At 37.2% G+C, this 288,358-nt stretch overlaps 2 protein-coding genes across 2 annotated transcripts; one reads left to right on the forward strand and one right to left on the reverse strand.

The window, feature by feature from the left end:
• The first annotated feature begins 91,549 nt into the window (after positions 1-91,549).
• Positions 91,550-163,091, forward strand: LOC118849922 (ankyrin repeat domain-containing protein 26-like). The gene is made up of 27 exons (XM_036759023.1): positions 91,550-91,607; positions 91,705-91,907; positions 94,684-94,831; positions 95,462-95,520; positions 98,847-98,943; positions 101,537-101,635; positions 102,282-102,310; positions 102,402-102,483; positions 102,588-102,632; positions 107,246-107,322; positions 112,144-113,253; positions 115,754-115,986; positions 119,577-119,747; positions 121,774-121,807; positions 122,378-122,516; positions 124,754-124,967; positions 125,908-126,091; positions 127,905-128,048; positions 129,861-130,817; positions 133,133-133,285; positions 141,115-141,227; positions 143,174-143,300; positions 145,382-145,672; positions 146,447-146,664; positions 148,021-148,249; positions 161,219-161,264; positions 162,564-163,091. The coding sequence occupies exons 2-27, from the start codon at positions 91,785-91,787 to the stop codon at positions 162,668-162,670; spliced, it is 5,229 nt and encodes a 1,742-aa protein (XP_036614918.1). The 5' UTR covers positions 91,550-91,607; positions 91,705-91,784; the 3' UTR covers positions 162,671-163,091.
• Positions 163,092-184,511: 21,420 nt separating this feature from the next.
• Positions 184,512-193,983, reverse strand: LSM8 (LSM8 homolog, U6 small nuclear RNA associated). The gene is made up of 4 exons (XM_036758645.1): positions 193,822-193,983; positions 192,710-192,750; positions 188,073-188,200; positions 184,512-185,337 (listed from the first exon to the last, which is right to left on the reverse strand). Exons 1-4 carry the CDS (start codon positions 193,850-193,852, stop codon positions 185,247-185,249), a joined length of 291 nt encoding a protein of 96 aa, XP_036614540.1. The 5' UTR covers positions 193,853-193,983; the 3' UTR covers positions 184,512-185,246.
• Positions 193,984-288,358: the final 94,375 nt, after the last annotated feature.

A 288,358-nucleotide genomic window follows, 5' to 3' on the forward strand; every position in this document is an offset into this window, starting at 1 on the left:
CCTATACTATATTCCTTTTCCACTCTCTTTATATTCCTTCCTTAAGATGATCAAGATATAACAGAACTATTCTCAGGCCTTCTCTAATGAGACTCTTATGATCCCAGATAATGATAAGGTTCAGGGAGGACATGTGTTATCTCCCCATATTTGTATATAAATAGTTTATCTTTTAGTCCCTTATGAATGTTTATTTGTGTTTACCTTTTAATGTTCCTTTTAACACCTTTGTTTGAATATCAAAGTTTCTACACAGTTCTGCAAATCTTCTATTTCTCTATTCCCTGCCCCTCCCTTTAGAATTGTTTTTTTTCTTTCTTCTTATATTAAGATATTTTATTTTTAGTTTACAACACTCAGTTCTGCATGATTTTGAGTTCTAGATTTTCTTCCCTCCCTGCCCAACCTCCTCCCCAAGATGGCATGGAATCCGATATATCTTCTACATATAACTTTGCATTAAACTTATTTACGCAATAGTCAAGTTGTAAAGAAGAATTATGACCAGTGGAATGAATCATGAAAAAGAAAAAACAAAAACAAAAGAGAGAAAAAAGAGAGCAAATATTTTGCCTCAATCTGCATCAGATAGTTCTTTCTCTGGATATAGATAGCTCTTTTCATCATGAGTCCTTTGGAGTTGTCTTTGAACCTTGTATTGCTGAGAAGAGCCAAGTCTATCAAAGTCGGTCATCACAGAAACAATATATCTGTGGTTGTGTATATTGTTCTCCTGGTTCTGCTCTGCACACTTAGCATAATATCATGTAGGTTTTTCCAGGTTATTATGAAGTCCCCATTTCTTATAGCCCAATAGTATTCCATAACATTCATATACCACAACTTGTTCAGCCATTCCCCAATTGGTGGGCATCCCCTTGTTTTCCAGTTCTTTGCTACCACAAAAAGAGCCTCTATAAATATTTTTTTTTACATATAGGTCCCTTTGCCACTTGTGTGATCTCTTTGGGATACAGCTCTAGAAGTGGTATTGCTGGGTCAAAGGGTATGCACATTTTTATAGTCCTTTGGGCATAGTTCCAAATTGCTCTCCAGAATGGCTGGATCAGTTCACAATTCCACCAGCAATGTAACAGTGTTCTAATTTTCCTGCGTGCTCTGCAGCATTTATCATTTTCCTGTTTTGTCATGTTAGCCAATCTGACAGGAAAGATGTGGTACCTAAGAGTTGTTTTGATTTGCATTTCTCTAATCAATACTGTTCATATCCTTTGACCATTTCTCAATTGGAGAATGACGTGTATTCCTATAAATTTGGCTCAGTTCCATGTATATTTTAGAGATAAGCCTTAATCAGAGACACTAGTTGTGAAGATTTTCTCCTGATTTTCTGCTTCCCTCCTAATCTTTATTGCATTGGCTTTGTTTATACAAAACATTTTCAATTTAACATAAGCAAAATTATCCATTTTCCATTCTGTAATGATCTCTATCTCTTGTTGTGTCATGAATTCTTTCCTTTCCCATAAATCTGATAGGTAAACTATTCCTTGCTCTCCAAAATTTCTTATAGTATTAGTTTTTATTCTTAAATCATGGACTTATTTTGAGTTTATTTTGGTACCAGTGTAATATATTACTCTATGCCCAGTTTCTGCTATACCATTTTCCAATTTTCCCAGCAGTTTTTGTGAAATAGTGAATTCTTAGCCCAGAAGCTGATCCACTGATCCACCACTCTGTTTCTTAGCCAGTACCAAGCAGTTTTGATGACTGCTCCTTTATAGTACAGTTTAATATCTGGTATGGCTAGGCCACCTTCCCTACCACTTCTTTCATCAATCCCCTTGATATTCTGGACCTCTTGTTCTTCCAGGTGAATATCGTTATTGTTTTATCCAGCTCTGAAAAAAATATTTTTTGGTAGTTTGACTGGTATGGGACTGAATAAGTAAATTAATTTAGGTAAAATTGTCATTTTTATCATATTAGCTTGGCCTAACCTCAAGCAACTGATGTGTTTCCATTTATTTAGATCTGACTTTATTTTTGTGAAAATTGTTTTGTAATTATGTTCATATAAGCCTTGGCTTTGTCTTGGCAGGTAGGTTCCCAAATATTTTATAGTGTCTACAGTAACTTTAAATGGAATTTCTCTTTCTATCTCTTGCTGTTGGGCTTGGTTAGTAATGCATAGGAATGCCGAAGATTTATGTGGGTTTATTTTGTATCCTGCAACTTTATTAAAGTTGTTTATTATTTCAAGTAGTTTTTTACTTGATTCTCTAGGATTCTCTAAGTAAATCATCATATCATTTGCAAAAAGTGATAATTTAGTTTCTTCTTTGCCTATTCTAATTCCTTCAATTTCTTTTTTCTTCTCTTACTGCTACAGCTAACATTTCTAGTACCGAATTGAATAATAGGGGTGATGATGGACACCCTTGTTTCACCCCTTATCTTATTGGGAATACATCTGCCTTATCCCCATTACAAATAATACTTGTTGATGGTTTTAGGTAGATGCCATTTATAATCTTAAGGAAGACTCTGTTTATTTCTATGCTTTCCAGTGTTTTTAGTAGGAATAGGTGTTGTATTTTGTCAAAGGCATTTTCTGCTTCTATTGAGATAATCATATGGTTTCTGCTAGTTTTGTTGTTGATATGATCAATTATGCTGATAGTTTTCTTAATATGGAACCAGCCTTGCATTCCTGGAATAAATCTTGCCTAGTCGTAGTGTATTATTCTCCTGACAAGTTGCTGCAATCTTTTTGCTAATATTTTGTTTAAAATTTTTGCATCAATATTCATTAGGGAAATTGTTCTATAATTTTCTTTCTCTGTTTTGTCTCTTCCCGGTTTGGGTATTGGAGGGAAATACAGTTAGCAATAGTAAATGTGAAAAAAATTGAAGAAAGTTTTTCTGATAAAGGCCTCATTTCCCAAACATATAGAGAACCTAGTCAAATTTACAAAAATAAGAGCCATTCTCTAATTGATAAAAGAATAAAAGATATGATCAGTTTTCAGATGAAGTAATCAAAGCTATCTACAGCCATATGAGAAAATAGTCTAACTCACTATGTAGGAAGATGTACAAAATAATGATTTATATTTACTAATAGTGAATGCTTCGCATATAAATTTTCATATAAATCATATTGTCAAAGGGAACCGGACTCTTATCATGAAGAATGAGTGTGCTAGAGCCCTGGTCCTGGGACTTGGTCATCACTTTCACTTCCTGGAATGAACATCTTGCTTTCTTGCCATTATTTCTTGCATTCTTTTGTACACGTTAATTGTGAATAACCCCCAATTTTGTAACAAAAAAAGCAAAATTTATGTGTTTTGACAAATTATTATGTTCTGGGGTTAAGCACTCCCTAGTTATTTCTTCTGGTTACTTTGACATTTTAATTCGGGGTTATGGTAGAAAAGCCACAATTTATCCAAAACATTGGATTCCAAAGGTTTTTTTTTTTCCTGCTCTCTGAAAATTGATACTCAATTGACTTTTGTGTCACCACAATTTTAGTTGTGTAATGTCATCTTCCTGCATAAGTCATCATGGATAATACTATAAACCACTAAATGACAGATGCCAACAAGTAAAAGATATCCTTCTCAACTGAGACAGTGCTATAGTGTAGATAGATACGGCAGGCAGAATTTAGGACCACGTGGTCTAGTCCTCATTCGTCTACTAACTAGCTCCTTCGTCTCTTTGAATCTCAGTTTCCTTTTGTTTCTATTTACAAATATAACGTAAAGGGTTTGGAATGCCCTCTGAGATTCCATCTATTCTAAAACACTTTTCTGTGCTAATTCATTTTTAATAGAATTGATTTGAAGTAATTTTCATTCATATCCTGAATTATTCATCATCTGTTGTCCACCTCCCTCACAAAATATTTTATACCACATAAATACTAGTCTATAGCATGACAAACAAATCCCTCTTTAATTGTTCATTTTACCATCTCAAATACTTCTATGACTTGTCTCCATAAGTGCATTCAAAACATTAATTCGTAATTTGTAAATCCTTTTAGGTCATGAATGCCACTTTCATTCATTTGCAGAAAAATTGAAATTATGTCTAACCTACTTGAAATAATAATCCACGTAAGCTAAAGAGACATATTGTAATTTACAATAAAGTAGACTTTATCCTGACCTCAATTTTTCTGAAAAAAATAAGACATTTAGCTATACAATCAGTCCTCATATTTGTACCTTTTCCCCCTGTTAAACAGTAAGTTTTTAATAAACTTCTCATGATACATAGAATAAGATAATCTACATTTTAAGTCTAAAAGTGATATTGTGGTCCTGTCTTTTAGCCACAACTTAACTCTCATTTTACAGTTAAATTATTTCCTAATGAAATAAGACATAGACCAAATACATTTGTCAGTCCTGTTATACTCACTCCACATCCCTTCCCCACCAATGCTATCCTCTTACCAAGAGTTTCCAGGACTATTGAAACCCATCTGCATTATGTGATGAAGAAAGTTGTATTCCTTTTTGGCTTTTTGATGAATCCTTCAAATGGTTCTTCCCACACATTTAAAATCAGTCTAAGAAAAGAATCTAAAAGCTACTATCAAATCTGAGCCTTCACCTTCTAACCTAGAACTGAGAACTACATGGCCATTACTTTCCCAGTCTGTTTAGGGTAAGGCTGATGATAGAGTGCTACGTGTGTTGCAGTTGGAAAATATTCTATTATACTTAATCCTCTAAATTAAGAGAAGCAGGCACACTTTAATAGAAAGAACACAGATTGAAGTCAGAGAATCTGGGTTCAAGTCCCACCCCTCACACCCTCTGTATGAATGTGGACAAGTCTCTTGACATTCCTAAGCTGCATTTTCCTCAAATCTAAAGTAATGGGATTGGACTAGATGGCCTTTGAGATTCCTTCTAGCTCAAGCTTTATGATTCTAATATTTCATTGCCACAAAAAAGAATAGAATCAGCAATAATATGAAAAGTGGCATGTTTCAGCACCTACATACATGGTTGGAAGAGTTTTAAATTTGTTGAAATGAATAAAATATAGGCATTTTAGTTGTTTAATTCTTAATTCTTCTGTATTTTATCCTCTTGTTAATAACATTATTAACTCACATTCAAATGATGTTTTAATGTTTTATTTCTTTTCTGCCTTAGTAGTATTTTTTTCCAATTACATGCAAAGTTATTTCTCAATATTCCTTTTTGTAAAATTTTGTGTTCCAAATTTTCTCCATCCTTCATTTCCCTCCCCTCCCCCCAAGTCAGCAAGCAATCTAATATAGGTTATACATGTACAATCATGTTAAGCATATTTCCACATTAGTCATGTTGTGAAAGAAAAATCAGAAGAAAAAGGGAAAACCACAAGAAAGAAAAAACACAAAAAAGGTGAAAATAGAATGTGTCAATCTGTGTTCAGATTCCACAGTTCTTTCTCTAAATGTGGATAGCGTTTTTCATCATGAGTCTTTTGGAGTTATCTTGGATCATTGTATTGCTGAGAAGAGCTAAATCTATCATAGTTAGTCATCACAAAATGTTGCTGTTGCTGTGTACAATATTCTCCTGGTTCTGCTCTCTTCACTCAGCATCAGTTCATGTAAGTCTTTCTAAATTTTTCTGAAATCTGCTTGCTTATCTTTTCTTGTAGAGCAATAGCATTCCATTACATTTATACGCCACGACATTTTCAGTCATTTCTCAACTAATGGGCATCCCCTCGGTTTCCAGTTCTTTGCCACCACAAAAAGAACTGCTATAATTATTTTTGTACATGTGGGTACTTTTCTCTTTTTATGATCTCTTTGGGAAACACAACTATTAGTGGTATGGATCAAAGAGTATAGACAGCATTACAGCCCTTTGGAAATAGGTCCAAATTGCTCTCCTGAATGATTGGGTCAGTTCAAAACTCCACCAACAGTGTATTAGTGTCCCAATTTTCCCACATCTTCTCCAACATTTGTCATTTTCCTTTTCTGTCATATTAGCCAATCTGATATGTGTGAGGTGGTACCTCAGGGTTGTTTTAATTTGTGTTTCTCTAATCAAAAGTGATATAGAGCATTTTTGATGCAACTATAGACTTCTTCATCTGAAAACTGCCTGTTCATATCCTTTGACCATTTATCAACTGTGGAATGACATCTATTCTTATAATTTGACTCAGTTCTTTACATATTTTGGAAATGAGGCCTTTATCAGAAACACTGGCTATAAAAATTATATCTCAGCTTTCTGTTTTCCTTCTAATCTTGTTTGCACTGGTTTTGTTTGTGCAAAAGCCTTTTAATTTAATGTAATCAAAATTATCCATTTTGCATTACATAATGTTCTCTATCTCCTGTTTGGTCATAAATTCTTCCCTTCTCCATCGATCTGACAGGTAAACTATTCCTTGTGCTCCTAATTTGCTTATGGTATCATCCTTTATGTCAAAATCGTGTACCCGTTTCAACCTTACTTTGGGATAGAGAGTGAGATGTTGGTCTGCACCTAATTTCTACCATACTATTTTACAGTTTCCCCAACAGGTTTCATCAAATAGTGAGTTCGTATATAAGAAGCTGGAGTCATTGAGTTTCTCAAACACTAGATTACTGTTCTTTATTCTGCTCTCTCCTTCCTCTTCTCCCAGGATAACCCTTTATTTCAACCCTCAATTTTTTATATCATCACATCAAAATAACTTATGCCCATAAGCCTATGTATATACCATCTAACTGTCCTAATAGAGGTACAATTTTCTTTTTTTTTCTTTTTTAAATCATCATTTATTTACTTAATATTTTTAGTTTTCAGCATTAATTTTCACAAGAGTTTGAATTACAATTTTTCTGTCTATTTATACCCTCCCCCCACTCCAAGATGGCATATATTCTGACTGCCCCGTTCCCCAGTCAGCCCTCCCTTCTGTCACCCCACTTCTCCCCATCCCATTTTCCCTTACTTTCTTGTAGGGCAAGATAGATTTTTATGCCCCATTGCCTGTATATCTTATTTCCTAGTTGCATGCAAAACTTTTTTTGAACATCTGTTTTTAAAACTTTGAGTTTCAGATTCGCTCCCCTCTTCCCTCCCCACCCATCCTCCCTAAGAAGGAAAGCAATTCAACATAGACCACATGCATATCATTATGTAAAAACCCTTCCACAATAATCATGTTGTGAAAGACTAAGTATACTTTGCTCCTTCCTATCCTATCCCTCTTTATACAGTTTTCTCCCTTGACCTTGTCCCTTTTCAAAAGTGTTTGCTTTTTATTACCTCTTACCCCTATCTGCCCTCCCTTTTATCATCCCCTCTTTTTATCTCCTTCCTCCTTCTTTCCTGTGGGGAAAGATATCCAGTTGAGTGTGTATGTTATTTCCTCCTGAGGTCAAATACGATGAGAACAAGATTCACTCATTCTTCCTCACATGCCCCCTCTTCCCTCCCAACAGAACCGCTTTTTCTTGCCACTTTTATGTGAGATAATTTACCCCATTCTATCTCTCCCTTTCTCCCTCTCTCAATATATTCCTTTCTCATCCCTTAATTTGATTTTATTTTTTTAGATATCATCGCTTCATATTCAACTCAGCCTGTACCCTCTGTCTATATATATATATGTATATATATATATATATACATATATATACATATATATATATATATATTCCCTTCAGCTACTCTAATACTGAGGTCTCATGAATTACACACATCATCTTTCCACGGAGGAATGTAAACAAAACAGTTCAACTTTAGTAAGTCCCTTGTGATTTCTCTTTCTTGTTTACCTTTTCATGCTTCCATTCATTCTTGTGTTCTAAAGTCAAATTTTCTATTCAGCTCTGGTCTTTTCACTGAGAAAGCTTGAAAGTCCTCTATTTTATTGAAATCCCATGTTTTGCCTTGGAGCATGATACTCAGTTTTGCTGGGTAGGTGATTCTTGGTTTTAATCCTAGCTCCATTGACCTCTGGAATTATCATACTCTAAGCCCGTCGATCCCTTAATGTAGAAGCTGCTAGATCTTGTGCTATCCTGATTATGTTTCCACAGTACTCAAATTGTTTCTTTCTGGCTGCTTGCAGTATTTTCTCCTTGATCTTAGAGCTCTGGAATTTGGCAACAATACTCCTAGGAGTTTTCTTTTTGGGATCTTTTTTAGGAGGCAATTGTTAGATTCTTTCAATTTCTATTTTGCCCTGTGGCTCTAGAATATCAGGGCAGTTCTCCTGGATAATTTCTTGAAAGATGATATCTAGGCTCTTTTTATTGATCATGGCTTTCAGGTAGTCCAATAATTTTTAAATTATCTCTCCTGGATCTATTTTCCAGGTCAGTGTTTTTTCCAATGAGATAGTTCACATTGTCTTCCACTTTTTCATTCCTTTGGTTCTGTTTTATAGTATATTGATTTCTCATGAAGTCACTAGCTTCCACTTGATCTAATCTAATTTTTAAGGTAGTATTTTCTTCAGTGGTCTTTTGGACTTCCTTTTCCATTTGGCTAATTCTTCCTTTCAAGGCATTCTTCTCCTCATTGGCTTTTTGGAGTTCTGTTGCCATTTGAGTTAGTCTGTTTTTTAAGATGTTATTTTCTTCAGTATTTTTTGGGTCTCCTTTAGCAAGACATTGGCTTGTTTTTCATGGTTTTCTAGCATCACTCTCATTTCTCTTCCCAATTTTTCCTCTACTTCTCTAACTTGCTTTTCCTAATCCTTTTTGAGCTCTTCCATGGCCAGAGACCAGTTCATTTTTTTTCTTGGAGACTTTTGATGTAGGCCCTTTGACTTTGTTGACTTCTTCTGGTTGTATGTTTTGGTCTTCTTTGTCACCAAAGAAAGATTCCAAAGTCTGAGTCCGAACCTGAGTCCATTTTCGCTGCCTTGCCACATTCCCAGCCAACTACTTGACCCTTGAGTTTTTCGTCGGAGTATGACTGCTTGTAGAATAGAGAGTACTTTGCCCCAAGTTTGAGGGGCTGCACTGTTGTTTTCAGAGCTATTTCTACACAGCAAGTTCTGCCACACCAGCACTCCTCCTCCCCCAAGAACAGCCAAACCAGACTGTGACTCAGATCTTAAGCAGGCTTTGCACTCCAGTTCTGATCTGCCACTTAATTCCTCCCACCAGGTGGGCCTGGGGCAGGAAGCAACTGCAGCTGTAGTTCTGTCCTCAGAGCTGCACCACCTCCATTGCCCCAGGGTGGAAGCCGAACAGCTAACTCCTTTCACTCTGTCCCTGCAGCTTTTCCCACTAACCTTCTCTGTTATCTTTGGCGTTTGTGGGTTGAGAAGTCTGGTAACTGCCACAACTAACTGATTCACTGTGTTAGGGCCTGCTCCACCCGGCTCCTGGTCCAGTTGGTCTGGGTGCAGCCCATGCTGGGCTCTGCTCCACTCTGCTCCCAGCTCTATGCAATAGACCTTACCCAGCAACCATCCAGGCTGTCCTGGGCTGGAACCCTCTGCTATTTCGTGGGTTCTCCAGTTTTATAATTTGTTCAGAGCCATTTTTATAGGTGTTTGGAGGGTCCTGGGGGAGAGCTTTAGGCGAGTCCCTGGTTTCCACCCGCCATCTTGGCTCCCCCCACCCCCAAGCGGTACAATTTTCAAGAGTTGGTGGTATCACTTTCCCATGTAGGGAAAGCAGTTTAAACCTTTTTGAATAATGTATTTTTTTCTTTCCTGTTTACTTTTTTATATTTCTCTCGAGTCTTGTATTTGAAGATCAAATTTTCTGTTGAACTCTGTTCTTTTCATCAGGAATGTTGTAAAATCCCCTGTCATTGAATGTCCATCTTTTCCCCAGTATGATTATGCTCAGTTTTGCTGGATAGCTGATTCTTCATTGTAATCCAAGCTCCTTTCCCTTCTTGGATATAATATTCCAAGCTCTCCAATCCTTTATAAGCTGCTAAATCCTGTGTAATCCTGACTGTGGATCCCTGATGTTTGAATTGTTCTTTCTTGTCGCTTGCAGCATTTTTTCCTTGACTTGATAATTCTGGAATTTTGCTACAAAATTCTTTGGAGTTTTCATTTTGGGGTCTCTTTCAGGAGGTGATTGGCGGATTCTTTCAATGTCTAATTTACCCTCTGGGTCTAGGATATCAGGGCAGTTTTCCTTGATAATTTCTTGAAAGATGCTGTCCAGCCTCTTTTTTTTAATCGTGGCTTTCAGGTAGTCCAATTATTCTTACGCTATCTCTCCTGGATCTATTTTTCAGGTCACTTGTTTTTCCAGTGAGGTATTTTACATTGTCTTTTATTTTTTTTCATTCTTTTGATTTTGTCTGGCTGATTCTTAATGTCTCATAGATTCATTAGCTTCCACTTGCCCAATTCTGATTTTTAAGGAATTATTTTCTTCAGTTATCTTTTGTAGCTCCTTTTTCATTTGGCCAATTCTATTTTTTAAAGAGTTGCTCAGTCAATGTTTGTGCTTACTTTTCCAAACTGCAGACTTTTATTTCATAATTCTCCTATATAACTCTCATTTCTTTTACCAATTTTTCTTCTACCTCTTGATTTTTCAGCTCTTCCAAGAAGACTTTTTGAGCTTGAGACCAATTCATATTCCCCTTCAAGGATTCACATGTAGGCATTTTGATGTCCTTTTCTGAGTTTGTGTTTTGATCTTCCTTGTCACTAGAGTATCTTTCTGTGATCAGGGCTCTTTTCTGTTTCTTACTTAGTTTCTAGCCAATTTCATGACTTTTAAAGTTGAGCTCTGCTCCTGGATCACAGGGGAACTATCCCAAGCTTCTTATGCTAAAGGCCAGTGGCTTAGTCACTGGCTTTCCACGCTGGAGCCCCAGGTGCTTGCATCTTGCACAGGGCTCTGGGAGTGGCCTGGCCTAGTGAAGCCTATTGTATCAGTGTTCTGGGGCTCATAATTTGCCTTTTGCACTGGGGCTGCACTTTCTGTTGGCTTGATGAACCAGAACCGGGGGGAATTTGGTTACTGATTCATGCTGTGTCTAAAAGCCTCCTGCTAGATTGCGCAGACACTGTTGGTGCTGGGCTGTGCTCCCCTTTTGCCCATGTGAGACAGTCTTTCCTGAAGTCCTTCTAAATTATTTTAAGCTGGAAAATTGTTTTACTCTGTCTTTTGTGGGTTCAGTCACTTCAGAATCCATTTAGAGACTTGATTTAACATTGTTTCTGAGGAAACTGGGGAAAGCTGAATCAACTTCTTGACTTCTCTATGCCATCTTGGCTCCACCCCATGTTTTAATGTTTTCAAAGTGTTTTCCTCACATTACTTTTGTCCTTACTTACAACTTTTGAAATTTGTCTTCTAGGGGAAATGTCTAGAAACTTGATGTTTTTTTGAAAGTAACATTTTCCTTTTAAAAATGATTAGAGTGGGACAGCTAGGTGGTGCAGTGAGTAGAGCACAAGCCCTGGGGTCAGGAGGACCTGAGTTCAAATCTCGCCTCAGACACTTGACACACTTACTAGCTGTGTGACCTTGGGCAAGTCACTTAACCCCAATTGCCCTGCCTGCCCCCCTCCACAAAAAAAAATGATTAGAGTACAGTTATAGATACTTGGAATTGGAAATTACTTTAGAGGTAATCCAGTCCAGGTACATCATTTGGAAAAATTCTTTGTTTACAGTAGACTTACTTCATTCTTTGCAAAAGATATCTACTTCCAATAATTTTAAGCTTTTTTATTTTTTAAAAGAGACATTATTTTGCTGTGAGACAGAGACTAGCTTTATAGTTAGGACTTCCTGGAATTCCTTGGGAATATCATTTAATCTCAGAGCCTTTGTTTGTTCATCTCTACAATAAAGGAATACAATTAGATGACTTCTAAAACTTCTAGTTCTAAATTATATGATTCTATGAAATCATTCTTTAATTTGACAGGCAGCAATTGCTTATTATGTGATAGTTAATATTTTTAAATTTCATGTTTACATGTATTTTAAACTACATAACTTTTTTAAGATTTATGGGGATTTAAGCTAAGTGTTTTCTGCCAGAATTAAGTAGAGAACCCTGCATTTCTTCAGTGAATATGAAAAGGCTATACAACCAATTTTGGGTATTCAAGGCAATTCAAAGGAATGTCATTTAGGGGAGGTGGGGTAGAGGAGAAAATTTAAAAATGTTCTCAGTTGTCATCAAAGTTCATAGCCAGAACAATCTATATTTACCTGTACTGAGTAAAGCTGATTTTATATATTATAGATAATAGTAAATATAAAAAGATGATTTGTACCCACCTTAATTTTATATATATATAAATATATATATACATATTAATACACACAATATAATATATATATATACATATTACAATGATAATTTCTATCTGTGCTACTTTGGGGGGTTGGGGCAGGCTCTGTAAGGGAGAAGGCAGAACAATTAATTGGGGTTGAGTGACTTGCCCAAGGTCACACAGCTAGTAAGTATGTCAAGTGTCTGAGGCCGGATTTGAACTCAGGTCCTCCTGACTCCAGGGCTGATGCTCTACTCACTGCACCACCTAGTGGCCCTTCCATGGTATGTTTTAAAGGTGCTGATGGATGTTATAAGTTCCCTAGAAATTAAATTTTATTCAATATGGTTTTAGAGTGAAACGTATATTCTTTTAGTTTAGTCCTGTGGTAATTGGTAATTTATATGTGATATTTGTGGCACCTTATTATTTACATGTATTTAATTTAAAAGAACAGTTCATTCCTCATGGAATAGGAAAATCTAATTTGTTTTTCTAGCACAGATAAATTCTCTTAAAGTTATTAATATTCATATCCACAATGGTCATGGGAGGGAAGAGAAGCCATCTTAGTTGTTGTATTGGTTGGATAAATTGCCTTTTACTTTTTGCCCTGCTCTTTCTGTAGTAGCAAATAATGACTTTCTTTGTAGAACAGCATTTAATGAGTAAGCAGTGATTTTAGTATTGTGCTATTTGGTAAGGAGTAAGATTGAAAGTAAATAAAGAGAGTTAATTATATGAATGGTGATTATTTGTCTTTGAAGAGGCATCCCAGTTGGCAGATTGTCACATAAACTTTTGAAATGAGTAAGCAAAGCACAGTTAGTAAGAGAAAATCAATTGACTCTGTCTTATTTAGGTTTTAATTATATCTTTTTTTCTTTTTAAGTACTTTCATAATTAGCAAATCAAATAGACTGTACTAGCAGTTCCTACATTCCTTATAGAATAGAGCTGCTTGACTTCATATTTTTTTTTCTGATTTCATTATTTCATCTATCCCTTCCATGCCTATTCCCAAACAGGTATAGAAAAACAGGAATCTCCAGTGTACACATCAGGAACAAGAATTTCAGGAAAAGGTATTCTGTGAAATAACTAAATAAAAATGTTTACTCAAAAAACTATTAAACTAGTATAGTTGCTGCTGTAGTTCAATTTTTTTTTCCTGTGGCTTTTACTACTTTTGTTTAACCTAAGCATTACATAGAATAAAATAGGATAAAATCCATTATACTGATATTTTCTTTGTGGCATGTCATTAGAAAATAGTATACCATTTTTCAAGTTGATAAGCTCTGAACATTTTGTCAAGAATAATTAAGAGATTATTTTGGGAAAAAATGTAGTAGTAGAATCTGTTTAACATTTCTACTATTTTTGAATAATTATCTTGAGACTTAGCTCTTTATTTTAAACATAAAGATCTTTGAAATTCCCATTTAATTACTTTGTAATTGTAATTTTTGTAGTGCTAATTATTGGATTGAGTTAATTCTACTCATTTTTATATTGATATTATGTTGATCATATATATTACTTTTATAATTCCCCTCCATAGTATATATAAAATAATAAACTAATCAAATAGTTTTGAAAACCATCTTATTTTGTCTATGTTTCGAGTTCAAGTTAATTGCTTATGTGCCACAAAAAAGGGAAGGAATATCAATACCTGCTACTGCTCTGACCGTTATTCTGTTCTCAGTGTGACCATGTAATTGTTAACTGTACTGAGGTTTTGCTAAAATCATTATAAAGTGTAGTTTGGGTGTTTTCTAATTATTAAAAAAAAGTGAAGGAGAGTCTAAACCATGGGACTTAAGTTGCTTGAGATCCTGTCCCACAAGAGGCTTTGTCAAAGCCCACAAACCATGATTCTTCTTCTTTGCTTTATTATGTAAATTTCACCTTTCCCATAATATAAGTGCCTCTTCACATCATGTCTCTGGTGTGAAATGAGCCTGGAGACAATGTACCAGCTCTCCAGCTTTGAGGGGGTTAGAGCTTTTATTCTTTTCAAAATCACCATACTGACATTTTTCATGGCCATATCTAACTAGGGAGAACTAGACACTTTGTTCTGTATGACTTTAGCTTACTACTTCTGGCCCTCCACCTTTTGCAAACATCTTGGAATACAATTTTATCCTGCTAAATATGGCAGAACATTTTTATCTTAATTACATTTTAATGGGGAGAAAAATGTAAGAATCACAATAAAATAATGATTAGATACTCAGTATATATTATGCTGAGGTTTTATTCTAAAATTCACTCAGGGTGTAGCAGTACCCCAAATTCTCAAAGTTTGTGTAGACAAAGTGAACACCCTTGCAGTTCTTAGCAAGTTCAGAAAACTGGATAGAGAGCTGGCCTTTGCAGTAAGAACTCATGTTTTAAAAACCAATTCTGGTATCTACTGGCTGGTTGACTCTACACAGGTTGCTTAACCTTTCAGTGCCTCAACTTACTAACTCTCAAGCACTACGATTTGCAGAGAAATTGCACACCTATATCAGTGGACTAAATTTTTCTATGAGTTCCATACAGATGAAATCACATATCTGGTTGAACATAACTAGAAAAGAAATCTGGCAACATCTTGTTGTATGGGTTGCAGAAAGGACTGGATGTTCAAGAATGGTTATAAATCAAATAATAAAAGAATGCACCCAGTGAAATGGGCCAATGGTCACCTCTTAATTGCTTCCCTTAGATTAGTGTGATGGTTGAAAGAAAAAAGTGCTTATTTCACTGCCCATCTATCTTTAAACTATATTATGGGGAAGAAGGTCAGAAGAAATAACAGATGTACATTATACATCATAAGTTTGTTGTTTTTATTTTTAGCACTCCTCCCCAGGAAGGTTTGAAAAGAAAAAATATATTTACAACTCATCAGCCCCTTCTTTCTAGGGATTGTAGAGATCCATACAAGTTTATGAATCTCTTGCCCATGGAAAAGAGCTAGAAATATGCTATGTCATACTAAACAGAGCCATCTCTGGATCTGCCCTGACTTACAGAATGGAACAGGTCATGCCATGTCATGCTCAATGCAGCAGTACTATATCTCCAAACATTCCATCTATGAGGTGTGTGGTGAGAAAGGTGAAACAAATATGTCCTTTCTCAATCTATCTACATACAAATGTCCAGATCAATCCTGTAATGTCACCTTGTTCCTCCTATTTATGATATCTACTAGTGATGTTATGCTCTGTCAGTGTAAAAGAGCTCGCTGGTGAAATGGCTAATGTAAGAAAAATCACTGACAGATATGTGATGCTTGAAGAAGACCTCTTTCTGCCCTCAGAGTCTTGATACTTTTTCTTAATCTATTTTTTTTTATTTTCAGTTTACAATACTCAGTTCCACAAGGTCTTGGGTTCCAAATTTTCTTTCCCTCCCACTCCTCCCCCCAATACCCTGAGATAGCATGTAATCCGATGTAAGTTCTATATATACCTTCACATTGAACTTATTTGCATAACAGTCCAGTTGTAATGAAGAATTATAAGCAATGGAATGAATCATGAGAAAGGAGAAATGAAAACCAAAAAAAAGAAAAAGAAAAAAAAGAGAGAGAACAAAAAGTTTGCCTCAGTCTGCATGCAGACTCTATAATTCTTTCTCTGGATGTGCATAGCTTTTTCCATCATGAGTCTTTTAGAGCTGTCTTTGAACCTTGCATTGATGAGAGGAGTCAACCCTATCAAAGTTAGTCCTTACAGATACCGTGTGTCTGTAATCATGTATAATGATCTCCTGATTCTGCTCACCTCACTCAGCATAAGTTCGTATAAGTCATTCTAGGAGAGCAGAGATTCTTGAAAGTAAAGATCATATCAGTATCCTCTCCACGTTGTATGTTGCTAAGTGCCTAGTAAGTATTGCAAAATTACTTGTTTGAATGAATTTTAATAGTTATTTCAATACTTTATTTTTTAATTAATTAAGATTTTATTTTTCGTTTACAACACTCAGTTCTGCATGTTTTCGAGTTCCAAATTTTCTTCCCATCCCTCCCCTCCCCCCTCCCCACCAAGACAACATGGAATCCAATATATGTTCTACACATACCTTTGCATTAAACTTATTTACACAATAGTCAAGTTGTAAAAAAGAATTGTGATCAATGGAATGAATCATGAGAAAGAAAAAACAAGAGAGAGTGAGAGAGAGAGAGAGAGAGAGAGAGAGAGAGAAAGTAGTTTAACTCAATCTGCATTCAAGCTCCATAGTTCTTTCCCTGGATGTAGATAGCTCTTTCCATCATGAGTCTTTTGGAATTGTCTTTGAACCTTGTATTGCTGAGAAGAGCCATGTCTATCAAAGCTAGTCATCACAGAAGCACTATATCTGTGGTTGTGTAAAATATCCTCCTGGTTCTGCTCTGCGCACTCAGCATCATATCATGTAGGTCTTTCCAGGTTATTATGAAGTCTGTATTGTCCACATTTCTTACAGTACAATAGTATTCCATTACATTCATATACCACAACTTGTTTAGCCATTCCCCAATTGATAGGCATCCCCTTGATTTCCAATTCTTTGCGACCACAAAAAGAGCCTCTATAAATATTTTTATACATACAGGTCCCTTTGCCATTTGTGTAATCTCTTTAGGATACAACCCTAGAAGTGGTATTGCTGGGTCAAAGGGTATGAACATTTTTATAGCCCTTTGGGCATAGTTCCAAATTACTCTCCAGAATGGCTGAATCAGTTCACAACTCCACCAACAACATATTAATGTTCCAATTTTCCCGCATGCTCTCCAGCATTTATCATTTTCCTGTTTTGTCATGTTAGCCAATCTGACAGGAGAGATGTGGTACCTAAGAGTTGTTTTGATTTGCCTTTCTCTAATCAGTAGTGATTTAGAGCGTTTTTTCATATGCCTATTTAATTTCTTCCTCTGAAAACTGCCTTCATATCCTTTGACCATTTTTCAACTTGTATTCCTATAAATTTGGCTCACTTCCTTGTAGCCTTTATCAGAGACACTGGTGGTAAAGATTTTCTCCCAATTAAGACACTTATCTCCATCATAATTCCACTTGTATCACAGGTCTTTGTCATGTCCCTAAAAATACATTGTAGCAAAGCTTCATAAGTTATACTACTAATATTAATGTCATGTATTGGTATATATATATATATATATGTATATATATATATATATATATATATATATTTAATAGTATTTTACTTCTTTCTCCAGTAGTGGAAGAAAGTTCCCTAGAAGAATCTATAAGCAGGTAGGCTTCACAGCCGGTTAACATTTCTTTTAATTGATTAATCCACATGGTCCATTCTCCAATAGGCATTGCTATCTAAGGCAAAGCAGGCTCTCACACTCCAAAAAATAATGTATCTTCAATTTAACCAGTTCCCACTATCACAGTAACCCATGTTTTTACTTCATTATCTTGCATAGAATTATGTTCATTAAACACCTAGTATATTTATTTATTAAGCAGATGGGCAACTGTTGTGTGTGAGTTGCTTGGAAACACTAAGGGATTAAGTGACTTGCTTGGCCTCACAAAACCAGTATGTGACAAAGGCAGAGCTTGAGTCCAGTTGATTTGTATTCCCAGACTTAGTCCTTTTCCACAATTGCCTAAGAGAACTATTAATAAATAGTAATTAGTTGAATGAAGAATGAGCAAGTTATGTTCCTCCATATGGCCACACTATGTATTAGCTACCTGGGGTGGATTCCTAATAAGCCTTTTAAGGCACATCTATAGTGCAAATATGTATCTGCTTATAATTGCGGAGATGTACCTAAGTGCTCAGGGATTATCAAGTCAAGGAGTTATCAACATGGGGTGGGGATAGGTCACAGGGGACAGGGTCCTAAGTCAAAGCAGAAAATGGTATTGGAAATCTCTCAGCAAGGAGAGAAGCAATAGAAAGGAGTCACAAGTCCCTGGTAAGTTGTTTCTTCTTTCAAGTCTTGTGGACAAGAGTGGTAGAAAGCTGCTTCACAGATTGAGATTTTGGCAGGAATATTCTAATTCCCAGTTTGAGGCTTCCAGGCAAGCTGGCATTATATCTTGAGAAGAGGTGGCAAGCCTATCAAAAGGATGTCATTTCTCTGGAGCTGCTAGGGAGGCAAAGAGATGCGGCAATGTAAAGGTGTAAAGGTGTAAAAGCTGTAAAGGGCACTAACTGGAGTGACTAAGGACTAAATTATCTCACTTCCCATAAGCTCATATTTGCCACACAGGTTATTTTGCAGTAACCTACAGATTTTGTGCTTACATTGTGTTTTCCCCAGCAACAAGAGTTCGTCTTAATACAGAAGAAAAGGTTGGAGAAAAAGCCTTTCCACTCTCCAGATGATCAAGTAGAATGAAGTATTCCTAGAAATGATACAAAGTTTTTGAAAAAATAAAGAAAAAAGAGGACCTATAAGAGGCAAAGGGGAGGAGTGAGTGTGTCAGGAGGTGGGTGAGAAGAATCATGTGACACAGAGAAGTAAGTATTTGTGTTGAGGGGGAAAAACCCAGGGATTCAAGAACTCCAAAACTAAAGTTCCCAGGACTGGAGTTCCCATTGAGGGGGAGTGCTCCTCAAGGACCTGAGTACTGGAGAAGGTTGAGGCCATCAGGAATAAATTCATGATCTCAAGCATCCTTTAAGTCAAGTTGGCAAAGATTTATTACGCTTTACAGCAGGCAAGGTTTTTAGGGAACCTGAAACCTTGGAGAGGTGCAAGGAAAGCGTAAATACTAGATTTGGGGGTGACACATGTCAATTAGGTGTTTGGAGGTGGGATTATGGAGTGGTTAAGGGGTGGTCAGTTCTTAAATGAACATGCACTTTTTGTATCTACTGCACAGGTATATTACCCAGAGTTCTCTAGAAAACAGCCCAAGGGGGGGGTGACCTCGAGGTATGGTTTTGACACTGAAACATCACTAAGTTAACTAGCAGTCATGGCTGACTGGGAATATCTAAGTGGCTTTCATCAAATGTCTTCTTAGACAAAATAAATGTAAAAGAGTATACATTTGACTATACCTAGGATACATATCAGTAAGGTCAGTAAGTAGTGAATATTGTCATGACCCAGTGCACAGCCAATTATCAGTACACAGGGAGTGTATAGGCACAGCTGCCTACAGTATCAGGAGGAGAGATAAGTATTTTGCTAGGGCATGCTGCTCTGCTTTGCTAGAGAGAAACTGCTAGGGCCAATGTTTTGAAGCTAGGGAGAGATGTGATTTTAGAACTGGATGTGGTTTTGGAATTGGGGTTCAGGCAAAGGCACCCAAGCAGATGCTGTTAGAATTTGGGTCCAAGCACAAGCACCCCATCATTTGGAGCCTTTCTTTATTTCGTCCAAAGGAGATTGTGTGAAAAGAGGAACAGGAGCAGGACCTGAACTCAGGAAATAGAAGGAATTGTGAGGATGATTTGGAGTCCTATAGAAATTTGAAAAAGGTCAGAGATTGAAAGTTAATAATATAAAGAAATTCATGAGGCCTTAATAAATTGAAGTGACTTGAGCTGAAGGAGAAAGACTCCATCTAAAGGAGGAAAAGAAAGTGAGAAAAGGAGAAGGGTTTAAAGAGGTGGAGGAGGATATAAGGAAGAAGACAATGTGAAGGTTATGAGAATGAGGAGGAAATGGAATCAAACTGAAGGAGAGGCAGAAGGGGAAGAAGGATTTAAAAAGACAAGACCAAATAAGTAAAATAAATTGGCAAGTTGAAGGAGAAGGAAAATAATATTGGGAATTCCTATAAAAGAATTAAGAAAAGGTTAGAAAAAAGCTGTCTTGGTGTTAACAAACCCTATGGAACTGAGACAAGAAATGCCTTAGTGGTAGTGGATTGGGAGTAGGTCTGGGAGTGAGGATAACCTGGGTTCAAGTTTTCCCTTTGCCACATACTTGTTTTGGGACCCTAAGCAAGTCATTAAATCCTTCAGTGTTCCCAGACAACTCTCTGACACAGAACAGTTCCCAATATGCATTATTTCCTCTCTGGAAGTTCCCTGAACCAATGAAACCACAAATCATACACCCTATACTCCTTGAATCCATACCCCTCCCCAACCCCTGAAAAGGCAAATAGAGTGATAACCCTGGAGTTGAAACTCCCTGAAAGCAGATTACCACAGAAGTTGTACAGAAGTGCTACTAGCAAGAAAGATAAAGTTTAATAATTTTACTTTTTGTATGTATGGGGAACCAGGTAAGTTTTTTTAGTGACCTGGCTTGATTTTTCTGATTCTGTGATTCATGGATGCCTTCTGTAAGGAGATAACTCTTAAATTAGGTCCTGAAGGAAGTGATGCACATTGTTTGGTAATAGATAGGCAGATGGACATTCCAAACCAAAAAGACATCATGATTATTCTAATTTACTATTGTTTCAACAATTCAGCTACCAGCTGTTGCAGGGGTGAAAGACCCACACAAGCCCAACAACAAGAATGCTGCCAGCACAGGTTCTTTTGATCTCCTTTACTAAAGAAAGCAACATTAATGGATTAACAATCTTATTTCAATCTGACATACAAATATATCATTCACTTAGTTCAGGGGAAAAAGCCATCACTCTGAACTTCAGAGCAAATACAAACAAATTACAAAGATACATTATAAACAGACCAAATACTATTCATAATTACCAAGAAGGCATCAACATCTGGGATCACAAGCTGGAGGGCTCTTAACAGCAGCTGCCCAGAGTCTCCACATCAACATTCCTCCAAGAGTGAGAGCCCCCAGCAAATAGCTCTGTTCTCTCTTTTCATACAGTCTTTGGACATCATCAAACATCGTCTGAGCGACCAGAACTTAGGCTCCTACTATTGGCTCTGGTCTTAGCAACTTCCCTTAGGACACTGAGGGCTTCATGCCCACATAGGCTTAGTACCTAGTAATTAGGGGTTTGGACCTGGGGCTTTGTACCTAGTAGTAAAAGGGTGTGGGCCTGGGGTTTAGCACCTAGTAAATAAGACTCAATCAAAGAGGCTTAATTAATTTATCATTCTAAAACAGTAAGAAAGTCCCACCTTAATTACCAATGCAACTATGCAAATGGTTTTTATTCTATTCTATAACATTATCTGACAGGGTTCATCAGTGATTATATTACATCCAGGAATGGTTGCACTTGTAATACATACCTTTCTGAGATTGGAATATATGACCTACTCACATATCAACAGGGCAGCTAGGCAACACAGTGAATAGAACACTGGGCTTGGAATCAGGAAAACTCATCTTTTGGAGGTCAAGTCTGGCCACAGACTCTTAATAGCTGGGTAACCCTGGACAAGTCAGTTTCCTCATCTGTAAAATGACCCGGGGAAGAAAATGGCAAACCACTCCAGTACCTGTGCTAAGAAAACTCCAAATGGGGTCATGAAGAGTCAGACACAACTGAAACAACCAAAGAACAACAAATACATGTCATATGTAGAGTTGAAATCTGTGGAAGGTAATTTCAAGAAAAATGAGAGACTAACTATAACAGTGTTTCTCTGAAACTGGTAAGGAAGGCAGAGAGAGTAATGAGATGCTGCAAATACATTGCAAGTTTTCATTGATTGTGTGATTTATATTGTTCCTTTGTGTTCATTTGTCATCTTTAGAGTAGTCTAAAAATAGGAAGTAGGACTATTCTGGAGGATAAGCCCACTTATAGCTTCTACAACAATATTTTCTTCTCTGCCAAATTGAATCTTGGAGTAGGAATAGTTTATGTGGCCTTCTCTATTAAATTATCCTTTGTAATGTATCATTTTGTGGTAAAGCACCTGACAAGTAAAAAGCCTTTTCGATGATTCTCTTCTGGAAATAAAACTACTCATTTTTGCTTTCTTTTTAAAGGACTCTGACAAACCCAGGGCTGAAGATCCTGGCCAACCACAGATGAAGAAGAATTAGATTTTGGCACCAAAAGTTTCTTTATGGAATTTTTTTCCTAGTCTTAAATTTCAGTTTGGTGGGTGCTTTGATGTGTAAACAATTTTTATTGTAAACATAACCATCAACAAAAAGAAATAAAAGTAAGAGTTTTAACAATATCCTTAGTATTTAACACCAAATGAATTCAATACATTTGGAGCCAAATGAGTTAAAAGTAAAAAAAGCTTTTGTTCTCTATCAGGCTTTAAGTTTCTTTCAAGTTTCCCCACCTCTAGTTTTTGGTTTTTTTTTTTTTACTTAAAAACTAGGTAAAATCAATATGTGTACAGTTTACTTTCGGCTGTTATCTATCACTTTCCTTATTTCCTTGCAAGCTTTTTTGTGTATTGGAAAAAGAATTAGATTCGGAGTGAGAGGACCTGGGTTCATATTCCATGAATGCCACTCTTAAATATATGACCTTGGAAAAGTATTTGTTACTTGGATGATATTTAAGGTGCCTACTAGCTCTAAATCTATGATCCATTACATAATATGCTGTTCTCCAACTGTTGAGTTTAGAGATTGCTTCTACTTTTTTGCTATTATAAATAGAGCAGCTCTGAATATTTTTGTACAGCTAGGTCCTCTTTTTCCTTCCTATGCTCTTTTTATGATGAATTCATAGCAATGGAATCATTGCAATGAAATCAAAAGATAGGATCTGTTTTATGAGTCTTGTATGTTGTTCTCCAACATATGATGAAGTCCCACCCACGGTGTATTAGAATTTTCCACACCACCAATTTACAATTTTTGCATTTTTTGACATTCTAGTTGACATAATAAACTTGTGTTGATTTACATTTCTCTGATTATTGGGAAATTGGAACATTTTTCACCAAGTTATTAATATTTTTATTTAGTCATTGCTTCTTTTGGGAGGTATTTTACTGGATTTAGAGATATGTATCAGATACAGTCAATCCTCAGTTTTGTGGAGGTAACATTCATAGAAATGGCACAAAAGACAAAAGGTTGAATGTGTTGAACATATATATGGGAATGGGGATTAAGTTCCCATAACCAGCAGAAACTGTAATCTTTCACTAGAGATTGCTAAAATACCTTTTCTAACTCAGCTTAGCCTGCTACTATTTAGACTAATTTTCTGCCATGCCCCCCAAGTGGATACCTTCTCTTTGCCCTTTTTCCAGCTTCCTTTTATGTACTGTTTTCTCATTAAAATTTAAGCTTCTTGAGGGGAGGGGCTGCCTTTACTTTTGCTTGTATTTGCATTCTCAGCACTTAACACTGGGTCTGACATATACTAAGTGTTTAATAAGTATCTTTTCTAAGCTATATAACATTGTAATCCTAGTATTGATTATAATTTTATTGTAGTATGATTTGCAAATGTTGTGTTTAGAATTTCTGTCTCTAAAAAAATAATTTCTATGTGTCCTAATCTATGTGATAGTTCTATGTGATAATGCAATGTATTTATGTAATATTCCTGTTCAGAGGACCCCATGAGACTTGCACTGCATTTGAGGAGCATAATTGCAACACAAAACTTTAGTTTTAAAGGCAAACAATGAAACTATGTAAATGAATGCTTGGTGGCAATGACTTACAGCACTACAAAAGACAGAATGGAGATGATAGCAGGGATAGAAGGATTTAGTGAGGGTTTTTTCAGGATGTGGAAGACATGGATATGTTTGTAGGCAATAGGGAATAACTTAGTAGATGGCAGAGATTAAAAATATATGATATAGTTGGTATGAGAGAGGTGGTAATTCTGTTGGAGGAGATGGAATGGGACAGGATCACCTGAACAAGTAGAGGGCCCGGCCTTGGTAAGGAGTAAGGCCACTTCATGTGACATAGGGATGAAGAAGATAGTGGCAGGAGGCATCTGAGTGATAGGAAATGTGGAAGCAGTAAACGTCCAATTTAAGTTATATGATATAAATATGTAGTGGTCTCAGTCGGAATAGTTGCATGATTTTCCAATTTTAATTGGTTTCTTATTTAAACTTATGGATCTTATTTCATGCACTTAAACATATTTCTTTGAATAGTGGTCCATAGGTTTTACTAGACTGTCAAAGAGCCTAAACATAAACAAAAAAATGTAAAAAAAATGTAAAAATGTTTTGGGGGGTTTTGTCAGGTGTATGTAATACTTGATTCTTGGCATTAACTCAAAAGCAATAAACAGCACATAATAAAATATCGACTATTAGACTGCACCTTCACAGCTTAGTTTCTAGAGGCTAAATCCCAGTCTTTCCAAGTGCATACAGGCAACATGAAAAAAGTTCGAACAATACAAGACAGTTTGCAGTTGGTATTCAGTACATATTCAGGAGCTTTAGTCCTTAGATGAAGATATGAGACCTGAACTCAAGATCTCAGCTTTTTCTCAGTAGTACAATGAAGGCACTCAAGATCTTGTGTGAACTGAAGTTCTTATAGCCTGTATTTTTCAGTTTAGTGGCCTTCTGCTAGCAGGAACCTTTCATTTCTTCCTGCTCAAGGTTTCAAGCAGAATGAGTAAACCCAACAACCAGACCTAGAAGAAGTGAGTGTGACATCAACATTTCCCTAGTTTTCCCGAATCTTGAAACCTTTAGTCAGGTATCTCTTCCTTTAGTTTTAAAAAAGAATTAGTTCAGACTAATTTTTACTATTCCAAAACACATAAAGAAGCTAAAACTAATAACTAAGAGATTTTAACTTTGTTATAATTAGTGATTTGGATGATACATCAAAATTCTAATTTCTAAAACTTAGTATTTTTCAATCATATGACAAAGTATTGAAGAATAAAATTAAATTTCTTGGTCTATTGGCTTTGGTGAACTCTAAAAGATTTTATTTTCTATATATTAATCTGATTAAATACATTACAGTGGTAAACCTCAGAGAAATGTGGACTATTAAATGTATTTTATAGAAATCGAAACTCATTATTCTTACCTTTTTTTTTGCAAAACTTCCCAAGTTGAATTTAACCAAAATAATAAATGCTTCTCAGTAAATAAAGAAAAACTGTAAGCTACTTGAGGAATTTCCACTATAATAATTCTATTATTAGTTTTTGCCTTGAAATGATAGATTTGTTCATGTACACTTTGTTTTTAATATAGTAAATGAAAAATGTACCAATGTCAATACAGAACATAGAACATTTCTTGGGCGCAACCAATCAGATAGCAAAAAAGAAGATATGACAGATTCCGTTCCTAAGCCATCATCCCAAGCTCAGTGCTCCCCTCATCCTGTCCATCCCTCATCTGGCTCCTTTTTAAGGTCTTCCCAGATGATGTCATCTCTTCTGGGTATTGATAAGATAATTATATTGGCTATGATTCTTATCCTTCTTCTCATGTTTGTTCACCCTCGGTTCTTTCCTCCCATGCTCATCCCAGCTTCATGAGACAAGGATTCTAGAAATGGAAGTCCTCAATAGTCACATTAAAAGAAAACTGAGGGAAATGTATATTTTGAAGATAAAACATTGATAGGTCCAGGTAATTCATGAGTTAACTATCAGGAATAAGAAAGATTAGAAAGCAGCCAAGAGGAAGGACATTTAGAAGATTATGAAGATGAAGGGGCAGAGGAGGAAGAAAGTGAGGAAGAGGAGAAGGAGAAGAGGAGGGGGAATTCAGTCAAGATGGCCAGGATGCTATAAATGGAGAGAAAGGATCAGAACATGTAGATACAATGGTTGAAGAAGAAAGATGAGATGAAGATTTTGAAAATATGAAGGAAAAAGTGAGTTTGAGTAATCAACAGAATGTCTCTCTTCATACTATTAAATATGATAGAAATGAAGCCAAATGTAAAATAAGTGAAGAAAAGCAATTAATGAACATTCCTACAGAATTTCCTGTGTCAATTATAATGGATATTTATGGAAACTTAAGTCTTAACTTACAAACCACTTTTTTAAGGTAAAAAATAACAGAATATTTTGTTCCATTAAAAAACGGTTTTTCTTAGAAGTGCAAGATTTAGCTCTAAAATGAACCTTATGGCTTACCTAATGCATTTACCCCTTAATTTTAAAGTCCTAAAACTTAGTTGATCTGCTCTCACAGGTGAATTAGAACAAGAAGACTATAAGAAAAATATTTCAGGCCGTAATTAATTTCATTGACTCAAAAACTAAGCATCTACTACATATTTTACTTAAGTGTGCAAAATGAATGAAAATGGAATTTTTGGTTGACCATAATCTAAAAAAAGTTTCCAGTAATAACAGAATTACAAAAAGAGAAGGAACTTTGAAAAGTTTAAGTAGTTTGTATATTTGCTCTTATTTAGAATGCATATGTACTATCCCTAACATTCTATTTTTAAAACACTCAGAAAAAATTATTACAGAATATTTTCACCAGACCTTTGTAATTTTAACCTTAAGAGTTGTAAAATCCTGGAATGCAATATCCTTTTTATTTGTGACCAATTTTAAGCTTACCTCTCTTTGTTCTTCAGATGGACACTGATTCTTTAAGGTAATAACATACCACATCAGAATGTAAATCCAGATTTGAATAATAATCTTATTATAATTCTACATCTTCTAACTTCTTCTAATAGATCTAATTTCCAAAACTTTGATTTCTGTTCCATGCAGTATATATTATTAACTTACATTATATTGTGACCTCATATAGAACCAGGACCAAAAAAACCCCCTAATCTCAAATTCCAAAATTCCATTTCCAATTTATCTGATATATTTTAATAACAGTCATAATAATCCCAACTTCTAATAAAGTTCAACATTTTTTTGCACATTGATAAAATATGTATTTGTCGCAACAATTTGGCTAGCAGCTGCTGTGGGGGATGAAAGACCAACACAAGCCTAACAACAAAGACGCTGCCAGCACAGGTCTTTTGATCTGTTTTACTGAGGAAAGCAACATTAAAATGTTGACAAACTTATTTCAATCCAACATACAAATATATCATTCACTTAGTTCAGGGGAAAAAGCCAGCACCTGAACTTCAGAGCGAATACAAACAAATTACAAAAATACATTATAAACAGACCAAATACAATTCATAGTTACCAAGAAGGCATCAACATCTGGGTTCACAAGCTGGAGGGCTCTTAACTACAGCTGCCCAGAGTCTCCACATCAACATTCCTCTAAGAGTGAGAGCCCCCAGCAAATAGCTCTGTTCTCTCTTTTTACACACTCTTTAGCCAGAACTTAGGCAACCAGAACTTAGGCTCCTACTATTGGCTCTGGTGTTAGCAACTCCCCTTAAGACCCTGAGGGTTTCACACCCACGTAGGCTTAGCACCTAGTAGATAGCGATTTGAGCCTGGGGCTTTGCACCTAGTAAGGCTCAAAGACACTTAATTAATTTATCATTCTAAAACAGTAAAAAAAAAAAGTCCCAACCTAATTGATATTATAGTATAATATGCAAGGCATTTTGTTATATGTAATTCAGAAACAAAGAAGACTAAATCCCAGACATCATGTACTGTACAACTTTAATTGTGGATCTAAGGCATCCACAAATAACTTTAGTTTCTCATAGCTATTGAAAAAATCAGTTCAAACACTGGCAATGCTGATCAATCTACTTGAAGTGTTTGAAATATTCATATTTTAAATGAAATTAAAGTTAAATCTGTTTCCTTTTCATCTATCTCTGTCTCAGTTGAGCTAGATTACCCATCATTTCCTGAATATATCTTGATCTTTTCCTCCCTCAAGACTTTTCCTTAGACTATTCTCTATGTTTGAAATATCCTCCTTGCCCTCTTTTTTGATACCTGAAATTTTAGCTATATTTTAAGGCCCAAATCAAATGTTACCACTTATATAAAGCTTTCATGGGTCCTTCTGAAGTCTTATAGCTGTTTGTAATTCTCTAGCATATTTCACAGATTCTTCTTTCTCTCATATTTGAGAGAAACATTGATTATGTACCTACTATGTGCCAGGCAGTGTGCTAAGTGCCAGGGATATAAATATAAAAAAGACAGCCCCCTGCTCTCAAGGAGCTTACAATCTAATGGAGGAAGACAATGCATAACATCAAAGGAAGCCAATAATTTGGGGGTTGGTGGAAGCTACCTTATCCTGGGTCATGGGGAGGTTAGGTAACTCCCCAATAGTGTAGCAAAGTAAGAAATGAGACCTCTGTGCTAAGCCCCCTCCTTCAATGGAGGCTTTGAAGTTCCTGGCTCTTCCTCCAGTCATAGGGGCAGTGGGTAGGGATTAGGTGTATTGAATCCTGCAGGATGATGAGATTTTCCCAATTATAAGATTCCTAGGGCCTGGTGGAGAAGTCCCAAAGTCATGCTGAGAAATGAGATGTCTGTGTTGGGTTCTCTCTGCCAATGGAGGTTTTGGAGTTCATGGGTCTTCCCTCCAATCAGAGGGTAGCTTATTACTTGAGGATAAGAACTATATATTCTATCATTTTTCTCAGTTCCTAGTACTTGAATTTGTTGAATAATTAAAACATTCATCAGCATATGTAATGCTGTAAATTAATATTCCTACTTATGCATAAGTTTTCTATAAATCAAATGTCTAAAATACGTGGTTGGAAAAATGTAATTCTTTTCATGACTTGATTGATAGGGTCATCAACATCTGGCAATTATAGTGTGTTAGATAGGTTTGCATTATTTATGATAGCAATAGATTAAATAAAATTTTTGGAGGATGTTTTATATTTTATTTTCTTTAATCATAGGAAGAATCAACAGAATCAGAGAAGGAAGGAAAGGCAGATGGTGTACTAATTGACAATGATATTGATGTGGTTGAAGGGTGCTGGTACCCCCAAGATATAAGGGTACAGGGCAGTGTGGCCTGAAATGAATTCACATATTCAAACTATCTTCCAGTCAAGTGGCAAAGTTTTATTGTAATATTAATAAAGCCAGCATAGTTCTTAGGGAAACTGCAACCTAACAAGAGTGATGCTAAAACTTACATAGAAAGTGGATTGTGAATGGTGTGCCAAGCATGCTAATTAGGTGGTGGGAGGTAAGACAAAGGAGTCATCGGTACTCAAAGGAATAAGGAAGCCCAGGTACCTTGGGCACAGGCATCAGTGGTCTGGACTCCTTGAATGTATAGGAAAATTCAGGGAGTCAACAGAGTTAACTGTGTTAATGCCAAACACTGGGGGAAAATGGACAAGTTAGTTCTGTTTACACAAAGGCTTTCCAGAGGCATGGTCCTTGGAGATCAGATGCCAGAGACAAAATCCCTGTACCTGCACTGACAGTTTTACCTGAGCAATTACTGGGTCAGGTCTGTATGTGCTTGCAACAAAGAAAGAATTTCTCACAAGGACCCAATGAGACATTGGGTTGCTTGCAGAGACATGCTCTTTTCCTTTGGGGTCCAGGTCACATCACCCCATCAGTACTAGTGAACAAACAGTTAATGAAACTCCAAATCTTCCCAATGCAGTTCAGGATCACAGTACATCAGAGAATTGTGCTTTTAGAAAAGCTGCCATTGCTTTGATAGTACCCATGATTTCATCATTGTAGGAAATTCCCAATGAGGAAATTTCCACCAATGCAGATCAGCAACTGTTCTACAGCTCATAGTCTTACCCAGGAGCCTGGGACACTAATATAAATATTATCTCATTTGATCCTCACAACAACCCTGGAAGATTGTGGCTTGAGAATCAATGGGAATACAACATATATAGGCTCAATCTTATATAGACAAGATCTATATAGTCTCAAAAACAGATGGGGAAAAGGGCACGCATTACACATATGTGTCCTATAAAAAGGAAAACCAGTGAGAAACTTCCTCACACATGGCTTTATTAGATTTGTCATCCAAAGAACTGCGTTTAAATCTAGCCCCTGTCATTTATTAGGCTGTATCCCAAGCCATGAAATGTAGATAACTGTACTTAAACTGCCTATTTAACAGGATTTTGTTGTAAAAATGGAGATAAAATATATAAAGTGTTGGATGAACGACAAGATACGAGGCACATGGAAGCTATCAGTATCACCAATAACAATTCTAATAGGAATTATTTGTCCATTTTCATCTAGTCTATTTTCATTTGTCTTCATTAAAAACTCATGAAATATTTTTCAAATTCCCCAACTTTCATACTAGGTTTCTGTAAACTATGAGGTTTTAGTTAATGATTTGCCTCCATAGTAGAAGTATTAACAAACTTAATTTGCTAATTTATTCTTCCCCATAGATATCAGCTAGGGTTTTTTGCAACATATACATTGGCACTCTACCCAACAAGAATTATATATATTATTAAATACAGTATTAATACATTGCACTACTAATTTTCTGTCCACAAATTATACACAGTATAATATGTATGTAATAATGGAGTCTCTGTAACTTGCTAAATAGGACTTCTAACTAGCAGTCATAGCCCAATGTAGTCAGAGTACTAGATCATGGTGCTAGATGGTAGAAAATGTTATTGAACATCATATGCCATTTAGAGAGCATTGAGTTCTGTAGGATATCAGGTGTGGCAGATAGAATGGAAAGAGTCTATGCCTTGAAGAAATATTGACAGGTCATGGCACAAGTATACCCAACTACATACAAATCATCTGACTTACACAGTAGGCCACAAACAGTCCACTACTGAGACCAAAATACCTACAGGATGAGCTTACATTTTGGTTGTATGGATAGAAAAAAGCAAAAAGCAGCAGCAGTACTGGCTCACCAGGGTGGGAATGCATAATTTCTGTATTTTCAAGTCCAGTGGTCGGTCCTGGAACTGAATGAACAGTAAGAATGCTAACCATGCAGAGAATACACTTCACATCATGAATGCAAAGTAACAGAGGAAAAAGGGGGGAGGAAAGCCAAGGCCAGTTAGATAATAGCCTGTTTATTCCCCTTTGCAGCAATTTCCTTCTGCTTTGTGGGTCAATAAATAAAATACTTCTAGCTTCTCCTCTACGTTACATGTACCTTTAAAAAAAGCCAACTTTGATGATCTATTCTAATGGAAGCCTGCAGCAGGATGATATAAACTAATATAGAAAATCGAAATATCTGTGTTGGAAGAAACCTTAAAAATGATGGAGTCAAGCCTCGCAATCAGTGTAAGAATTATTTCTGCACCACAGTCAGACAGCTTCTACTTGAAGGGCACTGTCTCACAAGCAGTCCATTCTATTGCTATAAAGTTTATTTTTCTTTGTATAAGTCAAAACCAGGCTCCTCTCATCACTAGTCTGAGCAATCTATTCTAGAGATACCCAAATCTATGCAATAGCCCTTCTCATATTTGAAAACAGACATCACGCCTTCCCTTAGTGTTCTCTATCTTCAGCATTCTTAGTTCATCCATATCTCTCATCTCTGAATTTATCAATGTCCCTGTTAAGATGAAGCATCCATAATTAAACACAATACTCTGGACAGAGTCCCTTCAGCCCAGAGTTGAATGGAACTATTAGCCTCTGTGATTTAAACCCTATTATTCTATTACTAAAGCCTTAGGGTATGTTTAACTCTTTTAGCAGCTTATTATCAGCTAAAATTGACATATCTTTTCCCAATGAACTGCTGTAACCCCCTCCTTCCCACCATTACTAACATCATCAATAGGGCAATTGTAAATCTGCAGAGGCTGGGTTTGAACCCAGGGCTTCCTGGCTAAGGCCAGCTCCACCCTTCCTGTGCCAGGCTCCCTGTCCCGTACAAATCATTCTCCTCTCCTGAAGGCTATAAAAGGGAAGGGAGAATCAGAAGAAAGAGGAACCTAGACTACATTTGTCCTGGGGCAGCCGTCAGACCCCCACGGCGCTCGTTTTCAGTCTGGGCTTCACAAAATTATTAATGGCTGGAAGAGACTTGGGAGGTCATCTAGTACAACGTCTTCGTTTTACAGAGGAAGAAACTGAGGTTCGGAGAGGAAGTATTTTGCCCGTCTTCAGGAAAAGAAACAACTGACTAGCTCCAGGGATTCCACGTTAGAACCCGAGTCATCTGAATCCAGATCCAGCAGTCTGCTCATTGGGCCACACCTTGCTCCCATCTCCTCCCCGCCCCTATACCTCCCAATTCAGCGCGAGACTTGAAAGAACCTCTAGCAGGGGAAGCAGCCCGCCTTGGGCTCAGCCATCCTCCTGATCCCCAGCTTTGGACCCCTCCAAGCAGACAGCTAATGTACCCTGCCAGTGCGCACGGGCTCATTCGCGTGAGCAGAGCCTCTGACCAACGCATGCGTAGTTCAGTCTCCCTCGCAGTGTTGCCAGGCCAGGAAACGTTTCGTTTATAACAGTTGCCAGCTCCCGAGTCTCTTAACCGCTTGCTTCCAGCCATTGCCGTTTACTGCAGCGGAGGCGAAGTCCCCGGAGAAGGCTGAGAGGCCAAGGGAGAACCCCCTCACGAGTTTTCTCGCCCGGCTCTGAATCCCGGCTCCAGGATGAACATTTTCAGCTTCAGCATCAGGAGAGATATGTTCTCCGTCTCATGCCTCCTTCTCAGAGGGACAGCAGGGTCCGATCCTTCGGCCCTAATGCCGGATACCTCATCAGGGTCAAGGACCTCGAGAAGATCCAGAAAGCTGCCTCGATAGGGATGTGGCGAAGGTACAGCAGCTGCGGCTGCTCGGGAAGTCCGGCGTGAACGATCTGATGGGGTGCTTGGACCCCAACCCTGAGACCACATCTCTGGCAGTAACCCAATGAATGGGACCCAGTGAAGTAAACTATCACTCCCTGTTGCAAGAAGAAACTGACTTCTATAGAATTTTCCTTGTATAAACAGGGCTGTCTTGTACTGATTCCCTCAGTTACTGTATACATTCCAGACACTGTTAACACACAGGACATCAATAGTTGATTGGTGACAGCTGCAGGTGTAAAAACACACCCCTCCGTAGCTCCGCCCACCCCAGATTCTCGTAGTATATTCTGGGTAAGAGGCCTGCTCACTAAGTACAAAAATTGCATGTTCCTTTAAGAACTGACTACTCCCTAATCCCGCCCAGACCACCTAATTAGCATATTTCTGATTTGTTATCCAATACCCAGGAGGCAAACACTAACCCTGGCCCTGAAAGGCAGCGCTGTCCTGTCCCAGGTGCTGAGGTGAATAGCTTTTCCTAGAGTCAGCCGAGGCAGACGAACTCACGGGGGAGGAGGGTGGGGCGAAGGAGGGAGGATGGAGGGCCCTTGGCTGCTCCGGGGTGCGGGGGTGGGCCTTTTCTTCTGTCTTCCCTCATCGCCCTCTCACCGGTTCTCTTTATTCAGATCCTTCACACCGGACTTTCCGAACAGCAGCAGTTGCTACACCTTGTGGATCTTCCCAAGGTCCTTGATCCTGAGGAGGAATACAGCATCAGGGCCGAATGGTCGGACTCCGCTGTAGAGGGGAGGATGGCTTGAGACTGGGACAGCTCTCTCCTGCTGCCGAAGCTGAAAATCTTCATCCCGGCAGCGGGCTTCAGAGCTGGTCGGGAGAACTCGTGAGGGGTTCTCCCTTGGCTTCAGCCTTCTCCGGGCTCTAGTTAACAGCCCAGAATTAAAGTGGAAAATATCAATAGCTGCGCAACCTTTATAAACATTTAACCCTAGAGAAGGTTGCAGCCTTGGCAATTCCAGGAGGGGGAGTGAATTGCCCAGGCCTTTGTCAGATCCGCGGGTCGCGCTGATATCGTATTATATACTGTGTATAATTTGTGGATGGAATTTAGTGCGTTGTATAATTATTTGCTTTTATAGATATATATATATATATGTATATAAAATTCTTATTAGGTAGAGGGCCAATGTATATGTTACAAAAAAGCTTAGGTGATATCAATAGGAAAGAAAAAATTAGCAAATTAAATTTGTTAATACTTCAAATATAGAGGCAAATCATTAATTAAAACCTCATGACTTAATGACAATGTTTGGCTGAAACCTAGTATGAAATTTGTGGAAGTTGAAAAATATTTTCGTGAATTTTAATGAAGACAGATGACAATAGACTAGATGAAACCTAGATGAAAATGGGCAAATAATTCCTATTAAAATTGTTATTGGTGATACGAATAACTGCCACGTACCTAGTATCTTGTAGTTCATCTAGCACTTTACATACTTTTATCTCCATTTTTGCAACAATTCCGTGAAACAGGCAGTTGAAGTTATCTACATTTCATGGCTTAGGACAGAGCTAATAAATGACGGGCTAAATTTGAACCCAGTTCTTTGGATGCCAAATCTAACAAAGCCAGGTATTAGGAAGTTTCTCGTTGGTTTTCCCTTTTATAGGACACAAATGTGTAATGTGTGCCTTGTTCCCCATCTATTTTTGAGACTATACAGATTCTATCTATACAGGATTGAGTCTATATTTGTGAAGTCTTCCCTTGATTCTCAAGCCAGAACTTAGCTAGCTTCCAATTAATGCAAAAAATGAATCTTATCAATTAGTCACATTATCTGGATTTGCACTACATTTTTGAATTGGGCTGAAACCAACTGCCATATTTTACATAATTATAACTTCACATAGTGTGAATAGATGAGACAACTTCAGGGAAATTCATTATTTGTACTAATCAAGACTTATCCATACACCCATAGTTTTGGCGTAAGAACTAATGGGGACTCTCAAACCCTGTTGCGCCCCCCCCCAAAAAAATTCCTTTTCCTTTATGGCTTCCAATCAAGGACTCCTCAAAGCTTCTTGGGAGGGTAAAGGAATAGTGGAAGCTGCATATCTTCCAGATTCACTAAGTGGTTGAACTGCAACCTCAAGATGGATGAGCCCAGTTGACCTTGTAAGTTCCAGAAGGTCATGAGGTCCTGGGAGGCCATTAAAGTTGTGTTTGTAGTGTCTACTGAGGTGGTCAGTTGTGGCAGCAGCATAAGAGTGGGCTGGAACAAAAGAAAGAGCATTTGAGAAAAAGGAGCCACTGGAAAAGATCTGTCTTGGAGATATGTGTGTGCACAATGTAATTCCCTTATGCTCATCAATGCTTTCTATGTGGGGAGAAAACGACCTGTCCTACTATCTGATGCATGGGAAAGAATTTTTACTTTCTTTTGGGAAACCCTAGATTACAGTGAAAAGCAACAATATTGTAAATAGCAACTTTTCCTGTGAGGCAGAGGTGAAGTGGGAGAGCCAATGGATGTCTGTAGGGTCAGTGGAATATGAAGATCTTCCCTGTCCCATGTGACCGTACCCCACCAGTCATGGATGTTTACAACATTTTGTGCTGAGACTAGGCACATGGTCTCTCATGCCTTTGCACAAGTGGGTGAGCCAGCAGCCGAGCACAGACAGAGCTGGTAGTAGTGGCAAGATTCATGGAAGGGCAGAAACTTGCTGAGGGGCAGAGACCCAAAGCAGTGGTGAGAACTCTCTGAAAGGGAACTTGCTGGAGAGAAACTCCCTGGAAGGGAACCCTGACCACCAGAAGGACAATTAGCTTAAGACCTTTTAAGCAGCCGTTATCAAGGAGCCTCCAGGCTGTGAATTGAGATGGCAGTGGTGGTCTTGGGCTGGTAATGTGTAAATACTTTTGTTGCCCTGTTAAGTTTTGCTTTCCTGTATTTCCATAATGATATCTTGTCTGGTATTAGTGTACTGAATGTTATATGGGTTCAGTCTGGAGTAAGGAATGCCTATTATACCTTAGTGATTCAATCCTTAAAATACATTTGCATGCTCATAGTTGCTGCTCATATCACATTGGAGATACAATGTCCTAATAGCTTCCAATTTCATAGCTTTCTTCTGCTATTTGAAAGTTAGACTTCTCCCAGAACTGAATCCTGGGAAAAGGACAAAAATTTGTGCATGTTTTAAGTCTTTGTGGCTTTATCCAAGGGTGATCTAGCTAGCCATTGTACTTGATACGGAGACTTTGGCATAATTTTGGGAACTTTCGAATTTGCAGGGTAACTGGGGGCGAGGTAGATTGAATGCAGGACTGGGAGTCAGGAACATGTTAGTTCAAGTCCAGCCTCAGATACTTACTAGCTGTGTGACCCTGGAGAAGTCATTTAACTTCTATTCACGTTTCCTCATCTGTAAAATGAGGATGATAGCACCCACCTTCCAGGGTTATTGTTGGGGATCAAATGAGATATTTGATCAGTAGGAGGGGACAAATCCTTTTCCTAAATATTTCCTAATTGGCTCCCAGTGTGCATTAGAATGTGAAATTTTATTAAGTAAAGTAATTAGTGAACTTAGGCTCCAAGGAAATTGTTTAGAGGAGCTCACAGTTTTGTTTTGTTTTTTTTTAAGAATTATGGTCTTGACAAACAAACTTCAATTGCAGGCTTCTATTATGAAACATATTTATGAAATGTTAATATACTTTGCTTGCTGTCTTTGTTCATTAAATTTTTCCTGTATTACTATGTAGATGAAGTAATGTGTTTTTTTTTATTTTATGAAAGCCCAAGATTAAAATATTTCTTTCTTAATTTTAGCAAAATTAAAGGGAAAGTATTTTTGGGAGAAAATTTTACACACAAAGAACACATAGAGAACACATAAGTTTAAGTCTATCTTTGGAAATATGGTACATATTACTTGACACATCCAAAACATGCCTAAATGCTATTTTTAAAAAGTTATGCATGTCACCAATAGGCTCTTTTTTATTTGTGATAGTCAGTCGATATGAGAATTGGTTGCTAGTTAGGTTTTTTTTTTAAAGCACCATTTCTCCAAACCCTAGATTTACTTTTCTTCTTTTAGCATTTGCATTCTTTGGTTGTGCTATTCAGATGAGGAAAACTAAATATATAGAAAATTTTTAAAAAATTGAAACATTTAACAAGACCCACATAAATTTAAATTTCCTCAGAAATTCTGCCAACTCTTTTCTCTCATTTAAAATCTAGTTTATTCCATGAAACATTCTGTAACTAATTTCATCAGGCTCCAGTTATTTTATAAAATGAGAGTACTTTTTTCCTTTGAAAAATTATAATTAGTGCAGTCCCTTTTTTAAAGCTTGCTATTTCACATTTTTATCTGAATTCATTTGGCCACATTTAAAATGTAAATTCCTCAAATTTAGGGAGTTTTATTTTATCTTTATATCCCTAGCTACTCTTACTCCACAACATCTTGCACAGAGTAAATGCTTATTGAACTTAATGGAATATTAGTTCTTGAAAGACAGTGATGGTGTACCCTCTCGTAAACTCACAGTAACTGGCACAAAAATATTTTATATAGTACCTTACAACACATCATGTCTTTCTTCAGAGAGTTGGTACTCAAGTATTTTTTCCCCTAATTAAGAAAGGGTTTGAAAACTTGAAATAATGGCAATTACAGAGGATATTTTTTACTTTTGTTTTTGTTTTTTAGAGATGGAAAGTGGACTTTTTAATGAGTCTCATTTGCATCTGAGGGACTAGTTTTTTTTTTAGAATTACTATATAATATATTCTTGTAACAACAATGCTGCTTGCAGCTACTGTGGCTGTGTAAGGCCAATAGTACCAGCACACAGGAGGGCTGCTAGCACAGGTTCTTTGATTTACTTTTCCAAGAAAAGCAACTTTAGGGGGTTTACAATCTCACTGTAATTAAACATACATATATCATTCACTTAGTTCAGGGGAAAAAGTCAGCACCCTGAACTTCAGTGAAAACACAAACAGAAATTACAAAAAGAAATTATATAAACTGAGCAAATAACACAAATCAGCAGACAGGGTTCATGTCTGTCCATAGCAATACAAACATAGTTACCAAAGAGAGAGAAGCACCAATGTCTGGGTTTTCAAAACCGGGGTCCCCCAAAGCAAAATGCTAAGCTCAGGGTATATGTACACTTCTTCAGGGTCATCTTACATAGGGCATTACAACCATGTAACTCAAACCCATGTGACAGGCTTTCTTGTGACTTAAGCAGGTCATCAAATACTCTTGATTCAATCAAAGATTCTTAATTCAAACAAAAGCAAGACTCAATCAAAGGCACTGGATTGCCTTAGTGCTGAGAACTAGAACTCCAAAAGAAAAAAGAAGCAAAACAAAAAGACCCACTTTGCTTGACATTACAATTCTGAACTTATAAATTGAGAAAACTTAAAACATTCCATTATTATTTTCACAGGGAACACTAAAAGATTTTGATCAGACCATCAATTTGATTTTGGATGAAAGTCATGAATGAGTGTTCAGTTCTTCTCAGGGAGTAGAACAAGTGGTATTAGGATTATACATTGTAAGAGGTAATAATGTGTAAGTGTGTTTTTTTTAATCTGGGCAAACTCAAGCTATAAGTGCCTATCATACATAATTTAATAATAAATATTAACATAGAGGTTTTGTTTTGTTGTCCTCCCAGAATGGTAGTTCTCTATTACAAAGAATCCCATAGTGAACCTTTTGTAAAATGAATAATCACCTCCAATTCATTTTATAACTGTGGGTTTTCATACATTTTCCCTGTTTAAGATGAATTAGTGCTGGACTGGGTGGAGCAGTCCTGTAATCCTGCTACTGGAGAAGCACCTGAACTACAGTAGAGTATCTCCATTAAGTCCAATACTAACATGGGCTAAGGCCCTGAGAGTGACTGCCATCAGACTGCTTCCGGCACCTAGGTCACCCAGTGGAGACAGAACTGAGCCTAAGGTCATGAAGACTTGAGTTCAAATCTAGCCTTAGTGTCATACGGCCAGTAATTGATGCAGGATTCAGACTTCTATCCTAATCCAAATGCAGCACTGTGCACTAAGCCACTCAGCTGCCATTTTTTGAGGGATAAAACACATTTATCTTTTCCCTGTTTCTTTAGCACATTTCCCATTTTCCATGATCTTTCAGAATCAGGTTTAAGTGCTTTAGGTACCTTGCCATTTGGTATTCATTGTGTGGACCACTGCATACCTTTTTAATATCTCCTTGTTTGCCCTAGTTTTAAATTCTATTTTAACCACTTTGTTTTATCCTTCCCATTATTCTCCTTGCATGAATTTGATTGATTGGGTAAAAAAAGGGAAGCAAAATGAATTGAGTAGTTCAGCCTTCTCACTATAGTCTGCCAGCATGCCTTCCATGCCAAGCAGTGCCCTATGCTTCCTGTGATACTTTCCTCAAAAAAAAACATTTAAATCCCTTGTAGGCATCCTTAGTTTTAATTGCCAGCCTTACCTCTTTTTGGCCTTGCTAACACTATTCTCATACAATTATAGGAATTTTGTTCATTCTCAGTTAGCTTTCTTTGCTTCTATTTTCTTTACAAGTCTTTTAAATATCTGATTTCATTGATAATTTTCTTTTGTTCTTTAGACAACTCCCCTTATCTTTAATGGACAAATTCTTTCAGATAAATTTATAAGAAAGATGTAAGCAAACTACTATTTTAAGAAATTGCATGATGCTGGTCAAATGTTATACATTAATTAGGTGGGAGTGGGAGTGAGGTGTGAAAAGTTATCAAAGAATTACAAAAATGTAAACATTCAGAGTTTTTAGTAGCTAACCAATAATAGCACTACAGCAACTTCAGTCAATTTTCCTATCATTGGTAGTAGCAGGGAGTCTGCTCAAGGTAAGAATGTTTGGATCAGTTCACATCTCCACCATTAATGCATTAGTGTTCCAATTTAACCACATCTTCATTTATCATTTTCCTGTTTTTATCATGTTTGCCAACCTGATAGGTGTGATGTGGTACCTCATAGTTGTTTCAATTTGCATTTCTCTATTTATAGAGAAATTTATAGAAATATTTATAGAGAATTTAGATTCTGCCACTTTGCTAAAGTTGTTAATTATTTCAAGTAGTTTTTTAGTTGATTCTCTAGGACTCTCTAAGTATACCATCAAATCATCTGCAAATAGTGATATCTTTGTTTCTTTGCTGCCTCTTCTAGTTCCTTAAATTATTTTTTCTTCTTTTGTTGCTAAAGCTAACATTTCTAATACAATATTGAATAACAGTGGTGATAATGGACATCCTTGTTTCACTCCTGGTCTTGTTGGAAATGCTTCTTGCTTATCCCCATTACATATAATGCTTGCTGGTGGTTTTAGATAGATACTGCTTATCATTTGAAGGAAAGCACCATTTATTCCTATGCTCTTTAGTGTTTTTTAAGAGGAATGGGTGATGTATTTTGTCAAAAGCTTTTTCCACAACTATTGAGATAATTATATGATTTCTGTTAATTTTATTTTGTTATTGAGTTGGTCAATTATGTAGGCAGTTTTCCTAATATTGAACCAGCCCTGCATTCCTGGTATAAATCCCACCTGGTCATAGTGTATTATCCTCATGATAAGTTGCTGTAATCTCTTATCTACTATTTAAAATTTTTACTATATTCATTAGGGAAAATGGTCTATAATTTTCTTTCTCTGTTTTGGCTCTCCTGGGTTTAGCACTGTGTTTGTATCGTAAAAGGAATTTGGTAGGACTTCTTTTTCACCTATTTTTCCAAATAGTTTATATATTATTGGAATTCATTTATTTGGTAGAATTCACTTGTAAATCCACCTGGCCCTGGAGATGATTTCTTAGGGAGTTCATTGATGGCTTGTTCAATTTCTTTTTCTGAAGTGGGGTTATGTAAGTATTTTATTTCCTCTTCTGTTAATCTGGGCAATTTATATTTTTGTAAATATTCATCCATTTCACTAAAATTGTCAGACTTATTGGCATGTAGTTGGGCAAAATAGCTCCAAATTATTGTCTTAATTTCCTCTTCATTGGTGAATTCACTCTTCTTATTTTTGATACTGATAATTTGGTTTTCTTCTTTCACTATTTTAAATCAAGTTAATCAGTGATTTATCTATTTTATTGGTTTTTCATAAAACCAGCCTTTAGTTTTATTTATTACTTCAATAATTTTCTTAATTTCAATTTTATTAATCTCTCCTTTTATTTTAAGAATTTCTAAATTGGTATTTACTTGGGGATTTCTAATTTGTTCTTTTTCTAGCTTTTTTAGTTGCATGTCCAATTCACTGATCTCCTCTTTCTCTGTTTTATTCATTGCAAGCATTTAGAGATATAAAATTTCCCCTAATAATTGCTTTGGCTGCATCCCATAAGTTTTGATACGTTGTCTCATTACTGTCATCCTCTTGGATAAAGTTGTTTCTGATTTGTTTTTGATGCATTCATTCCTTAGGATTAGACTGTTTAGTTTCCAATTAGTTTTTAATCTATCTTTGCATGGCCCTTTGTTACATATAATTTTTATTATATCATGATCTGAAAAGGATACATTTAATATTTCTACCTTTCTGCATTGGATTGTGAGGTTTTCTGCCATAGTATATGGTCATTTTTTGTGTAGATAACTATACTGCTGAGAAAAAGGTACATTCCTTCCTATCTCCGTTCAGTTTTCTCCAGATGTGTACCATATCTAACTTTTCTAAAACTCTATTCCCTTCCTTAATTTCATTCTTGTTTATTTTGTGCTTAGATTTATCTAGTTCTGAGTGGGCGAGTTTAAGGTCTCTGACTAGTATAATTTTGCTTTCTATTTCTTCCTGTAACTCAGTTAACTTCTCCTTTAAAAATTTGGATGCTATACCACTTGGTGCATATGTTTAGTCTTAATATTACTTCATTGTCTATGGTACCTTTTAGCAAGATGTAATTTCCTTCCTTATTTCTTTTAATTAGATCTATTTTTCCTTCTGCTTTGTCCAAGATCAGGATTGCTACCCCTGCTTTTTTTTTATTTTAGCTGAAGCATAATATATTCTGCTTCAGCCTTTTACCTTTACTTTGTATATATCTCTCTGCTTCAAATGTGTTTCTTGTAAACAACATAGTATAGGAATATGGTTTTTAGTCCACTCTACTATGCTTTGGTTTTGTGGTAGAGCTCTTCCCATTCACATTCACAGTTATGATTACTAACTGTTGTCTTTGTCTCCATCCTATTTCCCCCCATTTATGCTTTTCTCTCTCTTTTCTCCCTTTCCCTCCTCACAAGTATTTTGCTTCTGACCACCTGTATTGTTAATGTAAATGGGAAGATCTTTCCCATTCATTAATAAACAATTAATTCCCATCCATGTGACCATGAGTGTGAGTCACATAGCCCCTGTGGTGGGAGGAGCTTATCAAATGGGTGAAGCAGGAAGGAGTGGAAAAGGAAGTTGGAGTGAGTCAGAGCTTGGACAGAGAGGAGGCAGGCAGAGAAAACAGAGCAGCTACCTTGAGTTAGAGAGGGAGTGATTTTGCTTAAGGGTATTTGTTTGTGGGAAGGTCATAACGGAGGAAAGGCTTGGGATTGGCAGTGCCCCCTACATTGATACTATGTGTAGATTTTTTTGTTGCTATGATGGATTTGGCTTTCTGGTGTGTGAATAAATGTTTTGGTTTTGTCTTCAATAAACAGAGTCTGTTATATCTTGCAGTTCAAACCTGGGAATTTGCCTACATATTCATTGCAGCTGCTGTGGATATCACATTGGTGATATACCACCACCTTCCTCAATTTGCCCTCCCTTCTGTCCTCCTCCTCCTTCTTTTCTTTCCCCTTTCCCTCCCTTCTTCCTGTAGAACAGGGCTGTCCAACCTAGGTTTTTATTGAAACAATAGACAATATATTTTGATTTGCCATTTTAGTGACAGCTCTGCAGTAGTTCGAGAACTTTTATTAAAGCATTTATGTAAATTTCTCTGCTTGTAGACGGGCCGCATAAATCCCACTGTGGGCCACATGCAGCCTGTGGGCTGCATTTTGGACAGCCCTGCTATAGAATAAGATAGATTTCTATACCCAATTCAGTATATATGTTATTCCCTCTTTGAGCCAAATTGGATGAGAGTAAGGTACAAACAATGCTCACCTCCTCCCTTCTTTCCCTCTAGTATAATATGTCTTTGTGCCTCTTCATGTGATGTAATTTACCCTTTTCTGCCTCCTCCTTTCCTCTTCTTTCAGTACAATCCTTTTTTAACCCCTTAATTTTTTTATCATCACATCAAAGTCAACTTATACACACACCCTCTATCTATGCATACCCCTTCAAATGTCATCATAAAGATACAGTTCTCAAGAGTTACAAGTATCATCTTCCCATGTAGGGATGGAAACAGTTTAACCTTACTGTTGGATTTTTTTCTTTCCTGTTTACCTTATGATTCTCTTGAGTCCTGTATTTGAATATCAAATTTTCTGTTCAGCTCTGGTCTTTTCCCCAAGAAAGTTTGGAAGTCCCCTATGTCATTGACTATCCATTTCCTTCTCTGGAAGATTATGCTCAATTTTGCTGGCTAGTTGATTCCTGATTGCAATCCAAGCTCCTTTGCCTTCTGGAACAGCATATTCCAAGCCCATACTAGTTTAGCTTGACTTTAGTCATTCAACAGAAAATCTATTGGTCTAATAATACCATTATGAACAGAATCAAGAGCTTATCACAATTAATTACATACAAAGAGACATGGAACTTTGTTAGCATAGTAGTCATGCCTCAGGTTTTGAAAATAGTTTTCTTCCACTCTAAGCAAATCTTACCTTTTTTATTTCTGTCTTAGCAATATAACATTTTTCTTTAAAAATAAAATCAATTTCACATCCTATACTTTAAAACAACTAATTTCAAATATTAATATTTTACTTCATTAAGTTACAGACAGTATAAACACAAAATGAACATCAAATTACAGGAAGCAAAATAGAAAGAAAATGCCTGGAAATTATTAAATACAATACAAAAATTCCAAGGATGGGCAAAGAGTATTAAATGAAAACAGCTCCTACATTTTCTGTTACAATTGAAATATTTCTTAATCCAGACAGAAATTGATCATTTGAGTTTCTAAATCCATGCTTTGTGGTTATGTAGATCTTAGTAACAAAGCTAGGAGAAATCCTGCTTCCTACTGTAACTTGTAAAGAAAGAAGGAAAGAGACTGGTGCCAGTCTTCTAGTTCTTATAACAACTTCCTAGAAGTGGGAAGGGAAGATGAAATGGGAGAGCACTCGATAACGATTAACATTGTATAGTGTCCTTTTCAGGAGACAGAAAACATAGGATAGTATACCTAGGAAGTAAATGTTACAATATACACATAAAGCATGTGGGGAAAGCATCACCAAAACATAGTATGCTTGTATATAATGTTCCTATTTAAATTTACACTCGAGTAAAGATATTTCTCACCAAATTTGTAATAGTAAATCCAAAAAAGAGAATTCAGCAAAGAACTGTGCATAGTATTGTTCATTAGAAACCTCTTTTTTTTTCATCTTAAAAAATCTTGTTTGTTTGTTAAATGATTTAGGAAAGATACAGGTCATTGGAATAAAGATTGAAAGGATATAAAAATATGTCAGGAAGAGAGGGACTTTAAAATAACTTTGAATCCTATTCAAAGCCAGACCTGGTATCAGTGATTTCCTTCTTTTGTGTAGTCAAGATTGTTCCATGTGCCCTGTGATCCTCTTGGTACTCTACATGAATATTACATTCCATAAGAAAAGGAAGAAAAGAAAAACCATAGCTTCCTTATACTTCTAGCTTAACATAGACAAATGCATTCTAGCATCTTGTAGCAGGAGGGCCGAGTTTATAATCTCAAAGAGGATCATAAACATGTCTGAAAGGTTCGGAACCGCCGGATATAAGAAACTCTCAAAGTAGAAGGCAGAAGAATCAAAACATTTATTTAGGCTCCACAGTAACCAACCCATGAACCAGCAACCCCATTTTGATATATTGATCAAAAGCTTCCAGGCCCAATAAGTACGCCTTGAAAGAGTAACCAGGAGGCTACAGAGAAGCATGATTGCATAAAGCAAAATCATGCTTCCCCCTCTATGGTAATAAGATTACCCACTGGCCTGAAGTCTTTGTTCAGCTTCCTCCCGTAGGTCAGCTCTGCTACTGGCAGCTCCTGCTTCAGCTGTGTCTGTGGCTGTAACTGTAACTGTAACTGTAGCTGTAACTGTCGCTGTAACTGTCGCTGTAACTGTCGCTGTAACTGTCTCTGGCTCCAACCGGAAAAGGAAAAGAAGATCTTCAAGCTGTCCTCTCCCCTCTTATAGAGTTTTTTTTGACATCATCAAGCACCGCCTGAACGACCAGGGCCGATTGGTTCTTGACTTGGCCCCTCCCCCTAGCGTAGCCGTTAACACCTCCCCTCAGCCAGCCCCATGACTCATCACACAGGAAGTTGTCTGCTTCCTGGAATGCTCTTTGGGCTTCCTGCCCCGGAAGAGCAAGCCACAGTGTCCAGAGGCTCAATGAGGTAAGCTGAGTCATTCAAAGAAAACAAAGGCCATTCTGGCTACACTCCACCCCTTGTTATAGGATACATAATCTAATCAGCCATGTATCCTAGAACATACATTGTGATCCAATTACAAAGGAAACTAAAACATATCATTCATTATAAAGCAAAACATATCATTTGGTGACATTCCTAAATATTGGTTTACGATTCAAATGTGATCCACCCCTAGGTCCCAGCAAGATAATCTTTTCAATCAATCCTCCCCAAAATAATTATTAATAATTCAAATGTCCACCCCTAAATCCTTGTATCCATTACATAGGATCAATAATATCATAACAATAAAACAACACAGCAAGGATAACACAAAATAAGTAAACAGAACACTATCATCATTTCCACCCCCCTTGAACGATTGGGGCTCAAAATCTTGGGGTGAGGGGTGAAGGTCTCATTTTCCATAGCTTCTTCATGCTGAAATTGGATGTAGAGATGGCCCTGCCCCCAAAAAGTCCCATTCCAGAGGTCATTTCTTTAACGAGCTGGCAGGAATTCCAAGAATGCTACATGCTTAGGCAGTCACCGGAAAGTGCAGGGTGCTTAAGCCTGAAGGAAACAAAACTAGCAACAAGGTTAGCCAAAACAAAGGACAAAAAGAATAGACAAGTATGGACTATAATTCTTCAAATAAAATCATCTCAAGTTTGGTTGAGATTTCAGTTATGCAAAGATCCAACATCAGAGCCAAACTCAGGTGGGAAATGTTTCTTTTCAAAAGGAACATAATGAGGAAGCCAAGAGGATCCCATCCTAGACAGAGACTAGGATTGTCCTCCCAGCCTTTCCCCAAATGTACAAGTTTTCATCCGTTAATCACACAAGGTCACCTTCAGTCTGAGTGGCTTGTGGGCTTGCAGGAGCAGTTCTTATTTCCCTATTTCTCATGTTATCAAGTCCTCTATACATTCTGTATAATTCATTGGTTGGAATTCCATCTATCATTTCAAAACCTACCCCTGCTCTCAATAAAGCAGTAAACATTTCTTTCCTTGTTACTCTCCTTTGGCGCCAAGTTTGCTGGTTATTCACCCTTCTCTCTCGAGGAGATCTATCCCTTCCCCAGTCACCTAAGTCATGTAACTGTAAAATCTTATTTATCACTGTTGTAAGACGGCTCCCTACTTCTCCAAGTAATAAATTCAAAATTAGTTGTTTATAAGCAGGGGGAGCTGTCCTAATTATTAAATTCCTATGAGGCAGTTCCATTGGATCATTGTAATATTTGTCTGCAGTTCCTATCATAATGGCAGTCTTCATCACCTCCTCCTTTAGTCTCATGATACAATCTCTAAGTGAATACCAGGGTCTGTGCTCAGTGGGCCACATAGAATCAGTAGCATATCTCTTATTGCATCCCACAGCGGCTAATGCCAACAGAGTAGTCCTGCTATCACCATCTCCTTGCTGATGATGTTCCCTAAAAGCTTGTTGAACTAGAGGATCATGGCTGATACCTATGAATCTCATGCAGTCTGTCCTATCTACTGATATTCCACTGGCCCCTTGATCACTGAGTCTTACCATCCAAGATATCAATGGTTCTCCTATTCTTTGGCTGAATCTACTCAAAATATCTGTGACCTCTTGCGGTGAGAAATCTTCCTGAATTTCCCTTGTAACTGAATCTTCACCTCGGGTTTCTGTCTTCCTCCTTTGTATGGGTCGAGCCCTTGTCTGATCATTTAACCATCTCCTATTCTCTGTGTGAGGCACATCCTGAACCCAAGTAGTGTTTTGTGCCTCAGCCCCTAACATTGTCTCATTCTCCCCCCACTCACTTCCTCTGCCACCATGGCTAGGACGAAGCAGGCAGTCAGGCTCTTTCTGGGCTGGGTTGAAATGCACTCTGGGCTTTTTTGGTCTCCTGTTGCTCTTAGCCACATTAATAGAAAAGTTCTCATTTGAGTCAGTTTGGTCTCCTGCTATCTGAGATTCCCCTTCTTCCTGTGGGGTAGGAGTGCCCCCATGTCTTTCACTTAATCTCAATCTTTCGTATACTAGCCGGTAGGCTGATAACACTATCCAGCTTTGCCTAGATAGTGATGCCCCTGACTGAATCCCAACTTCTCGTAAACACTTTTCCAAATCCCTAGGATCTCCTCTCCGTAGCCTTGGTTCCCAGTTTTCACAGGGTCCAGCTTTTTTAGCCAATTCTTTTGCTAGGGAGGAATAAAATGGATCCTCCCATCCTGGGATATTCATCTCTTCCTCTGGAATTGTTCTGCTTCTAAATAGAGATCTTATACCTAGCGGTCCCATCTGGGTCGCCAAATGTAATAGGAGGGCAGAGTTTATAATCTCAAAGAGGATCATAAACATGTCTGAAAGGTTCGGAACCGCCGGATATAAGAAACTCTCAAAGTAGAAGGCAGAAGAATCAAAACATTTATTTAGGCTCCACAGTAACCAACCCATGAACCAGCAACCCCATTTTGATATATTGATCAAAAGCTTCCAGGCCCAATAAGTACGCCTTGAAAGAGTAACCAGGAGGCTACAGAGAAGCATGATTGCGTAAAGCAAAATCATGCTTCCCCCTCTATGGTAATAAGATTACCCACTGGCCTGAAGTCTTTGTTCAGCTTCCTCCCGTAGGTCAGCTCTGCTACTGGCAGCTCCTGCTTCAGCTGTGTCTGTGGCTGTAACTGTAACTGTAACTGTAGCTGTAACTGTCGCTGTAACTGTCGCTGTAACTGTCTCTGGCTCCAACCGGAAAAGGAAAGGAAGATCTTCAAGCTGTCCTCTCCCCTCTTATAGAGTTTTTTTTTGACATCATCAAGCACCGCCTGAACGACCAGGGCCGATTGGTTCTTGACTTGGCCCCTCCCCCTAGCGTAGCCGTTAACACCTCCCCTCAGCCAGCCCCATGACTCATCACACAGGAAGTTGTCTGCTTCCTGGAATGCTCTTTGGGCTTCCTGCCCCGGAAGAGCAAGCCACAGTGTCCAGAGGCTCAATGAGGTAAGCTGAGTCATTCAAAGAAAACAAAAGGCCATTCTGGCTACACATCTGTATGTCTTATTTAAGGAAAAATGAAATTTAAGACTGAATAAAATATAAAGAAGTAGATTTAAACCTGTCAGAGTTTGGGAAATATTTATAATTTTGTATCCTATTATACTAAGAAATGACATAACATTTTCCTAATAATTTTACCACTGAAAATAACCTCTAATATTTCCCAGAAAATGTATTTTTGTTTTTCCTCAAGACTTGATGAGCTTATGCTATGAAGGAATATTCAACTTAAACAGAATATTTTCTCCTTAGCTGACAGCTGTGACTACTAATGTCATTTTCATTTTTTTTCTGCATGCAAAAAACTATTTTTTTTTTATTTTTTAAGCATCTGCTTTTAAAACTTTGAGTTCCAAATTCTCTCCCTTCTTCCACTCCCACCCATCCTCCCCAGGAAGGCAAGCAATTCAACATAGATCACACATGTGTCATTATGTAAAACACTTCCACAATGCTTATGTTGTGAACGGCTAACAATATTTCCTTCCATCCTATCCTGTCCCCCTTTATTCAATTTTCCCCCTTGACCATGTCCCTTTTCAAAGGTGTTTGCTTTTGATTACCTCCTTCCCCATCTGCCCTCCCTTCTATCATCCCCCCTTTTCTTCCCCTTACTTTCCTGTGGAATAAGATACCCAATTGAGTGTGTCTGTTATTCCCTCCTCAGGTCAAATCCAATGAGAGCAAGATTCACTCATTCCCCCTCACCTGCCCCCTCTTCCCTCCCAACAGAACTGCTTTTTCTTGCCACTTTTATGTGAGATAATTTATCCCATTCTATGTCTCCCTTTCTCTCTCTTTCAATATATTCCTCTCTCACTCCTTAAATTTATTTCATTTTTTTATATCATCCCTCCATATTCAACTCATCCTGTACCCTCTGTCTATATTCCCTTCAACTCCCCTAATACCGAGAAAGGTCTCATGAATTACACACATCATCTTTCCATGTAGGAATGTAAACAAAACAGTTCAACTTTAGTAAGTCCCTTATGATTTCTCTTTCTTGTTTACCTTTTCATTCATTTCTTTTCTTGTATTTGAAAGTCAAATTTTCTATTCAGCTCTGGTCTTTTCACTGAGAAAGCTTGAAAGTCCTATATTTTATTGAAAGCCCATATTTTGCCTTGGGGCATTATACTCAGTTTTTCTGGGTAGGTGATTCTTGGTTTTAAGCCTAGCTCCTTTGACCTCTTGAATGTCATATTCCAAGACCTGAGATCCCTTAATGTAGAAGCTGCTAGATCTTGTATTATCCTGATTGTGTTTCCACAGTACTCAAATTGTTTCTTTCTGGCTGCTTGCAGTATTTTCTCCTTGATCTTAGAGCTCTGGAATTTGGCAACAATACTCCTAGGAGTTTTCTTTTTGGGATCTTTTTTAGGAGGCAATCGTTGGATTGTTTCAATTTCTATTTTGCCCTGTGGCTCTAGAATATCAGGGCAGTTCTCCTTGATAATTTCTTGAAAGATGATATCTAGGCTCTTGTTTTGATCATGGCTTTCAGGTAGTCCAATAATTTTTAAATTATCTCTGCTGGATCTATTCCCCAGGTCAGTGGTTTTTCCAATGATATATTTCACATTATCTTCCATTTTTTTTCATTCCTTTGGTTCTGTTTTATAATATCTTGATTTCTCATAAAGTCACTAGCTTCCACTTGCTCCAATCTCATTTTTAAGGTAGTGTTTTCTTCAGTGGTCTTTTGGACTTCCTTTTCCATTTGGCTACTTCTGCCTTTCAAGGCATTCTTCTCCTCATTGGCTTTTTGGAGCTCTTCTGCCATTTGGGTTAGTCTATTTTTTAAGGTGTTATTTTCTTCAGTATTTTTTGAGTCTCCTTTATCAAGTTGTTGACTTGTTGTTCACGGTTTTCTTGCATCACTCATTTTTTGTCCCAATTTTTCCTCTACTTCTCTAACTTGCTTTTCCAAATGCTTTTTGAGCTCTTCCATGGGCTGGGCCCAATTCATATTTTTCTTGGAGGCTTTTGATGTAGGCTCTTTGACTTTGTTGACTTCTTCTGACTGTATGTTTTGATCTTCTTTGTCACCAAAAAAGGAATCTAGAGTTTGAGTTTGAGTCTGAGTTTTAGCCTGAGTTTGTTTTCGCTGCCTGTTCATGTTCCTAGCCAACTACTTGACTCTTGAGCTTTATGTCTGGATATCTCTGCTAGTAGAGTAGAGAATACTTTGTCCCAAGCTTTAGGGTCCAAGCACTGCTGTTTTCAGAGCTACTCCACTGTCACCCCAGGCTCTGTCCCAGCAGCACTCATCCTCCCCCAGGATCCACCAACCAGGACCACAATACAGATCCAAGCAGGGCATAGCAAGAGAACCTGCCTTTAGGCCCACAAAGCACTCCTTGCACTCCCGCTCTGATCTGCTGCTAGATTCCTCCCACCATGTGAGCCAGGGACTCGGGAAGCAGCTGACGCTGGAGTTCTGGAAGCAGCCTCAGGAGCTTCCTGCTGCTGCTATCGCCACTACTGTACCACCTCCTCCACCCCCACAGCTGGAGGCTGGATCCCTCTGAACTAGATCCCAGTTTCCCCCTAACCTGCTCTTTGGCGTTTGTGGGTTGAGAAGTCTGGTAACTGCTGCAGCTCACTGTTTCATGGCCCCAAGGCCTTTTCCAGTTGGCTGATTCCGGGTTTGGTCTGTCCTGGCGTGGCCCATACTGGGCTGCCCTCCACTCTCAACACTGTGCGATAGACCCTTCCCAGAGACCATCCAGGCTCTCCTGGGCTGAAGACCTGTTTCCCTCTGCTATTTCATGGGTTCTGCAGCTCTAGAATTTGTTCAGAGCCATTTTTACAGGTGTTTGGAGGGATTTGGGGGACAGCTTAAGCAAGTCTCTGCTTTCCAGCTGCCATCTTGGCTCCACCCCTACTCAGAAACTTCTTTTGTCCTGGCAGTAAACCTGGAGGTAAGAGAGGAGGAGAGTTTGGATATATTTCACAGGTTCTGAGTTACATCTTTCATAAACATTTCTTTGATTGTATAATTACTAGAAAAAGTCTTAGGTAATGAAAAACTTGACACAGGACAAAACCTTACCTAAAAGATTTTAAGTGGTACATTAATAAAGATATGCTTTGAAAAGAAATATTGATATTTATAGATTTTAAAGGAAAACAAATGTTTGATATCATTTACAAAAAGCTCTTTTCACATGTTTAACATAGCTATAAAAATATGTGCTTCTCTATATATGAAATATATAGACATGTATATTTATAATATGTAAGAGGTTGTGATCAAGAGGAACTTGATGTAGCAACAATGTGGCTAGCAGCTGTTGTGGAGGTGAAAGACCAACACAAGACCAACAACAAGAATGCTGCCAACACAGGTTCTTTGATCTGCTTTTATAAGAAAAGCAACTTCAAGGGGTTAACAATCTCAGTTTGATCAAACATACATATATCATACACTTAGTTCAAGGGGAAAAGATCAGCCCCCTGAACTTCCAGGCAAATACAAACAGAAATTACAAACATCAACAGACAGACCTTGTCTGATTCAAATCAAAATTCATAGTTACCAGAGAAGCACCAATATCTGTCTGGGTTATCAAAGCCAGGGGGCAGTTACGGCTTGCCCAAGTCTCAACACTCTCTCCATGAGTGAGCCCCAAAAGTCAAACACCAAGCTCCTCTGAATTATAACCTGTTCAGAGCTCTGAGGGCTCTGACCTCACCCAGGCTGGGTGTGTGAAAGTTCCCCATCCCCAGCATCACATCATATACAAGTCAATGACTCCTAATTGCCTCAATGCTGAGAAATAGCTGAGAAATACTCCAAAACAAAGAGAGCAAAAGGTTTCCCACCCATTCAAACAGTGGGGAGACTTGATAATCTTAGCATCCCAAAAGGGAAGAACAGCAAAAAGTCTGATAGCCCTAACATTTCCACCCCTCCAGGATCCTTGGTTTTAATATAATCTAAATAGTCATGGATCCTGGAACCATAGAGGCATTACACTTTGTGATCCCATCTCAGTACTAATGCATAACATTCACAACATATCCCATTTTGCTTGCCATTACATAATCCACCCTTCCAGGATCCTTGGCCTAACAAAATCTAGAAGGCCATGGATCCTGGAACAAATAGAAGCAAACATGGCTGAAAGATAAAGATTTTGTTCTAGATTTGAAGATCTCTAATATATATGGAGTGACCTTGCCCAATGAAACTATGTTTAGCATTTTGGTCACATCTTCTTGGTAGGGTATGGTATCTGCTTTAGGTGCCCACTGACACCATACTGAGGAAGCCCAATGTCTCTGCTGCCTTAAGTTCAGGGGCATAGCTCAGATTCACACCAGCCCGGTCTCAAGCAATCATTACTGCAATATCAATAGGCCACTAAGCAGACTGGAAAGACATTCCTTGCCTTCCAGATATAAGCAATATCCCAAATAAGGTGTGAGTGGGCATATTCACATTCTCTTTGGGGGCAAAGTCAGAACAATGGTCTAACTCTACCTCTATCAAGTAAATAAGGCTCTTTATTCTGGTGACCTCCCTCTCTCTCTCCATCTCCTTTGTCTGTGTACACAAACACATATGTGTATAACACATATGCAAAAAATTGTGTGTGTGTATGTTGAGGCACACTCAACAGTTGGCACACAAAGTGACATTTGAACTGAGGTCTTCTTGTCTTCAAATCTAGCAATAATATATTCTTTCTCCACTTTATATGCATATGTACATGTATATATTATATATTTACAATTCTAGATTTTATGTTGGTTTAATAAGAAAAAGACTTCAATTAAAGAATCTTATCAATAAAAGAAAATTGTATAATTGAAGGTTTTTATCATTTGATATTAGAAGTATAATGACAAGATTCCAATATGAGATCACTTAGGCTAAGGCCCATAAATTATATAGGCAAATACAGTCAAGGTTGTACTTCAAGACTTTTCCGATCCTGGATCAACAGTTGCTGCTCACAGTTTCCGATTGGAAAATACTCCTGGCCATGTGCAGCACTCTGATTTACTCCTTTCTTTTACTGCCTCAGTCAACTCAGACCTTCTCCCAATTTCTGGTCCCAACAAAGAAACTTCCCCTACCTCAGCCACATTCAAACTTGGTATCGATACATGACCCCATCCTCCTCCCACATTTGGCAGTGATTACCTCTTCTCCACCAAGACCATTTCGGGGGTATCTAACATTCCTCCTTGAGGCTCAGCTCTGACATTTCCCTCCCTTGTGATCTGGATGAGTTTCTTGCCCCCTTGGAGATGAACCTCTGTCTCCTTCTACGGCCACAGGTATTTGTGTGTGTGCTTTGTTTCCCCAGGCCTGCTGTGCTGCATAGTAATAAAGCTCCTGTTTATATCAGCTTCCTGACTCCCAATTTCCTGCAAAGAGTCAAACCGAGGTCTTCATTTTAATCCAAGCTGTGACGTCTAATAAAGCAAAACTTCAGCATATATAAACTGTTTGTAGATATTGCCATAGAAATACTTTTAAAAAGAAATAGGCACCGTTTTAAAACTCTATAAATAAAAAGGCATACTTTAATTATTACAAACACAATAAAGTGACTTTGCAACTTGATACCTGTATAACCTTGGGCAAGCCTAGTCCATGAGCCACAGTTTTCTCATATGCAAAATGGGAATAATACTTACGCTAATACCTTCCAAGGTACTATAAGGATAACACAAGATAATACATGTTAAACATTTTGCTAACTGTAAAGCACTACCTGTAAAAACTCTTGATTTCTGTAGACTCACCAAGACAATTCACATTTCAGTTTTAGACTTGAGAAGTTATCATATTGACAATCTGACCATTCTTAATCTATTATTATGATATTGCTTAATAAGGCTGGCAGTATGCAAGGGTGGAGTAGATCATAACCCATGTGTCTTATTTTGAGAAGGCTTTTTATTCCTGGAAAGAATTCCTATTCCCAAATAGCTTCCCTACTAGACTTAAACAATATCTGAAATTCTGTTTCAGATTCATTCCTCTGGGTTATGGTGAACATTAAATCAGCAGAAGCCTTGAACACTTAACATGAATTATTAAATAATTCACAATATGAAAGAGCTGAGAACATCTGTCTTGTGGGCATGATACACAGCAGATAATTCAAATAGGAGAAGCAATGTAGTATGGTAAAAAGAACAGGGGACCTGAATCAGGAGAGTCCTCGTTAAAACCGTGCAGCTGATCCTTCCTTCTCTCAAGTGGGTTCGGCTCTCCTTGCTCACAGCCTCTGTGTATCTGTAGCTATATCTGAGCTATATCTGTTCTAGTTAAAATTCCAGACAACAGCCATGAACAAGTCGCTTAGCCCTTCTCACCCTCAGTCTCCTCATCTGTTAAAAAATGTAACAACAGCACACTACAGAGTGGATGTGAGGATCAAATAAGATGACATATGTAAAGCATTTTGTAAACTTTAAATTGCTATATAATTGTCAGCTAAAAATAACAGCACTGTCATTGTCATTATTATTAGAATAAAGATAAAGGTCCAGGCAGGCATGTGTAGGGTATCTAACAGCGCAGCTGTGAGGGGCTAGCACCACTATGATGGTCCCTGGGTGTTCAGGGAAATGGGAGCATGCAAGAAAAGAGAAAGTGTAACAAAGGGAGATAGGAAGGTACCAGTTACAGACCAATTTGGCAAAGGGCTAGCCCTGTCTATTGGGGGAGGTTAGGACATAGTCTTTGTCTTAAATTCTACGACTTTTTGATCTGATTCTGACTTTCCACTAAGTCAAGATCTGTTACTAGGAAAGCTATTGTTATTATTCTTTTTCTTAGCACACTGAGACTAAGGTAAATCACTCAATTAACAAGAATTTATAAGTGCCTACTGTGTTCCAGGCACTATGCTAGGAGCGAGGAGTGTAAAAAACAAAACAAAAAATAACTGAAATGATCCCTGCTCACACGGTATCTAGTACATAGTAAGCTAAGCACTTGATAAATGTTTGCTGTCCAATTAGTTTGCACTGTAACAGGAAAAAAATAAATAGATATAAAAGGATAGATAGATAGATAATATAAAGAATAAATACAAACTACCGTTGTCCCTTCCACATCACAGGCATTAGGGGCATGGTGCCCCTGAGATCTGGAAAACGAATGTCAAATTTTTTGGCTTTCCCTTTGTACCAGAGAAGAAGCCTGAATTTTTTCTTTTTCTTCTATGGGATATGTTTACAGTACCTTATTATAAAATTTGGGTTAAGTATTTGGTCATAGACTCTGTGTCATCTGCTGGGCTTTACGTGTCCTCTGCAGCTTCCACAAAATTCCCCCAAAATTCCTATTTAATTTCTTATGCTAATCCTCAACATATGGAAATTGTGATGGGGAAAGTCACAATATAGATGGGATAACTGTAATTAAACTCAAGATATTAGTCCAAGGTTCCACAGTTAATAAGTAGCAGAGACCTAATTTGGATATGCTTTTAACATCAGGGAATGCCCTGGTCTGACTTGGTGAATTTTACAGATACTTAATGATTATACTTCCAGATACTCTCAAACCTGGGAAATTAATACTCTACATTCCCCAATTTGGTATCTCCCAGTGTAATGTTAATGGGATAGGAAGATCTTCCCTGACCATTAATAGGTCTATGTGACCTACTCTGAGCTCTGGCCCAGCTCACAGCTGTAATATATCCTGAATCACATAGAGCCTACTGGGGGAAGAACTTGCCTAAGAGAAACTTGCTTATGGGGAAACTTGCTTGCAGGAAGGCTTTCACACCCTTTGGCACTAAGCTAATTAGGTACTGAGTCCATTGAAAGGAACGATGATTATTACTGCTCCATATGCATATTTTTTAAACTTTATAAAATTTTTATAAGAATGAAATACACATATCACTGTATTCTTAATTGGGAGCTACTGCATCAGTGAAATCACAGATTCAAGTCTGTCTCATCAAAACTCTAATGCTTCTAAAGAGTTCAACTATTTCTGAAGACTTCCTCTCTTTTTTATGTCATTTATGGGATTTGTCATGAATGCGAATTCTCTTATATTCAGTAAGATATCTTCTCCAGTCAAAGTCTTTCTCACATTATTGTTTTTTCATAGTTTCTCTCCACTAAGGTCTCTCAGGACAGAAGCAAAGCATGACCCATGCCTTGAAGGTTTTTTTCCTTTCCATACATCCCAAGCCTTGCTCTACAGCATAAATTCCTGTGTGTGGATGCTTTCCTACATTCACTGCATTAAGAAAAGGGAATAAACTTTCACAAATAATTTGCTACAGCAGACTACATCTTTACAAAAACAGATGACTAAAAGATGTAGGTAATACAAAATTCCATGGCTTGTTGATTCAAAATAGCATTGGATTCAGTAGACAAGAGCCCCACCCTTACGGGAATCTTCCTCCAGTAAGGAGTCAGGCAGTCAATAAGTATTTATTAACTGCATACTCTATGCCAGGCACTGTGCTAAACACTGGAAAAACAGAGAAAGGCTAAAGGGAGTCTGTGCCCTCAAGAAACTCACAATCTAATAGTCTTTTATGCAAATGCTAAGATCAAGTTACATTTCTTGATAAATGCAAAAAAAGCTGTAATGTGCTTTCAATGATCATTAGCTGCCTTTCAGCATAAATGCTCATCTTCTAGTAACGTTGAGTACTTTATAAATCTTGGAACACCATAATCCATGAAAAATTAAAGTTACAGGTGACCGAAAAAGCAGTGGTCGGTGCCACTAGGCGCATGACATTTCCACTAAAGAATGATAAGGATAAGCTTTGCAATGTATATACCTGAGGAGTTATATGTTCAGAATAGGTGATGACTGGTCATAGAACAAGAACAAGGGAGAGTTAATGGCATACCTTAAGGTGGCAACTAGTACCCACAAAATGTCAGTTAGTTGGTTGGTTGTCCTTCATTCTCGAAGAGGACCAAAATGAAATCACTATGCTTGAGTCAAGATTCAATGTGTCTGACTGTGGCTGGTCAGACCAATATGAGCTCGGAATGCTTTACTACAGGTTGTGCACAAATAGTCTGTGAAAACATCTGGGATGGATACTCCATACTTGCACATCCTGCGTTTCCTTTGAGCTGTTTCAAATCTGCTTTGCTTATACAGCACAGCACCTTCTCTAATGTGGGCACTCCACGCTGAGTGGTCCTGTGCCACTGTCTCCCATGTCACAAATCAATTCCAAAGTTCTTGAGAGAGACCTTGAAAGTGTCCTTGTATCACTTCTTCTGATGACCATGTGAACGCTTGCCATGTGAGTTTTCCATAAAATAGTCTTTTTGGCAAGTGTATGTTTTGCATTCAAACAATGTGGCCAGCACATCAGAGTTGCACTCTCTGAAGCAGAGTTTGAATGCTTGGCAGTTGAGTTTGAGTAAGGACCTCAGTGTCTGGTATCTTATCCTGCAAGGTGATCTTCAGAATCTTTCTAAGACAATTCAAATGGAAGTGATTCAGTTTCCTGGCATGGCACTGGTAGACTATCCGGGTTTCACAGGCATACAACAATGAGGTCAGCACCACAACTCTGTAGACCTTCAGTTTGGCAACCAGTCTAATACCTCTTTTCTCCCTTCAGAGCCTCCCAAACGCAGAGCTAGCTCTGGCAATGCATGCGTCAATCTCATTATCAATGTGTATATCCCTGGAAAGTACACTACCAAGGTAAGTGAACTTATCCACAGCATCCAAAACTTCTCTATTTGCTGTAACTGAGGGTTCCACATATGAATGGTGTGGTGGTGGCTGATTGAGCACCTGTGTTTCCTTGGTGTTAATTGTTAGGCCAAAAGTAGCACAAGCAGTAGAGAATTGATCCATACTTTGTTGCATCTCAGCTTCAGAGGCTGCACAACCTCCTCTTGCCATATAACGTGGAAAATTTCAGTTAGCTTTTGTATGAGCAATGGACCCCCTACCTTGTAAATCTCAGATGGAATAGAATCAGCACCAGGTGCTTTGCCACATGAAAGGAACCTAATGGCATTCAAAACCTCTTCTTCAGTTGGAGCTTCAGCTAGGTAGGGATTGACTTCAACCTGAGGTAAACAGCTTCAGCATTGAATGATGATGGTCTATTGAGAACACTATGGAAGTGTTCAGTCCAACTCTCCAGGATCATGTCCTTATCACTAATCAATGTGGTTCCATCAGCACTGAGTAGTTGATATGCACCATAGATCTTTGGCCCATAAATAGCCTTCGAGGCATCATAAAAGCACTTTGGATTATTACTATCAGCATAAAACTGAATTTCTTCTGCCTTCTTACTGAGCCAAGAATCCCACATCTTAGTTTTGCTTGTACTTTACTTTTGATGGAATTAAATGCTGCTTTCTTAGAGGTGCATGTGCTATCCTGCTGGTGAACCATGTGGAGTTCTCATTTTTCATTTAGCAGCTTCTGAATTTGCCCATCACTTTCATCAAACCAGACTCGGTGTTTGCAAGTGTTCTGACCCACATGAGCAAATGCAGTGCTGTACACCGAATCTCTGAAAGCTGCCCACTCCTTTTCTGTGCCACTGTTGCCTACCGTGTTTTGGGTCAATTTTCCCTCCAAGTTAGCAACAAAGTGTTCCCACTCAGAGAAGAGCTCTAATTTGTTGACATTAATTCTTCTGGTAGTCATTTTCCCTTGGGGGTGTCACTTTTGCTGAATGCAAATATTTAGCTTGGAAAGGATAAGTCTACGATCAGTCTAGCACTCTGTACCACACATGGCCTTCGTCACTCTCACATCCTATCTCTTCTTTTTACAATCACATAGACTAGTGCAAGGGTGCATCCATGAAGTTTTATTGTGTTTAGGTAAACAGAAGACAGTGTTGGTGATGAGAAGGTCATGAGATGCACAAGTCTTCAGGAGTAAGTGACCATTGCTGTTGCTGTTTTCAACTCCATTCCTCCCTAGGACTCCCTGCCAAGTCTCGTAGTCTGAGCCTATTCTAGCATTAAAGTCACTCAGAATTATCAGCTTGTCCTCTTCTGGCACATTGATGATAAGGTTCTCCAGGTCTTCATAAAATTTTTCTTTTAACCTCATCAGGGGTCATCATGGTGGGAGCATAGGCACTAATGATGGTGGCATGACGTTTTCCTGCAAGTGGTAATCTCATTATCATAAGCCTTCTGTTCACTTCTTTCGGCAGGCATACAAGCTTGTTGCCTAGATTAGTTTTGATTGCAGAACCTACACCAGCTTCATGGTGCTCCCCTTCACTGTGGCCACTCCAGAAAAACGTGTATCCAGCTGTGACTTGAGTAAGCTGGCCTTCATTTGCCAGCCTTGTTTCACTCAGGGCTGCTATTTGGATATGATACCTACTGAGTTCTCTTGCAACAAGAGCTGTTCATCTTTCAGGTCCACTGGATTTTGTGTTATCAATAAGTGTGTGCACATTTGTTTGATTAAGCTAGGTTAGGTTCGGATTCGGATTTGCGCTGGCAATAAAACACACTCCCAACAGAATAAAGTTTTTATTGAAAGACAGGTGAAATACTCTATCAAACCCACACCCACATTAATCAACAATTTCTAACAAACACGGTTAACACAACAAAGACAAAGACACAGACGACATACATTCATCACCTCTCGGGGGAACTCCTGCACTTGATCCTCTCAAAGCTGTGGGGATCCCGGTTTACACAGCTCGATCAAGGCCCTGAAAGGGAAGGTGGTCCCAGGCAAAGTGCCCTCCCCATGGGTGAGATCCCAATGTGCCTGTCCCATGTGGTGACTTTTATAGGACCCCAAACAAAGTTTTTCCCGCCAGAGAGAGGAGCCCCCCCAAGCCCCCTCATACCTACAGCTCTTCAGGAATGCTTATGAGTTATTTACTATCCCTTTGTCTTAGGAGTTTCCTGTTATCAGTCTCCAAGCGGGAGAGTCTAAAGGTCTGCAAAGGGGGCAGGGAGCTTGACACATATGTGCTGGGCTTACACGTAATATGGAGGATCTTCTCTAATGATTTATCATTCAACATTCCATGTGCCAATGGTGAATAGAATCATCTTTGCAGACATTTTTGTACATTTCTTTGTGTTTCAACCGCAGAGTGGGATTCCCCACCTGCCAAGGTCATCAGGACAGGGTTGGGTAAGCAGACAATTTTTGGGGCACCATTTCTAGCCCCTTCTTCACACTAGGAGGTGAGCAGTGTGATCTTTAAAAGGCTGCTCAGGATTCTAGAACAGTAGAACCCACAAAATAGCAGATGGAAGCAGGGCTCCAGCGCAGGACAGCTTGGATGGTCACAGGGTAAGGTCTATTGCATGGAATTGGGAGCGGAGCGGACCAGAGCCCAGCGTGGCCCGCGAGGACCAACCAGACCAGGAGCTGGGAGGAACAGGATCCAGCGCCCTGAATCAGTGAGCTGTGGCAGTTACCAGACTTCTCAACCCACAAACACTAAAGGCAACAGAGAAGGTTAGTGGGAAAAGCTTCTGCAACAGAGTGAAAGGAGTTTGCAGTTAGGCCACCGTACCGGCGACAGCGGAGGTGATGCAGCTCTGAGGCTGTTTACAGAGCTACAGCTGCAGTTGCTTCTGGCCCCAGGCCCACCTGGTGGGAGGAATTAAGTGGCGGACCTGAGTGGGAGTGCAGAGCCTGCTTAGATCTGAGTCACAGTCCGGGTTGGGGGTTCTTGGGGGAGGAGGACCACTGCTGTAGCATAGCTTGCTGAGTAGAAATAACTCTGAAAACAACAGTGCAGCCCCTCAAGCTTGGGACAAAGTACTCTATACAAGTAGTTATACCCTGATGAAAAACTCAAGGGTCAAGTAAGTTGGCTGGGAACATGGCCAGGCAGCAAAAACGGACTCAGATTCAGACTCAGACTTTGGAATCTTTCTTTGGTGACAAAGAAGACCAAAACATACAACCAGAAGAAGTCAACAAAGTCAAAGAGCCTACATCAAAAACCTCCAAGAAAAACATGAAATGGTCTCAGGCCATGGAAGAGCTCAAAAAGGATTTGAAAAAGCAAGTAAGAGAAGTAGAGGAAGAATTGGGAAGAGAAATGAGAGTGATGTGAGAAAACCATGAAAAACAAGCCAATGACTTGCTAAAGGAGACTCAAAAAAATACTGAAGAAAACAATACCTTAAAAAATAGACTAACTCAAATGGCAAAAGAGCTCCAAAAAGCCAATGAGGAGAAGAATACCTAGAAAGGCAGAATTAGCCAAATGGAAAGTAGGTCCAAAAGACCACTGAAGAAAATACTACCTTAAAAATTAGATTGGAGCAAGTGGAAGCTCATTGGAAAAATCACTGACCTGGAAAATAGATCCAGGAGAGATAATTTAAAAATTATTGGAAGGGATGAGAGAGAAATATATTAAGAGAAGGAGAAAGGGAGAGATAGAATGGAGTAAATTTTCTCACATAAAAGTGGCAAGAAAAAGCGGTTTTGTAGGAAGGGAAGAGGGGGCAGGTGAGGGGAAATGAGTGAATCTTGCTCTCATTGGATTTGACCTGAGGAGGGAATAACATACACACTCAATTGCGTATCTTACCCCACAGGAAAGAAGGAGGAAGGAGATAAAAAGGGGGGACGATAGATGGGAGGGCAGATGGGAGAGGAGGCAATAAAAAACAAACTCTTTCAAAAGGGGGCAGGGTCAAGGGAGAAAATTGAATAAAGGGGGATAGGATAGGAAGGAGCAAAATATAGTTAGTCGTTCACAGCATGAGTACTGTGGAAGGGTTTTACATAATGATATGCATGTGGCCTACATTGAATTGCTTGACTTCTTAGGGAGGGTGGGTGGGGAGGGAAGAGAATTTGGAACTCAGTTTTAAAAACAGATGTTCAAAAAAAAGATTTTGCATGCGACTAGGAAATAAGATATACATGCAATGGGGCATAGAAATTTATCTTGCCCTACAAGAAAGTAAGGGAAAGGGAGATGGGGGGAGTGGGGTGACAGAAGGGAGGGCTGACTGGGGAATGGGGCAAGCAGAATATATGCCATTTTGGAGGGTGGGTAGAAATGGGGAGAAAATTTATAATTCAAACTCTTGTGAAAATCAATGCTGAAAACTAAAAATATTAAATAAATAAATTAAAGAAAATAATAAAAGCCTGCTCAGATACCCAGGGGCCTGCTGAATCCCACTGCTGCTTCCAGTGAGAAACGAACTTCTGGCCTGGGCCGCCTGTGTGCAGGATTGTGAACAAAGCTCCCAGTGTATCCGCACCTGCTGCTCCATCACTTGCCTGTCGCCACAGGACTTTGAGATAGGTATAATGGTAAAATGGTATGGGTGATGTCTTTTGATTCTTGCATAAATTGGATTTAAGTGAGGCAGAGTTGCACCAAGTCGTCGGCCTCACTCTCCCCTCCACAGTCATCACAGTCCAGTGGCAGGACAGAATCAAGATGATGGCTCAAGGGGCAGTGGATGACCTTGATGTCTTCAATGTATAACCAAGCTCCACAGCACCTGCTTCAGCTGCCTTCATGGCTACTGGAACAAATTGTTCTCATCTGCCCATTCCAGCAGGGGGAGTTGTCACATGCTTGGGGTAGAGACCCCCCCCAACTCACCAGTGGGTTTGTGACCCCTTGGCTACCCTCAACTTAGTTCAGCCCATCTGCTGAAACAGTTTACCGGGGTGTGGTCACTGCACATGCCACAGCTTCATGGAGCCACAGGTGAGAGCTGGGTGGAACAAGTGGACACCAAAGGTGGAAAGCAGCCCTGAAAAGGGCTCAGTAGCCATCACACCAGAGGTACCAGTCCTCCCTGAACACACCCTACCTCCCCCACAAGTTCTGTAAAATGCAAAAAGACCTCAAAGAAGGCCTCCAGTATGTGACATCGCTCCTCAGAAGAGGATCTAAGGTAGAACATGGGCAAGAATTACACAGAATGAGTAGGTGGGAATAAACCCATATTGATGAGATTGCAGATTTGCTGAAATATATTTTAAACATTCAATTCAAAAATTAACCATTTTGACAGAAATCTTTCTAAAATGTATAATATGATTTTTTGCCTTAGTAAAAGATCTTGAGCACAATTTAATGCTCCCTTGGTGATTATGAAGATTAATTAGTTTAATGCAATGCTATAATACATTTATACCTTCAGGACCTATTGAGGTATAGAGACCTATTTGCTTCCAACAGACTAAGCGGGCAACTATTGTGTTTTTTAAATGAGTATGTCTGCTGTCTCCACCTTTGCTGTCACTTCTAGCTTTTAGTCAATATGTTTTTCTTCCCAGTTCTACTATGTAATCTTCTTTAGTTTAGGAAAAATCAGATATTGGCAGGGGTACTAGTTAATCATAGAATCCCAAAATTACAGAACATCAGAGTTGAACAGCATCTCAGCAGTCTTTTAAGTCCAACCTATAAACTAAAAGGGATTTCTGTTACAAGATGTGGCAGCTGGGTGGCTCAATTTATAGAGTGTGGGGCCTGGAGTCAGGAAGGCTCATTTTCCTGAGATTAAATCTGGTTTCAGACATATATTAGCTGTGTGACCCTGGGCAAGTCACTTAACCCTGTTTGGCTCAATTTCCTCATCTGTAAAATGAGCTGGAAAAGGAAATGACAAGCCACTCCAGTATCTTTGCCAAGAAAACCCCAAATGGGGTCACAAAGAGTCGGACATGACTAAAAAATGAGTAAACAACAAAATTACAATATACCTAACATATAATTATCAAACCTTTGATAGAAGCCCTCAGATGAGGGTAAACACATTACGTCCTTAAGGCAGCTCATTCCACTTATGGATGGCTCTGATTGTGACAAAGTTTTTCATGACATCAAACCTAAGTCTACTTGTTTAAAATTTCCACTGCTCCAGGCTCTATACTAACAACTCTGATCCCTCTCCTACTTAGCAGTCCTTCAAATGTTTGACAACGGTTTCTTTAAGTGAAAAATAACCCAATTCCTTCAAATGATCCTTATGTGAATGGCCTCCAGAACCTCCACCATTCTCTTAAACAGTTAACAAATGATTGATCTTGAAGTTTTACCCTCAACTATTATATCCTCCCAGTTAACACCATCATTAAGTCTTGATTTCCAATGAGGAGTGAGCTAGGCACCCAAAGATTTTTCCATGGCTATTATACTCATATTCTGTTTTTAGGTATTTTCAGTAATTCTCTAATTGAAAATTAACTGAGTAGCAGCTTGACATGGTAGATAGAGAGCCTTTGAGTCAGGAAGCCCTGGATTCAAGTGCTGCCTCTGATACATACTGCCTCTCTAACTCTAGGCAAGACATTGCCTTGAAGTAACACCTCAAACAATGAAGAATGGGGAGGGTAGTAGAATAGGTTTTCTCATTAGGAGCTATGACAGGTGAAATCAGGTGAAATCACAGAACCAAGTCCATTTCATCAAATCACTGATGCTTCTAAAGAGTCCAACTATTGGTGAAGACCTTCCCCCTTGCGGGATTTGAACCAATGTAAATTCTCTGATGGTCAGTAAGATGTCTTCTCCAGCCAAAGTCTTTCCCACATTATTGGAGTTTCTAGCCCCTAATATCTCTCCAGAGAGGAGTAAAACAGGACTCATGCCTAAAGGCTTTCTCTCATTCCTAATACCTGAAGTTTACTCTCCAGGATAAATTTCTTTCTGTGGATGCTTTCCTACATTCCCTGTATTAATATGATTTCTCTCTAATATGAATTCTTTAATGCTAGCGATTGCTCACTGAAGCTTTCCTCACATGAAAACTGCTTCACTCCATTATAAATTCTCTCATTTGAATAGGTTATGAGACTGTTTTTTCCATATTTATGCTTTGAGTGTTCCCTGTAGGATGAATTCTCTGGTGTACAATAAGGTATTCTCTTTAGCTGGAGGATTCCCCCACAGTGCTGTTATAAGGAAAGCACTATACAAATGTGGACTGTTATTATTCACATCCTCCAGTAAGAATAAGTATTCCCAAAGTCAGGGTCAATATAAGTAATCCTTACAAACCTTTAAGATTAAAGTTAATTCTCATTTCTGCCAATGGAAACACCAGTTTAGGACAATGCTGATATCTATGAAAAACAGGAAGGAGTGGGAAAGAAATGAAGAAGCGAAGGTACCAGAACAAAAGATGCCTAACTTTGCTGAAATATTAAATGGATTTTCTCTTCGTAAATTGTCAAAAAATTTATCATTTTGATGGCTGGAAGAGAAGAAAAGTATGTAATGGATTATTAATCATTATATTAGGTTTCCCTCATATGTTTACCTTCTTTGAAAATACTAACATTGGAAGATGGCAGCCGGAAAGCAGGGACTTGTGTGAGCTTCCTGCCAAGTCCCTCCAAAAACCTACAAAAAATGGCTCTGAACAAATTCTAGAATTGCAGAACCCACAAAATAGCAGAGGGAAGAAGGGCTCCAGCCAAGGACAGCTTGGATGGTCACTGGATGAGGTCTACTGCGCATGGAGCTGGGAGCAGGAGGGGAGCGGAGCCCAGCGTGGCCCGCGAGGACCAACCAGACTGGGTGCTGGGTGGAGCGGCCCCTAGCGCCCTGAATCAGTGAGCTGTGGCAGTTACCAGACCTCTCAACCCACAAACACCAAAGACAACAGAGAAGAACTGCAGAACCCATGAAACAGCAGAGGGAAGCAGGGCTCTAGCCCAGGACAGGTTGGATGGTTGCTGGGTAAGGTCTACCGCGTATGGAGCTGGGAGCAGAGCAGAGCCCAGCATGGGTGGCGGCAGGACCAACCATACCAAGAGCCAGGTGGAGTGGGCCCTAGCACCCTGAATCAGTGAGCTGTGGCAGTTACCAGACGTCTCAACCCACAAACACCAAAGATAACAGAGAAGGTTAGCGGGAAAAGCTGCAGGGGAGAGAGTGGAAGGAGTTCCTGATTCGGCCACCACCCCAGGGACAGCAGAGGTGAGGCAGCTAAAGGAACTACTGCTGCAGTTGCTTCTGGCCCCAGGCCCACCTGGTGGGAGGAATTAAGTGGCAGATCAGAGCAGGAGTGCACAGCCTGCATAAGATCTGAGTCCAGTCTGGGTTGGGGGTTCTTGGGGAAGGAGGAGTGCTGGTGTGGCACAGCTGGCTGTAATAGCTCTGAAAACAACAGTGCATCCCCTCAAGCTTGGAACAAAGCACTCTTTACTCTACAAGCAGTCACACCCTGCTGAAAAACTCAAGGGTCAAGTAAGTTGGCTAGGAACATGGCCAGGCAGGGAAAACGCACTCAGATTCAGTCTCAGACTTTGGAATATTTCTTTGGTAATAAAGAAGACCAAAACATAGAGCCAGAAGAAGTCAACAAAGTCAAAAAGCCTACATCAAAAGCCTCCAAGAAAAACATGAACTGGGCTCAGGTCATGTAAGAGCTCAAAAAGGATTGGGAAAAGCAAGTTAGAGAAGTAGAGGAAAAATTGGGAAGAGAAATCAGAAGGATGCAAGAAAACCATGAAAACAAGTCAATGACTTGCTAAAGGAGATCCCAAAAAATACTGAAAAAAATACTGAAGAAAACAACACCTTAAAAAATAGACTAACTTAAATGGCAAAAGAGCTCCAAAAAGCCAATGAGGAGAAAAAGGCTTTGAAAGGCAGAATTAGTCAAATGGAAAAGGAGGTCCAAAAGACCACTAAAGAAAATACTACCTTAAAAATTAGATTGGAGCAAGTGGAAGCTAGTGATTTTATGAGAAATCAAGATATTATAAAACAGAACCAAAGGAATAAAAAAGTGGAAGACAATGTGAAATATCTCATTGGAAAAACCACTGACCTGTAAAATAGATACAGGAGAGATAATTTAAAAATTATTGGACTACCTGAAAGCCATGATCAAAAAAAGAGCCTAGATAACATCTTTCAAGAAATTATCAAGAACTGCCCTGATATTCTAGAAGCAGAGGGTAAAATAGAAATTGAAAGAATCCACAGATCACCTCCTCAAATAGATCCCCAAAAGAAAACTCCTAGGAATATTGTCACCAAATTCCAGAGCTCCCCGATCAAGGAGAAAATACTGCAAGAAGCCAGAAAGTGAGTATTGTGGAAACACAATCAGAATAACCCCAGATCTAGCAGCTTCTACATTAAGAGACTGAAGGGCTTGGAATACGATATTCTGGAGGTCAGTGGAGCTAGGATTAAAACCAAGAATCGCCTACCCAGCAAAACTGAGTATCATGCTCCAAGGCAAAATATGGACTTTCAATAAAATAGAGGACTTTCAAGCTTTCTCAGTGAAAAGACCAGAGCTGAATAGAAAATTTGACTTTCAAACACAAGAATCAAGAGAAGCATGAAAAGGTAATGAAGAAGAAGAACAAGAAAAAGAAATCGCAAGGGACTTACCAAAGTTGAACTGTTTTGTTTACATCCCTACATGGAGAGATGATGTGTATGATTCATGAGACCTCAGTATTAGGGTAGCTGAAGGGAACATGCATATATATGTATGTATGTGTATATATATGTGTGTGTGTGTGTGTATGTACGTATATGTGTGTGTGTGTGTGTGTGTATATATATATATATATATATATATATATATATAGAGAGAGAGAGAGAGAGAGAGAGAGAGAGAGAGAGAGAGACTGAGGGTACAGGGAGAGTTGAATATGAAGGGATAATATCTAAAAAAAAAATCAAATTAAGGGATGAGAGAGGAATATATTGAGAGAGGGAGAAAGGGAGAGATAGAATGGGGTAAATTATCTCACATAAAAGTGGCAAGAAAAAGCAGTTCTGTAGGAAGGGCAGAAGAGGCAGGTGAGGGGGAATGAGTGAATCTTGCTCTCATCGGATTTGTACTGAGGAGGGAATACCATACACACTCTGCAGGGTATCTTACCCCATAGGAAAGAAGGAGGAAGAAGATAAAAAAGGGGGGATGATAGAAGGGAGGGCAGATGGGGGAGGAGGTAATCAAAAACAAACACTTTTGAAAAGTGACAGGGCCAAGTGAGAAAATTCAATAAACAGGGATAGGTTAGGAAGGAGCAAAATATAGTTAGTCTTTCACAACATGAGTATTGTGGAAGGGTTTTACATAATGATACACATGTGGCCTATGTTAAATTCCTTGACTTCTTAGGGAGGGTGTATGGGAAGGGAAGAGTGGAGAGAATTTGGAACTAAAAGTTTTTAAAAACAGATATTCAAAAACAAAAAAAGAAAAGTTTTTGCATGCAACTGGGAAATAAGATACACAAGCAATGGGGCGTAGAAATTTATCTTGAAAGGAAGGGAAAAGGGGATGGGAGGGGAGTGGGGTGACAGAAGGGAGGGCTGATTGGCGAACAGGGCAACCAGAATATACGCCATCTTGGAGTGGGGGGGGGCGGTAGAAATGGGGAGAAAATTCATAATTCAAACTCTTGTGAAAATCAATCCTGAAAACTAAATATAATAAATAAATTAAATTTTATTTTAAAAAATTTTTAAAAAAGGTATAGGGAGAACAGTTCATTGGGAAAAATTGAAGATTGTACATTATATGAAACACATAATCTCCATTATACGGTTTTTCTTTTAAAAAATATAAAATAAATTCAGTGTACCAGGTTCAAAACTTTTCTGTATCTCCTTATAAGCCACATTCTATTCTGTACAATTTTCTAAAAGCTTCATCAATACTTTTATTTTTTATTTGGTGAGGGAACATTATTTTCACTAACACTTCTTTAGAAAATTCTTTGTAACAGATAAATATAAGCAAGGAAAATAAATCCATGTAATACTCATATCCAAAAAAAAAAAGAAAATACTAACATTGATTTGTAAAATTGTAGATTCTATATCTAATCTGTAACTTGTCGTCATGAAAAATTAATATTGGGATTCTTAAGTTAAGTTTGTTTTTCAGTATTCAACAGCCAGAATATAAGGAGGCAACAACTAATCAACAAAAGAGAGCAGAAGCAAGAGGGGCAAGAGGATAAGGAGGAGGAGAAAAAGAAGACGAGAAAAGAAGGAGGAGGAGGAGGAGGAGGCTTACAAGCAGGGGGACAGTCTGAGTCTTTATTTTTAATTTTTTTTTTCCTGAAATTGAGTGGCTTATTGGATAGACAGGGCCTCAGAATGGTGAAGGTTTCAATGCCATCTCTGACACATACTTGTTGATGAGGACTTATCTCTACATAAGTCATAGAAAACACTCTTTTCCATGGTCAACTACACGTTACAAAGCAGTTGCTGATCTGTACTGGTAGAGGAAGTTCCTAACTAGGAGCTCCCTCTACGGATGAAATCACAGGTCAGATCAGAAATAAAATAAATGCTAACATGGATGCATAAATAATTAAAAAAATAAATGCAGGCATCATGTAATATTGCAGAGTACTTCGATACAAATGCACTTTCATCCTTTCAATTGTCTAATTCAACTATAAAATTTTAAGTGGGTGCCTGCTAGGTAGAAAACATTGTGTACTATGCCCCAAGCAATGCAAGAAGGGGAGGAGAAACAGTCCTTGACTCCAAGGAGTTCACAATGTACTTTGAAGGGTACTGATTCTGGAAATACTGGGCTTAAAGGTAACAATGAATAGTAGGGTTTGAGAGTCAAGAGTACAAAACTGTGTCAAACCAGGTACGACTTTATCTGAGAAGTTAAGAGATTGGTATATATATGACAGTTGCAGATCTAAAAACACATTTAAAAACTCATTATCTGGCATTTTTAATTATGATTAAGTAAAAGGACCACCTTCATTTTAATAGATCACAAAAATCATTCAAAAATATTTAAGCAGGAAATTTCACTAAGATGAATATTATTTAAAACATATCTTTAACATAAAGGAAGAAAAAAAATTCTAGATGACTAACCTTTGCCAAATAGTCCTCACTCAGCTTTTTGAAGATGATATGTTTCCAGAGAATATGCTAAATTTCCTCTTGGAATAAGACTTCTACTGAGTACCATACTTGTATTAACATCCCCAGCATGTGGTTGCTCCAGAACTGGACTTGTAGAACTGGTGATTAAAATTTTATTCTTTTGTTTTTCATTCAGGAGTCGGGCATTCACCTCAGCTAGCCTCTCAGTAGTTCTGTGAACATTTCAAAACACAAAAATGGTTAAATGACTGGCGCTTTTATTAACGTTATCATAACTGACTTTTGAAAGAGTAGTTTCACAATTCTAAAAACAATTAAAGTATGTAGGTTATTAAAGTTTTTGCATAATTAAGTTACTTCCATTAAGGTCCTTTCCCAGTAAGTGATATAAAGAAATTGAGTGAATAAAAAGGTTTTCAGACTGTCCTGGGAAAAAAAAAAACAGGCCAAACCACAAAAGATGCTTGCAAATCTGGGGTTCTTGTCTTTCTCTGTGAGTGTAGTAGCAATTTAGATTTGAAGATCTTTCCCACCCATTAATAGGCCATGTGACCTGCTTATGTCACAGGAAGTCTAAATTACATGGTGGGAGGAGCTTCCTGACAGGAAAAGAAAGCTATGTCACAGGAAATGCTGAGAGAAAGAGAGAGAGAGAGAGAGAGAGAGAGAGAGAGAGAGACATATTATGGCTGCTAATGGCCACTGTCATGATTGTTAGAACTGAACAGGCTGACTTAGCTGTACCATGAGTTTGTTTTAGGGAAGACCCCAGCAGAGGGTCAGAGGGGTTTTGGGATGGCAAGGCTCCAGGTTGTTATATTGTGTGTGGAATGTTTTACTGCTCTGATAGATAAGAAAAATGGCTTGTGGGATACGCTTCTCTGGTGTTTGAATAAATGGTTTACTTCTACCTTCTATGTGGAGAGTCTTGTATACTTTGCAATGAAGAACCACATGGGCATTTTGACAATTATCATCTACATTGTTATTATTGCCTTTCTGATACATCAGGCATGAGTGACCAGACTGCCAAGTGCTTCAGCATATACCCAGGAAATGCAGAAACAGTCCACTGGCCTCAGCACATACCAGACACCAACTCTAGGACCTTGGCTCAGCACCAGGTAAGCTGCCAGGCCCCTACAACCTACAGCAGCACCAGCCACAACTCCCTCCCACCCAACCCCCTCAGCACAGCATCAGACACAAGGGACCCCCATGGGCCTCAGCAAAACATCAGTGCAGCACCAAGTAAACAGCTAGGGCCTGTAGCCACTGGCACAAGAAGCCTGAGACAATGCCCCTTCCAATCTGGGAGAAAAGTACACAATTAAAACAAAGAGAAAAGGCCAAAAAAGATGAGGAAAAGAAAAAAAAAAGAATCTGACCATAGAACATTATTATGGTGACAGGGAAGATCAAGACACAAACTCAGAAGAGGACAACAATGACAAAACAACATTTTACAAAACTCCAAAGAAAAAATGGGAAGTGGTCTCAAGCCAAGAAAGAACCCAAATAGGAGCTTAAAAATCATATAAGAGTGGTAGAAGGAAAATTGGGAAAAGAGAGTGATGCAAGATAATTATGAAACTGCTTAAAAAACAGAACTGGCCAAATGGAAAAGGAGATACAAAAATCTGCTGAAGAAAACAACTCCTTAAAAAAATACAATTGGCCAAATGGAAAAGGAAGTACAAAAGCTAATAGAGAAAAACAACTCCTGAAAAAGTTAGAATTGAGAAAGTGGAAATTAATGACTCTAGGAGACATCAAAAATCATTCAAACAAATTCAAAAGAAAGAAAAAAATAGAAGAAAATGAAAAATATCTCATGGGAAAACAACTGCCCTTTAAAACAGATCCAGGAGAGACAATGTCAGAATCATTGGACTACCTGAAAGTCATAATCAAAAGGAGGACCTGGACAGCATCTTTCAAGAAATTAACAAGGAAAACTGACCCGATATCCTGGAATCAGAGGGCAAAATGGGCATGGAAAGAGTCCACTGATCACCTCAGGAAAGAGATCCCAAAATAAAAACTCCAAGGAACATTATAATCAAAATTGAGAACTATCAGCTCAAGGAAAACTGCAAGTGGCCAGAAAGAAACAATTCAAATACTGGGGAGCCACAATCAGGATAACACATAACTTAGCATCTGCAACTTTAAAAGATCAGAGGTCATGGAACATGATATTCTGGAAAGCAAAGGAACTAGGACTACAACCAAAGATCACATACCTGGTGAAATTAAGCATAATACATCAAGGGAAAAATGGTCATTCAAAGAAACAGAAGGTCTCCAAGCATTAATAAGGAGAAGATCAGAATTAAACCAAAAATTTGATCTCCAATATCAAGACCCAATAGAAGCACAAACAGGTAAAAAGTGAAAAGAAAACATAAGGGATTCAATAGAGCTAAACTGTCTACATCCCTATATGGGAAGATGATACTTATTACTCTTAAAAATTGTATATCTAATACTACAGCTAGAAGGAAATACATAAACAGCAGTATGGATATGAGGTGAATGTGAGGGAGGGACATAAAAAAATAATTAAGGTATGAGAAAGAGGAGTAGATCAGGTGTAGAAGAAAGGGAGAGGCAGAATGGGGTAAATTATTTCACATGAAGAAATGGGAAAGACCTATTACAGTGGAGGGAAGATGGGAGAGTAGGTGATGGGCACTGCTTGAACTATCATCAATATTGGCTCAAAGAGGGAATAATATACACAATCAGTTGAATTCAAAAGTCTATCTTACTTGACAGGGAAGTCGGAGGGGAGGAGACTAAGTAAAGGCAGGAAGGGAACTGACAGAAAGGAGGGCAGATCAGGGGAGGTGGTAGACAGAAGCAAAATACTAGTGAGGAGGGAAAGGGTGAAAGGAGAGAGAGGACAAACAGGAGGAAAAATAGGATGGAGGAAATATACAGTTAATAATCATAACTGTGAATGTGAATGAGATGAACTCTCCCATAAAATGGAAGTAGATAGCAGAATGGATTAAAAACCAGAATCCTGTTGTTTACAAGAAACACACCTGAAGAAGACACACACATACACACACACACACATAGTAAAGGCAAGGAGTTGGAACAGAATCCATTATGTTTCAGGTAAAGTAAAAATAGGAGGGGTAGCAATCCTGATCTAAGAAAAATTAAAAGCAAAAACACCTAATTACAAGGGATAAAGAAGTAAACTACATCTTACTAAAAGATACTATAGGCAATGAAGCAATAGCAATACTAAACATATATGTACCAAATGATATAGCATTCAAATTCTTAAAGGAGAAATTATATAAGTTAGAAGAACAAATAGACAGCAAAATTATACTATTTGGGGACCTCTATTGTCCCCTCTCAGAACTCGATAAATCCAACCAAAAAATAAACACAAAAGAAACTAAAGAGGTAAACAGATTAATGGATGGGAACAGAAAGGAATATACCTTTTCTCAGCAGTACATGACACCTACACAAAAACGGACCATGTACCAGGGGAGAAAATCCTCAAAATTAACGGTACAAAGGCAGAAAAATGAAATGCATTCTTTTCTGACCATAATGCAATATAAATTATACTCAACACAGGGAAATGGAAAGATAAATTAAACATTAATTGGAAACAAAATAATCTAATCCTAGCAAATAAATAGGTCAAACAACAAATCATAGAAACAATAATTTCATTAAATAGAATGACAACAATGAGACAACATACCAAAATTTATGAGATGCAGCCAAAGCAGTACTTAAGAGAAAAGTTATTTCTCTAAACTTTTACATCTGCAAAATAGAAAAAGAACAATTCAATGAATTGGGCATGCAACTTTAAAAAAAAACAACTAGAAAAAGAACAAATTAAAAATCTCCAATTGAGCACCAAATCAGAAATCCTGAAAATCAAAAGTGAGATTAATAAGACTGAAACAAAAAAAAATACAGAGCAAATAAATAAATTTAGGGGCTGGTTTTATGCAAAAACCAATAAGACAGAAAAAAGAGAAGAAAACCAAATTATCAGTATCAAAAATGAAAAGGGTGAATCACCACCAATGAGGAAGAAATTAAAGCCATCATTAGGAAATATTATGCCCAATTATATGTGAATAAATCTGATAATCTGAGCTAAATTGACAAATAATTACAAAAATAAAAATTACCCAGATTAATAGATCAAGAAATAGAATACCTAAATAACCCCATATTAGAAAAGAAATTGAATAAGCCATTAATGAATTCCCTAAGAAAAAATCCCCAAGGCCAGATGGGTTCACAAGTAAAGTATACCAAACATTCAAAGAACAATTAATTCCAATACCATAGAAACTATTTGGAAAAATAGGTGAAGAAGGAGTCCTATCAAACTCCCTTTATGACACAAATATGGTATTGATACCTAAACCACGAAGAGCTAAAATAGAGAAAGAAAATTACAGACTAATTTCTCTAACGAATACCAATGCAAAAATATTGAACAAAACACTAGCAAGGCGATTTCAGCAGTATAGCACAAGGATTATATACTATGACTAGATGGGATTAATTATAGGAATGCAGTGTTGGTGCAATATTAGGAAAACTATCAACATAATTGATCAATTCAATAACAAAACCAACAGAAATCATATGATTATCTCAATAGATGGTGAAAAAGCTTTTGACAAAATACAGCACACATTCCTATTAAAATTAATGGAAAGCACAGGAATAAAAGGAGTGTTCTTTAAAATGATAAACAGTACCTATCTAAAACTATCAGCAAGCATTATCTGTACTGGGGATAAACTAGAAGCCTTGCCAATAAGATTGGGGTGAAGCAAGGCTGCCCATTACCCCCATTATTATTCAATAGTGGACTAGAAATGCTAGCTAAAGCAATAAGAGAAAAAAAATAAATAGAAGTAGAACAGGCAACGGGAAACAAATTTATCACTCTTTGCAGATGCTTTGATGGTATACTTAGAGAACCCTAGAGAATCAACTAAAAAAGCCAGCTTGAAATAATTAACAACTTTAGCAAAGTTGCAGGATATAAGATCAAACCACATAAATCATCAGCATTTCTTTATATGACCAAAAACGCCCAGCAGCAGGAGACAGAAAGATAAAATCTATTCAAAATAAGAGTAAACAACACAAAATATTTGTGAGTCTACCTGCCAAGACAAAACCATATGAACACAATTACAAAACATTTTTCACACAAATAAAGTCAGATCAAAACAACTAGAAAAATATCAATTGCTCATAGGTAGGCCAAGGTAATATAATAAAAATTATATTTCTCCCTTAAATAATTTACTTATTCAGGGCCATACAATCAAACTACCAAAAAATTATTTGACAGAACTAGAAAAAATAACCAAAAAATTCATCTGGAAGACAAAAGATCAAGAACATCACAGGAATTAATGAAAAAAAAATGCAAAGGAAGATGGCCTAGCAATACCAGATATAAAGCAGTAATCATTAAAACTATCTAGTATCTAAGAAATAGAGAGGTGGATAGGTCGAATAGATTAGGTAAACAAGACACAGTAGCTAATGACCATAGGAACCCAGTGTTTGATTAACCCAATGACCCCAGCTTTTGGGATAATAACTCACTATTTGACAAAAAGTGCTGGGAAAACTGGAAAACAATAGGACACAAATCAACATCTCACTGTATACCAAGATAAGATCAAAATGGATGCATTATTTAGACATAAAGGGTAACATCATAAGTCAATTAGAAGAGCAAGGAATAGTTACCTATCAGATCTATGGGGTAGGGAAGAATGTATGACTAAACAAGAGATAGAAAGTATTATGAAATGATGTAAAATATATAATTTTGATTATATTAAAATAAAAGGCTTTTGTACAAAGGAGATCAATGCAACCAAGATAAGAAGGAAAGCAGAAAGCTGGGAAACAATCTTTACAGCAAGTATCTCTGATAAAGGCCTCATTTCTCAAATATATTGGGAACTAAGGCAAATTTCTAAGAATATAAAACACTCCCCAATTGATAAACTATCAAAAGATATGAACAGGCAGTTTTAGATGAAGAAATCAAAGCTATCTACAGGCATATAAAGAAGTCCTCTAAATCACTTTGGATTAGAGAAATGCAAATTAAAACAACTCTGTAGTACCATTTCGAACCTATCAGATTGGCCAATATGACAAGAAAGGAAAATGATAAATGTTATAGAGGATGTGGGAAAATTGGGACACTGATGCACTGCTGTTAGAATTGTGAACTGACCTAAACATTCTGGAGAGCAATGTGGAACTATGCCCAAAGGGCAACCAATTTGTGCATACCCTTTGATCCAGTAATGCCACTACTAGGTCTGTATCTCAAAGACATTACAAAAAAGGGAAAAGGACCTGCATGTACAAAAATATTTACAGCAGCCCAATTCATGGTGGCAATATATTGGAAACTGAGGGGATGCCCATCAATTGGGGAATGGCTGAACAAGTTGTGGTATATGAATATAATGGAATACTATAAGAAATGATGAGCAAGGCAGATTTCAGAAAAACCTGGAAAGACTTGTTCAGACTGAAGCAAAGTTAAATGAGCAGAACCAGGAAAGCACTGTACACAGTATCAGCAATACTGTGTGATGATCAACTATCAATAACTCAGCACAATGATCTAAAACAAGAACAAAGGACTTACAAAGGAAAATGCTATCCACATCCAGATAAAGAACTGACAGACTCTGAATGCAGATTGAAGCATATTTTTTCATTTATTTTATTCTTTTTCACATTTTTCCCCTTATCATCTGTTCTTCTTTCAGAATTGTCACTAATATGGAAAAATATTTTACATGATAGCACACATATAATACACATCAAAATGCCTACCATTTTCAGAAGAGGGGAGGGGCTGGAAGGAGGGAGAGAGAGAAATTTGCAACTCAAAATCTTGTAAAAATGACTGCTAAAAACTGTCTTGCCATGTAAATGAGGAAAAAGTACTATTAAAAATTTAAGTTAACATTCAGAAGTGAAGGCTCAAAAAGATACCACACATATCTTTTGAAATCTCAGTTCAATGATAAACCTAATATATTACTCTTCAATATTTGTATATTTTTATTTCATTATGAAGTGATCTTTCCCATTCTTTTGGAATATTCCCTTCTTTCAAATAATTTTAAAAATGATTCTGAAGTGCCTTTATCATTACGCTTCATCTGTCATTCTGTAAGCATCTGGTCAGGTCTAGCCACACTTCCTGAAACAGACGTAAGTACCAGAAGGCTTCAATGTGTTTCTTGGATTCTCTATGAAGAATTTATGGAATGACAAGAACAAAAATCATGTAGGATAAGAAGGCATGGAAGGCTTAAAATCTGAACCAGTGGCACAAGTATCCACAACAATAAGATCATGGGTCTATCAAAGCATTTCATCATATTATTCTTGTATTGATTTGTATTTTTCAGTGTGCATATTCTTAAGGATAATCAAAGGAAGAAGCAGAAAACACATACTATAATTCTCATGGGTGACATGAAGACTATTTCAAAAAGACAATCAACTGAATCACTAGAGTACAAAATTTCTATGGGACAATCTTAACTAACTTAAAATCAAATAAAGAAAACTGCAAACACTAATCACCAAGCAACAGCGGTTGGCACGCCCACGTGAACTGCTTTGTCTGTTGCAGTCATAAATAATAGTTTTTCTTTTCATATTGGATGGTTGTGGACATTTTTCACCCTTTCGCAATGATAATCAATTTCACTTATTGTTGATCTCTAAGTGTTCCATGATTTAAGTTGTTCTTATTCCTCTAGAAACTTTTTCTTTTATTTCAAGCTTTAATTACTGTACCTTTTAAACTATCCGAGGTATTCACATTTCCTCCATTCTTTAAGAAAAAAATCTACCATATCTTGGTTACTTTCTGTAATTGCAAGCAAAAGTGGTGTATAGCCTTCCTGCAAAATAATATTAAGGATACTGTTACAGTATGAAACAATTCTATATATATTTCAATTCAGCTTAAGGCATTTTGTGAACATCCTGTGAACTTGCTAATGACATCATAAGGAAGTATGGTACAATGGAACTTTGGAATGAGAAGAATGGGCATAAACTCTGCTTCTGTTAGTTAATTCCTGTGTGATCACAAGTAAATTATTTCACTTCTCTGGGCCTTAGTTTCCCCATATGTAAAATGACACAATGAAACTAGATAGCCTCTGGGATTCCTTCTAGCTATTAATCTGTGATCAGGACATAGAAACCCAGGATTTGCAAGAGGCTCTTTCATATCATTTCAGTAGTATCTTCCTTTCTTACTATCTTCATGTTATGATCAATTATTGTCTGCATACAGCCAACCTTATTTGCTCAGAACTCTGCTAAGCTAAAGCTATACCCTGGTCATTTTTAAAGTTAACTAGTTCTCTTTACCCATTCCCCTCAAGTTCATATAACCATCTCAAAACTAGAAAATCTTGCCTAGAGGTGGTTAAACCTAGAAGAAAGTCATTCTCTCGGTACTTTCCCTCTTTTCCCAATCCTCCTAATGTGTACTTCATGTTCTTTTTCCCTCTCAAGTGGCAGTAACTAAGAGTTAAACCTTTTCTTAAAAATCAGGAGTTATTCAATAGTTCGCAAAAGGAAATGGTTTAGTCTTTAGGAAATAGAAAAAAAACCCACATACACTTAAGAATTTGTTCTTGTGAAAATTCTGTGTCTGTGTGTTTTATATTTAGTAGGAACAAATTTTTAAAATATTTTTTAAAAATTATGGCACTTCCACATGACAAATTACATAGTATTATCATAAGTAATCTATATGTAGAAAAGCATTGTAGGCAAATATTTGGTGGAATCTCTGCATTCTGAGGAGCAGATCTAATATGTCATGCAAAGAAAATTCTGGAGAGACAGCTGTGATGGAATGGATAGAGAGCTAGCCTCAAAGTCAATAAGACCTAGATTCAAGGCCTGCTGCTGACCCACCTATAATGGCCGAGTGACGCTGGGAAGTCACTTATCATTTCAGTACTCCAGAACTCTCCCTAAGGTAGGGTTTCTTAACTTTTTTTGTGTCATGGACCCCTGCCCAGAATAATGGTTTTAAATGCCTAAAATATATAGAATGCAAAGGGTGCCAATTACTTTGAAATAACTATAAAGTCACTTTTTTTTCAAGTCAATGGATCCCACATTAAGAATTCCTACTTTAAGATCAAATTGTAGAGCAGGCCCTGGTCTAACTCCCAGTAGAGGGAAGTCCCTCATTAGGAGTTCCAATGTGAATAAAATATCCTCTCTTGTTCCCCACCCCCACCCACCTCTACCATTAGAAAATTCCAAAGGCCAATGAACTTAGACTACAGAATTAAGTTCTTTTCATTAAAGAAAGGCTTCCATAAATACATAAATTATAAAACATGTGATTTGGACCCTACCTGTTTACACATTTTAAGCTCAAAATACTTTATTATACAAGAGGTGGGCTTCTACCTTGTTTTTTGCTTCAATATCCATTTTATGTCTAGGCAGCTCTGCTGCTATGGCTGTGTTCTATACAAAGGCAGCATACTGAAGTACAGTGCTGTTGTTGGTGTCCACAAGATTAGGGTCTGCACCATGTTCCAGCAGGATAGTTGCACTCTCCTCCTGCTGTCACTGTACTGCCTGTCAATATAAAGAGAAAGAGACAATAAATACTCTAAGGTAAAATTTAGTATACAAAGCCATCATTAATGATTTGTATACATTCGGTAAATTGCTTAAGCAGGAACTGAGTTATGAGTAGTGAAAGGAATCAGAGAAGAAGGAAGAAAAGCAGTATAAAATGCTCATATTAGGGGAAAAGAAGGTGAAAGAGAAAGATGTTGGGCCAGCAATCACTCTGGTTGAGTGGTACCACTGGGTGTAGAGCAATCTGGTTGCTCTACATTTTAGGGAAGAATATAACCACAAAGGTAGAAAGGAGAGAAGAGTATGTGACAGTTTTCAAAATGAGTTCACATGTAGCTGATGTTTGCAAATACAATAGTCATCACTCTGGGAGTATCTCTATATTAAGTACAGTTAATCTTAAAAATAGTAGAAAATTATCTAGTTGACACACCATTCAGGCCAACTGGCTAGGGTTGTCTTCTTTGATCACTACTGAATACATTTAAAAGTATCTTAACCTTGAAAAGGGACTAGAATTTTTTTAACTGTATAGTGACTCATCATAGGTTTTTGTTTTTCTTTGGTTTTAGATAACTGTTGTATTTTAAGGAAATGGTTGCCTATACTCATTTCCATTATCATTACTCTATTTAAATGATTTTTAATAATCATATCAAAAAACAAGATTAATAGTCTCCAATAAAATCTTGTTATACACTAGATTCTGTATTCTTGCTATTCAAATAAGGCTCAGGGCCTAAATTAAATATAAATGTGAGGGACAAAAGCTGTACCCTACAAATCACAGTACATCCATCAGAAGAAGGTCAGTGAGGATAGTCAGCCAACCTGAAGCCTTTGGCTTCAGGCTTTCAGTGAGCCAATACCTCAGCTGCTTTAACCTATGAGGCTATTCTCACTTACCTATTCCTACTTTGCATCTGTAAATGTTAAGTCTAGCACACTGACATGGACCTATGTGCAGAAGGAACATGCCAATGCCTGTATTTCTTGGCTTTTAGGACAAGTAAACATATTAAGAAAAATTCAAAATATAGCCCATCACTTTTAATTTGGAAAGCTAATGAATGACTGATATTGGAAATGACATGAAAAGAAATGGGGCAAGGACTGGCTTTTCATTGTTTCTAAGAACACATATAATTATTCATTTATTTTCACCAATTAAGAAACTATACAAAATTCATGAATAATGCACTTTGAACCATCAAATTTCCAGCCAGGATTCCACAGATTTTCAATATTTAACAAACAAAATAAAACATACATGTCCTTTAAAAATACATTCAGAACTTAGCTTCACTAGATATAATTTCAGTGACTCATGTTTAAAAATCTTTTTCTATTTACTGTTGCATAAACTCAAGTGAGGTACAGTGGCTTAAAGTTTGCAAGACCTGCTAGGTGTTCAAATCCTACCTCTGACGTACTGGTTTGCGACCCTGGGCAAGTCACTTAGCCTCTAAGATTCTAAGTTGCAAATAAAATACTGGCCTGCAGTGGGGTAAAAGGAGTTCCCTGTACCAATGAAACCACATATCCAGTCCATATCCCATGAGAAACTCTAATATAAACATTTAATTAGATAGCTATATTAGATATGCTGAGAGAGTAATGAAGCTAATTCTACAAACTATGCATGAAAAACCAGCCTCCTTAGATTACAGTCATACTTCACAGCTGTTCTTTACCTGTCTTTATAACTTATGAAAATTGTGTTCTAAATCTTTATTTTAAAATGAAAATACTGATAGAAAACCTCTTTTCCAGAACTTAGGATTTGTTTGGGGCAAGGGAGTTCTTATTAGGATTATTTCAAGAAAAATAAATAGAACAGATGATACCTTTTGGAATATGTCTTTTGGTAGGGCTGTAGACGTAAAAGACTTTGAACAAATTGTAAGATGAGTTGCATTTTCTATGATTACTAGAGTCTCCTCCTGCTCTATATTGGGTACTGCAGGGAGTTAGTGCTGACCCCGGGGCTGCCTGGACCCTAGTGCTTGGCCTGTTGCCTGGGTAATACCAGACAGGCTTAGTAGGAGTTGGAACAGTAGGCGCCCGGAGGAAAGACTTCCGTCCCTAGCAGCTCCCCTAACAGCAACCCCCTCCTGCTCTGATAGCCATCCTTTCTCATGCAGGCAGAGTCCATCCACCAAGGACTCACAAGCCCAGTAGGAGGAACCCAGCCGGCCATTACCGAATGCTCTTGAACCAGTGCCTAACACAAACATGCTTTAATTAATGGGAACTCCTTAGATACTTTACAAGGGCATCCTGCCCCGTGCCTCACATAGCTCATACAGTATTGATACCAGTTTGTATCCTGCCTGAGCCTTCCCATGCCTCTTTAGATACTGTAGAAACAGCACTCCCCTCCTGTTCCCAGCCTTCCCTGTTACTGTAGAACAGCACTCCCCTTCTGTTCCCATACTCCTATGGAAACCACCTTACCACAGCCCTAGTTTTTCCCATACGCTTGTAGGCAACATAGTTTACAATAATCCAGATTCTTCCCACCAGATATCGCTACTTACATCTAATCTAAGTGCAACAATACATTACTGAAGCACATCTCTTTTTTCCCATGCTCTCATCCCCTTGAACACCTGCTTCTGCTTATGTAGTGCAAAACCCTATAAAACTGGATAATGTCTGCCAATAAATCGGAGTTATATCCATCTTGGCTCCTGCCTCATCATTGCGTACTGAGATAGGGCAACTTGCTGGTCAAGACCCTAACAGGGTACAACAGATTGGCCTATTGTTTCCAGTAGTTTGGTGTGAGGGAGTAAGCATGGAGCAGACACTGACTCTTTACTGATCCTAGCACAGAGCATTCCCACCTCCTGACTCCAGGCATTTTCACTAGATATCCCTGCCACATACTGAGTTCTTTCCTTTCCTCTCCATCTCTTGTCCTACCTAGCCTTGCTCCAGTACCAGCCAGAATCCTACTTTCTACAAAAAGCTTTACCCAATCCCCCTTAGCGTTGCTGTCTTCCTTTGTTGATTATTTTGAGATTATCCTGAATGTAGTATCTTGATTTTACATAGCTGTTTTCATGTTGTCTCCTCCATCAGAACTTGAGTGCCTTGAGAGCAGGGACTGTCTTTGCTAGTTTTTGGATCCCCAGCTCTTAGCACAGTGTCACTTACATAGCAAACACTTGATAAATATCTGTTGACAGACTGTTCTTCACACATAGCACTCCATCTCCTAACACTAAGGGTTTCCACTAGCTGTCTTCATGACTAGAATGCTATTCCTCCTCACTTCCACCTCCTGGCTTCCTTCAAGTCTCAGATAAGTCTCTCCACCTACAAGAAGTCTTTCTCGATCTCTCTTAAAACTAGTGCCTTCCCTGTGGGACTACTCCCAATATATCTTGTAGGCATCTTGTTTATACATAGCTGTTTTCACCAATGTCATCTTACAATCTTTCTCTCCTCTCCAGTGCATAATATTTCAATATACATGCTAATATTCCCTCACTTCACAGTTCCTCTTTTCTTATGATCCTCTTCTTCATCCTATCTCAGCCACTTCCAAAGATGGTTACACCTTTGATCACCCGCAAATGCACCACTGCCATACTTGCACATTCTAAATTTCTCTTATCTAATCACAATCTATTGTCATTCCATCTCTTCCTCTGCCTTGTAAATCTAAACACTGTTTTTCACCTATACTAAGACATCTAATCTTAGGCCATAATTCTTGTAGCTACACTCTCCTTCCTCCATGTGGACTCCTTGGTGAATTCAATTCAATTCATTCAACATGTTTGTTCAAATCTACAGTCTTCCCTTGAGTCCCTTGCTCCCTTATCATCTAGTCAATTGTGTCCTACCAAGTCTCAACCTTGAATCACTCCTATCATCTACTGCCATTACTGCTAACCACATTCTACTCAATAAAGGTGGAGAAAACCATGGAACTGTGTTTATTAGGCCCACTACAAATATATGTTACATAAAATCAACTGGGCTCTCACTGCTCTAAGGCAGTCCTTTTATATTCTATCTCCCTAATTAATTCACTATGCCACTTACCACAGCAGCTCTTCCAAACCTTTTTATCCCTTCTCAAACCTCCTATGGTTCACTTTGTGCCTTCTGAGCTAAAACTCATGCCTCATATTTTATTGAAAAAATTGAGGCCATTACCTGAGACTTCCCTGTTCCCCTCTCCTTCTCATCTAACATCATCCAAATGCCTTCCGCCACTATCTCCTCCTTCACCCATCTCACATGAAGAGGTGACCTTCTCCTTGCCCATGAAAATGTCTCTACATGTACAAGTGATGCCATTCTATCTTATCTCCTCCAACAGATGGCCCCCTCTATCATTCTTATTCTCCCTTATCTCCAATCTTCCCCTGCCTACAGGTTAGTTCCCTGCTTGCCTACAAACATACCTATATCATCTCCTCCATTCCCAAAAACCTCCACTTGATCAATCTGTCCCCACTCTCACCATCCCACATCTCTTTTGCCTTTTGTGCCTAAATGCTATGAGAGGACCACTGACACCAAGTGTCTCCACTTCCTGTCCTGTCATTTTCTTTCAACACTCTACAGTCTGGCTTCCAAACTCTCCAAAGATACTAAAGCTCTCTTAAGTGTCAAATGGAATGGTCTTTTCTCAATTCTCATCCTACTTGACCTCTCTGAAGCCTTTCAAACTACAGCCCTCTTTTCCTTGATACTCTCTTTTCTCTGGGTTTTGCAACGCCACTCTTTCCTGGTCCTCCTAAGTATCAGATTCTCTCCTCAGTCTCCCGTGCAGATTACCTCCCCCATTAGACTGACCTTCTAGAATTAAGGGACAATCCCCCACTCCCCCATTTCTTTGTATCTGTTGTGGTTGGCTGGGTGCCTGACACATATAGAAAATGCTTAATAAAAGAAGAAATTAGTTTACTGCCTTGACACTTTTACACTCCACATATCGTGGCTACACTTCACCAGATGGGGCAGCTAGGGGGCACAGGGCATAGGAGCGCTGGGCCTGGAGTCAGGAAGACTCATCTTCCTGAATTCAGATCTGGTCTCAGACACTTATTAGTTATGTGGCCCTGGGCAAGTCACTTAACCCTGTTTGCTTCAATCTCCTCATCTGTAAAAGGAGCTGGAGAAGGAAACGGCACACCATTCCCGTACCTGTGCCAAGAAAATCCCCCAAATGCCGTCATGGATGGACGGACACAAGTGAAACGACTCAAAACGACATTTCACTAGAAGAGAGGAGTGTTTGCTCCCACGTCACCACTGAGAAAGAATAGGTTAGTAGGACGCGGGCTAAGAGTAAAATGAAGGCGTTTCCCATTCATTAGCAATGGGCAGGCAGGAGGCTGAGGGGACGCCAGCTTTCGGGGCTTGCCATCCAATCTCTGGGAGGCAAAGCCTGACCCTGATCCTGACCCTGACCTGCTGCCCTGTCCCAGGTGCTGAGGGGAGTAGCTTTTCCAAGGGTCAGCGGAGGCCCAGGGACACACGCGGAGGAACGGGCGGGGGGTGGGGGGTGGGGAGAGTGGTCTTAGGCTGCTTTAGGGGAGCCTTCCCTTCTCTCCCCCACCGTCCTCTCACCGGTTCTCTTTATCCAGATCGTTCACGCCGGACTTTCCGATTATCAGCAGCTGCTGCACCTTCGCCACATCTCCAATAGAGGCAGCTTTGTGGATCTTCCCAAGGTCTTTGACCCTGATGAGGTATCCGGCATTAGGGCCGGAGGGTTGGACCCCGCTGTCCCTCCGAGGCGGGAAGGAGGCGGGAAACGGGGACACTTCTCTCCTGCTGAGGAACCTAAAAATCATTTTCATCCCGGCGACCGGCTTCAGAGCCGGTCGGGAGAACTCGCCTCTTTACCTTCTCCGAGCTCTTGCCTCCACTGCGGGGAACTGCAATGGCAGGAGGCAGGAGATCAGGAAACTGGAACAGGAAACTTATATTCAACCCTAGAGGCGGTTGTAGCCCTGGCAACGCGGCGAGAGAAGCTAAAGTGCGCATGCGTTTGTCCGATCTGCGGGTCACGCGCATGGGCCCGGAGGTAGTCACGCACGGTGAGTGCGCATGTGCTAGGTCATTTAGCTTTCTGAGGAAAGGGTCCAAATACAGATCGCGACGGTGGGAGACTTCTAGGCTGGCTGGTAATTTTCTTGTATTTTTCATTATTGGATTGAGTTAATTCTGCTCGTGTTTATATTGATAATATATTGATTATATGACATATTACTATTATAATTCCACTCCGTAATATGTATTTTTATACTTAAAGTAATCAAATAGTTTTCCAACCGTCTTATTTTGTCTGTGTTTCTAGTTCACATTAATTGCCTGTGCCACAAAAAGGGAAGGAATATCAACCTGCTATTACTACTCTGATGTTTCTTCCCTTTTCAGCGTGACCATGTAATAGCTAACTATACTGAAGTTTTCATACAATCATTATGTAGTGTAGGTTGGGTGCTTTCTAATTTAAAAAAAAAAAAATGAATGGGTGTGTAACCATTGGACCTAAGTTGCTTGATATCCTGTCCCACGAGAGACTCTGGAGAAGTAGCGATGTCCAAGCCCACAAAGCATGCTTCTTCTGCTTTGCTTTATCGTGTCAGTTTCACCTTGCCCGTAACATAAATGCCTCTTCCAATCCTGTCCGTGATATGAGATGAGACTGGAGTGTGCCAGTTCTCCAGCTATGAGGGTATTAAAGCTTTGCGCTTTTTAAAACCACCGCAGTGAAATCTTTCCTCATCATCTCGAAGTAGGGAGGAGAACTAGAGACTTTGTTCTGTACAAATTTAGCCTAATTTTTCCGATCCTCCATTTTGGGAAAGTCTAGGACCATTTTATCTTTAGCAATATGTCATAACATTTTTACCTTAATTACATTTTAATGGGGAGAAACAATGTAAGAGTCATAATAAAATAGTTAATAAGTACTCAGTATGTATTATGCTCTGTACTGACATTTTATTCAAAAATTCATCAGAGTGTAGCAGTAACCCTAAGTTCCCAAAGTTTGTGTAGACAAAGTGAACACTCCTGCAGATCTTAGCAAGTTCGAAAGACTGGATAGAGGGCTGGCCTTTACAGCAAGAAGTCCTGGGTTTGAAACCCACTTCTGGTACCTACTGGCTGGTTGACTCTACACAGGTTGCTTAACCTTTCACTGCCTCAGGTTACTAACTCTCTAAAACTATAATTAGCAAAGAAATTGCCTGTCTGTATCAGTGGAAGTAATTTTTCTCACTAGGAGTTCCATACAGATGAAATCTCATATCTGGTTGAACATATCTAGTTCAAAAGAAATCTGGCAACATCTTGTTGGATGGATTGGAGGTCTCAGAATGGTTATATGAATCAAATAATAAAACCAGTGAAATGGGCAAGTGGTCACTTTTTAATTGCTTCCCTTAGACTACTGTGATGGTTGATAGAAAATAAAAAGTATTGATTTCACTGCCCATCTGATTATCTTTAGACTGTATTTTGGGGGAGAAGGTCAGAAGAAATAACACATGTACCTTGTACATCATAAGTTTTTGTTTTTAGCATCCCTCCCCAGGAAGGCTTGAAAAGAGAAAATATGTTGGTTTGCAACTCATCAGCCGCTTCCTTCTAGGGATTGTAGAGGTCTGTCTATGCAAGGTACATTATTTCTCAATCTCTTACCTATGGAGAAGAGCTAGAAATATATTATATCATACTAAACAGAGCAGTCTCAGGATCTCCCCCAACTTACAGAATGGACCAAACAGGTCATGCCGTGTCGTGCTCAATGTGGCAGTACTATTGCTCCAAACGTTCCATCTATGAGGTGTGTGGTGAGAAAGGTAAAACAAATGTGGTGTTTCTCAATCTGCCTACATAAAAAAGCCCAGATTAATCCCGTAATGTCCTGTAATTAAATCTGTAATGTCATAAACCTCTTGTTTATGATATCTGCTATGTGCTCTGTCAGTGTGGAAGAGTGTGCTTGTGAAATGGCTAATGTAAACAGATCACTGACAGATACATGCTACTTGAAGATCTCTTTTTACCCACAGAGCCTTGATACTTAAGACACTTATGTCTAGCATAATTCCATTTGTGTCACAGGTCTTTGTCACGTCCCCAAAAATAGCAAAGCTTCATAAATTATACTTTTAATATTAATGTCATGTATTGGTATTTATGTTTTAATGGTACTTTACTTTCTCCAGTAGTGGAAGAAAGTTCCCTAGAAGACTCTATAAGCAGGTAGGCTTCATAGCAGGTTAATATTTCTTTTAATTAATTAATTCACATGGTCCATTCTCCAATAGGTATTTCTGTCCCAGGGAAAGCTGATTCTCATGCCCCCCCCCAAAAAAAACATATTTTCAATTTAACCAATTCCCACCATCACATTAACCCATGTTTTTACTTCATTACCTTTCATAGAATTATGTTTATTAAACATTGTCCTAGTATATTTATTTATTAAGCAGATTGGCGACTTGTGTGTTAGAAAGTTGCCTGGGAACATGAGGGATTAAGTGACTTGCTTGGGCTCACAAAACCAGTATGTGACAAAGGGAGCGCTTGAATCCAGTATATTTGTATTCCCAGACCTACTTCTTATCCACAATTCCCTAAGAGAACTGTTAATAAATAGTAGTTAGATGAGTGAAGAATGAGCAAGGTATGTTCTTCAATATGGCCGCACTATATATTAGCCACCTGGGATGGATTCCTAATAAGCCTTTTAAGACACATCTATAGTACAAATACGCATCTTATAATTGTGGAGATGTATGTAAGTGCTCAGGGATTATCAAGTCAAGGAGTATGTACACAGAGTGGGGATTAGTCACAGGGGACAAGGTCCTAAGTCAAGACAGAAAGTGGTATTTGAAATTTCTCAACAAGAAGTCACAAGGGTCTGGTGAGTAGTTTCTGCTTAGAACTCTTGTAGACAACAGTGGTAGAAAGCTGCTTCTCACATTGAGATTTTGTCAGGAATCTTCTAGTTCCCAATTTGAGGCATCCAGGCAAACTGGCGTATCTTGAGAAGAGGTGGCAAGCCTGTTAAAAGGACATCACTTCTGTGGAGCTGCTAGGGAGACAAACAGACTTAAAGGCCACAACTGGAATGGCTAAAGGAATCCTAAGTGCTATAGAAATTTTACTACTCACTTTTCTCTGACTATGCCTTGTACTCTCCAACCTCCAAGACTTTCACTCATGTAGCTAGTTCCTTTCTTCTGAAATGTCTTTCTCTACCATTTGTCTTTTTACACTATAAATCATAAATTAATGTATAAATGAAGGCCTAGGTCAAATGCTACTTATTTCGTGAAATCTTTTTTGATACCATTTCTTTCTCCTTTCCTATTTGGAAATAAGCTCTCCCTCTTTTGATGTCCATTAATACCTTAAGTTGCATCACATTTCCCATATTTATCACACTGTTTTATATTATAGTTATTGGTCTAAATATCTTATAGCTCCTTAGGGATGGAACATCTCCTTTTATCTCCTATTGACTTTAGTAGAATAATTTACACATAAGAATATGAGTTAGATGAATTGACCTTTTTTGTGAGTGAATAGGCAGGATCAATAAGGGGCTAGACGCAAGTAATGATAATAGCTAATACTTATATAGCACTTACCACGTGTCAGGTGCTGTTCTAAGGACATTACAGTCATCATCTTGTTTGATCTAAACAACAACCCTGACAGGTATGTACTGTTATTATCCCCATTTTACAAATGAGGAAACTGAGGCAAACAGTGGTTAAGTGACTTGCCCCCAGGGCCACACAGCTAGTAATTGTCTAAGGGAGAAATTGAACTCAGATCTTCTCAACAGCAGGCTTGGTGCTCTGTACATTATATTTGTTCAAATATCCATCTCCCACTTTTGTAGAACGTACTTTTTATTTGGTAGATAATATTTTGACCCATATTTCTTTATTTTGTAAATATTGTGTTCCATTTTCATTTTGATTATGTCTGTTACTTGGTACATGATGTATACGCTTCTGGCAGCTTGTAGTAAGGAGGCAGTATGATGTGGTGACAATGAATTATGGCACTACAAAGGACAGAAGAGAGGTGATAACAGGGATAGGAAGATTTAGTGAGGGTTTTTTTTCAGAATGTGGGAGACATGGACATGTTTGTAGGCAATAGGGAATGACCTAGTAAATGGAAGAGATTAAAAATAAATTTTAGAGTCAGTATGAGAGAGGGGGCAACTCTGTTGTAGGAGATGGGATGAGATGGGATCAAGTAGAGGGCCCAGCCTTTGTAAGGAGCAAGGCCACTTCATCGTGTGACATAGGGACGAAGGAGATAGTGGCAGAAGGCATCTTAGTGATAAGAGATGTAGAAGAGGGGAGAAGAGGGAGCTCATGTCAGATGGTCTCAATTTTTTCTGTAAGATATGAAGCAAATTTCTCAGCTGAAAGTACGGGGGAAGAGGGAACCAAGGACAGTTTGAGAGGAGATGAAAAGGTATGGAAGAGTAGCTGTGGAGAGTGGGATAGTGAATTGATAAGGTATGCTAGGATTGTCTACAAGCGGTAAAGGTCCAATTGAGGTTATATAACATAACTGTGTAGTGGTCCTAGTCAGAATGGTTGCATGATTTTCTAATTTTTAATTGGTTTCCTGCTTAAAATTACATATTTTATTTCATGCACTTAAAAACAATTTTTTGAATAGTGGTCTAGGTTTCACTAGACTGCCAAAGAGGTCTATGACACAAACAAAAAATTTAATGAATTTTTTTTAGGGTTTTTGTCAGGTGTACATAATACTGATTCTTGGCATTGACTCAAAAGCAGTAAACAATACATAACAAAATATCCACCATCACCTTCATAGCTTTTCCTAGACCCAGATAGTTTCTAGAGGGTAAAGCCCAGTCCTTCCAAGTGCATACATACATATAACACAAAAAATTCAAGCAATACAACAATTTGCAGTGGATAGTCAGTATGTATTCAGGAGTTCTAGTCCTTAGATGAAGATATAAGACCTAAACTCAAGATCTCAGCTTTTTCTCAGTAGCACAATGAAGGCACTCAAGATCTTGTGTGAACTGCAGTTCTTATAGCCTATATTTTTCAGTTTAGTGGCCCCTTCCGAGCAGGAACCTTTGATTTCTTCCTGCTGAACGTGTCAAGCAGTAAACCCAGCAACCAGACCTAGAAAAAGCGAGTCTGACACCAACATTTCCCTAGTTTCCCCAATCTTGAGACCTTTAGCCAGGTGTCTCTTCCCTCCTTTAGTTTTAACAAAAGAAGTAACTCAATTTTTTTACTATTCCAAAATACATAAAGAAGCTAAAACTAATAACTAAGAGACTTTAACTTTCTTTTGTTATAATTAGTGATTTGGGTGATATATCGAAATACTAATTTCTAACCTAGTATTTTTCAATGATATGACAGATTGTTGAAGAATAAACTTATACTTGGTATATCGATTTTTGGTGAAAAAAATACCGCAGAAGATTTTATTTTCTATATAATGATCAGATTATATACAATACAATAGTAAACCTCAGAGAAATGTGAACCGTTAAATGCTAGCATTTTATGGAAATTGATACTCAATTATTATTATCACCTTTTTTTTTTTTTCGGCAGAACCTCCCAACGTGAACTTAACCAAAATAATAAGTGCTTCTCGGCAAATAAGGAAAAACTGTAAGCTATTTGAGGAATTTACACTCTCATATTATTATTATTCTTTGCCTTGAAATGATAAATTTGTTCATGTACTCTTTATTTCTTTTTAATATAGTAGATGGAAAGAGTAACACTGTCAGTACAGAACATAGAACTTTTCTTGGGCACAATCAATCACATAAGGAAAAAGAAGATATGACAAATTCCCTTCCTAAGCCTTCATCCCAAGCCCAGTGCTCCCCTCATCCTGTTCATCCTTCTCTGGGCTCCTTTTCAAAGTCTACCCAGGTGATGACTGCTCTTCTGGGCATTAACAAGGTAATTACATTGGCTATGGTTCCTGTCCTTCTTTCCATATGTGTTCACCCTCTGTCCTTTCCTCCCGTGCTCATCCCAACTTCATGAAGATGGCAAGGATTCTAGAAATGGAAGTCCTCAATAGGCACATCAAAAGAAAACTGAGGGAAATTTATATATTGAAGATAAAACATTGATAGATCCAGACAATTCATGTGTGAACCATCAGATGGAAGAAGAATTAGAAAACAGCCAAGAGGAAGGACAGTTAGAAGATTATGAAGATGAAGTGGTAGAGGAAGAAGAGTGAAGAAGAGGAGGAGGAAATCAGTCAAGATGATCAGGGTGCTAGAGATGGAGAGGAAGGATCAGAATATGTAGATACAGAGGATGAAGAAGAAAGTCAAGAGGAGGAAGATTTTGAAAATATGAAGGAAAAAGAGGGTTTGAGTAACCAACAGAATCTCTTCATGCTAGTAAATATGATAGAAATGAAGCTAAATGTAAAATAGCTGAAGAAAAGTAAGTAACGAACATTCCTACAGAATTTCCTGTCAATTATGATTATTTATGGAATCTTAGATGCAAACTTGTATGCCACTTCTCTTAAGGTAAAAAATAACAGAATATTTTGTTTAATCAACAAACTATTTTTCTTGGAAGTACTAGAGTAAGATCTAAAATGAACCTTATCGCTTACCTAGTGCATTCAACCCCTTAATTTTAAAGTTCTAAAACTTAGTCTTTCTGTTATCATAGGTAAAATAGAACAAGAATAGGTGAAAAAATATTTTAGGCCATAATTTATTTTCATTCATTCAAAAAATTGTTTTCTACCACATAATTTACTTAAATGTGTAAAATGAATGAAAATGGAATTCTTGGTTGATCATGAGCTAAAAAAAGTTTCCAGTAATAATAGAATTATAAAAAGAGAAGGAACTTTGAAAGATTCAAGTGCATATTTAGAATGCATATGTATCATCCCTAACATTCCATTTTTAAAACACTCAGAAAAAATGATTCCAGAATATTTTTATTAGACCTTCATCATTTTAACCTCAAGAGTTGTAAAATTCTGAAATGGAATATCCTTTTAATTGTGACCAATTTTAAGCTTACCTGTCTTTGTTCTTCAGATGGACACTGATTGTTTAAGGAAATAATTAACATAGAGGAATATGAATCAGAATTTGAATAATAATTTTATTATAATCCTACACTTTCCAACCTTTTTTAAAATAGATCTGATTTCCAAAACTTTCATTTCTCTTCCATATGTTATTAGCTCACTTTGTATTGTGACCTTATACAGAAGTGGGACAAAAAAAGTTGTAATTTCAAATTCCAACATTTCATTTCCAATTTCTCCTTTATATTTTAATAGCAGTCATAATAATTCCGAATTCTTATAATTCAACAATTTATCATACATTTATAAAATTTTATTATATGCAAGGCATTTTGTTATATGAAATTCAGAAACAAAGAAGACTCAGTCCCAGCCATCATGTACTGTACAATTTAATTGTGGATTTAAGGCATCCACAAATAACTTTAGTTTCTCATAGCTATTGAAAAAGTCAGTTTAAAACTGACAGTGTTATTAATCAATCTACTTGAAGTATTTGTAATACTTGTATTTTAAATGAAACTAAAGTTCAATCTATTTCCTCTTCATGTATCTTTGTTTCAGTCAAGCTAGATTACCCATCATTTCCTGAATGTACCTTGATCTTTTCCTCCTTCAGTACCTTTCCTTGCACTGTTCCCTGTTTCCTTGCCTCATTTTTTGCCACCGGAAATTCTAGCTATCTTTCAAGGCCCAAATCAAACGATACCAATTATATAAAGTTTTCACTGGTCCTTCTAAATTCCTATAGCCCTTCGTAATTCCTTAATACATTTCACAGATTCTTCTTTCTCTCATATTTTTATCTTAGTAAACGTTGATTAAGTACCTGCTGTGTGCCTGGCAGTGTGCTAAGGGCCAGGGAGATAAATATAAAAAACAGCAATCCCTGCCCTCAAGGAGCTTAAAGTCTAATCAAGAAGCTTAAAATCTAGTGGAGGAAGACAACCCACAACATCAAAGGAAACCTGTGATTTGGAGGTTGGGGGAAGCTACCTGGTGCTGGGATGTGGGGAAGAAGTTAGAGCACTCCCCAATAGTGTAGCAAAGTGTAAAATGAGGAGACATCTGTGCCATCTCCTCCTTCAATGGAAGCTTTGGAGTTCCTGGCTTTTCCTCCAGTCATGGGGGCATTGGGTGGGGATTCAGTAGAGTACCAAAGCTGATGGAATCTTGCAGGATGATGAGGTTTTCCCAGTCCTAAGATTCCTAGGACCTGGTGGAGAAATCCCAGAGTCATCTGGAGAAATGAGGAGATGTCTGTGCTGGGATCCCTTCTTCATTGGAGGTTTTGAAGTTCATGGCTCTTCCCTGCACTCAGAGGATATGTTATCTTTTCTACTACATTAATACTTGAGTATAAGAACCGTTTATTCTATTTATTTTTCTCAGTTCCTAGTACTTGAATGTGTTGAAGGAAGAATTAAAACATCAGCATATGTCATGCTGTAAATTAATATTTCTACTTATGGAGAAGAGTTTTTCCTTAAATTAAATGTCTAAAATAAGTGATTGGGAAAATCTAATTCTTTGCATGATTTGATCGTTAGGTTCGTCAACATCAGGCAATTATAGTAGGTTAGATAGATTTTCATTATTCATGCTAGCAATAGATTAAAGAAAAGTTTTGGGGGACATTTTGTATTTCATTCTTGTTAATTATAGGAAGAATCAACTGAATCAGAGGGGGAAGAAAAGGAAGATGGTATATTAATTGACAGTGGTACTAGAGAGCAAACATCTCCTGAAATTCCAAATCTTGCTAATGAAGTTCAGGCTCACAATACATCAGTGAATTGTGCTGTTAGAAAAGGTAAGTTATTGTTTTGATAGGACCCGTGATTTCATCATTGTAGGAAATTCCCAATGAGGAAATTTCTACCAATGCAGAAATGTTCTACAGCTTATAGCCTTACTGAGTAACCTGGGGCACTTAGAAGTTCAGTGTCTTGCCTCGGTCACACACCCAATATACCAGAAATGGGACTTGAACCCAGGTCTTCCTAATTCCAAAACTGGTCTCATATCCACTGTGTTGTGCTGCCCCTCAAATTGTAGAATATGCTTACAAAACTTTTTCTGTGAAATGCCATTATAAACCTACAAATTTAATGTGTATTGACCTAACTGAAGTATGTTAAATATAAACAGTCTTTCTCTTTCTCCTTTATTGTGTATTTCAAAAAAGAAGTTTGTTATACAGTCTTGTATAAAAGTATCTCTTTAGCCCCTAACTTCTTTCTTTGATGGATCCTCCTTTGCCCATTGTGCCTAAATCCAGATGTTGCTCTTATTCTGTTTTTGTCTCCCGGAATTTTCTTCTGTTGTCCTTTTTGTTAAATCTTTGCTGAAGCAATTATGACAAGATACTTCGACAGTTTTCATGTTCTTAGTAGCACATATTCTAATTATTAATGTGGGGTTTTTTGCCTATATTTTATAGATTTGATGTCAGCATTAGGATTGGAAGAAGAAGATGCAGAATCACCTTGGGATTCAGAGGTATCTTCTCTTAAGTTATTTTGAAACTTCATTATTAATTGTCACCTTTAAAATTACATTTCATATTTGCTTCTTTAGTAATCATTGCAATGGCCTAGGTAGAATTAGAATAAGAATTTTAGAGCTGGAAGGGAAGTTAGACATAATCTAGTCCAGAGAATTTTGGAGTCTGAATGCAGATGAAAGCGTACTATTTGCTCTCCTTTTCTTTTGTTGTTTTGCTTTGTTTCTTCTTTCTTGTGGTTCCTCCCATTAGTTTAATTCTCCTTTACAACATGACTCATGTGAAAATACATTTAATATGAACGTATAAGTAGAGCCTATACCAGATTGCATGCTGTCTTGGGGAAGGGGAGGAGGGGGAGGGGAGAAAATTTGAAACGCAAAATCTCATGGAAGTGAATGTTGAAAATGAAAAATAAATTAATTATTTAAAGAACAATAATCTACTCCAACTACTCATTTAACACATGAGGAAGCTGAACCCCAGAGAAGTCAGGTAACTTGCCTGTGGTCTCACAGCTGGTTAGTGAAGGAGCCAAGAATAGAATCCAATGGTCCTAACTTTGAGGCCGTGCACTTTCCACCCTTAATACCTTACTAATTTCAAACTGTCATTCATTCATTTTACTAATTTCAAACTGTCATTCATTCATTTAGTCAATCAGTCATTGAGTGAACAAGTGCCACAGTACTATATGCTCTTTTACGTATTAAGATATATTCCAGTAAAGTAAGAGACTTTAGACAAAGACTTAGTACACTTTAAGTGATTGGATAGATAGGACACAGGTACATATAAGGTGATTTTTATGGCCGACTTTTATCAAACTTCTCCACAACTTGTATACACAGCTACCGAGGGCAATACTAAGGGCAATGACAGAGTAAGTCGTGACTAATCAGGAAAAAGTCATGAAAAAGGTAATAATCAGGACTTAATCGTAAGGGCAAATTTTGATTGGCAGAGAGGAAGGAGAAAAATATTCCAAGAGAGGATAGATAGAAGGACATAAGGATGGTTGCAAAGAATGTAAGGAGTGAGGTTTGTCTGTAACAGATGGCCTGTAATAGGGAATATAAATTATTTTCTATAAATAAGATAGTGTGAGTTGAGGTCTTGAATACTAACTTTAGAATTTGGGGGGACGATAGAAGGGAGGGCAGATGGGGGAAGAGATAATCAAAAACAGACACTTTCGAAAAGGGACAGGGTCAAGGGAGAAAATTGAATAAAGGGGGGTAGGTTAGGAAGGAGCAAAATACAGTTAGTCTTTCACAACATGAGTGTTGTGGAAAGGTTTTACCTAATGATACGCATGTGGCCCATGTTAAATTGCTTGCCTTCCTAGGGAGGGTTAGTGGGGAGGGAAGAGGGGAGAGAGTTTGGAACTCAAAAGTTTTAAAAACAGATGTTCAAAAAAAAAGTTTTTGCATGCAACTAGGAAATAAGATACACAGGCAGTAGGGCATAGAAATTTATCTTGCCCTATAAGAAAGTAAGGGAAAAGGGGATGGGAGGGGAGTGGGGTGACAGAATGGAGGGCTGACTGGGGAATGGGACAGCCAGAATATATGCCATCTTGGAGTGGGTGGGAGGGTAGAAATGGGGAGAAAATTTGTAATTCAAACTCTTTTGAAAGTCAATGCTGAAAACTAAATATATTAAATTAAAGAGAATAGAAAAAGGAAAAAAAAAGAATTTGGGATTTGATTTGCATCAAGGAGTCACTGTCATTTCTTATGCAGTATAATAATATTTTGAAATTTTGTGTTTTAGGAAAGCTTTTTGTGATCAGTATGGAAGATTAACTGAAGCAGAGGTGTATTATAGGCAAAAAAATGTCATTTCAGTAGGTGTAAGGTGATGAAATATACTGGAGCGATTGTAGAAATAGGAAAAGTTAAATAATAACTTATTTATTTTAGAGAAAGATTCAACAGTATGTAGCAATTACTTGGCTACAGAGAGCAAAGGAGATAACTGAGTTTTTAAGCTGAGAACCTGGAAAAAGGTAGATATCACTGCTAGAGACAAGGAAGTTAGAAAGGTTTGGGGGCTTACAGGATGACAGGTTAAGGTAACTTTTTAATATATTAGTTCTCAGGAAACATTTAAATGGAGCTCTCTCATAGATTGCTAGAATTTTAGGAACTTGAGAGTAAAGTCAGATGGTTTTCCATGTCTTCTGGCAAAAGGGGGTCAGAAATCTGGGTCACATAAGAATCTCTCTTATAATTGAAATAGGCAGAGTTGAAGGGATTAACTCCCAGCTTTGTGTTGGAGATAATCAAAGGCAGAAGTATGAAGTGTGAAGACAAGAAAAGGGTAGTGAGTACGCTTCTGCTTTTTAGTGTATATAAAATGTTGAGTGGAGACTGTTATTACCAGGTACCAGAAAAATTAAAAAATCGTGATCCACAAGAAGTTTGGAGGCCATCATATGTGTTAGACATATGGGAAATTAAAATGAAGGAAATTAAATGAAGAGAAAAAAAGAATAATCCAAGTGTGGGAGACCCCTAGAGAAAGTGCGAGTTGTATTGAGTACTCTACAGTCAACAATGAATTGTTGAGTACAATAGATATGGTTGGTGTGATTAAGCTAACGTTTTCTGTCATTCTGTCATAAATGTCACAGATAGATAAACTAAGTCATTTTGCACTGTGCAAGGCACTGTTGTTGTTTCGTAGTTTCAGTCGAGTCTGACTTTTCATGACCCCATTTGGGGTTTTCCTGGCAAAGGTACTGGAGTGGTTTGTCAGTTTCCTTCTCCAGCTCATTTTATAGATAAGGAAACTGAGGCAAACAAGGTCACACAGCTAGTAAGTGTCTGATGCTAGATTTGAACTCATAAAAATGAATCTTCCTGACTTCAAGCCCAGGACTCTTATTGACTGCACCACCTTTTCTAAGGGGATTATATACTGTACATTTGGCCTCAAATGTTATTTTCTTCTCCCATATTGTTAGCGTGTGGAAAATAGTATTTTAATATAAAATATTATAATTGTCATAGCAATAATATCTTGACTTAAAATGTTAAAATTAGTTACAAGTAAGCCATTTCTGTATGAAAAAGTATACTCCAGCCTACATCACTAGATTTATCAGTGTTATCTAAAGACAAAAGGCAGAAGAGTGAACTTGAAAAGTGTAAGCATGAGATTGTTCTTTTGAAGAAAATGTTTTACAAACACATTTTATTGTAGAACTCTCATTCTTCTCTAAGTGGGAAGTTCTCAATTGACCAGCAGAGAGCACTCAGGACTGCTTTCTACAGTGAGCTTGCTAACTATGTTGTTGATCTTTTCATTTGATAAGTGTGCCACTGAAAGTCTCCCCAAAGGATCTGCCAGGCATAAACCTGCATCCACAAATCAGACAATAAAAGACAGTATTTCAATGGGACAACGTGAAGGTAAGATTACATTATATGTGTAGTTAGGTTTGTTTAAAAAAAAAAGTGGTATCTAGGAGGAGGGGAGGGGGCCAGAAAGTGACTCTATCATCAAATATATAGAAGGTAAGAAGGTACATGAAGTCTTAGTGCCACTAACAGGACTAAGCAGAGTCACTGAAGGCCTTCCTGAGCAAAATCAGAAAAAGAGGACACAAGGAAGGAATATAATAGGAGAAAAATGGAAGATAAGCATTAGAAGGAGAATGGAAGAGTTCAATGGAAAGAGACAGAAGAGAAATAGTTATGTTTGATATGGAGTGACAGATTGGCTCTAGTAATTGTCTCTGTTAATAGTTGTCCAGCCTTTGCATGGTGGTTAGTTTTAGGGAATGGAGTAAGTTTCATTTCACTTTAATGAGTTGGTTATACAGATGTTTTCCTTGTAATACAAGCCCACGTCACATAATTCTTTTTGATGATAGAAGCTAGACCTGTAATTCTATTGGTATGAGGAAACTTCCTCTACCAGTGCAGGTTAGCACCTTCTCTGAAACTTAGAGTCTCAGAGAATTGACTAGAGCACTGAAAGGGTAAGTGATTTCTTAATGGTCACACAGCCAATATCAAAGTCAGAGGTGGGACTCAAGCTCAGGCCTTCCCCATTCCAGGGCCAGCTGTCCATCCACACTGCCTCTCAAACTTCACTGCTGTCTCTCATCCCCTGGCTCTGAAACCTTCAGTTATTTATTCCCTGTGTCTGTGAGATAACATGCAAAGTGAAGAAATTGTGTTATAACCTTCATTGTTAACAATCTTAATTATCTGTTTACTAAAAGCTGTTTATGTTCAGACACTTGTAACTTTGGGCAAGAGATTCCATAGGCTGATGACAGTAAATAGTGACAGAAGAAATAAGAGTGGGCAACAAGAAGTCAGAAGTATAGAGAGTAGAATATGTTTGCATTGGAACCAGGAAGAGAAAGCCTCGTTTGCTTTTATAAATTGCTAGAGAGGGTATGAGGGCCTCAGTCCATCCTGTGAGTTCTTATTACTTACTTTTACACATATACATGTCTCCCCTCCCCAAATTCATATATTTAAGAATAGATTATGCTTTTTGCTCTCTTCATTCTTGGCAAATTTTGGCTTATATTCCTGCACATTGGCAGCCAGTTATATAGTCTAAGGATGTTAAAATGAGGTGGCCGTAGAATAAAATACAAACTTAAAAAAAGAATTTCCATTAGCTCAGCAGAAAAACTCACCTGCCTGCAAATGTTTAGGAGATGAAGGAGTGCTGGCTTCTAAGGCCCTTGACAGTAGAACTCTAACCAGCCTTAATTCACCCTGCTCATCTTCACTGTCATTTTTCAGCCAAACTGTTCTATTAATTATTCTGTATATTGCCCTACTCTGTTACTTCCATGTGTCCATTCATGCCATCTGTTGAAATCTCTCTCTTCCTTTAGAAACTTTCTCAGGTGTAAGCTCCAGGAAGCTTTCCTGGATTTTACTAGTCTTCCTGACAGTTATTTCCTAATATATTGATATGTTGGTTTCTTTTAAAGATATACTTATTATAAACATTATCAACTAATGTTATAGAGCACCTGCTACTATGTACATGACACTATAATCTATCCCAAGGTTTACTAAACTTAAACACAACAGCCATTGTTCTTTCTGAACTTTTCGTAAAGGGAAACAGAATAAATGTTAAATAGTAACAAAAAGAATTACATGTAAATATTCACTTTACCCCATGGGCCCATGAGTTCATTGGTCTAGACTGTAGTCTGGATGCTCTCTGGAAAGGGATACAGATTGAGGCCGACTTCCCCTCCCCACCTTGCCTGAGTTAGGTACAGTCTTCTTCATTCGTTCCTGAGGCAAAAAAAAACCCCATCACATTATTGCCAGGCTTTGAATGATGCCCACACAGAATACACACATAAGAGCAAGCATTGCTCACCTCTAGCTGCATAGGCTGTCCCTCTCTACTGGAAATTAAACGCATGTGTTCCAGCTGTCAATAGTAATTGGAGTGTTTTCTTCCTCAGTGCCTGAAAGAAGAAAAAGAGAGCTAAGGTTAGAGATGTATTAGGCAAATTGTCTGTTCTCTCTCTATACAGAAGGACTGTAATTGATGTCCTTTTTAGCTTAGTTGGGTGAGTAAAATTAATTACACAGAAATTAATTATAGTGCTGCTATTACTGATGTGTATGGAATAAATAAGAGGTAAAGCAATGTGCTTGGTGCCATTTTGGAAGTACCCATTTTAAAACTTCTTACAATTTCTTAATACTTTTGTGGACTGATGTATGCTAAACCTGATTTTATAATTTAGTGTAGTAAACTATTAAGACTTTTTTGGATTGACGTATAGTAAACTAATTTAATATTGTAAAATATATGATGCTTTCAGAACTTCAGGTTTTATTTTCTGAGATTTATTGTCAATATGTAAATAGCTTTGTTTTCCATTAATGTTAAATTACATATGTTGAAATCTGTTTTTATATATTAATAACATTGAATTAGTTATTGAGATGATTAAGACAATTTTTATTTTTAAAATAACTCAATAAGTTTTTGTATATCATTTCTTAGATTTATTTTATATACCTTCTTTCATGAATGGATCAAGAAACTTTAAGGTGGATAAACTAATGGATACAAGAAGTATAGACATTCCAGTAGGCAACGTAGGTATGGAAAGAAAAGAAAATATATTATTAACTATTATTCTATAAGTGTACATCTAAGAGGATGTATTCAGAACATTTGTTTCTAGTCCTTTAGCTCTGTGATAAGAATATGGTTTATAGATTATTTTAAATTCTGTTTTATCTTTACTATTTACATATTGCCTGATTTTGCAAATTACATAACTAATTAGGAAATCATCCACACTAGGAGCACTTGTGGTATAATTGCATTAATCACTCTCATTGCTTGGAAGATATACTGTTTCATGAGAGCATCAACTTTCTAATTAAACCTGTGGAACTTGATTATCCATCTCTTATAAAGGATAATTTTTGTGTGTGTCATTGGTGGCAATGCTTATATATTGGTATATGTACACATGTGTATTTGAGTCCCTTGAAATCTGATCTATTCGAAATGTAAATTCCATGTTGTGCCAAAACTATATTCTTGTTTTATTTCAAGTACTAATAATTGATTCTAATTACTGTCATGCAAATGCCATAATAAGAAGTATACCAAATTAAAACATTCATTCTTTAAATCCTATAAAGGGATCCAGCAAGCCTATTCATTTTGCATGAAGTTGTGATTGAATCACACTTTTTAAATACAGTTGATAATAAACCTATTATTCTTTTTTCAGATTATCTTGAGAGACATCCTCATTTGAAGGTAATAACATCAATACTTTTGATTTATTATCCAATATTTACTGAATACTTTAAATATAACTATCTTGTTATTTAATTATCTTGTTTCATAGCCCATTCAACCCAGTATTGAAATGAAAGATTCTTTCACAAACCAAGAAGTAGAAAAAGGAGTTAAGGGAAATAAAAAGTCAAGTAAGTTTCATAATTCCATAATTTAGGAAGAAAAGAAGTATATTTTAAAGAATTTTCAATATTCACATTTATTTTTTTCTTCCTCCCCCCCCCAGATATTACAGATATAATGGAAGGATTTGGTTTGGATGATGCAGATGACATTGATGGTATTTTCCTTTTTTCCCCTTCTTTACAAGTATGAGAATAAGTTAATATTTTAAAATTACGTCTCATAAAAAATGTAACCTGTAGTCTTCAGGATTTTGCTTTTATGTTTTGAACACTGTATTTCAAGTTGTATTTTTATACTTCCTGGCTTTTTTTCATATTGCATGAAGGCGCATAAATCCAATTATGTATGTATTCTCCGAGTTTAAGTTAACATACTTTAAGTAACTGTTATGTATCATGTGCATATCAAGTATCTGCTGTTTTACTTTTGGATACAAAGATAAAAACAAACAGTTCTTTACTTCAAGGAATTTGCTTTCAATGAAAGATACAACATATAAACAGATAAGTATGTTAAAAGGTCTAGAGTAAAGGAGTTAAGGGAAAGAGATAAAAGTGCTCTAGGAAATTTGAGTAGGGAAAGAGCATGAAAAAGGGTAATGGTTGAGGAAGGTTTCATATGATGCCCCCTGACCTGAGGCAGTAGGGTACCACAGAAGGCTTTAGAGCAAGAGAATGGCCTAGTTAAGTGTCTTCAGAAGATTACTTGGCTGTTTTGTGTAGAATGGACTGGAAGAGGTAGGAATCAGAAATAAGAAGACCAGTTAGTAATTTATTGCAAAAATCTGTAAAAGTTGATGAGTTTGTGAAGTAGATTTGGGAATGAAGAAAAAGGAGAGAATAATAAATTTTATGGAGGTAAAATCAAACAGACTTAGCAACTTTTGGATATGTATGTGTCTGCGTACACACACATATATATTTGGATGAGAAGTGTCAAAGATATAGACCCAGATGACTGAGAAGATGGCCTGTCTTTAACAGAAAAGAAATATTAAAGGACTGATGACTTCAGAGGTAGAGGAGGGAGGAAAAGGAAATGATGAGTTCAGGCTTATTCATGTTGAATTTGAAGGCTCAGGAGGACATTCAAGGTGAGAGGTCCAGGAGCCAGTCCTAAAATACGGTGTCTAAAACTAAGCACAGTATTCAGGTGTGGTCTGGCCAAGGCAGGGGTCAACCAGACTAACATCTCCCTTTCTCTGGACATTAAGTGAAATCTAAAATTGATCCACCTCTTATGGCTGCTATATTGACTGATATTAAGCATATAGTCAGACAGAATCCAACAAATTCTGACAAACATTTCTCTATATCTCTTCTGTCTTGTGTTTTCACTTGTGTTTGTCATTTTTGTCCACAAAGGTGACATGAGGGGAATTTGTCAAGTGCTTTGCTGAAATTTAGGTAAACTATAACGACAATAATCCCCTGGTGAGTCAGTCTAGTAACCCTGTCAAAAGGTAAAGATAGTCTGGTAAGACCTGGTCTGACCACTTCCCAGTGAAATCATGAGAGTGAATGAGATCACTGACAAATACAATCAGAAGAGATTATCCTTGAGGCAAGGAACTTCAATAGTATCTAATTCTATGTAAGGTCAAGAAAGGTGAACCTGAGAAAAAGGCTATCAAATTTAGCAGTTAAGATACCATTGATAACCTTGAAGTAAGCAGTTTCAGAAGAGTGTTAGGCCAGATGAAAGGGTTTGATGAATGAATATAAATAACTCTAGTAATTAGACACCCAGAAAATTAAATTTTTTTTGTATATTCTGGTGTTTATCCCTTTCATACGTTATTGTCTTTTATTTTCACTTTTTGAAACTACTATCAAAGTCATCGTCATATTGGAAAAAGTAATACTTAAACTCTGTAAACTGTCATTTTCATGCTAAATTTGTAATGCATATTGAAAGTTAAAAAATTAATCTTCAAAAAGTTAGGTTTTTCTGAAAAAAAGCTATCTTCCAGTCAAATTAAAGTAGTTCATATTTTTAAAAATGATGCAAATGTGCTCAGAACAAATGGGGGTTCTTTTCTTTTAAAAAATACAGACACTGAAGGGATTCTAATTGTAAGCATTTTCTGTGGAAAAATATTTTAGCATGGTGGTTACAGAGCTGGCCTCAAAGCCACAAAGATATGGTTTCAAATCTCATCTGTGACACGTAGTGGCTAGGTGACCCTGGGCAAGTCACTTAGCCTCTAAATGTCCTGGGCAACTCTCTAAGACTATAATTTGCAGAGAAGGTACCAGCCTATATTATTACAGGGAGTTTCCTCACCTGAGAGTTCTCTGTAAATAAATCACAAGTTAAAAATCACACATTCAGAGTCTATTTCCTCATTTTAAATAATTTGAAAAGTCAAATGTACATGTTATTTTTAAAAGGTTATCACAAGAGAAAAGCCTTTCCCCCTCTTTGGGACTACCCTCTGAGATAGATTTTGGTGAGGGAGTAAGAGCTGGTAATCCAAGGAAAAGAGGATAGGCTGAATAAAAGAAAGAAAACAGTTGTTTTTTTTTTTCCTCGTGTTACCTAAGGGATAGAATACAGGAAGCATAAGTAAACAAAATAAAGTCATAAAGCCAGGTGGTAATTCAAGTGACATACTGTGAAAAAATCAAATAATTTGTCAGGTAGATAAAACCAATGTACTATTAAACTCCAATATTTCCTTTTCAGATGCACCCGATTGGGATTCTACCAGTGCTTCTCTGAAAAATGAGAGTTATAGAAGTTCCAAGGATTGGAATTTTAATGTGAATCATCCTTGCCAATCACTGCCAGTGACCAAAAATCAGTCAGGATCCAGAAAGTTTGGAAAGATTGCTTTAAAAGATGAAGCAGCTGGAGCTGGAAGTGGCCTTGAGACTGGATTTAGGGTTGTGATTCTAGGAGAAAAATCAGTCCCCCACAAGCAGTGTGAACCACATCTCCCTCTAAAAAAAGAGGAAGGCAAAGAAGGTAATGAAGAAACATGTCGAGTCAACATTCTGAATTTTCCATAGTTAGATTATTTGCTCAACTTGTTACATTCCAATCTTTATTAGTATGGGTAAGCAAATTAAATGATAAAGTCATGTAATGACAAAATTCACTGCCTGTTTTTCCTCCTCTCATGCAGCCTAGAATCTCTTTTGAAGAGGTGTTTTGATTTTCTCCTCTAATTAGTGTAACATATTCCACAAACACTGAAAGGGGGTAGTTTAGGCCTCTGTGCTAAATTAGTCTTCTCCTGTCTAATTAACTGTGATTTCCTACTTCATTTTTTTTTAGTGTTTCAAATTCTAAAACCATTAGGCTTATATAGGTTTCCATTCATATAGAACATCCACATATGAATGATTTTTCTTTTTTTCCTATCATTTTGGATTATTTATAGCTATCTTCCCCCAAACTAAATATAGTCGATGTAACTTTTCCCTAGTATTAAATTACCTGGTTAGTTGATGCTTCACAGTAATTGTTTCCATGGCATTGGTTTGAATGGAATGCAGTTACCGTACCAGGGAATTTTTTTCATACTATTATTGGAAGCTCCATAAATTAAGATAATTGTGTCATATTCAGGTTTAACTGTTTGTGTTGCTTTTGTTTCAGTAGATTTATTTGACTTGTGGCATATACAGTTATCTCTTCCTCATCTTTAGAAGTTATGTTAATTCTGTCTCTGTAATCATACTCTCATCTAGCTTTGAGGTAACTAAAAGTCTTACAGTGACTTTCAAATTAACTGCTGGAGTATTATCTGTGTATCTTATTTTCATGTTTCTTAGCTTAATCCTGGCCATTGGTTTCATACATTAAGATTTAAGTTTTGTTCTCTCTGTGTTTTGAAATAATCAAATTGATTCTGTCTTTTTTTTTAATTGATTTTGTCCTCTCACTGCCTAAATCATGATTCTTTGCCTCTAAACTTAGTTCAGAAATTCATCTGTCCCGTGATGAGTTAAATTTAGAAATCCAGTTCTCTTGTTAATCACTTTAGTATTCTTGTGTCAAGGAAATCTGTTACCCTTAAAGGAGTCCTGTGGACACCAGGGAGTCTGTTCTAGTCTCTTTATACCACCAAGATATCTTTCAAGGATTTCTGAGTCATTATCAAGAGAAATCTGGTCCACTGTCTCTAACCTTGCAAGTAAACTCAAGCAATGATCATTTCTTAGTCACAATAGAGAAGGAAGGGTTTGTTGCTAACTCTTCATTCTCAATTTCCCATCAGTCATGTCCTCATGCCCAGGATGCTGTCTGCTTCATAACCTTTCTCATTGTTTTCCCACCTACCCAACTCTATTCTTTGTTCTCTTGTACTTCCCCAAACTCTATGAAGGCTTGTAATCCCTACCTCATGGTCTTTGATCATGGAGAAAGACAAGTGACCCAATTTATTGGTTACTGCTAGCCTAATAAATTGGTTGTGCACAGACCATTGTCTCTCAGTTTACCTTTCATTTTCAAATGTAACAGTTTCAACTAGATTAAATATATAAATCAATCTTCACAGCTTCCTGTGATTTTGGTATGAAATGAGCATCTCACAAGAAACTTAAAATGTAGCAGTAGCTTGAGATTACAAAATAATCAGCTAAATGTATAATTAGTAAGATGGAAATTTCTTACATTTTATACTTTATTTTAAAGTTTATTTCAGTAGATTAAATTATAGCTGTCATACCTGCCATTACCATTAATGGGGGAGTTTCATTCATATAAGAAAAGTAATTCTCAGTAAAATAAATTTTTACTTAAATATTAATGTAGATTTAACACAAGAATTGGAATTTAAAGGATCATCAGAAGACAGCCAAGGAAGGTTTGATAAAAGTGACCCAGAACAGGTATGTGAAAATGATTTTCAAATTTCTGATATTTTACTTCAGTAAAAGTACTTTTCATGCTAGTTTTATTGGAAGTTTTTCAGAGCTTAGTTTACTTTTAAATGCATTTTTGTCTGATTTCAGGAGTTGAAATTTTCTTTGCAAGTTCGGAGGCTAACAGCAAAACTTCATTCCTCATTCTATAATAATAGAGTAAAGGAAGAGTCCTTGTAGAGTAGTGGTAGTAGTAGGCAAAATAATGGCAATAACAGAATTACCATGGATCTGGATGCATGTGAAAGAGTATCTTAGTCCTGATTTCTTTCTTATAGCCGGGCTAAAATTATTAGTCACCGGTGGCAAGATAATAACCTAGAATGTCAATATCTTAGAATTTGTATCATTTTAGACAAATACACTAAATTCTTTCTTTCAGTGTTTTATAATGTTAATGTATGGCATTTATGCCATAATAATAAAATCTTAGCGTTGATGATTGAAGTTAATCTAGTCTATCCTTAAGCCACATAACCAATGCTGTCTGTAACACCCACCCCCAAAAGTAGTTGAAGGCTTTCTATGACTGGAAACTTACTACTCAAATAAAGCAGCCCATTGTCTATTCGAACAGCCCTAATTGTTGGGGATGTTTACTGTAGGTTGAGCTATAATTTACCTATCTATAATGTCCACTGTGGGCTCCTGGTTCTGACTTACAGAGTCAAGCTGTACAAGGCAAGCCCTCCTGCATTCTAATCCTCTAAATATTTGATGACTGTTATCGGCATCCCTTAAATCTTCTTTCCTACAGAGCCGACCCTCCTGTGATATGAATCATGGATGACTTCTGAGCTCTCTTTTAGTTCCTCTGAGGGCACTGCAGTTTTCCAGTGCCCTGTCTAAGCATAATAATACAGATGTGGTCTGACCAGGACAGAGTAGAGGATTGTCATGTTTCTCAGTAAGGAGGCTGTACTAATTTCGCTGCAGACAAAGATCCCATGAGCTTTTTTGATAGCCACATCAGTATTAAACTTATGGCCTGCTAACAAATACTTCTAGGTCTTTCTCTCAGGAACTCCTTTGAAAAACTTTTTCCCATTGTGTATATATGTAGGTTTTTTTTTTTAATCCAAGTCCAGGTTTTACCTTTGTCCCCTTTATACTGTATCTTCTTAGCACCAACCCATTGTTCCAATCTATCAAAATCCCTTGGAATCTCAGTTCTGTGACTTATTTTATTAGCAACCTGTTCCAATTCTATGACATTTACAAATCTGATAATAAGCATTCCATATATCACTTCCTCTTGACTGTCAGTTTAAAATGTTGAACAGAACAAGACTGAGGATAAAGTTACCAACTGCCCTCCACATTAAATTAGTCATCACTGGGTCTTCCCAATGAAGCTGCTCCAAACCTACTGAATTTTCCTTTAATAGAGTCCACATTTTTCATCTAGTCCACTAAGATTTTGTGAGAACCTTTTTCAAATACTTGTTGAAATCCAGGCACACTGCATCTTTTACATTTGTTGAATCTAGTCTTTTGTTCTCTAGTCTACTACTGACAATTTAAAAAAAAAAAAAGGAAACTTATAAGGTGTCTAGCCCCTTAGGACCTTTTCTTTGAAGTATTGTAACTGTTGAGGGAGGAAAAACCCAGGGATTAAGGAATCCCAAAACTAAAGTTCCCAGGACTGGAGTTCTCAGACCGGGTCGCTGAGGGGAAGTGCCTCTCAAGGACCCTAGTATTGGGGAGGGTAGGGGCTGTCTGAATGAATTCACGATCTCAAGCATTCTTTAAGTCAAGTTGGCAAAGATTTATTATGCTTTACAGCAGGCAAGAGTTCTTAGGGAACCTGCAACCTTAGAGGGGTACAGGGATAGCTTATATATAAGATTTGGGGGTAAAACATGTCAATTAGGTGTTTTGGGGTGGGATTAGGGAGTGGTTAAGGGGTGGTCAGTTCTTAAAGGAATGTGCACTTTTTGTATCTACTACACAGGCGTATTATCCAGAGTTCACTGGGAAATAGCCCAAGGCGGGGGGGGGGAAACCTGGAGGAGTGTTTTGACTGTGAAACGTCACTAAGTTAACTAGCGTTCAGGGCTGACTGGGAATATCTAGATGGCCCTTATCAAATGTCTTGTTAGACAAAAAAAATGTAAGAGAGTATACATTTGACCATGTCTAGGATACATATCAGTAAGGTCAGTAAGTAGTAAATATGGTCAAGACCCAATGCACAGCCAATTATCAGTACACAGGGCTGCCTACTATGAAAGGAGTAGAGATAAGTGTGTTGCTGGGGCATGCTGCCCTTGAGCTAGAGAGACAGTATTTTAAGGCTAGGGAGAGATGTGATTTTAGAACTGGATGTGGTTTTGGAATTGGGGTTCAGGCACAGGCAGCCAGGCAAGGGCTGTTAGAATTAGGGTCCAAGCACAAGCACCCAAGCACCCCATCACTGGCCACATGGCAACTCCCTGGTAAACTGTAACTATTCAAAGAATAAAAAGATTCTTCAGCCCTATATCCAAATTAGTTTCAGTGCCTTGAGGTCCTAATCCTAATCAGATAATTTGAACTCGTGAGGATGGTGTTGGAGTGCCCCATACTCTAGAGCCTCCTGGCAATGTCTTACTTAACAGAAATTAGAAGAGTTCCAAAGCCCATGTTTCAGATGTTCTATACAAGAGAGAATCTGATCTTAGAGTCTTGTTATCATGTTTCACTTAATTCTTATGTTCTCCACAATCAAGAGGCAAGAGAGGGGTGAAAGATGAATCACATCACACAGTCTTACCCTCCCATAGAATCTTTCTAATACTAAGTTCCAGTTCACCACCAGGGCCTTCAATCCTATACTTTGCCTAGCCTACACAGCTTTCTTCATCATGTCACTGCCCCATAAACAACTGTTAAAACCACTGTTCTAATGTTATTTCCTAATAATCTGAAATTTGTTACTGTATGACTTATCCTCATTAATGTATTATAGAATTTTAATCTGAGTGTTGCCCAAATAGCACCACAGTCATCAACAAGTCAGTTAATTAAATATTTTCTTAGAATGCATAGGTTTCAGCTCAAGGAGTAGCCATGATATACAATAGAAAGTGGTTATGATCTAGGGCTATAATAACCTTTTGAGCCCTTACAGTTGCACGAAATGATTCTTTCACTTTATGTTCATTAAAGAAAATAATGGCTTCACTATCAACAATTAATAGAGCAATAGAGAACATAACTGCTTTAGAAAGTGGTATGTACCCTACCACTGGATATCTCCAGCTGGAAGCTGAATGTCAACTTATTAGGGATATTGTAGATGAGATTTCTGTCCAGATGTAATGGACTAATTTCCTTCTGACTTTGAGATTTGGTGAATCTATGAATTTGGAATATAGTAAAAATCAGTTGACCTTAGTGAAAGTCGGTAGAATAAAATGTTGCCATCTTGTTTAAATTAAGGCTTTTTGAATGTCCAGTTTGGGGGAAATGATATTGTAGGTAACATAAAGTAGTTTATTTTGGTATGGACAGCTACATGGCAAGGTGGGTAAAATACCAAGCTTGGAATCAGAAAGATTCGTCTTACTCAGTTCAAATCTGGCTTCAGACAACTAGTTACTAGTTGTATGACCCTGGTCAAGTCACTTAACCCTGTTTGCTTTAGTTTCCTCATCTGTAAAATGAGCTGGAGAAGGAAATGGCAAACCACTCTAGTATCTTTACCAAGAAAACCCCAAATGGGGTCACAAAGAGTTGGCTATAACTGAACAACAAAAAAAAGCTGATTGTGGTCATGTGTAGATAATAGAAAGTGATTCTGTCATGTAAACTTTTTATATATAATTTATTCAAAAATATCTGTGTGTAGACTATCAGTACTGTGGTTTATCCCATGTAAACTAATTATGGGACTGTAATCCCAGTATATCTGAACATTTGGAGAATCTTGCTTTTAGAGTTGGATCCATGGTTCTTACCTATATTGACCTCAGGGAATCATGTCTTATTTGGCTGTTTTGAAGCAGTCATTTCCTACCCCATAATCCCCATTAATTCAGTTCATGGAACTAAGTTGTATATTGCAATCATTTCTTATTTCTTGTTCTGAATTATATACAAAAATCATCTCCCTTCTCTTGCCAACTCCTACATTCCAGTTAGTAAAATAATCAGAAATGTGGTTTTTACTGGAAGCAAACTCAGAAGTGGACACTCTATACAGGTATATCTCATGACAATACAGTTATTTTAAATCACATTCTAGTTTCCCATAGACACATGTTATTATTTAGACTTGCTGTTTTTACACCTATAATTGACCTTCAATTTAAAGAAATTTAGAAGTCAGCAATAGGCAAATATAGTAAAGAATCTCACTACTTAAAAGAAATAGTAAGGTGAGTTTTCTATCTCATGCCAAGTTTATATTTTATTTGGTTTGTTTTTTTTCATTAGGCAGAACATATTTTAATATAATTTTAACCATTTAAAATTATTGTCTCTTTTTAAGTGATTTTGAAAAGTATTTTACTATGAGACCATAAAAAAATAAGATATGAAGTGGGAAATTGTTCCTGTTTGTTTTGTTAGGAATATAGTGTGGCATAAGAATAATAATACACTTACCCTAATCCACAATACTGTGGATAAAACTTACTTTGAAATTTTATTTGTTCTATCATTTAGGGAAAGTTTAAATAATTTTTAACATTCCCTTAAAACACAATGATTTGGGAGTAGGTAAGATCTTAAGCTTAAAAGATTAATTTTAACTATTGTTTGTTTATTCTTTAATTTTTCTTCTTCCATATTTCATTACCCAAGGATAAAGTTACTCTAGAAACAGCCAACATACCAGAACAAGCAGCACCTAAGAAACACGTAAAGCCACTTAGTTTTCCACTTTCTCTGAAAAGAATTTCTCAAGGACTGGAACCCAATAAGGAATCTAATAGTGGTGACATGAATTTAGATACAGATCCAAATTGGGAAGAAAGGTATGAAAAAATGTGGGTTGAACAGGAGAAAATGCAAGTCAAAAAGAATTTTAAAATTGTTACAACTGAGTTAAAGCAGATATTTGGTGAAATTTATGAAAAGGACAAAATTGCTGCTCAGCCTACGGAGAATTTACAAGAAGAGGATCCACAAGATGTCTTTGAAGAGGAATCAAAACAGTTACAGGAAGCATCCCCTAATTTGGCAAATAACTCAAGTGGTACTGAGGAAATGGAGAACTATGGAGGCCCTCTCACTGTAGGAGTTCAGCCATTTCCTGAACAATGGGATTACAATCTGGAAAATGCTGTTTTACAGAATTTAAAGCTCACTTTCCAAGAAAATTTTCTTCAGTCATCTTCTAATCTATGCTCAGAAAGTAGCAACCTACACCATAAGAATGATAATAAGCCAGAAATTGAATGTCCTTGCAGTTTAAATGAAGATGTTGCTTATGATGCAGAACACATAAAAATAGCTGGCTCACAAATAGCTATAAATGAAATGAAGGAAGATGGAGCATTTGGTATACAACTGGCAGGAAGTCTGAACAGAAATACCACAAATTTGGAACCAGATTCAGGACATTTGCTACAACTAAGTGGTCTAGGAAGCCATTTTGGTGCCCAGTTTACTTGCTCTGATGATATGAAATCAATCATCCAAAAAAAGAAAGCCAAACTTATTACTGCAACAAAACTTAATGAGAAAACAAAACTAAAAGAAAACTTATTCCAGAATAGTGATCATAATGCCAGTAATTCTACAAATGAGCAAAGACATTGGAGACACTCCCTTCCATATAATGACAAAATATCACAAATGCACCTGGACGAAGAATTAAATCAAGATATGCAAAGATTTAAAAATGAGTTAGGAGTATTGCAAGTAGAGTTCCTGGCTTTGGAGAAAGAAAAAATACAACTACAGAAAGAGGTAGATTCACCTCCTGCCACTGTACATTCTATTTATTTTTCCTCTTCATCCGTCATCCTGTGTAATTGACTTTTCCTGTGATAAAAATGCTGTGTTTAAATGTTTGCTATTTGTAAAAGGTAAATTTAAAGTTGAATTAAGGAAAATATCCAGAAAGCCTTTTTTATAATCTTTATTTTGGTCATCTAAATTATTGCATCAGATTCCAAAGTAGTTTGCATGAAAACAAGAAACTTTCTAACGCTGACATGCAAATTCGAATATTAGACTGTGTGGCCAAAAGAACAAGGATAAGCCTAAAGATAGTTAGGGCGTAGGCTTAAAAGAAATGTAGTAAACTCATATTCTCTTTTATCCAAGTCCCTGTAGTATTTTACGTTTGAAGTAATTTTGCTTCCTATGGACATTTTTATTTTCTTAGCCAAGTGTAAGATGTGGCTTAAAATATTGAAGATGGAGGCTAACATTAGGAAATTTCTAATAAATCCACCTGATTGGACTAATACTTTTATTATGATCTGCTATGTTTATCTTTAGTGACTTTACTAAAATTCTTAGACTTTAATTTTTTTGCATCAAAACAAAATAAAACACATTTTTGCTAATTCAGTTTGTATCAATTTTCAAAAAGGCATTAATACAGTGTTTCTCTATTTATCCCACAATTAATAAATGACAGAGTTGGGACTTCTAGCCCTTCTGACTACAAGTTCAATGCTGCTCTTTTTTGAATTTAGTTCTTTTAAAGTATTTTCATTTGCTATAGACAATTATCATCTTAGCCCAAAGAGGTAATATAAAATGTCAGCAAAAGATGGAAAAATAATGGCAAAACATTGACTTCTGATATACTTGCACATTGACTGGCTTTAGGTACTATCAAACTAGCACAATTCATTTAATCATTGAATTTTATTTTTTGGGAGGAGCATCGGCAGTCATCCAGTCAAACCCTATTATCTTATGGATAAGAAAAGTTTAGGATCAAGGAGGTTAAATTACATGTCCAGGGTCTCTTGGCTCATCTATACATTCACGTCTGCCTTATAATTATCCTTTCACAATAGTGACTCAAGATGCAGCAGAGGCTAGTGGATAGAGCACTAAACTCATTCAGTTAGACCTGGGTTCAGGTCCTGCTTCTGACACATACTAGCAGTATCACCCTGGGCAAGTCATTTTACCTTACTAATCCTGAGACTAGAAGCAGGGGCTGATCTGCATTTCTAGGGGGAGTTTCCTTATTTGGAGTTACCTACACTGATGAAATCACAGATCCTGTCCAAAAAATAATAATAGTAATTCACATTTTATATAACTCTCAGATTACAAAAATATTTTCTAGACATTATCTCACTTGATCTTCATTACTATTCCTATAAAGCAGGTGTGACCCATATTTACAGACAAGGAAATTGAAGCTCAAAATATTTAAACGATTTCAGGAAATAGGCCAAATTAGTATTTAAGCCTAAAGCTTCTGAAAACAAGCTCAATGCTTCCTCTTCTATATTTTTAAGTATAATGCACTTCATTCTGGAATACTCCTTCTGAATCAAATGTGGGGACCTCCACCCAGTGTACTCAGTATGATTTTGCCCATGTTGCTTAATGTTTCTGTCCTTCAGGATCCTCATCTATATAATGATAGCATTAGACTAAGATTTTTTTCCAAATCTAAAAGAAATTGTGCTTCTGTGAACATGCATAGTGAACAGCATTGATTTTCCAGAATGTAGCAGTCACACTACCTAAATCCCACTCCGCTTCGTTTCCTATGTTGTTATGAGTATTGATCCAATATTTCAGTGACTACCTCCAATTTTTTGTTTTGTTTTGTTTTTTACTCCCTGAACTCCACAGTCAGGAATGAGAAATGGAATATGGGATGGGAAACACCCATTGTATGGTGGAAAATAATGAAGGATAATTATTTCAGTCCTCAGCTTGGCCTCTCAGTTTATTGTGGGGTCAAGGTAGAAAAGGCTGAAAATGAGTGAATGTGTGTGTCATCATATCTGTTTCCCTTTGTCTGCTTGTTAAAGTAGGGAAATGAGAGAACATGAAAAAAGGATGAGAAAAAATGAGATGGGAATCAAGCTATCCTTTTGAAAGTTGAGTAATTTGTCTTAAAAAATTTATGACAATTTTTGTTTCCAAAATAAAAAGTAATTGATAATAATATAGATATTTAGGTATATATTTCAAAATAAAAGTAAGAATAGGAGAGAAAGCATGGCATAGTGGATAGCAAACTAGGAAGACCTAGTTCAAGTCCAGTTTCTAACATATCTAGGCAAGTCATTTAACATCTGGGGGTTCTAGACAACTCTCTACAACTATAAGTTGCTGAGAAGGTTCAGACCAGCAGTGGTAGAAGGAGTTTCCTTTTCTAAGACTTGGACTAGTTAAATCACAAGTCTTGTACTTGTCTCTAAGTAAGCACATAATTTTTTTTAATAAAATGACAGCTGTACTAAGTACTAAACTTTCCTTTTAGGTTGAAGAGGAAAAGAAAAAGCATCAGTATAATGAAAATGAAACATTGGAGGAAAGAGACAGTGGTAAATTAAGTGAAAATAGAACGATTGGCAAAGTTAATGACCTGTTTTCTATGGAGAGCAATCAAGATGGTAAAGATGAGGAAAATAAAATCCCTGGGGCAGAAATTCCAATAAAGAGCATTTCTTCTTCCAAGCAAAGTTCAGCACCTATGCACTATCTTTTAAAGGGGTAAGTTTGTCAAAATATTTAATAGGAGTATTATTATCAAATGTTAAAGTTAATGGTTGAGTTCAATTAGCTCTAATAACCTGGAATCAGATTCAGTGTGCATTAACTTCTGTCTTGTTTTTGGTCAAGAAAGAAATTCAAGTCCTATGCATATATATTTCTCTTTTGCTTTCAGTATGTTCTTTTATTCTGGCATTGTCGCATCAACATCTATTGAAGAAGGAGAGTAGGTAGCCTTTGATGAGATCCAAAAGAATAACTTGCAGTGTAAGATATGGGCGGTAAGGAGTAAATCAAGATAGTTTTCAAGTGTATAAATAAGTCTTAATGAGATATTAAAATATGCTTATGGCTACCAAAAATAAATGAGATGGGCTCTCTTAGTAGGTAGAAAGTACCCCATCATTAGAAGTGTTCAAGAATGAATGAATTTCTTCTTTCATAACATGGCTAATGTGGAAATATGTTTAATATGATTGTACACGTATAGACTATATCAGATTGCTTGCTGTCTTGGGGAGGTGAAGGGAGAGAGGGAGAGAGAAAAAAATTGGAAATCAAAACCTCATAAAAATGAATGTTGAAAACTATCTTTACAGGGCAGTAGGTGGCTCAGTGAGTACCTGACTTCAGATCCAGCCTCAGACACTTGACACATGTACTAGCTGTGTGACCTTGGGCAAGTCACTTAACCCCAGTTGCCCTGCCTTCCCCCCTCAAAAAAAAAAAAGAAAAAGAAAACTATCTTTACATGTAATTGGAAAAATATAAAATACTATTAAGAGAAAAAAAATAAATGGAGCTTTCCGTGTTTAAAAAAATGAATGAATTTAAGTGCTTATTATGTGCCAAGCACTGAGGATACAAATAAAGAAGTCAGACAACCTAGACTCTCGGAAGCTCACACTTTCACTTGAGGATATGCAAGATATAAAAGAACCACCCACCAACTCACTACCATGTGGAGAGTGGGTGAAGGGGAATAGCAGAGGGTCCAAGTGGAAGGAGATTCTGGTTCTCTCCTCCAAACATGGGACTGAGGAGAGAAAGGTTTGGTGTTCTCCAAGGATGGAGGAAGAAAAAGGGAAAATTGGCAAAAAAAAAAAAAGTAGAGAGAAGGTCCCATATAGCACTTGCTTCATAAGGCCCTCTACTGCTCATATGGGTTCTGGACAGACTGAGGAAGAGCAAAAAGCATATAACTGCTACCTACTGTCCCACAAAAAAAAAAAATCATAGGACCATAAGATGATAGATGACAACCTGACAGGAATATGGTAGAGAGGATTCACATTTCAAGTTCGGGTTGTACTAGATGACGCTAAAGTTCCAACTCATAAGATCCTGAATCTGGATGTGTTCTGGATTGACATTTAGGAAGTAGAGAATGTAGAAAAAGCAAGCCCAAGTTTACTTTATGAACTTGATCACAAGTAATTTAAGCATATTGCGGGCTAATGAATTTCAAAAGCAAAAATTATATAAGTTCAGTAAGACTATTTATACAAGCATAACCTATTTGACAGGCACTGAAAAGGATGTCTTTTCCAGTGGCATGCAGACAGAAAGTTGTCTATTTTTCCCCTGATTAGCGAGAAGTGGCCATATTAAACTCCTTTGTGAGAGACTGTAAAGCCACGGGTAGTGGAGAGAAAGTACACTTTTGTTTTAATTGTCATCTTTTGTTTTTGTATCAGCCTCATTTCCCAATATATCTCTCCTCACCTTCCAGAGAAACATCCCCTAAAACAAAAAATAAAAAATTAAAATAGAGTTCAGCACAGCTAACCACCCTGTCAATATTGTGCTCCACACTGATAGTCTTCCACCTGGCATGAAGGGAAGGAGGTACCTTCTCATCTAGACCACGCTTGGTCATTATAATTTCACAGCATTTCGTTTCAGTTTTTTTATTGTCCTGAATATTTACATTGTTGCTGTTATGATAGATATTGTTGTCCTGGTTGTCCTTACTTTATTTTGCATTAATTTGTGTAAATATTGTCATCCTTCTATATAAACATCATTTCTAACCACACACAGCAATGTTCCATTATATTACCAGACCGCAATTTGTTTAGCCATTCTTCAGTCAACTATTCCCAGTTATTTGCTACTACAAAAAGTGTTGCTATGAATATTTTGGTGTTTCTAGGATGTTTTTTGCCATTGGGTAAAAAGACCTCATTGTGGTATATGTTTAGCAGTGGGAGAGAAAAATAATTCTAAAGTACAAGAGAAATGACTATTCTTTGGAAAAGTTTTGACTGAAAGTTAATTGAAGCAGGCTAATCTGCAGGGGAACATTCTAATCAACTTCTGTGAAATCTCTGAATTAGATTAGGGGCTGAGATAAATTGATATCAAAAATTATTACAAAATGTGTCAGATTTATTTGTTTTTTCCCAATAAAGTCCTTCTTTGATACTTTATCAGAGTGGGAGGGTGAAGGTACCTAAAGGCTGTGCAACAGGCAGGGTTTTGAGGTCCATTAAAGCTAGGATCAAATAACAGTCTTCCCACATTTGTGATTGTTAATTGCTCACTGGTTTGTGCCTGTGTGTATGTACACACACACACACACACACACACACACAGAGAAATGTGCTAATTCCTAAGGCAGTCCATTCCTATGTAAATAAGTCTAATTATTTGGAAGTTGTTTTTTTTTTTATGTATTGATCCTAAATGTGCTTCTTTGCCCCTAGTCCTACCCTTTTGGGGGTCGATTAAACATATGTATTTGAATACATTTACCAGTCCCTATCCTCCCAATTCTTCATCTTCTCTTCTCTAGGATAAACATCTGCAATGCCATCAGCTGCTCCTTATTTGACTTGGTCTTTGTCTCTCTCCATCCTGTTTTCTGTCCTCTGGACATATTCTGAGTTCTAAATATCTTTCCTAAAATATGTCTCCCAGAAATGAACACAGTTCTTCAAATATATTCTGACCAGGGTATAGTATAAGGATATTGTCACCTTCCTCCTTCCAGATTCTCTTGCCTCTTAGAGTCTGACCTATAGTCATGTTAATTTTTTGTACTTTCTCTTGGCCTTGTTGGCCCGTAACAAAACTACCTTCTACCAGACTCCCAAATATTTTGCACATAAATTGTCTAGTCACAACTACCCAGTTTTTTTAGTTGTCTTTTAGCCCAAGTATAGGCAGGAGATGGGAAGCATTTTAGGCAAAGAAAACGCATCATATGAAAGTTTGGAGCAGAACATATTCCTAGATTAGAGAAGATACAAATCTGACTAGAATGGACCTTGCATTTTGAAAAGTAGTATAGAGAACCTTTGTTGGATTAATAAGGTAGGTCCAAATATAAAAGAACTTCCCGGCCAGGCAGTTCAGATCTGATGCTCTATAAAATAGGGTGGCCATTAAATGTTTATCACCTGGGGAATATGCTCAAAGTCTTATTTAAGGAAGGTTAGTCTGGAAACAATAGGTAGTATGTGTTAAAAGAGAAGGAAAAATAATTTTCCCCACTGTTTTCTTTTCACTTAATTTTCCCCATTGTTTTCTTAGCAATTTTCAATAAAGAACAATTTAAACATCCCTCCATGGATTTTTTTTTTCAGCAATGATTCTGTCATGCATATGAAAGAAGTAAAAAAGCCTCAAAATGATAAGTGGATTTCAGAGGCTCCTGGTATTATTTCATCTTGTGAAAAGGTGAATTCCTTAGTTGATATCCTAGTCCATGGTCCTGAAGACAGCAGTTTAAGTGAAGCAGATCATGATGAAGAAAGGTAAAATGCTACTGTATTTTCTCATGGAAAAATATTAGCAATGTGTACTTTTTGTAGTTGTAGAAGACTGAAGTGCTGTTAATCTTTGTCCTGACAGTTGACTATTCTTTCTGAATAACTGATGGCATGAGACATGCACAATAGCACTTTTACGGCAGGCAACTATCTTCCAAATGCCAGAAAAGCTAGCTATTATGGTAAATCTAGGAGGCCCAGAGTCCCTTTCATATATGTACCACACTACTTCCCACTGTTTGATAGTTGAAATTCTCTCTTTCTCTAGCATAGTGGAACATAATGCACTCCATTTTACTCATTGTGGTGACAGAACACATCAGGATAGATATGAGTCAATAGGGATGTGGTTTTCACCGTGCCTAAGCAATAGTGGAAGGAATATCAAACTTGGAGTCAGAAGATTAGGGTTCAAGCTTCCACTCTACTACTGTGTAGGATAGATTTAGAACTGCAAAGCACTTTAGAGATCATCTAGTCCAGCGTCCTTATTTTAGAGATGAGGAAAATGGACTCAGTGATTAGTGGTTTGCCTGATATCACACAAGTAAAAGGAGGCAGAGGCAGAAATTGAACCTGGGTTTTCTGACTCCAGTGTACCACACTGTACCACACTGCCAAAATTAGCAGTGGGACCTAGGATGTGCCACGCATTTGTAGGATGGGGAATTATAATACTGGCATTACCAATAGGATGGTTGCAAGGAAAGTTCTTTGTAAAGTGAACTATATGAACTATAATTATTCACTTAATAAATATATGATTTTTCTCTTGTGTACAGAGTACTCTGCTAATGATTGCTGTTTTTACAGTAGTCTTCACTGAAACAGATCATACTTAATGGAACTACTTAGCAATCGATATAGAGACAAATATGGGGATTTGCTGGGTATGCAGTATACTCTGTGTAACTTAAGATTGTGTATGAATGTAAGAGTTGATTAAGCCCCTGGGAAGTGATTGAACCCATTTTCATCCCCTACATCCAGAATTTACTTCTAACTGCTTTTTCTACCTCTAATTTATAGAATATTCTCTGATTAGATCACTTATATCAGTATATCTTGTTACTTTTTAAATTCCTAGAAAGAGCCAATCATTCTTTCATAGAATTTCTGTCTCTGAATTTTATTTATCTATTTCTTTATTTATTTATTGTTATTTAATCACGTTGAAGTTTGGTAGTTCAGTACTGCAGAGGATTTGTATATGGTTTCATCAACATGAGTACTTTTTCCAGAGGGGAAGATCAGGGTTCCTCATCCTGTCAGAGTAATGTCCACGTCCTTTCATATTTCTTCCACAAGGGGTCCATCCAATGTGCTGGTAAACTTGTTTAAAAAGCATTAATCACATACAATGTGAAGAGCCTTATGCCAGGCCCTGGGAAAGATAGAAAGGTGAATAAGATAGTCTCTGACCTTTTGGAGCTTACGATATAGTAAATAGAATACACGTACATATAACTTGAATTTTACAATTATGATTGTGTTAGTTACCATATATGATATTTTCTAAAATTTAGAATACGGTCAAAGATAATGGGCATAATTTAATATTTGTTGATAACTCAGTTCATACCCACTATCATTATAGTATTCGGCCCAAATTCTTGTTATCTTGGAATCTTAACAACAGAGACTTTGGCATATGAACAGTCGAAAAAATAAATGATTGTTATTATATCACAAGTTAAGATTTTTTGACTGACATTCACTTTGAAAATAATCCCTCAAGCTTTTTATTTATGGGAAGAAATTTAGATGTTACATAAATAATTTTTTTGTTTCTTTTAAAAACGTGTTAAGAGGCGAAGATAAGCTTATATTATAAATTATGGCTACAAGATCAAATACTATTATTTTCAGCGTTTTATGTAATCGGCTTGAAACGTGAAAAAGCATATGATTTTCAAGGGGATATATTAAGTCAAACAGTTACAACGATAACAAATTTTATATGTATTTTATCTGTTTATAGTCACACTAACAAGTATTATTTGTCTTTTAGGCCTGCAAAGAAAACATTGAATGAAAAGAATAAGGTACTGTAAAAAATGCCACAAATATAAATTGGTTTAGAATAATTCATGTTTCAGTGAACAGGTAGGACCTCTTTTTTGCATTATAAAGTATAGGAGTCTTTAATTTGAAAATGGATACTTTTAGAAATAGTTTCCTGGTGAAATGTGTCTACTGTGAATGCTAGAAAACTAATTTTATTGCTGGATTTTCCCTCATTCCCCCCCCCCCCCCCCCCCACCAAATAAAATGAAGACTAGTTATCATCTATAAAAGATATTGTTATGTTCCTAAATAATTCAGCTTCTAGGTAGTTATGTGGCATAGTAGATAGAGTCAAGGAGACCTGAGTTTGAATCCATCCTTGGGCTTCTAGCTAGCTGTGTGGTCCTGGACAAGTCACCTGACCTCTCTTAGCCTGTTTCCTTGTTTGTAAAATAATCATGAGTAGTGCTTATCTCATAAAGTAGTTGTGAAGATGTCATAAGATAATGTGGATTAAATGTGAAAACCTTAAAGTGCTACACAAATGTTAGCCATTGTTATTATTTTTAAGTTTTTATTATTTTGCCCTGCTGTTATGTATTTTATAGGACAAAGTACAGATGGATGCAGATGATGTTGATGACCTCACTCAGTCATCTGACACAGCTACAGAGGATTATGATTTACCTCCCTTAAACTATAAGAATGTTTTGTTATTGATTGAACAACTTGGTGTTGATTGTAAAGGTAAGAATATTTTTAAATTTCCTAACAGAATACCAGTGTTAAACAAAAATCAGAGATGTAGGTATATACAAGAAGATACCACTGAAGTCCTATTCCATTGACTCATAGTAAAGTAGATTTGAGTTTGGGTTCTTGGAGGCTGTGACATTAGAGCCTAATCTCTGGACAGCCTTGCCAAGGTGAAAGGTATCATGTTGGCTACAGAGTCATGAATTTTTCAGCTACAGAAGATGACCTTCTATTTGTTTCAATTCAAAAAAGAATTACTAAGTACCTACAGTGTGCAAAATACACAGTTTAGACAAGATACAGTCCTTGTCCTCATTGAGTGTGCAATCTGCTAGGTGAATCTAGCCTACATAGATAACTCTAATATTAAAAAATACATAAAAATTTGAGGAGCACTGTCATATTGCTACATGAGGTTCAGTGTGGGAAAGAGCATTACCTATCAAGAATCAAAATAACCTGTCTGTGAAGGTACCATTTGAATTGAGTTTTAAAGGATGGGTATGAATTCAGTAGGTGTAGATCATGGAAATATAGAGGGATAAATTGAACATTTCAAGCATGGAAACTGAGTAAAGAGGCAGGAAAATGATAGTGAAAAATCCAGTTTTACTAGACAGTATATAGCAGTAAGAAGTAAATATGGGGGGGTGGGGGGGCAGCTAGTTGGCACAGCGAGTAGAGCACCAGCCCTGGAGTCAGGAGGACCTGAGTTCAGATGCAGCCTCAGACACTTGACACACTTACTAGCTGTGTGGCAAGTCACTTGGACAAGTCACTTAACCCCCATTGCCCTGCCTTCCCCCCTCCAAAAAAAAAAAAGTAAGATGGAAGGGTAGGGTATGAACAAAATTGTAGAGGGCTTAGCTTTGTGTCTATAGGCAAATTCCTTAAACTTGGAGCTTCAGTTTCTTAATCTATAAAATACCTTCACAATATTGTGGGGGAATGTATTTTTAAGCCTACATATGCTATATTACTTAATCTGAGTTACCAATATCACTAATAACGGATAAGGTGTATGAATTTTGTTTGCTTGGTTGATAATAGAGAACCATTGAAGAGATCTACATTACTAGAGGCAAAAGACATCAGGCAATGATCTCTTTCAGGAAAAGAATGACCAAAATGTTAAAAATCCTTCACTAAATGGCCAGAAATGTCAACAATCTCACAAATTTTCTGCCTAGTTTTATAATTCTTCTGTCAGCATGGCATATAGGATAGTGTACTGGATATGATACTATGAATACCTAGGTTCACATTCTGCCTTATACACGTACTAACTGTGTGAATCTCAACAAGTCTTTTACCTTCTCTGTGCCTCAGTTTGTCCTTTTGCTTTTTGAATCTTTGATCTTAGGATTTCCTTTACTGTCAGCTTCACCGCCTACTACAATCAGTGTGCCTACCTTTAGCAGCCCTGTTATCCCCCAGTTCCTTGCTGCTTCAATTCTGCTAAACATTGAAATATGTGGAAAGCTGCCAAGGAAAACTCGATAACCAAATCTGTTAAATATGTAACTTGATATAACACACATTTCTGACTCTGGATTAGGTCTAAATTTGGCTATATATGTCTCTGCAGAATAAAGGGCTTAGGTTGCATGGCAGCTATTTTCCTTAATGATCAGAAGATTTTTTCACTTTCTTCTGGTGTCTCAGCTGTATTTTGGTTAAAGTTACCATCAGTCTGGCCAATGGATGGATTGGATAAATGTTATTACATAAATGTTACATACAGATTTATGAATGAGGATGAATGTTATTGTATAGTTCTTACCTACAGATTTATATAAGTCTCTAAAGAAGAAGCAATGTTTAAATATAACTGTTTAGAATAAAACACATTTATGATACTTATAAATCAATATATTTGTAGTATATAGATAATATATAGATATCCATTTTATTACTTATTTGTCCCACCCAGAGTACACATCACAATTTTTACTTTTCACATATGTTTTTCTCATGCTATAAAGAATTCTGAGTTTTCAGATAGTTTTTTATAAAGTAACGTGTAACTTAGAGATTCTTTTAAGGGAAATGTTATTTTCAAATTCAATGTAAATCTTTTGACAAAATAATAATTTGGTATATTGTTAGGATTTATATGTGGATACTATTTTGTCATTGCCAGAGTAACTGAATTCCAAGTATTCTGCTATTGTCCTTAGATTTTAAAATACTCCTATTTTTATTTACTTGTGTTTTTCTCTGTACAGATCCTATGAGCCTTTTGAAAATTGAGGATGCAGTTCTTAGATATGAACGATCAGTAGAACTTAAAAAAGGACATTGTACACTACTCGCCGGAAAAGTTAAGAGTTTAGAAAACAAGATTACTGGCCTACAGGAAGAATTATTGGAAACAAGAGAAATGAAATCCCAGTTAGAGCATCAAAAAGCAGAATGGGACAGAGAACTCTGTAGCCTCAGGTATGGAACTCATGAGTTTAAATCAAGACTTGAAATCATTCTTCTTACCTTGAAGCAATGTGACGGAAGATTTGGGGTTAGGAAGGCCAAAATGACGCATCTTTAAAATAATATTATTAATGAGCCCTACTTAATCCTTTTTACTCTATGGACATCTATGAGAGATGCATTTTTAGTGAATTTTCAAAACTATACCACAATTACTTACAATTTTTTCACCAAACATGAAGTAAGAAATCAACTCTGAATAATCAATAGTAATGGGAAAATGGATGAGGGAAATGTAGATATCATTGCCACACCTAATTTTAGTTAGGAATGTTATCTACATCCCCCTCCACACTTTTTACCAGTCATTCAAATGTATCCAAACTCAGGAATTTTGAAAAAGTCATTTCTTCTAGCTTCTCTATAGTGCAGTTCAGTAAAAGTTTAAAGCCAAGAAGGCAAGGAGGGAAGTAGATGTGTGTTATCTATCTATCTATAGATATAGATAGATAGATAGATAGAACATATATACATATGTGTGTGTGTGTATGTGTATGTGTGTGCGCGTATGTATCCAATTTATGGAATTTCTGTCCATTGAGGACAAAAAGCCAAAGCACCCAAAGGACTATATGATACATTTCTGATAGAAGTTTAATGCCCTGGAGTAGCCTGGATAGAGAAATGTTTTCGTGTCTCATTTCTGACAAATCCTGACTTTGCGCTCCTGTGCAAGTTATGTTAATTCTCATTGCCACAGGTAACTCCAAGGCTCAGAATTGCAGATCAGGGACCAATCTGCATCAGTAGAGGGAGTTTCCTGATGGTGAGCTCCCTACATGGATCCAGTTGCCACCAGATTAATGTTCTTTTCCTTTAGAGGTCCAGATGCATATACTTAAAGGGCACTGTATTTCTTATTTCTACTGAAAACCAAGCAATTTTAATCTAGGTTTACACTGAAGCAAGAGGAAGAAAAGCGAGTGACTGCAGAAATGCTATTTGAAAAGATTAGAGAACAGTTAAGAAGAAAAGAAGAGCAGTATAATATAGAAGTGGAGCTGAAACAGCAACTTGAATTCACTCTCAGAACTCTGGACCTTGAACTGAGAACAGTAAGAAATCACTTGAAACAGGTAAACTGTCACTATTTCCATCTTTTCTTTGTTAAGAATATTTATGGATTCTCCTGGAGTGAATAGGTGAATACTGTAGTCTTTTTAATCCTAAAAAGGCATTTCTGTCTAATATAAGTAAGTTGGGTTCAGTCATTCATAAATACGTATTCATAAAGATATGAAGAAAAATAAAGAAAAAGTTTCCCTTATTTTAGTGATTGAAAGTAAAATTACAGGCTAAGTAGCCATGGAAAAGGTAACATGAAGCTATAACTTTTTAAAATATGTGTCACAGTAGAGAATCAGTATGGTGTAGTGCAGGGGTGGGGAACCTGTGGCCTTGAGGCCACAAGTGGCCCTCTAGGTCCTCAAGTGCAGCCCTTTGACTGAATCCAAACTTTCCAGAACAAATCCCCTTAATAAAAGGAGTTGTTCTGTAAAACTTGGACTCAGTCAAAAGGCCAAACCCAAGGACCTAGAAGGCCACAAATTGCCCACACCTGGTGTAGTGTATAGAACTGACCTCAAATCCAGGAAGATTTGGGTTCAAATGTTGCCACTGACACATCTTGACTGTGTGACCCTGGGCAAGTCATTTCACCAGACTCCAAGCCAAAGGTGTCCATCTCCCCAAAAGCTGCCCATAAAACACAGTACTGGGTGGGATCTATTTGACACCACTGCTATGGGCAACTCTCTAAGACTATGAGTTCCAGAGAACTCCTCTGCATTGGTAGAAAGAGTTTCCTTAGCTGAAAATTCTCTATGTCAATGAAATTGCAGGTCCAGTCTCTTTCTCTTTTCCTTATATTCCACTTTACTGCACATCCTTCAGTCTTTCAGAAAAGTTTATTGTTCTGAAGCATCTTCAGCTCTTAAACAATTAAAATTATCCGAGGAGCACTGGACTGAATCTACTAATAAGATGAAATTCAGCAAGAATGAATGTAAAGCTTTATAATTAGGTCCAAAAAACCTAGTTTCACAAATATAAGTTGGGGAAAATATGATTAGATAGCGTTTTGTCTGAAAAGATTTAGGAACCATGGTGAACTCTAAGCTTAATTTGAGTCAGTGCTGTTCTTTGGCAACCAAAAAGCTGGTGTAATTTTGGATCCCATTCAGAGAAGCATAGCTTCCAAAACTGAGGAGGTAAAAATACCTCTGTACTCTGACCTGATCAGATCTCTCCTGTACAATTTTGTTTGTTTCTGGCTACCACAGAATTATGGTAACTAGTAAGCAGGATGGCAAACAGGATGATGAAGGACCTTGATTCCATGACATATGAGGGTCAGTTAAAGGAACTGGAGATGTTTATAGTTGTTAAAAAAAAGACTCAAAGGCCATGATAAGTATCTTAAAGTTTTTGAAAGACAGTCATGTGGAAGAAAGATTAAGTTTGCTCTGCTTCAGCGTAAGGGTCAGAACTAAGAGCAATGAATAGAAGATGAAAAAAAATGTACATTTTTAGGGTTAATGTCAGGAGAACAAATGCTGACAAATAGAACCATCCCCAAATAGAATGAGTTGCCTTGAGAGATGGTGGCTTCCCCTACCTGTGAAGATTTCAAGCCGAGGCTGAGTAAAGTCTGGTAAGAGTCAGTAATAATGGATATGGATTGGACTGAATAGTGGTGAGGTTCCTTTACAACTCTGAAATCCTATCCATCTTGTTGCTTTTTATTTTCAATAGCCTACTTTTCCTAGATTTTTTTCAGCTATTTTCCATCCTTTTTCAGATTTTATATTCCACTTAAAGATGAAATGTTTTTGCTGACTTTTGAAAGAATAAAGATGATTAAAAATTTCATGAAATTGTTGTCCTCAGGTTGAAGAAGAGCGAAATGACACTCAAAGACAACTTTCTCAGGAGCAGAGTGCCAGAGCTTTGCAAGCAAGAATTCTGAATAATAATCTTTGGAAGCAGAAAGAAATAGAAGCAGCTGCTTCCAAAATGGTTCAGACTTCTGAGGTATTCACTTTGGTCATCCTTACATCAAACTGCATATTTAAAAAGTCAGGATTTTTGTTCTTCATTTTTGGACATGTTTGTCATCCTCAGTCACATAGATCTGTCTGCAGCAGACAAGTAGTGACACACATAGTGACCAAAATCAGCGCACGTCGTTTGTTTTGCTTGGTTGTTTCTTTTCTTTGAATCGAATCATCCCTCCAGAAATAAAGGTGTATTTCTATTGAAAAAATCCCTGGTTCTCAGTAGGGCCTCTGCCCTTTTTGGACACTGTAAGGGGGTATCTCATCAATTTCACTAACCTCTAAGGTTAGTGCAACCAGGTAGAAGTTGACACCTCAAACACAGACCACTTTTCTTCCTTAATTAAGTGATTTCAACCACTTGCCCTTTCAAGGGCAGAGACTAAATAGTTTGGTCTATTTCACATTTTTGTCTCACTCATGTTTCATGAAAGAGAAGGAATAAAAGTATTTGCAACAAGAATAAATTTCACTTAGATTTCTAAAATAAGGCTTTATCCATTACAAGGATTCGTTCATTCACATTCATCATTGTTCAGCATGATAGAAACACAAGTTCATCAAATGCCAAATTTAGGATTTTTCATTTTCTTTTCTTTTCAACAGTGGTTTTTAGCAAATCATTCAGGTTTCTGCCCTTAGTGATCCTTTGGTGCCTGGGCACTAGAGTGCTTCATTTAGCTAAGCTTCTCTGCCTATTTATACCTTCCTCCTGGCTTTGTAGAAGGGATCTCATAGAATGGGACTTCTAAGCTTTTTGGTATAGCTATTTCCACCAATCCTGAATGGGGGCCAGTGCTGCTGGACCATGAGATAGGAGTGCAATATCAACATTTTATACTTTGGCCTCAATAATTTTTTCATTGTTCCTTTAAAATTTGATGATTAGGGTTAGGTTACCATCTACCGACCACACTCTGGGCCTCACTTTACCGATCCCTAAAATGGGAGGTTTGGGCTGGATAACCTCTGAAAGTTCTAAATCAATGATGCTATGAAAGTGCTACAGAGCTATAAGAGAGCAGATTATTCTCAAGATGTATACTAAGGAATTTTAAGACTGTTATCATTTCATTGGTCTGCAGCTAAGATAATTGTACCAGGACAGTGACTAAATGCAAGGACAACTGCTTGTCTTTAACACCTAAGAGGAAATTAGCTATTGGAAAAGAGTGCTAGATTTGGAGTCTGAAGAGTCCTGGATTCAGATACTGTTTCTAACACTTACTAGGTGTGACAATGAGCAAGTTTAATAACTTCTCCTAACCTAAATCCTAATCTTTAATATGGGGAGAATAATATGAGTATTTCTCTCATGAAGGTGTTGAAAATCTTATGTGAGATAATGTATCAAAAGTACTTTGCAAACTTTAAAAGGCCTCCATAAATATTAGGTGTTGTTATTTTTATCATAACATTATGAGTAGCCAGTTTGGAATAGAATGGACACAACAAAGGAAATGAAATATGCTGAAGAGTAGACAGATTTGGGGGCCTAAAAATACAGGGTTTGTAAAATAGACTCTGTATCATATAGTGAAATGCCCATCTGTTTGAAGACCAAATATCCCAAGTACATATCTTCTGATTGATGTAGCACTTTTGAGACCTCTTCTTTGGGAAAATTGAGTCTGACAGAAATGTGAAATAGGTGAAACTCCCTCAATTTACTTTTTCTTTGAATACACTATGCTTCTTGGCACTTCGGGTTTATTTTCAATTACTAAGGAAAAATCAGAATGTATGATTTTATTTTGAATAGCAACTTTTTTCTGTTTATTGTATTTAGGTTCCTGATAGTCATGAAAAAGAAAAATATCTGCTGCATAAAAATCAGACTCTACAGGATGAAGTTGCCATGCTCAAACTGGAACTAGACACAGTAAAAATTAAGGATCAGGAAAAAGAAAACCAATATACAGAAGAAAATGAAGTTTTAAAAGAAAAGATTGATGAGCTTCAAAAGGAATTAAAACTGAATGAAGAAGCATTAACAAAAACAATATTCCAGTACAGTGGACAAGTAAATGTTCTGACAACTGAGAATACAATGCTAAACTCTAAATTGGAGAACGCAAAACAAAACAGAGACAGACTAGAGACAGAACTTGAATCATACCGTTCCCGTCTGACTTCTGCTATTCTTGATCATGAACGAAGTCAGACATCAAAACTAGACCTTGAACATAGCTTTCAGCGAGAACGAGATGAGTGGCTTCGTTTACAGGACAAACTAAATCATGACTTGTCTAGTCTAAGAGAGAACAATGGTGTCCTTTCTCAAGAGCTCTCTAAAGCTGAAAGTAAAGCTAATAGTTTAGAAAATGAGCTACACCATGTCCGAGATTCCCTCAGGGAAAAGACACTAATTTTAGAAAGCTCACAGAGAGAATTAAACCAGGCCCAATATAAAGCAAAGGATCTGGAACACACAAGTCAAATAGAAAAGGAAAAACTGAACAAATACATTGTCAAACATGAATCTATCCAAGAAAGATTAGCCCAAATCCAAAGTGAAAATATGCTGCTTCGACAACAGCTGGAAGATGCCCAAAACAAAGGCATCATTAAAGAAAAGGTATTGAGTGATGCCCAGGTACAGTTTATTGATCTCTTCAATAAACTTCGTGCTGATACTGAAAAACAAGTTCTTATGGTAGAAGAGAGAAATAAAGAGTTAATCACTGAATGTAACCACTTAAGAGAGCAAATGTGTAAATATGAAAATGAGAAAGCAGAAAGAGAGGTAGGTCTTTAAATAATATCATTTCATAAGCATTTAAATTTTTGAAATGAAATTCAAAGCAATTTTGATCAAGATTTAATTAGGATTTTTAATTTTCAGCTGGCAGATGATGTTATTAACTTTCATTGTAAAAATTCTGACATGTAAGGAAGGAGAATGAGGAAGCAATAACATGATACAAGTCAGCCTGATATCCATCTTTTAGATAAGATGACTCACTTTACTTAAACGTATTATGTAGGCCATGAAATTTTAAAGGCAGAGTTTTGGTTTAATAAAGGTAGATAGAGTTAATCACTTTTAAATAAATACTGATAAATTTATAATTCTAATCATATGCCTAATATTCCATTTCAGTAGTGCAATAGAATGTATTTGAAATGCTAAAACTCAAGATAAATCATGAAAAATTATACTAGTAATATTCTAACAATTCAGATGAGATATCTGAATTGAGATACTGTGGGATATTAGTTACCCTTTTCATAACCATTTAAACATGTGTATCAGTCTGACTAGTTTTAATTCAAACTATTTGGAACAAATTTTAGAAGTATTAAACACTGGATCATATTTTTAATGAAATTCCAAAGGATAGCAAATACTTTCCTTTAAAATTTAGGACAGTAATTCTATTCAAAGAGATCCTGTAACATTAAGCATTAAATTTTTGTGTGGTAATAGTGCCATTTAAAAAAAAATGTGGTTTTGCTTCCTCACTATATATTTTTATTTATCTCAGTATTTTTTCATTGTTTTACTAACACTTCTTGCTTAATGTCCAAAATTGCAATTTCTAGGATAATTGCCTTTTATTTGTTGAAGATTGGTAGCTTTTTACAGTCTAATAGCAGTTTTCATTATCTGTGATTTTTCATATATGCAGTGAGTGGCAGGACTACCAAGTATCGTACTGGGTAACAATTTAGTATAAAAATTTTTTAGTTATCATTTTTAGTGTGTATGATCATGTGTTTGAATCTAGTCATTTCATGCTAGAACTTAGCTTATTTGTAGAAATCCAATTAATTATGTCAGTTTTTTTTCCTTTCACAATTTTACATTGGCTTCTTTTAGCTTACATTTCCTTTATAAGTTTACTTGATTTTAGTAAAATTTATGTTTATAAGATACCTAATCTTATCTAATAAGATAGAAAAATTTTAATTTCTTTTGCTTTTTAGCTTTATTTGCTATCAGTAATATGTGCAATAATTTACTATAAAGTATAGTGAAAATGAACAGGATTTTTATAGCATATCTGTATATACATATAAAAGTATGTATTTGTGTTATATGTACATATACACATGTGTATATATGTAGGTATTCCTCCTAGGTTAGAACATGAAATGATATGGAAATGATTTCCCTTTAGATGTCACCTCACACCATATTGTGTATGCATAAGTGGGAGAACTACCATATTTTCTATAGTTTCCTATTTCTAAAACTATTTCTATAGTTTTGTATCCATTTATTGCAACCAGGAGTTTAATTCCTATCCTAACAGAAAAAGGAACTGCTTTGAAGGCTTGGCAAGGATAGTTGAAGATGTGAATAGTAGCTAGCAACCGTCTCCTTTTTTTTTGTTTGCTTTCAGCAAACCAAATCATTCACATCAAGTGGTCTTACCAAGCCTCCATATAGTCATTCTCCAGGGGAAACTGTGAGAGGAAGGAAAATGCAACTTTTTCTTATGGATGTCCTCATTCTTATAAGGCCAGGTGCACAGAAATAATGCGGTTAACTTTTCTGAAAAATGGAAGGAAAAACCCCTAATGTTCCTATCAAGGATAAGAAGCTATACATTCTTCCCTCCCCCATCCCCCCATCTTCCATGCAAATTGCACATAAGAAACTTTATCACCTATGTGGCTTTGGAGGCGGTATAATTCTCAAAAGGAGGTAATGGGGAAATCAGGCTGAATGGATTGCTTTATGAGGACAATACTGAGCAAATAGAAAAATAACATTTGATCCATGCTGAATGGAGGGCTAGTAGTATAGTCCAAAGAGCTTTGCAGTCTTAGGAGTTAAATTCAAATCATTTTCTCTATTAATAACTACCGACCTTGAGTAGCTCATTTACCCTCTTTGGGGCTTAGTTTCCTTATCTGCAAAATGTGGTGGTTGTATTAAATAGTCCCTAAGACTTTTTCCAGTTCTAAATCTGATAACTATTAATACATTTCATGAAATTATTTATGTGAAAATATTTATAACAATTAATTTTGAAGGTATATTTATTTTATATAAGCTAATATTGACTTATGAAATAAGTAATAGAAATAATTTGGACAACTTTCTATCAGGCTACAGTAAGAAAGCTTCAACAAGAACTTGCTGATTCCCTGAAAAAACAATCCATGACAGAAGCTTCACTAGAGGTTACATCACTTTATCGAAATGATTTAGAAGATAAGAAAAAACAACTACAGAAGGAAATAGATGAAACCAAAAATAAAGTATGTATGCAAAAAAATCAGGAATTTGTCATTGATTAATGGAAAGTGTTTTCAGTGTAACATTTCTTTTTTACCAATATTATATATTTCCTGAACCCTATGCTTGTCATTTAAGCTGACTTAGAACAAAACCTATAACCTCCACCTTTAAGTATAAGTGAGTATGTAATTATACTCACTCTTTAGGTGGTTGACAATTTTGTTTATCCTCATACAAGAAAGAAGGTGTTTTTCTAATTAACAATAATAACTAAATCATTGCTATCGTACTCTATGTTTAGAAAGCCTTTTACATACATTTATCTCATTTAGTCCCCAAAATAGCGAAGTAGAAGTTATTTGTTTGCTTCTATTCAAACTACTCCTTAAATGAAAGGAAAATGATATTGCTTCACAATTTGAAAGTATATAAATTGTGCATGCAAAGGGAAATTTAGAATTAAAGTAATTAGATGGATAATCTCAGTATTATCCTCTAAATTATTCAAACTCATCTCATTATGTTAATTTCCATCTCCATATCTTCAGTCATGCTCTTCTTCTTGCTTAGTTATACTTCCCCATCTGCACTACCTATCCATCACCTATCCATCCTTCAGCACCCTTTCTCAAATGCCACTTTCACCTCCAAGATGCTTTTGAATTCTAGAAGTATGATTCTTTTGCCATGAGCCTTTTTTGACTTTTCAGTACTATTGATTTCACAATCTTCTGGTTTCCACTTTTCATCTGATACCATATAATTTAGTATTTAACTATATATTGATTGCTTTATGGCATTTACATCTGTTATCAAACTATCATTTCTTGTATCCTAGTCGTTTCCCCAACTAGATTGTAATTCCTTGAAGACAGGGATTATTTATACTACATTATCTTCCATAGAACTCCCTTTTCACAGCATGGTGGTAGTAGAAGCAATAGTTATTATTTTAGTAGTGGTAGTAGTAGTAGTAGTAGTAGTAGTAGTAGTAGTAGTAGTAGTAGTAGTAAGTTTCTATTCTGTTTTTTTTTAATTTTCAATTTCCCAGAGTCCCCCAATGGCAAAATAGAAATTCATTATAAAAATATTTTATCATCATCATCATTATTGAAAAACTATTATAATTAAGGAGAAGTTAAGCATAGAATACAGTCTCACAGTCAAATTCTCTTAAAGTGTTCCCTTCATTACTATAAGATGCATTCCTCTATCCTAGGTTGCCTTCCCACATTTATATTATGATATTCATCATTATACCAGCCAAAAGCTGTTGAAATGGATACTTCTGATATCCTTCAAACCATATTTTCAACCTAGTAACCATCATCAGTGGTAAAATAATGGAAATCTATGCCAAAGCAGCCAACCATAGAGTTTTTGTTGATGAGATTTTCTCTGCTTAGAGGATGCTTGGTGGAAATAATGGATAGAACTTTGGGCCTGGAGTTGGACCTGACTTCTGATGTGGCCTCAGATACTCTCTCCGTGATCTCAGACAAGTCACTTAATCTTTATCAGTTTCCTCAGCTGTAAAAATGGGCATAATAATATCACCTACCTCCCAGGATTGTTGTGAGAAACAAATGAGATAATAATTATAAAGCTCTTAGCATAGTGTGTGGCACATAGTAGACACTTAATACATGCATGTTTCTCTGCTCCAGAAGCATAAAGGTCAATGTTGTCAGTAATATATGTGATTACTGCCTCCCACATTTTGATAAGCACCTCCTAATGTTGCAGAACAGATCTCTTACCTGATTAACTTCAGTATAATTGTTTTGACCAAGAAATTGTTGTTAGTTCCAGTATCAATCTTATGGAAATTTCTTTCTTTTATATTTGTACACTTCAGAAATATCTCTAGGTTTCAAAAATCAGTTTTGGACATGAAATAAGTTTTGTTTCTCAAGTAACTCCCCTATCACCCATTTTCTTTATTTCCCTCCTTTTCTTTTTGGTCCACATTGTTTAAAAGCCTTCAAGGGGCAGGTACATAGTTCAGTGAATAGAGCACCGGCTCTGGAGTCAGGAGGACCTGAGTTCAAATCTGGCCTCAGACACTTGACATTTACTAGCTTTGTGACCTTGGGAAGTCAACCCCAATTGCCCTGCCTTCGCTCCCCCCCCAAAAAAAATATTAATCTTCAGAAACTTTTGGCTTCAAACTGCACCCTAGAAACTCGGTGTGGACCGAGCCTTAGGAAGTATAGCAAGAGAGCAATAAATTAGTTTCCATCTTTGGCAAGATGAATTAGCTCAGTTAATTGGCATTCAGGGTAAACTGGCACCATTTCTTCCCTGTCTTCTTTCCCTCATCATGCAAGTAACTAAGTTTTTACTATCTAAGAATTAAGTCAAATTACTGTTTCTTCCTTGTTCAACATTTAATTCATCAACTAGTGAATATCGATTATGTGAATTACACTATGATAGGTTTTAACCAGGTTACAAAGACTATGTGTAAGACATACCCTCTCTCCTTGAAAAATTTGCAGTCTCATTGGGAAGCCAAAGCAAAATAGATGAGGTTCATTTATAATACAAGGTAGCATATAAACAACTACCAAGTGAATGTTATATATGTAAGTAATATAAGCATTTATAAAAGGGAGAGATCACTATGGTTGGATAGTAGAACAGGTGGTACTTATGAATCCAGTCATGTTCTTCCCAGCGTGAAAAAATACACAATACAAATTTCCAGAGTTAGCACCTCTATTAGAGGAACAATTGCCAAATAGCTAAATTTAATAACATGTGTTTTATATAAATATAAATTATTAAAAACTTACATCTAAAGGTGACTTTTCCAAGATTTTGAATCTTGGCTCAGCCCCTTACTGTCCATATAAATTTTTTTTTTAAATCATTATTTATTTATTTAATATTTTTAGTTGTCAGCATTAATTTTCACAAGAGTTTGAATTACAAATTTTCTCCCCATTTCTACCCTCCCCCCCACTCCAAGATGGCATATATTCTGATAGCCCCATTCCCCAGTCAGCCCTCCCCTCTGTAACCCCCATTCCCCTCCATCCCCTTTTCCCTTACTTCCTTGTAGGGCAAGATAAATTTCTATGCCCCATTGCTTGTATATCTTATTTCCTAGTTGCATGCAAAAACTTTTTTTTTAACATCTTGTTTTAAAATTTTGAGTTTCAAATTCTCCCCCCTCTTCCCTCCCCACCCACCCTCCCTAAGAAGGCAAGAAATTCAACGTAGGCCACAAGTGTATCATTATGCAAAACCCTTCCACAATACTCATGTTGTGAAAGACTAACTATATTTTGCTCCCTCCTATCCTTTCCCCCTTTATCCAATTTTCTCCCTTGACCCTGTCCCTTTTCAAAAGTGTTTGCTTTTGATTACCTCCTCCCCCTATCTGCCCTCCCTTCTGTCATCCCCCTTTTTTTATCTCCTTCCTCCTTTCCTGTGGGGGTAAGATACCCAATTGAGTGTGTACGTTATTCCCTCAGGTCAAATCTGATGAGAGCAAGATTCAGTCATTTCCCCTCATCTGCCCCCTCTTCCCTCCCAACAGAACTGATTTTTCTTGCCACTTTTATATGAGATAGTTTACCCCATTCTATCTCTCCCTTTCTCCATCTCTCAATATATTCCTCTCTCATCCCTTAACTTGATTTTATTTTTTTAGATATCATCCCTTCATATTCAACTCACCCTGTGCCATCTGTCTATATATATATATATATATATATATATATATATATATATATATATATATATATATATATATATATATGTGTGTGTGTGTGTGTGTGTGTGTGTGTGTGTGTGTATACACATTTATGTATATGTATATATGTGTGTATATATATATATGTATATGTATATTCCCTTCAGATACCCTAACACTGAGGTCTCATGAATTATACACATCGTCTTTCCATGTAGGAATGTAAACAAAACAGTTCAGCTTTAGTAAGTCCCTTGTGATTTCTCTTTCCTGTTTACCTTTTCATCCTTCTCTTGATTCTTGTGTTTGAAAGTCAGATTTTCTATTCAGCTCTGGCCTTTTCACTGAGAAAGCTTGAAAGTTCTCTATTTTATTGAAAGTCCATATTTTGCCTTGGAGCATGATACTCAGTTTTGCTGGGTAGGTGATTCTTGGTTTTAATCCTAGCTCCATTGACCTCCGGAATATCATATTCCAAGCCCTTCAATCTCTTAATGTAGAAGCTGCTAGCTCTTGGGTTATTCTGATTGGGTTTCCACAATACTCAATTGTTTCTTTCTGGCTGCTTACAGTATTTTCTCCTTGACCTGGGAGCTCTGGAATTTGGCGACAATATTCCTAGGAGTTTTCTTTTTGGGATCTTTTTCAGGAGGCAATTGTTGGATTCTTTCAATTTCTATTTTGCCCTCTGGCTCTAGAATATCAGGGCAGTTTTCCTTGATAATTCCTTGAAAGATGATATCTAGGCTCTTTTTTTCATGATGGCTTTCAGGTAGTCCAATAATTTTTAAATTATCTCTCCTGGATCTATTTTCCAGGTCAGTGGTTTTTCCAATGAGATATTTCACATTGTCTTCCACTTTTTCATTCCTTTGGTTCTGTTTTACAATATCTTGATTTCTCATAAAGTCACTAGCTTCCACTTGCAACAATCTCATTTTTAAGGTAGTATTTTCTTCAGTGGTCTTTTGGACCTCCTTTTCCATTTGGCTAATTCTGCCTTTCAAGGCATTCTTCTCCTCATTGGCTTATTGGAGCTCTTTTGCCATTTGAGTTAGTCTATTTTTTTAAGGTGTTATTTTCTTCAATATTTTTAAGGGTCTCCTTTAGCAAGTCATTGACTTGTTTTTCATGGTTTTCTTGGATCACTCTCATTTCTCTTCCGAATTTTTTCTCTACTTCTCTAACTTGCTTTTCCAAATCCTTTCTGAGCTCTTCCATGGCCTGAGACCAGTTCATGTTTTACTTGGAGGCTTTTGATGTAGGCTCTTTGACTTTGTTGACTTCTTCTCTCTGTATGGTTTGGTCTTCTTTGTCACCAAAGAAAGATTCCAAAGTCTGAGACTGAATCTGAGTGCATTTTTGCTGCCTGGCCATGTTCCCAGCCAACTTACTTGACTCTTGAGTTTTTCCTGGGGGTATGACTGCTTGTAGAGTAGAGAGTGCTTTGTTCCAAGCTTGAGGGGATGTGCCGTTGTTTTCAGAGCTATTTCTATACAACCAGCTCTGCCACACCAGCACTCCTCCTCCCCTAAGCACCACTAGCCTAGACCTGACTTAGATCTTAAGCAGGCTGTGCACTCCTGCTCTAATCTGCCACTTAATTCCTCCCACCAGGTGGGCCTGGGGCTGGAAGCAAAGGTAGCTGTAGTTTTGTAGCTGCACCACCCCTGCTGACCCTGGGGCGGTGGACGAACCACAAATTCCTTTCACTCTGTCCCCACAGCTTTTCCCACTAACCTTCTCTGTTGTCTGGTGTTTGTGGGTTGAGAAGTCTGGTAACTGCCACAGCTCACTGATTCAGGGCACTAGGGCCTGTTCTGCCCAGCTCCTGGTCTGTTTGGTCTGGACGCAGCCCACACTGGGCTCTGCTCCCCTGTGCTCCCAGCTCTGTGCATTATAGATCTTACCCAGCGACCATCCAGGCTGTCCTGGACTGGAGTTCTGCTTCCCTCTGCTATTTCATGGGTTCTTCAGTTCTAGAATTTGTTCAGAGCCATTTTTTATCAGTGTTTGGAGGGTCCGGGGGGAGAGCCTTATGCAAATCCCTGCTTTCCAGCCACCATCTTGGCTCCGCCCCCTGTCCATACGACTTTTGACAATGGTTTTCTGTCTTTATGCCTTAGGTTTCTGATATATGAAATGATGTACTAAGTCATCACTAGGGTCTCTTTTTGCTCTAAATTTAATGAGTTCCTGCTAAGTTCCTATACAGTATCTCAGCATTAGATAGCGAAGTAATGAAGTGAGTGGTGGCACAAAAATTAGAAACTAATTAGACTGGCATACTTACTGCATGCCACAGACAAAAATATCAAAGAAGGTAGTGAAGGAAAAAATCATTATTGAGAGATACTAAGAAAATCTTAATAGAAAAGATAGAACTTTGAGTTGCCTTTGAGGTTTGGGAAAGGATCGGTAGAATAAGGAGAACAATAAATTCCAGGAAAATAGCAAAAACACAGGAGTGTGAGGAGAGTTGCTGTAAAGAAGTAAAAGTTGGAAAAAATATGATGCGGTTAGATTTCAGAAGAAGAAAGGCAGAGAAGTTTAGCCTCAATCCGGTAGCCCATAGCAGTTCCATTATAGGTTCTTGAGTAGCGCATTAATATGATCTAAACAGTGTTTTATGAAGATTAACTTAGCATCTTATAGTCAGGGTTGGGGGGGGGGGCGGTAAAACTAGAACAGAAAGACCCTATAGCACTTTTGTTTTTAAATAAACCATAGGCAAGTGACTTAATATCACTGTGCTTGTGACTTAATATCACTGTACTTGTTTCCTAATCAGTAAAATGAGGAGGTTGGACTAAAGTGTTCACCTCTCAATTTATGAAGCTTGAGATAATGGGTCAGGATGAAGGTGGTAACCATGAGATATAAGAGGAAAGAGAGAAACACTGTGAAGGGATACTTTATAGGGATAATAAATGACAAATCAGATAAGAGAAACAGAATCTTATGTTGCAGTGAAGTCAGAGACTAAGAAGAAAGGTTTTTGGGTACATATAGAACTTTCTGCCTATTGAGAATGCAGTTTCAGTAGACTAGTAGGGGGGTAATCCAGATTTCATGGAAATAAAAAAAGCACTATGTTATATGCATAGAGAGCTAGCCTCAGAATCAGGAAAACATGATTCAAATCTCAGTGCTGACATAGGTGGCTTTGTGTTCCTGGGCAAGCCTTTTAACCTCTTGGTGCCCTAAGCCATTCCCTAAGATTCTTAGAGTTGCAGATTCTAAATTGCAAGCTGGAAGCAGGCTTATTTGCATTATTAGAAGGAATTTTATCACTGAGTGTACCCTATACCAATTAAATCACAGATATAAACCAAATAAGCAAACAATCATAAATAGATGAATGAAATGAGAACAGGAGATGAAGAAATGGCAGCTGTGGGATAATCATTCATTCGAGAAGTTTGGAAACAGAGGAGAAATAGGAGTGAATCTAGAAGGGGCAGCAGAATGAAGAGGGTTCTTTCTTCGTTTGTAAGATAGAGAAGAGCACTGGAGAAAGGAAAAGTTGAAAACTTTGAAAGGAATTTAACATTTACCTGGCTCATAATCTATAGCAATAGATAACTGCAAAAGGAGAATAACAAAATATGAATTTACAGAGGTTTCGTCTTACCCAAATACAAAGAGATTTGGAGAACAGTTTTTATAGCCTAACCTAAGAACACATATATCGACATTTCAACATAAGAATGCTTAGAACATGGACTGGGTGTGCCAGCACAGGGGGAATAGGGATGAAGGGACCATTTCCATTGGCTGTAGAGCAAGGGGGAAGGCCAGTGCTCCTCCAAGTCATGTTGGCAATCTTGACCCACATTCTATGCATTCCTATGCATTTCAACTATTTTAAAACTTATTTACATTGTTAGTATAAGTAGTACCTATATTGAAATCAAGTGAGAACTTTTATTGGTCTAAATTTTAAAAAAATAGTTTGTAATGAAATCAGGAAAGCTACATCATTTTAAGTAAGATCAATTATTTTCAAATCTCTCCATATTTTGATCTTATAAACTACACTTAACTGATATTTACAGTTGGATCTGGAGTTAATGAAAAATATCCTTTTCAGAAATGCAAGTTCAGTTCTTGTAATATTTTTCTTTGTAAAAATGTTTTTCAAAGCTTAATACTGAAAGGGAAAAATTAAAGAAACTCATTGAATTAAAGCAATCTCTGGAAAATCGTCTAGAACAAGAAATGAAGAGAAATGATGAATTACAGAGAGACCTCAGTGGGTAAGATCCTTTTCCCAGACTGTTTCAACCAAACATTAAGTAAGCAAGGACTTAACTATTTTGTTAAATCCTAAGTACAAATTCATTTTATACATTAACACTTGGATAATTTCAGCATATATAATTCTAAATGACCTAGAGTTCTTTCTTTTTCATTTTCATTTCATTCACTAAAATACTGCTGAAAATCAAACCTTCTGACCTGAATCTTTGAAGTTATAGTAAAATGCTGTATAGCACCTGTACCTTAAAGTAGGTTTTCCAGGATTATCCTATACAGTCTCTTGTTAAGTATACTATTTCTGCACATAAGTTTTTATGTAAGGTAGGTCTCTAGGTTCTCTATCCTAATTTATTTCCTTCATTATTTATTTATTCATTTATTATTCATTCAGAAAGTATTATTAAATATCTGTTGTGTATAAAATACTGTGCTAGTCCCCAGAACTACAGAGATGAATAATGTATTGTCCCTGCTTTGAAGGTGATTACAGTCTAGTAAAAGAGGTAATTCTGGCACTCAAATAATGTATGCAAATAAGAATGTGGTAAGTGCTTAAAAATGGTCCAAAGAAAATGCAATCAGAGACTGAAGGAGGAAAAGATCTTTTCTGACTTTATGGGAACAGCAAGATTTCCTTAAGGATGTGACTTTTGAGCTAGATCCTACAAAATTTCTTGGCCTGGAATTTAAGGCCCTTCACAGGGCCTTAAATTATATTACTCCCTCTTCTACAAGCTTCTGTTACACTGGACTATTCTGTGTCCTTCAAAGCATGTCCTGCACTTTCGCCCCACTGCCCTGTGCCTGTGATGTTCACCCATGTCCTCTGCACTCATGCTCACCCAAATGTAGCTCCTCTGTGGGGTCTACTCTGACCTCTGTTGTTGATAATGAATGACCTTCACCATCAGACTTCACATCGAAATTTCTGTTACACTCCCCTAAAGATCTTAGTTTATTGTGTATCTTAATTATTTACACATACATCTTATATTCCACTTGTATGAGAGCATGGACCATGGTCTGTCTAAATTTTGTATTCCACCACAACCTTTAGGGATAAGCCCTTAATGTTTTCTAATTAAATTTTAATTGAATTCCAATTGATGAATTTTAATTGAATGTGGTGAGAGGCCATCACTGTTGAGGTATCAGATCCTCTGACCGTAGGCTAGCTAGAGGCTGCTGTTTCAGTAGCAGAGGAGAGTCTCCAAATCATCATGCATTTTCCAGGATTGTAATTGTTTTATGTTTAAATAAGTTTTTTGTGGGCTTCTATTTAACTCTTTTTAGAGCATTAGCTTTAAGGGGAGAAAATGCATTTTCTTTTCCAACCAGTAAACTTACAAAGTAACTTTTGAGATCCAGTTGACTTTTTAAGTTAGCCCCTGCCTAGATTTACATCCACTAAAGGAGTATCTTAAATGCAATTTTGTATTCTAATTACATTAAATGATACCATTTGTGTTTTGTGAGCTAGGGCCTTTAACTACTTCACCAGCTAATTTACACAGATCTGTGATTAAAATAGCAAAGGCACAAAACATCACCATAAAACTTTTTTCAAAATAAATTTACTTATCATTTAAATTTAGGATTATATTACTGGAAGGCATTCCCCCTCCTACAAATATTAAAGTGTAACTAGAAATCATTTGGAGAATATTCTACAATAAAGAATATTACAATGTTGTACAATATTAATGAAGAGCTGACGGTGAATTTTGGCATAGAGATGAAATGATCAGTGAAGCTACTATTTCTTCAGTTTTATTTAACAAAATATTGTCAGATTTGAGTTGGGTGACCTCAAGAACTCTTTTTAAAGCTATTTTCTTCTCTATGATTGAAGATAAGTTAAAGCAGTGGGTCAGAAATAATACTTTTTAAATGTATGATATTTAAACTGTAGTTGATATAATTATTCTGTTCTTCTTCACAGATTTGAAAAACTGTTGAAAACAACACAAAAGAAATTAAGAGAATATGAAAAAGGAGATGTTTATGAGGGGGACCTGAAGCAAACACATTCTGACATGGATAGACAAATTAGTAGGTTAAAAAATCAGGTAATCCTTAATATTGAAGAATGTAAAATGTCTTATCTTTATATTCCTTTTTCAATGGTTATAATATGTAGCAGGTCATTGGACACTGATGTCCTTGAAAAGATTTACATCTTCTCCATACTTGAAAAGCAACACTTTTTCTCTAAAGCCTAGTCATACAGTTCTTGCTACTCTTAGGAACTCAGTAGACAAGCTTGGGAAATTTATATCTCCCAGAAAATTTTGGGCTCCAGTGACTTTCTTATATAGATTTGTACATTAGAAATTTTTCTTCTACTCCCAATACAGAATTCAAATCAAATAGAATATATCTAAATATATTGTGTTAGGAGCACTTCTCAAAAAAAAAAGCACTTCTCAAGGATTTAAAAGCATTGTCAGGTGAGAGAAATATTAGACTTGTTTTGCTTATGAATGGAAGTTGCAGAGACACAAATTTAGGTTTGATGTAAAGAAAAACTTTCTAACAGTTAGAGTAATCTCAAAGGGAAATCGGCTGTTTGAATAAACCAAATGCAAGAAAGCCTTTTAAGATCAGTATTTGCAGGGAATCTTAGAACCTCTGAGCTCCCTCTGACACACTGCTTCTGTAATCCTAAAGATGAAAAAATATCCCCCAAAAAGGATGACTGAGAGGCAGAAACAATTTGAAAAGCAGCAGTTGTTAAGAGATTTTAAAATGACAAAGAACAAATAAAGCAACAGTTTGATTGCAAGGTGATCACTGCTAATATTAAGAGACTTCATAATACAACACAGAATTAAAAGTTAAGGACTTTCTCTGTTAAAACAGAACTTGAATTGGTTTAAGAGAGGGAAGGACTTTAGTGCTTAGAAGATGTTCACTTCATTCCACCAGTAAAAGGGTGAAAACCATTTTACTGAAGTATACCCTATCCGTTGCTTTTCTGTTTTAAAGAAGCAAAGATTTTCCCTTTGTTGGAATAATAATAAATTGACTAATTCATCTGAAGCTACTACTTTTCTTTTTTAAAGATTCTAGTATTTGATGATATTAAGACATTTCCCCAACTCTTTGACACCTTATGCCACCACAAGTTGAGGGAAAGTCCTAAAGAAGTTTTGAAAAATATCGTTGGGGTTCAAATGAGGAAACATTGGCAACCCTTAAAATGCTGTGTAAACGCTAACTAGAATTTTTTTCTATAATTTTTTCCTTAGAAACATCTTACCTTACTGTCATTAATTTTCCTACATGATGTTTGCTGTCTTGCAGCTCTCATCAATATTTATCAGAAAGAATTAACTCCTTAACATTTATTGAGTTTTTACCCTTTGGAAGTCAGTGGTGTCACAATTTTTTATTTATCACTTATTTCAGTCAGTCATCTAATCTCTGGGGTTGAAGAAAAAGATGTAGAAGTCCTGCTAAGCTTCTTGGTTGTTTTGTTGAGGCACTTGGGGAGCAGGAAGAGGGCCATTATACAATAGAAGCTCCAGTAAATGTGGTTTATTCCCTGGGTACTGTCACCTGAGCTTTGTAGATGAGAAAAACATGATTTTCTCTGGCTCTGTAACTGAACATCCCACCATGTGACATCAAAATTAGCATAAATTTTTTATTTGCCTTGTCAGTAATAGAATCAGTGTTCTCATCAGGATTAGAAAAAAGAATCTCATTTCTTTCCAATTCCTTCTAAGAGATATTGTTGTTTGCGGTAAAGCATAACTTAAGAATTTGTTGATATCTGTCTATTATGAATTTTATTGATATCTGCTCACTGTACTAAAAGCTGGGCAGAAAAGACACGTAAAAAAATAGAGGACACAGAAGACAATATGGGAACAAGTACTAAATGTGGATTATATATACAGACTGTAAGAACTAATAATATAATTTCATGGTTTGTCCTTTCAGTCTTAACTTTGTTTTTGATTTATCAGTTTACCTAAATAATCACTTTAGGGAATACATTTTGTAGCGTAATTTAAGGATAATGATACTTTTAATTACAACTGAATTTAAAATAATTTAATCTTAATAGTTTTAAATTAGTATTTAATTTGAAAGACCTTTATTCTACTTGTGTAATTTGTAAACTGTTATTTTATACAAACAGATTGAAGACCTTACACAACAATTGGAAGCAGCATCTTCAAAATGTGAACAGTTGGAATCAATTAATCAAAATCTTCAAGAAGAGTTATTTTCTATGAAAATCTGGCAAAAGAAATGTGACAAGCTAGAAGGGAATAAAAGACAATTGGAAGAAGAAGTAGTTAATCTTAAGCATCGTTTGGAAATTTCTAAGCTAGAACACAGTCAAATAGAACAATACAAACGTGAGATTGACGAACGAGCAAGGCAGGAGATTGTCGAAAAACTAAAAGAAGTCAACTTATTCTTACAGGTTACTTTATTTATTGCTACTATGCAAAATATGTCTATGTAATTGAAGGCTTAGGATTATCTTCCTTGTTCTAAATCTGGAATAATTTTTTTTTTAATTTTTCTCCCTCTGCCTTCTTTTCTGTGAGTCTCCATAAGCTTGGTTTCACTATAAAAAAGAAAATAATAGCCTTTGAAATCATAAGAGAAAATAACCATATATACTATCAATTTAGGTGGGGTTTTGGGGGGGCGGGGGTGGGGGTTTTTTGCGAGGCAGTTGGAGTTAAGTGACTTGCCCAGGGTCACACAACTAGTAAGTGTCAAGTGTCTGAGGCCAATTTTGAACTCGGGTCCTCCTGACCCCAGAGCCAATGTTCTATCCATATCAATTGAGTTTTTAAAAAATAACTGGCATATTTTATTAATTCAAGCAGTATTTTAATTGTAACAAAACATTCTGGGAGGTTCTGGAGTTTAAAAAGTTTTTTAAAATTATACCTATCATTTTTATAATGATCCTCATATTAGCCCTAGGATAAGAACTAGTGAACTAACATCCAGTAGAAATAGGGTTGTTGCTTTTTTTTAAGTTCAAATTTAATTCAGCTGACCTTGATAATAAGTACTTTCAAAGTTTGAATCTATATTTAGAAATTCAGAATTGCTCTCTGAATCAATGACTGAAATTAAAATGAAACCTAACAGAAGATGGTAACAAACATCTTGTAATTTTCAGGACAGAGCTGGGCATTTTTTTTTGTTAACTTTGTTCTTTGTTTTCCATTTGGTTTAGATACAAGCAGCGTCCCAAGAGAACTTAGAACAATTAAGAGAAAATAACAATTCTTCAATAAGAAATGAAATGGAACAGCGAATTAGAGATCTGGAATCCGAAGTCTCCAAAATGAGAAAGTCACATCAAGACTCTTCTGAGGCAGAGCTAAGGAGATATAGACAGCTTTACTCTGAAGAATTAAAAATCAGAAAATCATTGTCAAACAAATTAGATAGGTAAGCCCAAACAGAGACACTAAGAAAATAGTACTTCAGCTTATCAGATTGCTTTTAAAGTTTTCCATTTTGAATTTAACAAATCATTAATGGACAAATCTATGACTTCATTGAGAAATGGGGCTTAACTGTAGAAATTATACTTTTATACAAATCAAATATTTCTTAAAATGTTAACTAGGTAGAAAGGAATGTAATATGGTACATTGGAAAGAAGGACTCTGTCTGTAGAGGCAGGTGACTTGGCTTCAAATCTTGCCTCTGATGGCTTACTACTATATGACCTTGTACAAGTCACTTAACCTCATGGGCCCTCAGTTTACTTATCTTTAAGATGAGGGTGTTTTATGGCTTCTGTGATTCCTTTCAGTCCTCAATCTATGATCCTATAAAAATTATTTATTTTTAAGTGTGTCTTATTTATATGGCATATTATTTCTTTTTATTATCTGCTACAGATTAGTCCTTCAAGGATAAAGTTAAATATTTTGAGAATTAGAATAACTTTCTCATTTCACTAAATGACAGTACTTAAAGGTTTAAAGTATTTCTGAAAATGTATGACAGAATTATAGCAATATATAACACATTGTGAATAATCTTCTCCTAATGGTGACAACCAGAACTTGAAGGACTCAAGGCCATCCTGGTGACCCACAGCAAGTCAAAACATGCCCTCAATTCCCCACTGTCCCACCCCTTCAGTTTTCTATACGGGTGAAAGTTCATTGAGGAAGCGATTATAGGGGAAAAGAAAGAAAGGGAATATTACAGAAGGGTTTAGATCGGATTCTTGGACAACCAAAATATATAGTATGTTAAAGAAAAAGGGATGGGACAATATTCCCTGTTATATATCTTGGTGACATTGGAGGGTAGGTATTATGGGTTGGCTGTACATCTGAGAGCCTCAGGACATGTTTTAGCCTCAACTGAGTCACCTCCTTTTCCCCCTAGACACTGCAAAACCATTGCCTGGGATAATCACCCAGATTTGATACCCTTAAAACAACTCTACTAATTTCCAATATAAATTTATAGAATACAGGTGCTTTTAATGACTTCTTTAAGGATAAGATTAGTAAGGAACGTCAGATTTGCAAGCATCTTTTGTGGTTTGGTTTGTTTTTAATTTTCCCAGGACAGTCTGAAAACCTTTTTATTCACTCAATTTCTTTATATCACTTACTGGGAAAGGGCCTTAATGGAAGTAACTTAATTATGCAAAAACTTTAATAACCCACATACTTCAATTGTTTTTAGAATTGTGAAACTACTCTTTCAAAAGTCAGTTATGATAACATTAATAAAAAACACCAGTCATTTAACCATTTTTGTGCTTTGAAATGTTCACAGAACTACTGAGAGGCTAACTGAGGTGAGTGCCCGACTCCTGAATGAAAAACAAAAGAATAAAATTTTAATCACCAGTTTTGCTACAAGTCCAGTTCTGGAGCAACCACATGTTGGGGATGTTAATACAAGTATGGTAGTCAGTAGAAATCTTATTCCAAGAGGAAATTTAGCATATTCTCCTGGAAACATATCATCTTCAAAAAGCGGAGTGGAGGACTATTTGGCAAAGGTTAGTCATTTAGAATTTTTTTTCTTCCTTTATGTTAAAGGTATGTTTTAAATAATATTCATCTTAGTGAAATTTTCTGCTTAAATATTTTTGAATGATTTTTGTGATCTATTAAAATGAAGGTGGTCCTTTTATTTAATCATAATTAAAAATGCCAGATAATGAGTTTTTAAATGTTTTTTTAGATCCACAACTGTCATATGTACCAATCTCTTCTCAGTTAAAGTCATACCTGGTTTTACACAGTTTTGTGCTCTTGACAAATGGCATTCATATAAAGATTCTTTAAGTTGAATACTGTTTTCTCACCAACCAATACTTCAAGACAGGCTTTGTCTCCTTTGATTTATTTTCCCATGGTAATGATATCTTAATACTTAAAGTACAGTCTTTCTGTGGTTCTTCTTTCCGTTTGTTTTTCATAATGTCTTAAATACCTGTATAAACACAAAAACCAGACCCATATAAACACACCCTCTTTTTTTAGAGTATCCTAGAGAAATCTTTTGCAAAGCAATCTCATGTAATATGAATAATTGTCTCCTAATTTAGTTTTTTAATTCATATTTGTATAAAGGTTTTCTTAAACTAGGTATATAACCTTAAGAGATATTGTATATCTATGGCATCTTTCTCCCACTTTATAAAATATGCCCATTTCTAAGGACCTCCCAGCCCTGACACAATAAATGTAATGCAGCCAACATTAAGTTCAGCAGATGTTTAGATTTTTTAAAGACACTGCTAAAGTGCCCTCAAAGTGTATATATTGAATGAATCAATACAGATGAAAGAATTAAACTTTTTGGGTCAATATCTTGTAAGCATTTGGATGATATCAAAATGATAAAGGAAACATGAATGTTAGTTAATAAACATGTCTTCTCTGTGAAGCCTTTAATTAAAATGTTCATTTTAAAAATAGATTGTTTTGCAATTTTGAGGAAAGTATTCCATGTGAAACTTTTCTTATTGACTCTCAATTGACCACTTCCTTTTACCTATACAGACACAGGCATTATATTCACTCTTTCTCTTTGAGAATCAGCTCACCTGAACTACTTTTCTTTTGTTTCACTGAATCTTTTAGTGTAAGATCTATAAATGTGTTCTTACTTCTCCAGCTCATTGATCAACAATCTGTTTCTTCTTTCTCTTCTCTGCAACCAGATCCATGAAAAGGTGTGTAGTCAACATTGCTCAGTGTTCTTATTGGCTCTCTATTTGTGGCTTGGACCACTTTATTCTAATACCTGATTTAAAAAAAACATCACTCCATATTAATACATTTTAAAAGAAAATTGAGTATGTTAAATCAAGCATATGATATAGAAATGGTTAGAGCAGATCACACTTCATTTTGTTACATTTGGATAAATCATCTGTATCTTCTCACCATCTGGAATTAAATGCATTCTGAGCACATGACATCCATCATACTGTAATCTTAAGAAATGTAGAAATTAAATTAAAACATATTGCTTGGTGCTGTATGTAAAATATTTCAATGACAATTGTCTCAAGAGATGATGAAATATATTTTCCAACATGGAACCTCAAACCCTACTATTCATTGTTACCTTTAAGCCCAGTATTTCAGGAATCAGTACCCTTCAAAGTACATTGTGAACTCCTTGGAGTCAAGGACTGTTTCTCCTCCACTTCTTTTGCATTGCTTGGGTCACAGTACACAATATTTTCTACCTAGCAGGTGCCCACTTAAAATTTTATAGTTGAATTAAACAGTTGAATGGATGACAGTGCATTTGTATTGAAATACTCTGCAATATTACATGATGTCTGCATTTATTTTTTTAAATTATTTATGCATCCATGTTAGCATTTATTTTATTTCTAATCTGGCCTGTGATTTCATCCATATAGGGAGCTCCTAGTTAGGAAAGTCCTCTACCAATTCAGATCAGCGGCTGCTTTGTAACCTGTAGTTTTAGGGAGTTGACCCTGGAAAAGAATATTTTATATGACTTATTTAGAGATACCCAACAAGTATGTGTTGGAGGTGGCATTGAACCCGTCTCAATTCTGAGGCCCTGTCTACTCACTTGTAAGAGCAAGCACCCTGGCACATCCATGATGGTCTGCTAGCACAGGTTCTTTGATCTGCTTTTCTAAAGGAAAGACAACTTTTTAAAGGGGTCAGTGGTCTTACTTTAATTACATTCACTAGTTCGGGGACAGGTCAGCACCCTGAATGTGGAGAAAATACAAGCAGAGAAATTAGCACAAAGGTCAACAGACAGGGCTCCAGGAGAGCACTTACAGCTAAGTAGTTGGGGGGCTCTTAACAAATATACACTTCTCAGAGCCAGAAGGCATCACAACCCTTGTGACTCAGTGCCTAGCTTAGTACCAAAAGGTGTGAAAGTCTTGCTATGAGGAAGCCTCCCCTAAGCCACTGTCCCTTTAGGCAAGTTCCTCCCCCAATGGGCTCTATGTGGCTCAGGATGTATCACAGCTCTGACTGAACACATGTGGTCACATAGGCCTATTAATGGATGAGGAAGATCTTCCTATTCCATTAACATTACACCACTGAGCCACATTATATTTTAAATCCAAATTGTCTCAATTTCAGGAAAAAACAAAATTTAAAAATACTCAGACTGGCCCCTGCCTGTAAACATTGCTGCTGCTGCTGCTCCTCCTCCCTCTTACTCCATCTTCCTCTTCATCTTTTTTATTTATTTGTTGTTGCCTGCCTATATTCTGGCTGTTGAATTTTCAAAAGCAAACTAAACTTAGGGTTCCCAATATTCATTGTTCACAATGACACCATTACAGATTAAATATAAGATCTATAGTTTTACAAACTAATGACAGTATTTTCAAAGAAGCTAAACACAAGAGGGAAACCTAATATAATGATTAATAATCCACTAAATGCTTTTCTTCTCTTCTACCCAACTATCATTGTGGTAAGTTTTTTGACAGTTTGCAAAGACAAAATCCTTTTATCACATTAACAGAGTAAGGAGTCATCTCTTCTGGCACCATTAGCTTCACTTCTTTCCTACTCCTTGTTTGTCATAGATATCAGCATTGTCCTAAATTGGTGTTTCCATTGGCAGAAATGAGAATTAACTTTAAGCTTAAAGGTTTGTAAGGATTACTTATGTTGACCCTAACTTTGGCAATACTCATTCTTACTGGAGGATATGAATAATAACAGCCCACATTTATATAGTGCTTTCCTTATAACAACACCATGGGGGAATCCCCCAGCTAAAGGGAATATCTAATTATACAGCAGAGAATTCATTCTACAGGGAAACACTCAAAGCATAAATTTGGAAAAAAGCAGTCTCATAACTTATTTCACATGAGAGAATTCATAGTGGAGTGAAGCAATTTTCATGTGGTATTTGTGAGAAAAGCTTTAGTCACAAATGACCAGCATTAAAGGATTCATATTATAGAGAAATTGCATTAATAGAGTGAATACTGTGTAGAAAAGGGATCAGACTTGTTACCATAGAGCCTGAAGCAGTGGAAATTTTAAACGAGTAGACTTAGTTTTGATGCCATGAAAAACTATCACAATTAGAGCCATTGGGCAGCTCGGTGGCTCAGTGTGTAGGGCACCGGCCCTGAAGTCAGGAGGGCCTAAATTCAAATCCAGCCTCAGACACTTGACATACTGACTAGCTGTGTGACCCCAATTGCCCTGCCTTCCCCCCTCAAAAAAAAACAAAACAAAACAAAATAATTAGAGCCATCCATAAATGGAATGGGCTGCCTTTAGGAAGTAATGTGTTTCCCCTCATTTGAGAACTTCAATCAAAAGTTTGATGACCATTTGTTAGGTATATTGTGCTTTTGTTGTTTGGTTTTATTGTTTGTTGTTATGTCTCACTCTTTGTAACCGCATTTGGGTTTTTCTTGGCAAAGATACTGGAGTGGCTTGTCATTTCCTTCTCCAGCTTATTTTACAGATGAGGAAATTGAGCCAGACAGGATTAAGTGACTTGCCCAGGGTCACACAGCTAATATCTGAAACCTGACTCCAGGCCCCAAATTCTATCCTTTGAACCACCTAGCTGCCACATACTGTAATAGGAATCCTTTTTAGATTATAAGTTGAACTAAAAAGCTGCTGAGATGCTGTTTGGCTCTGATATTCTGTCACTTGGGGATTCTGTGATTGACTAGTACCCAGGCAATATTTGATTTTTCCTAAGCATAGTAGAACTGAGAAGAAAAGCATACTGACTGAAAGCTAGAAGTGACAGCAAAGAAGGAGATAGTAGAAATATCCATTTTAAAAGCCCAACAGTTGCCTGCTTAGTGTGTTGGGATCAAATAGCCCTCTATACCTCAATAGATCCTGAGGGTGTAACTGTATTATAGTATTGCATTAAACTAATTAATCTTCATAATCACCAAGGGAGCATTAAATTGTGCTCAAGATCTTTTACTAAGGCAAAAGATCATATTATACATTTTAGAAAGATTTCTGTCAAAATGGTTAATTTTTGAATTGAATGTTTAAAAGATATTTCAGTAAACCTGCAATCTCATCAATATGGGTTTATTCCCACCTACTCATTCTGTGTAACTCTTGCCCGTGTTCTACCTTAGATCCTTTTCTGAGGAGCAACGTCACATACTGGAGGCCTTCTTTGAGGTCTTTTTATATTTTGTGGGTACTAGTATCACCTTCAGGTATGCTACTAGCTCTCTCTTGTTCTTGTTCTACGACCAGCCATCACCTATTCTGAGCATAAATCTCCTCAGGTATATTTATGCTTATGCTTTGCTTATGCTCATAATTCCTTATTAGAAATTTCATGCACTTGGTGGCAAACAACACTCCTTTTTCAATCACCCATAACTTTAATTTTTCATGGATTATGGTGTTCCAAGATTTGTAAGTATTCAGCATCACTAGAAGGTGAGTGTTTATACTGAAAGGCAGCTAAAGATCAAAAGCACATTGCTTTTGTTTTTGCATTTATCAAGAAATGTAACTTGATCTTAGCTTTGGCTAAAATACTCCACTACACTGTGAGCTCTTTGAGAGCACAAACTGCCTTTAGCCTTTGTCTGTATTTCCAGTGTTTAGCACAGTGCCTGGCATAGAGTATGTAGTTAATAAATACTTATTGACTGACTGACTCCTTACTGGGGAAAGATTTCCATGAAGTTTGGGCTTTGGTCCACTGAATCAATAAGCCATGCAATTCTTTATTATCTACATCTTTTAGTCACTTGTTTTTATAAAAATGTAGTCTGGTGTATTAAATTATTTGTTAAAGTTTATTCCCTTTTCTTAATGCAGTAAATATAGGAAAACATCCAAATACAGAAATTTATGCTGTAGAGCACGGCTTAGAATATTAGGAAAGGGAGAAAGCCTTCACACATGGGTTATGCTTTACTTCTCTTCTGAGAGACCTTAGTGGAGAAAAACTACAAAAAAGCAATAATGTGGGAAAGACTTTGACTGGGGAAGACATCCTTCTGAACATAAGAGAATTTTCCATTAGTGACAAATCCCATAAATGACATAAAAAAGAGAGAAGTCTTCAGTAATAGTTGAACTCTTTAGAAGCTTCAGACATTTGACGAGATGGACTTGGATCTGTGATTTCATTGTTGTAGTAGCTCTCAATCAAGGATACAGTGATATGTGCATTTCATTCTTTTTTTTAATTTATTTAATGTATTTAGTTTTCAGCATTGATTTTCACAAGCCTTTGAATTACAAATTTTCTCCCCATTTCTACTCCCCCCCCCCACTCCAAGATGGCATATATTCTGGTTGCCCTGTTCCCCAGTCCACCGTCCCTTCTGTCACCCCACTCCCCTCCCATTCCCTTTTCCCTTCATTTCTTGTAGGGCAAGATAAATTTCTATGCCCCATTGCCTGTGTATCTTACTTTCTAGTTGCATGCAAAAACTTTTTTTTTGTTTTTGAACATCTGTTTGTAAAACTTTGAGTTCCAAATTCTCTCCCCTCTTCCCTTTCAAACCCCCATCCCTAAGAAGTCAAGCAATTCAACATAGGCCACACGCATATCGTTATGTAAAACCCTTCCACAATACTCATGTTGTGAAAGACTAACTATATTTTGCTCCTTCCTAGCCTATCCCCCTTTATCCAATTTTCTCCCTTGACCCTGTCCTTTTTCGAAAGTGTTTGTTTTTGATTACCTCTTCCCCCATCTGCCCTCCCTTCTATCATCCCCCCTTTTTTATCTTCTTCCTCCTTCTTTCCTGTGGGGTAAGATACCCAATTGAGTATGTATGGTATTCCCTCCTCAGGTCAAATCTGATGAGAGCAAGATCCACTCATTCCCCCTCACCTGCCTTCTCTTCTCTTCCTACAGAATTGCTTTTTCTTGCCATTTTTATGTGAGATAATTTACCCCATTCTATCTCTCCCTATCTTCCTCTCTCAATATATTCCTCTCTCATCTCTTAATTTTATTTTATTTATTTTAGATATCTTCCCTTCATCTTCAACTCACCCTGTGCCCGCTTTCTTGCTCTCTCTCTCTCTATGTGTGTGTATATATATATATGTATTATATATATATAATATATATACACATATATATATACATATACACACTCACATATATATACATAAACATATATATACATATATATAATATATACACATATACATATATACATACATACACACTCACATATACATATACATAAATATATATACATATGTATATATATTTATGTATATATATATATGTGTATATATATATATGTATATTCCCTTCAGCTACCCTAATACTGAGGTCTCATGAATCACACACATCATCTTTCCATGTAGAAATGTAAACAAAGCAGTTCAACTTTAGTAAGTCCACTGCAATTTCTTTTTCTTGTTCTTTTTCTTGATTACCTTTTCATGCTTCTCTTGATTTTTGTGTTTGAAAGTCAAATTTTCTATTCAGCTCTGGTCTTTTCACTGAGAAAGCTTGAAAGTCCTCTATTTTATTGAAAGTCCATATTTTGCCTTGGAGCATGATACTCAGTTTTGCTGGGTAGGTGATTCTTGGTTTTAATCATAGCTCCATTGACCTCCGGAATATTGTATTCCAAGCCCTTCGATCTCTTAATGTAGAAGCTGCTAGATCTTGGGTTATTCTCATTGTGTTTCCACAGTACTCAAATTGTTTCTTTCTGGCTGCTTGCAGTATTTTCTCCTTGATCTGGGAGCTCCGGAATTTGGCGACGATATCCCTAGGAGATTTCTTTTTGGGATCTATTTGAGGAGGCGATCAGTGGATTCTTTCAATTTCTATTTTGCCCTGTGGCTCTAGAATATCAGGGCTGTTCTCCTTGATAATTTCTTGAAAGATGATATGGCTTTTTTTTTTTGACCATGGCTTTCAGATAGTCCAATAATTTTTAAATTATCTCTCCTGGATCTATTTTCCAGGTCAGTGGTTTTTCCAATGAGATATTTCACATTGTCTTCCATTATTTCATTCCTTTGGTACTGTTTTACAATATCTTGATTTCTCATTAAGTCACTAGCTTCCACTTGCTCCAATCTCATTTTTAAGGTAGTATTTTCTTCCGTGGTCTTTCTTTTGGACCTCCTTTTCAATTTGGCTAATTCTGCCTTTCAAGGCATTCATCTCCTCGTTGGCTTTTTGGAGCTCTTTTGCCATTTGAGTTAGTCTATTTTTTAAAGTGTTGTTTTCTTCAGTATTTTTTTCAGTATTTTTGTGGGTCTCCTTTAGCAAGTCATTGACTTGTTTTTCATGGTTTTCTCGCATCCTTCTCATTTCTCTTCCCAATTTTTCCTCTTCTTCTCTAACTTGCTTTTCCAAATCCTTTTTGAGCTCTTCCATGGCCTGAGACCAGTTCATGTTTTCCTTGGAGGCTTTTGTTGTAGGCTCTTTGACTTTGTTGACTTCTTCTGGCTGTATGTTTTGGTCTTCTTTGTCACCAAAGAAAGATTCCAAAGTCTGAGACTGAATCTGGGTGCGTTTTCACTGCCTGGCGATGTTACCAGCCAACATACTTGACCCTTGAGTTTTTCATCAGGGTATGACTGCTTGTAGAGTAAAGAGTACTTTGTTCCAAGCTTGGGGGGACGCGCTGTTGATTTCAGAGCTATTACAGCCAGCTCTGCCACACCAGCACTCCTCCTTCCCCAAGAACTCCCAACCCGGACTGGACTTAGATCTTAAGCAGGCTGTGCACTCCTGCTCTGATCTGCCACTTAATTCCTCCCACCAGGTGGGCCTGGGGCCGGAAGCAGCTGCAGCTGTAGTTCTGTAGCTGCCCTGGGGACTGCGGCTGAACCGCCAACTCTATCACCCGGTCCCCAGTAGCTTTTCCCACTAACCTTCTCTGTTGTCTTTGGTGTTTGTGGGTTGAGAAGTCTGGTAATTGCTGTAGCTCACTGATTCAGGGCGCTAGGGCACACTCTGCCCAGCTCCTGGTCTGGTTGGTCCACGCCGCCCACGCTGGGCTCTGCTCCACTCTGCTCTGCTCCCAGCTCCGTGCGGGATAGACCTTACCCAGAGACCATCCAGGCTGTCCTGGGCTAGAGCCCTGCTTCCCTCTGCTATTTTGTGGGCTCTGCAGTTCTTCTCTGTTGTCTTTGGTGTTTGAGGGTTGAGAAGTCTGGCAACTGCCACAGCTCACTGATTCAGGGCGCTAACTGTGTATTTCTTTCCTGTAAAGATTTTATAAAGTTTAAAAAGTATGCATATGGATCAGTAGTAATCATCGTCCTTTCAGTGGACTTTGGGTGCAACAATATTGTCTGTGATTTTGTTCAGTCTTCTGTTATCTTCTTCTTTACTGGAAATTCTTATAAAAATCACCCTTCAATGCTTTCTTAAGTATATCTCCTCAAGGAAATATTTCTTCTCCTTGATCTGGTTCAACTACCTCGTATTCTTCAGTGCCATTTCTGCATTCATTATTGGGAACTAAGGTATTAAAATCCAGTTGTGGTGGCTTGGCTGAATAATTATAAAAATTGATCGTTACAGAAATATTGACAAATATGTTACATTTTCTAATGTTACCTTCCATCAGTTTCATTTGTGAATATTCATGAAATCATAGAATCATAGATTCTAAATGAGCTGGAAGAAACCTTACATCAAGTCCCTTAACCACGGTATTCCAGATGCGAAAACCAAGTCACAGAGAAGTTAAGTGACTGGTCCAGGGTCACAGAACTAGGAGATATCTCAAGTGGGATTTGAATCAAGATCTTCCAGACTCTCAAGTCCAGTACCTTATCCCTGATGTCTTGCTGCCTCTCCAGAAACCTCAGCTGGCTTTCATAAATAAGCTTTTGATAATTTTGTTTCTCCTTTTCACAGTTGCATGAGGCTTCCTCAGTGTTTTACAAATAAGTTTATATTCGAAACCAGGTTGTCTTCCATGTCTCCCAGCTTTAGTAGGGAACTTAAGTGTACGCTAGCTAAAGTAGCTCCTTGGCTCTTTTGACCTCTTCATCGAGAGCCTCTTTTTTCTCAACTGATCCTGATTACCACCATTTCCCACAAAAGTTTAATAACTTGGCCTTTTTCCATTTCTGATCTTTTGGTATCAACATCTTACTTTTAATTTCAGATCAAAGTTATAAACAAAAATAACTTCTCATTTTTGTCACTTATGACTTGATGTTTATTTTAATTACTTTTTAAAAACTAGTCAATATTCAGACCGCACTCAGCTGATTCTGATATTCCCAAAGTAGTAACCAGTCACTTCCTGTCTCTTAATAATAAATTTAGTTTTTTGTGTGATTTTTGGGTTGGGTGTTTGTTTTGTTGTTGCTTGGGGGTTTTGTTCTTTTTTGATACTTGCCTTCTAGCTCTTCAGGAAGAAAATATCCGGGTGGTACATACAGACAGACTTAAATTCTAAGTAATCTTAAAAGCCTTTGTCCTCTTTCATTTCTCAAACATGGGCCATGTTTTCCAGCATACTCTGTGGAATCCCTTCTGGTTCCTATCTTTGTTTTGAAGTCACTAAGTATCAAAATAAGTTTTGACTTGGTTAAGAAACACTTTGTTTCTCCGAGATTGTCTCTACTTTGCTCTCTTCAACAGATTTTGACAGAGAGGCTACAATTATTTTCATGGTGGTCTTTTTATAGCTACTTATAAACATTGCTATATTGCCATATATCATGTGGAACAATGGTTCTTGTTGCATCTGGGCACATAGTGAAACCAACTGTGATCCATCCTTCTAAGCCGTCCTTCAGTTTAACTACAACTTTGTTTTGTCTTCAGCTTATTTCATTTCATGGATGTATGGATTTCTTCCAATAACATGGCATTGTTTTGGTCACTGGACATTTAAATTACCCACATTTAAGTTAATGTTTATAAAATGATTAAAAACTAGGATTGGTTCTTAGCACCACCTCCTTTTTTTTTGGAGGAGGGGTGCCATTCAGGAAAACTAAAAGCCATTTATACTTTTTCTTTGTTTCTTGGGTTAGCCTAAGAATTCATTACCCCCTGTCAGTGTTCAAGTACTGACAAGGGGTCCAAATGTCCTTAACCCAGTTGGTTATTCTTTGGCATTTATTTATTAAACAAACATTTGTTAAGCACCTACTCTGTACCAGGTACTGTACTTACATTGGGGAGAAAAAAAGACAAAACAGTCCTTACTCTGAACAAGCCTGCATTCCATTGTGGTAAAAAATAAACAAAAAAAAAACACCTGCCTATATAAATCTAAGTAAATATGAAGCATATACAAATACCTACAAGGTAAGATAATTGTATACAGAGGGGCCTAGTAACTGGGAAGATCAAAATAGGACTTGTACACACTTAGCTGAGCTTTCAAAGGACACTGGGGGTTCTGAAAGACCCAGGTAAGGTGGAATTACATTCCTGGCATAGGAAAAAGCCTTTGTAAAATCCAGGAGACAGGAGATGGAATATCTTTGATAAGGAACAGAGATAAGCCAATTTGCTTGTAACTTAAGAGTGTGTGAAAGGAAGTAATTTCCAGCAAGCCAGAAAAGGTATTCTGAAGCCAAATTTCTGAAGCCAAATGCCCAACAGCAGCTTCAGCCTTTTCCCAGAATACTTGAAGCTTTTAGATTGTGGTAGAACCTGGCACATAGTATGCTCCATGGGCATAAGCTTGGGCTTCCTCAGTATGGTGTCAGTGGGCACCTAAAGCAAATACCATACCCTGCCAAGAAGATATGACCAAAATGCTAAACATAGTTTTATTGGGCAAGTTCACTCCATATATGTTAGAGATATCTTCAAATCCAGAACAAAATCTTTATCTTTCAACCAAGTCAAGTTAACTAGGCTCCTCCTGATCACACCCTCTACATAGTATACATGTACATGTGTCTATATATTTCATATATAGAGAAGCACAGAGATATTTTTACATATATGTTAAACATATGAAAAGAGCTTTTTTGTAAATTATTGTGAACTTTTGTCTTCCCTTAAAAAATACATCAACTTTATTCTCTTTTCATGGCATATCTTTATCAATGTGCCACTTAAAATCTTTTCAGTAAATGTTCAGTGTCAAGTTTTTCATTACCTAAGACCTCTTCTAGTAATGATGCTATCAAAGAAATGTTTAAGAAAGATCTAACAAAGAACCAGGGAAATAGATCCAAACTCTTCACTTCTCTTACCTCCAAGTTTACTGCCAGAACAAAAGAGGTTTCGAACTTCATCATAATGAACAGTGACAGACATTTGTGCAGTTCCTTGTTGGGTTCTCTTTTGTGCATTTACTATTACAAATTTGGTGAGAAATATCTTTACTTGAGTGTCAATTTAAATAGGAACATTGTATATAAGGATACTGTGTTTTGGTGATGCTTTCCCCATGTGCTTTATGTGTATATTGCAACATTTACTTCCTATCTATACTATCCTATCTCATCTGTCTTCTGAAAAGGAAACTATACAACTTTAATTGTTATCAAGAGTGCTCTCCCATTTCATCTTCTCTTCCCACTTCTATAAATTTGTTATAAGAATTAAATGACTACACCAATCTCTTTCCTTCTTTCTTTACAAGTTACAGTAGGAAGCAATATTCTCTTAACTTTGTTACTAAAATCTACATAACCACAAAGCATGAATTTAGAAGATCAAATGAAATCAGTTTCTGTTTGGATGAAGAAATATTTCAATTGTAACAGAAAACATAGGAGCTGTTTTCATTTAATACTGTTTGTCCATCCTTGGAATTTTTGTATTATGTTTAATCATTTCCAGGCATTTTCTTTTCTGTTTTGCTCACTTTTTTTGTTTTTAAACTGTAATTAATCAAATATATCATTTGTCTTGCAAGTTTTATAACAATGCTTTTCTTTGTGAAGTCTCTAATCACAAAACCAATGTTTATTCAAATCTTAATTTTGCTATACATATTTTTTCTTAAGACTAGGCAGGGTTGGACACACCACTGCTTGAGAGTCAAATCTGGCTGCTGCTTATTTTTGCATTGCAAACTAAGAATGATTTTTACCTTTTTAAATAAAGTCTTAGTGTATTTATTATAAAAGCATTCTTAACTCTCTTAATGAAGTAAAATATTAATATTTGAAATTAATTGTTTTAAAGTATAGGATATGAAATTGATTTTATTTTTAAAGAAATGTTATATTGATAAAAATGGAAATAAAAAGGGTAGGATTTGCTTAGAGTAGAAGAAAAATATATTCAAAACCTGAGACATGACTACTATGCTAACAAAGTTCACCTATTTCTTTGTATATAATTGTAGTAAGGTCTTGATTCTTATAATAATAGTATTATTTTATTAGACCAATAGATTTTCTGTTGAATGACTAAAGTCAAACTAAACCAATTTCTAAGGTTATTAGTAATTTCTTTGATTGTCCACAGTTTTTTAAAAGATTTTTGAGTTCTGTGTATTATCTCAAGTTCCTTATTCCTCATTTACTTCATTGTTTTGAATAATATTTTAATGTTATTTCAGATGCGGCAGGAGTTGAATAAAAGTATAGCCAGGGAACTTGATGAAGGTATGTCCAAATTGTTCATAGATAAAATGTTATAAGTTGATGCTATACCTGATTTTTAAATATGCTGGAAAACACCCACAAAGGTGCTGTTTCAGTGCCATCTCCTTCTTCATCACTTTGAAATAAGCATGGATTCTTCTATGCAAGTGAAGTGCAAGATCTAGCAGGTTCTTTCTAATAAGCTAGAAAGATAGCACAAGCTCAGAGGTAGACTGTTTCCAGAAGTCAAGCCTGGCCTCTTACAGAGAGGTTAGAGGCTTAGATTGAGAGGCTTAGATCCAGAAGGTAATGAAGACTTTGGCCGCAGCATCCCATGAAACAAAAGGATAAGTGGTCCTCAGTCCTGTGTAGCTTCTTCTGATCTTCAGATATGAAGTTAGTCAACCACTTTGGGGGGATGCAGTCAAGAAGATTGCTGTTCAAGAATTGTTTGGACCAGAGAGCCATTGAAGTCATATCCAAGTCTGAGATTCTATTATTCTGTTTAATTCTGTGATTCCACAGTGATTTCAGGAAAGTTATGGGAAAGGGAGAAGAAAATACTAAGAATCCCACAATTCAAAAACCACCTACAAATATCATTTTAATTATTAGAATCTTAATTTACCTTCTTTGTCCAGCGACCAACAGTACTGAAAGAACAAAGTAATATTCATATTGACACTCTGCTACCAGTTTAACAAAAATAGAAAGGAGTTGCAGCTAAAGGGAAGTGTGGTTCACATTTTCCTTAAATAAGCAAATCAAATAATTGGCGTGGTTGGTTCATCGTGAGCCCACAGGCAAAAATAAATATGATTAAATAGGAAATAGAGCTCAATGTGAGCATAAGTAAACAGATCACCATGAACATAATTATAATTGCACCTTATATACCAACTTCTACTGCAGAGGGTGAAAAAGAAATATTATATGAACAATTGATGAGTTGCTCCAAAATCAACATACCTTTTAAGTGTAATAATAGTAACTGACATTTACATAGCACTTTAAATTTTGCATACATCATCTGATTTGAGCTTCAAAACAAACCTGTATGGTATGTGACTTCCAGGAAAACTTGAGTTCAAGTCCTTCCTATGATACATACTGCTCATGGTTAAACCATAGCCAAGTCACTTAACTTCAAAGTGCTCAACAAACTCTAAGTTAAACCAATGACCATTTTCATTCTTTTCATACCCAGAATTCCTTAACATGATGAATCATGTCCCAAGTGAAATTAAAAAATTACACACATACTTCTGTGTGTGTGTGTTTGTGTGTGTATGTAATTTTTTTTCTTCCTTTTTCCCTCAGCTGGATTTACTAATGAATCTTCAAGAATGCCAAATCTGAATCAGGATCCTGTTTCCCTAGCAACTCAGGAATATTTAGAGGTTTTAAAGAAAAATTACATGCTGTAAAGGAAGAAATAATGTTCATTTATGAAATGAACTATGTTTACACAGTATTTAATAGTTTTCCATTAAATATATAAATGTGAAAAAAAATCTAATTATTAGAAAATGTGTTGTGTCCTAAGTTTTACTATATATTGTGTGTATATATGTAAATATATTTGTATAGTTCGTTAAAAACTTTATTTCTTCATATTTGTAACACTGCCCCCCAAATTGTTATTACAGTGACTCTAGAAACCACTAAATTGACCCTAATACTTTAGTTATCTATCTTTGAACGTCGTACTGTGTTTTCTATTTAATATCATTGTGTGTAGACCTAAGCATTTAGTAAATGTAGGCAGAATTATTTATATATATTGCCATTATTTCTACTATCGGTATTTGAATTTTAATATATCTGTAACAGTGCCATAAAATTTATAGATTGTATTTTATGTTATTTAAAATTACAGTGCACTTAAACTTTTTTTCTTTTTAAACTGTAATTAAATGAATCAAATATATCATTTGTCTTGCAAGTTTTATAACAATGCTTTTCTTTGTGAAGTCTCTAATCACAAAACCAATGTTTATTCAAATCTTAATTTTGCTATACATATTTTTTCTTAAGACTAGGCAGGGTTGGACACACCACTGCTTGAGAGTCAAATCTGGCTGCTGCTTATTTTTGCATTGCAAACTAAGAATGATTTTTGCCTTTTTAAATAAAGTCTTGGTGTATTTATTATAAAAGCTTTCTTAACTCTCTACCCAAACAATACCAGGATGTTTGTTATTTAGCCAGCTTGCCATAGTTTGCCGACTCTTGAGTGAAACCATTCATAGAAGAAATTTTCACATCAGGGGTTAAAATCATGGGTCTTAGCCAAGTATTTATGCAGACATGCGTACAGATACATGCACATGCACATGTGTACACACATGCATGCACAGAAACATCCTTTGTATGCCAGACTTTCACTTCATTCCAGAAGACATTTATTGCTCACTCTTTTTGTGAGAGGCACTCTGCCTCCCAACGTATGAGATACTTGAGGTAAGTAAGATATGTTCTCCCTGGCCTCCAGTGTCAAACAGTCTTGTAGGGGAAAAAAGATCATCTACATATAATCCTAAGTTAGAGTATAAAATGTAATTAGAAAGGTACAAAGCAGTATGAGAAGAAAGAATTCAAAGTGTTTTAACAAAGGGAACAAGTTGAGTAGAACTGAAGACACTGTAAAAAGATCATAGATATGAAACTGAAAAGCCTTTTGGTCTAGAACTTGTTTCTTTTTTTCTTTTTTTAGAAGGGGAAGGCAGGGAAATTGGGGTTAAGTGACTTGCCCAAGGTCACACAGCTAGTATGTGTGTCAAGTGTGGGAGGCCGTATTTGAACTCAGGTCCTCCTGACTCTATTTACTATGCCACCTAGCTGCCCTGGTCTAGAATTTCTTAATCTTTTTTGTGTCATGGACACATTTGGAAGTCTGGTGAAACCTATGGGCTTCTCAGAATAACATTTTTAAGTGAATAAAACATAAAGAAAACAAAAGGTCAGTGAATATATAAACATAATTCTTTTCCATTCAAAGTTTATAGAACCTGCCAAATCTATCCACAGATCCCTTGGGGGGGTCTATGGATCCCTGCTCTAGTTCAAAACCTGTATTTTACTGATAAGGAACTAAGGCCCAGACAGGTTAAGTGAATTACCCAAAGCTTGTTGTTATTGTTTTTCATTTCAGTGATGTCTAACTCTGTGTGACGTCATTTGCTCTTGGCAAAGATACTGGAGTGATTTGCCATTTCCTTCTCCAGTTCATTTTTCAGATGAGGAAATTGAGGCAAACAGGGTTAAGTGACTTGCCATGGGTTATACAGCTAATAAATGTCTAAGGCCACATTTGAACCTGGGTCTTTCTGACTCCAGGCCCAGTGCTTTGTCCATTGCACTATAAGGTTACAAAGGTAGTGAGGGTGAGAACTGGGATTCAAAGTTAAGTCCTCTGACTCCAAGTTCCTGTAACAATAATGCTGCTTGCGGCTGCTGTGGAGGTGTAAGACCAGCAACACCAGCACACAGGAGGGCTGCTAGCACAGGTTCTTTGATCTGCTTTTCTAAGGAAAGCAAGTTAAGGGATTTACAATCTCACTTTAATTGAACATACATAATTGAACATTTTAATTGAACATTCACTTAGTTCAGGGGAAAAAGTCAGCACCCTGAACTTCAGAGAAAACACAAACAGAAATTACAAGCAGAAATTATATAAACAGAGCAAATAACACAAATCAGCAGACAGAGCTTCTAACTCTCTGTCCATAGCAATACATACATAGTTACTAGAAATAGAAGCACCAACATCTAGGTTTTCAAAGACAGTGGGGCTCCTTAATGGCTACGCAGATTCTCATCTGGTGAAATCACAGAATGCTCTTCCAATAAGTGAGTCCCAAAGCAAAATGCTAACCTCTGAGTATATATACATGCTTTTACAGGTCAGAGGGTATCACAACCATGTGACTCAAACTCATGTGACTTAGGCTTTCTTGTGACTTAAGCAGGTCATCAAAGTCTCTTGATTCAATCAAAGATTCTTGACTGAAACAAAGGCAAGACTCAATCAGAGCCACTTGATTGCCTTAGTGCAAGAAAAACTATAACTCCAAAAGAAAAAAGAGCAAAACAAAAAGTCTCACTTTGCTTGCCATTACAGTTCCACACTCACTTTTTTATTATATTATAAATGTCAACTTTTCCATATATAAATAAAAACAGAAAAAGAGGATGTATATTAAATTGAATTTTTATTGCACATAGCTTTTGAAATATATTTTTTTCCTTTTAAAGTTTTATTGATGTTTTATTTTTACATTTTCATATTTGGAGGTCCCTTGTAATAAAGTAAAACTAAGTTAAACAAAACCAATAATATGGTGACCTCATCTAAAAGTATGTGCAAAATTTTCAGATCTGTAGTTACCCTCAACCTCTTTATTCTTAATTAACAAATCTATTTTTTCACACACCTCATTGGAAAAAAGAAAAGGAAAAATTCCTTGTAACAAATATGCATAGTCAAGCCAAACAAATTTTCTCATTGGCTGTAAACAAAAATAGTGTGTCCAAAAGTCTTAATGCCACTTTAAGTTTTAATAATTTCATGTGAATGCTACAAACTTATTTAAAAAAGTAATAATTTAAAAGTTTATTTAAATTTTTAAACGTAGTTTATGGATTTTGAATAAACAATTTTAACAAGACAGGGCATACTGCCAATATGCATTTCTAGTGCAACAGTTTTTAGATGACACTTTTGAAAACTGATGGGTCAGTAAAGGAGGTCCTCTCGCGTAGCCACTTTTTTCATCTGATCTATCTCCATTAAGATTGTTTTGTTTATGATCACATCAAAATTCATATATATCAATCAAAACCTCATTCTTTGGATGATCTTAAGGCTAGGACTGCAAATGCAACCCTTTACAAAGGCACTCCTGCTACTATGTAGCAGTTGATGAAAGTTTTTACAATATAGCACAACAGTGATTATGTTTAATTTTTTAAAAAATATTGATATTTAAAAATAATTAACCTTTCCAATGTTGGGTTATTTTTTTAGCATTTCTACTTCTGAAGTTATTAAAGTTTAAAACTGCACTAAGGATTTTGAAGTGTCTTGTATATATCTCTCATTCTGCCCCCTAAAGCTACCACCTCTATGTCAGGAGAGCGATAGTATGTCTCATCATTGATTCTTTGGAATCATTGATAGTCATTGTATTAATCATAGTTCTTACAGTTTTCAAAGTTGGAGGGGAGGGGATTATTGATGCACATTTTTAAAAGTTGCATTATTTTTTTTCTCCTTTTCGAAATCTTTCGCTACTCCCTCATTCTCCCCACCCCCAAAAAGTATATAAATAAATAAATGAGAATTTCCCTTTGTAATGAATATATAATCAAGCAAAACAAAATTACATATTGGTCTTACCTGAAAACACAGGTCATTCTGTTCTCTAGTCATTAGCTTTTTAACAAGATGTAGTCAGCATGCTTTATCATCCAGACATCTTTGCATCATGATGTTTCTCCAACAGTAAAAAGAACCTATCTCTGACGTCAGAGAAATCCTGCCTCTGATACTTATTGCTTGTGTGACCTTAGGCAAGTCACAACATCCTTGGGCCTCACTTTCTTCATCTATAAAAATTAGAGGTTGGACTAAAATTCCTCTGCAGTCCCTTCCAACTCTAGATCTATGATTCAATGGGGGGAGGGGCAAGGAAAGAAATATGTATACTTAGCTCATTGAGGGGAGGTATGTTTTTCATTGTCATCCATCTTTCACACTTAGCTCAAGCTAATTTCATATACCGTTGTTCAGTCTTCGTGACCCTGTGGACCATACTGTCCATTGAGTTTTCTAAGCCAAGATACTGGAGTAGTTTGCCATTTCCTTCTCCGGTACATTAAGGCAAACAGAAGTTAAGTGTCTTGCCCAAGATTACACAGCTAGTAAGTGTCTGGGGGTAGATTTGAACTCAGGTCCTCCAGACTCCAGGCCCATCTAGCTGCCCCAACAGTATGTTCTTAATAGACACTTAGTGACTTGAATTTAAAAGATAGACAGGTTTACTCATTATTGATATCAAACTGCTGAATCAATTGGGATTTTTATTTAAGATGAGTAGCTTACATTCTGATGATTTTTTTCTTCAATTTTGTGTTTGCTAGAGAAGACTCTGCTAACACCTATGAGAACCTGCTGCTGATTGCTAACATCTTAGACTCAACAGAGGCTAGTGAGGGAGAAGATGCAGCTAAATTGGATTAAAGGCAGGGTTTCAAGGAACCCATCCTTGACTAAGAGGCTTGGGAAACTGGCCCACTTTGATACCCAGGAGGCATAGTCAAATGAACAGGTTCTCCTCTACAGAGCATTTGCTGTACTTATCTTCTTGGCATTTTTAACGCAAATGCGATAATCATAGCAGCTGCTATGAATGTGCATATGTATTTCCAGGGTTGGTTGGCAAAATATAATAAACTCTCTTCCTCCAAGACAAAACCAAAATATTTATTCGGAACATCACTATTGGGATACCAGAAAGCAAGATTTAGCCAGGTACTCATCACCAATCCAGGGAGGGCTGACTTCTCAAGCATTCTGTCTAGCCTCTCTGCAAGCAAGTTCCCCTAAGCAAGTTCCTCCCTCAGCTGGTTTCACTCTCCACCTGCTTCTCTATCCTCCCATACCCTCCCTCCAAGCAATACAATATATATTGTTTCCAATAAGAGTCCACATTTGATTGGCTTAGTGCCCAGAAGCTTGGAAATCAGCACTTAATTGGAAAGGTGTAGAAATCCCTGTGGCCCAGAGCCTAGTTGGCTCTGCACCAGGGCTCCATGTGAGGTCTATTAATAGGCGAGGAAGATCTTATATCCCATTAACCTTACAGTATTGGTATTCATTGGTTTCATTTGCTCTAAATATGGGCTTAATCCCTCCACTCAGGAAGAAGGTGAAGGGGGAGAGAGAGAACACCTCTACATACATTTTGACATTATTAGAGAAGGTTTCAGGGACAGCACAGAAGATAATCCAAGATAGAAAAATCCTGAGGAGACATAGGAAAGCTGATAGTACAGTCATGGAAATCGGTGCTACAAAACCCTGCCAAAAAGAGAGGAGGTGACTGATGGTGGAGCTATATAACATGTATCCCATAAATGTAAATAAAATAATAACATTCCATGCTCCACAGTATAGTGAAGATTGGGGGGGGGGGGGAACATCCCACTGCCATAAAAAGTGCTGCAGGTGGAGAAATCCTTTAAGATGAACTCTTGTTTTGACACTACCTATTACTTCCTGGTTGTGTGTTTCACTCACACTTTTAGACCATTACTATAAAAGCATATTTTGACTGAACTAGCCCTAGAATCTGATTACCTTCAGAACTCTGGCTTCACTTGCACTACTACTTTAAATGTTTTCTCTTTCATCCATGTAAAGGGTTCTCCCTCAGAGCTTGTTAATTGTCTTTTTCACAGACCTCTATAGGCCTCATTGCCTTTCAAGTGTAAGGATCTGAAATTGTAAACATCAGAGTTTTCCATGAATTTAACTAGGTGCTCCTTCCATTACTAGTATCAATTCTGGAGGATTTGGTATTCTTTCAACGTGCCATGAGAGGATAATGGGAGAGAAAAACGACTATGGTGATGCTTCCGTTCCAGTCTCAGTTACAGTCTTTCCCTTCTTTCCTGCCCCCCCCAAAAAAAAAACCCACACAACAACAACAACATAACTGATTGACTAGAAGGAGCCTGATTCATAGTTTCTTTGTTTTATCTTCCTGCTCTGGAAATTAACAAAAAGCAAATCAATTTTCTTTTGTTTGGCTGGAAGCCACGCTAGGGGAAATTGCCGTGGTCATCATATAGCAGCTAGGAAATCCTCCTCTTTCCCCTCTTCTCCTCCCTCTCTTATGCTTCATCCTTCTCCCTCCTTTCCCCTACTTCTAACCCCAGATAATTTCCCCATTGTCTTTTCTCTCATGCATTTAGGTAATACAACACATAGAACAACAATGCAATTGTGAATCATATATACCTTAGAAAATCAGCCTTATAAAGAAAAGGGAAGAGGAAAGCAAACTCTTAAACATGGAGGGGCAGCTAGGTAGCACAGTGAGTAGACCACTGGCCCTGAGTTAGGAGGACCTGATTTCAAATCCAGCCTCAGACACCTGACACACTTATTAGCTGTTCAACCTCAAGCAAGCCACTTAACCCCAATTGCCCTGCTTTCCCCCCTCCAAAAAAAAAAAAAGAAACATGGAAAGAGAATAATTTTATTACCTTAAAAAGAGAGTAGAAATAAGTTTGTCAACTTGGCATAAGTGACTCCATTTTGATTTGACTCCATTTTGTGATAGAATTTTATTAAATTGTTTTCCTATAGGTTGTTATCAATCTCATAAACAATTGTGTGGTATGATCATCATGTGTGTGCTTAGAGACAACTGATGAGTACATGGAGACCCTTTGATAGGACATGCCAACAATGGTAAAATATTATAAACAACTCTATCAGTAGCTTATGTAATGAACTACCAATCAAATTATGTGGTAAACAAATTAGGACCCTCCCCCACCCAGCTAGAACTATAAGAAACCACAAGAAACCCTATTCCTTGGTTGTGACCGGGACAGAGTTCCAGGTTCTCTGTTTGTAAAATGAACATGAACAGCTCATGTTTGCTTGAGGGCAGCCCTGTCCTGACAGACTTGCAGGACGATCACCTTGGAAGGGAGGCTGGCTAAGAAGAGAGGTAATCTTGTCGTGAACATCACTATGAAAGGCTCTTACTGGAACCTCTAAGATGAAGGTTAGTGGTCTAGTCTTATAGAGGATGACGAATTTATGCAGTACTATCATCATGGGACCATAGATTTAGAGCTGGGAGGGACCTTGGAGGTTATCAAATCCAAACTCATTTCATAAATAAGGAAACTGAAGATTAGAGAGGTAAAGGCCATGCAGCTAGTATGGGTCAGGGGTGGGATTTGGGCACAATATCCATTAGAATATTCTGCCTCTCATTAGCCACAGCAACCCAGAGACCAGTTACTCAGTCATAGAGGGTCATCCTAACTTTGTCAGTGAAAATATCTGTTTACTAACGCATTGACCTACACTCATGTTTGTATGTCCCTTAACTATTTACAAAATGCTTTGTCCCAAATGACTCAAAGAAAGTTCATCCAGAGTTTTAAGGCTCATCATGCCCATTGCACTTTCTCTAAAAGATGATGCTGGGTTGATTGGTATTCTCTGGCAGGACTTTTACTTTATAGGCCAATTAGAATTCATTCATCCAGAGCTGCAACAGAACTGGACTCTGGTTCAAAGAATCTTATCTCAAGGGATTCCCTGTACAGCTATTTGTAATTCACACTGTGGTTCAATAACAATCACTGTCTCCAGGTAGCCCTGCACAGAGAATATAAATGTGCTCTCTGATAGTCAGTTCCCTGGTGGCTACCTGGCTCCTTATTTATGCTCAGAGAGTGGTTCCATTCAAAATGGCTTAACTTTTAAACTGACAGTTGAGGAGACCTCTATTGCTTAAGAAGCATTAAGATGCATGAACTTGATTAAAGCTTCATTACTTATCTCTTGGCACTCAGGGTAGACATTTCCAGATAAATTTTTCCAGGCATGGTAGTACATTAGTACACAAGATCTGAAAGTGCTGACATAGCTATCATCTACAATCATCCTGGTGTGTAGAGCATTTCTTTAAGCAAACCACATCCACTAACAATAATGGGGACTTGTGGCACTTGCTGATACTGCCATCAGAATGTAAGAAATGCCATCAAGTCTTAAAGCTCTGGCTCATTCAGTCCTCCAGTCCCATATTATATCCTTGAAAATGACATACATCTAAGCAGAAAGCTGAGAAACATTTTTACAGCCAGTGTTTTAGATAAAAGCCTCATTTCTAAAATCAAGAGACAACTGTGTCAAATATATGACAGAAATCATTCCCCGACTGATAGTCAAAGGATATGAGCAGGCAGTTTTCAGAGAAATTAAAGCTATCTACAATCATATGAAAAAATGCTCTAAATCATTACTGATTAGAGAAATGCAAATTAAAACAATTCTGAGGTATCTCACACCTATCAGATTGGCTAATATGACATAAAAGGAAAATGATAAATGTTGGCGATGTTGGAAAATTTTTGATGGAGTTGTGAACTGATGCAGCCATTCTGGAAAGCAATTTTGAACTATGCCCAAAGGGCTAAAAAACTCTGCATATCCTTTGATCCAGCAATACAACTACTAGGTCTATATTCTAAAGAGATCATAGAAAAGGGGAAAAGACCCATAGGTACAATAATATTTATAGCAGTTCTTTTTGTGGTGGCCAAGAATTGGAAATTTAGGGAATGCCCAACCAAGTTGTGGTGTATGAATGTAATGGAATGCTACAGTGCTATAAAAAATGATGAGGAAGCAGATTTCAGAAACACCTGGACTTACATGAACTGATGCTGAGTGAAGTGAGCAGAACCAGAATTCTCTGGAAAAAAAAAAAAAGAAAATTACATCCATCTCTACTTGATTCAATTCTACTTTCTCCTTATATGGTCAGTTTAAGTCTCACTAACTCCATGAAGCCTCATCTCTAGCCCACTAACCTTTCCCACCACTTGACCATTCAAAAGGTCATCAAAAGGCCATCTCTAGTTGTCTTGTTTCCTGCCACTGGACTTTGACGACTCTGGAAGAGACTGAGGCTGACAACTTTGTGAAACTCTGCCTCATTCAAATCCAATTCATGTGACTCATCACCCTGTTGTCACTGACCCTCTTCGAAAAGGAAGGACAAACAATAGCTGTCTGTGCTAATAATTTGACACTGATCTTATGTTGCTATGGTTGTTTAGTTCAGAGATATAGGAGTGGAAATAAAATGGTCCTATTGTAAGCTAGGAGACTGGTGGAACTAGGGAGGTGTCACAGCACTAGCTGGGACTGTTGCAAGCAAAGAAATTGTGGGGCAGACCCTAGGACAGTTGGAATTAACACTGCCTCCAGGTGGGTTTATCTGGGGTCCACCTGTGGGGCCCTTGGGAAAAATGAGTGTAAAATTAATCTGAGACTTCAGCAAGGGCCTTCTGAAACCCCAGGGAACCCCTTTGTTGACTGCTTTTACCAATCTTCTTGCCCTTGGATTTTATTTGTTTTTATCCTCTAGAGTGATTTTAAACTGCCTGCAGAATTGCTTTTCCATGAAAGTGTTGGAATATTTTAGTGAAAAGACTGTTTAAACCCTCCAGCTCTGAGTGATACAATATACCATATGCAGGACAGTGATCCTCACATCACATGACAGGAGCAAAGAATAACCAAAGAACAATTCTTTGTTCTAGTGGAATCCACGTTATATCAAGAGAAGTAGAGGGAAATTTTGTTGGATGGACCTCCTGGAGAGGATTTATAAGACATGGATAAGAAATGAGAGGGAGGTTACAATATGCATCATAAATCAATCAATCAATAAGCCTTATTAAGCTCCAGGCACTAAAATTACATCCACAAAAATCACAGATCCATGGGGCAGCTAGGTGGTGCAGTGAGTAGAGCACTGGCCCTGGAGTCAGGAGGACGAGAGTTCAAATACGGCCTCAGACACTTGACACACTTACTAGCTATATGACCCTGAGCAAGTCACTTAACCCCAATTTCCCTGCCTTCTCCCCTCCAAAAAAAAAAAATCTTTTGGGTCAGCTAGGTGGCGCAGTTGAGTAGAGCACTGGCCCTGGAGTCAGGAGGACCTAGGCTAAAATACGGCCTCAGACACTTGACACACTTACCAACTGTGTGACCTTGGGCAAGTCCTCAATTGCCCTGCCTTCCCCACTCCAAACACACACACACAGAAAAAAAAATCACAGATCCATCTGTAATCTTTGGCTCGGGAATACCCAAAGGACTCTAGCCTCATATGATTCAGGTCTGATACAAAAGACTTGATCCTAAAGAATCAGTTTCTCTCTTTGACTCTCTGCCCTCGACTAAACATAATCCAGGAATTTTTTCAAAATAAAATTTAGATACAGGTTGTAGATGTTTAGTTTTCCCCAAATGTGCGTAACAGACCCCAAACTCCCACACATACTTTCAGTGTACATAATGGGTATGGGACAACCCATAGAAAATGCGTAGATAATACATAAGCATTTACAAGAGCCCATTAACAAGTATGAAAACTTAAAGCACTCAAATGACCTATGAATTCCCCCCCACAACTTGAGAATGCCATCATTCTGATGAATCCCTCTTTCCCAGAGTCCTATCCAGTCTGCCCAAGTCCTCCTTTCTCATCAGACTTGTGCACATACACCAGGATTCTTGAACTTTCAAACTCAAAAACTCTTTTTAACTTGGAGTTCCAAATGAAACAACTACCAAAACTGGTTGTAACCAGAGTGGCCTTTGTTTTCTTTGAATGACTCAGCTTACCTCATTGAGCCTCTGGACACTGTGGCTTGCTCTTCCGGGGCAGGAGGCCCGGGGAGCATGCCGGGAAGCAGACAACTTCCTGTGTGATGAGTCATGGGGCTGGCTGAGGGGAGGTGTTAACCTCTACCCTAGGGGGAGGGGCCAACTCAAGAACCAATCAGCCCTGGTCATTCAGGCGGAGCTTGATGATGTCAAAAACCCTATAAGAGGGGAGAGGACAGCTTGAAGATCTCTCTTTTCCTTTTCCGGTTGGAGCCAGCGACAGTTACATCGTCAGTTACAGCGACAGTTACATTGTCAGTTACAGTTGCAGCTTCAGTTACAGACACAGACACAGCTGAGGCAGGAGCTGCCAGTAGCAGAGCTGATCTACGGGAGGAAGCTGAACAAAGACTTCAGGCCAGTGGGTAATCTTATTACCATCGAGGGGGAAGCATGATTTTGCTTTACGCAATCATGCTTCTCTGTAGCCTCCTGGTTACTCTTGCAAGGCGTACTTATTGGGCCTGGAAGCTTTTGATCAACATATCAAAATGGGGCTTCTGGTTCATGGGTTGGTTACTGTGGAGCCTAAATAAATGTTTTGATTCTTCTGCCTTCTACTTTGAGAGTTTCTTATATCCGGCGGTTCCGAACCTTTCAGACATGTTTATGATCCTCTTTGAGATTATAAACTCTGCCCTCCTGATACATTTGGCGTCACGAACAGGATCGCTAGGTATAAGATCTCTATTTAGAAGCAGAACAATTTCAGAGGAAGAGATGAATATCCCAGGATGGGAGGATCCATTTTATTCCTCCCTAGCAAAAGAATTGGCTAAAAAAGCTGGACCCTGTGAAAACTGGGAACCAAGGCTACGGAGAGGAGATCCTAGGGATTTGGAAAAGTGTTTACGAGAAGTTGGGATTCAGTCAGGGGCATCACTATCTAGGCAAAGCTGGATAGTGTTATCAGCCTACCGGCTAGTATACGAAAGATTGAGATTAAGTGAAAGACATGGGGGCACTCCTACCCCACAGGAAGAAGGGGAATCTCAGATAGCAGGAGACCAAACTGACTCAAATGAGAACTTTTCTATTAATGTGGCTAAGAGCAACAGGAGACCAAAAAAGCCCAGAGTGCATTTCAACCCAGCCCAGAAAGAGCCTGACTGCCTGCTTCGTCCTAGCCATGGTGGCAGAGGAAGTGAGTGGGGAGAGAATGAGACAATGTTAGGGGCTGAGGCACAAAACACTACTGGGGTTCAGGATGTGCCTCACACAGAGAATAGGAGATGGTTAAATGATCAGACAAGGGCTCGACCCATACAAAGGAGGAAGACAGAAACCCGAGGTGAAGATTCAGTTACAAGGGAAATTCAGGAAGATTTCTCACCGCAAGAGGTCACAGATATTTTGAGTAGATTCAGCCAAAGAATAGGAGAACCATTGATATCTTGGATGGTAAGACTCAGTGATCAAGGGGCCGGTGGAATATCAGTAGATGGGACAGACTGCATGAGATTCATAGGTATCAGCCATGATCCTCTAGTTCAACAAGCTTTTAGGGAACATCATCAGCAAGGAGATGGTGATAGCAGGACTACTCTGTTGGCATTAGCCGCTGTGGGATGCAATAAGAGATATGCTACTGATTCTATGTGGCCCACTGAGCACAGACCCTGGTATTCACTTAGAGATTGTATCATGAGACTAAAGGAGGAGGTAATGAAGACTGCCATTATGACAGGAACTGCAGACAAATATTACAATGATTCAATGGAACTGCCTCATAGGAATTTAATAATTAGGACAGCTCCCCCTGCTTATAAACAACTAATTTTGAATTTATTACTTGGAGAAGTAGGGAGCCGTCTTACAACAGTGATAAATAAGATTTTACAGTTACATGACTTAGGTGACTGGGGAGGGGATAGATCTCCTCGAGAGAGAAGGGTGAATAACCAGCAAACTTGGCGCCAAAGGAGAGTAACAAGGAAAGAAATGTTTACTGCTTTATTGAGAGCAGGGGTAGGTTTTGAAATGATAGATGGAATTCCAACCAATGAATTATATAGAATGTACAGAGATAAAGGACTTGATAACAGGAGAAATAGGGAAATAAGAACTGCTCCTGCAAATACTACAGATGTTGAACCTTCAAACCCAAGTGAATCACATGAAAGGGAATACTAGGGAACAGGCCAGGCCCCAGCCCAAATTAAGGAAATACACAGGCTGGATTGTAGACCTCACATTAACTTGACCATATATTGGAAAAATGGGTCAAGTACGGTAACTGAGGCATTAATAGATACTGGGGCCGAGGCCACCCTTATTTATGGAAATCCAGACAAGTTCAGCCATGGAACTCCTATTACCATTACAGGACTAGGAGGGACTGAAATATCAGCCAGGCAAGTTAAATTAATGATGAAAATTGGACAGTTGCCCAAGAAAGAATATAGTGTGGTTATTGTGCCTATTCCCGAATACATCATTGGAATAGACATATTGAAGGGTATGACCTTAAATTTACCCGAAGGGAAATACCAATTTGCTGTGAGGAAAATAGGCATTAATGCAGTCTTAGTGGGGAAAATCAAGATGGATCCAATCACTTTGCCCGAACCTTCTGAAGTAATTACTTTGAGGCAATATCGTGTGCCAGGTGGGCAAGATGAAATTGCCAACACTATAAGAGAATGTGTTGAGGCAGGAGTGTTAGTCCCTACAACTACTCAATGGAACAACCCTGTCTGGCCAGTCCGAAAGTCAGATGGGACATGGAGGATGACAGTAGATTATAGACAGCTGAACAAAGTGACTCCTCCCTTGTATGCTGCTGTCCCAGACACGGTTACTTTAATAGAGAGAATACAAAAACGCGAAGGGACTTGGTATGCAGTTATTGATTTGGCCAATGCCTTCTTTACAATCCCAATAGACCCCAAGCAATGGAATCAGTTTGCTTTTACTTGGCAAGGCCGACAGTATACATTTACACGCCTGCCGCAAGGATATATTCATAGCCCAACTATTTGCCACAGGATTGTAGCTGAACATTTGGATGAATTAAAGTTACCTGGTGTACAGCTTACACATTACATAGATGACATCATGATACAGGGAAAGAATATAAAGGAGGTGGAGGAGAGTTTAGCATTATTAATTGACCATATGAAAAGCAAAGGATGGGAAATCAACCCCGCAAAGGTTCAAGGGCCAGCTCAAACTGTAAAATTCTTGGGGATACAGTGGAATAGAGGACTGCGAGAAATTCTCCCACAAGCTCGACAAAAAATCCAGGATTTTCCCACCCCTACCAATAAGAAAGAGGCCCAAAAGTTCATAGGGCTGTTTGGTTATTGGAGACACCACATCCCACATTTGGGACAGATTTTAAAACCCTTGTATAAAGTCACCAGAAAGAAATATGAATTTGACTGGGGACTTGAACAAAGTAGAGCTTTTGAGGAAGCAAAGGCTGCTATTCAATTAGCTCTAGACTTATGGCCTATGCAAAATGGGCCAGTGGAGTTACAAGTGACTGTACAAGATGACTATGCAAATTGGAGTCTGTGGCAAAAACAACAAAGCCGAAGTGTACCTTTAGGCTTTTGGTCAAGGAAACTGCCCTCATCTGGAGTGCAATATACACCTTTTGAGAAGCAGCTGTTAGCTGCATATTGGGCTTTAGTAGAAACTGAGCAACTAACTCTGGGTCATGAAGTGGTATTAAGGCCTGGAATTCCAATTATGACTTGGGTAATGAGTACCCCAGCTTCTCACAGAATTGGACATGCACAAGAGGCAAGCATAATCAAATGGAAGTGGTATATTCAGAATAGGTCCAGAGCAGGCAAAAATGGAGTTTCTGCTCTACATGAATCTGTGGCGAACATTGATACTGAGAGCAATGAAAAGCCCCTTGAATCTAAGCAACAGATGGTACCATCCTTAGTGAAATGGAATAATGGATATGACGGACTAAATGAAGAACAGAAGAAACATGCTTGGTTTACTGATGGGACAGCAAAATATTTAGGACAGAAGAGACATTGGAAAGCAGTAGCCTATAACCCCTGTACAAGGAGAACTCTGGAAAGTTCTGGGATAGGTGGAAGTAGCCAATATGCTGAACTGATGGCAGTGCATCAGGCCATCAGAGCAGAGAAAGGAGGACAATGTCATATATTTACTGACTCGTGGGCGGTAGCTAATGGATTAGCTACGTGGATGCCTATATGGAGGAATCAGAATTGGGAGATTCATGGCAAACAAGTTTGGGGTAAAGAGTTATGGGAAAATATATGGGACATGTCTTTGGTTACAGATCTGTCAGTTTTTCATGTTGATGCTCATGCAACCCTGACCACACCAGAACGTGAGTACAATGCACATGTGGATCGACTAGCAAAGATTGCTACTGAATGTATTGTCCCTACTCCGACTCCAACTGATGACCCAGCCTTAGCAAGATGGGTCCACCAGACTGCTGGCCATTTAGGGGTCCAGGCCACCCATCGATGGGCACAGGATCGAGGTATCAGTATTTCTCATGCGTTGTTAAAACAAATAACAGAGGAGTGTTGTATATGCCAATTAGAAAAAGAACGAACTCTTCCTAGGATAGTTACTGGAGAAATAGCAAGGGGAAAAGTTCCAGCCCAAATTTGGCAGATAGATTATATTGGCCCACTACCCCAGGATAAAGGATGTAAATATGTATGTACATGTGTTGACACCTATTCAGGTGTACTAGTGGCTTGTCCTTATAAAGACGCAACTCAGAAAAACACCTGTAAAACTCTAGATATTGTAAGTTTATATTATGGAACCCCAATGCAGATTCAAAGTGACAATGGGTCACATTTCAAGGGCAAAGAAGTGAAAAGATATTGTGTGTTGAATAATATAGAATGGATATATCATATTCCATATTACCCACAAGCATCTGGGCTAATTGAAAGAATGAATGGATTGTTGAAAGAACAGCTGAGAAAATTAAGCTCAAATAATTCATATCGACATTGGAAGGATAATTTGTCTATTGCCTTACGTAATTTGAATAATAGACCCTTAGGGGGGAGTACACCTCTAGCCAGAATGATGACCCCAAATCTGCAGATCAGAGAACAGCAAACATGTGAGATCCAAAACATTGAATTTTGGACTGTGAGGGAAGATGTCCCACTACCAAGTCCAGGAACACCTGGTTCAGCAGGATATGATTTACATTGTATAGAGAATTTTAGGTTAAATAGGAAAGAGATAAGAAAAACCCCTACTGGAGTATGTATGAGAATCCCCAAGAATCATCTTGGACGGATATTACCTAAACCAGGATTAGCGGCTCAAGGAATACATGTATTGGCTGGAGTGATAGATTCTAATTATCAAAAAGAAATTGTTGTGACACTCCAGAATATGGGTAAAAAACCTGTACAATTTTGTAGAAATGATAGGATGGTTCAAGTCATTATTATCCCCTGTGAAAAAATACCCTTTGTGAAAACTGACCCTCCTCCCAAAATAACTACTAGAGGGGCAAAAGGGTCTTGCTCCATTGATAGAATAAAGTCAGGAGCTAAGGTATGGGTAAAACGGAAGCCAGATGATATTCCAAAGGCTGCAGAAGTTATAGCCCATGGGAAGGACAACACTGTAACAGTTGTCTATTCAGGGGAAAATAATTACCAAATCGTACCCCTGAACCATATATTTTACCGTGAATAGGTTATAATAATAGATTCACAGACTATTCTTTTTGTCCTTTGTTTTGGCTAACCTTGTTGCTAGTTTTGTTTCCTTCAGGCTTAAGCACCCTGCACTTTCCGGTGACTGCCTAAGCATGTAGCATTCTTGGAATTCCTGCCAGCTCGTTAAAGAAATGACCTCTGGAATGGGACTTTTTGGGGGCAGGGCCATCTCTACATCCAATTTCAGCATGAAGAAGCTATGGAAAATGAGACCTTCACCCCTCACCCCAAGATTTTGAGCCCCAATCGTTCAAGGGGGGTGGAAATGATGATAGTGTTCTGTTTACTTATTTTGTGTTATCCTTGCTGTGTTGTTTTATTGTTATGATATTATTGATCCTATGTAATGGATACAAGGATTTAGGGGTGGACATTTAAATTATTAATAATTATTTTGGGGATGATTGATTGAAGAGATTATCTTGCTGGGACCTAGGGGTGGATCACATTTGAATCGTAAACCAATATTTAGGAATGTCACCAAATGATATGTTTTGCTTTATAATGAATGATATGTTTTAGTTTCCTTTGTAATTGGATCACAATGTATGTTCTAGGATACATGGCTGATTAGATTATGTATCCTATAACAAGGGGTGGAGTGTAACCAGAGTGGCCTTTGTTTTCTTTGAATGACTCAGCTTACCTCATTGAGCCTCTGGACACTGTGGCTTGCTCTTCCGGGGCAGGAGGCCTGGGGAGCATGCCGGGAAGCAGACAACTTCCTGTGTGATGAGTCATGGGGCTGGCTGAGGGGAGGTGTTAACCTCTACCCTAGGGGGAGGGGCCAACTCAAGAACCAATCAGCCCTGGTCATTCAGGCGGAGCTTGATGATGTCAAAAACCCTATAAGAGGGGAGAGGACAGCTTGAAGATCTCTCTTTTCCTTTTCCGGTTGGAGCCAGCGACAGTTACATCGTCAGTTACAGCGACAGTTACATCGTCAGTTACAGTTGCAGCTTCAGTTACAGACACAGACACAGCTGAGGCAGGAGCTGCCAGTAGCAGAGCTGATCTACGGGAGGAAGCTGAACAAAGACTTCAGGCCAGTGGGTAATCTTATTACCATCGAGGGGGAAGCATGATTTTGCTTTACGCAATCATGCTTCTCTGTAGCCTCCTGGTTACTCTTGCAAGGCGTACTTATTGGGCCTGGAAGCTTTTGATCAACATATCAAAATGGGGCTTCTGGTTCATGGGTTGGTTACTGTGGAGCCTAAATAAATGTTTTGATTCTTCTGCCTTCTACTTTGAGAGTTTCTTATATCCGGCGGTTCCGAACCTTTCAGACATGTTTATGATCCTCTTTGAGATTATAAACTCTGCCCTCCTGATACACTGGTGCTGCCTAGGAAATTTCCCATCTCTGGCAAGAATGTTAGGTCACGTTACCCAGTGAATTCAAAATCTCCCCTCCTCCAGATAATAGTTTGGGGCCCAGGAACAGCTTCAGCTCCTCTTAGGCCTTATGCAAGCAAACACCCATCCCTGCTATGAGCTTCTGCTAAAGTTGCCATTACTGCTCTTTGATGGGGAAAGAAAGAGGGAGATAGTCAGAACACATCAGTCCTTTGATTTGTTGGACTCAAGACCTTTTTAGACTCTTAAAAATTGAGACTTCTCCAAAAACTTTTGTTAATGTGGTTTGTAGCTATTTCTATCTATCATATTAGAAATTAAAACATCATCATTTAAATAATTGTGATCTCTTGACCTAAACACCCCAGAGTTCCTGGATCACGCTTTGAGAAGAGCTGCTCTAACACATGACCTTATAGATCACAAAATAAATGACCCTGTACCAGTTTTAGTGTAAGTGTAATATTAAAAATATTCCTCATTGAGCACTCCTACATGTTGCACCCTAGGGAACTATCTGTTGTCTGCCCCTACTCCTAGGCCTCACTTGTATTTAAACATCATCTAGACCAAGGAAGTTTCATAGCAGATTTGGCCAAAGCCCTATTAGCATGCAAAGCTAATTTAACACATCAAACTGTTCCAACTTCAAAGGATTATAATTACAATATTTAAGCTGGCATCATTTTAGTTAGAAAATGAGATTTCTCATCTTAATAATTAATTGCCAACATACCCATATTATAGTTTTAAGAAAAATATTCCAGAAAAATCTATTTAAAATGAATATAATTTGAGTTATATAGTATGTTTCTCCTTTTTCAACCTTGAGTCACAAAGTACAGAGGTTGATTTCAGGCTTTTATAACGATTTATTATAGAAGAGTTCATTGAAGGGGCTGTACCATATACTCACCATTTTGTCACAGATGAATGCATCTCATTCTTCCCCATGTCCTCTCTCCTGCCCTCTCCCGAGTATATACCCAATTAAGAATCTGATTTGCACCTGGTTATTTGTTAGCCTTGATGGCACATTACATGTATCCAAGACACAGAGGTTTTAATTGGTAATGTATAAAACATTTAACAAGTTAGGTGACTTAGTACTTTCAGGTACAAACACACTTTTTATGTTATTTCATTTGAACCTCCTAACAACCGCATGAAATTGATCTAAGTTATTCCTGTTTTACATATGGGCTAAATGAGAAGTTTCAGTTTTCCTAGTTCTAAGGATATTCTAGGTCAGTCACTGGCTTAAACAGGATGCTAAGAATGGGATGTGGTGGGGTGTCACCCTTCTTTTGGATTAGGATGCAAAAGCTGATTATCTTTAAGAATAAAGTTGCCACGAACTTTACACTTGAACAGAGGTGCATATTATCACAATTTTGGAAACACAGATCTTCCCAGTAGCTTAGGTTATGTGAGGCAAAATTGTAAAATTGCAAAGGTTAAATGGAAAACGACCGAAGTCCTCTACTACTACTACTACTACTACTATTACTACTATTATTACCACCACCACCACCACCACCACCACCTTCAAGTCCTTACTCAAGTCCCTCCTTTTATGGAAAGCCTTTCTCAACTCCTCTTAATTCCAGTGCCTTCCCACTTCTATTTCCTATTTATAGAGTATATAGCTTGTTTGCATATATTTGCTGTCTCCTTTGTACCCCCAGCTCTTAGCACAAGGCCTGGAATCTAACAGATGCTTAATAAATGTTGATTGATAATAAGGCAGTTATTTTGATTTTCCTTTTCTCTAACTTGACCAATGCCAAAGGTAAAAAAAGATCTTAAGGCTGTTTTTCAAGGGAAAACAACAGAGACTTCACTTTAGGGTATTTGAACTTTCCCTTAGAACAGGGCTGAGTACATATGAATGCTGACTTCCACAGGGGTTGAGGGTGGACGAACAGAAACTTTTCAAAGCTTTTAAGAAAACTGCCTCAAATTACCAACATAGCTATTATATATGTATACATTCTCTAGCAAGCAATATTAATACACTATCTACTTCACAGATCAAGGCTGGTATCTGTAAATAAAATATTTTAACTAGTAAGCTTACAACCATTAACAGACATGTAGAACTACAGAAGGGCAGCTAGGTGGTGCAGTGGCTAGAGTGCTGGGTCTACAGTCAGCAAGACTCATCTTTCTGAGTTCAAATCTGATTTCGGAAACTAACAGCGTGACCCTGGGTAAGTCACTTAACCCTGTTCACTTCAGTTCTTCATCTGTAAAATGAGCTAGAGAAGGAAACGGTAAACAACTCCAGTATCTTTACCAAGAGAATGCCAAATAGGGTCCTGAAGAGTGGAACACAACTGAACAACAGAACTAGAGGCCAGACATTCTAGAAAGCATTTCAGCAATTAAAATGTCCATAGGCTTCAGTCCAATCTCACCTCAAGCAGGTTCCCTGCACTTACCGATGATAGGTAAATTAACTGAAGTTGCTTTAGTTCTACTGTTGGTTAGCTGCTAACAACTATGAATGTTCTTTGATAACTTTTCATGCATACACTCCCCCTCACCTAATTAATACACAACATTTGACCAGCATCATGTAATTTATTAAAGCCAAAATTCCCTTTTGTTCTTTATTGTTTGGCTCCATTTTAGCTTGCAATTACCTGGAGGGCAGTTCCCAAGATACAAAGCACATAGCTTGCATTACAAGGTCTTGCCCTGGCCTCAGCCATGAGCACCAAGCCCTAACACATGACCTCATATCATGGTCACTATGGTTGCTCCACAGTGACCAACCTGTCCTGAGTGGACAGCTCCTCGCATCAATCACCAGGTTCACTAACTGACCTTATGTAAATTCAAGAACCTCCAACCTCTACCATCTCCTTTCTTTTTTAACAGGAATAATGCATGTTCTCTACTATCCTTTTTCAGTACTTGCAGATACACATCCTCTTTAACACTCTTCTAGTTTCCTTCTTTTATCAGCAGAAACCCCTCTCCTCTTTGTTCCCTTTGTGATCCAAAAAGTTGTTGCTTGGTGTCAAGTATCATTCCAAGTCTTGCTCCAAAGCCTTATTTTGGTGTGGAGCTTGGCCTAGTTCCTCAGAGCCTCTGGTAGCAAAGTGCAAGCTCCAGCAGTTCTTAACCAAGTTGGAGAGGAACCTAATATGGGCTTGGCAGAACCAAGTTGGCTGTGATAAATCTAGATTAAGCACAAGTCCCAGCAACTGGATGTTATTCAATACACTGAAAAATGATTACTGTTCCTTTAAGAACAAATACAAACATACCTGCACCAAAAGGTTAGGAAAAGCAAAATTACACAATCATTGTTACCACGCTTGTCTGAAGTTCTTGAAAATGTCTAAGTCATTTATACTTACCCTCCAAGACTTTTCTTCAAGATGCAACGTAATATTGTTTTCTATTTTCCCACTGAAAAATTTCAACCCTTTAGGGGAATTTGTAGGCTAACCTAGGAACATAACCTACTTTTTGTATCATCCATTATTTCTGGGACAAAAGATATTTAAAGCTTCATTATCACTAAAACAACTTTTGTATCACAATCCATTTATAAGTTGAGGATTTTTATACTTCAAATGATTAATTTACACAAAATTACTAATGCCCTTACATAGAAAATTAACCATTCTTTAAATAATCTGTTGACATTCAATTTGGAGAAAACTGTTTACAAGTTATTCAATGACAGCAAGCTTTGAAGTGGATATAAACAAATTTTCATTTACTGACATTTATAAAATGACAATTGCTAAGTTGGATCGAATTTTATCAACATCAAGATAATTTAAACCAAACAAGGCCATATTTAAAATAAACTTCAGGCAAATTATTCACATCAAGCTTACCAATTCTTGTACCTTGTCTCTCTTACTCACTCATACCTTTCAACTCCCTATGTTTGATATAAGTGAAAATCTCTCTCCCATCACACTCCCTTTCAACTAAACCCAGATTGATTCATCATTGCAACAAGAAGCTATAAGAACTATCAGAAAATAGCAGTTGCAGAAATAAACCAATGTCAATAGTAGTAAGAAATTTAATTTGAGGAAATCCAGGTAAATGTTTCCACAATTAGGGATAATTTTTCAGTACTCACTACTAACGTTAATATGTACACCTAATGTAAGTGGTGCATAAATTTCTGCTTACGACTTCCTGTATGTTATCAAATGTTAAAATTACCATTTGTTTATAAAATTCCCCAAATATATTAGTCAGTACTAGATGTTTATACAATATAAAAAAGTCTTAACAATAAAATGCAAAATGTAGAAATATTTTAATTTACATATCAAACTGCAACACTCACAAAATGAGTAAAAATGTAGATAGTTATCACAATTTGTAAAAATTCTGCACATTAACCTCAGAATAAGTAGATCTATACAGTCAGAAGATTTACAGAAGTCCAAAATATATAGTTTATCAATGTGCTACTGAGTTTAGAGGCTCAGCTCGAATATTTCCCAAATCAAGTGCAGAGTCTGTCTCTTCATCAATTTCTCCAATGACCGCACTGTGATGAAATGTAAAGAAAAAAAGAATACATAAAACTGTAAATATATTTTAGAATTTGAGGGTAATTTCTAAAAATACTGAAGTCTTTCAAAATAGAAACAGATGACATGTGGGGAAAAGGAGATGAGGTTTAGAACAATTTGAGTATTTTCACAAAATAATTTTTATACCTAAGTCAAGGAAATGAGAGACATAAGGATCTTACCTATAATTTAGAATCAAGTTCTTTCCCAGACAGCATAGATTTTAAAATGATGTAATTATTAAAGAAAACCAAGCAGATTATGATGGCAGATTGTGTATCAAACCCTACAGATACCATAACATATTGAAATGATATAACAAGAAAAAATTAGCCCACCACTTCAGAGTCAAAAGATTGCGCAAAATGTTATCAGTGGGTAACTAAAGTGACATTTAGAGTAATTTCAATAATGGTTCTTCAATGACAAAATATTGAAAAAAATAATACTTTTATTAAATAATACTAATATAAATAAGTCTTATTCTTATTTATATTATTTATATAGCAGTTCATTTTTTCCCATTTTACTCACTGGTATAATTCCTACATGGAATGCTTGTTAAGCTACAGGGAAGGTGAGGACCAGTAGCCTAATATACTGTAGATACATATCTGTAAGATGCTCTTAAGAATCCAGTTTTGAAATGCTCTCAATCACTATGGATTAGAGAGATACAAATCAAAACAACTCTGAGGTAGCACATCACACCTGTCAGATTGGCTAACATGACAAAACAGGAAAATGATAAATGTTGGAGAAGATATAGGAAAGTTGGAACACTAATTCATTGTTGGTGAAGTTGTGAGATGATCCAACCATTCTGAAAAGCAATTTGGAACTATGCCCAAGGGGCTATAAAAATGTGCATACCCTTTGACCCAGCAATACCACTTTTAGAGCTATATCCCAAAAGGATCATAAAAATGGGAAAAGGACCCCACATGTACAAAAATATTTGCAACAGCTCTTTTTGTGGTGGCCAACAAATGGAAATTGAGGAGATGCCCATCAATTGGGGAATGGCTGAACAAGCTGTGGTATATGAATTTAATGGAATACTATTGTGCTATAAGGAAAACCTGGAAAGATTTATATGAACTGATAGTAAGTGAAGTGAGCAGAACCAGAACATTGTACACGGCAACAGCATACAATGACTGATTATGATAGAATTAGCCTTCTCAGCAGCGCAAGGACCTAAAATAATTCCAAAGGACTCATGATGGAAAACGCCATTCACATCCAGAGAAAGAACTATAGAGTCTGAATGCAGAGTGAAGCAGACATTTTGCTTTTTTGGGGGTTTCATTTTGTTTTCTTCTTTCTCGTGGTTTCTCCCATTCATTATAATTATTCTATACAACATGACTAATGTGAAAATATGTTTAATAGGAATGTATATGTAGAGCCTGTATCAAACTGCAAGCCATCTTGGGGAGGGAGGGGGAAGGCAATTTAAAACTTATGAAAGTGAATGTTGAAAACTAAAAATAAAAAGGAATCCAGTTTTGAAAGTAAAAACAGAATGGATCCCTTCTAGCTCTAATCCTACGACCTATCATAGCAGTTTGCTTACATCTTTCTTATGAATTTATCTTACAGAATTTGTCCATTAAGGATAAGGCGAGTTATCTAAAGAATAAAAGAAAATCAACAACTAAATCAGATTTTTAAGATTTGTAAAGAAAATGAAAGCAAAGGAAGGTAGCTGAAGATGAGCAAAATTGGTATAGTTGTGTAAGAACAGTGTCAGCAATGCTAAAGGCCAGAAAGAAGTAAGGCTGGAAATTAAAGTTAAGGATGCCTACAAGGGATTTGAATGTTTTTGTTTGTTTTGGGGGGAAAGTATCATAGAAAGCATAGGGCACTGCTTGGCATGGAAGGCATGCTGGCAGACAATAGTAAGAAGGCTGAACTACCCAATTTATTTTGCTTCCCTTTTTTCAGCCAAGGAGAATAATGGGAAGGATAAAACAAAATAGTTAAAACAGAATTTAAAATTAGGGCAAGCAAGGAGACATTAAAAGGCATGCAATGGTCTACACAATGAATACCAAATGGCAAGCTACCTAAAGCACCGGCAGAAGTGATTTCTGAGTCACTTATAGCTGATTCTGAAAGATCATGGAAAATGGGAAAGGTGCTACAAAAATGGGGAAAGGACAAATGTGTTTTATCCCTCAAAAAATGGCAGCTGGGTGGCTTAGTGCACTGTGCTACGTTTGGATTCAGGTAGAAGTCTGAATCCCGCATCAGTTATTTACTGGCTGTGTGACACTAAGGCTGAATTTGAACTCAAGTCTTCATGACCCTAGACCCAGTGCTCTCTCCACTGGGTGACCACGGTGCCAGAAGCAGTCTGATGGCAGCCACTCTCAGGGGCTTAGCCCATGTTGGTGTTGGACTTAATGCAGATACCCTACTGCAGCTCAGGTGCCTCTCCAGTAGCAGGCTTATGGGACTGCTCTCCCAAGTCCAGCTCTAATTCATCTTAAACAGGGAAAATATATAAAAACCCAGTTATAAAATGAATTGGAGATGATTATTGACTTTACAAATGGCTCACTATGGGATTCCTTTTAATAGAGAATTACCCTTTTGGGGGGAAAAACAAAACAGAACATCGACATTAATATATTATTAAGTTATCTCTTATATACACTTATAGCTTGAATTTGCCCAGATTAAAAAAAAATAACATACTTACACATTATCACCTCTTACAATGTATAACCCTAATACCACTTGCTCTACTCCCTGAGAAGAGCTGAATACTCGTTCATGACTTTCATCCAAAATCAAATTGATAGTCTGATCAAAACCTTTTAGTGTTCCCTGTGAAAAGAATAATGGAATGTTTTTAGGTTATCTCAATTTATAAGTTCGGAATATATAGTAATTCTAGAAAGCTAGTCCCTCAAATGCAAATTAGACACATTAAAAACTCTTGTTTCTAACGCTAAAAAACAAAAACAAAAAGCCCCTCTACAACTGCCATTATTTCAGGTTATAAAACCCTTTCTTTACTAAGGAAAAAAAATACGAGTGCCAACTGTCTGCAAAAAGCTATGATTTGTCATAAGGCACTATATAAAACATTTTTGTGTCATTTATTATGAGTTTACACAAGGACGGTACAGTCACTGTCTTTCAAGAGCTAATACTCCATTAAGTTCGATAAACATTTACTTTGTGTAAGATGATGTGGAGTAGCTAGGGATATAAAGATAAAAGTCTCTGAATGTGAGGAATTTACATTCTAAAGGTAACCTAATGAACACAAATAAAAATATAAAATAGCAAGCTTTAAAAAAAGGACTGAATTAATTATAATTTTTCAAAGGAAAAAAGTACTATGTTTTGTAAAATAACTGAAATCTGATGGAATTAGTTAGGGAAGGTTTCATGGAATAAACTCAATTTTAAATGAGGGCAGAAAAGAGTTGGCAGAATTTCTGAAGAAATTTAAATTTATGTGGTTCTTGTTAAATATTTCAATTTTTTATTAATTTTCTGTATGTTCAGTTTTCCTCATCTGAATACCACAATTCAGAAAGCAATGCCAAAAGAAGCAAATTAAATCTAGGATTTGGAGAAATCGTGCTTTAAAAAAAAAAAACTAACCAGTAACCAATTCCCACATTGACTGGCTTATCACAAACAAAAAAGAGCCCACTGAGACATGCATAACTTTTTAAAAATAGCATTTTAGGCATGTTTTGGATGTATCAAGTAACATGAACTATATTTGCAAAAACAGGTTTAAGCTGTTTAAGTGTTCTTTGTGTGTAAAATTTTCCAGAAAAAATATTCCCTTTAATTTTGCTAAAATTAAGAAAGAAATATTTTTTTCTTGGACTTTCATAAAAAAATTATATTACTTCATCCACATACTAATATAGAAAAAATTTAATAAACTAAGCCAGTAAGCAAAATAAAAAAAAAGCTTCATAAAAGTATTTCATAACAAAAGCCTGCTATTGAAGTTTATTTGTCAAGACTTTAACTCTTAAAAAACTTTGAACTCCTTTGAACAATTTCCTTGGAACCCAAGTTAACTTTACTTTACTTAATAAAATGTTTCACATTCTAATGCACACTGGGAGCCAGTAACAAAATATTTAAGGAAAGGATCTGTCTCTCCTACTGATAAGAACACTAGTGCAGAAAGAAAATCTACAGAATATCACATACTTGAATTATAGTTTTATATAGTTGCTTTATTGTTCATAACCATTTTCACCTTTATAATTTTAAGAACAATTCCATCATACAGACAGGGCATATATTATTATTTATCTGTTTTATACATCAGAAAACTGAGGCTTACAGATATTAATCAACTTGCCCAGGGTTATATACCTCTTAAATGGGAGAGCTGGGACTACAACCCAGTATGCATACTGATTCCCAGTATGCTTTTTGTACATATTTTCAAAACAAAAATACCAGCCAGAGCAATGTCCTATACTCTACAGCAGCAATGGTCCTCTTTTATTGAGAAAAGACCCTGTTCTTCATGGTCCCTCCCCCTGTCCCACCCCGCCCTGGGTCTTCCGTTCCACTATATGAGTTGTTGTTTAGTTATTTCAGTTGTGTCTAACTCTTCAAGAACCCATTTGGGGTCTTCTTGACAAAGATACTAGAGGAGTTTGTCACTTCCTTTTCCAGTTCATGACTTGCCCAGGGTCACATATGTAGCTAGTGTGTTGAGGCCTATTTGTCTTCCTGACTCCTAGTTCTTTCTATCCACTACACCACTTAGCAGACCCTCTACTATTTGCCTGTCTCTTCACATAGAATATAGACTTGAGACAGGGACTGTTTCACTTTTGTCTTTTTATCTCCAGTGCCTAAGAGTCTGTGATTGGTAATTAACTGATTACTGGAGAATCGATTTTTTGGTTGTTATTCAGACTGGTGATTTCACTAATGTAGAAGAGAAAACTAGCTCAAGGAATGCAAAAGACATGTATATTTGACAATGTACACAGTATAAGAAAACTGCCTGGAACACCAAGAGATTAAGTGACTAGCCAGGAATCACAGGCTAGTTAATGAGTTACAAGCAACACCTGAACTCAAGTCTTCTTAACTTTAAGTTTTCCTGATTCTATTCACTCTGCCAATGTTCCTTTATCCATGAAGCCACATTGTCTCCCTTAGTTAAATTGGTAAAAATATTTGCTACAAAACAAAAAAAATTAACATATTCTGGGATTCAAAAAGAGATTAAGTATGACCACCAAGTATATGTCAAGGGAAAAATGTTGTAGAGATCCATAACCATGTCTACAAGAAATTAAAATATGGGTATAAAAGAAATAAGACTGGATTAGAAAACAGAAGATCTGGGTTCTAGTTCTAGCTCTACTTCTAACTATTGTATGTTCTTAGGTGAGTGATTTTTTAAAGAATCTTTTCTAGGTTTCATTTCTTAATCTGTAAAACAAAAGGCACCTGTTGTTAGGTGTCACAGTGGATAGAAGAATGAATATGGATACAGCCAGGAAGACCGGAGTTCAAATCTTGCTTCAGATAATAGCTGTGTGACCTTGAACAAATCACTTAATCTCTTTCAGTCAAAATTTCCTCATCTGTAAAATGGGGATAAGAGCACCTACCTCATAATGTTGTGAGGACCAAAGGAGACAATATGTGAAACACTTTGCAAAGCATATTTGCAAAATATGAATGTTAGTTTTTATTATTATTATTTTTATAATTAGGGGGTTAGACTAGATGATCTCTGAGTTCCTTTCCAACTCTGACAATCTATGAATATATATATTCATTTCCCACTCAGGTTTCTTACTTGATATAGGTTATGTGAGTTCACCCATTTTCATATTAATATAGCATCTTTATGATGCTTCTGTACCATTCTCAATATATTAAAGCCTTTTCTTGCCTGCTATGGCCCTTCCATTGCCCTTTAAGCAATCCACAAGTCAGGCAACTCAGAGAACTGCATGACCAGAGAAGGTAGGCTATTCACAGCTAAAGTGATAGACAGTTTATACAGGTTCTCCTAGCTTGATGAAATGTCAAAAGATCTAGGGCCCCCAACATGTTGGAGTCCCTGTGGGGGGCTAAAGTGAAGACAATGCAAGAGGTGCACAGAAGGAAAAAGTGTGAATGGGTTGTGATCTGTATGTAGTATATAACTATAGGTCTAGGGAAGCCCTGGAGTTTACTGACATGGTGAAACCTATGCTGTAGGAAAATCACTTTGACAGCTGGAGAAGAGTTTGAGACAGGGAGCACAATTTGAAGACTACATCATAATATTCCGAAAGAGAGATAAGGTCCTGAACTAGGACAGTAGCTGTGTGTCTGGAAAAAAAAATGAAATGTTATAGAAGAAAAAACAAGATTTGGCAACGGTTTGGATTTGTGGAGTGAGAGGAATCACGGATGGCACTGGGTTGTAAGCCTGGATAATGGTGCAGCAAAGAGGGGAGAGGTTGGGGAAAAATGCAATGCACTGTGTTTTGGACACACTGAGCTTCAGATGCTTAGGGAACATAATTTAACATTTCAAAAAGGCAGCTGGTGATGTGGGACTAGAGTTCAGAAGAGAGACTATGGCATGATATAGACATCTGGGAACCATTTGCATCTAGATGACATCACGAAGTGAGATAGAGAAGGGGGAACAGAAAAGAAAATGATGACAGAAATAAAAGATAAGTGAACCCAGGACAAAACCACAGGGAACACCCAATTAAGGAACGCAACACAAATGAAGATCCAGTAAAGGAATGGTAGATAGGAGGAAAACCAGGAGAGAACAATGTCACAAAACCCAGAAAGGAGAGTATGCAGGGGAAGAAAGTAATCAGCAGTGTCAAATGTAGTATAAGTCAAGAGGGACAAGGACTGAACAAGGGCCTCTAAATTTGGCAATTAGAAGATAACTGGCCACTTTGGAGAGGGCAATTTCAGTTAAATGATGTTGGAAGTCAGATCGCAGAAGATTAAGAACAGAGTGAGAGGAATGCAGAAGGCGAGTGTCGTCTAATCTAGTGTATGAGAAAAGTGTAAACAGCTGACATTAATATAGGACTTGAAGGTTTGGAAAGTCTTTTATAAATACATTGTTTCCTTTTACACATGAGAGAACTGAGGTTTGGAGGGCCAAGTGTCTATGGTCCAACAGATAAAAGGAGTAAGAGAGAAGGGTTGGAATCTGGGTCTTTCCAATACCAAGACCAACACTCTATCTATAATGCTAAGCTCATGATGCAGTAAATGTAAAAACATCACGCCATCTCATGGTGACACAGGTATTCTACAAATAAAACATTCTGGGATTACAGAATAGCAGAACTGAATACTTACCACAATCATTCTGCCATCAGATGTAATTACAGCAACCGTACCTGATAAAACAGGATTAAGGAAGTATTTCTTTAGGAAGGTCTAATATGTTGTGACCTCAAGCCCTGATAAAGAATGCTAAATTTGTCAGAAAATCTGAAATGTTACTGTCACAGTTGGTGAGCACAGATATTCTAAATGTCCTATATAAAAAGTGGATTATGAAGGTCTGAAAAGTCTGTAAAAAAAAAACCGTTACCAAAAACAACAATGTGTATAACAATTCCAATTATATCTTTGGCTTTTCTTCGAAAAAAAAATCACTCTTTCATATGTGGTAAGAGTGTTCCACCCTAAAACAGCTATAAAGTTTAACTACTCTTAGAGTGTTTTTTTTTTCAATTTTTGGCACTGTTCTATCTTAAAACAATTTTCCTCTCCTAACTTCCTCTAAGGAGTCCAATTAAAGACCACATAAGTTACCAGCAAATGGGGACCGCCAAATGCAATAGCAATTTGCTCTACTCCCACACCCACCCGTCAGTAAGAATCAATGATGGAAACTTTGAATGGTTTTCTTCCTGGGCCCTAAAATTAAGGGTGTTTTAGAGGCCTTTTCTTGTTTTCAATTTAGATGCCATTCTGTCCGTTTCTGCCAGAGGCAGCCACGCGACCTGTCCATTTTGTCACGCATCCGAACCCTGGCATCTAGCTCTCCAGGAGGACCACAGAGGTCCCTGCTGCAGATGCCACGGAGGGAAGCTGGTGTGAGGAGGGGGAAGGCCGCTCGACACGGGAAAACATTTTTTGGCGGGGGGGGGGGCGGGGAGGAGCTGCTAAGAAGTAAAGAACCACAATTAATATCTGCCAGGAAGAGTGCCGTGACGCACGGTCCCCGAACTCGGGTACAGCTGCGCCAGCCCAGGGTCCCCGAGCCCCAGCAGGCGGGCCTGGATGTCTCGCTCCTCCCCTCCCGGCCAGCCGCGCCAGGTCCCGCTCCGCTCCCTAGGCCTGAGAACACGGCGCAGCTCAAGATCCCCCGCGCAACCATGGCGGGGGAGTCGTGGGGAGGGTTTCGGGGGAATGAGAGGACCGGGCGCTAGGCCGCCGCCCCAGCGGCAGCTCAAGGATACGGTTGATGTAGTTCTCTAAGGCCGACGTCATGATGCTCGGGCCGCGCGCTCCAGAGTCTGCGCCAAGAAGAAAGGAGAAGGGAAGAGAGACAAGGCCAGAAGAACGCCAAGCACCCAGACGCTCTTCGCCGGCAAGGAAGCAAGTATCGCGAGACTGGAGGCTACCGCGGCACCCACCCCCCCCTACCCCTCTACTCCCTTCCTCGGCCTCTCACAGGAGCAGGGGAGAGCGAGGATCAGTGCGCATGCGTCCTTTACGTGATCCGCCCTGGGGATCACGTGGGAGGGGGCGGAGTCGAGCGAGGCGAGCAGAAATAAATGGAGAAGGGCGGAGCACTGAGGAAAAGTTGGAAGGAAAGAAAACGGGGCAATGGGAGTGTCCATCGCATTAAAAGTGTAAAAGGTATAGAAGTTTATGTATTGCAAGTATAAAGGGTATAAGGAATTTAATAAGCTAACACTTTAAGTTCCGCAAAACACATCACAAAGGTCATCTCATCTCGCCACAGCAACCCTGGCTCTTATGCCCATTTTATCAATGAGAAAACACTACCTGTATGACCCTGGGCAAATCGCGTAGTAAGTGTCTGAGGTTAGATTTGAACTCAGATTTTCCTCACTCAGGGTTCTATTTACACCACCACACAGATGTGAAGCTTAAGATACGGGCACTGTGGTGCCCCGATCTACTCAGCAGAAATGCTAAATGACAGGCTCCTGGGACAAGAATTGTATATTGTTTTTTTGGTATCCTCGGATCCTAGTGCATTTCAGTTAGTATCCTGTCTTAATGGAGAGGGAAAGACATTGTCATAATCCTTCATATGGTCGACTCTTTATGAGCCCACTTGGGGTTGGCACTCACTGGAGTGATTTGCCATTTCCTTCTCCAGCTCATTTTACAGATGAGGAACTAAGGTTATATGACAGGGTTATGTGACTTGCCCAGAGTCACACAGCTAGGAAGTGTCTGAGGCTGGATTTGAACTCAGATCTTCCTAATTCCAGATTTGGCACTGCACTCCACCACCTATGTTGCCCCTTATGCAGGATAATAAGTGGTAATTGATACTTGTAACTTAAGTTCAAAAAATGATGAATAGATTTAGAACTGGGGTATTAGAAAAATCTGGGTCCAGCCCTTTAGTTTTAAAGATGATGAGAAGTTGAGGTCAAGTGACTTGCCCAGGGTCACAGACAGTAAATGGCAAAGACAAGAGTTCAACTAGGTTCCACTGACTTTGAATCCAGCACTCTCTTCCATAACCTGCCTCCTAATTCTCTTCATTTCATTTCTTCCATGCAATCTGCTCATTTTACAGTTGAAAGAATAGACAGAATAGAGCAAAATTGACCGAAACTACAAAGCAAGTTAGTCAAGATGCAGAGCTAGAGTCTGGTTGTATTATGTGCCCTCCACCTGCTTTTGCTACAGTGTCACTGTAAGTAAGGAGGATTTTGTTATCCTTTTTAGAGTTCAGTTTCTCAGGATCCATGGCCATGGCGATGTCTAGTTTCCAGGTGTTAGATAATAACTCCCAGAATAGCCCCAAGGATCCTAGATAGTAATTCCTAGAATCATAATGATAGTCCTGTTGCAACTGTGAGATATGGGGGTGACATAACTGATATTTACTACGCTTGCACAGAGTGACGATATTGCTAAAGTTAACCTGTGGGCTTAATGCTGGCAAGGTGCCTTCTTTGTCTGTTGCCCTATAGAGCAAGTGAGCACTGGTCAGTGAGTGAGGAAACCATGAAGGAACCCAAAGAGGAATCAGTGTGTATGCCTTGATCAGCCCCCATCAAGGCTCGAGGGGATTTAGGGGAATGCACAAGCTGTGCCTGTCTGGATTGACTCCATCAAAACGTACGGATAGTTGCCCTGCCCCCTTCTCACCCACCCTTACAAGAAGGGTGATTAGGGAATGCTGTAGAAGCTGGTCCTCCCATTATCAACAGTCCTTCTGAGAAGACTAAACTAGAATAAGGTAAGATTATAACCCCTCTAAAGCTGTCTTCTTGTCCTTCCTGTATGACCAGATCAAGGATGAACCTGTTAGAGGCTGGCATCCAAAAACTCCAGTGCCTCCTGTGTGTTATTTATGAAACAGCCACACAGTACACTTATGAGAGCTGGCTTCCCAGAGACAGTATATGTTTATTTAGCATTCTTTCTCCATATATTTATTGAGAACCAACTTTGTGTAAGGCGCAGTCATAAGAACTGAAGGGGATAAAGAAAAATAAAAGTTCTGCCCCAATAGAGATTACAAATTTGCAAATACAGGGTAGGGGAAGTATGGTTAAATAGCAGTTTGTCTGAAAGAGATCTGGAGATTTGAGTCAATGTCACCATAGTGTTGTTGCAGTCAGAAAAACAAGTGTGCTTTTGGGCTGCATCAAAGGGATAGCTTCCAAGAATAAGGAGATGGTAGTCCTTCTCTGCTGTATCCTGGTCAAACTGGCATACTGTGCTCAGTTATGGGTAGCAGTTTAAAAAGTTGCAGTCAGACTTAAACTTGATATAAGGAAATAGTCTCTCTTCTTAGAGGTCTTCAAAAGCTGAATACTTGTTAGGTATTTTATAATGGGATTCCTTTCAGGTATGTATTGGACTAGATGACTGCTGAAGTTCCTTCAAACTCTCAAATTCTGTAGTTCTGCATTGTAGAGGAGAAAGGCATTTAAATAACTGTAGTATAAGTATAAGATAGCACATGAATGCTACAGTCAAAGCTCATCTCGGCTACTTTTTATCTGTGTAAACTTGGGGCACATTACTTGACTTCTCTGGTCCTTAGTTCCTTATCTGCAAAATGAGGTGGTTGAGACTAGGTGGCCTCTAAGACATCTTGATCAACTGATTCTGTGATCTTCCTAATCCCATTTTTTGTTTTCACCATGATCTCCAATCCCTTCATTCCCCCCTAGTTTCCCAGGCCACCGTGTCTGCCCTGGCCTCATTTTCCTCCCTTCCTACTCTGTATCCTAGTGTTAACTAGCTCAATATTATTACTGTCCTCTATTCTTGAATCCCTTGTCCTTTTATCTTGTTGCTCCCTGTATTTTGCTAAACTTCAACCCTCGATTATTCCTACTGTCTCTCTCCTTTGCTTCTTTTCATCTGCCGCTGAATACAAGGTGTTCCTAAAGTTCTGGACAAATAGGCAAAAATGCTTATTTTCAAGAAGCGAAATGAATGAAATTTTCAACAACATTTTATTTAATTGGAATATTAACAAATAACATCTTCAATATGATTTCCATCATTTGTGATGCAAAGGTTGATGCGCTTTGCAAGATTCACGTGAACTTGATGAAATAACTCCACATTGCTTATTTGTCCAGACTTAAGTGACCCCCTGTAGAACTGGAGAAAGTCATTCAACTATATAGACTTAGTTCAATACAGATATAAATTATCTGATCTCAACTGGGAACTCAGCTACAGCAAAACATTTTTTTTTTACTTGTCATTAATTGATTCTCTCTGGCACTGCCCACAAAAGCTATTCCAAAGTCTCTCATCCGTTTTCATGAGATTATTCTTCCTTGGTTCTCCTTCTTATCTGACTGCTTCTTTGCTGGATCATCATCCATGTCCTATTCCCCTCCAACTGTCCAACTGTGGCTGTGCCCCAGGATTTGGCCTGGGTGTCTCTCTCTCTCTCTCTCTCTCTCTCTCTCTCTCTCTCTCTCTCTCTCTCTCTCTCTCTCTCCTCCTCCTCCAATCTCTCTCTCTCTCTCTTTCTCTCTCTCTCTCTCTCTCACACACACACACACATACACACACACTTTCACTCTCACTCTCTCTCTCTCTTCATTCATTTGGTGACCTCATCAGCTCCTATAGTTGAATTATCTCTATATTGATGACTCTCAGATCTGTATATCCTGGTCTGATCTCTCTCCTAAACTCTAGGCAGACATCACAAACTGCCTATTAGACATTTCAAATTTAACATGTCTAAAACTCAACTCATTACATTACCCCTTTAAAACCTTTCCCTCTTCTAAACTATCTTGTGTCTGTTATGTATGCCATGATCTCGCTAGTCTACTCAGATTTATAATCTTAGGGTTATCATCACCTCCTTGCTCTCTCTCTCCACATGGCCAGTCATTTGGTAAATCTTGCTGTTTGTACCTCTGCAAGACCTTTGGCATCTGACCCCTCTAATTCACACCACAACCACGCAGGCCCTCATCAACCTCTTTTCTGAATTATTGCAATATCCTAATTGAGCTCCCTATGTCTAGTTTTTCCTCTCTCCAGTCTATCTTCCACATGATTGTCAAAATGATATTCCTAAAACAGAGGTCTGAGCACTTTGCTACCCTGCTTAATCAGATGCTGTGATTCCCTATTGCCTCTAGGTTGGGTCAACTTTGTTTGGCATTTAATGCCTTTCACAAATTGGCCCCAGCTTACACTTCCAGCTTTATTACACATTACTCTCTTTCCTGGACAGCCCAGCCAGACTAGGCTCTTTACTGTTCATCATAACAGTATACTCCAGCTCTTCTTTGTGGCTTTTCACAGGCTATTCTTTATGCATGCAATTCAGATCCTCCTCATCTGGATCTGTTAGAATTCCTAATTTCTTTCGAAGTTCATTTCAAGCAGCATCTTCTACATGAGCCCTTCCTTGATCTCCTCAGCTGCTAGTGCTCCTCCCTCCCATTGCATTGTATTTGTTTTGTATGTGTTCTGTATGTAAACTCATTACATTATACATGTAAATGTTTTCCCCCGATAGAATGTTAGTTTATTGAAGGCAAGATCTGTGTCATTTTATCTTTTTATTCCTAATGCCTAGCGTAGGACCTGTGCATAATAGACATTTAAATGCTTGTTGGTTGATTTAATGGTTTAAAAGCGCTTACAGATATTACATTTTAATTTCTGGAAGTTCAACCAAAGTTGATATAAATTAGCTTATAATTATGTTGTTGCCATATTCCTTCATACCACCCCCAACCCCATAGATCGACTTTTGCTGCTGCTTCCTCTTTCCATCTCACAGTATCTCCTAATTTTCTGAAATTACCCTTAGCCTTATATTCTACTTTTTCTGTAATCTCTAAAGATCACAAGTGTGAAAAAGAAGCCTATGGATAAAGAAAAGTCTGAATAAGATTCTACAAAAGGGTTACATCTGTGTGCATGTGTAATTTAATTTATCTAAACAAGGCTTGTAGCTTTGGGAATAAAGGGGAAGATTTACAAACTACAAAAACTCATAAGGGTGAGTAAGAGAGCAATAGATTTAAGGGGAAAGAATTCAAAATTAAAGTTCCAATGTGACAAAATATTTATATATTCTTTAAAAACTAAGGAGATAGTAAATTTAGTGTTATGAAGGTAATATATTTTATTAATTGGGAATATGCACAATAATACTTATAATGAATATAACACATTCATTTGCAAACAGGTATACTTTAAAATATCACATTTATTCAATTATATTTTTAGTGCATTTATTGTTATAAATTTCATGCTACCAGGGACCATTTAATCTTCTCTAAACATCATATATCCCCTAGAGACTGTCATAGAATTCTTCACAAAAAAGGAGGCTCACCAAATGTTTGTCGAATTGAAGGCTGGAAGTGGAAGATTATTTTCAATTTAATTTCAATTCCATTATTTTTAATCTAGACCTTAACCAAAGGATGTGTTTTTTCTCCCTTCTTTATCAGTTCTCAATACTACAAACTAAATTAAGGAAATGTCTTGAAACCTAATGGGTTCAATTTTCTATTGCTGGGGGAAAATATTGAATTTTCAGAAAGCCATAGAGAGAATCCTTCTATGGCTTTTCATAGAGGAAGAGAATGTCTCTCTTAAGGCAGTCAGTGTACTGATACAGCTATCTTCCCTGAATCAGAATTCTAAAATTGCCCTTTTTTAGGGCTATAACAAATTGACAGGGTCATCATGGCCTAGGCAAGGACAAGGTATAAGAAATGGTATGTTAGGGGGCAGAGCCAAGATGGCAGCTGGAAAGCAGGGACTTGCCTAAGCTTTCCCCCAAATACCTCCAAACTCCTGTAAAAAATGGCTCTGAATAAATTCTAGAGCTCCAGAACCCACAAAGTAGCAGAGGGAAGCAGGTTTCCAGCCAAGGATGGCCTGGATGGTTGCTGGGAACGGTCTATCCCACAGTGCCGAGAGTGCAGCGCAGCCCAGGGTGGGCCGCACCAGGACAGACCAGACTGGGAGTTGACCAGAGCAGGTCTTAGGGCCATGAATCAGTGAGCTGTGGCAGTTACCAGACTTCTCAATCCACAAACACCAAAGACCACAGAGCAGATTAGTAGGAAAACTGCTAGATCAGGTTAGAGAGCGGTCCAGCCCCAGCCCTGGCAGTGGCAGAGGTGGTGCAGCAGTGGAGCTCCAGCATCAGCTGCTTCCAGAGCCCCTGGCCCAGGCAGTGGGAGGAATTAAGCAGCAGATCAGAGCAGGAGTGCAGACCTTGCTTTGCCCTGCTTGGATCTGGGTCACGGTCCTGGTTGGCAGTTCTTGGGGGAGGAGGAACACTGCTGTGGCAGAGCTGGCAGTGACAGTGGAGTAGGTCTGAATACAGTAGTGCAGCCCCTAAAGCTTGGGACAAAGTACTCTCTACTCTACAAGCAGTCATACATTTACAAAAAGCTCAAGGGTCAAGTAGCTGGCTGGGAACATGATCAGGCAGCGAAAAAGGATGCAGACTCAGACTCAGACTCTAGAATCTTTTTTTTGGTGACAAAGAAGATCAAAACATACATTCCTAGGAATATTGTTGCCAAATTCCAGAGCTCCCAGATCAAGGAGAAAATACTGCAAGCAGCCAGAAAGAAACAATTTGAGTATTGTGGAAACACAATCAGGATAACACAAGATGTAGCAGCTTCTACATTAAGGGATTGAAGGGCTTGGAATATGATATTCCAGAGGTCAATGGAGCTAGGATTAAAACCAAGAATCACCTACCCAGCAAAACTGAGTATCATGCTCCAAGGCAAAATATGGATTTTCAATAAAATAGAGGACTTTCAAACTTTCTCGGTGAAAAGACCAGAGCTGAATAGAAAATTTGACTTTCAAACACAAGAATCAAGAGAAGCATGAAAAGGTAAACAAGAAAGAGAATTCATAAGGGACTTACTAAAGTTGAACTGTTTTGTTTACATTCCTACATGGAAAGACGATATGTATAATTAATGAGACCTCAGTGTTAGGGTAGCTGAAGGGAATATACATATACATATGCATATGCATATACATATACATATACATATACATAGAGGGCACAGGGTGAGTTGAATATGAAGGGATGATATCTAAGAAAATAAAATCAAATTAAGGGATGAGAGAGAAATATATTGAGAGAGGGAGAAAGGGAGAGATAGAATGGGGTAAATTATGTCATATAAAAGTGGTAAGAAAAAGCAGTTCTGTTGGAAGGGAAGAGGGGGCAGGTGAGGGAGAATGAGTGTATCTTGCTCTCATTGGATTTGACTTGAGGAGGGAATAACATACACACTCAGTCGGGCATCTTACCCCACAGGAAAGTAGGGGGAAGGAGATAAAAAAATGGGGGATGATAGAAGGGAGGACAGATAGGGGGAGGAGGTAATCAAAAGCAAATACTTTTGAAAAGGGAAAGGGTCTAGGGAGAAAATTGAATAAAAATTTTCCCAATGTCTCCTTCTCTCTTCCAGAGAGCCATCCCATGTAATAAGTGTTATTTTAAGAGATGAGAAAAAGAGAAATCATTAAAACTTATCAGTATATTGAAAAATTGTGAAAATATTTTCAATGTACCACACTCATGGACCTGCTACCGCTCCAAAGGGGTGTGGTAAGAGTGTTCTCGTATTCCTTCTTTTGAACCATGCTTATCCTTTGTAATTTTGCAACAATCATTTGATTCAATTTGTGATTCTTCCCATTTACAAATGTTATAATCATGTTTATTATCTCCTTCACCCTGCTTTTTTCCTTCTACTGTTTTGCTTTTTTCTATCTCTTCATATAGATGTTTTGCATGATTCTTTGTATTCATCATGTTTATTATTTCCATACAGCACAGTAATATTACATTCTTCTTTAAATTTAAATTTACTTTTAGCATTCATTTTTTTAAAATTTTGAGATCCAAATTCTATCCCTCCCTCCTGTCCATCAGTCACCCGTTGAGAGGCAAGCATTATGATATTAGTTGTACATGTGAAGTCATGCAAAACATATTTCCATATTAGTCATTGCAAAAAAAGTAATCAAAATAAAGAAAGTGAAAAAAGTATGCTTCAATCTGTACCCACTGTTCATCAGTTCTCTCTCTAGAAGTAGATAACATTTTTCATCATCATTCTTTGGAATTGTCTTGGATCACTGTCTTGATCACAGTAACTGAGTCTTTCATAGCTTATAATTGTTACACTATTGCTGTTATCATGTACAGTGTTCACCTGGCTCTGCTCATTTCACTTTGCATGAGTTCATATAAGTCTTCCCAGGTTTCTCTGAAAGCATTGGGCTTGTCATTTGTTATAGCACAACAGTATTCCGTCAAAATTATGTGTCATAACTTGTTCAGCCATTCCCCAATTATGAGCATCTCCTCAATTTTCAATTCTTTACCACCACAGAAGGAGCTCCTATAATAATAAGTTTTCTTCTCCCTTCTTTAATCTCTTTGGAATACAGACCTAGTAGTGGTATCGCTGGGTCAAAGGGTATGCAGTGTTACATAGCCCTTTGGGCATAGTTCCAAATTGTTCTCCAGACTGATTAGGCTAGTTCACAACCCTTACTAACATGCTTTAGTGTCCCTTTACACCCCTCCCTCCATCTCCTCCAGCATTTGTCATTTTACTTTTCTGTCCTGTTAGATTTGAGGTGGTATCTCAGAGTTGTTTTAATGTGCATCTCTTTTATCAATAGTGATTTAGAGCATTTTTTGTGACCATTGATGGCTTTGATTTCTTCTTCTGAAAACTGCCTGTTCATGTCCTTTGACCATATCTCAATTGAAGAATGGCCCTTATTTATATAAATCTGTCTCAATTCCCTATATATTTGAGAAGTGAATCCTTTATCAGAGAGACTCTCGTAATTCCTTCTCTGCCCCCCCATTTCCTGCTTTCCTTTTAATTTTGTCTGTATTGTTTTTGTTTGTGCAAAACCTTTTAAATTTCATGTAATAAAAATTATCCATTTTACTTTCCATAATGCTCTCTATCTCTTGATTGGTCATAAACCACTCTCTATCCATAGATCTGACAGGTGAGATTTTCCATGTTCTCCTAGTTTACTCACGATATCACCCTTTGTGTCTAAATCATGTGCCAGTTTAAGCTTATCTCAGTATATGGTGTGAGATGTTAGGCTATACCTAGTTTCTGTCAAACTGCTTTTCAATTTTCCCAACAATTTTTGTTAAATGGTGAGTGTTTGCCCCCAAAGCTTGGATCTTTGGGTTTATCAAATACTAGATTACTCTAGTTATTTACTGCTGTGCATTACGTACCTATTCTATGTATTGATCCACTACTCTTAGCCAGTACCACATTGTTTTAAGGATTACTGCTTTGTAATATAATTTGAAATCTGGTACTGCTAGGCTGCCTTCCTTCACATTTTTTGCATTGATTCCCTTTATATTTTTGACCGTATGTTCTTCCAGATGAATTTTGTTAATATTTTTCCTAGCTTGATAAAATAAAATTCTTTGGTCGTTTGGTGTGGCACTGAATAAGTAAATTAATTTAGTTAGAAATATCATTTTTATTTTATTAGCCCAGCCTACCCATGAACTATTAATATTTCTTGTTTAAAACTGTCTTTATTTGTGTGAAAAGTGTTTTGTAATTGTGTTCGTGTAGTCCCTGTGTTTATCTTGGCAGACAGACTTTCAAGTGTTTTATGTTGTGTATAATTATTTAAATATAATTTTTCTTTCTATCCCTTCTCTGTTGAATTTTGTTGGTAATATGTAAAAATGCTGATGAGTTATATGGGTTTATTTTATATCATGTAACTTTGTTAAAGTTAATTGTTTCAGCTAGTTTTTTTGCTATTCTCTAAGTATACTATCATATCATTTGCAAAGAAAGATAGTTTTGTCTCCTCATTGCCTATTTAAATTCCTTCTATTTAGTTTTCTTATCTTATTGCTATAGCTAGCATTTTTTCATGTAAACTTTTAAAATACATTTCAAGTTCCAAACTCTCTTTCTCCCTTTCTCCCTTCTCCTTTCATTAAGAAGGCAAGTTATGTGATATTGATTATACCTGTGAAGTCATACAAAACATTTTTCCATATTAGCCATGTTGCAAAAGGAAACACAGAAAAACCCAAGAAAAATAAAGTTTAATAAAGTGTGCTTCAATCTGCATTCAGAGTTTGTCAGTTCTTTCTCTGGAGGTGGGTAGCATTTTTCATCATGCATCATTTGGAATTGTCCTGGGTCATTGTCTTGATTGAAGTAGTTAAGTCTTTCACAGTCAATCATCCTTACAGTATTGCTGTTACTGTGTAAAATATTCTTCTGGTTTTGCTCACTTCACTTTGCATGAGTTCATATAAGTCTTCTCAGGTTTTTCTGAAACCATCTTGCTCATCATTTTTTTAGCATAATAGTATTCCATAGCATTTTAATACTGTCTATGACATGGAAGTGATAAATAGATTCAAGGAATTAGATCTAGTAGAGTGCCTGAAGAACTATGGACAAAGGTTCACAATATGTTACAAGAGACAGAAGCAAAAAACATTCCAAAGAAAAAGAAGAGCAAGAAAGCAAAATGGCTGTCTGATGAGAGCTTTATAAATAGCCAAGAAAAGAAGGAAAAAGAAAGGTAAGGAAGATAGGGATTGAATGCAGGATTCCAGAGAATAGCAAGGAGAGATAAGAAGGTTTTCTTAAAAAAGCAACACAAAGAAATAGAAGAAACAAATACAATAGGAAATACAAGAGATCTCTTCAATAAAACTAGAAAAATCAAGAGAATGTTTCATGCAAAAATGGGCATCATAAAAGACAAAATGGTGGGGAAAAGATTAAGAAGAGGTAGAAAGAATACACAAAAGATCTATACAAGAAAGATCTTAACATCACCAACAACTATAATAATATGGTTACATCTCCTTCAGTTTCATTTACTACACTACGCTAAAGCTTTTGACTGTGTGGATCACAACAAAACATGGGAAATCTTCAAAGAGATGGGAGTACCAGATCATCTTATTTATCTCCTGAAGAACCTATATGTGGGTCAAGAAGCAACAGTTAATTCCTTAAGGGAAATAGACATACAAAACTGTAATAAGTATAATGAGCGGTCAAGAAAAAGAAAGAAGCAACAGTTAGAAGTGAACAGGGAACAGTTGATTGGTTTAAGATTAGAAAAGGGCTATGTCAAGGCTATATAGTGTAACCTTATTCGTTTAATTTATATGTGGAGTACATCATGTAAAATGCCAGGTTAGATGAATCAGACACTGGAATTAGGATTGCCAGGAGGAATAACAACAATCTCAGATATGCTGATAATACCACTCTGATGGTAGAAATTGATGAATTTAGATTGTAAAAGCCACTTTGAAGCTTAACATTAAAAAACAAACAAACAACAAGAACAACAACAAAAAAAAAACTAAGATCTTAGCAACTTCTCCCATCACTTCCTGGCAAATAGAAGGAGAAGAAATAGTGGCAGAGTCAGATTTTATATTACTGTAGTCTCTTTGCTAGTATTTTATTTAAAATTTTTGCATTGATATTCATTATGGAAATTTGTCTATTTTTCTTTCTCTTTGTTATTCTTGGCTTAGGTATCATCACTATATTTGTGTCAAAAAAAGGAAGTTGGTAGGACTCCTTCTTTGCCTGTTTTTCCAAATGTTTTATATAGTATTGTAATTAGTTGTTTTTTAAATATTTGGTAGAATTCACTCGGGAATCCATCTGGTCCTATTGATTTTTTTCTTTTGGGAGCTCAATGATGGCTTGTTTAATTTCTTTTTCTAAGATAAGGTTCTTTAAGTATTTTTTCCTCTTCTATTAATCTGGGCAATTTATATTTTTGTAAATATTCATCCATTTCACTTAGGTGTTAGATTTATTTGTATATCATTGGGCAAAATAGCTTGTAATAATTGCTTTGATTTGTTCATTGGTGATGAATTCACCCTTTTCATTTTTGATAATTAGTAATTTGATTTTCTTTTTAAAAATCTAATTACCCTATAGTCTATCTGTTTTGTTGGCTTTTTCATGAAACCATGTCCTAGTTTTATTGGTTCAGTTATTTTCTTACTTTCAGTTTTGTTAATCTCACCTTTGATTTTCAGGATTTCTAATTTGGTGTTTAATTGGGGATTTTTAATTTGTTCTTTTTCTAGATTTTTTAGTCGTATGATAAGTTCATTGACCTGCTCTTTCTCTATTTTATTGATGTTAGTATTTAGAGATATAAATTTCCCCCTAAGTACTACTTTGGTTTCATCCCATAAATTTTGGTGTGTTATCTCATTGCTGTAATTCTCTTTAAGGAAATTATTGATTGTTTCTATGATTTGTTCTTTGAGCCACTCATTCTTTAGGATTAGATTATTTAGTTTCCAATTGGATTTTAATCTGTTTCAGTGGCCCTTTATTGAATATAATTTTATTGCATTATGATCTGAAAAGGATGCATTTAATATTTCTCCTTTTCTGCATTTGGTTTTAAGGTTTTATGCCCTAATACATTGTCAGTTTTTGTGAAGGTGCCATGTATAGCTGAAAAAATGGTGTATTCCTTTCTGTTCCCATTCAGTTTTCTTTAGGGGTCCAACATACCTAACTTTTCTAAAGTTCTCTTCATCACCTTAACTTCTTTCTTGCTTATTTTATTTTAATTCTGAGAGAGGAAAGTTAAGGTCCCCCACTGGTATACCTTTAGTCCTATATTTCATCCTATAAGTAATTTAACTTTTCCCTTAAGAATTTGGATGCTATATTATTTGGTGTTTAATATTAATATTACTTCATTGTCTGTGGTACTTTTTAGAAAATGTAGTCTCTCTGCTTATCTCATTTAATTAGATCTATTTTTGCTTTTGCTTTGCCTGAGATCATGATTGCTACCCCTTCTTTTTTTTACTTCAGCTGAAGCATAATAGGTCCTACTCTAGGACTATATATCTTTGCTCTGTGTATGTCTCTCTGTTTCAGATGTGTTTCTTGTAAACAACATATTGTAGAATTCTGGTTTTCTGCTATCTACTTCCATTTTATGAGTGAATTTTTCTCATTCCCATTCACAGTTATGATTACTGTGTATTTACCTCTATCCTCCCTTTTGCCCCATTTATCTTTTTTCTCTCTCTTCTTTTACCCTGTCCCTTCTCAAAATTGTTTTGCTTCTGACCACTGCCTCCTCCAATCTGCCCTTCCTTCTATCAGTCCCCCCTTTTCTCTTAACCTCCTCCCCTCCTACTTCCTACTATAACCAATTGAGTATATGTTATTCCTTCTTTGGGTCAATGACATTAAGATTCAAGCATTGCCAACCCTCACCTCCCCATCTTCCTCTCCACTGCAAAAGCTCCTTTTGCCTCTTTTATGTGAGATAATTTATATTCTACTTCTCCCTTGTCCCTTCTCCCTGTACACCCCTGTTTCTCAACCCTTAATTCTTTTTTTTTCTTTTCAGATGTTATCCCATCATAGTCAACTGACACCCATGCTCTCTTTGTATGTATGCACCTTCTAACTTCCCTAATAATGAATGAGTTCTTTGGAGTTATAAGTATCATCTTCCCATGTAGGAATGTAAACAGTTTAACCTTATTAAATCCCTTATGATTTCATGGTTTTTTTTTATGCTTCTCTTGAGTCTTGTATTTGAAAGTCAGATTTACTATTCAGCTCTGGTCTTTTCGTCAGGAGTGCTTGAAAGTCCTTAATTCCATTAAATGTCTATTTTCATCCTTGATGGATTATACTCACTTTTGGTGAGTAGGTGATTCTTGGTTGTAATCCTAGTTCCTTCGCCATCTGGAATATCATATTCCAAGCCCTCTTATTCTTTGATGTAGAGGCTGCTAAATCTTGTGTCATCTTGACCATGGCTCCATGATATTTGAATTGTTTCTTTTTAGCTGCTTGCAATATTTTCATTTTGGAATCTCTTTCAGGGCATGATCTGTGGATTCTTTCCATTTCTGTTTTACTCTCTGTTTTTCTGATATCAGGACAATATTCCTTGATAATCTCTTGAAATATGCTGTCTAGGATCTTTTATTGATCATAACATTTGCATAGTCCAATAATTCTTAAATTATCTCTCCTGGATCTGTTTTCCAGGTCAATTGTTTTTCCAGTGAGATATTTCACATTTTCTTCTGTTTTTTCATTCTTTTGATTTGATTTTATTATTTCTTGATGTCTCATGGAATCATTAGCTTTCCCTTTCCCAATTTTAATTTTTAAGGAATTATTTTCTTCAGCCAATTTTTGTACACCTTTTTTTCATTTGGCCAATTCTGTTTTTAATGAGTTCTTTTCTTTAGTGAATTTTTGTATATCTTTTCCCATTTGGCCAATTCTGCTTTTTAAGAAGTTCTTCTCTTCAGTGGATTTTTGTGCTCTCTTGTCTTATGCTCTCATCTCTGAGAAACCACAAGCACTCTTTTCTACCCTGAAATTGTGACCAGAATCCCCACTCCTGTTAGGGCTCCTCTTTGCCCTGGGACTGTGACCTGGACTCACTTATAGGCAATGCAACAGAGTCCTAGTCACAGTGCCTACAAAAGGTTTTCTGTCATCTCTTTCTGACCAGTTGTCTGACTCCCTTCCTATCTATTGCCTGAGAGCTCCAGAAGCCACTGCCAAATCAGTCACCCCTAAGGCCTGCTGCTGTCTTAGGAGGGTACAGCCTTCATTGGACTGTGCTCCACTCTCACTCCAGTGAGATAGACCTTTCCTACCAACTTTCTAAGTTGTCTTGGGCTAGAAAATTATTTCACCCCATGCTTTTGTTGGTTTTGCTGCTCCAGAATTCATTTTGAGGTATTATTTCAATATTATTTGGAACCTTTACTGCTCCATCTTGGCTCTGCTCCCCTAGAGTATTTTTTCATTTGGCTCTTAATAGTCTTTTCCTCCAATTTCTTCTTCTGAAAGCTGCCTGTCCTTTGGCCATTTATCAATTAGGGAATGGCTCTTATTCTTATAAATTTTTCTCAGTTCAATATATATTTTAGAAATGAGACCTTTATCCCTTGCTGCGGAGATTAATTTTCCAGTTTCCTGACTTTCTTCTAATTTTGATGCACTGGTTTTGTTTGTGCAAAACCTTTTAGATTTTATGCAATAAAAATGATCCATTTTATCTCCTGTGAACCTCCTTATATTTTATTTGGTCATGAACTCTTCCCCTGTTCATAGATTTGACAGATAATTTCTTCCCTGCTATACTAATTTCCTTATTATTTAACTCTTTATTTTTAAATCATGCACATATTTTGAATTTATCTTGGCATACAATGTCAGATATTGGCCTATGCCTCATTTCTTTCAGACTGCTTTCTAGTTTTTCTAATAGTTTTGTTGTAGTGAGTTCTTGCTTCAAAAGGTAGGATGTTTAGGTTTATCAAACACTAAGTTACTGTGCTTTGTTATGGTATGTTGTGTACCTAATCTGTTCCCCTGACAAATTTCAATTTCTTCTCCAATACTAATTATTTTTATATTTACAACTTTGCATCATAGCTTGTGATCTGGTACTATGATGATGTAAAAAAACAGAAGACATCAATAAAATTTTGTTGACATTTTTTGAAATGAAATGCTCGAACTCTTAGGTCCTCTCAATTAAAACCTATAATTTTATTATATTTTCCCAAATGCTTTGCCCACTCTTGGCTTTAACAAGTGTCTTTGCTCTATCCTTCTTTGTTATTTTATAGGGGAGCAAGTTCAAATTAGCATTTGTTTTCAATGCCTTTCCAAATCTAGCAAGTATTTTCCAGTTATTTAATGGTAATAAACATGTTTTATAGAGTTCAATCCATTAGTAAGCAGAACTCAAAGATCTGTAGAAACTACTCTGGGTGGGAGAAACAGAAAAAGCAAAGTCATATTGGTAGAAAAAAGCATTACATTAGTAACCTAAAATGTGGAAACTTTATGATGGGTGGCTAGAATGGGACCTGATTATGGAGGTTCTTAAAAGCCAGGCAGAGAAATGAGCTTAGATGATGTATATGGGTGCTAGGGAACCTTCAGAGAAAGATGAAATCACTGTTATAGGAAGACTACTCTGGCAATGATATTCAAAATAGAATGAGGACAGACTACTATCAGAGAGAAATGGTCTTTCTATTGTAAAATATTCTCATTATTAACTATAATGGAACTGTGATATTTGGACTCTACCATTGAGATACCCAGTGTACTAAGTGAGGAAGTAGCCCTGGCTAAATGGGGAAGAACACTTGATATAATCATAAATAGGAAAAAATCCAGGCTAGAGGCATTACAAGTACTCAGGGGTTACTTTTCAAGATCTGAAGAATGGAAAGGATCACATATAAAGATGAAAGAAGACAATAGCAACTACTAACTAACTCTATACACATATATACATGTATATATATACATATATATATCTTCTCATCTAATTTAAATCTTTAGCGGAATGGTCCATTTTATTATACATATGAAAACATAATAAGGGAATAGACAGAATTTTCAGGTTATATTCCATAGTAAACCATCTTTTCAGTTGTAGAAATGACTGAGATATAGAGAATATGAGATCTTGCTACTGTTTGTTATTTTTAAAAAAAATAGTACTTTGCTCAGTAGACCAAAATGCAGTTTTTAGTGTCCTCCTCAAACACGATGTCTTCTACACATACATTAAAATTAATCTAGTTTTGGTGATAGATGAAACAAAAATACTCAAATTATTAAACTCTGTTTAACAACCTGCTGAGAATTAACATCATGCAAAACAAACAGGAAGACACTTGTTTTATGTATTTGCCTGTGTAAGAGGATATCCTGTACAGACTCAAATGGCAACTATAGAAGGATTCTCTGCCCATGGAGAGATTCTGTAAATATACGGTAGGTGGGGATTAGAATTGAGTAGCAGGAAGACATCAAGTTGGATTACATTTGAGAAATATTTTTCTACTTTCAAGTGTCCTAAACTTCGCATGCTGCAACAAACATATCTTTCACACCAATAAGCTCCTGATGATGGTACACAATGATCTTGGAAAAATAAAAATTGCAAGTGATCCAAAGAATGATGGAAAGCTGCATGGTGGGCATGGTAGATATAAGTAAGCTGTAGCATATGACCAGTGAAGACTTGCATAAGAAGTAGTATAAAAGATATCAGTGATAGCATCTGTATAGAATCTGCATATATTTCTTCCACCCACAACCCTCCCTGCCCATCCCCTCAGGACCATGTAAACACTATCCCAGCTTCAAATCACGCTCTGTACTTTTTATAATTACAAAAATAGTTTGCTGTAGAATATCATCTGAAAAAAAAACCTGCCTGTTCCCTTGTGTATTCATGTTGTGTGGGACAAACCACAGGCTCAAAATAAACAAAAACAGAGGTGTCTCGGTTTTCTCAAGGTAGAAACAAAACAGAAGCTTTATTTGATCAAGTCTCGCGAGAATTGGGCATCTCCCACTACCAGGGTGGGATGGTAGTGCAGAGAGGCAAGGGGGAGAAGGCAAGCAAGGGGATATATAACCTTGTACAAACAATTCTAAGAAATTCCACCTCTAGAGGCTGGACCCCTGTCCCTATTTGCTGGGACAGGTGGCCTCACAATCTATCCCAGAATAAGTTTATCCAATACTAGCACAGAAACTACAGAATTACCTTATAGGGAAATCTCAATGTTAAGATGACTGCATGGGAGTGGGCTAGGGGAGGGGGAGAGGGGGAGACCATCTGATTTCCCTGAAATCATATGATTTACAGGAAAACGAAACTTAGGCCTAGTGAGGTCTACATCCTAACTAAATTTGTACTATCTGAGTATTACCTTGCTTGATTTATTCATGGGAAGCTTTCACAAACAATCTTGTGTCCCACACAATGTCATAATGATAAAGATCCACTTAAAATTATTACCTTCCTCCTCAAAGTGTTTCTTTCACTGTTAATCAGGAAGGACACAGTTCAAAACAATAGAAAGAATTTAATCACACAACATGGCAAATTAAGTAACAAGACAACATCCCTCATGTACAAATGAAATACACTCACAACTACTAAAAGAGAACATGTAGATAACATGTAGGGAACATGTATGGTCAGGGAAAATGAATTAAGAAAAATATATACTAGATTTATGTTTGAATATCACATAACCATGGCTAAGGCATATGGTAGGAATACATGTGGCCAGTGTACCTTCATGGTCAGGCCAACTCGCCCAAAGCTGCTGGGAATTCTTGCTTGTCTTGTGGTGTAATAATAATTAAGGTGGAACTTTTTGCTGTTGACCTTTAATGATTAGGGCCTTTGTTTGAATGGGGCAGATAAAGTGGGATGTTTTTGCATTTCTCAGCACTGAGACAATTGGGAGTCATGGATTTGTATCTGATGTGATATTGGGGGTGGGGAACTTTTCCACGCCCAGCCTGGGTGAGGTGGGGGCCTTCAGGGCCCTGAACAGGATATATAAGCGCAGAGGTTAGCATTCTCTCTCAGAGCTCTGAGCCACAGCAGGAGTGTCATGTGACTCTGGGCCAGCCGTTGTAATGATCTCCCTGGCTGAACACTCAGATGTTGATAACTACAAATTGTATTTGGTCTGTAATTCAGGGTGCTGGTTTTTTGCACTGAACTAAGTAAATGATATTTGTATGCTGGATTAAAGTAAGATTGTTAACCCCTTAACGTTGCTTTCCTCAGTAAAGCAGATCAAAACGACCTGGGCTTGCAGCGTTCTGTGAGCTGGTTATTGTTGATTTTACACCCCCCACAGCAGCTGCTAGCTGGATTGTTGAAACATGTGGTCACTGTGCTATTCTCTGCTACTATCTATTGGTCTTCAGGCTTTTTCAGGGCTGTCAGGTAATCTCTGCTATCATCTGCCAAATCAAAACACTAGTAAGCTTCTCTCTGGAAAGGGGATTGGATGGTATGTTGGGCTCTTCATATATAACTGAAGCCTATGAGCCACCACTCCAAAGCAGGCAAGTAGCAAAAACAGGAGACGTCTCCAAGTTAAAATAAAGAAGTATTTTTACCCCTGTTGCCAAATGGAAATTGCTGGCTTAAGTCAATTCTCTTGGCTTGGTATAGGAAAATTCCTTTAACTTCCATTTAAGAGCACTTTTATTTTAACCTATGGTCCATGCCATGGAAGCCATGTGGGTGCTAAAAGTTATTTCCCTGATGAGGGGGGCAAAACCAAACCTCAGGCAAGACCAAAAAGCTTTATTGTGGGGAACTATGCTTTCTTCTTTACTGTATCTCTAACTTTCTCATATGTACCTGGCAGCAACAACTTTGCTGGTTGTTTAGTATTGTAACAAGCACAAGAATGCTAGTCTTTACACCTGATAAAGGAAGCCATTCAAACAGGTACCTAGGGCAATGTATAACCCTAGGGTGCTTTAACGGTACCCTTAAATAATAGAAGAACCATAGGAAGACTGTGAATATATTGAATGGATCCTTAATAGAAGACTTATGGAATGATGGACAAGAAACACAGAATGATGGGTTTAGGATCTGTACAGAAAGAAGGAAATACACTCCAATAGGACTGCAGATTCACATAAGTATTTCTATTTCAAACTACATTGTTTTCATTCATAGAAACTTGTTCTGTTTGTTGGCAGTTCAAATTATAATAAAATCAGAAAATAAAAGATGACATGTTTAACATGTGTATAATGTCATATTTATATGGATGGTACAATTTTCAGTCTAACCAAGCAGTGCTATATGACTGACATTTATTGTAAATATAATGGATGATTTTCTAAAAGTTGTATAGTGTTTTAACTCTAAAAATACATCTGAAATGATGAAAGCAGAAAACTGTTAGGCAGCATATTTCTCTGATAGAAATACAGTTAATATGTACTCTGAAGTGTATTCTAAGGGATTCTGAAATCATTGACATAGTAAAGCCTTTCCATTTAAAGGTACTTCAAACTCTTAATTCTTTATAGATTTTTATATGGACTTTTGGGGGAAAAAAGTTAATGGGTAAAAACCTCCAACTCTGAAATATTGCTTCTCTATGCCCAAACCAATTCCTGAGTGTACCAAGTTCTGTTGGTGCTGATGTCACTATCCTTTATTTGAGTTAAAAAGGTAAGAGATATTTATCCCCTTTACACACATTGCTCTATGTTGATAGAGGACAGTCCACAAATTGTTCTAACCATGGGGAAGTAAGTTCAGGAGTAATCATGGATTTCTCCTCCAAGAGATTGTGAAAATGTAGGTACTCTCGCTACTTTTCTACTCTATTTTAAAAAAAGCAGAGCAGATAGTAATTCTGTTAGAGGCTATGGAGGCCAACCAGCATTAAGGGGTATTGTGAATCTCTTATACCCCTGTGGAGGGCTTTGTTTATTTTCTGAATGACTCAAATGATACAGAACAGATGGTTTAAAATAGATGTATCAGGAGCAGAAGGGATGTTAGGGGACTCTAAAAGTCAGTGGTAGGACTGGTTGCCTAAACAAAGAAAGTTGTGATGCCTCAAAATTGTTCTCAAACAACTTTCATGGACTCTGTTTTTGCTTAACACCTTGCCTGAATGGACTTCCTTGAAAGGACATTTTCTTCTTCTATATCAGCCTTCCCACATCTTTCATGGCCTAAAATTTTTGTAGCTGAATTCAGTTCCAGAGGCATTGGAAGCTCTTAAGAATGAAAAGCTAAAGACAAGCAGTTCTGATGAGAAAGAAAAGGAAGAATGGTCTAAAAAGAGCAATATAGATGCACAGGAGGGAGCTTGCTAATCACTTAGTTTTTAAAAAGATATATAAAACTTCTGGATACAAGAGTAAGTATTGGATGATGGATATAAAATTGGGGTTCAGTACAACTAGAACAGCATTAAGAATGCTTAAACTCATCAGGTATTGAGGCTGGCAAAGAAAACTAAGGCAAATAGGATTTTCTTTTTCTTGATTTTAGGAGAAGGATTAAGGAAGACAGCATAGCTGCTTGGGGTAAACAAAATGATATTGGGTAGTAAAAAGAAGGCAAGAGCTGCTCAACTCACTTCAATTCTGTTCATTGACAAGGAGAATGATCTCTGTACTCAAAAAGACAAACCACATTTGTCTTCTAGGGAGCTGATACTTTTCAATAAATTCAGCTCACCAAGCTCTAATGAGGACTTAAAGAAGTGGCTACTGTTGGTCATTTTTCAAAAAACAGGAGTACCATAGGTTTGCAGAAAGGTAAAAAGGAAAGGTAACAGGGTTTATTAACTATAGACCAGTAAGCTTGACTGATTGCTGGCAAAATTCTAGAACAGATTATTAAATAGATGGCCAGTGATCGTTTGAAAAAGAAAGTAGCATTTACAAAGAGTTAGACAGCATGGCTTTATCAGGAACAAGTCATATCAGACTTATCTCATTTCCTGTTTTGAAATGATTCCTAGTCTGGAAATCAGAGGAGTGCCATAGGTACTTTACCTAGATTTAACAAAACATTCAACAGTGTCTTTTTTGTAAATTTTGTGGAAAGATGGAGAGATAAATGCTAGGTTTTAGTATAGTTAGGTGGATTTAGAACAGGCTAGATGTCCTTGATCATGAAATACAAAATACAGAGGATTAAAAACATAATGATAATAATTTGTAATTGAACATAGCCTTTCACATATTTCCTTCCTTGGTCAATTCCCTTCCCAAAGAAGGATTAGGAAGAATGCTGCAGTCGCAGTTAGTTCTTCCATGTTCATCCTATGATTTATCTGTACAATAAGTCATTAAAAAGAGGAAAAATTATGTAAATATAGTAATTTTCAAGCATCTTTTTATCACACTCTGAATTCATGAATGCATTAGAAAGTTGCAAGTCACCAATTTTTCCCTTGGCTAACAGATTAAAAGCCAAGGCACTCTTCTGTTACTTCTTACCTGTTTGCCTTCTCATCATGTACTTAGCTACCTAACCAACCTAAAACTACAAATCCCTAGATTTTAATCTATTTTATAGCTGAAGTTAACAACCCATTTGTAGCAAAACTTATGAGAGATTATCAATATTATTATCTCCCAGATATTCTCTGTTATTTCTCTAATGTCTGCTCCAAATTCAACCTTGTTCTATTTCTGGACTTATTCTTTGATTATATTTAGCAAAGTTCCAAATTCCCCCTAATGAACATGAACCATACATACTTCTACACATATATAATTTTTCTGAGTTTATCAGGTGGTAATGAATTTGGAATAGATAAATAAAACTCAAGAACAATAAAACCTTTTTTCCTAGAGACTTGCCCAGCTATACTGATGTGGCTGTAGTGGTGTTATAGAGGAGAAGTTTGTGAAAATAATCACATCTTTTTATATCTTCCTTTTCATTCCACTGCTTAGGCAACATGCAGATGGATGGAATCCACATCAGAATCAGAGAGAAACCCAAGATTTAGCTCAACCAGAAACATGATGGTCAAGCTCTGGAGCTCCCAGATATCCAAACGAAAACATTGCAAGTGATGAGGATGAGATAACTCATATACCAAGGAATTCATTAGAATTATATAGCACTACACATTAGTAATGAGAAAGAAAGAAAAGATTGGAATAGGATGTTTCAAAGAGTAAGAGGAAATAGCTATCAGTTAAGAATAGCATATCCTGTATAGTTTAGAATAATCCTAGAGTAAAAATATGGAATTTTGAATAACAGATGACCTTTCAAACATTTCTTTTGAGGAAACACAAACTTAGCAGTGTCTTTGCAACACAAACATAACATATAAAAGCAATGCAAGAAATGTAACCAATGGTTGAATAGCTTTCATGGTAGAGAGGTTAAAAGCTAACATATAGTACTTGTTATGTGTCAGGCACTATGCTATGCACATTACAATTATTATCTCATTTAATCCTTACAACAACTTTGGGAGATAGGTGCTATTATTATGCGTATTTTATAGATGAAGAAACTGAGGCAAACAGAGACTAAGTAATTTGCCCAGGGTCACAGAGCCAGTAATTTTCTGAGGCTGGAACTCAGTCTTTTTTTGGTCACTTAATAGTATTTTTTTTTCCAATTGCATGTAAAGATAGTTTTCAACATTCATTTTTGTAAGATTTTGAGTTCCAAATTTTTTTCCCTCTCTCCCTTCTTTCCCCCCTTCCCAAGCAGCAAGTAATCTGATATAGGTTATACATATACAATCTTGTTAAACATATTTCCACATTAGTCATGTTGTGAAAGAAGAATAAGAACAAAAGTGAAATACTGTGCTTCAATCTATAGTCATAATTCTTTCTATGGATTTTCAAATGATTAAAGATGAGGCATTGCCATCTGTCTTGCCACTCAGTTGCTTCAATTAAAGTTGAGTCTATAAAATAAATCAATATATATCACCTGCATATTACTAATACAACCCAGAAGGAAGATCTAGGAAGAGAAATTGCATTTAATGTAGGCACGTATTTTAAATATCTGAAACTATCCAACTAGCAAGATCTGTATGAATAACCTGCAAAGCCATTACATAAATAAAAGATCTAGAAAATTTGAGAGACATTCAGTTTTCTTGTCTGGATCACTAGCAGAAATAAACATGACAATACTAAACAATTTACAGATATGATGATATTCTAATTAAGTTACCAAAGAGATTGTATTGAATCAGATAAAATAACGAGTTTTTTTTAGGAATAAAAGCATCAAGACTATCAAGGAATGTGAAAAAAAAAACAGGAAAGAAAGGTGCTCAGTGCTACCAGATTTAAATGAGACTGCAATTCAGTAATTCTCAAAACTGCTTGATATTTGATTTAAAATAGTGAAATACACTAGATGAGCAAGACTTAGAAAAATATACACAAAAGCTTAATTTATTATCACAAACTACTGGAGAAGGGACTCTATAACAAGGACTATAGGCAAAATTGAAAGGAATCTGTGTTCAAATTTATCTGTTCATATTAGCATTTTTTTCTCATACTATGACAAATTTCAATTAGTAAATGCTCTAAATTTTTTTAAGAACACTTCAGAAAAAAAACAGAGGTGAATGGGAAGTTAAGTCTTTCAGAGTTATAAATAGGGAAGCAATTCATAACTAGACACATAACAGGAGATTGTAAAAAGGAAAATAGACAAAAATTATACAAAATTTAAAAGCTTTTGCAAAAACAAATCAGTGCAGCCAGAATCAGAATAAAACATAAATGTATTTACATTAAATATTAGTGATGAAAATTTGATATGTAAAACCTATACAGAATTGACAAAAATCTTTGGAACAGATTTAGAGCAGAAAAGGAATTTATAATCTAATTCAACCCCCTTATTTTTACAGATGAGAAAACTGAAGCCAAAGGTGTTAAGTGACTTACTCATGTCACCAAGTAGTAATCCATGTTCTATGATTCCACATTCATCTAGTTTTCCTTTGAACTATACTAATCCCCATGAGTAATTCCTAAATAGAGAAGTAAGAAAAGGGTATGAACAAATAGCTTTTAAAAAACGAATCAATAACACGAAAAATATTTTAAAATCACTAAATAAGTAGATGCAAATTAAACAACTCTGCTAGATCTCTTCATACTCGACTGAAAAAGATGGCTAAATGTGGGAAAACTCATTGTTGGTAGAGCTATGGAAACAGAAGCCTACTAATTTAGTTGGCAAAAATATAAATTGCCCCAGACATTTTTGAAAACAATTTGAAATTATGAAAAAAAGTTGAAGTTGTTTATAACCTTAGATGCAGGGATTCTAGGATATATCTCAAAAGTATATTGATAGGAAGAAAGGAGATATATATATATATTATATATAATATATATAATATACTTGTGTGTGTGTGTATGTGTGTGCTGCTTATGGCATAGTTAATATTCAATTACAGTTATCATGTGAGTTAGGGGTGCAGTGCACCCACAATCTGCAAAATCTGTGTGAAAAGATTTGGCCCTCTCTTCGTACCAGAGAAGAAGTTTGGATTATTATGGCATTGAAAGGAAAAATATATTTGTATTATACAATACTATTCATAAATTTTATGCATTTCTGAGTTTGTAAACTTTTTCTACATTGTCTGCTGGCCTCTGAATGTTATCTGCAGCTTGTACAAAACTCCTCTAAAATTCCCATTTAATTTCTTATGCCAACCTGAGATGTATCAAAACCATGATGGGGAAAGTCTGACATGGAAGGGGTAACTGTATATTGATATCATAATTTATTCAGCTAATCATAGCATGATTATTTGTGATAACAAATAGCTAGAAGGAAAATATTTACTCAAAAGTTGGGGAATGGATGAATAAATTACGTAATCAATGTAATGAGAAATAAAAAATTATAAATATAGATATAATAAGAAATATATAATAAGATATATAAATATATGTATAGTTATATACTATATAACATATACTATATTACATATAATATATAATAAGATAAAGATACAATAAGAAAAAATAAGAAATTATAAATATTTAGAATTCCTAGAAATATAGGAGAATTTATATGGAATCATGTTCAATAAAGCAAGCAAAACTAGAAGAATATGCATAGTTATTACAACAAAGTTGACATGGTAAGGCAGTAAAATTTTGGTTAATTATAGTGCTTTATGTTCAAGATAAAAGACATATTCCTCCTTTCTATCAGTATTCACTTAACTCTTGTGAGGAGATGAATTTTATTGGGGGATCTCTACATTAAAAATGTAAAAGCAAACATATGGTCCCCCATAGATCTGGCCAATAACATATCTCACAGAAGGGACAGAATTCCAATAAAGGCAATGTCTAAAAAATCAAGCAAAATTATCATGACTAGAGTGGTGAAAGACTAGTCCTTACTATCTCTCTTGAGCAATGATATGTATATGTATGAATTAATGAATGAAAGAGGATTTATTAATGTGTCAAGTACTGTGCTAAGGCAGGATACTCCCAGCTCTCAAATAGCTCAAACTTTATTTGGGGGAGACAATATATAAAAAAGGTACAGCTTGAAGGCAAATGGAAAGGCCTGGAAATACTAAGCGTTCAGCAGAGGAGTAGATGGCAAGGGCCATGGATCCTGTTAATAGCAGGATTAGGGTTCGTTAAGCGACAAATTCTGGGGATTTGCAGGATATAAAAGTAGGGTAGATGGTAAAGCTTAGGACAGTAGCATCAGCTTAAATACAAGTGGATCCCTATGGCATATTGACTTAGAAAACTGCTAATTCTGGGAGTTTTGCAGGCCACAAGTTTGACACCTCTAGCCTAGAGGACCATTAAAGGCAATAGTATAATAGGTGGCATTTCCTGGTGGTCCTTCATTTCACTGGAAGGAATAGTATTGATGACTCCCATCTCATCTAAGCCATGTGAGCATGGAGGAAACCTTTATGGGCTCTACGTAGACTCTCCCAAGAGAGAGATCAGGGGATAAAAAAAATTGTTAACAGTTCCTCTGCCCAATCAACTCTGGTCAGTTCTAAGACAGACTCAGAGAAGGAAGAGGAGATGAGAGAAAAGGGCATCCTGGTGATGGCAAGACCGTACAACATTAAGTTTCTAAATCTGTATTCATATCTCAATTAAATTGTAGAAGATGCCTCAATTTTTGGTTGTGTTTAAAATCCAAGAACTTAAATGAGAAATTTTCAAGTCATCACGTTATATTGTTACAACATAAGATGAGTGTCTCAAATTATTCAACCTCCTAGATCACTTTTATTTTTTCACATAACTCCTCATTTAATGAGATTTTCATGAGGGTAGCATGACACAAAAGGAGAGGATGATTTGCATTATAACTTTATCACTAAAATGTTAAATAAGAAATCACAGATCTGTCATAGAAATGAAGTAGATAAAAAGACATTCTTGGCAGTGAGTTTCATTAAATCAATACAGCTTGTGCAAAGCAATGTTGGAATCAAAAGCAATTTTGTAGAATGGGATTTGGTTTTCACAAAACAGGATTCTGAAATAGAGTGAATGTTAACTCACAGTGCTTTATAACAAGTATAAAGGTACAAGTGGTAGCAGTGGTCTACTCAAGAGTGTGTTCAGAAGAATACTTCAGATTTCATGTTTCTTATGAAAGGAGATGCTCTAATACTTTAATGAATCTTTGATCTCATTCTGGCTACTGTTCTCAACAGGGTAGATTACAAACTGTCCAGGCTTTCTCATTCATGTTCTTTGATAAATCCTCCATATTTGATTTTACCAATAAAAGCATTTTTAGTACTAGTCATTTTCTAAGTGCATCAGTGTAGAACTTGGCTTAATGGCTATCTCCCGCTCTCACCATCTGAGCAGTCTGTCACATTTTATACAATTCTTGGATAATATCTGTTATACTACTTTTGGTACATTATTATAAGCAATATGCTTTGATCTTCTTGTGCCTACACCATGGGTTTCCCTGTTATCTTTGATCCATGCAGTTTGGATTCTTTGATGACTGGAGTGTCATCTAATTTATTTCCTCTAAAACAACTTTTGCTACACTTAAGAATTCAATCTCTTCCCATAGATCTCTCTACATATACCTGATTTTACTTTAAAAACTTTTTTTTTTCTAGCAAAGCCATATGATATAGAAATAGTGACTTGGGAAAACTGCTAATGCTGGGAGTTTGGCAGCCTGCAAGTTTGACACCTCTAGCCTAGAAGACCATTAAAAGCAATTCTATGATAGGTGGTATTTCCTGGTGGTCCTCCGTTTCACTGGAAGGAATAGTATTGATGACTCCCATCTCATCTAAGCCATGTGAGCAGGGCTGTGGGTCAGCCAGAGACATTGGGGAGAATATGCCCTTAATAAGTTTGTATACTCAGAATAATGTGTAAAATGATGGGAATAAGTTCAATGTAAAGCTTTATAGCAAATAATGGGTAGGGAAAAGGAAAAAAGGGACCTAATAGACACATCAGACACACACATGGAGTATAACTTAGATGAAGTCAGTGCTGTGTTGGGGAGAAGAGAGACATTCAATGCCTCTTGTTTACCACTTCTTGTTTAATAATTTTCACAGGAATAAATCATCATTGGGAAGAAATTAATGTTAGAAATATGAGTCTGTATCCGAGATTTTGGGATAATTGAAAGTACCACGTTTCTAATTTAATGTAATCCATCCTATCCTCTTCCTTCTATTCAGTTCTGAGCCTAGTTCATTACTCATCTGCTGCAGTATAGATCCTGATTGTAGTACTGGTGGGATAACTCAGTGGTATGCTTGTAGTAATATGTCATGGTCTGCGTTCCTTGTATAGGAACATCTCCTGGGTGGTCATGGATCTCATTGGGGAAGCCCTGTTAGTATTCAGGGGTTTAGCATGTTTTTTATACTGCCGTCCATAAACATGAACATCTAAAAGACTTCCCCATTATATAGAGACTCTCACCCATTTGGGCTTTGCCTGGAACATTTTCTACGATAATGGAGAACCTGTATGTTATAAGATTGGTCCTGGTGGTCTTGAGACCACCATGACACTCTCCCCTTAAGTGAGGCTGTTAGCTTATAGCTTATAGAACATACTCATAGAAAAATGTAGCTTATAGCTTATAGAACATACTCATAGAAAAATGTTGACAATATTTTTCAAAGCTATGTGCACTTATGTGCCTGAAATAATATTTTGCCTACCATCAGCTTGTTTTTCTCTCTGATAATTAGCTTCCAAAATAATATTTTGCCCTGACTCCTAATACGCAAATATATGCAAATAAGCACCAGCTCCAGGGAAACCCCCCAAAATCAGAGTATAAGAACCTCACTCTCAAAAGGGCACTTTGGAGCACTCCTTCCTCACTAGTGAGAACATACCTTGCTGCTGAAGCATGCCCTCCCTGCTGAATGGACCCATGTCTCTCTTCCCCCCAACATAGCACTGACCTCATCTAAGTTATACTCTATGTGTGTGTGTGTCTGATTTGTATGTAAGGTCTGATCCACAGACCTTCCCTTAGACACAAACTGGACCCCCCCAAAAAGGACTTAGCCTATTGATAGCCATACCTACCCTGGGGAAATATGGAACTGTGAGTTCAGATGAGGAAGGTGAGAGTCAGTAGGGGAACCCTACATCTTCCCAGTATGGTCTCCCTTATGCCAGAGAACCGTCACAAAAATATTTATATTTCACCTGATACTGATAATAAAATAATCACTGTTTTCTGTGATTGTAGCTATCAAGGAATCTTATTTATCTTAACCTAAAAATCAAAGACTGCTTGTGCTCTATATAAATGATATGCTTTTGTATAATCCATCTATTACATAATTGAGCAGATCTCTGAGTTTATAAATGTAGGTATGCCCCTCCAACAGTGCAGATTACAGCTCACTGATACCTTCTCATACTGTGTGCCTCTTGACCTGTTCTCCCATAAATTTTCCACAGGGGATCCATCCAGCATGGTGAGGTCCTTCTTTTAGACTTCTTGACATTGTTTGGATATCAAAATAGAACATGTGAAAGACCCCTCCTTTTTTGCTTATATATCTTTCTAATTTAATCCCATGATTTTAACATATACAAGGGAGATACCATGTTGGAGGAGAGCTTTTAGGTGACACGTGGCTCTAAATCAAAAACTTTTTTAAAATAGTCAAAGAGTAAACTCAGTGGGGTCTTATACGCTCTATACCTTTCAGGGAAACTGACTAAAGATGTGGTCTTCTTTCAGCTGTCATTTGCAAAAGCCCGACTAGTCTCTCCACAGATCTTCATCAGGGATATCCCCAATATGTGCGTAGATTATCCTCAAATATTTTATAGAGACAGGAAAGTTCTTGGAAAAAATAATGGACCTTAGAACTTAACAAAGGCAATCCAGGGCATATCATTAATTGCATTGATGCATTAATTGCATACCTCTTTAAGATCCATCTCCATGTGTATTGAAAATTTATTTGATGAAAATGAAGACGACAGGAAGACTTTAGCAAGTATTTTTCTATATCAAAAGCATATTCATTGTCATACCATAGAGGATATGAGATTCCACTGTAGTAGTGCTTGTCAGTTGCATAAAACTAACCAAACACAGAGTGGTCTTTTACCACTAGCTTGATCACTTCATGATAAAATCTTTGACCCTTGGCAATCTATGAAACAAAGGAAAATACAAAATGGCCTTCTCTCTTGAGCTTCTGCCTTTGGAGTAATGCTGATAAAGTGCCAAAAATATAAGGAAAGAATATTATGAATAAAAGAGTTTCATATAGTCCATTAATATTTGCTCATTCTCCCCTCTACTGCCTTCTTCCTGGTTTGTATGGACATAGTGCTCAAATAAATTTATATATTAAGCCATTTTGTCATTGGCCATCATGTGTCTCCACATGACATCATGACATCATGATAGGTTGAGCTGTTTTAATAGCATGTGAGGTTTTTTACTTTCGCTTTTTCCTTCTAATTTGTTTTCAATTTTGACTCTCATTCTGACTAGTCAATGATCTGCCTACACACAGATAGCTGATTTGGGAATGACTCCCACATCTTAAGATCATAGGATTTAGAGCTGAAAAGGACCACAGGCACTGTCTATCCTGAACTTCTCATTTTACATGTAGTATCCAGGGTATTGCCGACTTGTAGGAGAGATCCCCTTAAGGATGACTACCCCAGGTTAAAAGTTCTCTGTATGTACATCCACTGAAAACAATAAATCACAAATCCCTGCTAATGAGTCTTCTTCTCCAGTCAGCTAGAGGACACATTCAATCCAAAGTAGAGGCATTTGTTGAAATCAAATGATGAAATTTGTAATAGAATATTCTACATATAATCCTAGGCCATATTCTCCCACAAATATCTTTACGTCATCAGTGGGGAGATAGATTTTGCAAATATAAACATTGTACGTGAGGGGACAACTTATACCTGTAATGCTACAGGATCCTTGATGTCTTTTAGTGACTTGCTCATGATATGCCATCTCTATCAAGGAATCTCTTTGCAATCTCTACTCTTAAGTGGGAGGGGTTTCTCTGCTGGACATTGTTTGGTCACAGTTTCTATTGTCTCCAATTTCTGGCTCAACTCAAATCCTTGGCCAGGGTACTGCCATACTTTTTGGGGAAGTTCAGGAGCCCCATCCTTTGGACCAGCAGGAAAGCTTCCTCAGGAGGCTTGGATCTCTCAATTTTGCATCTGAAACCTCCCAATGAGCTTTTGTTTCTGTGAGTTATGCCTATCAGTAGGTGCCATGTTAGTAAGTAAAACATCTTAGTATTATTATGAAAATAATTTTGACCTCATGGACGGGTCTTGGGAACCCCAAATGGCCCCTGGACTGTACTTTGTGAAATATCATTGTACTTTTTTGGCATGTAATAAATGTTTATGAGGTTGAATTTATTCAGGTGATCCATTCTGATGCTTTTTGAGTGACAACCTAGAAATCCTGAGCATCTGTCACTGTTCAAACAGGTAATCATAGACAGTAGGAAGAGGGCAACTGTTGTTCAGTCACTTAGTCGTGTCCAACTTTTTGTGACCCCATTTTGGGTTTTCTTGTCAAATATCCTGGAGTGGCTGGCTGTTTCCTTCTCCAGCTTATTTTACAGATGAGGAAACTGAGGTAAATAGGGTTAAGTGACTTGCCCAAGGTCAAATAGTAAGTGTCTGAGACCAAATTGGAATTCAGGGAGATGAGTCTTCCTGACTCCAGGCCTAGCATTCTATCCACTGGGGCCCCTAGCAGCCCAAAACTCTTCATTATGTCTTTACTGTACACAGAGAAGCCAGAAGGTGAAAATCAGCATTATTGTAGGAAACAAAGGAATACGTTTAGCATGTTACTTTTTAAAATCCTTTAGACTACAGTTGAAAAGCAATTCAATGCTAATAATGCAACATAAACCATTTTAGGTCTCATTAGTTAGTCTGTATGTTGCCACAGGTATGCACGCCAATTTTAAAACAAAGACATTTCTAGACCTTGTGCTACAGAACTACCTAGAACTTGCTCTGAGTTAACTGAAGTAGCAGCTTGGAATGTATACACATATCTATCCACTCATTTCTCTGAGAGTGTATGCAGTTTGTTACATTAACTAATTTCTTGCCTAACTTGAAAGGTAAAAATACTTTCAAGATAAAAACTTAAATATGCAAGAAAAGGGAGGTGTGGTAATTCTCTTTTGAAATTTTTCATGTACATGTGTCACATATTTAAGATAGATGTTCCTTTTCCTTTCTTTCTCAAATCATATGGCTATTTTCAAGTGAAATAAGAGATTTCGTGTTTCTGTACCAACCACCTATTATATATCTTAATATCTACTCTTCCCTAATTTGTCACTCTAAGTTACAGTCAAGGACAAGGTATGCTCAATTATAAATGTAGTATGTTAAAAAAAAATAAATTCTAGGACATATCTGGATTTAGAACATGTAGTCTTGTGATACCAAATTAGAAACAAAGTTAGTCATTCAAAAGATGTTAACTAATTTCGTTGAATTTTAATAACAAGAGCTTGTTTTCCACATAATATCTGATTTAAAAACATACTTTCTTGTGTAATTAAAATGTATTTTACATATTTCTAATGATTTTTGCTCCACCATTTACAATATATGGGATAACATTCATCTGAAATAAGGACGGTATGGATAACTTCCATTACCAGTGTGTATGAGCTGGTTGCAATTGTGGAAAATGGGTCTACAATTGAATGACCTTTCCCTTTCAGTTGGTTTGTGTACAGATCTTCTGAAAACACAAGTTGGGGACAGGGAAGAGTTGGAGTATGTCTAATGATTGATACCTGCACTGGTGTTCAATTTACTGAAAGGTTTAAGCCTATGATGAAACTTTAATTCATGTTCAGGTATATACTACATGCCTAAGCAAGGTTCTCTAAGATAACTCTGACCATCTCACTAGAGGTGTGTCTGAGAGAATTTGAAATGTTCTAACCATTTGCTCATGGAACTTTTCGGAAATAAGAGTCCAAGACAGTACTGATCTCAACTCTTTCCCTACCCCCATATATGTGACATAATAAACTATAGTTGTACCCCCAAATGCTCCACTTCTCTTGGGGCAGCAGTGTATGGTAGAGATTTGAGAACTGAGAGGCTTGAATTCTAGACCTAGATTTAATGTTAAATGAGCTGGAAGCCTGACCTGCCTTCCAGATTTGAACTTGGTTTTTGTTATAGATAGATTTGTTCATGCATTTGACCTACCATCACAAAATTGCCAATCTGTTGGGCTAGGCTATTGCAAACTATTCTTTGGTCTCTCATTTATAGTTAATTCTCAGCAGTTATCAAAGTCATTTTATTTTTCCATCCCTTGGATCATGCCAGTCTTTTCCGAAGGCCCTAACATCCTATGACTTCTTGCCATAAGACCCGTTTACTTTTTCACCAGCATAAAGAAGCCCTGGCCTATTTCATGGCCACTTGTCCTGTCATTTTCTTAACTAAGTTGCACAAAATGCCTGCAACAATTTCTTAACCTTTTTCCAATCTTGCATTTGAGTGCAAATCTCCAAGTCTATATCTGATTAGCAGGTAACAAAATGGGGGAGGAGGGATTGTTGTGGTCTGTCCTTAAGAGGGCCGTGACATCATGGAGGTGATGCCATGACATGCAGGTGAATTGGATTTAAGTGAAGGAGTGCTGTGCAAAGTCACCAGCCTGACTTTCTCCTCCCAAGCCATCTGGGAAGAATGGAAATGTTCCCAGATATCATGGGAGACCTTGGCCTTTTAAAGCTAAGGTCTTTGACAGGTCTAGGTTTTGACTGAGACAACACCCATTCAGTGATTAAGGGTAGGTAAAAAAATGAGGCAAAGAATGGCCTCTTTAACCTAGTCCAGAAAAAAAAAATCAAACTGGGAGGGGAAGACCTTAAGGATTTCTGGCCAAAACAGAAACAATTCCTATTTACATTCACTCTGAGTTAATTGGGGCCCAAACAAGGACCAAGTGGGGTTTGTCCTGGGACCAATTGTTGGCCAATCCTTGAGAGCAGGTGTGATCTGGAGGAAAGAAGGGAGGAGAAGGAATGGATTCCTGTGTATTTTATTTGCTGTGGGGCAGCCAGGTGGTCCAGCACCTGGATCAGGAAGACCTGAGTTCAAATTCTGCCTCAAATACTTACTAGTTGTATGATCCTGGACAAGGCACTTAATCTCTGACTCCTTCAGTTTGTTTAACTCTAAAATGGGGATAATAACAGTAGCTACCTCCCAGGGTTGTTGCTAAGGTCAGATGAGATATTTATGAGGTTTTTAGAACAGTACCTGGCACATAGTGTGTTCTTGATAAATGTTTGTTCTCTTTCCTTCTTTCATTCATTTTGAATTTTAAACTGCCTTTTCTATAGTGTCTAGCACAGTACTGATGTTAATAGTCACTGAATAAATATTTCTGATAAAGACAATGAAAAATAACATAGGCTTTGCCTAATAAGACTGAAATATTTAATCTTGTTATCTGTGGTCTGAGCTCACAGCTTTGTGTCAGATAAAGAGGTCTCATTTTGTGTGGGTTTATAGAGAATTAATGAGATGAAAGTGATGGATTCCATTATCAGAGATAATTCTTCCTAGTATATTTAGAGGCTAGAAATAGCTATGTCAAGAAGAATGAACATGGAATTTAGGTACAGTATTAGAGCCAATCCTACTCCCAAGCAATTGCCTGTTTCATAGTTGAGACATTCCTACACGTTAAGTATTGAACAAAAAGTCTTCAGTGAATATTAACCTGTTTACTGAATGAATAGCCTTCCTGCTGCCTTGGTACTCCTATACTGTCAGGCCTAGAAAACAGATTTCCACACCCTTCAGTGGATCTCCTCCGGAGGACTTCAGGTGGACATAAAAAAGAGTTGCAAAGGATAAGAAGGCATGATGGATGGGTTGCATTCTGAACCTTTACAAAGCTATTGACTGAATTAATTAATTAAACTGTTGAGGTAAATTTTGATGGCCAGAAGCTCCCCAGTTAACTTGGGGTTTACTGGCTAGATTCCTTCCTTCCTTTCTTCCTTCCTTTCTTTCTTTCCTCCTTTCTTTCTTTCCTCCTTCCTTCCTTCCTTCCTTCCTTTCTTCCTTCCTTCCTTCCTTCCTTTCTTTCTTTCTTTCTTTCTTTCTTTCTTTCTTTCTTTCTTTCTTTCTTTCTTTCTTTCTTTCTTTCCTTCTTTCTTTCTCTCTCTCTCTCTCTCTTTCTTTCTCTCTTTCTTCCCACTCTGAAGCTCATAGATTGTACCACAATAGATCTCTGCCCAAGTTCCACTTAATGGATATAATTTGGGCCCTGATGGCTCAGAGTGAATGTCAATGGTAACTGTTTCTCTTTTGACTAGCAACCCTGAGGGTCTTCCCCTTCCAGTTTAATTTTTTTTTCTCTTTTTTCTCATTAAAGGGGACATCCCTTGATTCACTTCTTAAAGAGGCCTATTCACTGAATTGGCATTACCTCACTCAAAGTGAGAACCTGAAAAGGCCTTAGCCAGAAAGGGCCAGGGTCTCTCATTGCATCCTGGGCCATCTCCAGTCATCCTGATGAATATCTGGCCAATGGACCCAGATAGCTCTGGAGGAGAAAGTGAGGCTGGTGACCTTGCATAGCCCTCCCTCACTCAAATCAAAGTCAACTACAAGTCATGTCATCATTTTCCTGATGTCATGGTCCTCTTCTAAAATGAAGGATCAACACAACCTGTTTACTGTACCTGCTCTAGAATCTAGAGAATGAATCAAATGAATTGAGATGAATAAAAACTTCACAAAATTAACATATTTTGGCACTCTTGCTCTTTATTTTGTCCATTTGTAAGTCCCTCATGAACTCTGGACCACCTGGGCTGTGGGAAAGTTTCTAGGAGCCTAGTCAAGGGCATGAGAGCCATGCCCATGGGCCATGTAAACATGCCCAAAGTCTCCCATTCAGTGACTGAAACTCTGCTAGGAAGTTCATACTAGACTCTCAAACTCCATAATCCCCATTTTCAGGACTGCTGATCTCTTAACTGTACTCAGAAAATGAAAGAGTAAGACAGAATAAAGCAGCCAGGAGGTGGAGGTAAAAAAACAAACAAACCTCCCTTCTCAAACTGACTTAGGTCCCTCCCATTTTCAAACTTCTAAATCAGGAATAGTGGCAGAGGATTGAACAAAAAGTGCTTTCCCCATTTGTCTCTCTCATCACTTTGGAAGTCCAAGGGAAAGAACACAGGCAAAGAAAAAGGTGCAGACCATTTCATAGCTACAGGATCTATGGTTTCATTGGTTTAGGGAATTCCTAAGTAAGGGAACTTACCCTATCCCTTATCCACAGTTTACAGACTTAGAGAGAAAAAAGGTTAGAGCGTTAAAAGGTGAAATGACTGCTTGGGATCACACAGTCAATAAGTGTCAAAGGCAGGACTTAGAATCAGGTCTTCCTGGCTGCAAGATCAGCTCTCCACTGTGCCATGGTATCGTTATCAAAGTAATGGAAATACCATTTCCCCCTAAAAATATGAGGAATTCAGCCAAAAGCAGTTTCTAATCCCTTTAAATTAGTTATATAATAATTTTGGTAGGCCTCACCTAATGTTAAAAAGGGCATTTTTCTTTAGATTTTGTTAACCCTTTTGGTGTTTTTTCTCAAGTAAAATATAAAAAAGGTTATTTTGGAAAGGATGTTAGGACATATGTTGAGTGGGAGGCTGGAGCAATGGATAGAGAGCTGACCTCCAAGCCATGAAACTGTAGATAAAAGTCCCCACTCTGAAACATACTGGCTGTGTGTCCATGGGCAAGTCAAATAACTTCTCAGATATCTAGGCAACTCTGTTAAGATTCAAAGTTATGAGAAGGTGACAATCTACATTGCAAGACAGTATTTTCTTACACCAGTGAAATAATAGATCCAGTCCCTATTCCCTTATCCTTTATGATATATGAGACTGTAATGTTAATGGAATAGGAAGATCTTTCTCATCCATTAATTAGCCTATGTGACTTGCTTTAAAGTTTACAATGCCCACTTATTTAACATTAAAGTATGCAAATAGGAGCTATTTTTATTGACATGTATGTCTGTGTGAATTTAAAGTTCTGATCTTCCCTGATCTTCTGATCTGTCCATCTTGCTGCTGCCTGAGCCCTGGTTATGACAGGATAAGAACAACTTATTATGTTACTGCACTGAGGGAAAAAATGTGGTTGAATCTGAGTTACCATTTCCAGTTTTCCTTTAAATTAGAGTATATGTGTCTGGTGGGGTTTTCCCCCTTATTCCATCCCATTTTATTCTTGAGTATAGAATTTGGGATTATGTTTTATTGTGTATTAGTTGTCTCTGTAACAAGTATCAAAGCTATGTTAATATGGTTCATTAATTTGTGGGTCAATAGTCACTTTAGTAAACTGATTGGTTGAGCAAGCAATCTGATATAATTGAGGTTGTCAGGCTACTCACCTGCTGGTGAAAAATTAATTCACCTTCCATAATAGCCACTCAGATTTGCTGTGTGGACATGGTTTCTGCAAGGTTATTCCTCTAGAAAAAGAACAGAATACATCTGTTTCTAGTACTTTTAAAAATATTTAACCTACTGAATGTCTAGTGTAAGAGGTTTACCAATTAGATTAAATTTACACAGGTCATAGAGGACTCCTTAGCATGTATGGAATTGTTAAACATTTAATGAGATTTTAGAGAAACCAGTTTGGAATAATGAAAAGGACACCGATCTAAGAGTCAGGAAGTTTATGTTGCACTTCTACTAATACCTCCGGTTTGTGGTCTTGAAAGTGTAGCTTTCACCTCACTACTCTGAACCTCAGTTTCTCCATCTAAAAAATGAAAGCATTAATTCAATTAGGTTTCTAAGGGTCCTTCTAGCTCTAGAAGTCTTATTAACAAGTTCTTATCGTTAAGTTTTTCCAAAGTTATAAATATCTACACATCTTGCAAATTAGTTCATGAAACAAGAAATTGTTAGGAAAAAGGAAAAAATTCTGCAAGTTTAGACATCTGGTATATTTGGCTTCAAGCATATTAATAATATCCAAACCCCACATAAAAGTGTCTGAACAAGTCAACGTGTATTAGAGACATTCAGCTGTGCTGTCCTACTAGCAAGAACATTTTGTTACATATAAATATGGACTGGTAACAAATACTGTGGTCTTTCAAATAATGACTAAAAATGTAAATGGAAATTGATTCTCCCTGCCCACTTTCTTCCTTTCCTCTTTCCCCAAAGTGTACACATGGAGATGTTGCAGTCTGAAGCAGTAAAATAACTATTTGATGAAACAGTGATAAATGATATCAGAGACAGGAAGATGAGCTGTTTAGGGGGTACAGGCAAGCTGTTTCTATACATACAAATTGATTTGGCTATTAATTAATTAACCATTTGCTAGCCACCTTGGCTGAATGACCAGTCAACTCCATCAAACTTGTTGCTTACTAATTGCTCACTGGTTAGTAACTGTCCATTTAACCTATACTGCCAAAACTTTATTAGTCATATATATATATATATGTATATAGTCAACACTAGTAAGTACTGAGCACTTCTGAAGACTGTTCTTGACTCCTCTTGGAGGATTTCTTCAGAAGGGATTTTCCCTCTTTCTTGAGGCACCCAGATGTCACAATGCCAAGCAGAGCTCCAGGATAGGCAAGAACTAACCAAGAGAATTAGAAACTCAATGTGCTAGTAGAAGATAACACAGATCTACTTTTGTCTGTCTGAAAAGTCAATTATAATGTGAAGCTAGAAAGTCTGCAGGTCAAGTTTTAGGGAATCCAGCAACTTGCCAACAGTTATTGGAGAAGGGAGCAGAAGACTGATTTGAGGAAGCTATTTGGAACCAGGAAGAGAGACAGTGACCCTGAGGCACCAGTTGATATCTTCTGGCTGATGGGTAAGAGGCCAAGGAATCTGAGAGAACAGGAGATGAAAAAAAGTGGGCCATAGGTGTGAGTCAGGGCAGGCAGCAAGAATGAAGTGGAAAGCAGACTGCAGAAGTGAACACCTTGTGATAACTCCTTTTGTGCCTGATAATCTCATCCACTTTGGTTCTTTAAAGAACTACTATCCTTCCAGTTCAGGGAAGTCCCTCTGACCACAGATGGTACTTCTCAGTCCATGTTTCTCCCTTCATCATCTCCAGGCCATTCTCACTCCACTCCATGATCATACCAAGCCACTTTCTGACTCTCTTAAATAGGACTTGAAAATAACAAGCACCTGCTTCTCCCTGAAATCTCCCACATACAGCTGCTTCTACTTTTCTGTTTTGTCCCCAGAATGTTTCCCAGACAGAAAAGTGCCAAATTTTAAAGAGTTGGAGATTCATATATGTGTGTATACGTATATATGTATGTATATGTGTATAGAATGTGTGCATATGTATATAAACACACACACATATGTGTGTGTGCACACAATATATACACTATGTATATATATATATATATTACAAACTCATATCTGATTTTCAAAAATCATGATGTGTTTACATTAAAATCCTAGAAATTTGGACTTAATTGAAGGAAGAGCAGTCTGAGTTATTTAAAAACAAACTTTCTTTTGGAATATTTCAGTCGTTGAAAAATATTCATGTATATAAGGTAATTATTCAGAAACTTATAGGAAAAAAGGTTTCACCAATTATAAGATTTGATGTGACTTTATAGATTTGTGTTTGCAAAGCTAGAAACTTATTTCCTTCTGCATTCTAGGTGAATGCCTCTGCTCTCCTCTGGATGTTACTGCTCCTTGATTCCAAAGGTTAGTGTAATAGTAATCAGGCAGGGCTTTTTGCTATTCTTCTCTTAAATGCCTTTAATGATTCTGGCCTTTGTTTGAATGGGACTGGTAAAGTGGGATCTTGTCTTGGAATGTTTCTTCTCAGCACTAAGATAATCAGGAGTCATTGACTTGTATATGATGTGATACCGGGGATGGGCCCTCAGGGCTCCAAACAGGATATAACTGAGGGGAGCTTGGCATTTGACTTTTGCAGCACATTCATGGAGAGAGTGTTGAGACTCTGGGCAAGCTGTAACTGTCCCCCCACCCCGCCTTTGATAATCCAGACAGATGTTGGTGTTTCTCTGGTAACTAAGAATTGTGATTTGAATCAGACAAGGTCTGTCTGTTGAGGTTTGTAATTTCTGTTTGTATTTGCCTTGAAGTTCAGGGGGCTGATCTTTTCCCCCTGAACTAAGTGAATGATATATGTATGTGTGATTAAATTGAGATTGTTAACCCCTTAAAGTTGCTTAACTTAGAAAAGCAGATCAAAGAACCTGTGTCGGCAGCCCTTTGTGTGCTGGTTGTTGTTGGTTTCACACAGCCACAGCAGCTACTAGCCAAATTGTTGCTACAGTTAGTCATCCTATAAGTAAAGATATCTAAGAGTGGGAATATATCAGGCTTTCCTACACACTTTTGCTTTTTCTATAAATCCATAGTAAATGACACTAGATAGGAAATTTATTCCTTATTTGATAGTGATAAATTATGGCAGATTAAAGTTATTTCTGGGGTTGCATTTATTACAGGTTCTTATAGGATCTTAGCATGTGCACAAGTAGCTTTCTACAACTCAAGGGAAAAGAACTTTTAAAGTGTTTTTTTATTCTGAGTCAGTTTTTAAGATAATTGACAAAATCTTGTATTTTTTATGCCTCTTAGTCATTTGTATGCCGGTGAAGATATGGTCTGCTATAGAAAATTATTTGCAAAAGTCTACCTATTTCTAATATTTTCATGGAGAAGACTCTAATAATATACAGAAACCATTCTAAAAGATTTTATAGAAATGAGAATGTAGGAATAAGATTATGTAGTTCCTGATCTTTTCCTATTGCCTTTGTGGGTAATAATGTCACCTATGTTTTTTTCATTCTTTTGTAATCTTTTTTTTTCTTTTAGATAACTTGAAAACTGACCCCAATGTGCCTTTACAACCATATTATTTCCAATATAGATTTGCTCTATTGGGATTTATTCAGGACCAATTCCCCATCCCAGTTTTGTTTTCTTTATTGCCATTTCCACTTCCTCACTGGACAAAATGGGTACTTAGGTTTATAATATTGCCTAAATGTAGTGATTCCATAGTCTTTCCATACCATATCATGCTCATGATGAACAAAGATTGGCATAAGATTGCTAGCAAATCTGTGCCATTCTGCATTTATTTGTTATGCTCTGAACACATTTTGTATAAATATTCTCAGGATGATTTATCTAGCTTACATGGGACTTATGCCAAACTTTTGGCAGGCTCATTTTCCTTTTAACTGCTTTTTATTGTTTTTTAAGGTGATATTCTTTTAACGTTCATTCTTCTCCTCTATAGTGTTTTGCAAACTAGCTTGTTTTCAAAATCAGTAAATGAACATTTTTTAAAACACCCACTATTAGGTGCTGTGCTAAGCACTGGGGATACAAAATTGGTATTGCTCATGGCTCTCACATCTCACCAGTTGGCGTAGAATGCCAAATTTATTTAGGCAATTTCTGGGCTATTTTGATACCTTATTGTAGTGATTGTTTTATACAAATTAAACCTCTCTAAGAAACCATAGGAATTAGAGTCTAGAGCTTTATTTGTTTGTCAGAATCAACAGATTTTTGAACTAGAATAATTTATTTAAATTTGTAGAGACACATACTTTGGGTGACAGTGTGAAGCAATGTTTAAAGAAATACACATTCCTGTATATTAATTATTACATACCAGTAGGATAGATCAGAAATCTGGCTAATAAAATACCTAGAATGGCCAAATAGGTTAGAGATTATTTTTGGAATGTCTAGAGTGGTACATAGGCTAGAGACTAAGATTGTGCACAGGAGGCCAATTTCTATAGTTCAATTCTCCATACATTTTTTAAGCACTTATTATGTGCAGGGCCTTGTGTTAACCTAGGTGCTGATACAGATCCAAAGTTTAAATGAAACGTAGAACCTATCTTCATTCAATTTAATTCATCAAGCGTTTACTAATATATATAATGCGGGGTACTAGGTGCTAAGAATACAAAGACAGAAACAATACAGTCCATGAGGACAGAGGCATCTAAAATTCTGCATCTCTCCTAATTTCTAGCACCATATTCTTCAAATAGAAGGTGCTTACTCAAAGTTTCTTGAATTGAATCCACAAGAGGTAGTCCTCTGTCCTTTTCTTAAAGACTTTTAATGAGAGGAATCATTACATTTTAAAGTATCCTATTCTAATGTTAATTCTAATTATCATCAAGCTTTTAAAAATTAAATTAAAATCTACTTCTCTGCAGCTTCATCCCACTGCTCTTAGTTCTGTTCTCCATAGCTAAGCAAAACAAGTCTATTCCCCCTTCCACAAAAAAGCACTTCAAATCCTTGAAGACAACTTTCAATTCTTCTGGCTTTTTTTTCAGGTTACAAGTTCCCAATTTCTTTAATTGTCTTTTCATCTCCTTGGGTCTCAGTGTGCTTCACCAACCTGGCTACATTTCCCAGAACACTCAACAGCTTTTCAATGTTATACCTCAAATGTGTTTCCCAGAACTCAGTACAGTATTCTAGATGTGGTGAGGTTGGGGTAGAATCAAGTTAAACTATGCCTTCCATCATTCTGGACATGATACATATAGGAATGATGTCCAAAATTACATTAGTTTTTCTAGTGTCATGTCACAAAACTTACGTGCAATTTGTAATGGCTTAATCTTTTTCACAAGAACTGTTACCTGGTTTTACCTTCCCCTTTCTGTACTTGTACAAATGATATACTAAAATCTTCAAATGTTAATTTTTCAAATATATTACTATTACAGCAGAAATTGTCTAAGAATCCATTGATAGATACTGCTGACAATTATAACCATTGACAATGCTGAGATGTGATAAAAACCAGTTCTTTATACTTAAAACATAAGTTCACTAAATTCAAAAATCAGTGAGCTCTGAGCAGTAGCTTCAGAAACCTTATATCAGTTTTATATATGTAGAAGGATGAACTCAGGTTAATTTATAGAAAGTGGAAGGGGAAGGTAATAGTTTACACATCAGAGAATACATGGCAGAAGGGAAGATCTGTATCAGGTAAAACAGGATTCTAGACAGTAAACACTGGGAGGATAGCTGAAATTTGCAAACTAATCACTTAATGTCAGAACTACAGTTTGATGTCTCAGCTTGATTCTGCAGGCTCTAGCTAGTTATGTGACCTGCTCATTTTAACTAACGGGGGAAGTAAGAAAGTTAAGCTCAAAATTCTCTTCTCACTGTCCTTACTTTTGGAAGTAGATAACCTAATGTTCTGGTACATCTCATTGATCCTCTCTCTGAATGCCTTAATATAAGTTTTCTGACAAGTATTTCTACAGGTAGATTAGGAATTAGGAAGTATTAGGAAACACTGAATACAACAGCAAAGCAAAGGAAATACAATAACAATTATTAGTATTATATGTAACAAACCCAAATGGTCCAGCCACATATCCCTTCATGTTTAATCTCCTCCAGGTCCTTTCCTAACTCCCCAGTGTAATTCAGGTGCTCAGCAAACACATATGTACAATATTCAGTTAACATCCATTAAAACAGCAGATTTTTTTTATTCTATTATCTTGGGTTTAGCTATCTATCTCATGAAGTTTTCTGCTTTCAGGAATTATTTTCCCTTGGAAATTCTGTGTCAAAGAGAATCTGTCCTTGACCACTATCCATAAAGTGTCAAGTTTGGTCCACTTAAACTCAGAAACATGTATCTTTGAATCAACATCTTGGTGTTTTTAACTGGGGTGTCAGTTGTTAACAGTACCTAGAATGGGCCTTCTTCCCAGGAAGATTTTGGAGAGACATTCCTCCTAGTAGATCTGCTTTCCAGGTTCCAAGTCACTTATGGAGGTTTCCTAGGTAATGCTACTTAAAATCTGCTAGTAATAAGACTTAGTATAATATTAGGGCCTGAGAAAACATAATCACATTGGCCTTCTGGTAATTAGTTCATGTGATGAAAACCAATTCAGATCTTGTGGAGTTAATCTTATAAACATTATAACTATAGGAAGAACATCAAATTAGGCAAGTATAACTCATGTGAAAGTTTAGATCATTTCACCACTTGTTCTGTTTATCTTTACCTGAATACTGTACATGATGTGGATATTTCTATACATAGAGTAGAGAAAGAATCTGGAAGAAAGAAAGAAAGAAAGAAAGAAAGAAAGAAGGAAGGAAGAAATAAAAAGAAAGGAAAAAAACTTTTAAGGACAAAATACTTCTCCCATTTTAGAAAAGCTCACAAAATAAGATACAAAATGGTTCTTTGTAAAATTATTTGAAGCTTTAATAAAAATTTAGTTGCGATATTAAAATTTATTATTTATTAGTAGTAAGTCTCCTGTGCTGTCTTAATTTAAAAACTAGCTTTTTAACCAAGCAATTAAACTACACTGCAGACTATTTTTCCCTTCACATCCATTTAACTATCTTGCACATACTGAAATGCTGTTGGCAACTAATCCATTTAATGTATGAGCTTTAATAAATTGAGACAAAACTATTCTTAAAGCTAATTGTGGTGCTGGAGAAGATTTTTGAGACAGCAAGGAGATCAAATCAGTCAATATTTAAAGAAATTAATTCAGGCTATTCACTGGAAGGTCAAATACTGAAGATGACGCTTAAGTACTTTGGTCACATGATGTGAAAGTGGAACTCATTGGAAAAGACCATGATGTTGGGGAAGATTGAAGGTAAAAGGAAAAGGAGATGGCCTCAGAGGATGAGATGGATATATAGTACCATGGAAATAATGAACATGATCTTGGACAGACAGACATTGAGAGACAGTGGAGGATTGAAGGGGCTGGCGTGCTATGGTCAATGGGGTCACAAGAAATTGGACACAACTGAACGACTGAACAACAACTGTAAAGACCTATTGTATGGTTTGACAAGGGGCCATATTTCTGATCATCTTGAGAAATGCAAGTATTCCTTCTCCTTTTCAAATATATGTGCCCCCAGGAGTAGTAGTTTAAAAGTTTCATGATGACTAAAACATGTCTTTATGTGAAAGCCTCAATTCAACATGAGACCTTAGCAACGATTCCTAACACATATTCAAAGACAGTTACTAAAACATATCCAAAGCCTGTTATTAAAACTTAACAAAACCTGTGTATTTAGGCATCTGTATATATCTGAATATCCAAATGAACTTGAATGAGACTTTAAATATGCCAACAGCATTTGAAATGACTTGAATGAAACTTTAAAAATGCCAACAGCATTTCATTAAAATATATCATTTAATACCATCAACTTTGCTTGGTCTTTTCCATTGTTTTTCACTGGTACAATGGCAGAAGTTCTAAGGTTATTAATATAATTTCAGTTATCATGAGTCCTTTAAATATATTCCTTTGTTCACTGAAAACACTTAATAGCCAATCCCATACATCCTAGCTTTCAAAGGGAAACATTTTCTCCTCCATCTCCTCCAGACAGTAAATACCAGAAGTGAGATTTGACCTAGGTTTTCTGATTCCAGATATAGTGCTCTTTCTTTTGTGCCATGCTGCCTCCATCTAAATCATGATAAAAGAAATAAATTGAAATGTAAAAAGGATAAGGACAGATACCTGTCAGTTTTCTATTGAACTCTCTCCAGGTTGACATTGTTCCATTAATCCATACTTCAGTTCCATTAGTTCATTCAGTTCCAAGTCTACCTATCATTATCTAGCTTACATTGCTTCATCTTGTCCACAAAGGGATCACAAAAAACTATAACATGACTTGACTGAAGTATAAGTATTTGTTTCAGGTATATGTATGTCTACAGTTTTCCATTAATCTACCAACATAGGAACCCTGTCGATGAGTGAAATAGGTTTAGTCTGTATTTGTTCTTAATGAAGATATTGTGATGATCACTGCTTCCTTTTCTAGGTGATGACAACCATTCCTTTACTCATACATTCAAGAATTTTTCCATAGTTTTTTTTCCCAAGATCCCAGAAATAGTTTAGCAATTGCACCTGATAATTGCCTCAGTCCCCTCTGACACAGTTTATTTGGGCCTGGAGGCTTGACTTCATTCAAGTGCTCTTTTACTATCTTCTAATTTATCTTGGGTTCCAATTTTCTCTTAATTATTTTTGTTCTTACATTATAAACTTTATTCACCTTTCTAGAGAAAGAATAAAAGCAGAATAAGGATTGAATAGTTAGCTCTGCTTTCTCTCCATTGTTGTTAAAACAGTCTTATTCACCAGAAGCAGTGATCTTATTCCTTTATTCTAATCTCCTTTCCACAAAAGAGGGCCAGGTGGTTACCAGGAAAATCAAAGGCAGAGTTTATGGACTCTGACTAAACTAGAAAGCACAAGCAAGTTTCTAAGTGGAATTAGGTAGGCTGGTGTTGAGTGTTTGACTGACTCTCAAAGTTACAGACAAGCAATGGGGCTGGGATAGAGGTAAAGCCACAGTGTATTTGCTTGAAGTCCAAACCAGCCCAAATGGAAGAGATAGCGATGGAATATGATTGCACAGACATGGGTCACAGTTCAAATATCCATTTGGACTTGAGAAAACAAACAGAAAATGGAACTCAGAGTAGGAGAATGGGAGTAATGTCCCAGGACTTAGATTAATAAAATAGGTTCACACAGTAGCACAACTGGATTATGATGATCCCAGGACAGAGTTTCAGGCCTTCTGAACTGTTTTTTGGGCATTCTGTTGTCTTCAAATAAAGGTTAGAAAGTATACGCTGTTCCCTAGAGCAAGACAGAGTGTTATGGATTCTGTTTGTAACAGAATTCAGTCGTGATCTTCCCAGTTCTAATGATAACCTTCAGCAATTACTGCATAATTTAATTGAGAGACAGGATGATTCAGTTAGACCTTGGGCAAGTCCTTTAACCTCTGTGATTCTTAGTTTCTTCATCTGTAATGGGAGGGAAAAGGACTTGGAGGACCTCTGAAGTCCCTTCTAATTCTAATTCTATGAGGCTTCCTTCAATCCCAAATGTATTTATTTTAAATCTTTCTTCGTTTGTGTGAAGCTTATTTGTAGTACCAGGATCAATACAATAGTCAGTTCTTTCAGGTTTGAAAAATCTTTCTTCTGCAAAAGGGTTTAAGGGCCTTGGGTTTTTTTATTGTTAGCTGGTATCCAGCTCTCAGTAAGTACCCAGTTTCTCTCCCTCTTTTTGAACTTTGCTTTACCTGGTTACCAAAAGCCAAAAAGCTAGGCACTACATTTTCTGTACATCCATGTACATGTTAGTGGCAAGTGTCCCTTGTTCCAACTAGAAAACATCAAGTCTCCTTTTTCAAAGGTAGAAGAGGGCTTTCCCCTTCCTGTTAGGTATTTAGCTTCTAAGCATTTATTGGTTAATTACTTTTATATACAGTAAAAACGTAGTTATTTGTGGTCACCTTCTGCCATCTTCAAGTATCTTGAATTATTCTGAAAGTAGAAGGAAGCTGAACAAGTACTTTTAACAGCAAAGAAATAGTTCCTGAGTACCCAACAGCAACTAGAGACTATTATTCCAAAACATAACACTTTGCATTCTGATTTCTTCTTTATCTTTAGTCTGTTGTGTGTATGTGTGTGTGTGTGTGTTTTTAAGGAGACGTGGAGACAACACCTAGCTTTATATATTGGGCTGCCTTACCAAGCAGAATTAAGAGGTTCAAGATCCATGATCCTGAGATTCAAGATCCATGAAAAGCCAGCCTTTTGACACAAAAACCAAGGACCATGGGAGAAGCAACAAACCAAAGAAAAGAAATAAGAAAAGAAAGTCAAAGGAAAAAACTAGAAAATGAGTAGCAGAGTTTGGAAGAGTTGGTGGTGGCAGTAACAGAAGTGGTGATAGACATTACATGTTGTGATGAGGGGTGATGAGCTGCAAACACTTTGACAGTATGGAAGAGAGCCATACAGACCAAGGACAGAACAGCTCCAGTGTCTAGGCCCTTAATGGATTAAAATCAGTCATGCTTTCCTTCTTCATTAATTTACATTAATTTGGGACCTGTGGGTTACAAGTATGTCATATAAATAGTATTTTGCATAGCCAGCCATCACTGATGAATACTTGTCAGACAGATCATTTTTGAAAATCATCTTTGCTATTTGCATTTCCACAACAGCTTGCCATTTATCATTTTCTTTTAAATTTCTCTGCTCTCTCTGTTTTCTACTTTCCCCTAAAACTCACTGATCATAGTCCCATACTTGAATTGCTATTTACTTCTTTAAAAAAAAAATCTCCCAACATTCCTTCTCTTCTCCAATTTACTTACCTACTTCTTGTAATTTCATTTTTGTTTCTCATGCTTTCTTTTTTATTCAGAATTTCATGAACACAAAAAAGGTTACTATGTACAAAGAAAAGCAGAAAAGGATTATATATGAAAATAAATCTCTATTATATATAGCTTGAATATAAGAAAAGTATAAAATAAATTCGCCATGTTACTTTTCAAAGTTATCTTAATGATCTATTTCCCTCTGAACTTCTTTCTGTTCTTTTCTGTTCATTAAAAAAAAAAAGTTTAAATGACTCCCTTCTCTCTTTTCCTCCTCTTCCCAATATTATTGCTAGCTTTCCTTTCTTTCCCAAATCTTCCCCAACCCCAAGTCAGGAGATAATCAGGAAAGCTTTCTGTTTCAGTAATAGTCTGCCTAGAAGAGGTTGAGGGCAAGAAGGTGGGATTAGACATTTTTTTTAAAAGACAGAAAGAAAAACAGAATCCATGTATCAAATATGTGTAGTCAGTCAAAGCAAATGGACACATTCCTTGCAGTATAGTTAGTTCTCTTTTCTCTTCGTTCCTCAGACTGCCTCAAAGATCTTTCTAAAATCTATCAGGCTCTGGTTCCCCATGTATCACTGGGTCTTTTATCTGTGCTGCACTTTACCCAAGGACTCTCATTCTCTTGCTCCTAGCCAATGTCACTAACTCTATATTTCCTGCTCTCCAGGTTTCTTCCCCCATTAACTCTCAGCATGTACCCTTCTCTGTCGCTCCTTCATTCATTTATTATTCCTCATGGCTCCCAGGATGTGTCTTTTATTTTCTTTGCCTTAAAAAACAAAACAAAACAAAAACCATTAGTCATTTTATATTTCTCTCTATTTCTTTTCTTTAAAAGAAAAAGAGATTTTAAACAAAATACTCAATTCCCTTTGAGTGGTCACTACACATTATTTTAACTTCTAAGCACCTGCTGGTAGGTAGGTAGGAATGAGCCCCAAACTGGGGTACAGGTGCAACAATAAGTTGTTATCCCCTAAATCTTACAGTAAAGGTAAATGGAAGGTCCTGTTGTTGATAGACAGGATAAAGTTTTCTATTTAGTAATTTTATGTCTAATAAGGACAGTAGTGTGGGATTAGCTATTATTTAAAAAGCTGTAAGACAGGAGCTTTTTGGCTCTGACCTCTAGTGGGTTCACTCTTGATCCAGGCAGCCAGAAGGACAGCAATGGAGACATAATAAAGGGTTATTTTCTTTCTTCTTCTCAAGGGAGTTGCTGATAACGGAAGCGACAACTCCTACAGCACCCCGTAAGTCTCAATGGAGGCCAGTCGAGACAAGCACACATATTTCACAAATCCCCCAAGCCTCAATGGGGGCAGGTGGAGGCACACACAGCATGCCAGCTTTCATTCCCCACTTCCACTTACCAACCAGTGCTCACTTGATTTATAGAGAAACACACAAAGAAGGCAATTTGCCAGTAGCAATCTCACAAGTTTACATTAACTTTAGCAATATCATGGTGATTCAGCATAGCGCAGGCACAGTATATTGTTTACAATTTAACTCATATGTTTATATTATTTATCATTATATAACGATGTGCAAGCATGGTGGAGATGTTTACAGACTATGAGCCTGGGAACTAGTAGATTGTTTATGGCCGTGGATCCTGGGAACCAGAACCTAAAAAAGAATAACGAAATTCACCTTACATACAGAGGCAAAGAAAGAAAACTCCTCAGACCAAATTAAGCAGTCCCTTTGTTGTTGTTCAGTCATTTCAGTCATGTCTGACTCTTTGTGGCCCCATTTAGGGTTTTCTTCTCAAAGATACTAGAGTGGCTTGCCATTTTCTTCTTCAGTTCATGAGGCAAACAGAGTTAAGTGATACACAGCTAATAAGTGTTTGAGGCTGTATTTGAACTCAGGAAGATGAGTCTTCCTGACTCCAGACCTAACACTCTATCCACTGTGCCATCTAGCTGCCAAGCAGTCCCTAAGAGAGGGCAAAAGATGGGAAAGGCTGACATCTGTTTTAATCCACTTACAAAATGTTTGTCAGGGAAAACTAAGAAAACCAGACTCAGTCTTTCATGAGATAGATATGGGGACCCCACACTCTCATTCCAGGTACCCACATTTCAGGGAAATAGCAAAGCCATTACAAAAATTAGCAGACAGTTTATTGAAACCCAGGGTTTCTTAAACTATAATCCCATTAATGATATGTCGTTAGTGATTTTGGTACCGAAGACAGAGAAAAGGATTGCAGGAAAATCAGTGCTATTACCAAATTAGATGACTATATCTGAGAAATGATTATTTTTATAAAATTGTGGGGCCTTATTAAGATAAATAACCTGAGTATTAAGAAGATAGCAACTGTAGAACTATTCAAAGGCTATTGGCAATTAGATGGCACTTTAGTAAAGCAAAGATAGCTAAAAGAGAATATAATTTTGGTGAGGTGTTTTTGAGTATTAAGGCATCGCCTGATTTTCAGTCACTGGTCAAGAAATTGTTGTCTGGAATGAAATCTTTTGCATGATGGCATTGATATTTTTAGTTCAGATTCATCTGGGATAGTCACAGGCTTCTCAAGGAAATTCAGAAAATTGACCTACCTATAAAAACTTTCTGGAACTAGTATATTTGGGCTACAGAGTAGGGAGTGAGAAGATAAATCCCTTTGGGGATAAAATTTAGGTCACCTTTCTGGGTTTGACTGCTTATGACCACAGACATAGCCCAGTTTTAAGCCCTTGGCTCTATACTTCCTAAGAAAATAACAGATAAAATAACTGCAGTCCCTTACAGTAATGGATCTTTTGATGAGTTAAGTAAGGGGGAGTAAAAAATGTTTTCGGAAACATCTGAAACACCTTTTATTATATTCAATGCAGTCCATAGATTTTGATCTGGAAGGGACTTTGGAGGTCATGGATTCCAACCTCCTCATTTAACAGAAGAAACTTGTTCAAAGGGGAGAAATGACTTTCCCAGGGTAACACAAACCATAAGTAGGAGAGCTAAGATTTGAACCAAGGTCCTCTGGCTCCACATCTTTCCATATTATCACAATCCATCAAATATTTATTAAGTGCCTTCTATGGATAAGACACTGTGCTAGATTCTGGGGATACAGAAACCACATGGGAACTAGTCAGTGACCTCAAGGAGCTTCCATTTATTTTGGAAAAATATAACATATTAACAAATAAGTTTATATATGATGATTTGAGGAGAAAGTCCTAACAACTATGGGAATAAGGAAAGATTTTCCATAGGAGCTGGTGCGTGGGTTAAGTTTTGAATGGAGCTTGGGATTTTAAGAAGCTAAGATAAGGAGAAATTGTATTCCTGGGGATAGCTTGTACAAGTGGTTGGAGGTGGTAGATAGAATATTAAATTCAGGAAAAGCAGCTTTCTTTAGTAGGACTTATGGTAAGGAAGTGACCTAAGATTTTTTTTCTGATGGGGGGGAATGGAGAAAGAGAGGGAGAGGGAGAGAGAGAGAGAGAGAGAGAGAGAGAGAGAGAGAGAGAGAGAGAGAGAGAGAGATCTTTGAGGTTTTTTGAGAAACAAGTGAATCCTACTTCAATTTTTGAATCTCACTTCAGGATCTCTATTGCACCTAACGCAGCAGATTCAGTAGGGAGCACAGAGCCCAAGTGCGACTTCCATACTTAAGTAAGGGAAAACTCAGCAACGCTAGTCTTAGAAATAAAAGTTTGGATATCTTTGGCTCTCTCGAGAAGAATGATGAGTAAATTAAAGTCCCAAGAAAGTGATAAGGGAAACTGGGCCTAGCTTTCCCCGTGTTAAATTCTTTTTATGAACTATTATTTTATAGCCAAAAACCCTTGCCAAATCTCAAAGGGGATGCATGTAGGCTTTAGGGATAGGAAAATGAGGAAGAAATTATGAGATTGCATCTCTGTTCTGTGGTTAGAAAGGAGCAAATATATGAATGAAAAAGCATTTATTAAGTACTTAATGTATGCCAAGCACTGTGGTGATCAATACAAATATACAAGTGAGGCAGTCCCTGGCCTCAAGGAGCTTATATTCTTATAAGAGAACAGATTTTTCAGTATTTTCTTTTCCATGACTTATATTTCATATTTTGACAATTGAAATGGCTGAATAAGGTTATCTTTCATGACTGATAAATAACCTGAATATTTATTAAGGGTTGAGAGATACTTTGGTTGAAACCTTCAAAATTGCTATATGAATTATTCACATTTAACTGAAATAGAATCATTATGACTCTTTGATTGTATAAGGATTTTTTCATCTGTCCTTTGATTTTTGCTGTTTTATACTAAATCAGTATTCTCCCTGCTGATTTTTAAATGCAGACAGAAACATTAAATTACAACTAATTAGAGTAGTGTCATGGTATAGTATGTTGAGTACAGTATGTGGAATCAGAATTCCTCAGTCTGAGTCTTGGCTCTGCCGCTTATTAGCATCGTGACTATTAGTTACAATCTCTTTGGGGATCAATTTTCTTACCTATAAATTGATGACAAGACCTCTAGGTGGTATAGTGGCTAGAGTGCTAGACCCAGAGTCAGGAAGACCTGCATTCAAATCTTGCCTCAGACATTTAATAATAAGCTACATCATAGATAGATAGACAGATAGATAGATAGATATACACACATGGCACTCTCATATTATCTTTTCAACAACCTGCAGGGTAGCTACTGTTATCATCTCCATTTGATGAATAAGGGAACTGAGGCTGCGAGAGGTAACTTGTCCAGGGTTATACTGATATGATGTATCTGAGGCAGGATTTTAACTCACATCTTTCTCCCTGACTGCAAGGCTAGCAGTCTATGAATTGCTCCATTTAGCTTCAGTTTAAGGGCTACAGATACAGATGGCCACCCCCCCAAAAAACCAACCTTACTTTCAAGGATCTTACATTTTATCAGAGGATACATATTTGAGTACATATAGAACAAATATAAAATAAGTGTAAGGTAATTAGGAAAGGTACTAGCAGTTGCAGGACAGTGAATTAGAATAGTTTTTTTTTGTAGGTTGTGCTTGAGCTGTATCTTAAAGGAAGAGGGGGATTAAATGAGGCAGAAGCATGGAAGAAGGACATTCCAGTCATGGGGGATGGGCTTGTACAAAGGCACAGAGACAGGAGAGAGGGGAGTGCAAAAGATAATGCCAGCCAGGCTGGAGACAGGTGGTGTTCAATCATAGCTGACTTTTGGTAGCCCCATTTGGAGGTTTTCTTGGCAAAGATGCTGGAGTGTTTGCCATTTCCTTCTCCAGCTTATTTTACAGATGAAGAACTGAGACAAACAGGTTAAGTGACTTGCCCAGGGTCACACAACTAATAAGTGTCTGCCACGTAGCTGCCAGAGACAGGTTGTAAAGAGCTTTAAAAACCAAACAGAAGAGTTTGTGTTTGATCCTAGAGACAATGAGCCACTGAAATTTATTGAGTGGAGTGAGATCTGTACTTAAGGAAAATCAATTTGGCATCTGTGGATCAGAGTAGGGAGTAGTGGCTTGAGGTAAGGAGTCTAGGTGAGTGGATAAAGGCTTGAAATGAGGTGGTACCTGTGTGAGTAAAGAGAAATAGTGAAGATACAAGAAATGCTGTGCAGGCAGAAAAAAAAGGAAGGAAGATTAGTTTACTGATTAGAAAGGTGGGGTGAGGAAGAGTGAGAAGTTGAAGACAATTTAAGTAAGCCTTATTCTCGCCTCAGATTTTCGGTTTCCACTTTCTTTTAATCATTTTGAGACCTAGTGGGAGGCCAATTCTTCTTGGGAGAAAAAAGAAGGAAAATAAGAGTTGATAAGTTGAGTTTATCACCATCATCAATATCATCTATTATCTTTTTATCCATTCTTCCTTTTATCCTCTTTTCCTCATCAGAACAGCCTAGTGGAAAGGGCATTGACTATGGAGTCATAGACTCTCACTCAGCATTCTGCTTCTGTCACTTACTACCTGTGTGACCTTGAAAAACTCATTAAACCTGTTTGGGCCTCAGTTTCTTCATTTATAAAATAATGGGGTCAGACTAAATGGCCAGCAAAGTCCCTTCCAGCTCTAGTTCTCTCTATTTTCCTGCAAATATAGCAAAGAAAGCTTTTTTCATTGTCCTTATCATTCATCACTATCTTCACATATCTTTTGTGCACTATTCCAATCTTTTGTAGTCATCCTCTATTTTCTGCTCTTGCCTCCAACCTCTCTGCATGTCTTTAAAATCTGATTTGGTCCGTGTGTTCCTTATGTACCCACGTGAAACTGTTCACCAGTTCTTCTTGAGTTTAATTAAATAAGGACTGATGAAGTTCCCAACCTGTACCAGGAATACAAATACAAAAATGGAATAATCCCTGCTCTCATGATTATGTTTCTGATTGTGCCTTCAGATTTTCATTCTTGACATTCTTACCACCTTTTGGCTTATTTCACCCATAGTCCATACCATCTTACCTATCCTTTTGCTGAATACTTTGAAATCTGCTTGCCCAAAATTTAGGGTGTCATACTCTTCCTGACTTCCCTTTGCTTTTCTTGTATAAATTCTAAGATGGCCTAAGCATTCATTTATTTGATTATTGTTTGGAAAATTTTAACTTCTGGAGTGTGGGGATAATTTTCTTTTTATGTTTGTGTCCCCAGAACCTAGCCTGTGCCTTGCACATAGTAAACATACGTGGTAATTTGTTATTGGATTGAATTAATTTGAATATTCTTTATTTTTGCTTCAAGCATTCCTTACGCCTTTTGAGTCACATTTAGGTGCAGAATAGCAATTCCCTTTGTCATTTCTTCCCCCCTTTTCAATGAATGAAATTATTATCAAGGCTAAGTGCTTTTCAAATATCTGTATATTTATAAAGTGCTTAGCATGGTACCTGTCAAATAGTAGGTGCTTAATAGATGACTATTCCTTTCCCTTCCCCTTCCAATGTAAATGAGATCTGCACAAAGATTTTGGCCTTAAGAGGTGGGGGAGGACTCAAACAAAATGTATTACCAGTCACTTCATGCCTTTTCCTATTTCTTACATTATCTCTGGCTTATCAGATTTTTGAAACTTCCTCTCATCTCACCTCTGCTCTGTTGCTCTCTCTCTCTCTCTTCTTCATGAAGCCCAGAGGAATGATAAATATCTTGGATAACAGAATTAGAATCTAAAAAGTTCTCAGTGAGCTGGGATGAGGCCTGAGTCTAATAACCTGAAATTCAATAGGGATAAATTTAAAATCTCATTTATTTGAGTAAACAGTCACATCTTCTCCACTGAAACTCAACCTCTGAAAAAAGAGTGAATAAAATATTCTTATTATTGTCTTCTGTCCTTGGGGATCTAATAAGTACATTAAACAGATCTGATCTACAGAATGCCTTTAGTCTGGTTTTAAAGGCTATGTCTAATGAATGGCTTATGGAATGGGTAAAGCTATTGTGATTAAGCTTCTATTCAAAGATTCAAACTTCCTACTTTATTTGCTATAGAAGAATCTGAGATGATACCACAACATGAGAACTTGGCATTCTAATCAGGTTAAATGGCTTCAATGAGTTTTTCCCCCTTTTGGAAAATGTTGTTAGTTTGGAGCATGATGTCAACAATTAAAAAAAAAAACTTGGGGGAACATAATTACAGTCTTCGAATATTTGAAAGATTGTCATTGGAACAGATTTATTCTTCTTGGCTCTAGAGGGAAAAACAAAGACATCAAATTCAATTTAATAATCATTTATTAAGTGCCTGCTATACACCATACACTGTGCTAAGTGCTAAGGATACAAAAAGAGGCGAAAGACAGTAAGCTCAAGGAGCTCACAATCTACTGGGGAAGACAATATGCAAACAAACATATATATACATATATATGTGTATATATACATGTATACATGTACACACACACACACACACACACACGCACACACAGCAAGCTATAGACAGGATAAATAGAAACTAATGAAAAGAGAGAAGGCCCTGAAATTAAGAGGAGTTAGGGAAGGCTTCTTAAAGAAGGTGGGATTTTACTTGCAATTTAAAGGAAGCCAGACAGGTCAGTAGTCAGAGCAGAGGAGGGAGAGCATTCAAAGAGGAATATCTTGATTCAGTGTAAGGAAGAACTTCCTAACAGCTAGAATAATCTTCAAATGAAATGTAGTGAAATGTAGGGTAGGGAGTTTCTCATTAGGTAGAGTTTGGACTAGATAGTCTCTGAGGTTCCTTTCAGATCTAATAATCCTGAGTTCCTTATAGCTTTTAGAGTCCATAATTCTACTGGATTTTTTCTAGTTAAGTAGTAGATAAAAATATGTTTAAAATAGTTAAACATTTGTTTCCAGTTATCATTGGATCATAGATCTAGAACTGGACAGAAGCTCAGAGGCCATTTAGTCTAACCTTACTTTACACATAGGAAACTAAGGGCCAGGGAAGTTAAATGAATTGTGTGAGGTAACCCAGGTAATGAGCAGGACCTTGGATTCTGAAGTCAGTGCTTTTTCCAGAATCCTACACTGCTTCTTCTGTGAAGGCAGGTTCCCAATACAGAATTTATTTTGAGTAGTCAAAATTAACTGAGGAATTAAATTCAAGCACAGGAACTTATCATTTGCCTTTGCACCTTGAAGCCTTGTGGCAGGAATTAGTCACCTGCTTTTTCTTGTGGAAGTCACACTGCAGAGTTTTTTATTAATAATATAAGGTGAGACAGACAGTAAAAATAGATATTTTCCTGCATAGGTTTCCAATTTAGAAACTTCACTTGAGTGCCTGGGAAAAGTAAATAGGACTGTGAGTAGACAAAATAAATAGGACAGTGAGAAGTCCAAAAGAATTTTTGAAGTTGAAAATATTAAGGTCAAGTTATCTGCACTTGTAAAGTAAAATGCATCACTTTGTAGAATGCTTAACAGAAAGTAATTTCAGAGTAAGGGTCTTAAGGTATTGACTATGAATGCTGGACTCCTGGGAAGCAGGAGCCCCACATAGGGGCTTCTTTATCAGAAGTCATGTTTGAAATTTGAAATGAGCCTAAATTTGTGTGGATTTTCTTGGAAGGGATAGTGAGGATGAGGAAGGAAGAAAAAAAAGAAGCAGGGAGAAACAAGGAAACAAATTTCTAATCGTCCTCTTAGAAATGTTTAGGAGACTTATATTCGACCTTTTGAAAACTGAAATGTTAACTTTTTCCCCAAGAACATAATTATATCCAGAGAACATAAATTACTAGGGGACCATTTATACATAGAGAAAAGGCATCTGTCTGTGTATTTATCACTGTCAGATACAATGTTCTTCTACGGCAAAGGTTTGGGTTTTTGTTTGTTTTTATGAAAGGCATTGTGGATAAAATAATGGACTTGGAGTCAGGAAGATGAGTTCAAATCCTCCCTTAGATGCTTAGGCGAATCACAGCCTTTCTTGACTTAAATTCCTCATATATAAAAAAGAGAAAGTTGGACTAGACAGTATTTCATTTCTTTCTAGCTCTAAATCTATGATTCTATGAGTGCTGTACTAGCTATCCTAGAGTTACCCTGGCTCAGGTGTATCAGTGCCACTCTTGGCTCAATTTAGAAAATACAAAGTATTGGTCAAACCAGTTGCACCTGTTAAAATAACAAAATGAGTCATGCATATAGAAACCTGACAGAGAAGGGATCTCAGAGGTTATCTGGTTCAATTCATGCTTGAAAAAATATCCTCTCCACAACATACCTAAAATGTGGTCTTTCAGTCTTTCCTTGAAGATCTTTAGTGAGAGCATACCTAGTATCCCCTGAGGCAAGCCATTCCACTTTGTTACATCTTTAAGTATTCGGAGCTTTTTGTTTAAATTAAGACTAAATTTGATTCTTTGCATCTTCTTTTTATTGCTCCTACTTCTGTCATTTGGGGACAATTAGAACAAAGCTAACTCTTCTTCCAAGTGGCATTAAATTACTTGAATAGAGTTGTTGTGTTCCACTAGGTCTTCTCTTTTCCAGGCTAAATATGTCTTCATGTTTACATCCTTCAACTGTTCCTCATAGGGCCCACATTCAAGATTCTTCATTGTCCTGCTTGCCTTCCTTTTGCCACTCTCCAGCTTATCAAGATACTTCCTAAAATATTCCGCACAGAGCTGAATATACTATTCCCGATATAGCCTGACCAGGGAAGAATACAGTGGTACTGTCACCTCCTTATCCTTGAATGTGAAATATGCAAAGTAATTTCAGTAATATCATGATTTTTGTTAACCTGGTTGGCATAACCCAGCCATGAACATTGACTTTTCATTTATTTTGCTTTTCTTTTATTTCTCTGAAAAATGTTTTATAGCTTTATATAAATCCTATACCTCACTTGGTATGTTAACTCCTAAATTTTTAAGTGTACCTGTCTTTCCCTCTTGACTTTTGTTAGTACTATACAGACATGCTGACATTTTCTGGATTCATTATTAGGAATTCTGTTCTGTTGAAATGACTTAAAAATTGTTGTAAGTTCTCTAGGATATTCTAAGTAAATCATTATGTAAGAGACAGGGCTTAATATTTGCAAAGAGGGATTATCTTGTTGGTTTACTCCATTAATTTTCTTTTCTTATAATTATTACAGCCAACATTTGAGTACTATAATAAATAATAAGAACGATAATGGGCATCCTTGCTCAGTCTTTCAGGTTCTATTATTTTGCCATTAAATTAATGCCAAATCTTGATTTTAGATGAATGTTTTTGAAAAAAATAAGGACAATGTCCTTACATTTCTGTGCTTGTTAGTGGTTTTTTTTTAAACACATATAAGTCCTATACTTATTGACAGCTTTTTAAAAAAGTCTACTATAATACTTATGTGTTTGTATATTGATATTGTTTATTCTTTAGTTTTTCTCATGTTAGACTATCCTGATACTCAGGCTTTGAATTTTTATATATCTTTGAATTTTTCTTGGCAACCAATGATTTCCAGATTGTTTCATCAAGTGGTCCTCTACCTCTGTTCTTTTGGTTTGTAGAGATTTGAAATATTCCAGTTGAGCTGCTATTTTTTTAAGTTTTACTCTGTTATTTATTCTGCCATCCTTGCATTTTTGTCTTCCACCTGTGCCCCTGTTCACCTTTAACAGTTCTTTGCTTTATTAGGATTTTTCATATCCATTTTAAGCTGTTATTTCTCATTTTTGTCTCTTAAAACTTGTCTTTGAAAGATATTATATCTATCATCCTAGGTTCCAGATCTTTATTCATATTTCCTAATGATTTTTAACCCACACTAGAGATGCTCATGATAAGTTCATTCTCTGTTCCATAGGATCCAGATGTTGCAATATTTTCCTTTTCTTCTGAAGATTTCCACTCTCCTTTGTATTAAAGTAAAAGTAAGAATGCAATTCTCTCTCTCTCTCTCTCTCTCTCTCTCTCTCTCTCTCTCTCTCCCCCCCCAGAAGTGTGTGTATGTGTATATCCACATACACACCAAGATATATAGCTAAACATATATATATATACACCTATGTGTGTGTATATATATATATATATGTATATATATACATATACAGATGGAGAGAGAGAGATCTTGAGAGAGATATGCATATTTTGCATTTTTTATTCCGGTGCACAGATGGGTTTTATACCTCTGAAGGCATGGTTAAGGAGTTTCCAGTTAGAGAGATTGCATATGCATGGGAAATAATTTCATGGAGGCTCCAGGTTTAGAAAATTCCAGAGATTGGAAGTGATTTTAGTCAAAAACAGGAGACATTTATTGAGCAGAAAGAAAAACTAGGCTGTTTCAACAATCTTGCCGACTATGCCATTTGTTTCCACAATCCACCTAGCAGCTTCTGTGGGGGTATAAGATCAACCCACAGCCAGCACCCAGAAAGCTGCCAACAGCACAGGTTCTTTTGATCTGCTTAACTAAGGAAAGCAAGGTGAAGGGGTTGACAAGTTTCCTTTAATCCAGCATACAGACAGCATTCACTTAGTTCAAGGGGAAAAGCCAGTACCCTGAACTTCAGAACAAAATACAAACAAATTACAAACATCAACAGACAGACCCAATACAATTCATAGTTACCAACATCTAGGTTCAACCTGGAAGCTCAGAACAAGGGCTGGCCCCGAGTCACGTGCCACCACTGCTGCAGCAAAGAGCTCCAAAGAACAAACAGCCAACCCCTGGTTTTTATATCTTTTTCAGCGTCAGGGGTGAGTCACACATGCGACTCACCCACGTGACCTAGAATCGTCACAGAGAGGCGGACTTAAACCCACGTGGTCTAAAAGCCTCTGTTCTCCCAGACACGTAAACTAGGCCTTCCCTGGAGTTAGCCCCACCTTGGGTCCCACCTTAGTTGCCAATCCATACCCACTAAGGTTTTACACCTAACAGGGGTTTGGGCCTGGGGCTTAGCACCTAGTAAGACTCAATTGAAGACACTGAATTAATCAAAGGAAACAAAGGCCAAACTCTTCAAAGGCACTTGGTTAAATAAGTGCTAAGAGCTCATCTTGATTACCAACACAATAGCTCAGAAAACTAGAGCAGTTTTCTGCACAACCACAGACACCCCTCAAGTACATAGAAGCTATATTGGGGCAGCTGTCCTTAGTATAACTGGGTACATAGCCCTGCCTCTCCAACAGGGTAAAGTTAGCTAATAATAATACAGAACAACAAAACCAGAGGTTGTGAAGCAATTAGGACAAGTCTTCATTGAACATACAAGTGAGGATTCTTGGGACAGCATTCAAGACTACTTTAATCTTTTTCTATAAACCCTCCTTCCTTAATTGATTGTTGGGGAGAAATAGAGGGAAGGAATAGAAAATAATTTTTAAAATAGCAGAATACCTTTTTTTTTTCAGGGCTGAGAATATGTAGGTGGTGTGGCCCTGCTCATTTGGCTTTCCTTCTGTTCACCATTCATTTTCACTAGTTTAGAGACAAGGCTATATATAGGCCTAAAGGACCCTTTCATAGTTTCCATAATAAATTATCTGCACTAGATGTTAGGCAGCTATCCCTTTCATAGCTTTCCCACTAGTTGGCAGTAGTGAGAGTGCCATCAGCCATATATTAGGAGAGAGAAAACTAGACCCCGATACCATAACATGAATATAACTGGCATGGATATATTGAAATTCACTTCCTTCCAGCTGTGTCATTAATTCCTTTTCCGTTTCTGAAAAGTCATTCCTGTGTAACACAAATGATTCTCACAGTCACCTGTAACAGCCTTCTAGAGGAAAAACAGTTTGAAGACTTTTAAGATTTCACTGGGAATCAGATTGACAATGAACTTCCCTTATGGATTCTGATACAAAGGAACAGTCCTAGCAATAGGCTCTCCCTTGAAATGGAAATGTGTGATATACCATCGTCAACCCCCACCCCTAAAAAAACCCCGGACCCTTCAGTACCCAGTGAGAGTTAGGTGGAGTGTTACCTCTGTTAGCTTTTCCCCCTCTTTTTTGTTCTTGACTGCTGAGGAGACAAAAAAAATCCTTCCGATTTTTCAGCTTCCTCAAATCTAGGTCCTTCCCTTAGGATCTAAGTGTAAGGAGAAGAAAACTTCCAAAATAGCATCAGAGAGGCTTAAGTGAACAGCCCTTGATGCCTCATCATAAAAGTGGAACCAGGCTATTGAGGCACCTCCCAGATTTTGAGTTAAGAACACTTTTGCTTGAATGTTATGTTCATGAATTGTAAGGGGCCCTCACTGGATAAAACTCCTACTCTAGAGATTCAGGATTCTAATCTTTTTTGCATGTCATAGTCCCCTCTGTCAGTCTGGTAAAGTCTATGGACTCCTCAGAACAATGTTTTTAAATACATAAAGTAAAATACATAAAGGAAACTAATTGTATTGAAACAAGGTTGTCAAAATATGTACTTCATGTAGGTCATGTACATCAGATTAAGAAGCCCTGATATAGAGCTTTGGGTATACAAGATAGTATATGTCTTTAAAGCTATCTAAAAGGGAACTGTAACTCCCACCCCCGTGGACATGCTACGTGTAACAATTTTTCAGATGAACCCCAGGCCTGGACCCCCTTTACAACTCCTAGATCAGGTATTCTTAACCTGGGGTCCATAGACACCCAAAGGGTTCATGGATAGATTTTAGGTGGTCCATGAACTTGGATGGGAAAAAAATACATCTGTATTTTCACTAACCTCAAACTGAAATTTTTCATTCTTTTAATTATGAATGTAGGCAACAAGTATTAATCAGAAAAGTGGTCAGTAGGCTTCACTGAACTGATAAAGGTGTCTGATAAAAAAATGGTTAAGAACTCCTGTCCTAAACCAATCATGACGCCACCAAACTCCAAGGCCTTCAGGGAGGAGTGCGTGTAGGAAGGTGAGGAAAAGATAACTGTATGACAATCAATTGTAAGGCTCTAAGTCCTCAAGGCAGAGATTATGAAATGGCAGGGAAAGCAATGAATGAGAAGGGGAATGGAGAGGGCTTAGTTGTAAAACCACTGAAACCCACCTAGTGCCTGTAGTGTGTGTTCTGCACAGTTATACTTCATCCATTGTATGCCCCGAGGGGACCTGGACAAGCCTGAATCACGGAGCCAGGATCAGCTGATGTCTTACCTAATCAGGACTGACCAGCTGTGGACTTTGTGATTATCACTGAAAAAAAAAAGCAAAGCCACTGTTGAGGACAGTGCAGTGTTTTGTTTAAAAACCCAAACCAAACTAACTTTTAGTACTAATCAGTCATATCACTTCTATTTTTATACATCTTTCCCATCCCCAGATAGCCATTTTATGCAACAAATAATAGAGAGGAAAGATAAATTCAATAAAGTTAACCAACCTATGGCCTGAATCTATCAGTTTATGCAATGTTCCACACTCATGGTCCTCACCTCTGCAAAGAATAGAGGAAGGTGCATGTTCTCCTTTTTCTTCAGGGTCAAGATTGATCATTACAATAGTGGTTTTTTTGCCCTACAGACTCTAGACATGATAGGAAGTGATCACTTGGTCTTTGTTGTTGAAAGCAGGCTTGCTCCCTTGAATATACTGCAACAACAGTCTCTTGACAGCCCAGAATGGATTGTTAAGAATTTCAACCTTCAGGCCAATTTGGGACTTAGCTGGAAATATTTATGAGAGACTCCTGTATTTCTCACTCTATAGGTTCTGGATATTCAAAGGTACCAATCACCCTTACAAACAGCAAGCACCTAACTTACCTAAAAATGAAATAGCTGGGCCGATAATTTCAGTGATTCATATTTTATATTAGTATTCATTTCAAAATACCTTCTATTACATTTATGCTTATTGGGTATATTCCAGAGATGGAAAAAGGTATAGGATTAAATATTCTTGCATCATAAATACTGAATGAGCCATTTTCCATTTCCATTTTTATTTTTAAATTAAGCTCAGAATAACAGTCAAATAAACAGATCTTATTTTTACAAGGTGTTATTGCATACTTGCATAAAGAAAAAGAGTGTATTTTATGTCTATTGTTTCCATGTCTGATATTTAATTATTAAGTGAGACAAAGGGATTTCTCATTATCTAACTTACAGTTACAAATGAAGTATAGTTTTACTTAAAGGTTTTCAGAAAACTATGTGCTATTTTAGTTCCTCGTTTCACATATTTTACTAGGGAAAAATATTGTTATAATGCACTGATGTGTTATATTAATCAGTTATGGGGACTACTTTTTAAAAATTTTTTACTTTGTTTATTTTAGGGCTTTTGGAATTTTTTTAACTGTACTTAGGACTCATAATTTTGCCTCAGTCTAACTAAATGGCCCTAAAATAGACATACCATATTAGAATTTTGATAATCTTCTCTTCCTCTGTGCATTTCAAAGGAGCTAGGATATGGAAAATCTAGAATCCAAATGGAAATAGGTTATATTCTAACATGTAAAATAAGGGGTAGGTATAAAAGTCATGCATTTAGTTTCAGAAAATTATCAGTACTAGCACAGGAGATATGCCTGGATAACGGTTTATGGGGAAAAAAGATTTAGAAATTTGAATAGAGTACAAACTTAATATGAATTGAGACTTGTTCAGAGCAGCACACAGCCCAGGGCAGGTCATGCAGACAGGACTGGAGCAGGCCTCAGGGCACTGAATCACTGGCGGCCGTGGTGGTTTCCAGACTTCTCAACCCACAAATGTGAAAGACAGCTTTGAAGGTCAGTGGGAAAGCCCTCTCACCTATGTGAGAGGGGAGCATGGTCTGGCCCCAGCTCCAGCCTCAGCCCCAGCCCTAGTCCCAGGCTGGCAGCAGCCACTGCTGCAGCAGCAGCTGCTTCTGGAGCTCCCAGCCTACAGACAGTGGGAGAACTGAGCAATGATCTGGGTCGCAGTCCTGGGTGGCAGTCCTGGGGTGAGGAGGATGCTGGTATGGCAGAGTTGGTGGCGGCTCTGGGAGAGGGAACCCTCCTCACAGTTACAGGACCGAAAAGAATACTTGTGGTTGCTCACGGATCAGAGCGCAGGCGGGGAGAGGAATAAACACCTCTCTTTTGATCATACGACTTTGGAGGAACTGAGAATTTACAGGTCCCTAGAGCTGTCTCTGAAAACAGCTGCACAAAACCCCTGAAACTTGGGGCAGTATACCCTCCACTTAACAAAGAGCTCAAAAGTCAAATTGGCTGGGAAAATGGTCAAACGGGGAAAAGAGTAAGATTATAGAAGGTTATTTTCTTGGTGAAAAGATGTTTTCTTACACACTTATTGACGAGGAAGATCAGGACATGCAGCCAGAGGAAGACAACAAGTCAAAGCTCCTATATCCAAAGCTTCCAAGAAAAATATGAAATGGTTTCAGGGCATGGAAGAGCTCAAAAAGGATTTTGAAAATCAAGTAAGAGAAATGGAGGAAAAATTGGGAAGAGAAATGAGAGTAATGCAAGAAAATCATGAACAACGAGTCAACCGCTTGCTAAAGGAGACCCAAAAAAATGCTGAAGAAAATACCTTAAAAATAGACTAACTCCAATGGCAAAAAGAGCTCCAAAAAGCCAATGAGGAGAAGAATGCCTTGAAAAGCAGAATTGGCCAAATGGAAAAGGAGGTCCAAAAGCTCACTGATGAAAATAGTTCCTTAAAAATTAGAATGGAGCAAATGGAAGCTAAAGGCTTTACAAGAAATCAAGAAATTACAAAACAAAACCAAAAGAATGAAAAAAAAGAAGACAATGTGAAATATCTCATTGGAAAAACAGCTGACCTGGAAAATAGATTTAGGAGAGAGAATTTAAGAATTATTGGACTACCTGAAAACCAAGATCAAAAAAAAGAACCTAGACATCATCTTTCAAGAAATTATCAAGGAAAACTGCCCTGATATTCTATAACCAGAGGGTAAAGTAGAAATGGAAAGAATCCACTGATAACCCTCTGAAAGAGATCCCAAAAGGAAAAGTCCTAGAAATATTGTAGCCAAATTCCAGAGTTCCCAGGTCAAGGAGAAAATATTACAAGTGGCCAGAAAGAAACAATTCAAATATTATGGAAACATAATCAGGATAACACAAGGTTTAACAGCTTCTGCACTAAAGGATCAGAGGGCTTGAATATGACTTTGTTGACTTCTTGTGGCTGTATGTTTTGCTCTCCTTTGTGGCTTCCTATCACTTCTAGGATTAAAGACAAAATGCTCCATTTTTCAAAGTTTAACCTTATTTAATATCTCATGATTTCTCATTCATGTTGACTATTTTGTGAGTTTCTAATCTTAGTATTAAATTTTCTATTCAGTTTCAGTCTTATGCCTAGAAACCTATTTATTTTAATGTCCATACATTTTTTTCTGTAGATTATACTTTTGGGGGGTAGGGGTAGGTTATTCTTGGTTGTAATTCTAGCTCCTTTGTCTTCTAGAATATCACATTCAAAGCCCTCTACTCCTTTATCATATTAAATACTAGATCTTTTGTGATCCACACTGTCATTACACAGTATTTTAATTGGTTCTTTCTGGATGCCTGTAATAGTTTCTCCTTGATGTGCGAGCTCTGGAATTTGGCTGCAATATTCCTGGGAGTTTTCATTTTGGGAACTCTTTCAAGGGTTGATTGGTGGATTCTTTCAATTTCTGTTTTTTCCACTGGTTCTAAGATATCTGGGCAGTTTTCCTTGAATTTTTTTTTTAAATCTTGACTTTTAGGTATTCCAATAATTATAAAATTATCTCTCTTCAACCTATTTTCCAGATCATTTGTTTTCCCAGTGTGATATCTCACATTTTCTTCTACTTTTTCATTCTTTTGACATTGTTTTAGTTTCTTAATGTCTCATGAAGTCCTTTGCTTGCACTTGCTCAGTTCTAATTTTTAAGGAATTATTTTCTTCACGGAAATAAATAAATTGAACACTTTCCTATGCCCTCTCCACTCAATAATCATATGGCACATCACTATTATTTCTGTTAATTCTGCCCTTACTTTAGTATAGTAACTAAATTAATATGCAAATATCATCCCAATTTTCGTGAAGAAAAAGAGTAGATTTTGAACTTCATATTAGATAGCCTGATATTATTACCTAAAAAATTGTAGAACAGTTTATTAAATGGTATGTGTGTATGTGCGTGTATATACATTTAAAAAATGATATGTTAATCATTGAGAGCTAATATGGATTAAGTCCTGACAAACCTGGCACATAGGTGCTTAATAAATGTTGATTCATTCATTCATTCATTCACAAACTGACAGTATAGTGCAGTATGATAGAAGGGTGTCATATCTGGGGTCAGGAGACCAGGATGTAAATCATGGCTCTGCTATTTACCTTCTGCTACCTGTATGACCTTGAACAAATCATTGGACTTCTCTGCACTTGTTTTCTGTCTTGTAAAATGCAAGTGTTGGTTTACATGATCTCTAAACTTAATTCCAGCTCCAATTTGTTCCTGTATTATAAGATAATTTCCAATTTTTATATATTTATGGAGATGGTCACAGGAATGCCATAGACACAGTCAGTTTTTATTTTGGTAAAGAATTTGGCAAAATTTTCCATCATGTCCTTGTGGGGAGATGGTGAAATATGAACTCTTTTGTGGATTACAGTTATTTGAACAACCATGCCAGAACAATTGAATTAACACCTCTAGGTTAACCTAGAAGGATTGGCCCTGACACATTCAACATTTATGTCAGTGCCCTGAGCAAAGATCTACAAGGGATACTCATCCAGTTTATAGATACCACAAAATTCAGAGGAAAAATTATTTACATAAGTGAAAGAATCAGGGTTCAATACCACCCATCTCCATAGGATCATAGATCTACATGTGGAAGACACTTTTGGGGTCATTAAATCCAACCCTCTCATTTTGCAGATGAGGAAACTGTGACTTTCTAAGGTCAAGATAAGATCACGAAGATACTAGGTGACAAAGCTGGGATTTAAATCTAGATCCATTCATACTAAACCTAGTGCTTTATCCACTGTATAATTCTGGCTATAACATTGGGTTGAAAAGGTTTGTAGAATAAATTTACTTTGTTTCTCCTAAAGATGTCTCTCCTATTACTTAAAAATCCTGTCCCATACAGATTGGAGGTTCCACCGAGATTTGCACTCTCCATGTGGGCAGGCACCAGACTCAGGGCTTAGCCAGCCCAAGCACCAGAGACTTCTCCGACTAGCTGAGTGCCTGAGGACAGGCCTGGTCTCACTGCAGAGTCTCAAACTCGGAGGAGAGGAACTCTGAGAAGCAAAGTAAAAAGGGGGAAATCTGAGTGCACTATGCACTGAGTGGAAATCGGCTGGCCATGAAATTTTCAGTCTCGAACACTCATACACCGTGTGACCCAGGGTAAGTCCTCAGTGTCCCCTGTCCGTGCGACCCAGGAGTGTTGACTGACAGATTTAAGGACTCTGAGAAGACACTGGGGGACTGAGCTAAGATCGTGAGGTCTTAGAAAAAAACCAAGCCACCTGGCCCTGGAGTGCCAGGGGATTGGAATTTATGGGGTTTCTAACCCAGAGACGAGGGTGACCTGTCTTGTGTAAATTGGTTGCAGATCTCAGCACTTGGACAGCCCTGGTGTGCTGTACCAAAGTAGAAAGGAATGGCCATAGAAGGAGCTCTTAAAATATTTGACTCAGATGGGGAAATTGGGTTTCCCCTGGTAATGTTTGAAGTGGGTCTGAATTCAAATTCGATATTGTTCATGTGAAATGTCTGTCTAACTAATGTTTTGTCTGTGTTTTTTGTTCTATGTTCAGGTAAAAATGTTTAACTCTAGGAGACTGAAATGGGTTCCTTTGGTATGAAAATTGTTAGATAAGGAATCAGAGCTGAAGCTGCCAACCAGGAAGGCTGGGAGCTCTGAATTAAGGGTTGGTTAGATTCTAAAGGGAAAAAAAATCTGTGTATTTTGTATTGAGTTAGTCTATCTAACATCAAGCAAGTGTTTAAATTGTAGAAGACAAGTAAAGGGGTCTGTATGAAAAATTGAATGACCACTTTAAAGAGGTTCAGTGGTCTGTTTAGGATGTGCTTAAAAATTGTTGGTCATTTATTTTAACCTTTAAGTTTTAAGGTAAAAAGAAAGCAACTGGGAAAAGGAAAAGCTGGGTGAGTATGTAATTTATTATTTACCTGAAATGTTTGAGGCAGTTTGGGTCAAGATTAGGGAAGAAAGATTGAAATTGGGATGCAGAGGCTAAAAGTTAAAGTAAAAGTTGGGAAAGAGAGAGATAGAAGCTAGAGATAAAGGGATTTAGGTTGGGGTTGTTGCTTTTAGCTGCCATGTGCTCCTGGCCACACCCTTCCCCCACCCTCCACATTGAAAGACTGTGGGGAGCTGAAGCTAAAAGAAACTTGTAATCTGATTGGGAAATAGGTCTGATTAGTTAGTGATGAAAGGTTTTATTGACTATGAGAAAGATTTTGATTTGTATAATCATTAAGCTTTGCCCATGTAAGGTATGACTGAATTTTGTTTTCACAGAGATTATATAAAATCATGATTTGAAGCCATATTAGTTATGTGATTGATTAGTTAGTGATGAAAGGTTTTATTGACTATGAGAAAGATTTTGATTTGTATAATCATTAAGCTTTGCCCATGTTAGTGATGAAAGGTTTTATTGACTATGAGAAAGATTTTGATTTGTATAATCATTAAGCTTTGCCCATGTAAGGTATGACTGAATTTTGTTTTCACAGAGATTATATAAAATCATGATTTGAAGCCATATACTAGTGGCTAGGGATAGGAAATTAAACTAGCCCCCTGAAAATTTGCTCCTTTGTTCATAGAAAGGCTTCCAGGTCCAAATGTAATACACCTAGGGAGGAGCCTTTAGCAACTGAAAGGAATTTTTCCCCTCCATGTTATCTGAGGCAGCAGGATGAAGGGGAAACTGAGAAAAATATTTTAGCTTGGTAGAAAGAATGAGTGGGGGAGTTGCAAACCCATGTGCTCTTAAGGACCACTCCCTCTTATCTTTCTTAAGAGTCCAAAAGGTTTTTTTTGGAAGAGAAGTGCCCGTACCCCTTCCCCTCAAAAATCCTTAGAATCCTTACGCATTTTGTTAATTGCCAGTATGCATAAGGTGAAGCTTGGAGAAAGTGGGGTGCAAAATTAAAATCTGGATTGTTCGTAAAAGCAGATATTGATATGGAGTAAAATTTTTCTTTTCTTTTATAAGTTCATTCATAGCCAGGCAAATATTCCTAATACTTGGGCCAGAGGTAGTGGGTGCTGAAGAATATACAGCTAAATAAATAAAGTGTATTTAAGATATTAATGTATTGATATATGTTATGCATGTATTTATATATTAATATAGAAAATACCAGAAGTAATAGGATCAACAATTCCTGTATGTGATAATCTGGAAATGCAATTGATGTCATCTGAAATTTTTTGTTTCTGTATTTCTAAAATTATACTGTATTTCTAAAATTCTCTTAGATTGTGAAGTTTGAGAAGACCATTATGAGATTTTAGTCTGAGTTTGATATATGTGAATTGGGTGCTTTTAAAGAATGTGATGAAAATTTGATAATTTTAAACTTTCATAATTGGTTTATAAATGTATTTACCTAGACTGAAATGAGTAGTTCAAATTTTACATACATAATAATGTTTAGGGCATTATTACATTTCTATAGTATAAATTTTGTTAGAATTGCATTAGGTTAAGAAGTTGGACAATTGCTGTAACCTAAGAAATTATAACTTCCAAGTTTTGTCTGGAAGTTCAATTGAAATTGTTTTTTTTGCTATAAATCAAGTATTTATACAAAGGCCTTGTTGGGTCCTCTTGTAATCTCTGTCAATTCAGGATACATTGTGAACTGTTAAAAATGTGGTTTTATAAACAGTAATCTTTTCTTTTACAATGCTAAAAGTATTGGGCCTTAGAAATTAAAATGTTACCACTAGTGATTAAAATAATTCCTCCTATAATCTAGATGTTGTTAGATTAAGAATTGTACTTAATTAAGAAATTGAAGTTGTTAATTGAACCAAGGACTTTTGGATATTCAATCTTACGTAAAGTTTTCAGGGTAGAGGAATTCCTATGGACAAAGCTTTTAAAGTCCTGGTAAACTTTGTAATTGTGATAAAGCTAATTTAATTGGGTATGTAATGTATAGAAATTAAGTGTTCTCCCCATTACAACACCTTTTTGACTAAAGAAATTTTGTGATATCTAGAAATTCTGTAATAACAAAGAATTGAGTTGTTATAATACTTTGAAAAATATAGGGGTATGATTTTCAAGCCTGTATCATCTAAAGATATATCTATATATGTTGATTGGGAAATTTATGGACTAATTTGTGATGGCACTTTGGAAATTTGTGAATGAATCCCAATGTTTAAAGGTTATTTTGCTTTAAGAAGGAGAGGGACACATCTCATTTTAGAACTGTCCAAATAATTTTTCTTCATGAAAGTTTAGTGACAATCCCGGTTTATATACATATCAATTTTAAACTGTTTTAAAGAAGGGAAAATACTTTTGAAAAATGCTCTGTAAAATCTTTTTCTATAATTTTCAGAAGGCCTGCTGAATTTCCACCTGTAAGCTACTTGGTTGCAGTTCAAACCTACTGTGATTTTTCTGAGTTTCTGGGTGAGAACCTTATACTTGGGGAATTAATGCTTATCTGTAGAAGTCTTGGGGGAGGGTGGTTAAAGCATGTGTTTTATGTACCCCAAGAAAGGCCCATTCAATGTCTTTTTCTAGATTTTTGAGTAAGGAGGTTTGAAACTGCAGTCTGTGCATTCCTTACTCCTCCCCCCCTCTTAGTTTAGATAAGAAGAAAGAGTTTTGCCTTTGCCCACCTGTCAGAAGGGAAGGAAGGGGGAGGAGCAGCAGTTACTGGGATTTGAGTTTTTACTGAAAGAAAGAGAACAGTGGGGGTCAGAAGCATCCGAACCAGGCTTCTTAAAGTCAGGAAAAAGTGATGGGTTTTTAGGATAAGATTAGGTTTTGAGGATGTGGGTCTTAAGGATACAGTTTTTATTAGTGAAACTTGCCATCTGATGGAAAAGAACCTACCCTCAGGGGGAGATGATATGACAGATCTCTTTAATCAGAAATAAGCAGGTAGTGACAAAAGGGAAGTTATCTGCCAGAATCTGTTACCATAGTGAAAGAAGTTGGTTTTATGGGGGAAAATGGAAAAATTGGATAAATGCAAATATGTGAAATCTTGTTGTTTTTAATCAAATGACTGGTTACATTGGTACTCTTGTATAGCCAAACGAAAGATAATATTATTTCTAAAGTATTAATGGGAATAATTTGGGAAAAAGGGAAAAGAAGTTTTATGAGATAATATTGTTTACAAATGTAAGGTTGAATCATTATCTTATAGACTAAGGCTGGGATTTAAAGTTGTATTGTATCTATGTGAGATAGAGTTCTTAGATGTTTTAAAGTGATATAAGAGCAATTAGGTATTAATACAAATAGTGTAATTAATTACTGGAACTAAATTAGAGACATCTTCAGTTTAGGGAAAAGAATTTCAATGTAAGTCTCTTTAGGAGAGATAAGTTGTAGAATATTTCTATTGATGGGAAAAGTTAAATGTGGATTTGAATTCATTACATCGTCTAAAACATAAAGATAAAGTTATGGTTCAATTCTTTCAGATCAGGCATAATTAGAGAAGAATAGAAAAATAGAGGAGAACCTGATGCAAATGTGTTAGAGCAATAACTTATGATCTTGATGGGAAGACTTTATGAATAAGGGAGGAAATGCATACAAGCTATTTAGAGCTAGCTTTAAGGATGTTCCTCAAGCAAGGTGAGATTATAGTCATATTCATTGGAACTTGCCATTCAAAGACTTAATGGGACTGTTAACTGACTGTTTTTCTGAGCCTAACTCCAGTTGTGAGTATCCAGGAAGGCTGACCCAAGATGCTAGCAGCCCTGTGGGAGGGCAGGCATGAGGTACAGGTATGATTTCTTGGCAAAGTTGAGAGGGCAACTGTTCAGTATGTGCTGAGGTAGGACCCTCTTGACTTGATCCCCTTAACTAAAGCCTGGCAGACTAGGCCTGGCTCAATGCAGCTTGCAGTTTAACATAACTTCTGCCTGGAGTTGATAGGAAGCTGGAGAAAATATGGTCCCCTTACTCTAAGTCCCTACTCTCTTGATGGCAAACTTCTGTAATCAGAAGGTTTTGTAAGTATAGTAAAAAAAATCCATTAAAATATTGATTATGGAACATCTTAGATTACTATAGGACTGGGAGTAGTGTTTTTGTATAGGTATGTTAGATTTTTTTCTTGGTAATGGTATGGAGACGATTAGGTCAAGGACTTGCGAGAATATTATTTTGCTATTTGGTTAATATCAAGCTTGTCTAGGGTTTTGCTACAATTAATAATGTTAAAAGAAGAATGGCTTGTGGCTTATTCTATAAATGCCATCAAAGAAACATGGCATGACAAAAGTTTATGATAGTGTATGTACTGTGTTAAAAATTGGCTATTTAATGTGTTTATATATATACTGGAGCCCACTGTTAATTCCTTAGTGAAATATCATCCTCCTGGTGAGGAAATTAATAATAAGTGAATGTAAAATATAAGAAACTGGGTTCTGATGTGAATTTCTTAAACAGAACAATTGGTCAAGGTTCCAATTTTGAATTTGTAAAATGATCAGGGTTATAAGGATTAGAAATGGTAACTTAAAATTGTGCTAAGGTGACTTTTGTAGGAGAATGGACAGAAAGCTGGTTCCTATAAGAAGACAAGAGGAAGGTGCTGGGATGCTGTGCTCATGATGGCAGAGCAAATGCCAAGGACCAGAAGACTTTTGATGCTCCCTGCTGGACAGCTATACAGGAAAAGATTTTTTGAATCTTAAAGGGACAATTGCATCATTGTTTTCCTTTGGGTCTCTGTATCTGTATTTACAAAGGGGACTGCCCACTTTGATTTGTCAATGCGTCAGAGATTTTGAGGAATGGAAACCTTAGGAAAGGGTAATGGGGCCGCAAGCATGATGGGAAGATAAGTTGATGGACAATTTATATCAGCAATGATGTGTGAAGTCTTCAAAATCGTAAGAAATCAGAGGTTAGAACTGAATGGGATGGATAACTGTGAAGACTTCACAGGGTATGTCTAAGGGAGTAGAAGAGGTTTGGGATTTGACCTTGTGATTCTGGAAGGTCAGGGCCTGGAGCTGTGGGCATGCCCTTCCCCCTCTCTCTCAGATGTTAGAAGATAATGAACTTCCTGTGAGCTATTTGTTCTCTGTTCCAGAAAGGTCTCTCCTCCCCCTCCCCACCCCATTTGTTCTCCTAGACTTTCAGACACCACCCCAACAGTTGAACCTGAATGGACCGGATCAACCTTGGTCCTCAGTCTAGTTTTCCACCTAGACTGTAAGCCCACCTCCCAGCCAATGGTGAGAAGGGATAGAGGTGGGTGGGAATCTTTTCATTAAGGGTATAAATTAAGTCAGGTTCCCATTTACCTCGCCTCCTCCATTATGGAAATGTGCCCAAATCTTGCAAGGTTTGTAAAATAAATTTACTTTGTTTCTCCTAACGATGTCTCTCCTATTACTTAAAAATCCTGTCCCATACAGGAAGGATCTTGATGGGACTGCTTTGACGGGGGGGGGGGGGGGGGGTGCTGGGGTGAGGTCAGATTCCAGAGTAGGAAATAGCTGAAGGCTACCTGGAGAAGACAAGACTATAGAGGACTAGGGTAACAGACTTGAGTACAGATATTTTAATAGGATCAAGGGTGAGAACTGGCCAGAAGGCAATTCGGCGTTAACCAGACAGTGGAAGGCTAGATTAGGCTATTTGCTCATGAAAAGCCAGATCAAGCGGGAAGATTCAGGGTGGGGTTCAAGGGGGTTCCCACAGTCTAAACCTCATCATTCCCCCCTCAAACAAATAGGAGCTATTTCTTGTGTTTTTCAGTAGAGTTACATAGTTTTGGTGAGGTTTAGGGTTGAGGGGTACCCAAGACCCCAAAATACCAACACACCGGGTCCTGCCAAATGAATTTGCCTCAAGCCTTCTCAGCCAAGGAAAAACAAAGTTTATTAAAGGTTCACCATATTGGGTAGACTCTTAGGGAGCCTGAGCAGTTGTGATGCTTATGCCAGCAGGCCAGATCAATCTGAGCTGAAATGGAGATTATATACAGAAAGATTATGGGAGGGATTGAGGGGTGGTCTTGAGTAGTCTTGGATGACTAGAGGAGGGGTTTAGAGCAGACTGGGGTGACTGCGGTGAGGTTAGACTCAAGGGTGGGAAATAGTTGAAGGCTACATAGAGATGACAGACAATAGAGGGCTAGGGTTACAGAGGTAGGGTATAGATATTTTGATCAGGATCAAACATGAAAAACAGCTAGAAGGCAATCCAGAGGTAACCAGACAATGGAAGGCAAGGTAGGCTATTTGGGCATGAAAAACCAGATCAAGTGGGAAGATTCAGGGTGGGGTTCAAGGGGGTTCTGACAGTCTAAACCTCATCAGCTTGATGTCATCCATGACTAATAAGATGTTTAGTTTTGACTCCCTCTTTAACTTGGAAGACATACTTATTTCTATTTAGTGGAAATAATAATGGATTTAAGACTGGACAGAACCATCATGGATTTAAAAAGTGTCCATGAAAAATGCCATGTTTTATAACAATTCTTATTGAAATTATTATGTTGGTGGTATACTGTAAGTATAAAATTACTTTCCATGTGGACATTAAGTGTGTTAGGGTTATTAATACACTTGAGTCTGTTTTGAATATTTATAGTACGTGAACAAACAAACCATGAGTGTGGCAGATGAAGGCTTTGAAATAAAGGCAGTATACATTTTATGGTAGTTTTTGGTGGTTTATTCAGTAACTACTAATCCACTGTTAAGTTGCTCTTTGGCACTTTTTGTGTATATTCTTTTTGCTTTTCAACTATCATATCGTTTGTGTGTATTTATAAATGTTTCATGTGATATGAATGGTATTGGAGGGGTCACTAGCGTTCTCATCTTTTGTTGGTAATAGCTATGTGATGCCTTTTGTTAAGAAAGATGGGATCAGGCTTGTGTTTGAGAGGAAGCTGGTAAAGTGTTTTATTAGTAATTTATGTGCCTCCTTGAAGGACTTGAGTGAATAAATACAGATGTTATATGGTTCTGCTGCTTTGCAGTTTTACAGAGAAACTAGGGTTTCAGTTACTTTTCTTGATTTAATTGGTGTGTTGGGAGAAGGGAAGTGAAGGGGAGGAAATAAGGATTTACATAGCATGTACCAAACGCTGTATTAAGAGCTTCTCCTACCCCGCACCCCAATATTATCCAATTTGAACCTCACAACAATTCTAGGAGCTAAGTGTTTACATTTTACATTTGAAGAAACCAAGGCAAACAGAGGCTAACTGACTTGTCCAGGATCACGTAGCTAGTTAAGTGTCTGAGCCTGGATTTAATCTCATATCTTCCTGACTTTAGGCCCAAAACTTTATCCACTGTACCACCAGCTGCCTCTATGTAGGCTTTTATATTATAATGCACAAAGTTTTCATTTTTTGCATGTGATCCAACTCACATTTTTGTTGCATTAGACTTCTCAAAAACCATGTAGACAACCAGATATTTTCCACGTCTTCCTTGTTTCATTATTGGAATATCATCTACATCCTCCTGCTCTTCTTTCTCCTTCTCTTTGAGAGGAGACTTATACCACTATCACAGTAAGTTACAGAAGACCATGGTAGCTCAGATGAGGAAATACTAACTTCAGATTCTCATCAATATAACTCACTGTTCAAGCATGTTATCCTGAGAAGTGGGAAGAAGAGTCTAGAAAGGGGAACCTCATTGATCATCTAATTATGGTGACTCTGAGCTGATCTCTATTGCTGCCTCAGGGCAAAGACTGGCCATAGGGAAGGGGAAGCGTTAAAATGTGTGCCTACAGGCTACAGGGGAATCCATTAGTGTAGTGAAAAGAGCAACGAGTTTATAGTCATAAAAGCCTGGATTTTAATCCTAATTTTGCCAGTTACTATCTGTCTGACCTTGGGAAAGTCACTTGTTATCTTTGAGCCTTAATTCTCTTATCTAAAAAATTAGGAAGTTGAACTATATGACCTCTGAGGTTGCTTCAAACTTTAAATCGGGGATCCTACCACAGCTCCTGAATAGCATCCAAACTTGGAGAAAAAAGAGGATTTCCTATAAACCTCAGAAACAGAGGGACTAAAGTAATGCCATGATGGCGCTGGTGATCATGGATGTAGGGAATGAAGTGATCAGGACCACCCCCAATGATTAAAGTGCATTATTTGGACAGTGTAGATCTGATGGTAATGAGTATTACCATTTAGCAAAACCCCTAATAGGGGTCACAAAGAGTTGGACACAACTGAAAATGACTGTCCACAATTCGTTTAGCCATTCCTTAATAGAATACTCCTTTAGTTTTCAGTTCTTTACCTCTACAAAAAAAGAGTTGGTATGAATATTTTTGTACATATAGATTTTTTTCCTCTTTCTTTAATCTCTTTGGGATATAGGTCTAGTAATGGTATTGCTGGCTTAAATGATATGCACACTTTGGCAACTTTCTGGGATATAGTTTCAAATTGCTTTCCAGAAGGACTGGACCAATTTATAGATCTACTAACAGTGGACTAGTATATTTGTATTTGTTTTTTTTTTTTATAGACTGTCCCACATTTGTTATTTTTTCTTTAGTCATCATTGCCAGTCTGATAGCTGCGATCTTAAAGTTAATTTGCACTTGTCTGATTGTTAGTGATTTAGAATATTTTTATATGATTATTGATAGCTTAGGTTTCTTCCTTTGAAAATTGCCTATTCATATTATTGAACTATCTGTTGGGGTACACTGTCTTTTGCAATGTAGAATAGCGTGAGTTTAGCAATGTCACATAAGCGTGACATTAACAAATACATCATATAATTAGTTTGACACAGTGTATTCTTCTTAATCAAGCCGATCAAGTCCTATGATAATAATAATATAAAAGAACAGGGGGAAACCATATTTCCAAGCTTCCTTGTCACTTTTCCCACCAAGCATAAACATTTAGCTTGACTTGCAATACAACCTCCTTAAGCCTCACAGCAAGCCCTTAGAAAGTAAGGTCCCCAATGCCCAACAAACTCCTGACCTACTGTAACAAACGCAGACCACGTTCTGTAAATGGCTGCATCTGACCCAGAACTCTCACAAGGAAACAGCTATGGTTGATTGCTATCATGTTTCTTGTGGCTATGAAACTTCTCCAAGATTTCTCTTTAATCATTCATTGCTACCATTACAATGGAAAACCACCAATTGCCTGTTGTTTTTGTGTGTGTGTGTGTCTCTTGTTTTGAGCCTGAGAAATCAATGGACAATGGTAACAAAATAAAACCAAACACTCAGGTATACAGAAAAGAATTTCATATATTTCAAATACTCTCATGATAGTCTCAGGAGAGAAAACAATGGGAAGCTTGGGGAATCTGCCTTTGATCAGTGCATCTTAGAGGCATGAAACAAGTTGTTAGTAGTAGTTCACATGGGGATCTTCCATAATCCATCTAGGGATCTCAAGGCAAATGTGGTTTGAAGTCAATTCACCCCTCTAAAATCCATACATAATTTACTTCCTTCGTAGGAAAAGTCAACTGTCATTCATTAAGTGAGGTCAGAGTTAGCAAGTTTTCCCTTAAATTCATAGATTCCATTTAATTTTACAAAGCATGTTTATTGATATTTAGTAGTTATGTAATAAGTGCATACTTGTTTAGTTGTTAATCCTCCAAACATGATGTTAAGGAATTATTCTTTATCTAGTATGCACTGACAGCCCCATTCCATCTAAATTATACGTCTGAGGCACTTAATTAGCAGGCAGCAAAAGGGCTGTCATCTAAGCACTGGCTCAGCATACCCAAAATTAAGGACTTTTCTGTTTCCTTACTTGGTTTTAAGATTTCCTGTTTTAACTTCTGTGGAGCTTGGCAATATGTAACTTTTGACTTGAAATTTAAAATGGACACCCGCGATAATGCCTACTGGTAGGATCCTATTGTTATTGCTTAGACAAGGATATTATTAACAACTGACCAACCTTGAAGGGCACCATGATAGGGAGATGTATTGGTAATTAAAAAGGGCTCTTAGCACTTATTCAATCAAGTGCCCTTGAAGAGTTTGGCCTTTGTTTCCTTGATTAAATTAGGAGTCCTTGATGACCTCCTCGCCTCAAGGGAAAGCCTAGTAGTTTACATGGGTTTGAGTGACATGTTTGTGGCATCAGAGGCTTTTATACCAAGTAGGTTTAAGTCACATTTTTGTGCCACTTTTAGGTGGGTGAGTCACGTGTGTGACTCACCTTTGACCCTGAACAAGATACATAAACCCAGAGGCTGGTGTTCTCCCTTGGGGCTGGATAACATGAAGGCAGAATTCATGATTTCAAAGAAAATCATAAATATGCCTGAATGGTTCAGAATTGCAGTATATAACGAATTCTCTAAGTAGAAGGCAGAGGAATTAAAGCATTTATTCAAGCTCCAAAGTAGCAAATCCACGGACCAATGTCCCCAACTGGATATCCTGGCCAAAAGCTTCCAGGCCCAATAAGTCCACCTCACAATAGTAACCACGAGGTTACAGAAAAACATGACAGTAAGCCAAATCATATTCGTGCTTCCCCCCAAAGCTAGAGCCCTCTGGCAAGAAGATTATGCGCTGGCCTCAAGCCTTTGCTCAGCACTCTCCAGTCCGCACATGGGCCAGTCCTGCTCTCAGCAGCACCTGCTGCTTTAGCTTCTTCTGCTTAGGCTTCTGCTGCTGCCACCGCCGCCTTAACCCCTTAACATTACTTTCCTCAGTAAAGAAGATCAAAAGAACCTGTGCTGGCAGCTTTCTGTGTGCTGGTTGTTGGTGGATCTTACACCCCTACAGCAGCTGCTAGTAGATTGTTGCAACAGGAGATAAGACCTGGGGAGATAAGACTTGGTTCTTGCCTTCAGGAAGCTTATAGTCTAGTAAGGAGGGCCAGTAGTCCAGTTACCAACAGTTTTGATGAGTTTGACTGAATATGGCAACCAATTGTCATTAGTCAGAATCTATCCTTCTTTTCTATCTTATTCCTAGAGTACATATACTTGTACCTATATCAGTCATTGTTGCTATGGAAAGACCACTGGAAAGATTCAGAATACCTGCAGTCTAATCTGAAATGTCATTTATTAGACGTATAACCTTGGAAAAATCCTTTAACATCCCTGGTCCTCAGTTTCCTTATCTCTAAAATGAGAGCATTGGAATGGGTGGCCTCTGTGGTCCCTTCCAAATCTAGATCTGTGATCCAGAGATTTCAGTCACTTAATGTTTTTGAATCTTGGTGTCCTCACGTGTAAAGTAGAGACTGAATTAAATTCAACAGATATTTAGTAAACTCTTCTTATGTACTTCATAGAACCATTGTGAAGATTACATGAAAACTATATAAATGTGAGTTGTTATTATTACTGAGACACTATTTTGTGAATAGGTCTATCAGTGAAGTACAAGTCACCTGCATCCACACTGCCTAGAAGCCATGGATTCTAAGGTAGCTCTCCCTGAGTCCATCAAAAATATATGATTGGAGAGTCACCCTGTAACAGCAAGCACCCTGGCACATCCAGGATGGCCTGCTAGCACAGGTTCTTTGATCTGCTTTTCTTAAAGGAAAGGCAACTTTAAGGGGTCAGCAATATTACTTTAATCAAACATATATAAATCATTCACTAGTTCAGGGGAAAGGTCAGCATCCTGACTGTGGAGAAAATACAAGCAGAGAAATTAGCACAGAGATCAACAGACAGGGTTCCAGCTGTCTGAATAAAGTAATACAACCACCTACATACACCACCAGATTGGGGGAGCACCAACATCTGAGTAGTGGGAGGGGTGGGGGTGACCTCTTAACAAACTACTACTAAGAGTCCCGTCCAGGAAATCAAAAGGTTCATCTCATGAGCAAGCCCCCAAAGCAAAATATCAACCTCAGAATATATATACACTTCTCAGAGTCAGAAGGCATCACAACCTTCATGACTCAGTGCCTAATTAGCTTAGTACCAAAAGGTGTGAGCCTTTCTAAAAGCAAGCCTCCCAGTAAGGAAGCTCCTTCCAAGGCAAGTTCCTCCTCCAGTGGGCTCTATGTGACTCAGGATGTATCACAGCTGGGCCAGAGCTCAAAGCAGCAAGACGTCTGTGACTGAAATACCAATGTACCTTTAGACCTGGGAACATGGCCCCTGTTCCAGGGAAAAAAGGGACACCATATGGTCACATAAGCCTATTAATGGATGGGGAATATCTTCATATTCCATTAACATTACACACCCCCAGGGGAAGAAGGCCCTGAACCTTAGAGAAGACAGTGTCAAAAAGAAGGAAAAGATATCTTGATAGACTCTTACCCCAGACACAAGACTTATACCATGTCTCACTACAACCCAGGCACTGAAAAAGCCCATTTCAAAATGCATATTCTCATAGAAGGGATCTCCCTTTAAGTATCTATCCACATCTTAATTACCCATAAACACTTTAACAATGATCAGTTTAGCTAGAGGATGTAACAGCTATTTTGCTCCACGATTAGATCCTCCTAAGCATGCTTGGGTTTATAATTTTGGCTCATCTTGCTAGGCATAATGTCCCAGAGTAAACAGGGGGAGAAAGCTTCTTGGTTATGGGCTTGGAGTGAGAGCAGAAAGCAGATTTGGAGCTGGGCTTTGGAGTGGCCACACAGTACCAGCTTATGGTAGTTATAACAGAGGGTACAGCTGGAGATAGCCTTTTTCTTCCTAAACCTTGGAGAAAGGAAAACAAGATGAAGGGAATGGTCAAAGAGGTATAGAATGCCATGATTGATGGTGACTAGTCACAACTGAATTATTCTTAATCTTCTCCCTTTCAGCTAGGTGCACCCAGTACCTGTTCCTATATATGTTCCTTTACTGTGCTATGAATTGGATTTTATTGAACTAGGTTTATTTCTCATAAACATTTGTGGTAGACCTAACTGTTTATTTACTCTTGTCAGTGCAAAGAGTGCTGGGCCTAGAATCAGGAAGACCTGAGTTCGTATCCAACCTCAGATACTCACTGACTGTGTGACCTTGGGCAAGTCACTTAAACCTTGCCTCAATTTCCTCAACTGTAAAAATGGGGATAATAATAGCACCTATCTCCCAGGGTTGTTCTGAGGGGCAAATAAGGATAACATTTGTAAAGCATTTAGCACAGTGCTTAGCACTTAGTAGGTGCTATATAAATACTTATTGTTATTATCATTGTTATCATTGTCATGTATGTACTAGAAGGCTCTGGCAGTGACACACAAACAAGTTACTTTTTCGAGCACAGGGCTAGGCTCTCTAACTAGGAGGTACAATCATGAACCATTCAGATGTTTCATAACTAAACTCCCAACAGCAGAATTAAAACAAAACTGGAGCTTTCTTTCCTTTTTTCTGCCCCTCAGACTATCATATATGCCCCAAGTCTTTTTTTTCTTTCCGAATTTTACCAGTTCCTTTAGTTTTGTTCATATGACTTTCCAAACTTTTCCAAACATATGACTTCGTATGCTTTCCAAACACCCCATCTTGGTCACTGCATTAGAATAGGACAAAAGTCTTGACTCAACAGAGGATTTTTATTTTTAAGAATAAGACCTCAAAAAAATTTTTTTTTTAAAAATGGCCTTTTTAAGCTAAGGTCTTTCTCAGGTCTCACTTTGTCTGAGGCAACACCCATTCAGATTTGGAGGTAGGCCATAGAAGGAGGAAAATATGAGGTGGTAACTTGATATGCTTTAGGGGCGAGGAGATACTTCATGTTGTATATATCCCAGTAAGGATGAACAGAGCTGAGTTAGGTTTTAGGATAAACACTGACCTTTTCCCTTTATTAGTCTTATACCTAGTGCTGAGTAAAACTCTGTAAGATGCTCATATCATAAATCAGTCAAGTTGCACTGTGTCTTCTGAAGCACCAGCTATAGGAGTGGGGTAGTAGGATGATGAAAGCTAACACTTTCCTCTGGATCAATTCTGGTTTTCAATGAACATCTTGTCTTAAATTGAAGCATCCAGAATGGAATACAGTATACCAAGTATGGTTAGATCAGTGCAAAAATAAATGAGATCAATAATCTTTTTTGTTCTGAATACCATTCATACTATCAGAGGTTGCATTAGCTCTCTTAATAGGCATCTCACACCAGTGATTCATACTGAGCTTGTAGTAAACTAATCTGTTTCTATCTTTTTCTTATGAAATATGCCTATAATGCCTCTCTGTCTTATATTTTTGATGCCAGTTGTGTTCAACCTAAATGTAGACTGTTACATTTTTTCTTGTAAAATTTTATCTTATTAGTTTGGGCTCATCCTTTTACCTCATTGAGGTCTATTTGAATTCTGTTTCTATCATTCACAAATTTCATAAAAATGTGTTCTGTATCTTTATGTAAGTTGTTGACAAATATATTGAACATTACAGGACTAAAGAAAACAGCGTACGACATACCACTAGAGACTTCCCTCCAGAATGATATCCAACACTCTTTGTTATGAGTATGAAAACAATTTTCAGCAACCTATAAATTTGCCTAACTGTAATACCATTCAGACCATATTTTCCCATCTTGTACACAAAGATATGAGAAATAAATGTGGTGCATATTTATTCTGTGTACAGTGGTCCCTTGTTGTTCCCAATTGGGCTTGGCATTTCCTGTTTTTATTGAACCTATGTAGGCTTTTTCCTTTCCTTGTAAATGTTCAGATTCACAGAATTAGAATGTTGGAAGGGACCATAGAAGCCATTTAGTCAAACCCTCTTATGGAAGCAAGCTTTATTGTTACATATCTAGCAAGATATGGTCATGCATCCTCTTCTTGAAGACCTCCAAAGAGGAGGAGGTTACTATCTCCCAAGATAGCATATTTGACTTTTGGACAGATCTAGTTGTTGGGAAGTTTTTCCTTACATCAAGCCTAACTTTGCCTCTTCCAGCTTCTATCCATTGTTTCTGGTGCTGACCTTTTGGGCCAAACAGAATAAGTTTAACATCTTCTCTACATGATATCCCCTCTAATATTCAAATACAGCCACAACATCCCCTTGAGTCTTGTCTTCTGCAGATTAAATATTTCCAATTGTTTTAGCCATTCTTCACATGACGTGGACTTGAGAGCATGTTGGTCAATCACTGACAATCCTGGCTCCTGGATGTTCTGTAGCTTATCTGTATCTTTAAACTATGGCACCTAGAAATGAACATAGTAATCCAGGTGAGGCCGAATAAGAGCACAGTGTAATGGAACTATCACCAACTTATGTAAACTTGAAAGCTTAGTCTCTCTTAATATAGCCCAAGATTTCATTAGCTTTTTTGTTTGCTGTTGTATATTTCTGACTCATATTGAACTTACAGCCCACTAAAACCCTCAGATCTTTTCATAAAAACATCTTTCTAATCGTTCCTCCCCCATCTTATACTTGTGAAGTTTGTTTCTGGGTGTCCAAGTGCAAGGCTTTATATTTATCTCTATTGAATTTCATCTTACCAGATTCTATACTATAACCTATCAAGATCTTTCTAGAGCCTTACTCCGGTTTGTTAGCTATCCCTACCACCTTTGTGTCATCTGAAAACTGTAATAAGTATGCCATATATGCCTTTATTCACATCATTTATAGAAATGTTAAATAACTCAGAGCCAAGCATATCTCTGTGAGGTCATCTACTGGAGATCTGCTGTGATATTGGCATTGAGCCATCACTGGGTAGAGTGTTGAACTTGGAGTTAGGAAAGACCAAGTTCAATTTCCCCTCAGATACTCCAAGCAAGTCACTTAACTTCCCTTAGTCTCAGGCTCCTCATTTTATGAGGATAAAATGAGATGTAAAGCACATCGTAAACCTTATAACACTATAAAATGTAAGCGATCATTATTAGTTGCTAGTATTACTCTTTGAGTCCACCCATACAACCAGTTTTGAGTCCATCTAATGGTATTATAGTCCATATCTGTCTCTTTTCCAACCTGATAGTATGAGATACTTTATCAGAAGTTTTGCTAAAATCTAGGTGAACTATCTCCACATCATTCCTATCATCTACTAGTTAAGTCATTCTGTCAAAGAAGAAAATGAGGTTAGTCTAGTATGACTTGTCCTTGATAAAGCTGTGCTGGGTCTTCATAGTCACTACTTCCTTTTCCATATGTTCACTAACCATCTTTTTAATAATACATTCTAGAATTTCCCCAGTAGTCTAGCTCACTGGCCTATAGTTTGAAGATTTTGTATTCTTTCCTTTTTTGAAAGTTGGGACACTTTCCTTAGAATATTATGGACAGCAGCCTTATGTCCATACCTGATTTTCCATGATTTTTCAGATATTACTGACAGTGGCTTAGCATTCATATCTGCCAATTCTTTCAGTAATTCATCTGTGCCAGATTATTTGAATTCATCAAAGACAACTAGATTCTTTCTTAGTATATTCTTACTTGTCCTGAGCATGGGTTCCCTTTTAGTCATTTTTGTTCTGTCTTTTTGACTGTGTGGGGTACAAGACCCTTACCAATATAATATAAAAATCCATAACATAAAGAGGAGTCTCGACGAAGAACAGAAAGTATTTATTCAATTCTCAGAGAAAGGGGTGTCACCTCCACTAGGATGGACCAGCGGAACCAAGCAAATTACAAAAGGCAAGACACCAATATATATCCTAACACAAGAAAACTTCCGCCTACCGCTATCCCTTCTCTCCATTGGCTGGGAGGCGGGCTTACAATCTAGGCATGAAGAACTAGACAAAGAACCAGGAAATCGGGCACAGCCAATCGCAACTAGCCGCTGATGTGGCAGTAATATAGCTAAGGTAAAGAAGAGGAGTTGGGGGGGGGATAGGGGGAGGGGTGCTTCCTGGAGCAGAGAACAAACAACTGTATGTAGTTCATTATATCCTTATTTTGGTAAAAACTTTGTGCTAGCACCAAGAGAGAGAGAAGGGAGGAGGGCATTTATTGCCCCAAGATCTGAATTTCTAAAAGTTAGGTAATCAAATTCCTGTAAGGTTAAATCTCAAGTTTATTCTATCCTCCTCTATCCTACTTATTTTATCAATAGGAAAAGAAAATAATTCCTGTATTCTCCCTCTGTGAAGTCTTCACGAGAATACCTCCCATTCATTGACTATATAGGTCATTCTCCTTGGCAGAAAAAAAGAAGCAAAATAATGATTGATCTGGCTAACTTCTTTCAGTTACTATCATCCCTTCCATCTGAAACAAAGATTCTATTTTTTCTTTGATCCTCCTTTCCTCCCTATTTTCCTCTTCTGTAAAATGGAAAAAAATCTATTAAAAAATAATAGCCTACCTCTCATGGATGTTGTGAGAATCAAATGAAATAGTTTGTAAAGTGCTTAATATGGTGCCGGCTACATAGTAGGTGCTATATAAGTGCTTATTATTATTATCTTTTAAAAAAAACCTTTCGTTATCCTTAGCTTGCTTCACAAGTCTCAGATCGTTTCAGCCTTTAAAGTTCATGACACTATTTTTTCTGAGACCATATAACATCTTCTGTTACCTGGTCTTGCTTCTATCTTCTTTACAAACATCATATAAGTAATAATATCAAGTAGAATATTTATGGGGCTCCCCATCAAATTCACTGGTCCCTAGGTCTGGAATTTATTTTTTCCTCTTTCTGAAAATCTTTTCTCCATTTTTTTGGGCATCATTTTCTTTAAGTCTTCAAAAGCATTGCCATCAATTCCTTGATCCCTTTTGTAGGTTCTATCAGTACACTTGGCCATAATTTACCTGTACCTTGAGGCTTGAACTCATTTAGAGCAGCTAGTGCTGTCTTCTGTCAATTCATCTATCTTCAGCCACCTCACCTTGTCACTGTGTCAATCTGAAGACCATTCTCCTTGATAGAGAATATAAAAGCAAGTAAGAGTTTACTTCAGCATTCTTTCTATAAATCGACATGACAACTTCAATCAGTGAACCTATCCATTTCTTCTTGCTATGAACATACTTTTTAAAATGTAATTTTATTGTTCTTACTTTTTTTAAACATCTTATTCTAGACTTTAGCCTTTCTGATAAAGTTTTTATAAGTTCAGTTAAATTCAATTTAGTTCACATTTGTTATGCACCTACTAGGTTCCTGGAAGGGTGCTTGGCACTGAGAATACAAATAAGAAAAGAGATACTGTAGTTCCTACCCTCAAGCCATCTAAATAGGGAAGAAAACACACAAAAAGAAGGTGAAAAGGAGGGGATGTAGGTTGTTCCACAAATCAAAGGAAGGCTTTGGGAAGAATTTAGTGCATCACCCTCTGGCCTTCCAATCCTGGGGAGAGGCAACTGAGGGTGAGTGGAGAAGGCGTAGGGTATCCAGACCTAAGTTTCTCTACCTGGTGAAGAGATTTCAGGTGACCCAGCTTATTCTAGGTGGGGAGGGCATATTGTGCATGGAATAGAAGCCAAGCAGAGCTGCTGATGAAGAATGGGGTCCAAGACAGTGACTTTTTCTTTTAAGTATCCTTGGCTATATTTGCCCTCTTCCATCTTTTGTACCATGTCCTTAATAAGCTCACTATAGAGTTTCCTTACAGAGTTTGTATCATGTTCTTCAAAAGATTACCATAGAGTTTCCTTTCCTTAGATGTCCAGTCCTCTTCTCCTCAGAGCTTCGTAAGCTCATTTGTTCTTGCAAAGTCAGAATATTATTTTGAGTTCTCCCATCGCTCTTGAATCATTTTCCCCTTTAGAATCGCTGGTTATGGGATCATATTTACATTTTATCTGAATTCTTTGAAACCTGCTTTCTTAAATCCTAAGATATGCACGTGACCATTCACTTTCTTTGGTATTTCACACCCTAAGTTTTCAGTTTTTGTCAAAATTTCCATCATTTTCAGTTTACTAATTATATTTCTTTTTGGTTAGAATCAAAATCATGTAACTTTAGCTCTGAAAGGGTAATTCTTCTGAGTCTCTTCTATGACAGCAAATGAAGAACTGGAGAAGAAACACACTTTTGAGAGTTTCTGGGATGGAGCTTAAGTTAGAATTGTGAAAGATTTCCCTTTCCTGGAATTTGATAGAAGTAGTGCAGAAACTAATGTACTAGAGGGAGGCACTCCTCCTTATGCATAAGCCACTGTAACGTCCCATCATTGCAGGAGGATCCAGATGGTAAGTAGGAGTTGATGGGGGCTGAGAGCTTTCTGATTTCTGTTCCAAAATGCATTGAAGATTTATTTTCACTGCTTTTGATTGGTGGCAATCTCCTGAGGAGGTGATGTAAGATGCCTGTGTGCCTTATAGCAGATAATCAACAGCAATTTTTTTTAAAGTTCAATGGGAATTAGAAACTATGGGGCTATAAACCTATAATATAGAAGCTACTGATGCAAATACTAAGTAGTGTCACCATAGCAACTCCTTCTGCACACAAGATGCTGTATTTAACCTTAGGGGACTTTAACAGCCTTTCATTCCTTAAATAGCAAAGTATCAGAGTGTAATTCTTTTAAATTAATTACAATGCTTCTTCATTTCTTTAACAATTGATTTTTGTTAAAAAAATATTAGCACCTTTTCCTAGTATAAAATTTAACTAAAGGAAACCACTTGTGTTTGAATTCTTAAATGAACTGGTTCTTTAATGCTGTCATAAAGATGCTTCAAAAGATAAACTCTTAAAAAGCAGAGACCATGGCTGTTTAACTTCTTTTGTACAGTGGTCAAGCTCCAGTGTAGAGCTGTGGGTGCTTAATAGATACAATTTAATATCATTTGATGTTTTCTATGAGCACCCAATGACAACTACAGGTGAAAAGCATGTGTCTAAGATTTTCCCCTTTGAGGCTTATAGAATTATTTCATTTTTGTATCTTTCCTTTTAATATCCATGGTTTTTTAATAGAGGAGAGAAAAGTGTGATACTCAAATAAAACATAGTGATTTTATGATTCCATCTTGACCAAATGCTGTAGTATATAAAGAGTATTAGGAAAGGAGTTTTATTCTATCCCACTGAAAATCTCAGAATATCAACATTTTGATATAGATTAAAAAGCAAAGAAAGAGTTGGAGGAGGAAAAGGAAGGAGAGGAGGGAGGAGGAAAAGGAATAGAAGAAGAAGAAAAAGAGAAGAAAAAAAGAAAAGTAGGAAGAAAAGGAAGGGGAAAAAAGTAATCCATGTCTTTTTTTATTTAAATGAACCTAGGTTGTTGTTCAGTTGTGTCTAATTTGTCATCACCCCATTTGGGGTTTTCTTGGCAAAGATATTGGAGTGGACAGCCATTTCCTTCTTCAGCTCATTTTACAGATGAGGAAACTGAGGTAAACACTTGCCCAGACTCACACTGTTATCTGAGGCTGGATTTGAATTTGGATCCTCCTGAATCTAGTCCCTGAACTCTATCCATGGAACCACCTAGCTGCCTGTGCAATGTCTAATTTCTGTTTAAATGAATCTAGGAGATGACATTATTAATCCTTCATTCAAGATTATTCCTTCTTCCTAGAAAAGGAGAAGACAAAAGCTTCCTCTGAACTGTATAACACAAATCTCAAAATTCTCCATAGACAGAATTTTTCTAGAATTAGGAACCTCTTTAGCCTTAGCAGAGAACTAGAACAAAGTCTCTTTCCACTACTAGACCTAAAGCATGGACAGTCAAAACAGGATGGGGAGGCAGAAAAGAATGGGTAAAGAGAGGGAGTAGAAGAACAGTAGAAGAGAAAAGGAGGATTTGAAGTAAGCACAAGAGGATAAAGAATTTGAAGAGGAAGGGTTGCATCGGGTAAAGCATGGTGACTAGAGAACCATCAACAACTGCCTCAGGAATCAAAGGTTCTCAATTTTTGTTATAAATTCAACTGAATTCAAACACAGAAGCTCATAGGGACCTCAAAGACTGGTTAGTCCAACCTGTACTTGACCAGAAATCCCACCCACAACATACCAGATTACTGATTACAGGGGTCACAGGATCAGAGAACTGGACAAGACCTTAAAGCCAATCTACTCCAACCTCCTTATTTTACAGATAAGAAAACAGAGGCCCAGGGAGGTTAAATGATTTGCCCAAAGTCATGTAGTTAGTAAGTGGCAGAAGCAGGGCCCCTTACTTTAAACCCCATCTTTCCATTGCCCTGTGCTCACCTAGCTCTTACTAAAATACTTCTAGTGATGGGGATAACTTTACCTCCCAGGGCAGCCCATTTACTTTGGGATAGCTATATTAAGTTTGTTTTTTTTCTTTATACCAAATCCAAATCTGCTTCTCTTTAAGCTTCAACTTCTTTTCCTCCTTCTGAACTCTATGGTTTAGCAAAGCAATGCTAATCCTTCTTTCCATTGAAATGGCTTCCAGTACTTAAAGGTAGCTCTTAGGCAGGAAGATGACCTAAAACTATTCTTCCTGGCTAACCATCCCCACTTCATTCAAACAGTAATCTTGTGGAATGAACTTGAAGTTGTTTACCCTTCTGGTCACTTTCATTTGGGTGTTAACTAGTTTATCAAAATGTCTTTCCTAAAATGTGGTACTAGAATTGAACATAGTACTGTAGACTGGGTCATAGCACATGTATGATATGACTGTCCATTCCTGCATCTGGATACTATTGACATGCTTAGATACTGGGAAAGAGGAATGAATTTGGTGACTTGTTAATTTGGTGGCTGTTTTGTTTCTGTTCAATTTTATTTTTAGCTTATGCTAACATAATATTGGGCAGCTAAGTGGCACAGTAGATAGAATGTAGAACCTGGAGTAAGGAAGACTCATCTTCCTGAGTTCAAAGCTGTCCTCAGATACTTACTAGCTGTGTGACCCCAAGCAAGTCAGTTAACCCTGTTTGCCTCAGTTTCATTATCTGTAAAATGAGCTGGAGAAGGAAATGGAAAACCACTCCAGTATCTTTGCTAAAAAAAACCCCAAAGGGGTCATGAAGAGTCAGACAAGACTGAAACAACTGAACAACAGTATAATTTTGTGACTTTTTATTTTAGTTTCTTTGTCTTTCACTTATTTACCTGATATAGAGTGAAATTATATTAAGGGCTTTGTTTTTTCTTTTGGAGTGCTTCTCAGCACTAAGGTAAACAAGTACCTTTGATTGAGCCTTGCCTTTGTTTGAATCAAGAGTCTTTGATGATGTGCTTAAGTCACAAGAAAGCCTAAGTCACATGAGTTTGAGTTACATGGTTGTGATACCTTCTGTGGGCAGACCCTGAAGAAGTGTATATATACTCTGAGGTTAGCATTTTGCTTTGGGGGCTCACTCATTGTAAGAGTGTTCGTGTGATTTGGCCACACAAGACTCTGGGTAGCCTTTAAGGACCGCCCCCCCTCCCAGGCTTTGAAAATCCAGATGTTGGTGCTTTTCTCTCTGGTAATTATGTATGTATTGCTATGGACAGAGAGTTAGAAGCCCTGTCTGCTGATTTGTATTGTTTGCTCTGTTTATATAATTTCTGCTCGTAATTTCTGTTTGTGTTTTCCCTGAAGTTCAGGGTGCTGACTTTTTCCCCTGAACTAAATGAATGATATATGTATGTTTAATTAAAGTGAGATTGTAAACCCTTAAAATTTCTTTCCTCAGAAAAGCAGATCAAAGAACCTGTCCTAGTAGCCCTCCTCTGTGCTGGTGTTATTGGCCTTACACCTCCACAGCAGCTGGAAGCAGCATTGTTGTTACATCCCGACAGCTTGAGAATGTGACCCTGAGGTGACCAGACAACCATAGTTGGTCTATACAGTTTTGGGTTTCACTGTTTGGTTCTTTGAAGTTTTCATCTCAAATTAGGTTTTCTAGCCACCATCGGAAGTCTACTAGCTTCATGAAAGAAACTCCTACCTACTTCCAGAAAAGCTAGAAGCTGTAGAGAGGGAAAGAAAGAGGATGATAAATTGCAAAGAACCAAATCTTGCCAGTGGTATCAATCTAAAATAGAAGTGGGTCCCTGCAGGCTGCTACTGACTTCAAAAACAACTTTTATCTAGGATTTATTGTATTCGTATTTTGTTAAATAGTTCCCAATTACATTTTAATCTAGTTGGATGCCATTCTGGCCTCCCATTTGACCCTTCTGATCTGGAGCAGGGGTTCTTAACCTTTTTTTGGTCATAAGCCCCTTCTGCATTCTGTTGAAGGCTATAGACTCCTTCTCAAATTAATGCTTCTAAATGCATAAAATAAAACGTAGAATTACAAAAGAAACTAATTATAATGAAATGCAGTTATCAGAGTTTTGTGGGTTTTTTTTAATCTGTGGACTCCTGGTAAAGAATAGTTGATTTAGAAAGTTTTTCCTATACCTGAGGAATTGAAGAAGAATTAGATTTCTACTTCAGGTTGATATTATTTCTCTTAGAAGGTTCTCTTCTGACTTTCCTGACACTTTAAATTCAGTGATGGATTTGCATCACTTAGGGACCTTCTTACATACGGGCTTTCTAAAAGCTCCGTAAGAGTCAAGGGTGACCATCTACTCAAACCCATACCCCATCCATACAGAGTTACAGTCTCTTATGGGCTACCACCCCATCAATGAAGACCACGGGCTGAAAGTACACATGTCTAGGGAACATGATAGAGGTACATAGTTTGGGGAATGTATCTAAATTGGTGACGTGTGTAACCAGGCAACTCATACTTGTAAGATTTCCCTCTGGAACACTTCTTTGTGGCGTTGTTTTCTCTATTGTAGAGTCACTAATGCCAAATCAAGTCAACAAATATTTATCAGGCATCTACTATGTGTGCTAAGCACTAACGATGCAAAGAAAGACAAAAACAGTATCAACCCTCAAAGAGCCTATAATCTAACAGGTGAGACAACACATAAAAATTATGTACAAGCGAGATTTATACAAGATAAATTACAGGTAATTTCAGAGGGAAGGCATTCGCATTAAGGGGGACCAGGATAGACTTTGCAGAGAAGATAGGATTTTACCCAAGGCTTAAAAGAAGCCAGGGAAGTCAGGAGACAGAGATGAAGGAGAGAAGTCCAGGCACAGGGGACACTATTGAAAATGCCCACAGTAGGGAAATGGAGTGTTGTGTGAGTAACAGCAAGGAGCCAGTGTCGTTGGATCACAAAGTACATAGAGAAGGGGAGGGTATGTAAGATGTGAAAAGATTGGAAAAGAAAGGCAGAGCAAGGTAACGAAATGGTTTAAAAGCCCAACAGAAAAATTTAGATTTGACCCTGGAAGTAATATGAAGCCACTAGAGTGTGTTGAATAGATAGGATGATATGGTCAGACCTACACTTTACAAAGATTATTTTAATAGTTTGAGATGTCCAGTAGCCACCTGGATATTTAATACTGGAGATCAGAGATAGAGTAGGGCTAGATGAATATATCTAAGCATCATTAACATAGAGATGATAATTTAATCCAAAGGAGCTGATGAGATCCTCAAGCAATAGTATATAGAAAGAAGGGTGTCCAGAACAGAGCCTTGAGGAACATTCACAATGATTGGGCATGATCTAGATGAAGAGATCCAGCAAAAGAGACTGAGAAAGAGTAGTCAGAGAGGTAGGAAGAGAACAATTGTCCAGTCATTTCCTGTTTGTTTATTTTTGCTATTATAAATAAGGTAGCTAATAATTTTTGCATGAAGATAGGATCTTTTGATATCTTTAGGTTAAATCCTAATAGTGGGATCACTGGTACAAATAGCACGATCAGTTTTATAATCCTTGTTGTATATTTTCAAATTGCCCTTGCCAAGGTGAGCACCACGCTGTAGTCCTAGCAACAGTGCAATAGAGTGCCCATCTCTCTGTAGTTCTGCCTACTTCAAATGCTAGCATTTTTCTTCTTTTTTCTGTCAATTTAGTGAGTGAAGAGTAGTATCTAATGATTGCTTTGTGTATTTCTCTGATTATCAGGGAATTTGAACACCTTTTCACATGGTTATTCACAATTTTAACGTTGCCTTAGGCCTATGTCAAAGAGAAGTAGCCAGTGTGAGTAGCTCTGATTTGCCCATTTTCAGTGGCAGTACTACTATTTCTCCATTATATATATACCATTAGCTCACTGTTTAAGGTACTTGTTTTTTATATATTAAAGAAAAATCCCTCTAAACAAAATTCTTTCTTGTACTATTAAATTTTTTAAATCTGATTTTAATTAATACTTATTGTTTTTATATTAACTTAATTTCCAAACATATTCCTCTCTTTTCCCATACCCAAGTTAAGTGACTTGATTAACATCATACAGGTATCACAGACAGCGCTAAGATTCAAATAATTCAACAGAACTGAACAATGCATTCTTATGCTATTAACTATATACCTTTCTGTAACTCTGTCTCTGTAAACTATCTCTTTTATGCAATAAAGTTCAGAATTAGCTGTCTTTTTGGTGGTCTCCCCTCCCCATCTTTCTGAAAT

The sequence above is a fragment of the Trichosurus vulpecula genome, chromosome 5 (genome assembly GCF_011100635.1).
Source record: "Trichosurus vulpecula isolate mTriVul1 chromosome 5, mTriVul1.pri, whole genome shotgun sequence".
NCBI classification, from domain to species: Eukaryota; Metazoa; Chordata; class Mammalia; order Diprotodontia; family Phalangeridae; genus Trichosurus; species Trichosurus vulpecula.

Bases quoted from the DNA above. Each gene is read 5' to 3' on its own strand.
- LSM8 (XM_036758645.1), bottom strand. From the start codon at position 193,852: ATGACGTCGGCCTTAGAGAACTACATCAACC. The intron at 192,751-193,821 runs GTATCCTTGAGC...CTGTTTTATCAG, and splicing joins CTTAGAGAACTACATCAACC to GTACGGTTGCTGTAATTACA. The intron at 185,338-188,072 runs GTAAGTATGTTA...ATTTCATCACAG, and splicing joins ATTGTAAGAGGTGATAATGT to TGCGGTCATTGGAGAAATTG.
- LOC118849922 (XM_036759023.1), top strand. From the start codon at position 91,785: ATGACAAATTCCCTTCCTAAGCCTTCATCCCAAGCCCAGTGCTCCCCT. The intron at 102,633-107,245 runs GTATTTTCCTTT...ATATTAATGTAG, and splicing joins TGATGCAGATGACATTGATG to ATTTAACACAAGAATTGGAA. The intron at 148,250-161,218 runs GTTAGTCATTTA...ATGTTATTTCAG, and splicing joins TGGAGGACTATTTGGCAAAG to ATGCGGCAGGAGTTGAATAA.